Raw genomic sequence first — 288,358 nt, 5'->3', positions numbered from 1 at the left:
AGTATGTGTTCCATCTACTGCACTTTATAACTTAGTGAGCATACTTATCATTGGATATATCGGGACTCCATGGGTAGAATTCAGTAAAAGGGGGCTTTCATAAGAAATCATGAGCTAGCAAGGTGGTTCATGCCTGTAATCCTAGCTACTTACGAGGTTGTGGTTTGAGGCCAGGCCTAAGAAAAAGTTCATGAGACACCTCCCCAAGCCCCATCTCAACAGAATAAACTGTGTGTTGTGTTATGCACCCATCAGCCTACCTCCTGCTGGAAGTGTAAATAGGAGGATTACTATTCAGATCAGCTGGGCAAAAAGCAAAACCCAGAGCATGACCTGCCTAGCAAGTGGGAAGTTCTGAGTTCAAAATCCCTCAGAAGAAAGAAAGAAAGAAAGAGAGAGAGAGAGGAAGGAAGGAAGGAAGAAGGAAGGAAGAAGGAAGGGAGGAAGGAAGGAAGGAAGGAAGGAAGGGGGACAGAGAGAAAGGAAGGAAGGAGGGAAAGAAGGAAGGAAGGAAAGAAGGAAGAGATTATTGTGTTGTGAGCTGGGCCAGTTGGTAGACACCAGTAATACTAGCACTTGGGAGGCTGAGGCAGGAGGATCTCAAGTTCAAGGCTACCTTGGGCTCCATAGTCTCAAAAGTAAAAATTGAAAAAGAGAAAACAAACTATGCTGGGTTTGGAGGTGCTCTAGAGAGCTTTCCCAGCATGATGATGCCCTGGGTTTCATCTCCAGCACTGCAAAGAAAAAGAGGAGGAGGAGGGAGAGGAGGCTGTGAGAGTGTGTCTGTGATGTATGCATGCATTGATGTAGCCCCACTGTGTTATTATATAACACTCAGGATCAGACAGGTATTTCTACACTTATACTTTATAAGGGGATAATCCCAAGGATCAGAGGGTAGGGGGAGAAAGAGAGAGAGGGGGAAGAAGGAGGAGGAGGAAGAGGAAGAGAGAAGGAGAAGGAAGGAAAGAAAGAGGAAAAGAGGGACCTTAATCATATAATATTTGTCTTTATCTCTTAAATTTAAGTGGAAGGATTAAACAAGAACTACAGTACAAATCTTGAGCACCACTTCTAATATTTCAGCTGCATCTCTCAGAACAAGGGGAATCACTTGCAATGCCTTTCACCTACAAGGCATGTGTCACGTGGACACACAGGTCTCCTCTGGGAGCCTCTTCCTAAGTTGCTCAGGAAACTCAACAGTGTGGTAATGGATGTGTGGGAGTGTCAGGAAGACAAAGACAGAAAGGAAATGGAATTTTTTTCTGTCTTCCTTGGAGCTGGGACTCAGAGTCTGGGTACTGAGTTTTGTGCTCAAGGTTACTGCTCTACTTGAGCCATAGATCCACTTCCAGCTATTTAATAGCTAGAATTATAGATGTGAACCACGAGCAGCCAGCACAAGAATACTTAAAAGAAATTTAGTATGGATTGAGGGGCCAGGTCAGTCCCATGGGGGAAAGGATCTTTTGAATAAGCTGGGCTGGAAGAACTGACTCTCCCTACAGGAAATGATGATCTGGCCATAAAAATGAACTCCAGTTGCATGAGAGAGCCAGCCTGGTGGCCCATGCCTATTCTCACAGAAAGAATGGGAAGAGCTGTCCTAAAGAACTTTTTTGATTCCTGTATTAAAACTGAGGTGGCTGTTGGGGTGCGGAGGCAAGGAGCCCAACCCATAATGGTGGGGGTCTAGGCGTTGGGACAAGTAAGCAACCACAGCAAATGAAGGTCCTATTAGTTGACCCAAAACACCCAGTGCAAAAGCCTTGATTTTTAGTTACATACAGGAAGAACGGGTGTGAAAGATCCTGCAGCCTGAGGGCCAGCGGCCTGCAACAAGGGCTTCTGAAGGCTCCTAAAAGGAGACACGAGAGGAAGGGGATAAAAGGGAGTCTTCAGGCGATCCTTTAGCTGTCTCACAAAAGAGGCGGGCTGGGAGGGAGTAGTTAGAGATCCAGAACCTGAGGTAACCGGCCAAACCCAAAGAGGAGAGAAGCTCAGACTTAGTGCAGGATAATAAGTGTTTCTTGGGAGGTAGTAACAGCCTTGCGAGTGGGAGCAAGTTGAACTCACAGATAAGTCACAGACTACTGGATGGCCAGCACCTCATTGGGTGAGACTTGACATCCCCAGGAGGCAAGAGTATTAAGAAGTGCCACGGTATGAGTATGACGCAACAGCCCGGTGGGACTGCAAAGGGGAATGTTGTCCATATACTGGATAAGTGTGGTCAGTTTTAAATTTAAATCCTATAAGTCCCGTGGCCAAGGCCTGGCGACTGTTCTGGAAGCCCTGCAGTAACACAATCCAAGTGAATTGCGTTGAGGGTCAGTCCACATAAAGGCAAAGATGTCCTGGGAGGAAGGAGACAAAGGAAGAGTGAAAGAGGCATTTTTGAAACCAACACTGAGTAAAAGGCAACTGTTGCAGGAATTGTGGAACGCAATGTAGAAGGATTGGGCACAATGGGGTGCCAGGGAAAAACAGTTGCATTTGTAAGGTGAAGGGCCTGCACCAGACGAAACAAACCATGCTTGGCCACCAGTGCTGTAAGGGGAGTCAGTGGGGTGTCACAGCCCTTTTCTTAGCAGATCTTGAAGAATTGGCTGTAGTCCTAAAAGCCTGCGGCAGGGGAGGGGACACTGAGGTAAGGGAGGGCTGTGAGGGAAGTGTTGGGGTCCCTTTGGAGATATGAATGGGGGCATGATGTTTAACAATGGAAGGGTTGTGAGTGTTCCACACCCAGGAGTCAACTTCAGAAGGTGGAAAAGGGAGATCCAAGGAGTCTCCAGGCAGGTTCACTAAAGCCATCAACAAAGAAAACACAGGGGAGGCCCAATTGTTGTCACACCCCAACAGTTGGGAGGGACACAAAGTGATGGAGGCACCAAACGTAGCTAAAAGGTCTCTGCCCAGCAGCAGGACAGGACAGCAGGATATGACAAGAAAAGAATGACAAAAGGTCACCATGGAGAAAAGGCAAATAACGGGAGGCGGGGGTGTTCGTTGGGGCCTGTAAGATTTACCCTCCACCCCGACTGGATATCTCAGCTAGGTAGGTCTGGCCCCAGAACTCAGTACCTATAGAATACGTAGCATCTGTATCCACCAATAATGGAAGTGGCCTACCTACAACCACAATTGTTACTCTAGGCTCCTATTGGATGATCCAGGTGGGAGAGTTTGGGAGTTCAGGGCCTCCTCCGGCTTCATCTTCAGCAGCCAGTCCCAGAAAGTCAAAAGAAGGTAATGAGGCCTTAGTAAATAGCCACTGTCTCTGAGAGAATGAGGGACCGGCACCTGGGGCACAGCCCACTTGGTTTCTGCAGCTTTGGACAGGCTGCACATTGACGGCAGCACGTATTAACGGGAAGTATTAAGGGTGTGGAGAAAGAGGAACCCATTATATATTCTTAGCAACAAGTAGGAATGAAAAAAATTATGCAGGCAATTTGAAAACTCAGCCTGGCACTCTCTCAGAAAGAACTTTGAGCCAATGGCTCATGCCTATGTAATCCTAGTTACTCAGGAAGCTGAGATTTGAGGATCATGGTTCAAAGCCAGGCTAGAGAAAAAAAGTTTGTGAGACTCATCTTTAGCTAACCACCAAAAATCAGAAGTAGAGATGTAGCTCAAGTGATAGAACACTAGCCTTGAGCAAAAAGGCTCAGGGACAGTACCAGGCCCTGAGTTCATACCCCAGTACAAGCACACATACACAAAAGTTAAACTTGGGATGATCTTAAGTTCCATGACCCACGCTCACTATATGCTCAAAATAGCAATCACATATATGCGCTCACACAAAAATCTACCTGGCAAAGCTCACAGCGGCATTGTTCACAATGGAAAAAGGCAGAAATATCCAAATGTCCATCAGTGGATGATTGGGTACACAGAATGGTTTAATCTGATTTTCAACCCTTTTAATGTTTCACAATGAGGGTGAAGTTTCAACACATGAACCCTTGGTATACTCAAAACTATAACCAAATGTCATATTATTTGAAAGCACCAGCTCAGAAAATCATGTGGACACCAAGTCACATACAGCAAAGTTTAATGTCAGCAAGCCATTAAGTCTGTGCCTGTTGGGTAGGGTGCTGCAGCCTGTCTGTGTGAAGGGAGTGTCTTTTCATACCAGGGGCCTGGGAGTGGGGAGTTTTCTGCCGTTGCAGCTGGACACTGAAGACAGCATGTGGATGTGGCAGGTCAGAAGGTGTGGTCAGGCCTGGGTGGACAGCATTCCACTGATGCAGTTGGAGGCTAGAGATACATGTAGTTTCAGCACTGCGGGGGAAGAGGGGGTGGGGATTGTGGCCAGGCCTGGCCTGGTCACCTGATTTCGGGGAAAGGGCAGAGGACCTAAGATGGAGGCAGTTAAACCAAAATGGGGGAGGACAGGCTAACATTATTCACCCATCAAAAGGAAGTTAGTGAGACATGATACAAGATTAATAACCTGGAAGGCAGGCCTGGTAACTCATGCCTGTAATCCTAGCTACTCAAGAGGCTGATATCCGAGAAGTCTGTGAAACTCTTATCTCCAATCAACTATACAAAAAAACTGGAAGTGGAGCTGTGGCTCAAGTGGTAGAGTGCCAGCCTTGAGCAAAGAAACTAAGGGACAATGACCGAGCCTTGAGTTTAAGCCCCAGGAAGCACACACACACACACACACACACACACACACACACACACACACACACACACCACACACGTGTGTGCGCACGTGCACAAGATGAATCTACCTGGAAACATGCTAAGTGGAAGTTCCAGTATGTGGGGACCAGGAGGAAGGGGTAGGGAGTAACTGCTCATGCCAACAAGATTTCTTTGTGGAACCATGAATAGGTCCTAGATTGGCTGTGGAGTTGGTATGATCACGAGTAAGCACATAAGACAATACCTCACAGAATGGGAGAAAACATTAGCAAATCAGATGTCTGGTAAAAGATTAATATCCACGATATATAAAGAACACAACTCAAGAAAAAAAATTCTGACTCAAAATGAATATGTGCAGAGGTTGGAATCCATTCTGCATTGTTGATGGGATGCAAAATGGTATAACTGTTGTAGAAAATGGTTTTGTGGTTTCTCAAATCTGTATGACTAGATGGAATATGATGGCTCAAGCCTGTAATTCCAGCGATTTGGGAGGTAGAGATCAGAGGATCATGATTAGAGGCCAGCCTGGGCAAAAAGAAGTTCCTGAGATTCCATGTCTACCAATAGCTTGGTGCAGTAGCACGTGCCTGTCACCGCAGCAGCTAGGAACAGAACCAGTAGGAGGATTGCCCATTCAAGCCAACCTGGGCATAAAGTAAGACCTTATACTGAATCTTACTAATGCAAAGGAGCTAAAGACAAGGATCTAGCCAGGTAGGGCACTTGCCTAGTAAGTGCTAGGGATGCATCCCCAGCACCACAAACAACAGCAAACAGCTCATATCATCTGGCAAGTTCACTGTTAGGCATAGACCCAGAATGAGTCTACTGAAAGTGGAGCTCAAACAAATACTTGTACACCACTGTGTTTGTAGCACGATTAATAATTAACCAAGAAGTAGAAGAAACTCAAATGTCTACCAGCAGCAGAATGGAGAAGCAAGGTGTGGAGGCATATAAGCAATAAAATCTTATGGGAGGGATGAAACTGATACATGACTCAATATGCATGAGCTCGGCAAAGCAAGCCAGTCACAAAGGACAAATGCTGTGTGATTTTACTTCCATGAGGCACCCAGAGGAGTCAGATTTGTAGAGGCAGAAGTAGAGTCGCAGTTCCTGGAGCCAGGGGAAGGAAGAACGGGGTGGGAGTTGATCGTTAATGGACAGAGTTGTTGTTTGGAATAATGACATGATAATGGATGGTGGTGATGACTGCATAACTTCATAAGCCATGTGTCTATACTTTTTTTTTTTTTTTTTTGTCAGTCATGGGACTTGAACTCTGGGCCTGAGCACTGTCCCTGAGCTCTTCAGCTCAAGGGTAGCGCTCTACCACTTGAGCTACAGCGCCACTTCTGGTTTTCTGGTGGTTTATTGAGGATAAGAGTTTGATGGACTTTCCTGCCCTGGCTGGCTTTGAACCACGATCCTCAGATCTCAGCCTCCTGAGTAGCTAGGATTACGGGCGTGAGCCACCAGCACTTAGCTGTGTCTATATTTTTATATATAAACACTGGTAAATTTGCTGGGCACCAATGCCTCATGCCTATAATCCCAGCTACTCAGGAGGCTGAGATCTGAGGTTTGAAGCCAGCCCAGGCTTGATAGCCCATGAGACTCTTATCTCCAATTAACCACCAAAAGAAGTAGAAGTGGAGCTGTGGCTCAAATGGTAGAGTGCTAGCCTTGAATGGAAAAAGCCAAATGAAAGTGTGACGCTCTGAGTTCAAGCCCCAATACCAACACACACACACACACACACACACACACACACACACACACACACACACACACACATCTAACTAGAGTGAGGGAAGAAGTAAGTAAATACTGATACCATATTTGGACACCAGGTTCAATGTTACAGAATATCATGAAGATGCCAATCTTGCCAGGTGCTAGTGGCTCACACCTGTAATCCTAGCTACTCAGGAGGCTAAGATCTGAGTATTGCAGTTCAAAGCCAGCCTGGGCAGGAAAGTCCATGAAAGTCTTATCTCCACTTAACCACCAGAAAACAGAAGTGGTGCTGTGGCTCACATGACAGAACGCTCACCTTCAACTGAAGAGTTTAGGGACAGCGCCCAGGCCCGAAGTTCAAGTCCAATGGCCAACAAAAAGAAAAAGAAAAAAAAAAAAGGTACTCTACCACTTGAGCCACACCTCTACTTTCAGCTTTTTTGCTAGTTAATTGAAGGTGAGAATTTCTCTGATTTGTCTGTCCCAGCTGGCTTTGAACTGGGATCTTCAAGTCTCAACCTCTTGAGTGGCTAGGATCACAGGCATGAGCCAGCAGCACTTGGCTAAACTTTCATATTCTCAAACTGAATCTGTTCTGCCACTCAGTTCCCTACTTCCCTCCCACAACCCTGGCAGCCCTGCTTCTACTTTCTGTCTTCCTTACAGTGGAGTGGTCCTTTGGTGACTGACGAGCTTATTGCACTAAGAACAACGCCTTTGAGACTCACCCCGGTTGTATGTGTCAGTCTCCTTCCTTTGTAAGGCTGTATCATATCCCCTGCCTCCAACACTTCCTATGACTGAGCAAATATGACAGCCTACTCTTTTTCCAAATAATAAAGCACATGCATGCTTATAATCCTAGTTACTCAGGAGGCTGAAATCTGAGGATCAGGATTTGAAGCCAGCCCATGCAAATAAGTCCATGAGACTCTTCTCTCTAGCAAAAAGCCAAAAGTAGCTCAACTGGTAGAGCACCAACCTTGAATAAAAAAAATTAAGGGATAGCACCCAGGCCCTGAGTTCATGCCCCAATGCCAACACACAGACACACAGACACTCAGACACACAGACACACACACACACACACACACACACACACACACACACTCAGATAAAGGGAAAGTAAAAGAAAGCAGAATAGCACAGACAGGCCATCTTTTGTCACTTTTCTTTTCTTCCCTCCTCTTTTCTTTTCTGCTTTGACCTTGCAGCTGGCCAGAGGTCTTTCAAAGGCCAGTGCATGAACAGATCATGACACTCATGGCAAGCATTAAATGTTAACAGTGACCCTGGGTACACAAAAACTCGTGGCTTTCCAAAAGCTAAAATGAGTGAGTGGCATCTCTAATGCCCTGTGGTCTGCTTACACAACACACTGACTCCTGGCCCAGTTGGCTCCTCAAACTGCCCTCCACCCCTCTGAAAGTAGGGCAGGAAGCCCTAGTGAGAGAGGTGAATATCTACCACAAACCACCAGGGGGCACACTCCCATGTGGCTGAAACTCAACTATTAACTGTAGTTTGGTAGCATGAAATGTATTCACGATAATGGCGAACCAGATCAATGAGCTGCTCATGGAACTGACTAGATTTTTCCTGACTGCTGCATATAGACTCTGTCAATAGGAAAATCAGTGATACAACTGGGGAATCCTGGAGGTTATAAATACATCTGTTGGTTTACAAGCTTGTGTTTTCTTTCTAAAGCTCTGGAAAAAATAAAGTGGGGATCATGGACCCTAATGTTCTGAGCTTTTCAGAGCCTGCTATAACAGGTTCTGCCATAAAGGCTATCAAGTTTGCTTGCTCTGCACACGGTTCCAGGGCAGGTTGAGTACACATCCACCCGGAAAAGATCTTGCTCCATGTCCTCTATCCTCGGGACCAGATGAAGAAAGCACACTTTTTTCAGCCATGGGCCCCAGGGGTTAATCTTCAAACTGCCTCCAGAACACAACTATGTTTAGAAGCCTTAGAGTCATATATGTAAGCCCTGGGCATCTGTTGTCTTGAGAGAAACAAGCTCCCTACTTTTTTGTGTGCCAGTACGGAAGCTTCAACTCAGGGCCTACGGCTTTTTCACTCAAGGCTGGCACTCTCCCACTTGAGCCACAGCTCCACTTCTGGCTTTTTGCTGGTTAATTGGAGATAAGAGTCTCATGGATGTTTTCTGACCAAACTGGCTTTGAACCTTGGTCCTCAGATCTCAGCCTCCTGAGTAGTTAGGATTAAAAGTGTGAGCCACTTGCTCCTGATATAACTCTTTTTTTTTTTTTTTTTTTGGTCCGGTCGTGGGGCCTGAACTCTGGGCCTGGGCGCTGTCCCTCAGCTCTTCACCTCAAGGCTAGCGCTCTACCACTTGAGCCACAGCGCCACTTCCGGCTTTTTTCTTTTTTCTTATGTGGTGCTGAGGAATCGAACCCAGGGTCTCAGGCATGCAAGGCAAGCGCTCTACCACTGAGCCACCTTCCCAGCTCCTCCTGATATAACTCTCTACTTTGCCTTTTTTTTTTTTGTCGGTCGTGGGAATTGAACTCTGGGCCTGGGTACAGTCCCTCAGCTCTTTAGCTCAAGGCAAGTGCACTACCGCATGAGCCACAGTGCCACTTCTGGTTTTTCTGAGTGGTTTATTAGGCCACTATGATTTAAATAAGTAACAAGAAAAACACCCAGCTGAGCATAGCAGTGCTTGCTTGTAGTCCTAGCTGTTTTTTTTTTTTTTTTTTTTGTCGGTCGTGGGGCTTGAACTCTGGGCCTGGGCGCTGTCCCTCAGCTCTTCAGCTCAGGGCAAGCGCTCTACCACTTGAGCTACAGCGCCACTTCCAGTCCTAGCTGTTTTTGAGGCTGAGGCAAAAGGATTTGAGAAGGAACCCTTAAGCTCTCTAGCTGGGAGATCAGCCTGGGCAACATAGACTTTGTCTTAAAAACCAAAACACAAATCCTGAGCAGATGGGCAGGCCTCCTCAGGAAGTAAACAATCTGACCTGCATTTTCAAAGGAATTCTTAGCATAGGAAGAAACTTTGTAGGTTTCAAATCCTGCCTTTATTTCACCAGAAGTACAGTACTGTGTTTCCACATGTGGAAGGAGCAGCTGTATTTCCAGCTCTGGGAACCCTGTCCTTGCCTCACTTTTCTACTGTTCTTTTCTTTTTAAAAAAAGCAATTTCTAGGAGCTCTGTCTCGAGGAATCTTTTAATCTTCTGTTTTCATTTTTTTCACTGTATTTAAAATAAAACATTACATCAAGCTGCAAAAAAAAATAAAAGAGTCTCACAGACTTTTCCTGCCCTGGCTGGCTTTGAACCATGAGCCACCGACGCCCGGCTGCCTTCTATTTTTTATTTAGTCTAAAGCAAGCCCTGAATCTGTCTGTGTGTATGTGGGGAAGGAGGGTGTTGTTTGGTACTGGGACTGAACTCACGGCCTCATACTTGCTAGACAGCCATTCTACGACTTGAGCCATGCCCCCAGCAAACCACAACTGTTGAATGTGACATTGAATCGCTTTCTAGTTATCAGTTACCTTTGGATTCTTTTATCATGAAATGTGTTTTATATCCTTGTATGCTTTGCAGGGGACTTGCCATCAGACATAGTTTTTTTTTTCTTTCAGCTAGGCCTGTTTAATGTGACAAGAGGTTTGCTCATCCTTTGCCTATTGGAGAGCTGACAGTGACCTTGGGAAGTTCTTTGTAGATCTACACTGATCTACATCAGAGTATATCAGGAAACACCACTGTCTTCCAGCATGCTGAGCCCGGAACTGGGCACACCTCCCTAAATGCCAGCTGCCATGATTAACATCTCTCCTTACTACACAGCCTCCTCCACTCCCCATCCCCTCATTGATTCTGAACTTACTGCCATGTTCAAGATGGCTCAGTGTTATTCATGCAATTTCTTGTGCTCTTAAGTCCTTCTCTTCTTCCACCTAAATGCTATTGATCCTTCAAGATCTTGTACTTAAAAGTTTTAAGTTCTCCAGCCGGGCACCAGTGGCTCATGCCTATAATCCTAGCTACTCAGGAGGCTGAGATCTGAGGGTCGTGGTTCAAAGCCAGCCCAGGCAGGAAAGTCCATGAAACTCTTATCTCCAAAAAACCACCAGAAAACCAGAAGTGGCGCTGTAGCTCAAGTGGTAGAGCGCTCGCCTTGAGCTGAAGGGCTGAGGGACAGCGTTAAGGCCCAGAGTTCAAGCCCCATGACGGACAAAAAAAAAAGAAAGTTCTATAGCCACTCCCCCTCCCCCCAACAACACAATTCTCTCAACAGAAGACATTCCTCCTCTGTCTCCTACCACTTGGGGTTGAACTAATTTCCTTTTTAAAAAAAAAAATTGAACTTGAGTTTATTTATTTTGATTTATTATTTTTTGCCTGTCCTGGGGCTTAAACTTGTTCCGGGCACTGTCCCTGAGCCTCTTTGTGCTCAAGGCTATAGTGCCACTTGCAACTTTTTTTTTTTGGGGGGGGGGTGGGATGTCTGGTTGTGGGGCCTGAACTCTGGGCCTGGGCGCTGTCCCTCAGCTCTTCAGCTCAAGGCTAGCGCTCTACCACTTGAGCCACAGCACCACTTCCGGCTTTTTTATTTTTTCTTATGTGGTGCTGAGGAATCGAACCCAGGGTCTCAGGCATGCAAGGCAAGCGCTCTACCACTGAGCCACCTTCCCAGCCCCCATTTGCAGCTTTTTCTGAGTAGTTTACTGGAGGTAAGAGTTACACCGACTTTTCTGTCCAGTTTGGTTGCAAATAAAGATAGTCAGATCTCAGCCTTCTAGATTACAGCGCTGGGATGGGCTTGAATTTTAATTTCATATCCTCACTTTAGTCATGGCCTCTGTTGACAGAGGCAATGTCACACTACAAAGAAAAACTACACTTTGTTATAATTCCTGTGGTCGTGCGGCTTCATAATCATAGACACAGAGGAGCACCATGCTCAAATTCATGGCCTGGAAGATTCAGCTATTTGAGCGCCTGGGTGGCCTTGAGCGCCACGCAGTTTGCCATTAAAGCCAGCAGAGGGCGTGCCTCGCTCGGGAAGACGCTCCTTTGCCTCTGGTCCGCCCCGCACAGCTCCACCAGCATCCAGGACCTGGAGCCATGCTTAGGCAACATGGCTGAAGAAAGGCTGTTTCTAACAGAACTTAGCAATGTGGCATGTTCCTCAAAGCCCAGGACTTCAAGACACTGAGAATAAGACTGCCTTCCTCTAGGCTCTGAACCCGTGGAGGGCAGGTTAGCAGAGGGGCCAGTCTAGGCCTACAAATTAGGTTGGTCAGGCTTTGACCTGCCAAAGGTTATAAGGTGTCCACAAAGTGGAGGCTGTGAGGACTGGATTCTTGGCTGTACCCACTGCATAGGTCTGACTTAAGATGAGTCACACCTGATCCAAGAGTCCACTTCTCCAGTGACTGCTAGTGGCCATTCTGGACATCACTTACCTAGGAAGCGTTGTGATTTGTGACAGGCCTTGCCTGAGCCCAGACTGCATGGGGCCTTTACTTAGAGGTGACATGAGCCTCTGGTTTATTTTATGCAGTACTTGGGCTTGAACTCAAGGTCTTGAGCTCACACTCTCAGCTTTTTTTCTCTCAAAGCTGGCACTCAACCACTTGAGAAATTAACCTAGCCTTTGCCGGGTTAATTGGAGATAAGAGTCCTGTGGATTTATCTGCCTGGGATTAGCTTTCCAAGACAGACGTTTCTAGTGTTGATACTGGGTGGTTGGCCAGGTGATTAAGGAAGCTCCCTCTGCTTCCATCTGAGAGGCCCCAGAGATATAACCAAAGCCTCCCTGGAGCATCTGTGGATCAGATCTTTCTGCCTGAGAGGACACCCGTGACACAACAGGTAAATTAAGGATGAAGGTCTCTGAACTACATCACACCTGCTGCCTGAGAGCTCATACAAGATTACATGAGCACTGTCAGTCTTCAGTTCCAAGCAAGAGCTGCCTCACGTAGTGTCCAAGACCCCCTGAAGGGGCCCATGCCTCTCATTGCCTCCTGGCCTCCCGGATGATACCATTTTCCCCACTGCACCCCATGCCTTTCCTCTCTGATCATCTGACTGGCTGTTCTGATTTCTTTGCCCAACCCCACTTTTTCCAACATCTGATTCATGTTGCCCCAGCAATGCTAGCCAGGGCTAGCTCCTACAGGCCCGTCAGCTGGCTTGCCCTGTTCCCCATGCCTGACTGGACGCCACAAGCCCTCAGACCTGCCCTGGAGCAAGGGCTTTCTGCTCCCAGATGGGCCTGCCAAGATGGCACATGACCTGCCACAGGCAGCAACTTTTACCAACATGAAGCCCAGGAAGAGCCATGCTTAGACCAGCTACATTGCTTGTTGCATATAATTGTGTTCATGTAGTGTTACTCCCTAAAACCTTCCCATTCCAAAGCCTGTGCCATTTCCTTCTTCTTCCCCAACCCTCTTATTGGCCTCTGCCTGCCTCTGAACTTCAAAGCTCGGATTCTGTGGTCTCTCGGTGATGGTGCTCATGGCTTTTTGGGCTCTGTAGGCTCTGAGATGTCTGACTGGGATCGTGGGTTGGACATTGCCATTATGGCTGGATTGCAATCACCCTCCTTTTCGCATCATCCATCTTGCTCCTCCTTGCATTCAGTGGTCCTGTTCTCTGTTCTTGGGGCTGCTGCTGGTATGTGTGTGGGGGTGAAGGAGCTGAGCGTTGGAAGGAAACACACCCTATGTAGGGTAAGCCTTGTCAGGAACTCCCAATGCCAGCTGCATGGACATCCAGATGTCTGCTTTCTCACAGGTTCTATAGTAGCTTTTTCAGGTGTCTGCATGGCTCCATCCTAAAATCTTCAGTAGTAGGAAGGGGAAGCCTGGACTGAGGAAGTGCAAAGCAGCTAGGGTGAGAGGCTCTGGGCTGGGATCTTGTTTGATTCCTTCAGCGTCTGCCCTTCCTGGAAGTATCTGACATACACATCATTTCACTTGCTCCTCATAGTCCTGGAAAGAGCATGGCACAACCGTGTTGGAGGCCTGAGCTTCCACAAGCAGTGCAGTCACCCAGCTCCACCACCTCACCAATCAGCTGATTGGGGCCCCAAAACACAGCCCAGCAGCCTCCCCTGCAACCCCACAAGTTTGTTCAGATGAGTTGATGCTCCTGAGAAATCACCCAGTCATGCTGACATAAAATTCTGCTTTCTATACGTTGCCTCCCTGGAAAATAAAGTTTAATGTGGTTCCTTTTGAGAAGGGGCAAGGAGTTTACCGAGGTCTCAGTACAGATTGGAGTGATTGTAAATGGTTTGACAACTTAGGCAAAACACAGTTGTGGTGAAGCCTGAAAACATTACTACTTTTCTCAAACAGCTGAGCTATCTCAGCAAGCCATGGGAGATGTCACAATTTTTTAACTTTGTGTGTGTGCATGCACACACCTGCATGAAGGTCCTGGGGCTTGCACTCAGGGCCTAGGCACTGTCACTGAACTTTTGTACTCAAGGTTAGCATTCTATCAGATGAGCCACAGCTCCACTTCCAGCTTTTTTGGTAGTTAATTGGAGGTAAAGGTCTCACAAACTTTACTGCCTAGGAACAGCAGCCCTCAGAGCTCAGCTTTCTGAGTAGCTATGATTATAGTGTGAGCCATCAATGCCTGGTGAATGATCTTTTACCTTATTTATTTTGTTGGTTGTGGGGCCTGTACCTGTTGTGGGTACTGTCCCTCAGCTCTTTAGCTCAAGGCTAGCGCTCTACCACTTGAGCCACAGTGCTACTTCCAGTTTTTTCTACTTATGTGGTGCTGAGGAATCGAACCCAGGGCCTCATGCATGCAAGACAAGCACTCTACCACTGAGCCACCTTCCCAGCCCCATCTTTTACCTTGTAATTGCTTGTCTAGCAAGTACAAGTCCCTGATTTTAAACCCCAGGATAGAAGCAAACACCCCCAAACAAAAAACCCATCTGACATCTTGCTATAGTTTCTGGTACTTTCCCACATGATGTCCAGTGACAGTCTCCCAACAGCGCTGTGAGAGGGGCAGGCCAGGCCCTTTGAGACACTACCAAAAACCAACGGGGAGATACAATGGCCTTTCAAGACCTGAGACCACTGTTGCAGACTTGGATCCTGTTGTCTGGGGAGTGACATGAGGCACAGGATAATTGCTTTGCCACTTATTTGGGGTTGGATGATAAAGGCACCAAAGCATCTGACAGCTTTTGTCCACAAGATGTTTGGTGTAGCTGCTGAAATAATGAGGGACCTCAGGGCAAGCATGTGAGAGCCCATAAGAGGCTCCCAGTGAAGAAAAATGTGGTCACCCAGCTCCACAACAGATGATGAAAAGCAGTTGAAATGATGCAGTGAGCGGGTTTGCTGACTGAGCACCACAGAAGCCAGCTGGCCCATGATACTCCTTGAGCAGAGCAAGCTTCCTGCCAGCCTGGCCTCAGGCTGTTTTGGTGCAGCAGTGATATGAGAGGTGGTTTACTTCAGCTGCCCAATAGCCCTCAGACACCTTGTTGTTCCCATAGAGCACTACTCATCCATAAACACCTATGTGCTAAAAGGCATGTGCCAACAGCCTGTGGTTCATACCCCAGGCTGAGCTGAGAACTGTGGAGAAAGTCTCTGAGACTCTGACCTCCTACAAACCACCTAAAAGCTGACAGTAGAGCAATGGCTTAAGTGGTAGAGTGCTGATTTAGAGCAGAAAAGCTCAGGGACAGGACTTGAGCCCTGAATGTTAGCCTCAGTACACACACACACACACACACACACCACACACACACACACCACACACACACACACACCACACACACTCACACACACCACACACACACACACCACACCACACACCACACACACACCACACACACACACACACACACACACACACACACACACACACACGGAAAGTATACACACACACACACACACACACGGAAAGTATACACACACACACACACACACACACACAAGGAAAGTATACACACACACACCACACACACACCACACACCACACACACACACACACACCACACACACACACCACACACACACCACACCACACACACACCACACACACACACACACACCACACACACACACACACCACACACACACACACACACAAGGAAAGTACACACACACACACACACATACACCACACACACACACACACACACACACACACACACGGAAAGTACACACACACACACACACACACACACACGGAAAGTATACACACACACACACACATACACCACACACACACACACACACACACACACACACACGGAAAGTATACACACACACACACACACACACAAGGAAAGTATACACACACACACACATACACCACACACACACACACACACCACACACACACACACACCACACACACACACACACCACACACACACACACACACAAGGAAAGTATACACACACACACACACACACACACAAGGAAAGTAGTAAGCATCTTGTCTCAATATCTTAAAATGCATCTTGAAGAATTTGGGGAATTCCTTGTACTTCTGCATATATAATAGCAAAATAAGAGTTATTTTGAGTATGTTCTGAGAAGGAGGAAATGTACAAATCTAGGCCTACAAAAACAGTCAGAAAATCAATGAACCATGAACATACTTTTAAAATGATCATTTGAAAAAAATCGATTTGCTGAAAAGTCCCCTTAGGAGAACTGTGGATGAAGCAGTAAGAAGGCAAACCAAATTTTGATTCCAGAGGTGGAGAAATAAAACCAGTCCTAGTTCAGTCTCCTCACGATGACTGTAGCTGCTTTGCCAGTGCTGAGTCGCTGGGAGGGCCAGGCACCGTGTCCCAGGAGGACGGATGGCTCAGCGCACTCTGCTTTCCACCACAGCAGGCAGCTGGAATAGGCTTTTTCTTCAAAGACAAAGTGATTACGAAATGTGGCCAGACCCAGTGTTCCTACCATAGCCAGAGGCTGAAAACAGGCAAAATTTTACTTAGTTAAGAAAAAATTTTCTCTATCACAGTTGGAATGTACACATTTTTCCTCATAGTAACTTTGATGAGGCATGCACAGAACTTTCTGGGCTCACAGGCCTAGGGACAAGAATGTGGCCCTGAGATCTTTAATACATTTGCAGTGACTGCTGGGGACTTCCATTTCTGCTGCTGCTGGCCCCATAGTGGGTATTTAGTACAGAGCCATAACTTAGCCCAGAATCAGAAATGTGACTGTCTCCTGTGTACTGCCACGCCCTTCCCGTCTCCCCAGGTCTTAGGCCTGGAAATGGGGCCAGGTGGTAGAGCACTTGTGCATAGGGCTCATAATCAACTTCCAGCCCCAGAAAGATGTGCTAAATAATCCCTATCAGTATTTCCAATTTTTTCCCTTTTTTCCCCTCCAATAAATATAGGTTTCAAGGAAGGCCCCCTTATACCTAATTTTAATGTATACATCATCTCTCCACTACCTTAAGAAGGTCCACTCAAGGCAGCACAGAAGGTGCCTGAGATCATCTCTATGCATACTGTGTACATGCTGAAGGATTTAGGGAATTCCTTGTACTTCTGCATATATAATAATATATATAGTAAGAATAATATCCTCTGCAAATATAATAAGTCTAGTGGGGTGCACAACCTCTCCAGGTCCCCAAGTTAGCATTGTTTCAGTTATCAAGTGTCTACCTAATGGTCTAGCACTTGCAAAGCCCTGTGATGATGAAGTCCAACTGAGGTGACAACCAGGGGAAGGGCTAAGCAAAACAACTTTAAAACAGTCACCCTCTTGCTAGGCACCAGTAGCTCAAGCTTGTAATCCTAGCTATTCAGGAGGCTGAGATCTGAGGATCATAGTTTAAAGCCAGCAAGTCTATGAGACTCATCTCCAGTTAACCAAAAAAGCCAGAAGTGGAGTGGTGGCTCAAGTGGCAGAGCATTTACCTTTGAAAGAAAAAGTTAAGGACAGCACCCAGGCCCTGAGTTCAACCTCCAGGTCTGGCACAAAAACAAAACAAAACAAAACAAAAAAAAAGTCCAACATCATCTTCTATGGAAAACTTGGTTAAGGCATGAAATGATATGACTAAGACTTGTATCTTCATTAAGACATACACATATACATTCATGGACATGGACATATGTGTCCATAACTAATTATGGGACTACATAGGAAGATGAAGGGAAGGAAAGGGAAAAAGAATGATGGTGAACTTATGAAGACAGAATATGGACTCTCAATGAATGCTGCTAATGAGTAAGAGATGGGGGTGGAGAAAGAAAACAAAGGAGAAAGTTATTCTCAGCAAAATAATATTACATGTCTGATATACCGTAGTGAAACGCTTTGGTGTGATTAAAATACACCAAAAAAAAGGGCCAGGCTGGCATGGGGGGGCATGAAGATGAATATGGTCAATAACTGACTTACAAACATAAAAACAGAACAATGAAACCTGCTGAAATTATTTTAAGAGGGAGAGTGACAAGTGGGGGTAGTTGACCAGTATACGCAGATTACATGTATGGAAATGTCAATGAAACTCTTCTTGTACAATTAATGTATGCTAATTTTAAAAAAAGAACCCTATCTTCAAAATGCCTCCTTTGTCTTGGTAACCGGTCTATGTAACCAGTGTGATTTCATTCTTGCTCAGTTACCCCTTCAGCTAAAGCCCATGATTGCAGGGCCTACACTGCTCATTCCTTCAGCTGGATTTCTTTTCTAACATTACTAATCTCAAATGTGTTAACCAGTCTTGTTTGGAAAATCTAAGTGCAACCATTTTGATGCTCATGGCTTGTTACCTATAACATGTATGTATATACATGCTATAACATGAATAACGTAGACATCCATATAATCCATAAACTTTCACACTCTTGAACCTGAGTGCACAGATGACATCTCTGACGCGAGCCCAGACTCTTCCAGAAGTAGTGACCCCCCTCATACACGGCTCCTGTGGCAAAAGGCAGGTGCTCCAACAGCTTTGGAGGGCAAGAAAAGCATCAATCTGGCACTGACAGTGCTTCCAGAGTGTCACTCTCACCAGGCAGAGCCCAGTCTGACACATGACCATCTCCAAGGAAGGCACTATTCTACGTGACAGAGAAGCAGGACAGGGGTTGGGAAGGAACCGGCACAAGAGTCCTTTGGGATTATGGAGAACAAAATGTTCCACTAATGTCCAGATATTTTAGCAGAAATAGACCTCAGGAAAAAAACAAAACAATCCTCTGCTACACTCTGGCTGACAGATGAGTTCCAAGTGTGAAGCATCCATTGAGCACCTGAGCCAGGTGGTCTGACAGCGCTTCCCTCAGAGCTGGGACTCATCAGGTGCTAAAAGGATCCTGCTTGTCACTCACCCAGGGTGGCTGTAGATGCCTGATGAATGCCATGTGTTCACAAGGCACTGCTAGGACTAGCCATTCCCTCAGCTCCAAAGAGGGAGGTGGTACTGGCAACTGAGGCCAGAGGGCAGATGCCCTGGCCTTCCAGCTCGTGGCAGTCACTGGGTACAGAAGACAGCTCAGTTCTCCCAGCATGTTTGAAACACTTGGGGCTGACTGACCAGTCCCTCTTACCACTCTGTACGCTTTCCCCAAGATTCATCCTTTTGCTTTTTCCCCACTGTGACGTTTTCTCTGAGACTGCTCTGATATCACCATAGATATGAAATTCTAGGGTTCTGCCCTAGTTCCACCTGTGTAACAACACATCTCATAAGTGAACCTGCTCTGGCCCTACCCTAGCCTAATGATCCCATGACATAGCAAATGGAACCTGCTTACAAATATGACTGGTGTCATCTTGCAGACATGAGTGTGACAGGAAATTTCTGGAGACTGGCAATGGTCCAAAACCAGGTAATAATATAGATTCCACGTAGAGACTGGACAGGGGGGATTGGACAGAGATTGGACAGAAAGGGGACAGATGGATGTGAAGGATGTGTTATTCCCAGTGGTGGTGAATGGCTGAGCTAGCAGGTACCAGGGAAATTACTCAACTGCAGATTACATTGTGATTACAGATGGCAAGCGAGGTAGATGGGAGAGAGAATAGACTAAAATTTTCTATCTTAAGACTGATTTTTTAACTTGGCAAGGCAAAGTTTACTTCTGCAGAAGGGTGCCCCATCAGCTGAAATCTAGCAAGCAAGCACATGGAGCAGGCTGGTGCTCCCCTTTTATCCCTAACACAGCAGGCCCTGCCCCTTTACCTGGATTGGTCAGGCTCAGGGTTCACACTCTCTCCTGTTTAGCTAACACCCAGCATTTGAACCAAGGACTGGGAATTTTAATTTTTTTTTTTTTTGGGTCCAGTCGTGGGGCCTGAACTCTGGGCCTGGGCGCTGTCCCTCAGCTCTTCAGCTCAAGGCTAGCACTCTACCACTTGAGCCACAGCGCCACTTCCAGCTTTTTTCTTTTTGCTTATGTGGTGCTGAGGAATCAAACCCAGGGCCTCAGACATGCAAGGCAAGCGTTCTACCACTGTGCCACCTTCCCAGCCCCAGGACTGGGAATTTTAATGACAGACTTTTTTTTTTTTTGGTTGGTCATGAGGCTTGAACTTTGGGCTTGGGCACTGTCCTTGCACTCTTCAGCTCAAGGCAAGTGCTCTACTGCTTGAGCCACAGTGCCACTTCCAGTTTTCTAGTGGTTTATTGGAGATAAGAGTCTTATGGGGTTTCCTGCCCAAGATGGCTTTGAACTGCGATCCTCAGATCTCAGCCTCCTCAGTGGCTAGGATTACAGGTGTGAGCCACCGGCGCTCAGCATAACAAGCTCTTAATAAACAAGAAAAGTCATGAAAAGTCTGGAGGACTCAATCAAAACTCCAGCAAGAACACCGACTTCTTTTTTTTTTTTTTTGTCAGTCGTGGGGCTTGAACTCTGGGCTTGGGCACTGTCCCTGAGCAGCTCAAGGCAAGCACTCTACCTCTTGAGCCACAGCATCACTTCTGGTTTTCTAGTGGTTTATTGGAGATCAGAGTCTCATGGACTTTTCTGCCCGGCTAGCTTTGAACTGTGATCCTCAGATCTCAGCCTCCTATGTAGCTAGGATTACAGCCAAGAGCCACTGGCGCCCAGCTACTGACTTTCTTGATGTTTAAAACTCAGAAAAGGGGAAGTGGCATTGTGGCTCTAAGTGGTAGAGTGCTAGCCTTGAGCAAAAGAGCTCAAGGATAGTGTCCAGGCCCTGAGTTCAAGCCCTACAACCAACAACAACAATAAAGTATTACTTGTTAGGCCTGGGAATGTGGCTTAGTGGTAGAGTACTTGCCGAGCATGCATGAAGCCCTGGGTTTGATTCCTCAGTACCACATCAACAGAAAAAGCCAGAAGTGGCGCTGTGGCTCAAGTGGTAGAATACTAGCCTTGAGCACAAAGAGGCTCAGGGACAATGCTCAGGCTCTGAGTTCAAGCCCCAGGACTGGCCAAAAAAAAAAAAAAAAAGTGATTGGCATTTCAGAGATGTGAGTGATTTGGAACTACTGGGTTTTCTGCAGCCTGTCTTGGAGTTGAAATTTTTTTTTTTGGTAGTGGGGCTTGAATTTAGGGACTGGGCACTGTCCCTGAGCACTTCTGCTCAAGGCAAGTGCTCTACCATTTTAACCAAACCTCTACTTCCAGTTTTCCAGTGGTTAATTGAAGATAAGAATCTCATGGACTTTCCTGCCCTGGCTGGCTTTTAACTGTGATCTTCAAATCTCAGCCTCCTGAATAGCTATGATTATAGGTGTTAGCCACCATTGTTGGGTTAGGAATTTGAATGTTAACATGATAATTCCCAATGCCATTGTCAGAGAGCTCATCCAAGGCAGCAGACAAGCAGATCACAATGCAACTTCAGGCTCTTATGTGCAAACCTCTCCCAAGAGGTAGGAACTCATGGAGGTAAGAAGGGTCTCTGAAAGCAGGCGATGCCTATGGAGGGAGGGAGCTGAGATTCTCATTTTATTGCAGTCGGTAGTACCACAGCAGAGAGGGCCTGAGAACAAGTCTGCTTTACCAGCAGTTCTAAAGTCTTATTACCTGAGATTTGCATTCTCGGGGCGGGGGGCGGGGGGCGGGGGGGGGGGGGCGTCAATCAAGATTGGATAACTAATTCTCTTGTAGATTTGGATTTGGCCCTGACAGAACATGTACTAACTTGCAAAAGGCTTGAAGAGATTATAGAAGCTCGCTAAGCACCAAGTCCCAGTGAAAGAAACATGATTTAAAAAGTGAGCCACATACTTTAGCACTCCCTTAAGCATAGAGAGACATCAGTCTGGGAGCAGTAGCAAGACACCTGTCCCAGAGCACTGGCCACTGAGACAGTTCCCTTCCAGGAACTGCTGCCACCTGCAGCCTCCCAGGAAAGCCCTTGGGTACTCATTACGCATTGCATGGCTCACTTCTCGTCATCCCGCCCATAGTTAATAGTCTGTAAGGCCTGAGCTATGAGCATCGCCATCTCCCGGGTGCCGGCAGCAACCACTCTGCAGGACATGAGGTCGAAGGGTCCACCTGGGAACAGAGGGGACAGAACAGACACCTGGTTACTGGAACTAACCTGTCTTGTATAGTAGCTTGTCACACACACACACACACACACGCACGCACGCACGCACGCACACACACACACACACACACACACACACACGTGCGCGCACGCGCTGGGAGTACAATTGAGTTCCAGGGCCTGTACCCCACAGGTGGTCCAAAAGGGAGAAGACAGCCAGCTATAGTGCAGGCTATATATATCTGAGCCTCTGAATAGAGCTGCCTTTCTGTGTCCAGTGAAAGGCAAAAGACGGATGAGGCAAGGCTGAACAGTCTATCCCATACTGTGCTAGGTACATGGGTAACCAAGGCTCAGAGGAATGAAGGATCTGCTCAACTCAGTCTGGGCAGGCCAGGCCTGCCTTCCCCTCACCCTCCCTGATCTTCCTAGGGATGCACAAAACAGAAAAGACTGCACACTGGAGACGTACGTGTCTTGAGGTGCTCACATGATCCAGAGTGCACTGGTGGCTACAGAGCTCACCTGAGGTGTCCATCACGATGCCTCCCGCTTCTCTAATGATCACTGTAGCAGCTGCCAGGTCCCAGCAGTGCAGGCCAAACTGGTAATAGGCATCCGCAGCCCCAGAGGCCAGGTGGCAGAGTGCCAAGGTGGAGCTGCCAATCACTCGGACTCTGCAGAGAGTGAAGGAGGGCAGGTATGGGCCAAGAGGGCAGTACCCTTGCTGCCTTGGTGTGGCATGCATGCTGCCAGTCCCCTCACCCACTGCGAGCCACAGGGGGCTGTCACACTGAAGATGCAGAACCCAGGGCCTCTCTGCCATGCCACCAGCATTCTGCATGCAATCACAGGGCTACAGGGCACAACCCGCAGCTGGTACACCGAGGCCTGAGGTTCTGACTACACAAGCATCATTACATTACAGTAGCACCCTCAGGGCGCCCGGGGGTATGTATGTGTGCATATAGACATACATGAAGATGAGTCACTCAGCTTAATAAATCTTGGGAGAAACAAATCAGAGACTTTTAAAACAAGTGCACCAAAGGGGACGCTTAAGGACCTAGAAGTCTGTGTCGGAAACCTGAGGTCAGAAACGGGACAGGGGACACAGCATGGTATGGAGGACAAACCTCCAGGGCCTCCGGGGCCTGGTGTCACAGCACCCCACACCTGTCTCTCTCCTAGCTAGCCAGGGCACTCCCTCTTCAACCTCCTGGAAGTTCTCTCCCCTCTGACCACAGGATGTTCCTGGGCCCCAGAATCCGTACCCATGAGCCTTCGCGTGAAGCAGACGCTCCATGTTGCTCAAGAACAGTGACAGAGTGGTGGGATCACGTTTGGGCCCAATTTCCGTCAGAACCAATGCCTTGGAGAGATCTGAAACAGAATTTCCATCCATGGAGAGATCACATCTCGGCTTTAGCAGAACTGTCAGGGTTTGCCCCAAGCAAGCCTCAAACATCTGTCTGTCACTGCCTGAGAGCAGGGTTGTTTGGAGTCTTTCTGCTAGCTGAGTTGGGAAGTAAGGCCGTGGGGGAGGGAAGCAAAGGCTTCCGTTAGTGCATCCTCTGATTGTCTGCTGAGGAGCTGACCCTTCACGCCTCTCTTCCCCAGAATTTGGTAACTTACAAAAAATGACCATTATTCAATCACAGGCAAAAACAAAAGGATTCCACAATGGGATCCTGGAATGTTCAGAGGGAAATGCCTTTCTTTCTGAAAGAGTTTTAATACAAACTCATCTCTAGCTGCGTGGCTCAGGGCCTTTCTGACGAGGAAGTGACCTGAGTCCAATTGTCTCTAGGAAGGACAACTGCTGGGAGGCATGGGCCTTGTCTGTGCAGAGGCCAACCAAGCCCTCATACCAAGTGTCTCCTTTCTATATTGTGAAACTCTGCCAGAGCCAGGAGCCTGACTTGGTATTGGGGATGTGACTGAGACTTGATGAGGATGGTTTGTCTTTGCCACATTCCCACACATGCCAGACATGTCCTGTCTTAACCCATCAGGGTACACCATGCCGGCAGGATGCAGCCACACTGGGTATGCTAGTCCACAACTAGAGAGGAAACAGCTTCTATGACAGTTTACTTGATCAGCCCAATTGTGTCACCACGTCCAAAGAAATCCTCCTCAGCCTTTTCTGCCAGTAGAGCTGTTGTTTTTTACACCTTGAGCACTACTGAGGCACAGCTACACAGCAAGGCAGCCTGCTTCAGACGTCCAAGTTCCTTACTGCCTGACACACCCAGCATCAAGGCTGAACTAATGCTATGTTTCCCCCAAGGATGTGGGTGAGTGGGGTATCCAGTGGACACTGGCACTGAGCTGCCATGTTACCCATGCACAGGACCTCAGGATGGTACACAGGTGCACCAGAAAATTGCTGTGGACCTCATGGTCAAGGGTCAACTTTTCCTCCCCCTGTCTTCCAAGGGGAAAAGCTTTTGGGGAAAAAACCATATTCCCAGGGCCAGGCACAAGAGACCTCAATACATAGTCACTGGGTGAATGAATGCCTTCTCTTAAATTCTAGCATCCAAGAAAACTGGCCAGGGGGAGCAATTGCCTAGCATGCAAGAGGTTCTGGATTCAATCTCTTGGAGCAAAAATAAAGCACCATTATATTATAGTTGTTATTTTAATTTATGGAAAGAAATTTTGAGTTCAGTAGAATTTTACTGGATAATCTAAGAATAAGATAGTAATCATTAATAAAGTATTAAGAATAGGTAAAAATATTTTAGTTTAAAAAAATATTCTTTTAGCCAGGTCCTCACGTCTATAATCCTACTCAAGAGGCTGAGATCAGAGGATTGTGGTTCAAAGCCAGCCTGGGCAAGAAAGTCTGTGAGACTCTTCTTTCCAATTGCATAGCAAAAAGCTGGAGGTGGAACTGTGGCTCAAAGAGGTAGAGCTCTAGCCTTGAGCACAAAAGCTTGGGGACAGTGCCCAGGCCTTGAGTTCAAGCCCCAGGATCGCATGCATGCGCATGTGTGTGCACGTGCGCGCATGCACATGCACACACATACACATACAGTTTTGTGGATTTTTTTTAACGTTTGTGAGATCCCATGTTGACATTCTGGATGTTGTGGTGTATGCCTGTAATCCCAGTGGTGCAGGAGGCATAGGCAGGAGGACTGCCATCTAAGGCTAGTACCAAGCAAAAAACACTAGACTCTATCTAACTGAAAAATAACTAAAAAGAGGGCTGGGGGCATGGATCAGGTGATAGAGAACCTGCCTCACAGGTATGAAGCCTTGAGTTCAAACCCTAGTCCTGGTTCCCTCTCAAAAAAAATCTTCTTTTGCAAAAAAAATATTATATTTTATTTGGGAAAACAGAAACTGGACTCACCAAAGAAGAAATGCAGATGAGAAGCCAATGAAAGCATGGTCCACATTACATGTCACAGGGAAATGCAAATGTACACAACAGTGAGACCCCAATGTACACACGTTAGAATTGTCAAAATCCAGAACACGGACAATACCAAACATTGGTAAGGATGTGCAGTAACAGGACTATACCATTAGGGGAAATGTCAACTGGCATAGACACTGTGGAAGACAAGACAGTTCTCATACACCAAACATCCTGTCTCCATCTGATTCAGCAATTGTGCTACTTGGCACTTACTAAAGGAGTTGGAAGCTTAGGTTTTCATACCACAAGTCTGTATGTAGATGGTTATAGAAGTCTTATTTATAACAACACTAATGTGGAAGCAACCAAAATGTTCTTTAGTAGGTAGGTAGAGGCAGAGAGTGGCACAAGTAGATAGGAAATATTGTTTGGTACTCAAAAAACACTGAGCTCTTGAGTAATGAAAAGACATGAAGAAAAGTAAACGCAGGTTAACAAGTGAAAGAAGGGCAAAACTTGCCCAAATAGTGAGAAGATCAGAGGTTGCCCGAGGCTGTGGAAGGAATGCATAGGAGGAGACAGAATTTTCAGGGTAGTGAACTGTTCTGTATGGTACATAGCGATAAAGATATATTTATCCATTTGAATGTATAACACCAGGAGTAGACTCTACTGTCAGCTACAGTAACACTGGCATAGCAGTGTGGGTTCATAGATTGCAGCCATTAAGGAAGGAAGGCTTCTCTAGGGGTGCACTTCTATATTAATGAACCTTCAAAGTAGCCTTTCCTTTTGTTTCAACTAATAGGTTTTTGAGAAAACTGAGCATGCTCCAAGTTATGCTTGTCTGCTATTTTAACTTTTCTTCTTTAAAATGATACTAAGGTTTGACAAGGCCTGGGACTTGTTAAGGCAGGTACCCTACCACTTGAGCTATGTATACTTCCAGGCAGCATAGATTTTAACCTTTCAAAATACCCTGTGATAAAACTAGAGTTGGAGGAATGAAAAACTAAACTACAGACATCTACAAGCAAAAACTATAGCTGGGTACCAGTAGCTCACTCCTATAATCCTAGCTACTCAGGTAGTTGAGATCTAAGGATTGAGGTTCAGGTTCAAAGGCAGGACAGGCAGGAAAGTCTGTGAGACTCTAATCTTTAATTAACCATCAAAAAGCCAAGTGGAACTGTGGCTCGAGTGGTGTACGTGCTAGCCTTGAGCAAAGAAGCTACAGCAAAGCATCCAGGGCTTAAATAGAGATTCAGGTGTGCACTCAACCACACCCACACCCACACCTACACCCACACACACATGCATGCATTCCCCCCCGCCAACCGCCAAACACACAAAATGACAATAAAAACTGAAAACTTTGCCTATAAGGTCTACTTAGACCTAAAATGAAATCTCTGGTGGGTGGGCCACACAGCCTCAGAAGCTGTGCAGGACGAAATAGAAGCACTGAGATTCAAGATTGGATTCAAGAAAAAGAGAACCTCAGCCGGGCGCTGGTGGCTCACGCCTGTAATACTAGCTACTCAGGAGGCTGAGATCTGAGGATCTCGGTTCAAAGCCAGCCCGGGCAGGAGAGACCATGAGGCTCCTATCTCCAATAAACCACCAGAAAACCGGAAGTGGCGCTGTAGCTCAAGTGGTAGAGCGCTCGCCTTGAGCTGAAGAGCTGAGGGACAGCGCCCAGGCCCAGAGTTCAAGCCCCACGACCGACAAAAAAAAAAAAAAAGAGAACCTCAAAATCACACTAGATACCATGCGGGCCAGGCGGGCTGGCACATTAGGTCCCTGGTGTGGGCTGCTCAGAAAGGACAGAGCCAATCCTGTGATCTCTCATGACTCACTTCTTGAGGTTTCCTTAAGGGCAGGCCTAGCATTGAGTTGATACTGCCAGGAAGGGAGTAAAAAGGAGCAAAAGAAAAACACCTAGGTAAGGATGAGGGAGAACAGAGTGAAAAAACAAAAACAAGACCTATTTTGGGAACATTATACAGAAACAGCAAAAGGTGCTCTGGAGACAAACGACAAAAATTGTCCTGGACACACTGGCCTCCAAGCCTCCAAACTCGGGACCATAAAATACAAGTAAAAATAACTACAAAGGATTATGGCTGGCCAGGCGCTGGTGGCTCACGCCTGTAATCATAGCTACTCAGAAGGCTGAGATCTGAGGATCATGGTTCAAAGCCAGCCCAGGCAGGAAAGTCCATAAGACTCATCTCCAATAAACCACCAGAAAACCAGAAGTGGCGCTGTAGCTCAAGTGGTAGAGCGCTGGCCTTGAGCTGAAGAGCTGAAGGATAGCACCCAGGTCCAGAGTTCAAGCCCCACGACCACACACACACACACACACACACACACACACACACACACACACACACACACACACGAATCATGGCTAGATCACACAACTCTAAGAGAAAAAAAGAATAAGGCTCAAAGTAACATCTCTACAGTCAATAAAAGTATGCCTAAAATATTTGTTCCTAAAATTTAAGTAGCTTTAGGTAATAAAGAATGGGTAGGGCTGGGAAGGTGGCTCAGTGGTAAAGCGCTTGCCTTGCATGCATGAGGCCCGGGGTTCGATTCCTCAGTATCACATAAGCAAAAAGAAAAAAAGCCGGAAGTGGCGCTGTGGCTCAAGTGGTAGAGCGCTAGCCTTGAGCTAAAGAGCTGAGGGACAGCGCCCAGGCCCAGAATTCAGGCCCCACGACCGGACTCAAAAACAAAGAATGGGTAGTGGCACTGTAGCTCAAGTGGTAGAGCGCTAACCTTGAGTGCTCAGGCTCAGTCTCAAGCCCTACAACCGACCAAAAAAAAAAAAAAAAAAAATGCATGACAAATCATGTAAGTACTTGGGAGGCTGAGGTTGAAAGGATCAGCCTTGGTAGCCTTGGCCAGGCTGGGTAGAAAATTTTGCAAGACTCCATCTGAATTGAGAGCTGAATGTCATCCCAGCTATAAAAGGAAGCCTAAGATGGGGAGGGGCAGCTCAAGCATGCATTCAGACAAGAAGCGGGACGCTATCTCAAAAATTACCAGTGCACCAAAAAGGAAATGCAAATCAAAACCAATCTTACTAATCGTACCCAGTAAGATCGGGTGAGATTTCCCTGGTAAGATTGATCAGCATTGAGAAGCAGGAACAGTAACAAATGTTACAGGGGATGCAGGGAGGAGGGGAAGGAACCCTACTCACTGTTGGTGGGAATATAAACTACATGCAACCACTCTGGAAAATGGTTTGGAGATTCTTTAAGAAACTAAGCATGGAAATACCCGTGATCCAGCCACACCACTCCTGGGTATCTACCCAGAATATTACAAGTCAGGATTCAGTAAAGACACTTACTTGCACATTGATGCTCATCAGTGCACAATTCATAATAGCCAAGTTATGGAAACAGACTAGATGCCCTACAACAGATGACTGGACCAAAAAATGTGGTGAAAAATAAAATGGCCAGTGCAAAAAAAGGGCTAAAGATGTGACCGTGGTAAGAGTGCCTCCCTAGCAAACGTGAGGCCCTAAATTCAAAATCCCAGAGTTTAGGGGAAAAATGGGAAAATATTTCAGACAATGAACTAAAAGGACCACAGGATGAATAAGCATTATAGATTATATTTTACAGGAAATACAAGATAAAGAAGAAAAATGTACACATTAAAATTGATGATGAAAGCAAAAGGAAAGATCAAGCACAACTGCTCTCGCCTGTCATCCCAACTACTCAGGAGGTAGAGTGGGAGAATCACAGAAGTAGACCGTCCTGGACAGAATGTTAACGAGACCCCATTTCAACCAACAGCTGGCAAAGTGGTGTGTGCCTATCATTCCCGCTATACAGGAGGCTTAAAATGAAGTATCCCAGTTCCAGCTGGCTTAAATATAAACATAAGACCCTACTGGAGGGGGCTGGGAAGGTAGCTCAGCGGTAGAGTGCAGGCCTTGCAAGCATGAGGCCCTGGGTTCGATTCCTCAGCACCACATAAACAGAAAAAGCTGAAAGTGGTGTTGTGGCTCCAGTGGTAGAGCGCTAGCCTTGAGCTGAAGAGCTGAGGGCCAGCGCCCAGGCCCAGAGTTCAGGCCCCACAACCAACAAAAAAAAAAAAAGACCCTACTGGAAAAATAACTAAGAAAACAAATACAAAAGAAGCAAGAGACGTGAATAAAAAGACGAAATTACAAATCATGTACCTAGAAACTCTGAGATATGTGCTTAAAAAATTACTAGACTCTAAAGAAAAAGAAAACACTGTCCTTTGGTTCTATAGGGCAGAAAGTAGGTGAAAGAAAAGCAAACTGTCACTGGGGGCAGGGGTGCATGCTTACAATCCCAGTGCTTAGGTAGCAGAGGCAGGAGGATAATTTCAAGGCTAGCCTGGGTTACACAGTGAGACACTATCGCAAAAATTTTAAAAATCAAATTGTCTTCAAACCTTCCAAAAACATGAATTGCCAGTAGACGTTGGAGTCTGTTTTAGATACTTGAGACAAGAATGACAAGTCTTGGATTTTTATTATCAGCAAAATGGACATTCAGGTACTGAGGCCACTGATAAACTAATGCGTGTATAATTGTATTTAATCTTTACAATTGTTTTTGTTTGTTTTTGAGACAATCTTACCGTATAGCCCAGTTTGGATCCTGAATCAATACTCTCTCCTCTGCCTCCTAAGTGCTGGGATTATAAGCAGGAACCACCACCCACAGTGTCACAATTACTCTCACTGTGGTTCAGCATTTAAATGAGAACTGAGGTTTGACACAGGAAGTAGATTCAGGGCCCAACGCCAGGTCTGCATCGCACCCAAAGATCTTTCTATCCAGAGCACACTGTCACCTGCTAGACCGATCTGATGACCAAGACTGAAAATAAGAATAGCACTAGGGTTTGAACTCAAGGACCTATGCTTACCAGTCAAGTGCTCTACTACTTGAGCCCACATCCCCATCCCAATTTTGCTTTAGTTATTTTTCAGGTAGGATCTCATGTTTGTGCCCAAGCCTGGCCTCAAACTGTGATCCTTCCACCTATGGCCTCCTGTGTAGCAGAGAACTCAGGCATACCAACACCACTGAGGCCCAGCTTGATTGAGATGGGGTCTCATTAACTTTTTGCCTGTGTTGGCCTCAAACTTTAAAAGTCATACTGTGCTTTAGAAGAAGAGTACTGTTTAGAGTGGAGGACACAGCACAGTAGGCTCCAGAGAGATCAATGATTATATGTGAACCAGTCACAGGCGTTTACTGAAGGGTCAGGAATAGCAGGAGCCAGGCCAGAGCTGTGCATCTGTGGACATGGGTCAATGCATGACTGAGTTGCAAAGGCAACAACCAGGAAGCCCTATATGAACACAGTTCAGTGTCATAATCAGTGGAAACACAAAGCAAAGTTCACTGGACATGTCTGATGACCTGCTTCCTCACCACTGCTACCCAATTAGGCCTGGATGGGTGCCTTCTGGAATGCATGGTTATAATTGATGCCTATTTGTGCAGCCAAACCAAACACTTTGGGAGCAGAACCAGGGCAGGGCTGGGGACTCAGATTCTGAGTTCAGTCTGGGGTCAGGGACACTAGCTTATATCATCCTGCCAGTGTCCCTTCGGAGCCCTTCCCTACCTTCCACCCTAGGCTAGCACAGAACCCATGTGACCCCTGCAGTGCTACCTCTTCCCCCTCTAGTCTTATTGGCCCGTTCTTCACTGGGTGCCTTCTCATAGGGAAGGCCAGCACCTCATAAGCTGGGTCAGGTGAAGAGTAGCTGAAAGCCATATATCTGCTCCCCTTGCCACCGGAGGCCACCTAGGAACATAGTATCAACCTGGGAGGAGAAGCAGCAGGAAAATAGAAGGTTGAAGGATAGCAAGTCTGAAAAAGAGGCTAGTGATAGGCTAGAGGGCAGGTAGGTAGGCAGGCAGGTTCAGAGGAGGAAGAGGGGAGTGCTGGTACTTCAGAACTGAGGCTAATGTTGGTAAATGAAGTAGGGGTACTTCATGAGGCCCTGCTTCTAAAACACATATTAGATAGGAGCAGAAATGAGAATGGAGGTGTGGCTCAAGTGGTAGAGTATAGCCTTGAGTGAAAAAGCCAAGTTAGAACATGAGGCCTGAGTTCAAGCCACAGAACTGGCACCGAAAAAAGAAAAAGAAAAAGAAAGAAAGAAAGAAGGAAGGAAGGAAGGAAGGAAGGATGGAAGGAAGGCAGGCAGGCAGGCAGGCAGGCAGGATCTGTGTTTGCCCCTTTTTCTTTTCTGCAGTGCTGAGGTTGGAACCCAGGGCTTCATTCAAGCCAGGTACTTGTTCTACCTCTCAGCTATACCCTCAGCTCCCATAATATTTTTAAACCCAATCACAAGCAGTTTTCACAGTCTCCTCTAGCTGCTTTCTCCTTTGGGCTCTTCTTTTGTACTTGTTCTGGCATTTTTCTGTCCCTTTCAGTACCTGTTCCACACAGAATGCAATACTGCTGGTTTAGTTAAGGTGGGAGGAAGGCAAGAAGGAGGTGAGGAACCCTAAGCCAGCATGTTAAGGGTAGGTGGTGCCAGGAAGACACAGGCAGTCCAAGCTACCAGGCATGCTCAAGATTCTGTACTAAGGGAAGTAAAGTGAGCCACAATTAGTGGCAGGTTTAAGGTGCCTGGAAACGTCATAGACTTAACACAGGGGTCTTCAGAAACTAAACTGCTTCCCACACTAGCCACTGCTGGTCCACATGCAGACACCCACAGACACACCTGCATGACAACACCTGCAGATATGGCCTTACCAACATTTTTGACATACTGCCTGCCCTTGGCCTTAATGGCTCATTCAGCCCTACCACATAAACTGCTGTTAGTTGAAATTTTTGCCTTAAAGATGACAGATGTGAGTGCACACTCCTGGCCACATGACTCAAATCATTAAGGTACAGAATGTGGTGGGCTGGGACGGTGGTTCAGTGGTAGAGTGCTTGCCTTGCATGCTTGAGGCCCTGGATTCGATTCCTCAGCACCACAGAAGTGGAAAAAACCAGAAGTGGTGCTGTGGCTCAAGTGGTAGAGTGCTAGCCTTGAGCTGAAGAGCTGAGGGGCAGTGCCCAGGCCCAGAGTTCAGGCTCACAACCAACAATGACAACAGAAAGATACAGAGTATGTTCAACTTCTCACTCCATCAGGAAAATGATTCCCCTATAAAGAAGCCAGCTATGGTAGCATGGGGGCTGGGGGCATGGCTCAAGTTTTAGGGCATCTGCCTAGGAAGTGAAAGACCCTGAGTTCAAATCCCAGTACTTCCTCAGAGAGACAGAGATCAAGACATATACAGATTGGATGATCAGCAGATTTCTACCACTGTGTGTGAGGGTGACTTTTGCATTTTCCAATTACACTTCTCTCTGTGAAATGCGCTGAGCTGAGCTGCAATAACCCTACCTGTCTCCCCGGAGACTCGGAGGCGCTGGCCATTGCAGAAGGCACCCTGGCCCCTCCGGCCTGTGTACAGTCGCTCCTCTGTGCAGTGGTGAATCACTCCAAATTCCAGCTGCAAGGTGCACAGGGGAGAAAGAAGCAAATTCAACCTCTCATTTGACACAGGAAATAACAGTGAAGCAAAGACGAAGGCTGTACTTGATACTAACACCAGCCCAGTGACAATGTGCAAAAGTAGCCTTGCCAAACAGGAATGGAAATAATTATATTTCAGATAAGACCTGGGCATGACAGTAAATGTCCTTTTCCTTTTTATTTTTTGTACAAGGCCAGAATTTGAACTCTTGATCTGATGCCTTTGCTTACTGGCTGGTGCTCTAGCACGAGCCATGCCTCCGAAACACCCAACGGCAAACTTTCTTAAGTTAAAATGTATTAAGGGAAAGAGTGAAGGAATGACATTGTCCAAAAAGAAATGTACTCTTTACCTGACTTATATAACTGTAACCCCTCTACATATAACCTTTATAAGGATTTTAATTTTTTTTAATATATCTATACTAAACGCTATTATAATCAAACATTGTAAGCAAAACTTACTGAAAAAGCTGAATTCTTGATCTGTTTTATATTTTACTAGGAGAAAATGGCTACTTGTGACTATTCAAGCCCTATTAGAAGCCCTGTAGGCTGTTGATATATAAAAAATATTGGCTTTTATAAAGCCATTAGAACCAGAGACTCCATAGAACCTTCGTCCTTCAGCAGACAAATCACTCCACAGCAGCTTCCCACCTGATTCAAGTGACAAAGTGACAGAAACAGCTTCCCAACAAGAAAGATGAGGTGACCTCATTCCTAGGCACCTCAGATTCCTCTCTATCTCAGGCACAAGCATGCTTGGTCTGCTGTCTCTGGAGGATGAGAAGACCCAGGCCTTTGCAAAGTCTTGTCTGACCCTGAGGTGAAGTCGCCATCCCTAGGAATGGGAGTCCACCCTACAGGGAGGTGGTTCATTTCTGGAGGAGACCATTTGGCCAACACTGACAGTTTTCAGCTCTCCAGCAATACTTATCTGCCCTCCTCCACTACCAGAATGTCCAAATTAACCAATCCTGGAATTGTGTAGGCCAATGCCAGCCTGTGATGGCACTTCAAGACCATGGGAAATGTCCTGGCCTTGCCCCTGAGGGTTGGCAGGAAGAATGAGGGACTCCCTCAAGCGGAGACACCACTGCACATAGACACCTCCTGTGTTCAGTCTCCAGGAAGGTGGGATAGACATGGCAGGCCCTAGACAGGCTGAAGGTGGCTGGCCTTCTCAGCCCAGTCTTTCTTCCTGGAAGCTTTCCCCTACTACTGGTAACCTGGTGGTAAGCAGTGCTCCTCAGCCTCACATATTCACTGGTCTCTGTGACCACACTGAACAGAGATACCAATGAATTGTCAACTCCTTGCCTAAATTTCAGTATTATTTTTTTTTTCTGATCTCCAACATTAAGTACCTTGAGATGTGTATAATCTGTTTCTATATTGGGAAGTCTATGTTGACCTGAAAATGACTGTGACATTTGCCATTTTAAAGGGAGCTGCTTTTGAGAGATGTGGAGCCCCTGTCCTAATTACCAAGGTGCTTCCAAGCCCTGCTGACTGACCTTCACCCAGGACTTTCCTGCAGGTCTCATGCTATTGCTTAGTTCAGAAGGTCTCTGGGAATCCGGAGAGAGCCATGTTCTCACACTAATAGTCAGGAGGAGGTAAAGAAGAATTAATAGGATATTAAGATTAAAAACATTATCCCAAAATAGGATCGCCTTTTTGTGATTAGGTCACATGTTCTAGGGGTCAGAAGAGACTAAAGCATCTGCTAAGAACACTGCCTTCCACAGCAGCTGTGAAATGAGCCAGCCGGCCATGGGATGAAGTGAGTAGCTGCCATGGAGCCAGAAACCCATCCCCCCACACACTGGCCTGTGCTTGTTTACTTCCTTGGATTTGAAAAATATAGACTGGATTTACTAGTAATGATTAAGGCACAAGGCAAAGGGTAAACAGGCATGCTGAGATCGGAACCACAAAGGAGGACCGTGTATACCTCTTGGTGAACGGCAAATCCAATGCTAACTGCTACGGTGGGGAATCTGCAAAGGAAAACAGGATGAGTCACGTGAAATGGGATCACAAGCTCTCCAACACCAGCCTTCCTTCAAGTATCAGGATCTTTCTGCACTATGGCTGGGGTTTTGCTGTTGTTGTTTATTTTATAAACAACTTTCCACAACTTCACTGAGCTGCTTGCAAGATAAACATACCTAGCTGGCCATCATGTAAAATAGTTAACTTTGAAGCAATGTCTGGAAGTCGTGGAAGGCTCGAATAACTCCACATGACCAACTAATGCTCAATTAGTGCAATTTCAATAATTACATTTCTGGTTCTCAGTAATCTTAGGTGGCAGAGACCTCCTAAAAGGCCAGTCTCCCTCTTGGGTGGGGTATGGAGGCCCAGGAGACACTGTCACTGGCCCTGGACCATGGGCTCCACACAGGCCGGCCTGAGCCACAGGCCCCCTCTGAGCCATAGTAACATTCCTCTGTCGTTATCTCTTGCCTGAACTCTAGCAGCCAAGAACTTGTAAGCCACAGTAATAAAGGGATAGTTTTTATGTCACAGTTTGACTGTGGTTATGTGATTTTGTTGATGTTACTCAAAATGTCTCCTTTATGTGAAGGTCATCAGAATTTAAAAAGCAGCAAGGGTGAAGAAACATCTCATTCCTCAAACTTGTGGGCAGACACACAACTGAGAGTCTCATGAGAGAAATCCTGAGAGCTGGGTATGGGGAAACTTACAGACCAGGCTGTAACTCTGCTCCTACCTAAACAAGTAAGTCCCGTACACAGAGGAGGGCTCTGGCTGGCTGTGGTCGCAGTACCACAGGGCTCTCACAAGGCTCAAAGCATGAGAGCCATAGCTCAGACTGAGAGCTTACAGAGTTGGCCTTGGGGTTCTGAAACTGTCAAACCAACACTAGAGCCTGTTTTCAGTGATGCTCCTTTCCCAGCTTCTCCTCCAGCCCCAATTTCCCCCAAGGGCTACAGAGAGGGAAGCACTGGAGACCACAAGCCACTACAGCCATGAAAACTCTCAGAGGAATATGTGGCCTTTCTCATAAGATGGGGATTAGCCCATTGTATTCCTGTTATAAGCACTTTGGATGACAAATTGGACAGGTACTCCCCTCAGGGAAAACATAGGAGCAGAACCTCTGAAGAGGTCATGTTTTAGTTGAAGTGACTGCCTGGCAGCACCAAATGGCACTACTCCATAGCCTTGAAAGGGTCAGCTTGTCTGGGCATGACTGAGTTCTCATGGTAACCCTCGTCTGGAAAGTGTTTATGCTTAACAGAACTGGAATTACTTCATGGAAGTGTACTATGGAGGCAAACAAGTAATGACACCTAGCACAAAGAACCCCACAGCTTGGCTCTGTTTCTGCTTCTTATTTCCCATGAGTTCATGGGCCGCCACACACACACAACCAAGTCTCCCCAGATATGGTCAGGTTGGCACATGGCCTCAGTGGAAGCCATGTCATATGCTGTGCCCCTGGGTCCTTGTCTACCTACACATGGCCGCGAGTAATATATACAGTGCTCATCCTGCCACTGATAAGGAGCTCTCATGGTGGTAACCTCTCTGGGTCTGCAACTCAATTCCCTTCTCAGGAGCCCCTCTGACCTTCCTGAACTCTGGCCTTCTGCACCCACAACATTTACTACTGCCCCAAAGACAGCTCTTGACTGGACCTTAGCTCAGTAATCCTGAATCTCTGGCATCTGCCGCCCAAGTGCTGGAATACAGATGTGCACCACCATACCCCACCCAGACCATTTCTGAACAAGATTTCCTTACATACTCTTTAGAAAAGTCTCTCACAAATGATCCAACCTTAAAGAATATCAAAGTTTGATCATCTTAGTGAGAACATAAACCTACTATGGGTTTGCACACATAGCCCTCCCTTCAAAAACACTGCTTTTGGAAAGACAAAATCTTACGGAAGACACATGAAGCCCTGAAGCAGGATGGTGCTCCCAGCTCCTGCTCACCTATGCACAAAGTTGCAGGTGCCATCGATAGGATCGATGATCCAGGTCGGGCTGGAGGTGAGCACACACTTGGCCCCAGAGGCTGTGGACTCTTCTGCAATGAACCTGCAAAGGATGAGGATTCAGCTTGAGAAACCGCACCAGGAACGCAAGGCGATGTACCTCAAGTTGCTTATGATTGCATTAAGTAAAGAACAGGCACATTAAAAAGATCTTGTGATAACTTCTGCAGGTCGGACATGCAGACTCTTTCAAAGACCGCCAGTATCTTCATGTGTCTGCTAGCCCTTTGCCCCATGGGTTCCGGAAAGAGTAACCAAGCTGGGGATGTGAATTAGTGGTAAAGTGTGTAGCATGTACAAGGCTTGGGTTCAATCTCCAGCACCAACCCTCCCCCCAAGATCCTAGAGTCTCACCTAATGTCAGAGTTTTGGAAGAGCTCCAAGAGAACAGAGCAGTCCAGGTAGAAAGACACAAGAGCACAGAGACACTGACCACAAGTCCTGCAGAGGAAAAGCTAAACTACACACACTTCAGCCTGGAGCAAAGAGGCCAATGAAGCAGTTGGTGACGGTGCTGGCCTGCAGGGCAAGGCCCAGACTCTTCTTTGGCTTTTCTCTGGCAGTGCTGTGACATGCATCATGGAGAGGTTGTCATCTACACTGACACAGACAGAGGTGACAATATCTTGTCACCAGCAATGTAGGCCTAGTATCTCCTTTCCCCTTCCTCCCTGTTTTTTGGGACTTTAACTCTGTACCTGATGCTTTTTCTCACTGGCTGGCACTCTACCTCCTAAGCCACACCTCTATCTAACCCCATTCCTCTTCCCTGGTTTCCAGCTTCCCCTGGGGAGAAAGCAGGAGTGGGCTGGAGGGGTGGGACAGTTATCATGACACGCCTAACCTGAGAACTTGCAGAAGCCTTGTTGATACTCCTTCAGGAATGGGAGGCCTGTCAATCTGTCTCCAGTTTCTGTATTTTCTGTTCTTTCTGCAGAACAGCCCTTTGTAATAAGGCTCTCTATGGATAAGCCCCCTAAATTGTCCTCATTGGAACATGCCATCTCCCTTTCATCCCAACAAGACAAGAAAAATCTCAAGATCAACCCTGACAAAAGGGAACTGCTGGCTTTTTCCATATGGATCCATCAGCACCCTGCTGCTCACCCCTCCATTCTTGCCCCTACCACACACAGGTTGAGTGAAGCACACAGGGCCCTACCTCTGGCCAGGCCCCTGCCTCACAGCCCTATCAGTGGTCCCTGGAAGACTCTCCAGGCAGGTCCTTGGCTATAGACAAGGTGACCTCTGCAGCACACGAGGCAGTGCTAAGCGATATTCAGAACTGTCCCAGTGTGCCAAAGGTAGAGCCCTTGTGCCAGCCCTGCCTGTGGTAGGAGCTGAGCATACATTGGTTTGTAACTGAATGCAGAGCCCTGTTTTCCACTAGATCTTCAGGCCCTGTCCACATCTATACCAGAGGAAAAACAAGACTTGCCAAGAACATGTTTTTGCTAAGAAAGAAAAATGACTGACAGCTATTTCCTGCCCTGATGATAATCTGGTGAATTATCAATCATGGTCATCCCCAGGCTTCCCTCCACAGCCAGGCGCTCCTGGCTCCACTTTTCCCTAAGATCAAGCAAAGAGCTTGTGAACAAGAGGGACAAGCCTAAAAGTGAAACCTCTGTACCTGCTCTGTTCATTCACAACCATCACTGGCCATATATGTCCTCAGGCTGGCTCTCCTCCCCACATTTCAAGTGCTGGACACTTACACATGGGACTAGGATCTGTTATGCAGAGCAGCATAGGCAGAGCTCAGATCTGTTAGAGCAGAGAGGGCAGCAGGGCAATGCAGTGCTTTGCATCTGGAGTCAACAGCAACCTGTGTGGGGTCCTGTGCCACACTCCAACCACTGTGGTACCTTTCACAAGCTACAAAGTCCAGGTCCTACATGCACATACACGGGAATATACACATACATAGCCCTTCCATCACACAAAGAATCTCACAACCTATCTGAGGATTCGCTAAGGGAATGCTATATATACATCGATGCAGGCTGCTGTCCATCATTGCCCACGCCCCATAATCTCTAAAGAATCCCACAAATGAGCAGACAGAACACTGAGATGTGAGGACCAGGCTAGAGAGCTCAAGGGCTCAACCTGCTCCCTAAAGCTCAGCTTGTTGGACAGACAAGGCAGAAACGTCTTGTGGATTCTGACTGTATGACATACTTCCACTCCTGGGCACTGCCTCCCCATCAAGCGGTTCTTGCTTCTGCATCACATGACCCAAGCATGCAAACCAGAGTCCATGCTTAGGGACTGGTGCTCCCCAGACATGCCTAGATAAAACTGCCATGAACTTGATACAAGAGGCGGAGTGGGGAAGATGGGACACTACACAGAGACCCATTCCACTTAGATGGCACTATGTGGTGTGGCAGTCACTCTGCCTCTTAGGCAGAGATTTAAGGAACTAATACTGTTTCAATGTCTTCTGTAGCTCCATGGTTTTCTTTTCCTGGAGTGGCTTGTAGTGTTTTCAAAGAAAATACAACACACCCTAAAATCACTCACAAGAAGAAGGTGCCAAAGCTTAAATTGGGAACAAAGCTGATAAAGCAGTGAAATGATAAGGCTCAAGTCAAGAAGAGAGCAGAGATAACACAATGATGAATTCCCAGGAAACTCAGGAGCAATGTGGGTCCTTTTACTTTTTAAAGTGGGTTTCGAGTAGGAAGTAGAGAGGAGGCTGCTGGGCTGGAAGAGAAATGTCCAGTGGGCAGGAAGCAGTCTGGCAGCATAGACACCCCTCAGCTCACCATGGGCTTCTCAGGACATGCAGGAGCAGGAAGACTGTTTATCTATAAACCACATGTGTGGGACACGGGCCAGGGAGCTCTGAAAGGCTCTTGTTGCGGTGCTTCTGCTCTACATGACTCTCTGAGGGGGACATTCACCATATTCATTCTGGACCCCAGGCTTTCTCCAGCAGTCACTTATGTTCGTCCCAGGGGGCTCACCTTCTCTTTCCTGCCTTCTGCTCATTAGCCCACCTTCCCATATGAAGGTGGGAGGCATGCCCTTGGGTTCTCTGCTTGCTTTATACCTGCTGGTAATAGTTTGGGCAGGACTTCTTTGGCTAATCCACATTCAGGCTATCTGGCACCAAAAATACTTCTTCATGGAGGTAGGAAGGGAAATAGAGCTTTGACTAATTTATTTACACCTCATTTTCTTCATGTTGGAAGCTAGTACCTATGGAAGTAAAGAGAACACAGATCTCTGCAGAGGGAGTGGGGAAAAGTCTACTCTTGCAGACATTTCCCTGGACAGAAAAGCCACTGAAATGGCTACCTAAAACCTCTAACACAAACAGAAAAGCCACCGATGCACATGAGTTAATGTAGGGAGCTCCAGAACACTACATAAATCTAAGGAATGAAGGAGAGGAGGACAGCAACTAAGATAATGGTAGAAGACTGGCAACAGGTTCTGCATAATTTAACTACTTTCCTTTAAAAAATCAGTTCTAATGAACTTTCTATACAGTTAACAACCAAATACTTCTAAGATTTTTTCTTTTCCGACTGATTAGTGGTTACTTTGACAAGAGAGACAGAATTGTCTTCCTAGTCCATGAAGGGGAGCCAAGCTACCTATTGAAGCCTTTCTGAACTGCAGCGAATATCCCAACTTACCCAGGAACATGAGCACCCAGGAGGAAAAACATGGGTAAATGTCTGTGGTGGCAGGACCATGTTTGTTTGTTTTCCACATCAAGGACTTGTTTTATGTTCACTTGAGTCATGAATTCAACCTGTCAAGGGGTAAAGGTGGTAGCTAGACATACTGAGCAGTTCAAGTTCATTCCCTTTCCCTGCTTGAGCCAACTCTGACTATCCCGGCAACGCCACTCAGGAGAAGAGGATGACAAGAGTTTACTTACTGTCAGTGATGCTAATAGATTTTGTGTGTTTGTGTGCACATGAGCCAGTACTGGGCTTGCACTCAGGACCTGGACACTGTCCCTTAGCTTTTTTTTTTTTTTTTGGTCTGTTGTGGGGCTTGAACTCTAGGCCTGGGCATTGTCCCTGAGCTCTTCAGCTCAAGGCAAGCAATCTACCACTTGAGCCACAGCGCCACTTCTGGTTTTCTGGTGGTTAGCTGGAGATAAAGAGTCTCACAGGGAATTTCCTGCCCAGGCTGGCTTTGAACCACTATCCTTGGATCTCAGCCTCCTGAGTAACTAGGATTACAGGCATGAGCCACCAGCGCCCGGATCCCTTAGCTGTTTTGATCAAGGCTGGTACTCTACCACTTGAGCCATAGCTCTACTTCTGGCTTTTTGGTGGTTAATTAGAGATAAGAGTCTCATTAACTTTATACTGAGATCCTCAGATCTCACCTAGGATTACAGGTATGAGGCATGGGTACCCAGCGGTAATAGGTATTTTCAAAATAGTTACACTTAGATCTACTTCAAAATCATCAACTGGGGCTGGGAAGGTGGCTCAGTGGTAGTGTGCTTGCCTTGCATGCTTAAGGCCCTGGGTTTGATTCCTCAGCACCACATAAGCAAAAAGAGAAAAGCCGGAAGTGGTGCTGTGGCTCAAGTGGTAGAGCGCTAGCCTTGAGCTGAAGTGCTGAGGGACAGCGCCCAGGCCCAGAGTTCAGGCCCCATGACCGGACCCAAAAACAAAAAACAAAAACAAAAAACAAAATCATCAACTGGAAATAGGCTTGGGAGTCCAACAAAGCCAGGGCCTGGGCTGAGCTAAGTTAGTGTGGTCAACATCAACAGCAGCATGCTTCCAAGACCAGCTTGTAAAAACTCTAGCCTTCCTCTGTGGGTTTGCTTTCTACCATTACCAAGGTGTGCTAGTTAACAGGGAGATGCTGGGACCTCATGGATGGACCTGGCAAGGCAGTTCCTTCTCAGGCAAGGAATTCAAGACTGATTGCTGAGAAGTGCAGAAATCTGCCCGGCTGTGAGGGCTAGAAGCAGAAGAAAGTTTAAACCTCATCACTACTGAATCCACTGTATGCCTATTTTCAACATCATGGACTCAAGATTTTAGATTTCTCAGATGAGTAAAACAAAATAATAAAACCAACAAGAAGTCAGGGTGTTGTTTATTAAAAAGCAAACATAGTTGCAATCCATCTCAATGTTGTTTCATTAAAGAATAAAAATGAAAGACAAAATACCAGAATAAAAATCCTATCTAAGAAAGAATGACAGGCAATCTTATGTTAACATCTTATCTAATGTTGAAAGCAGAAAAACTAAATAATATTCATGTATTAATTCATATAATTATAATATGTATATCTTTTATTACATATTTATCAATTTGTCTATAAATTATAACTAGATGCCCATTTTACTTTAAAATCTTAGGCATGGATTAAAAACTAAACTTCACACCAGGCGCCAGAGGCTCATGCTTGTCATCCCAGCTACTCAGGAGGCTGAGCTCTGAGGATCATGGTTCAAAGCCAGCCTGGGCAGGAAAGTCCGTGAGACTCTTATCTCCAATAAACCACTAGAAAACCAGAAGTGGCGCTGTGGCTCAAGTGGTAGAGCACTCTCCTTGAGCTGAAGAGCACAGGGACAGCGTCCAAGCCCAGAGTTCAAGCCCCACAACCGACAAAAAAAACAAAAAAAAACAAAAACTAAACCTCACATAGATGAATTGAAAGCAGTTTCATTTGACTTTTATTTTATTTATTTATTTTTTGCTAGTTCTGGGGCTTTGACTTTGGGTCCCTGAGCTCTTTTTGCTCAAGGCTAGCACTCTACCACTTGAGTCACGGCGCCACTTCTGGCTGTTTGTGTTTATGTAGGACTGAGGAATCAAACCCAGGGCTTCATGCATACAAGGCAAGCACTCTACCACTGAGCCACCTTCCCAGCCCATCATTTGACTTTTTGAAACAAACAATATCAACATCCAACCTTCATCCTTGCCCCTGTGCTGGCTCGCAGCCCAGGAAGGAGATGGCAGGAAGCCTGGGAATGCCTATGGAACAGCCAAAGTCTAAGGTGAAGAATGGCACCAAAGTGGGGACTGGGGTTAGGAACCGCGATTCTTAGTCACTGATCTCTACACAAGTATATTTGTCTGACTCCTCCCAATGGAAGCCTGACACAAGCCTGCTGGAGAAGCTTCTAATAAGCCTAACATATGTTTTCCTTAAGATGCTCTCCTTGAGGGCATCAGTTTTCCCAGTATGCCTGAGGTCCAGTGAAAGCAGCTGCACTTGTAGTGGTGGATATTCACATTTACCTACAACAGAGTCTCTTCCACATACACACATGTGTAATAGGGCTTGCATTCCACAGAGCAGCTTATTTGAAGAATGTGACACCAGAACCCCCGACAACATCACTATGCCTATCTTGCGGTGACCATGAATCTTTTCTTGGGCTTCCAAAAGATAAGCCAGCCACAACTGTTACCATAGCAACCTCCAGGCCAACTTTGTAGAATACCTAGAAAGAGCTGGTTGGTTACTGTAGTATCTATCTTTCCTCTCCAAAAAACCCCCAAAAACCAAAAGCAAGCTGGATGATAAATTCTTTTAACATTGCCATTTCATTAAGATTGGACTCAATCTTAAAAAAAAAAAGATGGGGCTAGGATATAGCTCAGCAGTGCAGTGTTTGTCTAACATACTCAAGGCTCTAGGTTCTAGCCCCAGCACTACAAGAAAAAAAAACACTAAAATTTACATGAATATTCTTGAAATTATAAATATTTCAACAGATGCTACAAGTCTTGACTTTTAAATAAAGGAATAGGAAATAAGGAGTTGAGACACAGAATTGTCAACAACACAAGGATGACTCATGATAGAGAGAACAGAATCTTAATGCATCACTCACACTGGCCTGGAACTCACTATCCTCCTGCAGCTATCTCCTAAATTCTGGGATTAGAGGGCAAAGAGATCATCTAAAGGAGAACTAAGTAGTTCAAAAGGAACAATAAAAGAGAAGGTCAATGATTTAACTATGATGTGTTCTTTGGTTCCCGTATTCATCCATGGCAGGGATGTGTGTGTGTATATGGAACCTACCAGGTGGTGAACACACCAAGGACAGAGTCTTCCATTTCTGTCACCCAAGTCCATATAAATGTGGAACCTGACAGTTACAATACTCTATGCCCAGAAACCCAGTGGCTGGTATTCCAGTTTTAGGATCTTCCATGTGAGGGAGAAAAGAGACCTTTCTGCATCCAAGGAACAAGTTTTTACAATATCTGCTCTCCACAACTCTGAGGTAAGGGCACAGAGCCACCAACATAAATAGGGGTCTTACTCTGGGGCCCATGGATCCCCAGGCCCATATGCAAAATGCTGTGTAACTATTTTACTTTTTCCAAGGAAGAGAAAAATGGTTTACATCAAATCTTTCACGGACTCCCTAAAAGATGAAGAACACTGGCTCCAAAGAAGAAGAGCACAGCATCCCCATCAAGGACTTCTGTGGGACGTCTGCCATGTGCTCTGTCTTGGGCTAGGGGCCGCATGTCAATAAACACTGGTTGATGAATTGGATCCCATGTGGCTGCCAGTCCACCCTATGTCCTGTTTTTCAAGTAAGTCCCTGGGTGGCTGAACAAGCCCATCTGTCAGGATGTCACTGCACGTTCTTCAGATGGGTCATGCTTTTGCAAGATTCCTCTGGAAAGAGAAGTGGCTCAGTGCTTTCCCTACCATGGAGGATCAGGGGTTGGACCAAGCATCTAGGGATGCCTGGTCCATCCACATTCGAACCTCAGTGACAAATGGTAGAGTGTTCCTGGTTGGTACCTAGCCTCCATGAGTGAGGTGACTGTAATTGGAGTGTGTTTCCTAAAGAAAACACTCACCTGTGTGAGGGAAACCGCTTTCGCAACTCAGAAATAATTAAATCTTCCACGAGGTGATCTGTTTCTGTCACAAGATCTGCAGCAGATGTTTTTGTTGAGACATGTTTTTCTTCAGTGAGGGCTTTTCTAATGATCTAGAATAAAAGTATGGAGGCAGGTTAAAATTGCAGATCCCCGCAGAGTACCAGTGGCTCATGCCTATAATACTAGCTTTGATATCTGCGGATCTCAGGTCAAAGCCAGCCCGGGCAGGAAACTCCGTGAGACTCTTATCTCCAATAAACCACCAAGTGGCACTGTGGTTCAAGTGGTAGAGCATTTGCCTTGAGCTGAAGAGCTCAGGGACAGCACCCAGACCCAGAGTTCAAGCCCAATGACCGACAAAAAGAAAAAATTGCAGGTCCCCTTTCCCCCCAAACTCCTCTCTCTTCAAGGGCTGACTGAATAGACAAGATCTACGGACCATACTAGTCTGCCAACAGGGCTTACTTACTATCACACCAAGTTTTCCGAGGTTCTGGGAAGCTCTAATCACCCAACCATGACTTTTTATAAGAGTTTCACTGTTTTAAGTTATTTTGTCCTACCTGTGAAACAAGTTTTCTTTGGAGGAAAAGAAAAACACACTTTTTGTTGTTGTTTGGCAGTACTGGGGTTTGCACTTAAGGCCTCTGCTTATTAGGCAGGCATTTTACCACGTGAGCCACACCTCCAGTCCTTTTTTGCTCTAGTTTATTTTTCAGGTAGGATCATCTGTCATTTCCCCCACCACCCCAGGTTGCATTCAGACTGCAGTTCTAGCTACACCTTCCAAGATTATAAATTTGCACTATCACATCCAATTTGTTCTTTTGGGGTTTTTTTGCTGCTGTTGTTTCTTGTTTTTTTACTTTTGGTGGTACTGGGGTTTGAATCCAAGACCTTGTTCTACCACTTGTTCTACTCCTCTCTCTAGCTTGTTCCATGAGCTAGTATTTTCCTAGCTTTTATGCTTTTTTTCCTCTTCTTCTTTCTGCCTCCCAAGTAGCTGTTGTTCTAGGCAAGAGCAAAAACACAATTTTGAAAGTAGCATGGAACTTTATTGATAGGAACTGCCCAAAATGAAATGGCAGAACAGTTTTGACCCCTATAACGATATGAAGTCAAATTTATGATACTTGGGCATAACGTAAAGACTTTTCTACCTAATTTACAAATCACACAAAATGAGATATGGCAGTGAATCAAGAGTACAACCATTCCTGCTCAGAAACCTGTGAAAATTTAATTGTATTGCAGGAATTGAGGCTGGCTGGGAAACAACAGCATCAGACACCTCAGAGGCTCATGCAGGAGGTCAGAGGCTTCCCTAGGCTCACAGGACTGGGCGAAGGAATAGGCTTTGCAGCACATCTAGGCGTGAGGACTGAGCAGACACCAGAGCTCTAGCACCTTCTGCCAACCTTCTGTGATTCCAAGAACCCCTGGGAGACTCAAATACAGAGTCATAGAGAGAAATTAATCTGGATGCTATAGGATGGACCAGTCCTGGCATATGAAATAAAATATCCCTTCCAATTCCAGCCAGGAACTTTTCCCTTCCTTTCATATGTTCTCACTTGAGGTCTTCCTTATCATGATGATAAAGTGAGAACATCTAAAACTGACCGGAGATCTTTCCTCCAAAACCAGTCACCACTCAAAAGTCCTGTATTTCTTTCAAAAGTCCTATCAATTGCCTGACTTCCCAGGCTTGACATCCCTTTGCTCACTATGACCTTTCTTCTCCAAGCTGCTTTATGGTAAGTAAGCATCATCTAATGTTGAAATAGAAGACCTCGGAACGGATACAGAAATGAACTGCTAGTAGTTTCTCCTCCCTGCCTTCCCACCCTGCCTCACTGCCCAGCTGGCTAGTCCCACCCAAAGCTTACAGGTGGTATCATTTCTAAAATCTGGGCTGCAAAAATGACAGATATCTATTCTAGAAGACTGTGTGATGGATAACACAAAAAGTAAAGTGCAAAGTGGCTCCTACAGTCCATTAATCGCAGCTAGCCACTGTCAGTCCCAATGGACCTCCACCTACCTGTTGTCCTAGGCCTTCACTGTCTTGTATTTGCAATATCCTGCCAACACCACCAAACTAATTTTCTTACATCATTTGCACACACCAATCCTTCATCAAATGCATCTCCACAGGCTCTCTGTCTAGAGATTCTACACTCCAACATTTGGCCTACCTCCTCTAGGTATCCTAAATCCTGAGCTAGACTGGGCAGGTTATATAGCACTGCACTTGCATGTTTTATAGTGAGGACAGCTCGGGGCAAGAAAGTCTAAGGGCTGTGTGTGTGTGTGTGTGTGTGTGTAAGTTTGAGAGACAAAGGCATGTTAGGCAGAGGATATAACAACAGACCTTCAGGATCTTGTTGAAAAGGAAGATGTCATTGTGCAGATCTGGGCTGGGGTCTGAGACCCACAGCTCTGACAATCTCCATGGAGGCAGAGATTAAGGACAGTCCCACATCCCAGAGAGAAGAGGATCACCAGGAGTCTGCACTGTTCCAACATGACCTATGGGGTGGATGTCTGTATCTGCTTCTTGAACCAGTGCCTCCAGGGACTCCATAGCAGGACGATACCTGAGAGGACAGAGGCTTCATGTAGCTCACGCTTGCTGGGTCTCCTTTTGGGAAACAGCTGTGAAAATAATTACATACCCAACCATCTATGCTGGCACCTTCATCCAGAAGCTGGTGGCAGATTTGTGATATAGATCAGAACACTTTACAAAGAAAACTACCCAAGGCTCTGCCCACTGCCCTCAGAACTCACTCTAAGTCCTATACCACCCAGCCCTTAGCAATTTTTCACCTTACTATTCACAGAGCCCCCTGCCCACAAGTTCTTCTGGCCATCCTGGGTTTCCTCCCTAATTCTAGTCATATTTATCTCTGTGTAGGACCTGTGTGTCATGGTCTTTGTGTCTACACTTTCTCCCCATCTGACATCTTAAGTATCTTGTAAATTGGCTGTGTTCCTGTCCATGACTGAGACTGTGACAAAATACCTGCTGTCTGGGGCTTGAACTCAGGGCTTAGGCACTGTCCTTGAGCTTTTGTTCAAGACTACTGTTCTACCACTTGAGCCACAGCTCCACTTCTAGATTTTTTTTTACCAGTTAATTGGAGATAAGAGTCTCATGAGTTTTCCTGCCAGGGCTGGCTTTAAACCATGATCCTCAGATCTCAGCCTCCTGAGTAGTTAGGATTACAGGATTGAGCCACTGGCTCCTAGCTGATGCTAGGTTGTTTTAAGAACTACAGGAGATATTGATGCCAAGGTCCAAGTGCACAAGCTGAGGTACACCCCATATAGAACTTCATACCACACAAGTTTTCCTGAGAACAAAAATGTAGTTACAGAACAAAACGTAATGATTCACAGCAAAACTCCAAACCTAACACACACACACACACACACACACACACACACACACACACACACACACACACACCATACCTTGTTTCTAACCAGAAGCTAAAATACTAGGTAAAAAAAAAAAAGCTTAACTCATAAACTTTCCCAGCCAGAGTGGAAAGGTAATGGCAGTACTTTCAATCAGGTGTTTCTATCTTAAACTCAACATCCTGCCCTTCAGGAATATCCCAGGGTGGGAAGGTGGCAGAGACAAGTTGCCTGCTGAAGCTTTTTCCATGGTTGTTTGCAATTAGCAATAAGTCTGTGTGTGCTGTTTTTTAATAAATGCTTTTCAGCTACTCACTAACTAAGCAGGAATTTCACAGACCTCCTGGCCTGGGTGATTCCCTCCAAAGTTAATGTTTAATCTATGTACTACCAACCTTAAGTCACTGAAGCCAGAATTCCAAACCCAAAAGAAAGGAATACCCTCTGCTTCAGCATCAGACATCCTAAGCCAACAGAGCTAGGTATGGTAACTCCACCTCCAAATGCTTCTTCTACAGTTTCCAGAGAGGGCAAATCCAATCAACCAGTTTTACAGGCCCTTGCTGTCATCCCAGAGCCTGCTGTATTTCACACAATCCAATGGTAAAGCCTGTCCCCTCAGCCTTCCAAATATATCCTTCTTACCCGCGTCTTCACACAGCCAGTCAGGTCCACTCATTCCTCACTTGGCTTCCAATCAGACAGCCTAGTCTGGTCCCTAGACAGCAGCTACTCTGGTCTCTGAATACAGGACCCTACTTAGGACTTTCCTCTGAGTAAAAGTCAGAGTGCTCAATAAATGTTGAATGAGTACATTTCTCCTCAGTGTAGTCCCACCATTTAAAAAACAAATAGATAATAATAAAACATACACAAAGGCATTAAGAAACACAATAAAACACCTCAAATCCAGCAGAAAGGGCAGGCCATGCGCAGGGTTATAGAAGACAGAGCAAGGAAACTGCTGCCAGAGTGTGAACTGGTTACATGTGCTTAGAGAATCCATGACAGAATTGAATCCCACTCCTAATGCTAATCTTTCTCAATGAAAAGCATTTGTACATAACCAATAGGCACTGCAAGAGTATTCACAAACACATTACGCATGTTAACTCCAAACTGGACCTGATTCAGTTTCCTCAAGAACTTAATGAAAGCCAGGCCTGGTGGTCCATGTCTGTAATCCCAGCACTTGGGAGGCTGAGGCACATACAGTGATCACGAGTTCAAAGCCAGCCTGGGTATACAACACCTGTTTCAGAAGAGAAGAGAAAAGAGGGGAGAATGAGGAAGAGGGGGGAAAAGAATAGAGTGAAACCAAACAAAAGGCAGATGTACAACATGGTTCAAGAAACAGCAGCAGGCTGGGCACTGGTGGCTCACACCTGTAATCCTGGCTACTCAGAGGCTGAGATCTGAGGATCCAGGTTCAAAACCAGCCTGGGCAGGAAACTACTCGATGAGACTCTTATCTCCAATAAACCACTAGAAAACCGGAAGTGGCGCTGCGGCTCAAGCAGTAGAGCATTCTCCTTGAGCTGAAGAGCTGAGAGACAGCACCCAAGCCCAGAGTTCAAGCCCCACGATCGACAAAAAAAAAAAAGAAAGAAAGAAACAGCAGCAGGTTCTTATTAAACAGAAATCAGGTATAAAACAGAAAAATAAAAACTGGGAGGAGGCAACAATGCTTGATAAAAAATGTACTCATTATCTTGCTCATGTAATTGTAACCCCTCTGTACCGTATTTTCACAATAATATATATAGTAATAAATAAATAAATAAAAACAGGGCTCTGGGGACTGCTGCTCTTCATAAAAGCCTTTTTAATATGACTTGACTGGCTCAATTGCTCTGTAAAGACCATCACGTATCAAAACCAGCCTGGCACCAGTGGCTCACTTCTATATAATCCTAACTACTCAGGAAGCTGTGATCTCAGTATGATGCTTCAGAGCCAGCTGGGGAAAGAAAGTCCCTGAGACTCTTATCTCCAATTAACCACTTAAAAGCTGGAAGCAGAGTTGTGGCTCAAGTAGTAGAGAACCAGCCTTGAGCACAAAAGCTAAGGGACAGCCCCCAGGCCAAGTTTAAGCCCCAGTACTAGCACAAAAGAAAAAAACCCAACAACATAAAACACACACAAAACAAACAAAAAAAAAACCCACAATGTTGACAAGGAAGGATAGTCAAATAGGACTGGACCCTCTTAAGTGCATTTTCTGCTCTTGAGAGCCAGAGGTGGAAAGAAATGTTTCTACAATCTAAGATCCTATGTTCTCCAGCCAAAGGATAAATAAAGCTGAGCATTCTGGCTACTTATCAAGACAAGGGTAGGAATGATTTACCTGTGAGGGGACCCTTCTAGCTAGCTAACAAAGGGACTCTGGAGCTGGGTAAGAAAATGAAATGTGAAGCCAGGCGCCGGTGGCTCATGCCTATAATCCTAGCTACTCAGGAGGCTGAGATCTGAGGATCTCGGTTCAAAGCCAGCCCAGGCAGGAAACTCGGTGAGACTTCATCTCCAATAAACCACTAGAAAACCGAAGTGGCGCTGTGGCTCAAGCGGTAGAGCGCTAGCCTTGAGCTGAAGAGCACAGGGACAATGCTCAGGCCCAGAGTTCAAGTCCCCAGACCGACCAAAAAAGAACTGGGTGGGACAAGAGGTCCCAATTCTCAAGGCTTGGCCTGGGGAAAGGCAATCTGCCAGGGAGAACAGGGCTGGAGTACTGAGGGTGGAGGATGGGCTATGGCATCCTGCATTGTCCTGAGCTTTGTCATGAGATGAATTTATTGCAAATGGAAGAGAGAGCATTAAGTGCCCCCCCACACACACACATACATGGTTGCACACATCTTTCTGACCTTGTATTTGTCCACTACAACTACTCTTCATCAGAAAGCAGAGTGGGCAAAAAGGAAGCAGAGCAAATGTATTTGTGGAGGACAGTAACACCTATCCTCCTGCCCACAATACCGAATGACCTGGCATGTCTCATCAATATTTAGGACCCTAGTGGGAAGGAGCCAGGGCAACACATAGGCCTACTGTACTAAAGCTTGTTCTATTCACTCAAATATTCATTCATTCACTTTTTGTTTGTTTGTTGGGGAGGTGGTACTGGGGCTTAGAACTCAGGGCAACACTCTTACTAGAAAAGTACTCTATCACTTAAGCCAGTCCTTTTAGCTTTAGTTCTTTTTCCAATAGGGTATTGTGCCTTTTTTTTTCTGTCGGTCTTGGGGCTTGAACTCAGGGATTGGGAGCTGTCACTCAGCTCTTCAGCTCAAGGGAGCTCTCTACCATTCAAGCCACAGCACTACTTCCAGTTTTCTAGTAGTTTATTGAAGCGCAATCCTCAGATCTCAGTCTCCTGAGTAGCTAAGATTATAGGCGTGAGCCACCGGCGCCTGGCTTTTTTTCTTTTATTTGGCTAGGTCTAGTCTAATCAGAGATGTTCTTGCTTATACCTCCAGCATAGCTGAGATTACAGGTATGTATCACTGTGTTGAGATACTGTTCTCCTTAATTCTCCTGACCTTCTAGCTGGGAATACAGGTGCAAGCCATCTATCTACTGGATATTGAACCAGGGTTTCTACCATTTGAACTATATTGCCAGCCAGTAATTCTGTACTTTCTTTTTTTTTTTTTTTTTTTTGGTCGGCTGTGGGGCTTGAACTCTGGGCCTGGGCGCTGTCCCTCAGCTCTTCAGCTCAAGGCAAGCGCTCTACCACTTGAGCTACAGCGCCACTTCCGGTTTTCTGGTGGTTTATTGGAGATAGGAGTCTCACGGTCTCTCCTGCCCGGGCTGGCTTTGAACTGCGATCCTCAGATCTCAGCCTCCTGAGTAGCTAGGATTACAGGCATGAGCCACCAGCGCCCGGCTTAATTCTGTACTTTCTTAAACAGGGCTCTCTAAGTAGTGTAAACTCCATGTCCAAAGAAGCCTGTTGTTAGCTCTCTCCTGGAAAGCTAACAAGCACAGAGGGACTTCCTTCCCACCACATTTGTTCTTCACAAACCACAAGTCCATGACACTGCTTTTTGCGCTTGCAGTGGTGTATGGGGTGGGGCTGTGGCCCACCAGCCAGGCAGGAGGCTCTTGCTGAGTGGCTGAGACTGAAGGGAAAGATGCCTATAGAAGGTGAAGGGAAGGGAAGTAGAGGAAGGAAAGGCCACGCAGGCCAGGACCTAAGGCAACACCTTAGGGCAGAGAAACACATAAAGAGTGGGGCAAAGGTGACAGCAGGTGATGTAGAGTACCTGGACAGAACCACTGTCTAAGAACACAGGAGCACTTACCATTCAGAAGGCTCTCCATCTGGCCCCACATACATCTTTTAGGCACAGAACCCAGACTCATCGACCTCAGTAGTCCACAATAAGATAACAAAGTGTTGGGCTGGGAAGGTGGCTCAGTGGTAGAGTGCTTGCCTTGCATGCATGAGGCCCTGGGTTCGATTCCTGAGTACCACATAAGCAAAAAGAAAAAAGCCGGAAGTGGTGCTGTGGCTCAATGGTAGAGCACTAGCCTTGAGCTGAAGAGCTGAGGGACAGTGCCCAGGACCTGAGTTCAGGCTCCACGACCAAAAAAAAAACAAAAAAAACAAAGTGTTGAACCCTGGGCACAGGTGTGTGTGAGAGTGTGTGTGTTATTTTTAACCATGGTAACTGGTGCCAAATATGCCTTTCACTAAGGAGCACTCACAAAAAGACCCCTGCTCCATCTTTCTCCTCCCTTGGTGGGCTAAGGCGGTTTACTCCAGTCAGCACCCAATTACTGCAGAACATCATTCAGATGTTCTGTTCCCACTACACAGGTTCTGATAACCTTGTGTGCCTTCTGTCTATTCCAGCAACAGAGTGCTGGGACATTCCCTTACCCAATGCCAGGCAGGCAGGAAGCAGCATAATGACCAAGAGAGAGCCTAGAGGCCCAGGCTTCCTGACCAGACTTCTAATGGTAGAATCTCTATTTCATGTTATTTTATTTTTAAAAAAGCTTTTTTGTTGTTGTTGGCAAGTTGCAAAAATATAAATGATCTCTTAGGTGAAAAGCATAACAATCTTAAGAATTATGCCTGTGATACTGCAAGATCTATGTGAGCAATTGAATTAAAAAATATTTAAGCCTTCTGTTGCTTTAAAGATCCTAAGTTGAAAACCACAGAAGCCCATAAGTTCACACACCAAGCTTTACAAAGCTTTGTCTGAATTCTAAACTGGCTTCTCTTCAAAGCCTCAGGGAAGAAAAGTTTTACAGTGGAATCTTAAAGTTCATAAATATCCTGATGATGTCCTCTCTGGAAGGAAAGGGAGGAAGCAAGGAAAGGAGGACAGCCTGGTCTCAGAGGATCAGAGGGCCTGACTTCCAGGAACGAGGTTTGCCTTGAGCTAAAAGCTCATCAACAGTGCAGGGATTAGGGTCCTTTCTCTACAAGATGGGTAAAGTCTCACTTTTTTCTTTTTTGGCAGTACTATGGATGGGATCCAGGGCCTAGTGCCTGGTAAACACAAGCTATATCCCACTGAGCTACATCCTCAGACTTGTTCCAACACTTTTTAATGTATGCATTTTTAGAGTACTTTCAGACAGATTGTGAGGGGAAAAATAAAACTGTTGGGATATAGACCAATCTGCTCACACCCAAGTCACCAAAAAGTCTGTCCCCTAGCCACCAAAGCATACAACAGAGCAAGCCTTGGCCTCCTCAGGCCAAGTCAGCCCTGAATTATTCCTAAGAGAGCCACAAATCTATCCTGAACCATCTTATTGAGCACACTGCTCATTACCTTATCAGTTTTGGTGCATTCTCTGTGAGTCAGGCACTGCTGAACGAACAGAGGAAAAGGCAGAGAAAGGAGCGGAGCTGCACTCCATTTTTAACCCCCAGTCGTCGCTGGTTTTCTTTAGCTCCTGTTGCTGTTTCCATCCTTCTGCTGCCTAACAAGTTCCTCCCGAACCCTGAGTCTGTGCCAATCGTGGCGTGGAACCACTTTCAGGCTCTAAGTTCAGGCAAGTTTGGATCCTGAGGCAAGACCATCGATCCACCACCACCCTGCCAGATCTCCACGCGCCTAGGGCTCAAGAGTCCCCTGTGGCCCAGCTGCTCGGTCGATGCAAAAGTCCTTAAACACACAATCAAGCTGCGGAATTCCCGCCTAGGAGGGCGTTTTAGGTTCTAACTGACTCTCCGAAACGCCAAGGTCAAGGAAACAGCGGTCAGCCATCTGCCGGAGGAGCGGGGGCCGCGCGCGCGGCGTCCTTTCCCCCGGAGGCTGCGCCTGCCCTCCGCGGCACTAGCCCGGTGTTCACCTTCTTCCACTGCCGGGGAAGAGAGAGGCTAAAGAAATAAATGCGCCCTGGAAGCAACACGAGCCCTCTCCAAAGCTCCGCAGGCGCCGGGCGCCCACGTGCAGCCCGACAGCGCCCACCGAGGTCCCCGCTCGGGACGCGCGCCCGCGCCCCGGGGACCCCGCTCCCTGCGGTGCGGACTTCAGAGTGGGTAGGACACGGCCCGTGCCCCCCGCGGGGCTTCCCTCACCCGCCCTCCCGGGCCTGCCCGCCCGCGGCCACGGCGCTCACCTGTCCGGCTCGCAGCGCCAGCTGCACCGCCGCCTCGAAGCACTCTTCCCAGGGGCCCCCCGCGGGCACCGCCTGGTCCTCCACGCCGGGCTTCATCGCAACTTCGCAGGGCCCCGCCACTTCCAGACCTCGGCAGCGGGGCTTGTGCAGGACCGGGGTCGCCAAGACTCGAGGCTCAACACGCCCTTCTCCAGTTCCCGCCAAGCCGCGCCCCCACCGCCGCACGTCCCACCGACGAAGGCAGGAAGGGCGGTAGGAGAGAACCACCGCGCGGGCAGCCGCGAGCTCCAAGCCCCGCCCCGCACTCAGTCCCGCCTCCTACCACGCACCAAGCCTGGACTCCGCCCCACTCCCGGCCCCGCCCCCTACCGCGCGCCAACCGGTTCGCTCCTGGCCTCGCCCTTCGCCGGCCTCAGCCACGCCCCCTACCGTGCACCCAGCCCTCTCCCGCTCCTGGCCCCACCCAACCCCGAGCTGAGCCCGATTCCTAAAGGCCAGAGCTTCAACTTCTCCCTCTCCGCCCCGCCCACCGCTGAGCCTGTCCCCGCCCTGTCCCCGCCCTATCAGGTTTAGTTCCCGCCCCAACTCTCTGCTCCACCGGGACCTGGCTCCGCCCCAACAAGTAGCAGCCGACCCACTCCGAGGGCGCGGGGCTTGCATGGAACTGGCAAGGAGGGGCTGGAGTCCCGAGGCTGCCTGCTGCCGGGATGACGGTGCACGGGGCTGCAACCACCCCGGGGCATCACTGGGTATAGCGGGAGCTCCTCCAACCGCTGGTCCCCCACGTGCTAGTCTGTGGCTGCAGGTCTGGCCCCTGGTTGTGAGAGTCGCTTTTTCTTTGTCGGTGATGGGGCCTGAACTCTGGGCCTGGGCTCTGCCCCTCAGCTCTTCAGCTCAAGGCTAGTGCTCTAGCACTTGAACCACAACTCCACTTCTGGCTTTTTCTTCTTATATGGTGCTGAGGAATCGAACCCAGAGCCTCATGCATGCAAGGCAAGCGCTCTACCACTGAGCCAACTTCTCAGAGAGTCGATTTTGATCAGCGGAAAGCTGCTGGATTGACCCTGCCCCTTGGGGCGCTGGGCGCTCAGACCTGCGGAGCGCCCAGAACCAAGGTATCCTGGGGGTGGGGGTGGGGAGTGGAGAGCAGCATGCAGCAGTGTGGGAATGCAAACAAGTTTTCACTCCAACTAAAACCCAAGCCTAATGATGACGGTAGTCACTGAGTTTTATAAACTGTTTAAATTCAAAACTCAAACTTTGTGAACAGGTTTTGTGTAGAGAGAAATGACCTTCTCAACCTTGGGCTCCTCTAAATAGTAAACACCTGGCCTTGAGAAAAACATAAATACTAGGCATTTCCTGAACATGACCGCAGGGTGGCCAGGAGTTTAACTTCCTAAATTCCCCTGCCTACCCCTTTCATAAAAGCTGCTGATCCACACAAGATTAGTTTGGAGAGCTACTTCTCAATGTGGGAGGACAATGGGAGTTTGTGAAGGAACCTTGATGGACTTTTTTCTATCTAACCTAAGGACAGAAGTGATTCTTTTCCGTTTTTGTCTGAACTTTCTGCGTTCAAACACCTTGTGGAGCAACATTAACTGTCCAGATGTATGAGACAAAATGACAGCAGGAGAAAATAGAAAGGAGATCTGGTGACAGGTTTAGGAATCCTTTGACGCAAGAAAAGGAAATGAAATATTTCTTCCGCTGGCCAGTTAGGGCAGCTGATAGCACTCTCCTCCATCTTCTTTTGCTCAGGCTAGTGCTCTACTACTTGAACCACAGCTCCACTTCTGGCTTGTTGGTAGTTTATTGGAGATAAGGCTCTAGTGAACTTTTTTACCCAGGCTGGCTTTGAATCATGCTTCTCAGATCCCAGCCAGTAACTAAGATTACTGGCACGAACCACCTGAACCCAACTTCTTTTTAGCTTTATTTTTACATATACAATATATCCTTCCTATGTGTTCCATGTAGCTAGGACTACAGGTATGTACCACCACATCTAGTTTAGTTGTTGAGATGGGAGGGTCTCCCAAAATTTTTGCCATAATCTCTGCCTCAGTAGGGATTGCAGGGGTGAGCTACTGCACCTGGCCTGTTTGATCATTGCTTTTTTTTTTTTTTTTCTTTTTCAGTTCTGGGGTTTGAACTAACTCAAAGCCTTGTACACTCTGTCACTTGAGCCATGCTTTCAGCCCTTTCATCTGACCATTCTTAACTTCATGTATGGAAAATTAATTCATTTGCTGAAGTCTTAACCGAATGTGACTGATTTTGAGATAGAGGTAATTATGTTAAATTAGGACCTTTAGGAAATAGGGAATTTACATACAGAGCAAGGCCATCTGCAAACCAAATACAGTCTTCAGAAGAAGCTAACCTTCCCCACCCCTCAGCCTTGCATATCCTGACTCTAGAATTTCAAGAAAAAGGATTTCTGTTGTTTAAGGTATCCAGACTGTGGTACTCTGCTCTAGCTGCTCCAGATGGCTGATACTTGAAAACTAAGGAGGTATGCCTGGCGGCCTACAGTACAGGTTATAAGGAAGTCTCCACTGAAGAACTTCACGAGAGCCGGGTGCTGGTGGCTCACTCCTGTTATCCTAGCTACTCAGGAGGCTGAGCTCTGAGGACTAAGGTTCAAACCCAGCCCAGGCAGGAGAGACCTTGAGACTCTTATCTACAATAAACTACTAGAAAACCGGAAGTGGCACTGTGGCTCAAGCAGTAGAGCACTTGCCTTGAGCTGAAGAACTGAGGGATAGCACCAAGCCCAGAGTTCAAGCCCCACAACTGACAAAAAAAAAAAGAACTTCACATAAGAAAACAGGGAGGACAAAGTTCTGTGGTGCTCTGCATGCACGCACATACAGTCCATAAACTGAGTCACTTATGCAGTAATCACAGTCAGCAAAAGCCATAACTTTGTACTAAAGTTAAACAGATTGATTTAGGTGTCAGTCAATACTACGCCCAGACCTATGACAATGTACAATTGTAGTAGTCTTTATGAAGCTCTATCCCAGCAGAGTTGCGGGGGGGGGGGGGGGGGGGGGGGGGGGGGGGGGGGGGGGGAATGTAGGTTATTTCATTTTTCATTTATTTCCTGTAGAAAATTAGAGGTGTTCTTTAGGAAAAATCTCCCAAGGCTTTTTGTTTTGTTTGTGTTTTTGTACCTGTCCTGGGGTTTAAACTCAGGATATGTCCCTGAGCTTCCCTCCTCCCCCTCCCCACTCAAGGCTAGTACTTTTGAATCACAGCTCTACTTCCAGATTGTTTTTGGTAATTGGAGATGAACGTTTCCTGCCTGGGCTGGCTTCTACCTGCATCCTCAGATCTCAGCTTCCTGAGTAACTAGGATTACAAATGTGAGCCACCATTGCCTGGTTTGACTGTGGCTCTTTGAGGCTCTTCTGTGGACTCAAGGGTGGCAGTCTCTGCCAGTGTCTTCTCACATTTCTAACTAAACCTTCCAGTCTCATGGAAATATGTGGCTTCTGTTCCCCATAACCCTGATCCTCTAACCCTAGGTCCACCCTCTTAACCAAGCTATGCATATCTGCCAAATGCAAAGAGGCTAAGGCACAGCCCTGTTCCCAAGGGACTCCAAATCAGAAGCAGGATGTAAACGGGGGCAAGGGGGGTATATTTCTTAGGGTTATAACGTGTACCTAGTATTTGGGTGGTCCTGGGTTCCATTCCCAGCACTGAAACGAAACAAAAACAAAAAACAAAACTGAGTGTAAATGAATATTTGAAACTCAATGTACCTCATGTAATGATAGGACTTTTGTTTACAACAGAGATGTGGAAAGGTAGATCCAACTCTCAGGAAGACTGGAATGCTGGGGAAGACAGCCCAGAGGTAGTAAGGACAGAGCAGATTACAAATACAAAGGTGAACAACCCAGGTGCTGGCGGTTCATTCTTGTAATCCTAGTTACTCAGGAGGCTAAGATTTGAGGATCACAGATTGAAGCTAGCCCAGACAGGAAAGTCCCTGAGATTCTTGTCTCCAATTAGCTATGAAAAAGCAGGAAGTGGAGCTGTGGATTAAGTGATACAGCACTAGCCTTCAGCTAAAAAGCTCAGGGATAGTGTGCAGGCACTGAGTTCAAGCCCCAGGACTAACACCAAAGAAAGAATGGTGAGCAAGGAGATTCCAGGCCTTGGAATGCCTCCTAGGATGAGGCCTAGCCAGAGGACAGAAGCAGATCCACCCTAACAGAATTGTGTCCTCTAGCCTATGATTTCTCAAACAGGGTGATTTTGCCTAGCTCTGGTCCTATTTCTGATTGTCATACCTTAAGGGTTCTACTAGCAATTAGGCGCTGAGACCTTGTACATTGCACAATGGACATTGTACAATTCACAGAACAGCCCTGAACAAAAAAGACGAACAGCCCCACAGGTTAACAATATGGAGCTTTTTTTCTGAAAGAAAGCATGTTCTTCTTTAACTTAACCTGAGTAGTCTCCAGACCCATACTCTACAAGTAATTTTTCAAACCTTACCTGAGGCAAGTATTGTTGGGAAAGACATGATCAACTCAGGGGGACTGGCAGGGGTGTGCTCACTCATAGGAGGATTGGAAGATGAAACAGGAGAGCAACTCACAAACAAGAAAGGGAGGGAAATAAAGCAAGCGTAGTTTTTCACACCTGTAATCCCAGCACTCAGGAGCTAGAGCAGCAGATCAAGAGTTTGAGGTCAACCTGGGGTATATAGCAAGACCCATTTTTTAAAATACAAGGGATTGCTGGGCACTGGTAGCTCATGCATGTAATCCTAGCTACTTGGGAGCCTGAGATCTGAGAACAGTGGTTCAAAGCCAATAGGGCAGGAAAGTCCATGAGACTCTTATCTCCAATAAACCACCAGATCTGTGGCTCAAGTGGTAGAGCACTAGCCTTGAGCTGAAAAGCTGAAGGACATTGCCCAGGCCCAGAGTTCAAGCCCCACGACTGACAAAAATAGAACAAAACAACACATACAAGGGATTTAGCTCAGTGGTGAAGGAAGTGCTTGTCTATCCAGAGCCTGCTCTTGGGTTTGATCCTCAATGCTAAAATAAAAAGGGGGGGGGGGGCGCTAAAAGGTTATATTTTTTATTTTTTTATTTTATTTTTTTTTTGTGTGTGTGTGTGTCCTTTTTTTTTTTTTTAATTTTATTTTATTTTATTTGAGAACATACTGTACAGAGGGGTTACAATTACATGGGCAGGATAATGCATACATTTCTTACCAAGCATTGCAGCCTCCTCCTTTGTTTACCCTTCACCTCCCTTCCCAGCCTCCCCCCTCCCCCCCCACCCAATCATACCCCCCCTCCCTCCCCCCCACCGACATTGTAAAGCTGGTTTAGACATGACATTTTGTACTTCTCATTATTGCAACAGGTCCACCTGAATCCTTAAACGACTTGTTTGTCCCCATCTCCTCCACATGTTATACTGACATCAAATATAGTGAAAGTGGGGGTTACACTGTGGGGGAGGGACATACAAAGCAACAAAGAAATAATCTTATAAATGCGTTAGAAACACATGCATGAAAGAAACAAAAACATTAAAATACATATTTGAGGGTTCGTTTTCCTAACATCACATTCTCTTTTTCCGCTTGACTCATACCTATACTAGATATTGCAAATAAGGGAAACCATGGAACCTATGTTTCTTTGGGCCTGGCTTACTTCACTTAATATATAATTTTTTCCAAGCCTTTCCATTTCCTAACAAATGGGGAAATGTCATTCTTTCTGATGGAGGCATAGAATTCCATTGGTGTATATATACCACATCTTCTTGATCCATTCATCTACTGAGGGGCATCTGGGTTGGTTCCATATCTTAGCTATGGTAAATAATGCTGCAATAAACATAGTTGTGCTGGTAGCTTTAGTGTGGCCTTGTTTGTGATCATTTGGGTAAATGCCCCAAAGTGGGATTGCTGGGTCATTGGGGAGCTCTATGTGGAGTCTTTTGAGGAACCTCCATACTGCTTTCCAAAGTGGTTGAACAAGTTTACATTCCCACCAACAATGAAGTAAGGTTCCTTTCTGTCCACATCCCCTCCAGCATCTGTTGTTGTTAGAGTTCTTGATTTTTGCTGTTCTAACTGGAGTGAGGTGATATCTCAATGTTGTTTTGATTTGCATTTCTTTTATGGCTAGGGATGTTGAACATTTCTTCATGTGTCTATTGGCCATCCTTCTTTCTTCTTCAGAGAAGCTTCTCTTTAAGTCTTTCGCCCACTTACTTATTGGGCAGTTGTTTCTTTGAGGATTTGTTGTTGGGTGTTTAATTTTTTGAGTTCCAAGTATATTTTAGATATGAGGACCCTTGTCCGTTGTATGGCTAGTAAAGATCTTCTCCCAGTCCGTGGGCTTTCTATTGATCTTGCTAGCTATGTCATTTGCCCTGCAGAAGCTCTGCAACCTTATGCAATCCCATTTGTCCAACCTTTCTTTGATTTGTTGTGTTTCCGGGTCTCTATTCAGAAAATTTCGGCCTGAGCCAAGGAGACCCAGGGTTTCTCCTATTCCATCCTGTAATGTTTTCAGAGTGTCTGCTTTGAGTTCAAGGTCTTTGATCCATTTGGGAGTTGATTCTGGTGCAGGGTGATATATAAGGATCTAGCTTTAGTTTTCTACATGTAGTTAACCAGTTTTGCCAGCACCATTTACTGAAGAGGCTGTCTGTCTTCCATTCTATTGTTTTAGCTCCCTTATCGAAGATTAGATGGCAGGTTATATTTTTTAAAAGAAAGAAAAGAAGAGAAAGTGATCTCAAGCTTGGAAACATCAATAGCTGCCCCTCCCCCCAGGCAGACTCCTGGGGTGGGGTGGAAATGGATGACTAGATGCTCAGCAAGTGTACCTCAGATTGGGTGGGATTTGCAAACATTCAGGAACCTACCCATTCACTCCACTGCTGCACTTCTGCACGCAAAGCCAAGATACCTCCAGTCCTAGGTCGGGAGCTGACTCTGGTGAAACCCTCTTATCTGGGGAGCTTTGAAGATTTGTTCTTCAGTCTGGCTCAGAATTCAGTACTTTCCCTCTGGTGCTCGCCCTCCACTGCCCAATAGATATATTGGTGATATCAGGCAAAAATCACTTGAACAACTGTAACTTCAGAAAAAGCCGTTTCAGAACTGAATGGTACCTCGTATCTGTAACCCAGCTCTTGGGAGGCTAAAGGCAAAGGGTTTTGAGGATTTTTTTCCCGTTTTATTTTGTCTTGTTTGGCAGTACTTGATTTTGAACTCAGGACCTGCACTTGCTAAGCAGGTTGTCTACCATTTGAGGTACCTCTGTATCCCTTTTTGCTTTAGTTATTATTGTCTTAATACAGTCTCTCATTTTTGTCTAGGGTCAGTCTTAGATTGAGATTCTGCTACCTATACCTCCCTTATAGCTGTGATTACAGAGAGGAACGTGCCACCAGACCTGGTTTGTTGTTTGAGAAGGAGTCTCCATAATTTTTGCTGAAGTTGGCCTTGACCTCTTAAATAGCTGCGATTACCACCACCATTACCCCCCCCACACACACACAGTCTAGGGTCATAAGTTTGAGGCCAGCCTGGGCTACATAGCAAGAACATATTTTTTAAAGAAAAAGAGGTCTGGGAAGGTGGCTCAATGGTAGAGTGCTTGCTTTGCATGCATGAGGCCCTGGGTTCGATTCTTCAGCACCACATAAGCAGAAAAAGCCAGAAGTAGTGCTGTGGCTCAAGTGGTAGAGTGCTAGCCCTGAGCTGAAGATCTGAGGGACAGTGCCCAGGCCCCAAGTTCAGGCCCCACAACTGACAAAAAAGAGGGGAGGGGGGGGGGGAGAGAAAGAGAGAGGGAGGGGGAAGGGAGGTAGAAAGGCATTAAACTACAGTGTTTTTGGAGGAGTGGCTTTCCTTACCCAATCAGTAACTTTAATTTTCAGAGACTACTAATTGGGGCTACAGCAAGTTGAATAAACAAATTCATTGGCATGACCCTTCTATTCCACTACCTCTGTCTCCTTCCACATGTCCTGTGGTAACAATCCAGATAGCCCTCTGTTCTGTCACTCCCTCACAAATGCATTTCTTTTTTGTAGAAAAACTATAAAAGTATCACCATTTAGTTTCTTATTCTCCTGTGAAGTTCCCCACGTACATGTAAAATTAAATTTGTTTCTGCTTTTTTCTGATAAATCAGCTGTTGGGGAAATTAGATTCTTCGATCCAGTTAAAGAGCCCACATAAGAATTAAGAAGGTCTATGCTGGAAGTGTAGCTCAGAAAAGTACTCGACTAGCATGCACAAGGCCTGGGTGCCACCCTCAGCACTAAAAACAAAGGCTGGCACTGGAGGTGCATGCCTGTAATCTTAGCTAGTGAGGAAGCTGAGATCTAAGGATCTCAGTTCAAAGGCATCCTGGACAGGAAAATCCATGAGACTCTTATCTTCAATTTTCCACCAAAAAGTCAGAATTGGAGCTGTGGTTCAAGTAGTAGTGGTCCATCCTTTCCTGAATGAAAAAGCTAAGAAAGAGCACCCAGGCTTTGAGTTCAAGCCCTTATACTGGCGCATGCACACAGAAACAAGTGCTTAATATTCAGAAAATGGCGTTTTCTCAAACTGATTCCAACCAGTAGGAAGTTGCTGAATTTAAAGTGCTTGCCTTCATCCAGGCAATGATGTTGGAGGATGCTGGAGCTCTTGTTCCACAACATATTGCTAGTATGTGCTTTCTACACACTCAGTAATTTAGATAAAGCAGCAGTCAAGCTACTCAGTGGCAATGAAGCCCATCTTCATAGCTGTCATAGTTTGTGGTCAAGGATATCTGGTCTTATGATGTGAGATCAGATGATATCATAAAACACGTGATCACAATGAGCCACAGCTGATATTTTTGATACTGAACAAGTGCCACACCTGGATCAGGTCCTTTGTCTCTATGGTCTTGAAGAATGAGGCCATGAGTGAGTCTGAGAAGTAAAATGGCAAAGCTGTGTTGAAGACAAAGATAAGCAGAGCTCCTAGTAGTCCAGAGGGTGCCACAGGTACCACCTGAGGTGCTGTGTGAAGGGGTTAATAAGATGTCTCTAGGAGATAGCTAGATTAATGTTCAGATCATTGGACAGTCCGTGGGCCATATCAAAAGCAATCAGAGGCTCCACACAGCCTGCATGAGCTCTCCAAGCATCTTTTAGCCCCTCTGTCTGGGTGCTCATTCCAACACACACCACTAGAAGTCTATTGTTCAGTCTTCCAGAGGCAATGGACCTTGATGTGTGATGCCGAAGGACCCTTAGCTCAAGGCCAAAGTGATGAAATGTCTAGGGACCTACATATGGGACTGCTCAAGGCCATGGTGAGGAATACAGAACCACTATGAGAGGGGATATTTACCCTGATTGCCTGGCCCAGCTCCTTTTCTGCTCTCATTTTGACTCATAACTGTGCCCTAAAGCTTGTGTCCCTTATACAAAAAAAGTGTTTAATTAAGCCAGAAATGTTTCAGATTTGTGATTTTTTTTTGTTTGTTTGTGCTTGTGCCAATACTAGGCTTGAACTCAGGATATTGTTCCTTAATTTTTTTGCTTAAGGCTAGTGCTCTACCACTTGAGGCACAACTCTACTTCCAGAATTTTTTGGGAGGAAGTGGCTAATTGGAGTTAAGAATCTCAGGGACTTTGCTGCACAGACTGGCTCCAAACCTCAATCTTCAGATTTCAGCCTTCTGAGTAGCTAGGATTACAGGCACCAGCCAGTGGCACCCAGTGGGATTGTTTTTTTAGACTTTAAGACACTAATATATTTAATGAGTTATCTTGGAGATGAGATCAAACCTAAACATGAAATTGATGAGTTGCATAGACATTGGGTTCACATAGTCTGAGGGTAATTTTATACCATTTTAAATAATGCTACACATGAACCAAAGTGTCATGGTGTGGAATTTTCCACTTGTAGCATCCTATCAGGGCGCAAAAAGTTTTAGATATTGAAATGTTTCCAATTTTTGGACTTTCAGATTAGAGATGCTCAATCTATAAGCCATTTCCAATTCAGAAAGAGCCTGATATTGTAATCAAGGCCAAAGATACATTCGAACTAATTTCTAGACCACGTCCTGGGCCACAATCCCAGCCAGCAGCGGACAAGAGGTGGCCTCGGGTATGATAGCCAGTGGGGGGGGCGGGGGAGGACTCACAGGCCCGCAGGGAAGACTCCAGGCAGGTCCTGGCCTCAAGGTTGGCCAGGGACCCTTGTCAGTCCTGGGAAAAGGGTGGGACAGGAAGGAGCCTAGAGAAGCAGTCTGTCTGTAGCGGAAGGTACACAGCCCGCTGCCGGGCCGCGGAGAAGAGCTGGGCCAGCTGGGCAGCCCCTTCCAGGTCTAGGGCGGTCCCTTTCCTATCCAGGCTGCAGAGACCCTGAGAGTGTCCCAGAGGTCTGGAGGCACTCTCTCCGCCGCGCGTCTAGGCCTGCAGTTTGGTGTCTGGCGGCCAGGCCTGTACCGCAGCGTTGGGTTTGGGTATTTCCAGGAGGAGAGATTTTTAAAGTAACCTGGGTTACGAGTGAAGGACCTTACAAGCGTTAAGCGCCTGGTCAAATTCAAGCAGGAGCAAAGAGTAACCGGTCAAATCGTCCCCGCCCGCCGAGGCGCTCTACGCTGGTAATTACGGTCTCTTCCGCATCACCACTTCACCAGTAATTACGGTCCAGGCCGCTGTACCACAACACCCACAGCGCTCCTCTACACCAGCCATTACGGTCCCGCCCGCTGTACCACGACACCCACGGCGCTCCTCTACACCAGCCATTACGGTCCAGGCCGCTGTACCACGACACCCACAGCGCGCCTCTACACCAGCCATTACGGTCCCGCCCGCAGCGCTCCCTCCCGGTGGGCGGGGCCGCCGAAGTAGAGTAAAGGTCGCGCGCGGGAAACCCGACCCGCGGCGGGGTCCGGCGGGGGGCGCGTGCGCCCCGGGGGTCTTCATTTTAGGGAAGGGAGAGAAATGAGGGTGATCTCTTTTCCCCGCGAGCGACGCTTCCCTTCGGAGCCCTTGGTTAGGGAGGTCGAGGCCCCGCGCCCAGCCTCCTTTCCTCCTCCCCCCCCCCCCCCCCCCCGCCTATGCTCCCCCCTCCCTACCACTCCTCTCCTCCCCCACCTCTTCCCCCCTCCCTGCCTGGCTGGGTCTGGCGGTCTCCCCCCCCCCCCCAGTACCCTCCCCCACCGGAGGGCGGAGATCACAAGGCTGGGCCTTGCTGCTCAGCCCCACCTCAGGGTTCCCTAGTTGGCTGTGTGTGTGTGTGTGTGTGTGTGTGTGTGTGTGTGTGTGTGTGTGTGGTGTGTGTGTGTGTGTGTGTGTGTGTGTGTGTGTGGTGGTGTGTGTGTGTGTGTGTGTGTTTAATTGGAGATGAGTCTCCTGGACTTTACTGCCTAGGCTGGCAGTAGTAAAGATTCTCAGGTTTTAACCTCCTGAGCAGCTTGGATGTCTTCCCCTTTCTTGCCTTTGAACTTCTGGAGTTCTAGAAGGAGTAGGAACTGGCCTTCAGTCGCCAGAAGGGCCTTGAACCCCGCCTTCCAGTTTGTTTCTCCAAATGTCACCTTACCAAATCTGCTTTGCCCCGGGCAGTGCAGTCTGTTCCCGTCCCTGGAGTGGAGTCTCCTTGGTCATTTTTCCAACACTTGCAGATCAACAGGTCCAGAATGCTGGCCTGTTGTCCAAGCTTACATGATACTTGAGTAGTTCGAAACATTTCCCATTGTTTCTCCACTAAGGAGGGAAACCTCTCTGATACTTCTTAACTTTAGTCCTTTTGTTCATATTTTTAGTTATTTAGTTAAAAGCTATACCTCGTTAGTTATTGCTTGTAACATTGTCCAAAAAGAAATGTACTTACTACCTGACTTTGTTGTTGTTGGTTATGGGTCCCTCCGCTCTTCAGCTCAAGGCCCTACCACTTGAGCCACAGCACCACTTCCGGTTTTCTGAGTGGCTTATTGGAAATAAGCGTCTCAAGGACTTTCCTGCCCCAGCTGTCTTTGAACTGTGGATCCTCAGATCTCAGCCTCTTGAGTGGCTAGGATTACAGGCGTGAGCCACCGGCGTCAGGCTTACTACCTTAACTTATGTAATTGCAAACCCTCTGTACCTCACCTTTAGAATAACAATTAAAAATTTGTTTATATAATACTTTCTATTGGAATAGCTGGTGTGATTTCTCTCTCACTGGACTCTAATCATAGAATCACTAATGTTTTGTATCTAGCTTCCATTGGCTTATGTTAGACTCAACCATGTTCTTTCATGTAACTGCTGTTCATTATTTTTCCTGGCTGTATTGCACTCCACTGTGTGTGCATATTCATTTATTTATCTACCTACTACTTGTAGGCTGTTACATACAATGCTGCTACTAACATTGGTGCCTACGAATTTTGAGGTACATATGTATACACTTAAATTTATAGTCTAAGGAATTCTGTGCCATAGAGCACATGCCCGTTTAGCTCTACTAGCTCATGCCATGTGGTTTTCCAGAAAGTCCCACCAGCAGTGTGACTAGAATGCTATCCCCTACATCTTAGCCAGTAACTCGCATGCCAGGCTTTACAATTTTAGCTATGTGGAAAGTTATATATTTAGTTTCCCCTAAAAACTTTATTTAAATTTCACAGTTGTTATGATTTTTTTTGTGGTCGTTTAAACTCAACATTCTAACATTGCTTGTCTTGCTTGCTCAGCTGGTACTCTACCACTTGAGCCATACTTCCAGTCCTGCTTGTTGCTGGTTATTTTGGAGTTGAACTTGCTCTGACTGTTCTGTTTGGGGTGGTCTTGAACCATAATCCTTCAGATCTCAGCTTCCTGAGTAGCTAGGATTATAGGATATACTGAACCGATGGTGCCTGGTTGGATTCTATTCCTCATGGCTAAATAATACTCTACTGTATATACCACACTTTGTTATGGTGGGTGTGTTTGTGTGTGTGTGGGCACATTTGTGTGCACACGTGTGCACACCAATCCTAGGGCTTGCACTCAGGCCCTGAGCACTCGTCCTGAGCTCTTACTCAAGGCTAGTGTTCTGTTACTTGAGCCACAGCTCCACTTCTGGTGGTTTATTGGAAGAAGTGTCTTATGGTCTTTCCTGCCTGAAGAGACTTTGAATTTCAACCTTCAAATCTCAGTCTCCTGAGTACCTAGGATGAGCCACCAGGACCGGGCTGTCCCTGAACTTTTGTGTTCAAGGCTAGCAGTCTACCATGTGAGCCACAGCTCCATTTCTAGCTCTTTTTGTGGTTACCTGGAGAAAAGAGACTCATGGACTTTCCTTCCCAGGCTGGCTTCAAAGAGTGATCCTTAGGTCTTAGCCTCCTGAGTAGTTAGAATTGCAGGCATGAGCCACCAATACCTGGCTATGTTTTTTGTTTTTAAATTTAATTTTATTGTAAAGATGCTGTTCAGAGGGGTTACAGTTACATGAGAAAGGCAATGAGTACATTTCTTGTCGAGCATTGTTACCCCTTCCCTTGTTGTTCTACTATCCCTTCCCTTCACCCCCTCATTCCTCCCTCACCACAAAGCTGTAAAGTTCATTTCCAATATACTGTCTTGTGGGTATCATTGTTGCAATGAGTCAACCTGTGTCCTTGTTTCAGCATTCTGTTATTCCCCATTCCTTCCCCAAATTAGACAACTATATATACAAGATGCAGGGTGCCAAAATCAAGCACAGTGACAACAAGGGACATCCCATAGGGGGAGAACACACAAAGGAAACAACAAAAATCACATAGTACATTAACAACAACAACAATGAAGAAAGACCTTTGTGTCCATATCTTGGAGTTAATTTCACTTAGCATTATCTTATTTGGTCATATATACAAAGCTTTTGAGCTTTCCTGCTCATCTGATAAAATTATCCTAGACGTATACTAATTATTGCAAATGAGGGAAACCATGGGACCTATATGTCTTTAAATCTGGCTTACTTCACTTAATAGGATTTTTTCCAAGTCTTTCCATTTCCTCACAAATGGAGCAGTGTCCTTTCTGAGGGAAGCATAGAATTCCATGCTGTTTTTATATGACTGTCATTTAAATTACAAGTTTATATATATATATATATATATACATATATATATATATATATATATATATATATACACATATTGCAGGAGTACAAATACTTCACAAAGTTCAAAACACTTAAGAAGTTTAACTTAAAATGATAAAACACAGAAGTACCAGATTCTTATTTTAAAATAAAATCAACAGTTACCTTCCATAACTCTGGTCCTACATAATTTTTGTCATTAAACAAAACTTCAGTTTCAGAATCAAAAGAACAACAATAACAAAAAAAGCTATTGGCAAACATGTTCTTCCTTTGGTTCAAGTCCTACTTTAATTATTTTCTGAATTTTACATTTGAATCTGTTAGGAATGAGTATAAGGGTGTGCTTTTTTAATACATGATTAATACATGTGAGAACTAGACTTTCTTCTTTATTAAAAAGAAGAAGGGCTGGGAAGGTGGCTCAGTGGTAGAGTAATTGCCTTGCACGCTTGAGGCCCTGGGTTCGATTCTTCAGCACCACATAAGCAAAAAAGAAAAAAGCTGTAAGTGGCTCTGTGGATCGAGTGGTAGAGTGCTAGCCTTGAGCTGAAGAGCTGAGGGACAGCGCCCAGGCCCAGAGTTCAAGCCCCACTACCGGACCCCCCCCAAAAAAATAAATAAATAAAAAGAAGAAAATTGCTGGCTGGGTGCCAGTGGTTCATGCCTGTAATCCTAGCTACTCAGAAGGCTGAGATCTGAGGATCATGGTTCAAAGCCAGCCTGGGCAGGAAAGTCCGTGAGACTCTTACCTCCAATAAACCACTCAGAAAACAGGAAGTGGAGCTATGGCTCAGGTGGTAGAATGCTAGCCTTGAGGTGAAGAGCTGAGGGACAGTGCCCAGGCCCAGAGTTCAAGCCCAACAACCGACAGAAGAAGAAGAAGGAGAGCAAGAAGGAGAAGGAGAAGAAGAAAATTGCTGGGTGCTGAGAGAAGCCAAGTGAGAGGGTGAGGCACATGCGTACACATATACATACAAGATATATGAGTTTATTATTTTACATGTCCACATATGCATAAAGTACCTTGATCAGAATCATCCCCTCCATCACCCTTCCTTACCCCTTCCTTCTTTCAGCCAATGTCAGCAAGCTTCATTGTTCTATTTTTACAAGTGTACATCAAGCATTTCAGCCGTGTTCACCCTCCTTCAACAATCTGTTCGCCTTTTGCCTCCCACTAGTACCCACCCCCTTCCCAGAAAGGGCTGTTTCCATTTCTGTCCTTGATTTTTCCCCTCAGATCTCAGCCTCCTGATTGCTAGGATTACAGGTGTGAGCCATCAGTGCCTGGTTATGTCTATCTTTTAGGTTTAGCATGTACAAATAAGAAAAAACATGCAAGCCTTTGTCCTCTGAATCTAGCTTACTTCCCTTGACATGATGATCTCCAGTTCAACTGTTTTTCTGAGAATGTCATAATTTCATTTTTTAAGGCTGAATAATACTCCATTATCCATATAATGTATAATAATATACATTAATACTCCATTATGTATATGTACTATATTTTCTTGACTCATTCATCAGTTGTAGGGCAACTGGGCTGTTTTATATCTTGGCTGTTATAGTGTTGCAGTGCATATGGGTGTGCAGGTGCCTTTGTGGCGTTCTGACTGACATTCCTTTGGGCACATGCCCAAGAATGAGGGGCATTACTGGATTATTATTATTATTATTATTATTTTAAGTGTTAGGCATCATGCCAGGAAACCATTCTACAGCTGAGCTACATTGTCAATTCTGCAACTTATCTACCAGATAAGTTGGGTACGGGTAAGCTCACAACTATAATCTTAACCACTCAGGGGGCGGAGATCTGAATGATCGCAACTCCAACAAAGCCAGTCCGGGCAGAAAGTCCAATTAACCACCAAAAAGATGGAAGTGTGATGTGGCTCAAGTAGTAGAGCACTAGCCTTGAGTTAAAAAAAAACTGGTAAGAATATGAGGCTCTGAGTTCAAATGTCAGTATTGGCACACACACACACATACACATAACATACAAATATGAATAGACAATATTATGGATGATGTTAATCTGTTTTTAGATTTTACAGGTGGTATAAGAAGTGAATTAATAGTTTTTTCAAATTCTTTATTGTGATTAAGTGATTACATAATTTCCAAAATTTCACAGTATTGTGGGATAGTGATGCTTAGTTAAAGTCACAAACACATTCTAACTTTCATGGGGCAAATGTATCATGGTCTATAACATTTATGAGTTCTATGAGCTTTGCAATACAATTGTGTAAATTAAGAGCTTATAGATTGTATCTTCCCTAATTTTTATCTCCTGGAATCTTGCTGAAAGAATTCTTTCCTAACCAGTGCTTAGGATTCCCATTGTCAAGGGAGGGAGGAATCATTTTGATACTAAACAGATGGCACTGTTGGGGAGTCGGGTGGCAGCATAAGGCAGCTTGCGCTACCTGGTGGTGACATTACGGATTTCCATCATTCTGCTGTCAGATCTTCCCCATCACCCAGGTCCACAACCTGCTTGCTCTTTGTGCTGAACTGGACTGCTGGACTGTTGGTCTTCTTGGCCTGAGATCGCTGTCAGCTCTGCTACCATTAAGGGTCTGGTGCATTATTTTCTTTTTTTTTTTTTTTTTTTTTTCGTTTTGGGCTGGTAGCAGGCCTGGAGTTCAGGGCCTGGGCGCTGCCCTGAGTCTTGTGGTTGAACCATAAGGCAGGAGCCTGGAGGGCCATGCTTTGTGCTGGCCCAGGTTACACGTGTGCAAGACTAGACTGTGCTTCTGGGCTTCACAGGAGTTCAAGCTAATTAGTATTAAACACCTTTAAAAAATTTTTTTTGGTCATAGGACTTGAACTCTGGGGCCTGGGCGCTGTCCCTCAGCTCTTCAGCTCAAGGCTTGTGCTCTACCTACCACCTGAGCCACAGCTCCACTTCCCATTTTCTGAGTGGTTTATTGGAGGTTAGAGTCTCATGGACTTTCTTGGCTGGGCTGGCTTTGAATGTTGATCTTCAGACCTCAGCCTTCTGAGTAGCTAGGATTACAGGCGTGAGCCACCAACGCCTGGCTAAATTTAAACATCTTGTTTTGTTTTGTTTTTTGTCGGTCGTGGGGCTTGAAGTCTGGGCTTGGGCGCTGTCCCTGCACTCTTCAGCTCAAGGCGAGCGCTCTACCACTTGAGCCACAGCACCACTTCCAGTTTTCTGGTGGTTTATTGGAGATAAGAGTCTCACGGACTTTGCTGCCTGGACTGGCTTTGAACCATGATCCTCATATCTCAGCCTCCTGAGGAGCTAGGATTACAGGTGTGAGCCACCAGCACCCAGCTAGTATTAGACATCTTGATGGAAGACACAAAATATTCTTCTTTGTCTTATCTTCCTTTAATAAAATTATTAAAACATCTTTAAGTATTTTCAACGGAGACTGCTCTGTCTTGAGAAGAAATTATCCAAATTTCCTCGACAGCCTTTTTTTATTCTATCTTTTTTCACTCCCCACTTCTTTTACTTAGGGATTGAACTCATGGCTTCTGGCTTCATGAGCTATAGCTCTTAAGCTCTGCATCCCAAACTCCTTTGTTTTCTGTTTGTTTCTTTTTGGTGCCCATTTTGAGGCTTGAACTCAGGCCCTAGGTGCTGTCTCTTAGCTTTTGCGCTCAAGGCTAGTGCTCTACCACTTGAACCATAGCTCTACTTCCAGCTCTTTGATGGTGATTCATTGGAGATAAGAATCTCACAGACTTTTCTGCCCAGATGGCTTTGAACTTTGATCCTCAGATCTCAACCTCCTGAGTAGCTAAGATTACAGGCATGAGCCAACAATGCCCACTTTGTTTCGGAAATAGCTTCTTGCAAACTTTGCCTAGACTGATCTTGAACTCTCACTATCCTCCTGCCTCTGCCTCCAGAGAAATTGGGACTACAGGTATGTACTAGTACATCTGGCTATTCCAGCTTATCTTCCAAAATGAGGCTCAAGGGTTGCAATGTCCAATTGTGTTCATCTTTTTGGTTTGTTTTGTGAAGGTGTAAACAATCCAAGACCAAAATCCACCAGGTAAATTTAATTGCAATTACCATAACAAATTAAACAAACTAAAATTTTAAATAAAAAAAGAACACTAAAAATGTTTTTCAATAGGCTGGTGGCAGGGATGGCTTAGTGGTAGAGGAGATACTTGGTGTTTGCAAGGCTCTGAGCTCAATTCTCAGTACCTCCTCCCCCCACCCTCCAAAAGAGACTAGCATTAGGTTTATTCTTGTACTTTCTATTGTGGAAGACATCCTCTCCAAAGCCAAAGTCCCTGACAGCCCCCCAGGCCATGGATTCTGCTTCTCAATCTAGAGAGAGATGGCCATAAAGTAGTCCTCTTGGCAGGATATGGCATGCCTTCCCTCCCTACTCTCTCTTTTCCTTCCTTCCTTCCTTCTTCCCTCCCTCATCCCTTCCTCCTCCTCCTCCATCTGCATTGGATGACATGTTGGGCAGAGTGATGCCCACATTCAGTTAGAGTTTACACTTTCTTTTTTCCTTTTATGCTGGGCTTGAACTCAGCTTCTGGGTTCTATCCTTGAGGTTTTTTTTTTTTTTTTTTTGAGCCACAACTCCATTTTGTGGCTTTTGTTGATAGCTAATTGGAAAGAAAGTCTTTGGACTTTCTTTTCCAGACTGATTTTGAACTTGATGCTCAGATCTCAGACTCCTAAATAGCTAGAATTACAGGTATGAGCCATTGGCTCCAGCAGAGTTCACACTTTGGAAGTACATGTTTTCAGTGAAACTCATTATTTTTGGCTTTGATATTTGTGAATTTGCCTACTAAAATTCTTGGATATCCCCCAGTACTTGTAAAACTTTTGAGGTAATTCATAAACACTCAACAAATGACAAAAGATTTGAGTTTATTACCATGTATGTTCCCAGGTGAGGCTGAACAGTGTCTCATTTCCTGTGAACACACATCCCTTTTATAATCTGTTTACTGCCCAGATTTTCCATGCCTTTGTGCTTTTGAGGGTATTTAATGTTTTATTTATTCACTTATTTATTTATGTTTTGTATGAACTCAGGTTCTCATACTCTCCCTTAGCTTTTTTCTTTCCTCCAAGGGGGTACTCTAGCCAAACCTTACTTGTAATCCTAGATATTCAGGAGGCTGAGATCTGAGAATTAAGGTTCAAAGCCAGTGAGCCATCAAAGTCCATGAGACTTTTCTTTTTTTGTCAGTTGTAGAGCTTGAACTCTGGGTCTGGGCACTATCCCTTAGCTCTTTAGCTCAAGGCTAGTGCTCTACCACTTGGGCCACAGTGCCAGTTCTGGTTTTCTGAGTGGTTTATTGAACATAAGACTCTCACGGGCCGGGTGCTGGTGGCTCACGCCTGTAATCCTAGCTACTCAGGAGGCTGAGATCTGAGGATCGAGGTTCAAAGCCAGCCGAGGCAGGAGAGACCGTGAGACTCCTATCTCCAATAAACCACCAGAAAACCGGAAGTGGCGCTGTAGCTCAAGTGGTACAGCGCTCGCCTTGAGCTGAAGAGCTGAGGGACAGCGCCCAGGCCCAGAGTTCAAACCCCAAGACCGACAAAAAAAAAAGACTCTCACGGCCTTTCCAGCCCAGGCTGGCTTTGAACCACAGATCCTCAGATCTCAGCTTCCTTAGTAGCTAGGATTACAGGTGTGAGCCACCGGCACCTGGCTGAGACTTTTATTTTCAATTAACCACCTAAAAACCAGAAGTAGCACTGTGGAAAAGTTAAGGGACAGTGCTCAGGTTCCTGAGTTCAAATCCCAATATTGGCACATAAACAAAACAAAGCAAAAAACAAACCCTTGGAATTGATATTTAGAACAAATCTTAACAAACACCAGGCACATTTCTCTGATTTATTTAGTTTTCCTCCCATTGTAAAGAAGCAGAGTCCCAAGCTCTCAGTAAGTGTTAGCCCAGAAGCCTCCTCCCTCATGGCTTAACATGCTCTTTCCCTAGGCAACACTAGGCCATGTAGTAAAGGCAGCAAATGATTAGTCCCTACCCCTTTTCCCTGAGAAATCACCCCTTTGGAATAGCTATGACCATAGAAGGCCAGATCAGCTGGGCAGTGGCTCATGCCTGTAATCCTAGCTAATGAGGAGGCTGAGATCTGAGGATCATGGTTGAAAGCCACCTGGGCAGAAAAGTCTGAGAGACTCTTATCTCCAATAAACCACTAGAAAACTGGAAGTGGTGCTGTGGCTCAAGCAATAAAGCACTTGCCTTGAGCTGAAGAGCTCAAGGACAGCGTCCAAGCCCAGAGTTCAAGTCCCATGACTGGCCAAAAAAAAAAAAAGGGCAGCAAGATCCTCCAAATCCTGGAGGTTATAAAAGGTCACTTGAGACAATAGTCAGCACATCTCACCTACTGAGACGGGGTCTTGCAGGTCCCTTTACTGGCAATAAACTTTTCCTTTGTTCTTTGTACCTGGATGTCCATGTAGTTTTCTGGCAGAGTCTAATTTACTCTAACAGGAAGGTTAATGCAGTGTCATGTAGCTAGCTAGTACTTCTATTTAGCCCTTTCGATCCCTAAGTCCACTCTAGAAGTTCTAATAATATCCAAGTTGTATTGTTTTAATGGCTTTATTTTTGCTGATGAAATCATTCTGTGGACTGATAATGTAGAACTTTGCAACCAAGCACTGGTGGCAGATGCCTGTAATCCTATTCAGGAGGCTGAGATCTGAAGATTGAGGTTCAAAGCTACCCAGCCAGAAAAGCCCAGGAGATGCTAATTTCCAATTAACCAGCAAAGAGCTGAAAGTGGAGCTGTGGCTCAAGTGCTAGAGCACCAGCCTTGAAAGGAAAAAGCTAAGGGACAGCATCCAGGTCTTGAGCTCAACTCCAGAGCCAGTGTGTGTACCCAGGCACAAAATATTTAGAAAAAAATAATATGAAAAATAATATAAAAGTCTTCTTCCTGCATCAATAGCGCTTGGTCTTGTTACACAATTCTAAGAGGAAAAGGATCCTGTTTGGGGTTACAAATATTAGTAGCAGCTCCCTCCTCCATTTTTTAGATTTCAGCAATAGTTGTACAGGTCAAGTCATGACCTTCCACAGGTTTGCTATGTCTTCCTCAGACTCTAGATGGCTAGGGATTGAACCCAGGGCTCAGGTATGCTAGGCAAACACACTACACTTGATTTGTATCCCCAGCCCTGGGAGAAAAAAATCTGGATTTGTGATTAGACCTAATGGATTAGATTGTGCCCACAGGATAATCCGGTATAATCCCTTCATATCGGGAGCCTTTGCCTTAATCACATTCTAAAGTCCTTTTTGCCATAAAAGGCAGCAGAGCATGTTCATAGGGTCAGGGGCCGAAATGAGGACATCTTTTGGGGCTGTTATTCTACCACAGAGCCCATGTAACTCCTTTACTCCTTTGCATCATTATTGGTAGATTGTGTGTGTATATGTGTATACATATATATAGTGGTATACACACACACACACACACACACACACACACACACACACACACACACACACACAGAGTCTGTAATAGAGCTTAAACTCAGGGCCTGGGCACTGTCCCTTGGCTTTTTTGCTCAAGACTAGTACTCAGGGCTGGGAAGGTGGCTCAGTGGTAGAGCGCTTGCCTTGCATGCATGAGGCCCTGGGTTTGATTCCTCAGCACCATATAAGCAAAATTTTTAAGCCGGAAGTGGGGCTGTGGCTCAAGTGGTAGAGTGCTAGCCTTGAGCTGAAGAGCTGAGGGACAGCGCCCAGGCCCAGAGTTCAGACTCCATGACTGGATCCCTCCCCCCCCCCCCCCCCAAAAAAAAGACTAGCACTCTACTACTTGAGTCACAGTTCCATTTCTAGCTTTTTGTTTGTTTGGTCGGTCCTGGGCATTGAACTCTGGGCCTGCCGGACATTTCTGGCTTTTTGACGGTTAATTGGAGATAATAGTCTCATGAACTTTCCTGCCTGGGCTCTCCATCTTCTGAGCTGCTAGAATTACAGGCACGAGCCATCAGCACCTGATTTGGCTTCTGTATTCTTTTTATTGTATTTTTTGGAAGTCCTCAGGCTTGAACTTGAGGTCTGAGCTGTCCCTGAGTTTCTTTTGCTCATGACTAACACTCTACCACTTGAGCCACAACTCTACTTCCAGCTTTTTTGGTAGTTTATTGGAGATAAGTGTCTCTTGCAGAAGTGGGGCTGTGGCTCAGAGTAGTTAGAGCAATAGCTTTGAGCACAAAAAGCTCAGGGACAGCACCCAGGCCCTGAGTTCAAGCTCCATGACTGACCAAAAACAAACAAACAAACAAACAAACAAGACAAAGCTGAGCCCTGGTGGCTCACGCCTAGCACTCTACTGCTTTGAGCCACAGCTCCACTTCTAATTTTCTGGAGGTTAATTGGAGATAAGAATCTCACAGACAGCTGGGCGCTGGTGGCTCACGCCTGTAATCCTAGCTACTCAGGAGGCTGAGATCTGAGGATCGCGGTTCAAAGCCAGCCCGGGCAGGAGAGACCGTGAGACTCCTATCTCCAATAAACCACCAGAAAACCGGAAGTGGCGCTGTAGCTCAAGTGGTAGAGCGCTCGCCTTGAGCTGAAGAGCTGAGGGACAGCGCCCAGGCCCAGAGTTCAAGCCCCACGACCAAAAAAAAAAAAAAAAAAGAATCTCACAGACTACCCTGCCTGGGCTGGCTTTGAACTGCAATCCTCAGATCTCAGGGAGTGAACCATGGAGCCTGGCTACTGTTCTGTTTTGTTTTGTTTTGTTTGTGGGTTTTTGTTTTACTATTTTTATCCGTATTTCCTCTTTTTTTAAAAAAAATTTTTTATTTTATTTAATTTTTTTTGTGAACATACTGTACAGAGGGGTTACAGTTACCTGGGCAGGATAATGCGTACATTTCTTATCAAGCATTGCAGCTTCCTCCTTTGTTTACCCTTCACATCCCTTCCCAGCCTCTCCCCTCCACCCCCCCATATTTCCTCTTTATGTTGCCTAAATTATCTCCCACTGCCAGCAATGGTTAACTAAAAGTCACTGCCACACACTTAGGTCTCCTACTATCTGTATACTTCTCAAATTAATACTATGTACTCTTTTGAAGAAGGTCAGTGACCAGCTCTACAGACCATGGTGATAAGGATTTTCTGAAATAACTTGGCCAACCTAAGACTAGATAGAGTGCCATGTGTGATCAATAGAGTTGCATACTGCTGCATTTAAACTCAAGGAGTTAAATTTGGTCGTTTTAAGTTGTTGTTGTTACCTATCCCCCACCCCCACCCTGGGTTGTGGGGCTTGAATTCTGGGCCTAGGCACTGTCTCTCAGCTCTTCAGCTCAAGGCTAGTACTCTACCACTTGAGCCATAGTGCCACTTCTGGTTTTCTGAGTGGTTTATTGGAGATAAGAGTCTCACAGATTTTCCTGCCTGGGCTGGCTTTGAATGGTAATCCTCAGATCTCAGATCTCAGCCTCCTGAGTAGCTAGGATTTCAGGTGTAAGCCACCAGCGCCTGGCTGCTTTTATGTTTTTGCAGTAGCTAAGTGTATGAAATTCCCTCCTGAAAATACTAAATACAAAGATGACAGTTAATATTTCCATTCGCCCCTCAAGTACATCCTGTCACAAAACTAGACCTCAAATGACAAACTTAAGAGGAGGCAAAAAGTCATAGCAACAACATGCGTACACAGCTTAAACATAGTAGTTACATATAAACCAAAAGAACAGCTGAATTAAACCTCTTGAAGATTGCTCACCTGTCTTTGGAGATATTGTAACTTCATAGAATGATTTCTTTGCATAACTACCTGTTTCTAAGAATTACCTAATGATAGTTCACCAACTCCTCAACATCTTCTTTTTTGGTCAGTTGTGGGGCCTGAACTCTGGGCTTGGGCGCTGTCCCTGAGCTCTTTAGCTCAAGGTGAGTGCTCTACCGATTGAGCCACAATGCCACTTCCGGTTTTCTAGTGGTTTAGTGGAGAAAAGAGTCTCACAGAGTTTCCTGCCTGGGCTGGCTTTGAACCATGATCCTCAGATCTCAGCCTTCTCTAGCTAGGATTACAGGCCTGAGCCACCAGCGCCCGGCTCCTCAACATCTTTTGAGTCTTCAGAAACAGGAATGCTGGGGCTGGGAAAGTGGCTCAGTGGTAGAGTGCTTGCCTTGCATGCATGAGGCCCTGGGTTCAATTCCTCAGCACCACATAAGCAGAAAAAAAAAAGCCGGAAGGGGCGTTGTGGCTCAAGTGGTAGAGCACTTGCCTTGAGCTGAAGAGCTGAGGGACAGCGCCCAGGCCCAGAGTTCAGACCCCACGACCGGACCCAAAAAAAAAAAAAGAAACAGGAATGCTTCAATGATATTTGATTCTTCCTGGTGATGTTGGAATATGGGATCTGTTAGTGTTGTCAAAGGCAAGAAAGAGTCAGTATCAGTGACATCAGATGCTTGGATAAAGACATGAGGTGAACGAACAATAATTATTGTTTAATCATCACTTGTTTGATAACTTTGTTCTACTATGGTCGGAGACTAAATCCTTAGTAATATAAGAACTGGCTAAATCAGTGGATGATTCTTCTTGTTTAAGGTCAGTGATAGAGATTTCTTCTTTTGTTCTGACCATACTACTATTTATCAATTCTGTGCTATTTTGGTTACTGAATTTGGATACATGAGTCATTAAATGGTAGCTGTATTGTCATCTTAGGCTGATGAATTTCAACTGGGAAATTGTCTGTGTCTAGTGCATCTGGAGGTTCATGAAAATCAGATGACTGAGTATCACCAACAGTTTGGGTTGGGGTATGGAAGAAGTGATGTCCTCTGTAGCAACAGTCTGAATGATGACTCTTGGTGTGTGATGCTACACTGTGACATTGTCACTTGTGTTCAACAGATGTTCTAGGGATAAAGCATGGATAATGATCTGTTCAGGAGAAGCAGGAGCAGCAGCAGTCAGGGTTACTATGGGACTAGCAGTCAGAGTTAGAGGAAGGCTTTGACTTGAGCTTGTTTGAAGTAGGTAGAGTGCTGGTGGGCTGCAAATGGAAAGATGGAAGAATGTTAAATGTCTGTAGTGTTCCATTGTTTAATGTTACTGTTGCTAGGTTAATGGTAGAAGCAAGAGAGTCTGTTGAAGAGACATGGTAATCTGGACTGGAATCTGCAATGCTGTCACAGGACTTGGTGATATGGCTGAATTACCTGACTCTGATCTGCACATGTTGTACACTGGAATTGGAATTACTGTTTGGAACTCCAGATCCTGATTTATTCTTCAAAAAGCACTGGATGTTGGTTTTTTATTGTTGTTGTTCTCATGTAATTGTTTAAGACCTTTATTAAGACAGGGACTGAAACATCCTTATAGTTTGCCATTTGCTTTTTGATGTCCAGGGTTTACTTCAAAGCCATTGTGGGGAATGGATTGTACTCTATCCCTCAGCTAATAGATCCCTGTTTATGTCATTTTCATCAGCTACATCAAGGTCTGCTATCCTAAGGATGGGATTGATTTCAACTTCCTTGTCTACTCAGTACCCCTACTCTGTTTCCAGGTCAGGTAGTTGAACATTGCTCTACTGAGTGGGTACCCACTCGTTCAGCCACAGCTGCCCAAGACACTCCTTGTGTGACTAAGTCACCTGGCTCAGTACTTGTTTATTTATGAACCCCTCTGCAAGTCTCTTTCCTTCATCTTCTGTCAATTTCCCCATGTTGCTGGTATCCTTCATCAGTCTGCACTGACCTTTGACAGATGATGAGCTGCTTCCTAGTGCTGCCTCTGTTGTTGGCCTAATCATTGCTATGCTTATTCAGAACTCCTTGAGCATTCTTCTATAAACTGTAAACAAAGGCTGGTTCAGGCCCCATGCTGTAGAAATCTTTTGTCCTTTAACATCTCAAAGATGATTCCAGCAGCACCTGTCATTTCATATGCCTTTAGATAGTATTTTATATTGCTCATCAAGATATCAATTTCTTCTTTGGTCCACGTCCCCTGCTTCCATTTATGTCCTCTGTTAGTTAGAGAATTCTTATCTTCTTTAGTTGTAAACTATGTCTGGCTAAATGCTGATACTTCCTTATTACTCAAGGCAGTCAGTTCATCTAGTCATTCATTCTGTAACATCTGACTCCTTGTCACAGTGGTTGTAATCACGGTCATCTCAAAACTCTGATCATTTTCTTCTTCTTTTTTTTTTTTTGGTCCGGTTGTGGGGCCTGAACTCTGGGCCTGAGCACTGTCCCTCAGCTCTTCAGCTCAAGGCTAGCGCTCTACCCCTTGAGCCACAGTGTCACTCCGGCTTTTTTTCTTTTTGCTTATGTGGTGCTGAGGAATGGAACCCAGGGCCTCAGGCATGCAAGGCAAGCACTCTACCACTGAGCCACCTTCCCAGCCCTCTGATCATTTTCTGAAATGGGAGTGCAACAAGTGATATGCAAGGAGTAGATTCATCAATACTCTGATCATCCTCAGTGCACAAACAAAGCCTCTTCTGAGGGGTTCAGTACTGTCCTCTGAGTCTATTTCATCAGCATTCTGAGGGCAATGAAGAATGAGTTTCCCTTCTGTGCCAAAGCCACAGATTTCAGTGTCTTCAGTTACGGTGTTAGAATCTCCTTCAACTGTGTTCATACTCAAATCTAGACAATGGTCCTTCCCAAATCACCTTCCCCTAGAGGGCAGCATGACTTTCATGTTATTCAGACTGTTTCTCCCAAAGTCCTGTCTGTCCAACAGTCAGGAAATGAGAGCTTTCACTCTGGTGTGGTTCCTTTGTATTCCTTGGTGTATGTAAGACTACAATTTTACATTGTCCTTTTAACAGTCCATTTACATTCCTGTTTTAGTTCTGGGCACTTTGGAAGAATCAGGATAGAGGCTCCAAAAAATACCAAGATAGAGAAAGCAACCATAGACGAGTGGTTGCAGCTGCAGTACAGATTACAATGTAAATAAAAACAATGACGACCATTTACACCATTCTTTCTGTATGTCAGGCATTTTTCCAATTTGGCAACTGAGTAAATTAACACGCAAAGATTACAAACATGTACCTGAAATGGCTGTTTGGAGAGGATATATGGATAGGTTAGTTGCTGTCCTGCTTGGGTCGTAAGATTGTGGTGGCGGCATAGGTATTCAATAAAGACTGAAACAACGAGATGCTTTTCAATAATACAAGAATTCAAAATAATCTTCCAATAAGTAGTAACCTCCCATACATCAAACAGGCATAGGCTGTAACAGTATGTGGCTCTGGGGATCTCTCTTCGAAGAGAGCATGTAGGTACGACAATGGAGTCTGGCAGAAGTCCGGTGAAGCTAGAGTAAGAGGCTCGAGTGGGAAACTTGGAGCCTAGGAGGACCAAAGTGAGACTGAAGCATCCTCAGGAAGAGCTTTGTGGGTCTTACCCAAGCCATTTTACAGCGATAGCTCAATCATATATCAAAGCCACCACCTAACCACCTTCAGGGTTGGCTCACCGCACGTCCAAACCACTCCTACCATCTGAGGTTGGCTCGTCAGCGATGCGCGCCGCATTCTGTTGCTATGGAAGCTGGGAGGGGTGGGGGGAGCTTGCAGAGCCTCCAAGGGGTCTTTGGGCCATCCCAAGTCAGTAGGCCATCTGGTCCCCGCGTGGGGTGTGCGGGCTCTGGTGGGGTCAGCAAGCCCCCTGGACGGGCTGTTGGTAAGCTTCCCCTGCTTTGCGGACTTGCACTACACCCGGGGCCGTGACTAGCTCGTGTCAGTTACGTCGTGCCAAGTTACTTCTCTAACTGGTGATGTCTGCTGTTTATTTTCAGGGTTCTTCTGAGGATTGTTTAATAGTAGGTGCGCGAGCCCTTGGAAACGTTGACTCCGTTGTGGGAGTCTTGCAATCACATTCCCACAAAAAGAAAGAAAAATGAATCCTCAGCTGGAGACTGCGGATCTCCTCTCGCCTTTCGGGCCTTGGCGGGCTGGAAGACCCGGAGGCACGTCCCGAAGGCCGGCGCGCTCGGGGAGCGCCCGGGAACCGCGCGGAAGGAGGCCGGAAGCGCCTCGGCGCTGCGCTGCGGAACCGGCCGCTTCCGGCGCCTCACACCGCGGGCTGCGCTCAGGCTCCGGGCTTCGGCCGCTGCGGGCATCGCGGCACCGACTCGGAGCCAGCTGCAGCCCCCTGTAGGGCGCCCCGCGGCTTTTCTCTTCACGGCCCCCGGCCTCTCGCGCTTCCTTCCCGCGCGCCCTCCCGTTGGCGGCGGCTTCCCGGGCGAGCCCGCCGAGCGCTGGACGCGCGGACGGAGCGGCGGGGGACCCGGGGGCTGCGCATCCCCGAGTGCGCTCGGCGCTCGGCGTCCGGGGAGCCTTGGCTGCAGCGGCTTGGCGGGAGGACTCGGGGTCCGCGCCCGACCGGGCCGGCACACGCGGAGACCCGGTGGCGACCGCGACACCCTGCGCCGGGACGCCGCGAGGAATCGCGGCGCCCACAGGAAGCGGGCGCCACGCCGCACCGAGTCCCGGGGCGCCTCGGCGTCCTGAGGCCCCCCGCCCCGCCCCGCCCCGCGGGAGGCGGCCTGCCGGGCGCCTCGGGGGGCTTCGCGCGGCCCGCCGGGCGCGGCGACCCCTTTTCCGCGCGCGTGGCCCGCGTCCAAGGTGAACGCCGGCATCGCGCGACGCGGCAGGACCTCCTCGCCCGCCCGCGCTCCCACGAGTTCATTTGTTTGCTGGGAGATCTTGGTGACGGAAGGCCCAGGTACTACATTACGGAACCTGTCTCCTCAAGCGCACTCGTGCGGATTGAAAGAAACAAACCGAAACAAACCCCGGGAGTGGTGGTGAATGCAAGTAATCCCGAGAAAGATGGGTGTGGAGTTCCAGGCTGGCCGCCGCTAAATGATTAACCATTTAAGATGGCATTTCACTGGCAAACGACCGTTTTTGTATGTATTTATTGCAACAACATATTTAAGATGATGAGTAAGCAAACTGCATCTCCATTTCACTTAATTTTTTTTCATGTTTTTAGGGAGGAATTAGATATTTAATAATAGCTTAGAAATGAAAAGATTGTGGGTAATCAGTTTTGCTTTCAGTTATGGATTGCATCTCTTCTTGTATGTTGGGCATATAAAAAATGTTCCCCAAATATTTTATATATAAATATTATAATTATATATATATATACATATATATATATATATATATATATATATATATATTTGTATTTGTGGTGCTAGAAATTGAATCCAGGATCTGGTCCCAAAGTGCTGCCTCTCCTCCCCTCCCCTCCCCTCCCCTCCCCTCCCCTCCCCTCCCCTCCCCTCCCCTCCCCTCCTGGCCCTGCCTTTCTTTTTTGACAGTGCCTTACTCAAAGTGCCTTACCCAGATAGGCTTTGAGTTTGCAGTCTTCCTGCTTGGATTATAGGTGTGTACTACCACAAGTAGGTCTTGAACTACACAATGTCAGATATTCCCTAACCTTCTCAGTTTTCGTTTTTATTTTCAAGGCCTGGATTTTATTTGTCTGTAGGTGCTGAATTAGGAACAAAACACACATTTTCTGTTTTGTTGTTGTTGTTTTTGTCAGTTGTGGGTCCTGAACTTTGGTCCTGGGCGCTGTCCCTCAGCTCTTTGGCTCAAGGCTAGTGCTCTACCACTCAAGCCACAGCGCTACTTCCGGCTTTTTCTGCTTATGTGGTACTGAGGAATCGAACCCAGGGCCTCATGCATGCAAGGCAAGCACTCTACCACTGAGCCGCCTTCCCAGCCCACATTTTCTGTTTTGTTTCATTTAAAAGTAGTCTGATTATAGGGAACAGATTCCAAGTTGGAGCTTTGGTACAGTCTCAGTCTTCTACTAGTTTTCTTTAAAAGGTGAGATCACTCACTGATTCATTGATTCTCCTGGAAAGTCCATAAGTCTTTTTTTTTTTTTTTAATGTATGTGTGGTAGGCACTGGGCTGGAACCTGGGGCCTCAGGCATGGTGTTGCTCTACCACTTGAGCCATGCCTCTAGCCCAGCTTTTGCTGGTTAATTGGAGATGCAGTGTTGAGCTTTTTTAAAAGCATGGGCTGGTTTCAAATCTTGATCTTTAGATCTTAGCCTCTTGAGTAGCTAGAATTATAGTTGTAAACCACTGGCACCTGAGAATATTAATGTTCATAATTCTAATATGTTTGGTGAAATGAGGGTATGGTAGAATCAGCATTGAGCACTGAAGCACATGCTGGTCATGGGAGATGGATAATGATTGACAAGGCAAGCTGACTTAAGGGGGTGGTAGCCTAGTACTGAGGGAAATAACATTTGCAATATCATGACCAGTACATGTGGAAACATGTATATTAAAGTAGAAATAAAAGTTTCATGAAATTACTATACCTGGCCTTTACTCTGTGCAGTCCAGTCAAAATTTCCTATTGCTTTGTTCTATTTAATTAAAAAAATATTCTGACATCCAGACTATCAAACGCAAACCATCAAAATGAGTCTTTTCTACCTTTGTGAAAAATTCTGCCATTATAGATATTAATGAGATAGGTTGGTTTTTGTTTGCCTATTTTTGGTTTTTAGAGACAGTGTCTTCATGTAGTCAAGGTTGGCCTTAAACTCATGATTCTCCTGTCTTAGTTTACCAAGTGTCAGGATTGCAGGTATATACCAAACATGTTTTTTTTTTTATTGTTGTTTGTTTTTAGTGTTTTTTCATTTTTATTGTCTTTAAAAAATTTTAAATTTATTTTTAATATATATTTTATTTTTTTTTAATTTTATTTTATTTGAGAACATACTGTACAGAGGGGTTACAATTACATGGGCAGGATAATGCATACATTTCTTACCAAGCATTGCAGCCTCCTCCTTTGTTTACCCTTCACCTCCCTTCCCAGCCTCCCCCCTCCCCCCCACCCAATCATACCCCCCTCCCCCCCCACACCGACATTGTAAAGCTGGTTTTGACATGACATTTTGTACTTCTCATTGTTGCAAAGATACTGTACAGAGGGGTTACAGTTACATGAGTAAGGTAATGAGTACATTTCCTATCGAGCATTGTTACCCCCTCCTTTGCTTTTCCCCCACCATCCCTTCCCTCCCCACCTCCCCAACTCCTCCCCCCACCGAAGTTGTAAAGTTCATTTTCTCATAATGTCTTGTACATCCCATTGTTACAGTGAGTCAACCTGCATCCTTATTTCAGCATTTTGTTATTTCCCTTTCCCTCCCCAAATTAGAAAAATGTATATACAAGATGCAGGGCACCTGAATCAAATACAGTGAAAACAGGGGTTAAGTGAAGTAAGCCAGGCCCAAAGAAACATAAGTCTCATGGTTTCCCTTAGTTGCAATAACTAGTATATGTCTAGGATAAGCAGAAAAGGTCAAAAGCTATGTACATATGACCATATAAGATGATGTTAAGTGAAATGAACCCCAAGATAGGGACACAAAGGTTTTATCTTTCTTGCTGTTGTTTTTAATGTACTTATAATGTACTATGTGAGATTTTCCTTTCTTTATGGAAAGAAGCTAGAAGTTTGAGGACAGGAGCTCCTCATTTCTTATTTTTTATTTTTTTAATTTATTGTAGGGTTTGGACTCAGGGCCTGGGGGCTGTCCCTGAGCTTCTTTTACTCAAGGCTAGTGCTCTACCACTTTGAGCCACAGCCCCAATTCTGTGGTTTTAGGTGGTTAATTAGAGATAAGAGTCTCAAGGACTTTCCTGTCTGGGCTGGCTTTGAACTTGGATCCTTAGATCTCAGCCTCCTGAGTATCTAGGATTATAGGCATGGGCTGCCAGTGCTCAGCTGAGCTCCTCCACTTTTAGCCTCTAGTCTGTTTTTGTAGCATGTTCCTTCTTGTCAGTGATTTTTTTTTTTTTCCTTCCTTTTCATTTTGGTTCTAGTACTGTGGCTTGAACTCAGGACCTCATGTTCTCACTTAGCTTTTTCTGTTTAAGGCTGGTACTTGATCACGTGAACCACAGCTCCATTTCTGGCTTTTTGTTGGCTAATTAGAGATAATAGTTTCATGGCTTTGTCTTCCAGGGCTGGCTTCAAACCTCCCTCCTCAGATCTCAGCCTTCTGAGTAGATGACAGGTATGAGCCCCAGTGTCTAGTGTTAGTGACTTTATTTCAAAGGAATCACGGTGCCATTGAGCCCGGCAGTGGACTGGCCAAACCTAGATTACCGGGAAGTACAGTTCCACCTTTGGACTCTGAGCCTCCTCCCTTTTTTTTTTTTTTTAGCTCAGCTTCACTTACCCTACCCAGGGCAAAGTCAGCCTTTCTGTCTGTCTCTACCCTTCCAGCTTCTTAGTCCCTTAGTCATAACTGCTCAGAACTGGTTCTCTGATGAGGAGGTGAGGGTTGTCATTCTGGTATTTCATCTTGGGAAATGTGAAGTGGGAGCTTCTACAGCTTCCATGGTTGTCACTAGGTGGAAGGGGTGAATTTGTTCAACGTGCACTGTGTTCATGTATGGAGGTAGCACAGTGAAACCCGCATCATACTACAAATATGTACTAATTGAAATTAAAAATTCTAAGCCCAGCCCCAGAAGGGCTGGGCTCCTTCCCCTTCAAATGCCTACATGGTTTCTGGAAAAAGCCTTTAGGAGCCTTTAGGAAGCTGCTGGCAGAAAATGAGATAATCGCAAGCAGAGTCAAATAGCTACTTTTTTTTTTTTTTTTTTGGTGCGGGTCCTAGGGCTTGAACTCAGGGCCTCGGCACTGTCACTTAGCTTTTTCCATTCAAGGCTGGTGCTCTATCACTGGAGCCACTTCTGGCTTTTTGCTAAATACATGGAGATAAAAATCTCATGGACTTTCTTACTTGTGCTATTTTGAACAGTGATCCTCCCATCTTAGCCTCTTGGGTATTTGGTGCTACAGGAGTGAGCCACTGGCACCCGGTAAGAAGTTGCTCTTGATGTATTAGACTGAATCCAAACAAAGGCTATTGGGTGCCTGAAGGGGCAGAGCCCCTTGTCAACCCTTGAGGCCAGCATTGTCTGAACTCATCTTCACGTTTGCGTACACATAAGGTGTGTGAGGGGGTTGCTGCCAGGGCCCTGCTGCTCTTCCTTGGTTGAATCTGGCTAAGTACTAGCATTCCAGGACAGACCTGGTATAGGGCTGCTGTGTGGCCAGAGCTTCCTGTGCCAATCCTCTCTTTTTACTTTTGAGTGGTACACTCGTGTCATTATGTAACCCAGGCTTGGCCTCAGGCTCCCGAGTATCTGGAATTGCAGGTATGTGCCACCCTGCTGGGCTCATTGGTTCTTAATAAGAGGAGCAGTAATATAGGAATTCTTAAGGGTCATAACCCCTTTCTCCTTTTTTCCTGAAGGTACCTGGCTAAGACTTGGATTCCTCTTCCCCCGCCCCAAGATTCTCAATCATGTCTTGATGGGCTTGACTCTGCTGTGCTGACAACTTTTGGGCAGGAGAAATGGCTCTGATGAAATGGGGGCTGGGAAGGCAGAAGCTTCGTCTGCTGAAGAGGAGCTCCCTGCTGCTGAAACTCCTAGCCATTGTCTTGGCTGTGCTTCTAGTTTGTGAATTTTTTATCTATCATTTGGTCATCTCTCGGTGTGATTGGCCTGAGCTGAAAACTGCAGTCCATGGTGGTGGACAGGAACCTGTGCTGAGAGCCATGTTTTTGGCTGATACCCACTTGCTTGGGGAAATAAGAGGCCACTGGCTGGATAAATTACGAAGGTAAGGAGGAAAAGTCCAGAATTCTTCTGGAGGTCTGTCAGCTGCATGGCTTCTGGTTAGTCATTTTCCTCTCAGAGAAGGATGTTTGAGACCTTTGACCTTTTCCAATTTTGTGTTTATTGACCATCCAGTATACTCAGGCTCATGAAACTTGGGGGCTCAGATATGGGCCACTGATTAGTTTTGTGAGTTCAAACAAGTTACTGGAGCCCCTCTGAGCTCCTGCCTCCCTGTTACTTGGGACTCTCCTGACTGCTTGTTTTCATATGTGTGTGTGTAAAATATATATTGATATATATATATAAAATTTATTTTTTACAAGAAATCTCATAGCTGTGAGAAGGAGCCCATATAGCATCTGGGAGTGGTCTCCTGGCTAGGGAGAGCACAGATCTGGTTTGGTGGCTCTTCCTCACTTTGGCTAATGTGTGTTTTTTTTTCTTTGTACTGGAATAGAGCTTGAACTCAGGGCCTGACCACTGATCCTTAGCTTTGAGGCTCAAGGTTAGAATTCTACCATTTGAGCCACAGCTCTATTTTTGGCTTTTTAGTAGTTCATTGGAGATGAGGTTCTCATGGACTTTCTGTCCAGGTTTGCTTCAAACCTCAATCCTCAGATCTCATCCTCCTGAGTAGCTAGGATTACTGTTTCTTCCATTATCTCTCCCTAGCTCTGAAGGAGAGATCCCTTGAAGACTGGTGCATAGCTCAGTAGTAGAGCATTTGCCTAGAATGGGCACAGTCCTGGACTTAATGTCTAACACTGCAAAAAAAAAAGAAAGAAAGTGAAACTGAGGTTGTGTCCTATCATTTTCTAGACTTAGTGAAAAATTGGTCTAAATTGGGCATCTCTCAAAGGTGCACAGCTCTCTCAAGTCCCAGGGTTCTGTTTGTTAAGGAGAGGGGAGATGATACTGGGGCTTGAACTCAGGGCCAGCGCATTTTCCTTTAGCTTTTTCTCTGTTTCCTACGTGAATCCATGGTTCTACTTCCTGCTTTTTTGGTGGTTGAGAGGAGATAAGAGTTTCACGGACTTTCCTGGCTGAGCTGGCTTCAAACCTTGTTCTTACATCTCAGCCTCCTGAGTAACTAGGATTACTACTGTGAGCCACAGGCTCCCAGCTCCTGGGCCCTCTTAATGGAATGATGGCTAGACTCAACACAGTACAGTGGAATAGCATTTGAGAGATATGAGAGAGGCAGACTGACTCTGTTTTGATGCCTTCATTGCCCACTTTTAGTAAGATACAGACTCAATGACCTTTCCACAATGAGGGTAAGATGGTAAGAGCAGGTATGTGAAAGAAAAATGGGACCCTTTGGTTCATTCTGTAAATGACCCAGAAGACACAAATAGCTTCTTCCCAAGAAACAGGTGGATGCCTAATTTCTCCTCTGGTCCTCAAGGGAATGGCAGATGGAGAGGGCCTTCCAGACAGCTCTGTGGTGGCTGCAGCCTGAAGTTGTCTTCATTCTGGGGGACATCTTTGATGAAGGGAAGTGGAGCTCCTCTCAGGTAGGGCCCTATGGTCCAAGTGCCCTAATTTTGATTGGAGTATTTCATACAGACAGCTCAGCTCCCCAGAGCACCTTGAAGCTATTGGCTTGAGTTGAAATGCCTGGTCCTGGGGCTAGGCCTATAGCTCAGCAGTAGAATGGGTGATTAGCATGTACTTAGATTGTCAGACATCATTTAGTTGGAATGTATAGTCCTTGGAACCTTTTGGCAAGAAAACAGGCAACTGATTCTATTTCAGTTGTCATCCAAGTCAGAATACATTTGAAATGGACATTTATTTAACTTTACACTTTATTTATTTATATTTTGGGAGGCAGCATCCTGTGGCTGAAGTCCAGGCCTTGTGTTTGCTAGGCGTGAGCTATGCTAGTAAGCTATGTCCTTAGCCCAGAACTTTATACCATTTAAGCGCAATACATTATGAGAACTGTGTTACTAAAGTTTTTTTTAAGAATTGTGTCAAAGGAGCAATGGAAAACTTGGTGTGAGGCTTCTGTCTTCTGAGGGGCCTGAAACCCCTACTGGGTATTGGGGCGAAAAAAGTCCACAAACCAAAGAGAAAGGTTGTGCCCATTTGTCAGAGTACTTTGCTTATAATGTTTTTGGAATGGACGTACTCTTGCTATTCAGACTCCTAATGGTTTTTAGAAGATATTTTATTTGAGGATATTGAGACAAGAAATCTTCAGTATTTTACAGGACAGTATTAGAAGTCTATTCTTTACACAATTGTAATGTTTGTTATAATGTAACCTCTAGTTAAATATTAGATACTAGAAATAAAAAACCAAACTGGCTATAAACTAATTGTATATATTGCTTTTACAAACTAAGAACAAGAATTTATGATTTTCTAAGTTTGTTATTCTGATTTCCTGTTATTCTCAATTCAATTTTTTTTTTTTTTTGGTGCCAATACTAGGACTTGAAAATTAGGCCTTTCACTCTTGTTTAGCTTTTTGTTTACTGCTGGCACTCTACCATTTGAGCCACACTTGCACTCCTAGCTTTTTGCTTTAATTGAAGATAATTTCTTGGATTTGTCTGCCCAGGCTGGCTTTGAACTATTATCTTTAGATCTCAGCCTACTGAATAGTTAGGATTACAAGAATGAGCTACTAGCACCTGGCTGTGTTATTCTAACTTTAAATATTATTATTATTATTTTTGTCAGTCATGGGGCTTTAACTCTGGGCCTGGGCACTGTCCCTCAGCTCAAGGCAAGCACTCTACCACTTGAGCCACAGCTCCATTTCCCGTTTTTCTGGGGGTTAATTGAGGAAAGAGTCTCATGGACTTTGCTGCCTGGACTGGCTTTGAACCATGATTCTCAGATCTCAGCCTCCTGAGTGGCTAGGATTACAGGCCTGAGCCACCAGTGCCCGGTAAATATTATTTCTTAAAGCATAGACTTTGTAAATGTATTGAAGGACTTTAGCTAGCATATTTCCCCAGATTATGCCATGGTTAAAACTTCATGATGGTTGGTCATAACCCAGAAGAAGGGGGTTCTTATTAGAGTATTTATTTGTACAGTTGATATTTTTAGGCTTATATAAAAAAAAGACCTTAAGTGTGGTGCCAGTGGCTCATGCTTATAATCCTAGTTGTTCAGGAGGCTGAGATTTGAGGATTGTGGTTTGGAGCTAGCCTGGACAGAAAAGTCTATGAGATTCTTACCTCCAGTTAACCAGCAAAAATCCAGAAATGGAGCTGTGGCTCATGTGGAAGAGTGCCAGCCTTGAGTGAAAAAGCTAAGGGAAAGCATGAGGCTTTGAGTTCGAGTGGAATGACAACAATAACAACAAAATCTAGAATAACATAATTCTGAAGCTTTAACATTAAAAGCAAATGTCAGAATAATTTGTAATATATTTTAATACTTATCTTTGTTTTTCTGGCAAATGTCACTAGTTCTCATTCTCAGTGTGAGCCACAGAGGATCTGCATTCTGAATGACATTGTTACCTGTGTCTCAACTGAGGCACATCAAGAACTTCTGTGACGCCGGGCGCTTGTGGCTCAAGCCTGTAATCCTAGCTACTCAGGAGGCTGAGATCTGAGGATCGCGGTTCAAAGCCAGCCCGGGCAGGAGAGACCATGAGACTCCTATCTCCAATACACCACCAGAAAACCAGAAGTGGCGCTGTAGCTCAAGTGGTAGAGCACTCGCTTTGAGCTGAAGAGCTGAGGGACAGCGCCCAGGCCCAGAGTTCAAGCCCCACGACCGACAAAAAAAAAAAAAAAAGAACTGTGACATTTTCTGAATCTGTTCTTTGAATGTGCATGGATCTGAAGCATTTTTTAAAATCTGGAGTTCATACATAGAGTTCAGAGGATCTTGCAATATTTAAAGAATTGAATAAAAAGCATCGAGATAGCATTGGAAAAAGAGTTAAAATTTCATGCCGTATGATTTGGAACAGGGAATTACCTCCTCAGATCAAAATAGAACCCTATTTTTAGCTCAGGGAAGAGGGCTTTCTTGTTCTCACCGAGGTCCTGTGTTCTTTCAGGCCTGGGCTGATGATGTGCAGCGGTTTCAGAAGATGTTCAGACACCCAAATCATGTGCAGCTGAAAGTTGTCGTTGGCAACCATGATATTGGTTTCCACTACCAGTAAGTGGAATTTTGAATTCAGGGCCTTGTGCTTTCTAGGCCATATACTCTTACTGCTGGGCCATGCTCTTAGCCTTTTTTTTTTTTTTTGCTGGTTTTTAAATTATTTTTTTGTTGTTGGTTGTGGGGCCTGAATTCTGGGCCTGGTGCTGTCCCTCAGCTCGAGCCTAGCGCTCTACCACTTGAGCCACAGCACCATTCCAGCTTTATCTGCTTATGTGGTGCTGAGGAATCAAACCCAGGGCCTCATGCACGTAAGGCAAGCACTCTACCACTGAGCTGCCTTCCCAGCCTCCCCCCCCCAATTTTTTTAAAATAGGGGCTCTCATGTCCTTCTCAGACACAGCTTGGATATGATCCACCTGTGTTAGACTTCCTATAATAGCTAGGGTAACACACATGCATCATTAGGCCCAGTTCTTAGTTGGGAGTGGAGAATCTGTCTCAGCTGGCCTTGAACTACAACCCTTCCAATCTGAGCCTGCCAGATAGCTAGGATTATAGGCATGAGCTACTGTTGCCCTGCCTGATAACACTGGTTAATTGTCATTTTAAACCGGTTACAATTTAGGAGAAAACCTTCTTCATGCTTATTGAGGAAATTTTTTTTCCAAAGATAGAAGCTTTGGAATGGAAGCTGCTCCTTAAGGGATTTAAAATATCCTGGAAAATAGCATGGCCTCATTAAATAACTGTTGCAAGAGTGAATTATACGTGCCTTAGAAAATATCTAGCTTGAAATATGCTTATTTCTTTTTTTCTTTTGTTTTTTTTTTTGGGTCCGGTTGTGGGGCCTGAACTCTGGGCCTGGGCGCTGTCCCTCAGCACTTCAGCTCAAGGCTAGCGCTCTACCACTTGAGCCACAGCGCCACTTCCGGCTTTTTTCTTTTTGCTTATGTGGTGCTGAGGAATGGAACCCAGGGCCTCAGGCATGCAAGGCAAGCGCTCTACCACTGAGCCACCTTCCCAGCCCCTGCTTATTTCTTTTCTTTTTCTTTTTTTGGACAGGATCTCTATATAGTCAGTCTGACCTTGAACTTGTAGTCTTTATACCTCAGTCTTTTGATTGAAATTATTTTTTCCTTTGGAAGCCAGAAAAAAAATCCAATTTTGCTTTAATAGCTCACTTTATACAGTGCTGTGGTGCCTATGTCTTAGCTCATTTTAAGTACTTTCATGTATTAACGTGTTTACTCTTTATCACTGGCCCATTATTGTAGTCATTGTTTCAGTTCCAGACAGTGGGGTCCAAGGTAGCTAAGTAACTTCTCCCAGGCATTGTGGGAAGTAGTGGAGTTGAGATTTGAACCTTGATTGCCTGGGCCAATTGGAGTCTTTAACCCAAAGCTAGTCTGACCCTCAGATCTTGAAAATATTTCACGATAGTGCTAAGATTCTGACATATTTCTTTTTACAAATGAATGCAGGATGAACAGATATCTAGTAAAACGATTTGAGAAAGTGTTCAACTCTGAAAGGCTGTTTTCTTGGAAAGGAGTTAAGTGAGTATTATTTATGGATTCTTATAATGACTTTGAGTCTTTGAAGGCTTTATTTTTCTTTTTAAATGTGGGGCTGGGGGTGGACCCTGGACCTCATGGTTGTTGAATACATGCTTTACCATTGAGTTGTAAACTCCCCGTCCCCCCAACCTAGAACTTCATCTTCATTTTTCACACATGACTGACACAATTGGTCCACCCCATGTTTTCCCCTTCTGTAGATCATGGGGCTTGAACTCTGGGCTTGGGCTCTGTCCCTGGGCTCTTCTGCTCAAGGTGAGTGCTCTACTGCTTGAGCCACAGTGCCACTTCCGGTTTTCTAGTGGTTTACTGGAGATAAGAGTCTCACAGACTTTCCTGCCTGGGCTGGCTTTTGAACAGCCAACCTCAGATCTCAGCCTCCTGAGTAGGATTACAGGCGTGAGCCACCAGCGCCTTGTTCTCTTTTCTTTTATTTAGCGTTTTTACTTTATTTCATCAGCTTATTTTACTTTACAAAAGCTGTTCCCAGCCAGGTGCTGATGGCTCACACTTGCAATTCTAGCTACTCAGGCAGCTGAGATCTGAGGATTATGGTTTGAAGCCATCCAGGAGAACAAAGTCCATGAGACTATTATCTCCAATTAACTAGCAAAAAGTTGGAAGTGGAGCTGTGGCTTACATAGTAGAGTGCCAGCCTGGAGCAAGCCCCAGTACACAGAGAGAGAGAGAGAGAGAGAGAGAGAGAGAGACAGACAGAGGAGAGAGAGAGAGAGAGACGGGGGAGGGGAGGGGAGATCCCTAAATCCAAAAGCTATTTCCTTACGGTCCTAGCAGTCAATGGTAAGTATTTCAAGTGCTTCTGTACATCTGGAGTCACCCCCTTCTCATCAGCCCTAACCCTTATTAGTCTGGCCACCAGTGTAGGTCCTCTCCCAGTTCTTGTCTCTGGACCCTTTCTGGGCTGTTTGTAGCACAGTGAGGAAAGTGTGTTTACTGCCTTGCCTGGCTGTCCAATGGTGGAGGAAGAGTTGGGAGTGAAGCTTTCTTCTCTTCAGTCTTGATCTTCTCATGGGTGCCAGCACTCTGCTGGCCATGGCTGTGGCAGCCCTGGGCTGCTGTAAAGCACTTGAGATAAGGGCATGGTTGTGTGCTCCCTCTCCCTCCCTCTGTCTGGAGCACAGAGTCCCTAAATGGTAGCTTCCTTTCCTGTGTTACCATGAAGACATGGTATGCTGAGTTATTTCTACCTGGACTCTGTTTCAGAACCCTTAACCACATTGCCAATTTCAGGGCACTTGATTACTTAGCCCCTTAGCCATAGAATGGTTTAAATTTCAAGCAGTATTTATTTGTTAGTCCTGTTACTGGGGCTTGAACTCAGGGCTTCATGCTCTTTCTTAGTTTTTTTCACTCAAGGCTATACCACTTGAACCTCTTCTGGCTTTTTTTGCTGGTTAAATGGAAGTAAGAATCTCTTAGATTTGTCCGGACTGGCTTTGAACCAAGATCTTTAGATCTCAGTGTTCTTTTTTTTTTGGTCCGGTCGTAGGGCCTGAACTCTGGGCCTGGGCGCTGTCCCTTAGCTCTTCAGCTCAAGGCTAGCGCTCTACCACTTGAGCCACAGCGCCACTTCCGGTTTTTTTCTTTTTGCTTATGTGGTGCTAAGGAATTGAACCCAGGGCCTCAGGCATGCAAGGCAAGCACTCTACCACTGAGCCATCTTCCCAGCCCCAGATCTCAGTGTTCTTGGGTAACTAAGATTACAAATGTGAAGCTGGGCACTGGTAGTTCATGCCTGTAACCCTAGCTGTTCAGGAGGCTGAGATCTGAGGATCAGAGTTCAAAGCCAGCATGGGCAGGAACATCCTTGGGACTCTTATCTCCAAGTAATGACCAGAAAACAAGAAGTGGCTGCTGTGGCTCAAGTGGTAGAGCCCTAGCCTTGAGCTGAAGTGCTCAGGGACAGTGTCCAAGCCCAGAGTTCAAGCCCCATGACTGACAAAAACAAAAAACATAACAAACCAAAAGGATTATGGCTATGAACCATGTGACCTGATTTCCATGGACATTCTTCTCTCACCCCCACTCCCCAATGGACATGTTTCTGTCTGAATGCCAAGCTGAGGAATTACCTGAGCCTGTGAGCTGAGCTCAGTGATTTGGAATGTCTTGCAAGTTCAGGGTTAAAGATACTTGGCCATGTCTTCCAGTCATGCTGTTTTTGTTTGGTTAATATTGACTCTTCAAAATGGATGGAATTAGAACAAATCATGCTAAGTGAGGTAAGCCAAGTTCAGAGAGGCAAACGGTGCATGTTTTCCCTGATATGTGGAAGTTAGATCTAAAATGCACTGGGATATGACAAATTACACAGAATTCTAGATACTTGCATACATTTAGCCCAGAAGAGGATAGGCTTCAGAGAGAATCACAAAGGTGCAATACTTAAGTACCTCTTCATATGTATGTAAAGTAACATACATACAAAGATACAGAAACAAAAGACTTTTTTTTTTGTGGTCATGGGGCTTGAACTCTGGGCGTGGTTCTGTCCCTGCACTCTTCAGCTCAAGGCTAACGCTCTACCACTTGAGACACAGTGCCATTTCCTGTTTTCTGGTCATTACTTGGAGATAAGAATCTCATGGACTTTCCTGCCCAGGCTGGCTTTGAAGTGCAATCCTCAGATATCAGCCTCCTGAGTAGTTAGGATTACAGGTGTGAGCCACCGGCACCTGGCAAGACTTTTTTCTTAAATTGTTTTTTCTTTTTCTGATGACTGTATTCTTTACATTATACATGGTGTACTGACGTGCACATCTGGGGGGGGGCGTAGAATCATAGGAAAAAGGGTGAAAAAGTACAGCAGTGGAGTACACTGGCTACACTGAACACTGATAAAAGTAAACTGCAACTCAGGGAAGGGGATGGGAGGGGGGGATGGGAGAGAATGAGGGAACATGATACTATGAGACAGGAAATGTACTTATTACCTGACATATGTAAAGGTAACTCTGCTGGATACCACCTCTGAAACCACAACAAAGTGAATTAAGGGGAAAAAAAAATACTGTTTCTTGAAACAGTTGGGTAGCTTAGCTGGGCCTTACGGCTCTGGGTGTTTGTTCACACTGCTTGTGCTTTCTTTGGGAGCAGTGGAAAAACAGCTCCCAAGTACCCCAGGAGCCTGACCTTCTTCTTACTCCCATCTGCTTCAGTTTTGTGATGGTCAACAGTGTTGCACTGGAAGGGGATGGCTGTGACATCTGCTCCCAAGCAGAAGCTGAACTCATTGAAATTTCTCGTAAATTGAACTGCTCCCAAAAGGTAGGAGATAGTTGAAATGGCACGGGCCTTTAGCTCTGTATCCTCCACAGGCCCCCACACAATGCCCCCGCTGCCAGCGCCCCTGCTCTCCCACTAATGTGGACAGTGCTTGTGTGCTACATTAATGGGCTGATTGTGCCTAGCAGGTGCAGGGATCAGGCCAGTGTGGAGGTGGGCAGCAGCTCCCCTTGTCTGCCCCAGTGCTTCTGCAGGTAAGGACAAGGAGTGGGGTGTGGACTGGGTAAAGCCACCTGGCTCTCCAGAGTCCCCTCTGATCTCTCATTAAATCCTGGATTAGCATTACCCGCTCTACCGGACCAGTGATGCTAACTGCTCCGGGGAAGATGCTGCTCCTCCAGAGGAAAAAAACATCCCTTTTGTGGAGAAATATGATGTGCTTTCTCGGGAGGCCTCACAAAAGGTACCTTGTGTGCAGTGATGGGGTCTCAAGTCAGGGTTACTGCCCCTGCTTATGTGTCCTCAAGCAGCAGATCAGGGACAGCTTCACAGTGGTATGCTCACGGCCTGTATTTACCCGCTGCCAGCCTGGGCAGGGTTTCTACTGTATCTCACACTCCTATCCACCTACCTTGCTCCTTTTTTTGTGTGTATGTGCCAGTCTCTGGGACTTGAACTCAGGATCTGGGTGCTATCCCTTGGCTTTTTTGCTGGAGGCTAGAACTCTACCACTTGAGCCACAGCTCCACTTTGGTTGTTTGGTGGTTAATTGGAGATAAGCATCTCACAGACTTCCCTGGAGATCAGCATCTCATAGACTTCCCTGCCTGAGCTGACTTTGAACCATGATCCTTAGATCTCAGTCTTCTAAGTAAGTAGGATTGCAAGGTGGCTGGCTCTTTTTCTTGTTTTTTTTTTTTTTTTTTTTTTTATTATCTACTATTTCCTATTCTCAAGTCTGTAATATTCTCAGTTGTTTCTTCATTTAAAGATTCCCCATTGATTTAAATGGATTGGGAACTTAGAATCATACTTTTAGGGACTTAATTAAAAATGCAGATATTAAAGAAAAATCATATATAATATGTAATATTTGTATAAATATAAAAGAAAAATTGTGCTTGTTTTTTATTTAAAAATTTGTACCTGAATTTATTCTTAAAAGTGTGTGTGTGTATGTGTGTATATATGTGTGTATGCTAGTCTTGGAGCATGAACTCAGGGCCAGAGACTATCCCTGAGCATTCTTTGCTCAAGGTTAATAATCTACCAGTCGAGTTACAGCTCCACTTTTGACCTTTTTGGTGATTAATTGGAGGTAAGAGTTGCGTGGACTTTTCTGCCTGGGCTGGATTTGAATTGCAGTCCTCAGTTCTCAGCTTCCTGAGTAAGGATCACAGGCATGAGCCACCAGTGCCCAGTGTTTTTTCTTTTAATGCCTATCCTAGGACATGAACTCAGGGCCTGACTGCTGTCCCTGAGCTTTTTTTGCTCAAGGCTAGCAGTCCACTACTTGAGCCACACCTCCATTTCCAGCTTCTTAGACGCTAATTAGAAGGAAGAGTCTCAGACTTTCCTGCTCTGGTTTGCTTCAAACTGTGAACCTTGATCCCAGCCTTGTGTAGTTATATTATAGACATGTGCCACTGGTGCTGGCTAAAAGCATAAATTTATACTTAAGGAAAAAAATATATTACTTTTTGTGCTGGTACTAGGGCTTGAAACCAAGGCCTCAGACTCTTTCTTGGCCTTTTCCATTCAAGGTTGGCCCTCTTCCACTTGAGCTAGACCTGTAATTATGGTAAGTATATTTGTAGAATATACTTATGAACAGATTTATAAAAATAAAATATATAAAACCTGTGACAGGAAGAGTAGATTCTAAGAGGCTTAGGAAAAGCAAAACAAAGAATTCTGAGGGGAAAAAAAGAAAACCAGTCCTACATAGTCAGAATTTGTACTTGGTTCCATGGGATGAACCTGGTGGTGGCCCTGGGCCGTCAGATGAGTGGAGGCTTAGGTGCTGACTCCCTGCCCTGTGTCTCCTTGGCCTGCTCAGCTGCTGTGGTGGCTCCAGCCCCGCCTGGTCCTGAGTGGCCACACACACAGTGCCTGTGAGGTGCTCCACGCTGGAGGCGTCCCTGAGCTCAGCGTCCCATCATTCAGTTGGAGGAACAGAAACAACCCCAGTTTCATCATGGTAAAGTGAAAGTTTATTTTCATCTGTAAGCTTTCGGAAGTAGTAAAATCACACAGTAATCAACTATTTAGTTGCTGCAATCTGTAAAAATGCACAAAAGGTAGCAATAAATTCCTCTCCTTGCACACTGCATCTGATACTGCCTGTCTCTAACCTCTGCCTGGGGATGGATGAATGAATAGGGCATAACTGCATGTGTTACTGGGAGGAGTGGAGGAGCAGCTTCAAGAACGTTTTATCCTGTGTGTGGAAGATGAGGCCTCTGCTACCACACTGTGCATTCAAGTTTTAAGGATACAGGATCATTCACTCATTAGCTAGACACAGCCATCTCTTCTTTTTCCTGGCTGCCAGTGCTACCAGATTCACAAGCTGACCAAAGGTGGTGTTTCAGGGAATGATTACTTGATGCTTTAGGCCTTTTGTTTAACCATAGATTCCAGCATCCTGTTTATAATTTTATGCCCCTATACTGTATTTCTACTACGTAAAATCATGGGAACCCTTTGTGCTTTCAAAGTCCAAATAAATAAAAGCATTTGCTACTGTGATTATACTTTAGAAAGAAAAGCCAATGGAGATGTGTGGGTATTTCTGGGTAGCAGATCGCCTATTTCAGTATCAGTTGGCAGGAAAACGTGTACTTCTTGTTGTTTCTCCCTGACTATTGTGTCTCAGATTCTGTGTTGGTTTCTGGATCCATCAGGTGTCCCTACACCTGTGCCCAGGGGATGAGATTTTTTTTTTTTTTTTTCAGTACTAAGGGTTGAACTCAGGATTTCACACTTATTTGGCTGGTGCTTTACCACTTTAACCATGCCTCCAGCCTGTCTTTTTACTGGCTAGGATTAAAGGTGTGATTCACAAGTTCTTGGCAAGTTTAATAGAGTTAGCCCACCAGTTACCCTCCCCCCCCCCCCCCCCCCCCCCCCCCCCCCCCCCGCCCAAGCACACTTGACCAATGACAGTGTGGTTGATGGTGACTTGTCAGGCTGAAGATCTCTGGGTCTTGGGTGAGGAAGACTGCTTCCTTGCCCCAACCAAGAGAAGGCAGCCTATTGTCTGCTGAGTCTGGTGTTTACTCTGTAGCTTAACTTTCCATTTCTTCCCCAGGGCAGCCTGACGTCCAGAGATTATGCCCTCTCCAAGTGTTTCCTTCCTTTTGAGGACACAGTTCTGACCATGTACAGTGGAGCAGCTGGTTTCCTTGTGGTCCTCATCTTAGCTCATTTTGAGTGTTTAGCCTCACCTTTTCTGTTGGGATGGAACCTGCTCAGAATGCACAGGACAAGGTGAGAGGTTGGTTGTTCATGTGGTAACAGATATCAAAGCTAAAGACAACCTCGGCAGAGCCTACATTAGAGTCAAATGAATGAGAGCAGAGGTGTAGGCCATTTTATATACATCATGGAAACTAAATCAGTGACTGCAGAATAAATAGTTGATTGTACTGTTCACATGCTATCAGTGAAACATGTACTCTACAACAAAACTTTCCTCGTTTTTATCAAATATATGTATAATCAGGTTGCATCTGTACAGTATGTAAATGCTATGGATACTGTCACTTGCATGCATGACACACAGCCCTTGCTTCCCCAGGAAGGACCCAAAGCCCTGTGCACATTGGGGGCTTGGTGTGCACATGGCATTGGATTTGCTCTGTCCTTCTGTGAAGGCTCTCAGATTTCTATATATTATGAAGCTGTACACTGAAATGAAACTATAGATCAATGTGCAGGAAACACATTGTTTTTTTAAAAATAGATTTTAGTATTTCTGTACTAATGAATCAGATTTTTAGATAAGTATAATTTTCTACTCAAGGAGTTTTAGTTGCTACATCTCAATTTAATGCTTGCCAGTGATCAAGCCTGGAAGAAAATGGAAGATATGTCTATTGGTATTTAAAAATAAATGCTGTAATCTAAATAGTCAGTGAAGTATATTTTTTATCCTCCCCTTAAGAGTCTGGCTTTTGTTTTAAATCCAATTATGATTCCTATTTATTTTAATTGAGCCCAGGTCCCTGTGCATACTAAGTATTTATTACTGAGCTCTGCCCCAGTCTGCATCCATCTTTTGTTTATTTAGTACCAGGACTGTGGCTTGAACTCAGGGTTTCAGCCTCTTCCTTATCTTTTTGGCTCAAGGTTGGGACTCTTCCACTTGAGCCACAGCTCCACTTTCTGTGTTTTTGCTGGCTAACTGGAGATAACGAGTCTCTGCTGGGACTGGCTTGAACCAGGATCCTCAAATCTCAGCCTCCTGAGTTGCTAGGATTACAAATATGAGCCACCAGTACTTCCCATGCAGCTTTAAGAAGTAGTTCAGTTAGAGGAGAATTGTTGGCTAAGAATGGACTCGATAGAGTATATCTTTACCACTTTGTGTACGGAGTAGCTCCTCAGTTACTCTTCTTGTTTTACTGTGAAAGTACCAGAGGAACCGAGATCATGCCCATAGGATATGTCCTCTGTTAAACTGAAAGTTTTACGTAGGGCAGAGAATGGAGCAGCCAGATGGCAGCGGTAATGATATATCATCAGTCATAGCTGGTTTATCCAGTGGCCATCCTTTCATGAGAAAGGAACAGTAAACCTGGATGAGTTTACAGAATGGTAGGAAATGCTGATTTATAGTAAACTTTAGAATGTTCAAGAAAGACCAAAAGGACATTAATGGTCTCTCACTTTCATGGATTTGTGTTGTTGAAAATTTTAAGTTTGGACTTCTTTAACAGATTGAGACTTTAAGAACTGCCCTCAGAGCTGTGGCTGTATAAGACATCAAATGCGTGGCTATAGCAACTTGAATTTCTAGGTATTGTACTCAGCACACTTGGGATGATGCATTTACAGTTCTTGTACATGTGAGAAATAGCCTTATATTTTGTCTGTCTTATTTCAAATAAATATCTTAGGAGATTGAGGCTGTGACTCAGCAGGTGAGCACTTGCCTAGCATGCATTAGACCCTAGGTTTACTGTCAACACAGCAAAACAAAAGAATGAATAAATGAGTAAATAAAGCTTCATAATGCTTCACCTTCAAAAGGCCAGTGAGAACTCTTATCTTCACTCTCCTTGGCCAACCTTTGCTTTTCTCTTGCTGTTTGTTTCCTTGGACAATGAACCTGGGTCTGGAACTTTTCATGGGGGTAGGGAACCTTTTTACTGCCACAGGCTGTTTGGGTATTTATAGCATTATTTTTAGGCCACACAAAATTACAGATTCAGGCAGCCTGCCTTGGACTGCAGACCAGAGCTGACAAGAAGCTTATGTGTACATCTTATTGTTTACCAAATGTTCCCTGTCTGCTCTAAGGGAATAGCTGGTCTATTCCTTCCCAGAGATGAAGAAATACACTATCTGGAAAGAAAAAAAAAATTCCTGGTTCCTTGCAAGAAGATTTGATTGCCATTTGCGCCCTGGAGTTGAGTCCTGATCTTTGTAGCTCAGGCTCAAAGCAGTAAAAGCAGGTGGCTGTAAGTGTTTTGTGATATTAGAAAGACAACCACTGGTAAAGTGTGAATGATTTTCATATCAAGGAGAATTTTACAACGTATCAACCTGGTTAAAAAAAATAAATTCTAGATACTTTCATCCCCTGTTGTGGAGTAAGTAGCAGGTCATGTTGACATGACGCTGTCTAGCCCAATTAAAAAAAAGAAAATACCCAGCACATTTCCTTCACAGGTGGAGCCATTATCAAGGCACAGAAGTCTAGGATTTTTCTCCAGTAGTGATAGAAAAGAATATTACATTTTGTGGTCTGTACAGTATGATAAACTAGCAATAAATAAACAACAAAAAGAATATATGAAAGAAGACTATGCTCAACTATCATTAAAGTGTAGAGGGCTTGAACTCAGGGCCAGGACACTATCCCTCAGTTGTTTTGTTCAAGGCTGGTGCTCTACTACTTGAGACACACTTCTACTTCCACCTTTTTTGGTGGCTAATTGGAGATAAGAGTGTCACTGATTTTTCCTGCCTGAGCTGGTTTTGAATTACAGTCCTTGGATCTCAGCCTCCTGAGGAGCTAGGATTATAGGCATGAGTCACCAGCTATTGGATTGTTTTTAGACTGGACGCATTTTGCAGTAGTGAATGGGGTAGGTTTTCCTCTTAAGTGTAAAAGAATAAAAGAAGTGCTCTATTAAATTGCCTGCAGCTTTCAGCGACTGTAAATGTGGCTGCAGAAGCATTTCTCTTGCTGGCCTGGGATCTACTCTAAGCCTTGGGCTAGTGCAGATAACAAGGATAGCCACCTGTCTGCCTGCAGCTTTGTAAAGGGGAAAAAAACAACAACAAAAAACAGCACCTCATGGCACTAAATATTCCACAATCAAGTTTGGTAACCTGAAAAAAAAATCAAGTTCTCCTGGATGAACCAACCAATCAATCAAAGAATAAAAAGGATCTCCACCCAGAGAGACTCACTGCAGTGTTACCCCAAAATGAGGGTTGGTTGGAATGGGGAGATTTTGTGTTCCATGAAAACAAAAGCTACAGAACCAAACCTGGGGGGAACAGAGGTAGCCAGAGGCTTGGTGGTCACACGTGGTATACCCAGGACAAGACACTAGACACACGCTACGTCCTACCATGGCTTGGGGCTGACAGATACAAGTCCAGAGGAAAGCTTCCGCCTTATAGAGTGGTCACAAGGTGCGGGGGAGGCAGGTGGCGAGGATGGTGGTGGTCCTCACAGGAGTTCATACTGTTTGAGGTGCATCCGCTGGATGATGTCACGACAGTCGTTGAACACCCTACGGATGTTCTCCGTGTCCACAGCACAGGTGAAGTGTGGGTAGCAGTAGTGTTTGCCATCGCCAGTGGCCGTGCTGATTCTCTGCAAAAGAAAGCATCGGTGCTGAGGGTCACTGGCCACGAGAGGCGAACAGGGTAGTGAGACTTTTTGCAAGGATTGGAATAGCTTGGATCTGGGTCTGGCTGGCCCTTGTCACCCAGGAGCAGCTAGCAGGGTGACTTTCTAGGTTCAGCGCATGTGGCAGGGATCAGACAACATTGTCCCTGCCATAGCTAGTGTCAGTGAAGCTAGAGAGGCAGCCCAGGCAGCCCAGGACAGCTGTGGATGGGACAGAGCAGGCTGAGATTTTGCAGAAAGCCAACAGGCATCTTACCCAGCATGGTGGACAGAACTTGCTCTCATAACAAAAATGCTTTATCCTGTTGGCCTGTAGTCATAATCACCAGCAGATGCCACTGAAGAACTGAGAGTTTGGGAGGTTTCTTTTTGGTGCCAGTACTGGGGCTTAACTAAGGGCCTTGTACTTTCACTTGTTTTTTTCTGCTCAAGGCTGGTACTCTACCAGTTGAGCCACATTTCCACTTCTGGCATTTTTTTCACTGGTTGATTGTAGGTAAGAGTGTCTCTGGCTGCTGTGCTATGCTGCGGGGTGGTATTAAAGGAAAGTGCCCTGCTATCAACTGTGGGAAATTCAGGGTCAAATATGAGGACATCTCTGAGCCATAGGCTCACTACATGGGGAACGGTAGAGAGCAGGATATACGGCTTTAAAAAGTGTCCCCCAAAATTCATAGATTGAATCCTAACCCTAGCACCTCAGGAGGTGATAGTACTTGGTGGCAGGGCCTTTAAACAACTGACTAGAATTCCTTAAGGTGATCCTAATACAACTGACTGGTGTCCTTGTGAAAAGAGGAGATGAAGGCATAGATTTCCAGGGGAAAGGCCCCGAGGGGGCCTAATGAGAAGGTGCCATCAGCCAAGGGCAGAGGTTTTGGGAGAAGCCAACCCTGCTTGTACTGTGAGAAAGCATAATTCTGTTGGAGACTCATATCTCAAATAAACACTCAAAAGCCAGAAGTAGAAGTATGGGTCAAGTTGTAGAATGCCAATATTGAGCAAGAAAGCTAAGGGTACAAGGCCCCGAAGTTCAGCCCCAGTACTGGCACAAAACAAAAACAGTTGTACACTGATGGCCCACATCTGTAATCCTAGCTGCTCAGGAGGTGAATTCTAGAGAATTAGAGCCAGCCTGGGTAGATAAGTCTCCAAAACTACATCTACAAAATAACCAGCAATTAATTTGTTGTTACTGCTGTCGTTAATAAATCCTTTTTGGCGGTGAAAAAAAAAAAAACCCAGCAAAAGGCAAGGCTGGAGGTGTGGCTAAAGTGGTGGAGCACCAGTCAAGCAAATGTGAGGCTCTGAGTTCAAAATGCAGTAACAACAATAAAGTAAAAATAAATAAATGGTCAAGGGGGAGGGCAAATGGGAGAAAATGAGGGAGGGGGGTAACACTGTTCCATAAGAAAGTACTCATTACTTTATGTAACTGTAACCCTTCTCAACATCATCTTTACAATACAATAAAATAAAAAAAACAAGTGAAATAAACGTCAAGTCTCAGGCCTTCTGCATGGTGGGTCACCTGCTGTTTGTAGCCCAACTCCCCGAGGCCTCTCTGAAGACATCTCAGATGAGCTTGTAACCAGAAGACTCACAATGCTAAGTGTCAAGGCCTATGTGTCAACCTTAGGATGCCTGTGAGGGAGGGCAGCCCATCCCTTGGCTTTGTAGGAACTTCATTTGGTGAAGAAGATCTTTTTTGGAGATTGGCAGGATCTTGGGGACCTAGTATAAGAGATGGCCCACAAATTAACTGGGGCAGGATAAAGGCTAGCCATCCCAGCCTTCTCCATTACAAACCCCAGATGTTCTCTCCTGCAAGCCAGGTAAGACTGGCCCACCTGCTAGGTGTCCCTGATCTTCCTCAGTGGACTGTCGGACCAACGGAAGTCACCTCTGACCACCTTGAGGCCTGCAACTGTTTGTCTGTGTATACCTTTCTCACTTCTTGACTCCATTTCTCTCGATTTAACCAAAGGCACACACATGTCTGTTTCCCAAAAATGGCTGAAGATGTACTAATGTGCTGTCTTTCTGTGGCTAGTGTAATCTTTCTCTGCCCTTCCCTATGTCAGTTGGCATATATGGGTGAGTGGCTGGACCTGACATGTGGCACTCTTGGGGTTTGGGCCTGTTGCCTAAGAACCTGGTTTCATGAATACCTAGTTCTCCCACTCCTGGCTCTCTGGTTCTAAGTTATTTCTGCTGTGAAGATGGTTCCTGCTTCCCCCTGTGGGAGGAAGTGGTCTTGTCTGACACCAACCCTTGGTGGTAAGTCCCCAAATTGTGCAGAGACTGGTTCCCTTGTCAGAATGCACTTAGTTAAAGGAGATCTCTTCACAGTTCAAACTCAGCCTCTCCCTCAGAAAAAAGTTTCACACTTTCAGCACCCTTTTCATGATCTAGGTTCCTTTAAGTACTAAGGTGCTCTTACTTTTCCTTCCTTCCTTCCTTCCTTCCTTTCTCTTTCTTTTTCTCCCCCCCTCCCTTTCTCTTTCCCTTTCTCTCTTTTTCTTTCTTCTCTTTTTCTTTCTCCCCCTCTCTCTCTCTCTTTCTTTCTTTCATCCCTCCTTCCTTTTTTTTTTTTTCTCTTTGTGCTGGTACTGGGGCTTAATCTCAAGGTCTGGGTACTGTTCCTGAACTTTTTCAGTTCAAGACTAGTGCTCAATCACTTGAGCTACCCTCTACTTAATGGCCTTTTGTTGGTTAATTAAAGATAAGAGTTTTACACAGTTTCCTGCCTGGGCTGCCCAGGCTGGCTTTGAATTGCATTTCTCAGATCTCAGCCTCCTGAGTAGCTAGGATAAAAGGCAAGAGCCACTGGTGCCTGGCCCAATGTGCTGTTTCAAGCAGTAGTAACTCCTGTCCAGATGAACAGAGAAACCTGAGTTGTTCAGCCTGCCCGGCTGCACTGTGTGTCTAGCATTTACCAGTTCCAAATGCCAACTCTGCAGAGCTCTTACACCACAGGTAAATTTTATCATTTAATATGAAAATTCAGCTATCGTGCCTTTATTTCCTCTGATTCACAAAGTTCATACAAGCCAGGTTTGAGACTGACAGGGAAGAAAAGTTTTGTCCAAGTTTGAATACCCATTTATTTTTGTTTGTTTGTTCTGGTACTCCGGTCTTAGGCACTGTCCCTTAAATTTTCTTTTTGCTCAAGGCTGGCACTCTACTACTTGAGCCACAGCTCCACTTCTACCTCTTTGGTGTTAATTGGAGATAAGAGTCTCACAAACTTTCCTGCCAGGGCTAGCTTGACTCTCAGATCTCAGCTTCCTGAGTGGCTAGGATTATAGGCCTGACCCACTGGTACCTGGCTCTGCCCACTGATTTTTGGAGAGGGTATGGATTCCAGTTCCAATCTTCATCTAAATGCCTGACATTTACATGCAGAACTAGCATCTCATTAGAAGAAAGCATTATTTTTATATATATTTTTATGGCCTTACGAGAAGTAAAAACAAATCCTACTGCTATAAACTACATTGCCTTATGAGAGCTTTCCACTATGCATGAAATGGAAAAGGCCTGAGAATTTGGCAGCAGAGAAACTGGCTGGCTGTATTTAACATAGGGTCCTAAGTTTATTCAGTTGGGGCTTTCTCTGTGCTGCCCTTCACTTCTTGGGACTCTTGTTCTCTGGGGACTGATGACCTAGGGTCTAGCACGTGCTGGCCACACACACTACCACCTGAGCTGCACTGCCAACACTTTTTGTATTTTGTTTTGAGATGGGGATTTTATTAACTTGGCCCCAGATGGCTCTTCCCCAGTGATCTTCCTCACCTCCTCTCCCAAGTACCTCAATGCTTAATAGGGTTTTCTTTCTCATTATAATTGCTTCCTAAGTCACTATAAGATTCCACCTCTATGCCCTTCCCTAACTGTTGGGTTTAAGAGGGAATCTACTTCAAGGGCATGGTGGAATAAAGGACAGATGGAGGCCAGACAGGAGGGTAGTGGTGTTGTTGTTATTATAATTGTAGGAGGTATTTGGGGGCCTGAACTCAGTGCTTGGGCACTGACTGTTAGGTTTTTCACTCAGGACTAGTTCTCTGCCACTTGAATCTCAGTTCTTCTGGCTTTTTAAAATGATTAGAGGGGATAACAATGCTTGACAAAAATGTACTTATTACTTTATTGATGTAAACTGTAAACTCTCTGTATAGCATCTTTACAAAAAAATAAAAATTAAAAAAAAAATGGTTAACTAGAGATTAAGAATCTTACGGACTTTGCTGCCCAGGCTGGCTTTAAACTGTGATCCTCAGATCTCAGCCTCCTAGGCAGCTAGGATTACAGGCGTGAGCCACCAAGGCCTGGGTAGGAGGAACTTATCCCATGCCTTGGGCTATAACTTTCACTTGTCATAAGGTAACCTTCCCTCAGTACTCCAAAGGCACTTGGAATTCTACCAGGAACAAGCTCCTGGGAATATGTTGGCATTTACTAATTTTAACTTAGCACAAACTTCAAATCCAAAAAAAGGTAGTGGCGCAGATGTGTAATCTTAGCATATAGGAAGCAGAGGCAGGAGGTTGCTAAGCCCAAGATCAGCTCTGTCTGACCTTGTCTCAAAAACCTAAGAGCTGGGGATGTAGCTCAGTGGTAAATCTTTTGCCTAGCATGTGCAAGACTTGGGTTCTACCCTCAGAGCTGAAACAAAACAAAACTGATCTGGGTACTGGTGGCTCATGCCTGTGATCCTAGTTAGTCCTCAGGAGGGTGAGAACTGAGGATTCTAGTTCAAAGCTAGCCTGGGTAGAAAAGTGTGAGATTTTTTTATCTCCAATCAACCACCAAAAAAGCTGGAAGCAGCCAGGCACCAGTGGCTCATGCCTGTAATCCTAGCTACTCAGGAGGTTGAGATCTGAGGATCATGGTTCAAAGGCAGCTAGGCAGGAAAGGTCGTGAGACTCTTATCTCCAATAAACCACTCAGAAAACTGGAAGTGGCGCTGTGGCTCAAGTGGTAGAGCACTAGCCTTGAGCTGAAGAGCTGAGGGACAATGCCCAGGCCCAGAGTCCCAGATTTCAAGCCCCATGACTGACCAAAAAGAAAAAAAAAGCTGGAAGCAGAGCTGTGGTTCAAGTGATACAGTGCCAGCCTTGAGCAAAAAAGTTACAGGACACCACCCAGGTCCTGAGTTCAAGCCCCAGTACTGGCATGTGGACATACACACACACACACACACACACACACACACACACACACACACAAAGTGAAAAATGTGTAAGGTAATAAAGCACATAAAGCAAATGTGCCCCAATTTTAGCAATTTGTTAATTTGGGCAAAGAAGTATATGAATATTTTGAATCACAGTTCTTTAATGTTTTATGTAAATGTAACATGCACAAAATAAAAAGTTGGAAAAAAAGGAGAAATGTCAGAAACACAGCACTCACACTTTGGTACTCTTCTCCAAAGTGTGAGTGCTGTGTTTCCAACTCTGCTGAAGGACTTTATTCTTTCCAGAAAATACAGTGAATATGTCTAGCCCTTTTGAGTTCTGGTTCCTCAGGTACCACTTTTGGAAGCTGTCCAAGCTTGACTCTCTGAATATTGGTATCTCAGCCAGGATATGAAAGTCATTCCTTCTTTTACAGACCATTCTTTTAGACAGGAGTCAGTGATCATGGAAAGGTGAATAATAGGAAAATTTACAGAACAATGGAACTCTAAAGTAGCAGGAAAAGAAAAGTTAACAAAATTGCTTACCAAGAACAGATCTCGGATGAAGAACTTAGCTCTTGTAACTTTGGGGTCTTCACCTGCATCCGGTGTGGCTGGAGAAATTAAAAATGAAATTTTATTCAGCTGACATAAAGCAAAGATACTACAGCATAGGAACAAAGAAGGAATTACCAGTTGGGCTGCTGTATGTTCACAGCATTATGGCAAGGCAAACACGAAAATCAAATTTTCATTTCCTGATCCTCCCAAATGATTTTAATACTTACAGCTCTGAAAAATGGTTCTTTGGTAATGTTATGGGGACTGAATGTGTATATCCTCCCCAAATTCTTGTCTTACTTGTTTTTGGTACAATGGTATTACCAAGTGAGAACTTTGGAAGGGTGTCTAGGTAATAGGGACTCTGCCCTCATGATTTTTTTTTTTTTTTTGGGGGGGGGGGGGTTGGTCTTGGCACTTGAACTCTGGGCCTGGGCGCTGTCCCTCAGCTCTTCAGCTCAAGGCTAGCGCTCTACTACTTGAGCCATAGCACTACTTCCAGCCTTTTCAGTTTATATGGTGCTGAGGAATCAAACCCAGGGCCTCGTGCATGCGAGGCAAGCACTCTACCACTGAGCCACCTTCCTAGCCTGATTCTACCCTCATAAATGGAATTATTGTCTTGTAGTAGAGACATCTTCCATGTGCCCTCATGAATGGAATTGTTGTCTTGTAGTAGAGACATCTTCCATGTGAGACAGATAAAAGCAGACACCAAGAATGCTGGTACTGCTGGGCGCTGGAGGCTCACACCTGTAATCCTAGCTATTCAGGAGGTTGAGGACTGTGGTTCAAAGCCAGCTTGGGCAAGAAAGTCTGTGAAACATTTATCTCCAATTCATCACTAGAAAACTGGAAGTGGAGCTGTGGCTCAACTTGGTAGAGCACTAGCCTTGAGTGAAAGAGCTCAGGGATAGTGTCTAGGCCCTGAGTTCAAAAACAAAACAAGTAAAAAAGAAAAGAAAAAAAAAAAAAGAATGCGGGCACCTTCCTCTTAGACTTCTTAGCCTCTATAACTGAAAGTAAAATTTGTGTACAAATTACCCAGTCTAATGTATTCTGTTATAGCTACATACATGGACTAAGATAGCCTAGGGGCAGGTAACTTCTGCTCAAGGAGAATGTAAGCCACTTATTGAATGTTGACCAAATGGAGCTTTGTGGCTGTCAGCTTCCTGGTCTCCTGTGATCATCATGAGGCTGTGATTTTTCTGATGTCCATCTTTTGTCAGCCTCTCTCTTAGGAATAGTCTTTTTCCACACAGGCCTTTGACGTAGGAGAAAGTCAATAGCAGCAGACCACTCTGGCTGTCAGCCCAAGTTTTTTGCTGGGATTTTGGAGGTTGGGGGCTTGCAATGTTTTCTGTTTCCAGAGACCTGAATGAGAACTGGGCATTCACTGGCTTTCTTGAGGAATAACTTACTCATGCTAAACTAAACAATTGGATGAGGTTTGACAAATGACTTGTGAAATGATCACCTATGATCAAAATCATGATATACCCAACATTTCTGAAGGTGTCCCCGGGCCCTTCTGCAGCGCCGCCTCCACAGTCTCCTATTCAACTGCAGGCAACACTGGCATGTCCTCTGCTGCTCTGGATCCATGTGCATTTTCTAGATGTGAGGCGAATACACCCATGTGACCCATGGCCTTGCACCCCTTCATTCTACCATCACTGTAAGTTCTGTCTGTGTTTGCTTGCTAAGTCAGAACTGAGAACTATGGAATTGGATGGTCAAGGCTACCCCCAGGTACCAACCATGCCAGGGAGAGGTGGGTGCACAGAGTGATAGCACACGTGGTACCCATGTGGGCATTAGCCACTGGGCCTTGCCAGGTGGTCAGCAACTTGGGTCCCTTCAGCTACTCTTTGATCTTCCCTGGCTTGGCAGCTCAGCCTCGAAGCTGCTGGGGATAAGCGTAAGTGGGGTATGCTTATGCTTCAGAACGATAGCAGTGACACAAGTTCAGAGAATGTTTTAGAAAGGTGAGTAACCAGGTAGAAAGCTGCAGCAATCACTGAGATGAGGGTCAGGCCCAAGGCTGTGAGAGTAATAAAGGCAGATGCTGGGGAAGGGGATGTCTGTGGTGGTGCCACAGAACTCAGCTTCTGCCTGGCAATGAGGTGGGGTGGGGGTGGGAGGCGGTTCTAGGGAGAGGGAAAGGTTCAGCCTGCTGGCAAGACAATGGTACCAGTCTCAGCTCTGTGACAAAAGCCACTGTGCTGTGACAGCTTCCTGAGTCTGGGATTCAATCTTGACTCGGCCAGAGTCTCAGCACATGTTATTACCCAGAACTCCAGGTAGGAGCTGAGCTCAGACAGGGCCTGCACAAAGTATGTGCCCACCGGGACTGGTGATGACATGGGCTGCTGGCATTTTATGACAGAGCGGATCTATGAGCTGGGTGCTGGTGGCTCACACCCGTAATCCTAGCTCCTTAGGAGGCTGAGATATGAGGACTGAGGTTCAAAGCAAGTGTTGTCAGGAAAGTCCATGAGACTCTTATCTCCTATAAACTAACCCCCCCCCCCAACCCCCACAAAAGCCAAATAGCCAAAAGTGGAGCTCTGGCTCAAGTGGTAGAGTGCTAGCCTTGAGCAAAAAAGCCCAGGGCCAGCACCCAAGCCCCAGGACTAACATAAAAAAAGAAAGAAAGAAAAGAGAAGAGAAAAGAGAAGAGTGTCTGTGACAACAAAGCCAGAACTGGATCACAGGCCCCTTCCTAGTGGCTACTCCTTCTCACAAGGAATCATGTGCTACTAGGATTTTGTGGAAAGAATCAGCTTGGCTCAGGATTGACTTGGAATTTACTTACAGAGACCCACCATGATGGAGAAGAGAAACTTGAACATAAGGAGCAAGAAAGCAGGAAAGTTCATGATACTCCAATTAACCAGCAATAAAAAAAAAAGAAAGAAAAAAGAAAATGGAGCTCTGGCTCAAGTGGTAGAGTGCTGGCCTGAGTGGAACAGCTAAGGGATAGTGCCCAGGATCTAAGTTCAAGCCCCAGGACCAGCACACAACAAACACAAAAAACACTAGCACGTTAAGAATAATGCGTAAGTTTCCCTCAGACTGTGTGTATGAATAAGGTGTACAGGAAACATATACTTATGTTTGTGTTTAGACTTGGTTCCCATCCTCCAGATAACTCACTCCAAAATTAAAAATCTGTCCCCATTTTTTTTGGGGGGTCTGGTCGTGGGGCCTGAACTCTGGGCCTGGGCGCTGTCCCTCAGTTCTTCAGCTCAAGGCTAGCGCTCTACCACTTTGGCCACAGCACCACTTCCGGCTTTTTTTGTTTTGCTTATGTGGTGCTGAGGAATCGAACCCAGGGCTCATACACGCAAGGCAAGAGCTCTACCACTGAGCCACCTTCCCAGCCCCCTGTCCCCATTAAGGGACACAAATCTGCCCCAAATCCTTGCAGATGGAGTCACAGAAGAGAGTACTGACCTAAATTTGTGGAATTTCTCAGACTCATCAGACATGTTTGAATAACAGTATCAGGACTACTGAGAACCAACAATCTATTCCTCAATTGTGAGACCTGTTTTTTAAAATCTTACCATCTTCAGGAACAGTGTAATTTGCATACTCCGGGAAATAGTCTTCAATTTTTGACTTCCCTGCCAAGACTTTTTCTGCCAGCATATCCTGTTTGTTCAAGAACAAGATGATAGATATGGTCCGTAACCACCTAGAAAGGAAAAAATGGACACATAGATTTCACTTACATTAGTATACACTGTGTTGGAAAAGTATCTCTAACACTAAGATCATTTGGTTAAAAGGGAACAATTGGCCTAGTTCAGGGGTATACAGAGCTTGTGGAGTGCTAGGCCTGAGTTTGATCCCTAGGTCCACCTAAGGGAGGGGGAAGGTGGAGTAAGGGGAACACTGGAATAATTTGGAAACATACAGGAATCAAAATTGCTCAATATTCTTAATTACAAGCAGTCCTTTAACAGATTTCCCTTTAAAAAAACTTTTCTATAACTGTATTATTTGCTGTGTGTGTATGTGTGTGTGTGTGTGCATGTGCTGGTAGTGGAGGTTGAACTCAGGGCCTCATGCTCTCATTTGGCTTTTTTTGCTCTACTAACTGAACTATAGCTCCACTTGTGACTTTTTGCTAATTGGAGATTAGAGTCTGCTGTATTTTCCTGCCCAGGCTGGCTTCAAACTGCAATCCTAAAATTTCAGTCTTCAGAGTAGCTGGGATTACAGGTGTGAATTATCAGCTCTCAGTTTGTTAAATATTTCCTTCCTTCCTTCCTTCTTTCCTTTTCTGCCAGGGTTTGAACTCCAGGTCTTGTGATTTTCTACCACTTGAACCATACCTCCAGCACTGCCTTTTGCTGATTGTTTTGGAGATGGAGTCAAGTAACCTTTTGCTGGTTAATTGGAGTTAAGGGTCTCTTGGATTTGTCTGCCTGGTGTGGCTTTGAACCACAATCCTCAGATTTCAGATTCCTGAGCCATTGGTGCCCAGATTGTTTTTTTGATATGATTGTCTTATTGTGTTGTCCAGGCTTTCTTTGAATAACCATCTTCCCAATCTCAGCCTCCCAAGGAGCTAAGACTTATAGGTATGAGCCACCATGCCCAGCTTAAAATAGAATGTAAATATAGTATAAATTATAATGTAAAATGACTTTTCCATAATCTTAACTTATAGAAAAATACATAAAAATCAAATGTAATTACAGAGACAATTATGATTATAGCTTTTATGTTTCTATGTCTAAGGTTTTTATTTTTATTTTTTGGTTTTTACAAATATTTATAAAAGTAAAAAAATAAGATCTTTTTTTGAGTGGTGTTTGCATGTACATATACATGTGTGTGTGTGGTACTGAGGATCAAATCTAGGGCCTTGTTTATGCCAGGCAAGTGCTCTACCACTGAGTTACAACTGTCCCTATATGACTAAGTGCATATGCATATGTGTGTATGTGAGTGCATGTATGTACTAATTTATAATGTTTTCAAACCATTCTTCCAGAGTCCAGGTGTTTCCTGACCTTCTTTCTCACTCCCTCTTTTTATTGTTATTATTAAGGAGTTGTACAGAGAGGTCATAATTCAGTAAGTCAGGTTATGAGTACAGTACTTCTTGGGCAAGGTTACATTTTCCTTTGCTATTCCCCATTCTCCCTCCTGTCCCTATCCATAAGTTACATAGTTCATTTTTTACATAGTGTATATTGAATATAATGACTGCATTTTCTCACCCCTCTTCCCTCAATTCCTGTGCTCCTACTAACTGTCTTCATACCCTAACATTTGTAGTTCAATACTTGGTAGAGAAGTGCTTTCCTAGTAATGCAGACCTTTTGCAAGGTCAGTTTCTATTTTCTATCTTCCTTGCTGTATTTCTTCCTAAACCATTCAGAAGAGACTCTGGTTTAAGCTATATAAGTCTGCATTGGTCTGGCCATTCCTTTCTGACAACCACTTCTGACACTTGGCTATACTAAATGGTGTCACATAGACAATGTCAGACATGTGGCTTTTGGATGAGAAGAATCTTAAAGACCACCTAGCTCTGATTGAATGTTCTAAACTGGATTCTAAAATTTTGAAAGTAAATAAGCTGGGTCTGATAGTACAGACTCACAATCCCAGTGACTCAGAAGGCCGAGGCAGGAAGACTGTAGTTATCCAGCTTGGATAACACATGAGATAATGGTGTCAAAAAAAGGAGCTGGGAACCTTAGCTCTCAAGAAGCTAAGATCTGAGAACTGAAGTTCAAAGGCAGCTAAGGCAAACAAATCTAAGAGACTCTTATTCCAATTTAACAGCAAAAAGTTGGATGTGGAGGTATGGCTCAAATGGTAGAGTGCCAGCCTTGAGCATTAAAGCAAGAATTTGAGGTACTAAGTTCAAGCCCCAGCAATGGTAGTGAAAAACAAAAACAACAACAAAAAACCCCCCAACATACCACTCCAGTTTTTAACTCCAGATATAATCTCAGGCTTTTATAATAGATTTACATTTTCTTGACAAAGCATAGAACTTCCTTAAAAGAAAATCCTCATTTGAAGTATGCCTGTACTTGAAACAGTTTAGTATTATCAGTTACTAGAGTATATTACTTGAAACTTTTTTTTTTTGAGACAAGAGGTCCTACTGGCCATGAGCTTGCGATCCTCTTCCCTCAGCTTTGAGCGTGTTAGGATTACTCAAAAAATATTTTAAAATAAAAAGCAGATCTTCAATGTTCTGAGTTTAATTAATTAATTAACTTTTGCCAGTACTGAGGCCTGAATCCAAGACCTTGTGCTCTTGCTTTAATTTTTCTGCTTACAGCTGGTGCTCTATCACTTGAGCTTTGACTCCATTCCTGTTTTATTTTATGTTTTTACTAGGTTTTGAACTCAGAGTTTTGCACCTGTTAAGCAGGTATGCTTCCACTTGAGCCGCACACCCTCCCATCCCTCTGATTTTTTTTTTTTTTGAGAGTCTTAGGGCTTGAACTCAGAGCCTGGGCTCTGTCCCTGAGCATTTAAAAAAATATAATTCTATTATTATTGTTAAGGTATTACACAGAGTGTCCCTGAGCTTTTATGCTCAAGGCTAGTGCTCTACCACAGTTCCTCTTCTGCTTACAACAGAAGATGGTTCTTTGGAGATAGGAGTCTCACAGACCTTTTTGAATTGGGCTAGTTTTGAGAAACAGTCCTCAGATCTCAGCTTCCTGAGTAGCTAGGATTTCATAGGTGACCCAATGGCACCAGCTGAATATATTTTTAATAAAAGAAGACCTGTGATCCAGTGGTGAGTCTGAATTTATTGTTTTTATAACCTGTTGTTCCAGATGCTTTCAAAAAGGTCCAGCGATTCTCTCAGTCTGTTGGTGTTGTTGTCTTCCCGGATAACCATGTTGTAGCTACTGCAGGCGGCCACATAAATGATCGCGGTGACATCTTGTGGGCAGGAAGGGGAGAAAGAAGGAAGCACTGTAGTTGGACAATGGTAGTCACTGTGGGGTTAGGGTCAAGGACAAACTCAATAGCTATTCAGATCCAGGACTTTGTCACTTCACTCAGTGATATAAGAATGACTTGACCACAGCTGTGAATAACTGGCTGCTGCTCCACACATCTTTGGTGTACCCCAAAGATGAATGTAAGTTTGGGATGCTTAAGTGCTTTACTTATGAGAGCCCCATTTAAGGAAAGAGCACCTCGTCCATCAAATGCTACATTTCTCAAACTAGTTATACTAGAGAGCATCTGACTCAAAAGCAGTTAGATCTAGAGCAGTGGTGAGTCAAGAGCCCAGTGCCCCGGCGCCTTGAGAGTGTGACAATCACCATTGAAGCACTGAATCCACTTTCTTCTCTCATCCCTCTGGCCACCAACATCGAACATGCTGTGGAAGAACAACAGGAAGAGCACTGGTTATTTAGGAAAGCAAAGGGACTATTTTTTTTTTTTTTGGTGCCAGTCCTGGGGCTTGAACTCAGGGCCTAGGTATTGTCCCTGAGATTTTGTGCTCAAGGCTGGCACTCTATCACTTGAGCCATAGATCCACTTTTAGCTGTGTATTTGGGTTGTCTTTGAACCTTGCTGTTTAGATATTAGCCTCCTAACAGCTAGGATGACAGGTGTGAGCCAACGATGCCCAGAAGGGCACCATGTTTTACTTTTCTCCTCTGCTATCAGTATGTTCAGCAGCACATCATGCCAGCTGGGTACCATCAGTCCTGTGTGATTTCAGCCTCCCGGTAAGGCACTTCAAGTTCTCTCCTCTTATCTACAGCATGGCTGTAGGGGCCTAAGATCAGGCAGAGGGGAGGTGGCTCAGTATTTCAGTGACACATACTAGTTGCTTAATAAATGCAGAGGTTTCTAGTTTACATGTCTTACTCAGACATCTAAACCTCTCCTAGTACACGTCAAGTCTACTGCAAGGGCTGTTCTGGTGACTTGTCTCAGCTCTTAGGCCACTCTCTTCTGGATAGTGAGAGAATCTCCTTTCTCATCTTGCTACATCCACAGCCCCTCTGTTAGCAGATCACTAAATGCTCTCCTCAGAGATCTGCAGTGTGATGAGCTACACTGACAACTCATTCTCGACCACTGCCCAGCCCCAAGCTGTGTGCCTACCCCAGTTTTCTCTGCCATACCTTGCAGTTCACCAGGCCTGGCCCATCTACTGGCCTGTCTGTGCAGTACACTCCTTTACACGAGCCATGCTTCCCTGTAGGAGATTCTTTTTCTACCTGCCCCAATTCCAACTTTCCCAGGAGGCTGTAGCTCTGAGACCTCTCTTCCCTAAACTTGAAAAGACAACCACATAGCCATGCCAAGGACCGCAGATTATAATCTGCATGCTTAACCTTAGCACATGCAGGGCATGCCCAGTTCTGGAGAAGTTCATTTCGAAACAAAAGCTCCTTCTTGTCAGGCACCCGTGGTTCATACCTGTAATCCTAGCCACTCAGCAGATTGAGATTTGAGGATCAGGAAGGTGTTTGAGTTTTATCTCCAATTGATCACCAAAAAGTCAGAAGTGGAGCTATGGCTCAAGTGGTAGAGGGCCAGCCTTGAGTGAAAAACTTAAGGGACAGCACTCAGAACCTGAGTTCAGCCCCAGTACCAATATGTGTGTGTGCACGCACACATGCACAAAGAGCCATTATCATCATCAACAATAGTAAATCTCAAATGTTATTTCTGTGCAAAACTTCACTGTGAATGATCCCCTATTCCACATCATGCCAGCTTGGTGGCGCACTGTGCAGGTCTCATGACAAATATGAACCTAGCACAGTTTTATCCAGGCCATCCATCCTGATAGTAGCATTATTCTGGGCTCTAGGGAGACCCAGATATAGTGCACATCACCTGTGTACCGAGAGACTGCTGGACCACACAGAACACAGAGCTCCAGATCTAAGGGATCCCTCCATCTATTTGTCAAGTCAAACATACATCAGACATGCTGAGAGTAACTTGGAAAAGGACAAGGCGGGGTGGCATCAGGTCTGGGGGTGCACAGTAGATGATGGAGAAATTCCAGGAGTCACTGTGGGCTTGGATTTGAAAGGCACTTTGACAAATCTGTAGGGTTTGCTTGGCTTTCACAGCATTTGGGACTCAGAGAAAAGGAACAGCAAAAGCACTGTGGCAGAAGAGCCTGGTGAAATCTGAACATAGACATAGTCTAACCTGGTAAGGCAGGTAGCAGGAAGAGGGGAGAAGCCTGGGTTACCTGGTAAAGGCTATTTTTTTTGTAAATAAAGGATCAGCAATAGCCCTTGCGTCCTTTTCTGAACAGATAACAGGATACTAGGTATATGGTGCTTCAAGAAGCTTCATTTTGTGACAGTGAGGAAGACTGGAGATGGGTTAAGGCAGAAGAGGGAGAAGAGCCAGCCCCTGCTGTTTTGGTCAGGGTGGAAAGTCAGTGGGACTGGAGTCTTAGTCTTAGTGCTGTAAGGAATGAAAGATTTTGTGGAGAGAGAATTGACTTTTTGTCACAGGGAGAAAACTAAAGAAAATAAGCTCATTGAGTGGCTGTGTGTGGACAGCCTGAGGATCCTACTGGTGACAAGTTGTTATTTGCCTGGCACTGGTGGCTTGTGCCTGTAATCTTAGCTCCTCAGGACGCTGAGATCTGAGGATCAAGATTTGAAGCCAGCCTAGGCAGAAAAGGCTGTGAGACTTGTCTCCAATTAACACGGGAAAAAAAAAAGAAAGCTAGACATGGCTGTAAGGTTCAACTGGTAGTGTCAGCCTTGAGGGAAGCAAGAGAGGCTCCTAGTTCAATCCTTAGTACTGGGATGCGCGCGCGCGCACGCGCACACACACACACACACACACACACACACACACACACACACACACACACGTTGCTATTTTCATCTCTCAAACTCCTGACTTAATAATAAGGGCCAAGGGCAGATCAGGTAGGGGAAAAGAATTTTCCTTTTAGGCTTTAGCCTTTCCTTTAGCAAGTGGTAACAAGAACATTGAACCCTTGCTGGAATCAAAACCCTTCAGCAGAAAGAGTCGGGCTTCCCATTCCTTGGCTGGCCTTTCTCCACCCCAGCTCCTAGAGCTTCCCATTCCAGAGCCCACCCTGCACTCCCAGCTGGGTCTGGAATTTCTGCCAGCATCCCTGTCACAGCCGTGCTATTATCTATATACTCACTGGAAGTTCACTTTATCCACCTGGAATCGTGTCTCAAAAATTCCTGATGTCAGCACTCTGCATCTAAGGAGGTCCTGGAAGCAAGAAGACAAAAGCAAGCAGAGCCTTGGAGTAACTACAGTAACTGAAATTTCATAGGACACTTATAAAGAACAAAATAAAGCAGTAACAACGAAAACCTCCGACAATAAAACTGCTTTATTCTCCAAGAATGCCTCTTTACAACTAATGGCACAAGTTAGTCCTTAAAGAATGATTTAACTGCTAGACACGGGTGGCTCACATCTGTAATCCTAGCTACTCAGGTAGTTGAGATCCAAGGATCCAGTTTCAAAGCATCCTGGGCAGGAAAGTCCATGGGACTCTTATTTCCAATTAACCATCAAAAAGCCACAAATGAGGTGTGGTTCAAGTGACAGAATGCCAGTCTTGAGCAAAAAAGCTAAGAACTGTGCTAAGGCCCTGAGTTCAATTCCAAGTCTCTCTCTCTCTCTCTCCCTTTCCCTCTCTCTCTCTCTCACACACACACACACACACATTTTTATTTCCCTTCTGACTTTTGAAAAGTGACTCACACACACATGCATCTCCCATCTTGCTGGCTTCTGTGCACCTGACAACCAAACCCTAGTGCTTAGTGCTCTGAGGAAAGCATTTCTGCCTACTCTGGAGGCCACAGTTTGAGTGAAGCATTTATAACTCATGGATCCTCTGGCTGGATGTGATTTGATTTCAGATTTGCTCTCTTCCTTGCATTAGTTCTATTATCTCAGATCAAAGTGTCATGGCCCTGAGAGAAGAAGGACTAGAAAGCCATATATGTTTACCAAGTTGACATTGCTGATATCCTGTGAAGATATCAGGCTTGTTTTCTTACCACCAGATCTTTTATGTTGATGTTACCACAATAATTCTAGAAGTTGAGAGGTCTTACCATTTCAGCAGAATGAGAAGTGTTTAGAATAGCCTGGACAGGTTATGAAGAATATGAAGCCCAGACACTGTCAAATTACTTTGGAGGGGAGGAAGAGAATGGTAGACCAAGAACACATGGCCTCCAGGGGAGGTAAATGCTAAGGGAATTTGGAGGGTTGCTTTGAATGGAGACCCTATTTTCCTTGAGGTTCACTAGCTCTAGAAAGCACACAGGGCTCCTGAATTGAGCTCCCAAGGGCTTTCCAGTCTCTAAAGATAGCTGAAGGTTGGAGGGGAATGGAAAGTCCCTTAGTGCTTTTTGAAATGTACACATGGTTTCCTTTTCAATCCCAGGGAGACACTCTGGCCACTCTGGCACACCCTGGAGAATGTTCTGTGGTATGAGACCCAGCCCTAGGGCTCTAAGCAGAACAGACCCAGTGTACAAGGCAGGTGGGGCCCAGTTTAAGAGGGGCTGGGGCCTGGCTTTGCTGCTGATGGCCCAGGAAGCCCAGTCACCTGATGCTTTTCTGCACTGGCATGTTAGAGCTCTACTAGGTTCTAGAGCACCAAATTGGGACACAAGGCTCAGGATTTGGTGTCACATGTAAGGGCAGCCCCACGAGGTGCAAGCAGTAGTATTTAGGGGAATGTTTTCCTTCACTCTGTGTGTGTGTGCGTGTGTGTGTATGTGTATGTGTGTGTGTATGTGTACAGGTACTAGAGCTTGAACTCAGAGTCTGGACGCTGTCTTTTAATTTTTTTGCTCAAGGCTGGTACACTACCACTTCAGCTACCACTCCACTTCCAGCCTTTTGGTGGTTAATTTAACATAAGAATGCCATGAACTCTCCTGCTCAGGTTGGCTTCGATCCTTAATCCTCGATCCTCAGAGCTCGGTCTCCTGAGTAGCTAGAATTTTACAGGTGTGAGCCACCAGATGATCATCTATTTCCGATAATCCCTGAGTGGTGATGGAAATCAGTCTGAGAAGCTTAAAAATGGTAGTGGTGAGTGTGAATCACGTACCTGGTCTGTGGGTGTGTAATCCACCAGGCTGACACTGTCGATTCTCTCCAGGAAGCTGCAAAGAAAGGCAGATATGTTCAGAACCATCTCTGCCCACCCTCTCCTGGGGTTGAGTTATAACAACAGGAGTGCAGCGAGGACAGGGCACAGGCCAGGAGCCAGGGGCAGCTTCTGTCCTCCCTCCGGAGTGTGGACCTGTGCAGAGAACACAGCATTCTGACAGAAGGCGAAACCTGCATTTGGTTTGGCTTTTTATGTTCATTTCTGTCTTCTTCCTTCCTGTGTGTCCTGTAAGGTTGAGGGTGGCAGATACTTGGAAACAAGGAGGGACGTGGAGCCTTACTTTAAGGCCAAACTGTAGAAGATTTTGCAATATAAGTTAAAAAAGAAGTTAGGCCCCAATGGCTCAAGCTTGTAATCCTAGCTACTTGGGAAGCAGAGATCAGGGGATTGCAGTTAAGAGGTGAGGGCAAGCATATAGTTCCTTTAGAGCCATCTCAGTCAATGGCTCCGTGAAGTTGCCCAGACCTGTTATTCCAGATACAAAGGAAACACAATGGCTGGACACACTGGTGTGAGCCTGTCATTCCCAGCAACGCAGGGAAGCACAAGTAGGAGGATCACAGCCTAGGCTGGCCTGGGCAAAAAGTCTAGAAAATAACCAATGCAGGCCAGGTACTGATGGCTCATACCTGTATTCCTAACTGCTCAAGAGGCTGAGATCTGAGGATCATGGATCAAAGCAAGCCGTGGCAGAAAAGTTTGTGAGATTCTTCGATGAATCACCAAAAAAAGCTGGTAGAATGCTAGCCTTGAGAGAAAAAGCTAAAGGACAGTGCTTAAGTTTTGAGTTTAAGCCCTTGTACTGGCACAAGAGAAATAAAGAAGAAAGAAAAATAATTGGTGCAAAAGAGGGGCTCTGGGGTGTGGCTCAAGTGGTAGAGCTCCTACCCTGCAAGTGCCAGGCCTTGAATTCAAAGTGTACTGTTGCCAAAAGGAAGAAGGATGAAGAGGAGGAGAAAGAGGAGGAAGGGGAGGAGGAGGAGCAAGTGGCAGCAGTGAAAGTGGAAGAGGAGGAGAAAGAAGAAGAGGATGATGATGAGGAGGAGGTAGTATTAGAGGAGGAGAAGGAGGTAGTATCGGTGGTAGTGGTGGAGGTGGTGGAGGAGGAGGGGGAGGAGGAGGAGCAGCCGGGTACTGGTGGCTCATGCCTTGAATCCTAGCTACTCAGGAGGCTGAGATCTGAGGATCATGGTTCAAAGCCAGCCTGAGCAGGAAAGTCTGTGAGACTGATCTCCTATAAACTACCAGAAAACTGGAAGTGATGCTGTGGCTCAAGTGGTAGAGCACTAGCCTTGAGCAGAAGAGAGCTGAGGGACAGCGCCCAGGCCCAGAGTTCAAGCCCCACGACTCACAACAACAACAACAAAAAAGAAGATGAGAAAGAAGGAAGGAAATAGAACAGAAAAAAGGAAGAACCAGATAGGTATTTATTTAAATTTATATTATTATTATTATGATTGTTATTATTTTGGTGATGGTACTGGGGCTTGAACTCAGGGCCTTGCACAAATTTTCCTTTAATTGTGTGTGACTATAAAAGTTTACGAATGTGAGCTTGTGTAGCGGTATGTGTGCATATTTGTGAATGTGTGTTTGTGTGTATGCTTGTGGCTGTGTGAGGATGTGTGTGCTAATGACTGAAATTTTGTGTCAGGGATTGTGCCAGGTGACCTGACATGGCCCTTGCGTCAAATCCTTGTCATGTAGGGTCACAGGCTGCCTCTGCCTCCTCCTCACAGAGGTGGACACCTGTCCCAAGCATCACCTGGCCATCTCCGTGGGCATCTCTGGGTGGCCTGTCTCTGCTGGTTCACAGAGCACTTACTGAAGAGTTCAGGGACTGGTTGACAGAACCCATCTCTGAAGGAAGAATAGGGGCTTCTGGAGAGAGAGCAAGGAACCAGGGCAGGTCTGAGCAACCCCTGCTCTGTGGCTAGGCCAGGTGGGCACTAAAGTATTGAAAGGGAAGTCTCTGGCCCAGAGAGATGCAGGTAAATAGGTGAGTGCCGATGACCTTTCTGTCAATCCTGGGCAGTCAGAACTGTCCCTTGGTATTTGTGGTAAGGTGACAGCATGTTCTCTAAGTCATGTGCACTTGGGCATTTTGTCTTGTGAAACTGCCTTTGCTTGTCACCTTTTAGAGCCCTGGGTAGATGTGTAAGAGGTCAGCTGCAAGTCCTGTTCCCTCTTTTACAGAAACAAACAGGTCATTTTTATGAACCAACACTTGGCTAAAGAAACAGAACAACCACTTAGTTTCCCTTGCCATCTCAACTCATCTCCCTTCCTTTCCCTTCCCTTCCCTCCTCTCCTCTTCTCTTCTCCTTTCCTCTTTCCTCTGTCTCTGTCTGTCTGTCTCTGTGCCCGCTGGTCCTGGGGCTTGAACTAAGGCCAGTGCTCTACCACAGCTCCACCTCTAGATTTTTGGTAGGTAACTGGGAGATAAGATTCTCATAGAACTGTGATCCTCAGATCTCAGCTTCCTGAGTAGCTAGGATTTCAGGCATGAGCCACCAGTGCCTGGCTCAGCAACTTCCCTCTGAGAAGCTAGTGACAGTCCCTGTTGGTACTGCAGTGACATTTTGGCAGCATCTACCCACGCACCCCTAGGTGCAGCTCAGTTGCAATTAGGGAGCCCTAGCTGTAGATGAGAAATGAGCAGAATGTACAAAGGAGAAGGACCGGATCTACCAGTATTAGGAGTGGCCTGCCAGAGGGACAGAAATGGTAGGGACAACTGGACCTTGCTGGTCAGGAATGGGAATAAGGTATGTCAGCTGGAAGAACAAAGGAGGCTTTGAACCACCATTCTTAGATTTCAGCCTCCTGAGCAGCTAGGATTACAGATGTGGGCTACTAGCATCTGGCTTATTCCAAGTTCTTGATCCTTGAAAAAGAATAGAGCAAAGAGACTTTGGAGTCTATGATAAAGTGAGAAAAATGTCATCCCTAGAGAGGACAGAGACTAGATTGTATTCCAGACAATCGTATTCCTCCCACATGCCTCTTGTGCCTTGATCATTTGATTCAGACATGTTCTGTCCTCCTGACCTGGCAGAGTGATGAGCATGTGACTCTGAAAGGAAGCAGCTCCAACCAGAAGGGCTGGAAGGAGCTTGAGATGAAATCAAAGTTTGTGGCTTTAGAGTTTAGGAAGTAACCAATTTAAACTGGGATGAGCATAGAGTAGCTAGAGATAGGTGGGTGAATTTGTTCACAGGATAATAACTATGTAAGTAGGAAGAATGAAATATGGTAACAAAAAGTACATCTAAGGTTCCTGAAAGATGTAATTAAACACTGCCTTCCAGAGGAAGTAGTGGGAGGGAGGTGGGAACCTTTCTGATGCTATTAATGATGCATGGCTCAGACATGCTAAGGACAAAGGCAAAGGTGAAGTAGCAAAGGTGTTAGCCTCCCCCCACCCAATTCCTTATGGGTATTCTAGGTCCTCCTAGAATTATTACATAGAGATGAATTTTAAAAGGATCTTCCAGGTCATACTCAGAACTTGAGCACATAAAATACATTTTGAGGGGTTATAACACTGTCTCCTTAATTATGCTGCCACATACTATTTAGAAAAATTAAGCAAGCTTGGTGCCAGTAACTCCCGCTTATAAGACTAGCTACTCAGGAGGCTGAGATTTGAGAACTGCAGTTTGAAGAGAGCCTGGTGAGACAAATCCAACAATTAACCACCAAAAAGCTTGAAGTGGAGGTATGGGTCAAATAGCAGAGTGTCAGCCTTGAGTGAAAAAGCTAAGAGAAAGTGCTCAAGCTCTGAGTTCAAACCCCAGCACCTGCAAAAAAAAAAAAAAAATAAAAACAAACAAAATGCAACCAACAACCAACCCAACAAAATACAAAACAGAAAAAGTAAGCAAATCTTAAGAATATCTCTGGCAAACTATTCAGCTCCAATATTGTATTCAGAGTTATAAAACTCTAGCAAATTGCAACTGTTAAAAACCCTCTATAGAAAAGTAGTTGAAGGGCCATCTTGTTTCAACTTTTTCATTATTTCCTGCTACAACTGAAGATACATGTTTGCAGAAATGTTTTTATTCTCATCCCTGTTTGATACAGCAAAAAACTCCACAAAAAACAAGAACAAAAGAAAAAGCACAGACAACCATTTCCTCTCCCAATAGCTACCAATCACTGATCATGTTTCCTCTGTTGTTTGCTTTCACCCTAGAATAGCTTGAAACTTGTTCTTTTGAGTTCTCTATAGCTCAGTTATGGTCAGGGAGATGGCCGCTGTATGATGCAAGGGCAATCATGAAAAATGAAAACTAGTCTGTGAAATACTGTTCTAATTACAGCACTGAAATTGAGAAAAACCCAATTAAATGTCTTTACCATATATTTTAAATAACTTCTTCCTTTTCTTTTGAACTCAGGGCCTCACAGTTGGTAGTTAGGTACTGAACCCCACTTGTGTGTGTGGCAGTATTAGGGCTTGAACTCAAGGCCTTGCCTTCTTGCTTAGCTATTTTGATGGTTATTTTTAACTTGAGCCACAGCTCCATTTCCAGCTTTTTGCTGGTTAATTGGAAGTAAGAGTCTCATGGGTTTGTTTTCCAGAGATGGCTTTGAATCTTAATCCTCAAATTTTAGCTTTCTAAATAGCTAAGATTACAGGTATGAGCCACCAGAGTCTGGTTTAAGTGATTTGAGAAAAAAATAGACCAATTGAAATTTTATCAAGGCAAATAAGTTTTCTATTGCATGTTCCTGAGATTTTTTTTTTTTTTTGGTCGGTCGTGGGGCTTAAACTCTGGGTCTGAGTGCTGACCCTCAGCTCTTCAGCTCAAGGCTAGTGCTCTACCACTTGAGCCACAGTGCCACTTCTGGTTTTCTGGTGGCTAATTGGTGATCAGAGTCTCACCGACTTTCCTGCCTGGGCTGACTATGAACCTCGATCCTCACATCTCAGCCTCCTGAGTAGCTAGGATTACAAGTGTGAGCCACTAGTGCCTGGCTGAAATTTAATTCTTGATACTTGTAAGATACAAAATATTGATGTAGGGAAGTGCCAGTAGTTCTGATCACAGCCAGGGGTGGAAGCCATGCTTCTTAAAAGGTTCTCACAACCAGCAGCACATGCTTTGATTTTACACACCAGATCACTGGGCATCAGAAGGAGGTCCCAGGGGGGCTGATCAGTGGTGACAGCAGACCAGTATGGGGTATGTTCTGGCTTTCCTTGCAGCCTTCCCTGCTCTATTCTGTTTTCTGCTCAGATATCTGTACCTGGACCACAGTTCAGGACAATTCTTGCAGTTCTGAACCCTGTGCAATCTGTCGAGTCTGCACCAATCTTCATGTTCACCCTGTGTTATTCCTACTCTTCATTTGAGATGAGATTAAACCCTACCTGCTACAAGACACCAGTTCTAACTGCCATGGACACCCAGGAATGCCTTCCTCCTGGTATTTACTGTATCACTATCTGATTAACACCGAGCACTGCCTTTCACTGTGATCTCTCTCCTTCAAAGCTAAGGTTAAAAAGTACATAAAGTACATCAACCATACCATTCTTTTCTCTTTTTTTTATAGTCAACTTGGAAATTTACACAAATACACATGCATGGCAGACTGGCAATCATAAAGATGCCAACAACAAACAGACCTCTACTAAGAACAGAGTATTAAGACAATGATAGAGAACTTTATACTAGCATGCTAAATTTAACTTTTTTCCCCCACAGTGGACTAGGAAGGGAACATCCACAGGAGCCTCCTTAGCTCTGCCTTTGTTTCCCTAGGCCTAAAATTTTATTTCCATTTTCTCCTCAGGTTTCTGTGTCCCAGTTTTCTGATGCACTCAACACCCTTTATTAATGGAGATTTCTCGTACACCCTGGTTGTATTCAACCATCCCTACTGGAGATTTCTTGTGTAGTCCTGTTGTATTCAATCCCCCTTACTGGAGGTTTCTTGTACAACTAGAACCTGGAGATGTCTTGTCTTGCAAGATGCATGCCCAGTCTCCCAAGGCCTGTGCACCCAACCCCCTTATTGGAGGTTTGTTGTGCTCAACACCCCCTACTGGAGATTACTTGCACAACTGGAACTTGGAGATGTCTTGCAAACTTAGATGCCCAATCTCCCCAACACCAAGGAATACTTTACTAGTCAATGGTTTTGGTGTTTTTTGCCTTCGGTTATGCAAGAAATTGCTTGTTGCTGAAGTACTTGCTGGGAACCCCCTTTCCCTGTGTTGTTGAGAGAATTCAGGCCTGGGATGGATTCCACTCCATATAGCACTGGTTGCCGAATACCCAGGGCTTCTGCAACAAGGCAGAGGAGCACATTTCCTTAGGGCTAAGGGCTCCCAGTACTTCTCTTGGATGGAAAGATACTGGATGGTTACCCTAAAATCATTATAAATATGCTCTCCAAGATCCACTGTGACTCCAGTGGAGTCACTATGATAAACATGAAAATAAAGAATTGCCTCCACAAAGCAAAATTTGTAGAAGGGTGTGCTATCAGCCAAAAATCTGACATCATTCTTTTTGAGATTAGACTTTGGCAAGTTGCCCTGGTCAGCCATCTTCCTAAGTAGATGGGAGTACAGGTATGCAACACTATGCCTGGTCTGTGCTACTTTTAGGTGTTCATTTCAATTTTTTTTTTTTTGTCCGGTCGTGGGGCCTGAACTCTGGGCCTGAGCACTGTCCCTCAGCTCTTCAGCTCAAGGCTAGCGCTCTACCACTTGAGTCACAGCGCCACTTCTGGCTTTTTTCTTTTTTTGCTTATGTGGTGCTGAGGAATCGAACCCAGGGCCTCAAGCATGCAAGGAAAGCGCTTTACCACTGAGCCACCTTCCCAGCCCCCATTTCAATTTTTTTAACCTGCATGTGTCAATGGCTTATAAGGGCAGAGCTGTGTGTGTGCTCGCAGGCGCAGGTGCTGATACTAGGACTTGAACTCAAGGCCTCTCATCCTCCCTTAGCTTTTTCTTTTCTTTCTTACTAATTTTTAAAAGTTGTTATTATAAAGGTGATGTACAGAGGGGTTACCATTGAGGTAAGGAGTATGTTTCTTTTTGGATAATGTCACCCCTCTCTTCACTTTTTCACTCCAGGCTAATGCTCTACTACTTGAGCCACAGTTTCACTTCCAGCTTTTTGCTGATCAACTGGAGATAAGGGTCTCATGGACTTTTCTATCCAGGCAGACTTCAAACTGCTATCCTCTCATCTCAGCTTCCTGAGTACATAGGATTACAGGTGTGAACCACCAACACCTCACACAGAAACAGTTTTTAAATCTCTAGAAAGTATTTCTACCATTAGGAAAGCAACTCCATTTGTAATAGCCCCACAAAAAATAAAATACCTAGGAATTAACTTAACTAAAGAAGTGAAGGACCTCTATGATGAAAACTTTAAAATCTTGAAAAAGGAAATCAACACAGAACTTAAAAAATGGCAAAACCTCCCATGCTCCTGGATTGGAAAGATTAACATCGTGAAAATGGCAATACTTCCCAAGCCTATCTACAAATTCAACGCAATACCTATCAAAATTCCACCCTCATTCTTCAAGGAAATAGAAGAGGCAATCCAAAAATTCATATGGAACAATAAAAGACCCCGAATAGCAAAAACGCTCCTCAACGGAAAGAACACTGCTGGAGGAATATCAATACCAAATTTCAAACTCTACTATAAAGCCATAGTAATCAAAACAGCTTGGTATTGGCATAAGAACAGACCTCAGGACCAATGGAATAGAATTGAAAACCCAGAAATGAACCTACAGACCTATAGCCATCTAATCTTCAATAAGGGAGCTAAAACAATAGAATGGAAGAAAGACAGCCTCTTCAGTAAATGGTGCTGGCAAAATTGGTTAACTACATGTAGAAAACTAAAGCTAGATCCTTATATATCACCCTGCACCAGAATCAACTCCAAATGGATCAAAGACCTTGAACTCAAAGCAGACACTCTGAAAACATTACAGGATGGAATACGAGAAACCCTAGGTCTCCTTGGCTCAGGCTGAAATTTTCTGAATAGAGACCCGGAAACACAACAAATCAAAGAAAGGTTGGACAAATGGGATTGCATAAGGTTGCAGAGCTTCTGCAGGGCAAAGGACATAGCTAGCAAGATCAATAGAAAGCCCACGGATTGGGAGAAGATCTTTACTAGCCATACAATGGACAAGGGTCTCATATCTAAAATATACTTGGAACTCAAATAATTAAACCACCCAACAACAAATCCTCAAAGAAACAACTGCCCAATAAATAAGTGGGCGAAAGACTTAAAGAGAAGCTTCTCTGAAGAAGAAAGAAGGATGGCCAATAGACACATGAAGAAATGTTCAACATCCCTAGCCATAAAAGAAATGCAAATCAAAACAACATTGAGATATCACCTCACTCCAGTTAGAACAGCAAAAATCAAGAACTCTAACAACAACAGATGCTGGAGGGGATGTGGACAGAAAGGAACCTTACTTCATTGTTGGTGGGAATGTAAACTTGTTCAACCACTTTGGAAAGCAGTATAGAGGTTCCTCAAAAGACTTCACATAGAACTCCCCTATGACCCAGCAATCCCACTTTTGGGCATTTACCCTAATGTTTACAAAAAAGACCACACTAAAGCTACCAGCACAACTATGTTTATTGCAGCATTATTTACCATAGCTAAGATATGGAACCAACCCAGATGCCCCTCAGTAGATGAATGGATCAAGAAAATGTGGTATATATACACAATGGAATTCTATGCCTCCATCAGAAAGAATGACATTGCCCCATTTGTTAGGAAATGGAAAGGCTTGGAAAAAATTATATTAAGTGAAGTAAGCCAGGCCCAAAGAAACATAGGTCCCATGGTTTCCCTTATTTGCAATATCTAGTATAGGTATGAGTCAAGCGGAAAAGGTCAGATAATGTGATGTTAGGAAAACGAACCCTTAAATATGTATTTTAATGTTTTTGTTTCTTTCATGCATGTGTTTCTAACGCATTTATAAGATTATTTCTTGGTTGCTTTGTATGTCCCTCCCCCACAGTGTAACCCCCGCTTTCACTATATTTGATGTCAGTATAACATGTGGAGGAGATGGGGACAAACAAGTCGTTTAAGGATTCAGGTGGACCTGTTGCAACAATGAGAAGTACAAAATGTCATGTCAAAACCAGCTTTACAATGTCGGTGTGGGGGGGGGGAGGGGGGTATGATTGGGTGGGGGGGAGGGGGGAGGCTGGGAAGGGAGGTGAAGGGTAAACAAAGGAGGAGGCTGCAATGCTTGGTAAGAAATGTATGCATTATCCTGCCCATGTAATTGTAACCCCTCTGTACAGTATGTTCTCAAATAAAATAAAATTAAAAAAAAAAACAAAAAACAAAAAAAAAAACTATTACAAAGTTCACTTTTGTGAAAGAAAAATGAGATATTCCATATTTTCCTCAAACCTTGAAATAAAAATCTAATTATATCATTAAAAAAAAAAAAGAAAGAAAGAAAGCATTTCTACCCAATGCCTGATAAATTTTGGCCTAGTTGTTGTGTTTTACTTGTCTTGAACCAACACCAAGAACTTGTTTGGCTTCACATTTGGGTAACAGACATTATACAGACCCCAAAGAACAGTGACTGGTATTTATAACACGGCTCTGGCCCAGGCCTGCTGCTCTGGCGTTACCTGTGTCTGTAATCACCAGATAGCATTCAGTCCAGGAGCCCACTGTGCAAGTACCACACCAGGCCCAGGAATCCAGACAGAAAGACTCTGCATGGTCCTATAGAAAAATGAACTTGAGGGAACCAGGCAGGCAGTTTGCTAACATTAAACAGTTGATTTAAAACAACAGTATTGGGGCTTGAAATCAGGGCCTTTCATTCTTGCTCAGCTATTTCACTCAAAGCTGGTGCTCTGGGCTGGGAAGGTGGCTCAGTGGTAGAGTGGTTGCCTTGCATGCATGAGGCCCTGGGTTTGATTCCTCAGCACCACATAAGCAGAAAAAGCTGGAAGTGGTGCTAGGGCTCATGTGGCAGAGCTCAAGCCTTGAGCTGAATAGGTGAGGGACAGTGCCCAGGCCCAGAGTTCAGGCCCTACCAAAAAAAAAAAAAAAGGTGGTGCTCTACAACTTGAGCCACAGCTCCATTTCTGGCTTTTTTGCTGTCTAATTGGAGAGGAGTCTCATGGATTTGCCTTACTTTTTGGATTTTGGCTTCAGATACATCCTCTACAGGGTGTTGTGTGTACTGCAGACAAGTTCCTTCTTTTAGTGATTAGCTGGCTGCCCAATTGCTATGTCATTTACAGCGCTAATCTTAGGTGGTCTTTTTGAAATTAAACACAACAGAAAAGGACAGCTCTAGTTAGAGCTGTCCAACCTGGGTCCCTGCTAAAAGTGGAGAGTTGTTTGTGTATCAGTCTACTTTATTTTTCACCATTACTTTTAAACCTAGCTTAGAAATTATGCTTTATTATTTTTGAGATAAATGTAGGCTAGGTTGGCCTAGGATTCCTGATTTTCCTGCCTCATCTTCCCAAGTGCTTGCATGTAAGCAACATACCTGTCAGAGCTGTAGAGACCAGGGCTGGTAGAGTGCCTGAGTTCAAACCCCAGTAACAACAAAAAGAAACAAAGACCAAAAGCAGGACTAGTAGTAGCATGGAAGATTCACTACTTCTCTGGCTCACTAGAACTGGGTTCTTTTGTAACTTTTATCTGTCTTTAGTTTGGGTAAGTTTTTTTCCTCATACAAGAACCGGTTGTTAAAAAGAAACAATCATAGTTATGGAACCGACCCAGGTGCCCCTCAGGAGATGAATGGATCAAGAAAATGTGGTATATATACACAATGGAATTCTATGCCTCTATCAGAAAGAATGACATTGCCCCATTTGTTAGGAAATGGAAAGACTTGAAAAAAATTATATTAAGTGAAGTGAGCCAGGCCCAAAGAAACATAGGTCCTATGGTTTGGTTTCCCTTATTTGCAATAACTAGTATATGTCTGAGACAAGCAGAAAAGGTCAGATAAGTTGATGTTAGGTGAAATGAACCCCAAGGTAAGTATTCAAATGTTTTTTCTTTCTTGTAATTGTTTCTAACATATTTATAAGATGATTTCTTTGTTGCTTTGTATGTCCCTCCCCCATGATATAATCCCTGCTTTCATTATATTTGATGTTGGTATAATTTGTGGAGGGGAAGGGCAAAAACAAACCATTTTAATAGGGATACAGGTGGACCCATTGCAACAATGAGATTACAAGTCGTTATGTGGAAAAACAAACTTTACAACTTTGGGGGGGAGGAGGGGGAAGATGGGAAGGGGAAACAAAGAAGGCAACAATGCTTGATAAGAAATGTACTCATCTTGCCCACGTAATTGTTACTCCTTTGTACGGCATTTTCACAATAAAAAAAAAAAGAATCATAGTAAAGACAGAAGACTTTTAGAAACATGGAAGAAAATGCCATGGGAATGAAGAATGTAAATGGCAAGAAGGAGAACAAGTATAAAGAATACCATGTTCTCGAAACCAAATCACCTGGAATTCTCCTTTCACACTTCTTTATGTGTCTGTGTGTCTGTGCTGGGGCTGGGCTGTTTCTTAACTTTTTTCATTCAAGGCTGGTGTTCTACCACTTGAACCACAGCTCCACTTCTAGCTTTTGGTGGTTCATAGGAGATAAGAATTTCACACCTGGGCTGGGAAGGTGGCTCAGTGGTAGAGCACTTGCCTTGCATGCCTGAGGCCCTGGGTTCAATTCCTTAGCACCACATAAGCAAAAAAAAAAAAAAAAAAAAAGAAAGAAAAGAAAAGAAAAAAAGAAAAAGGCCAGAAGTGGCGCTGTGGCTCAAGTGTTAGAGCACTAGCCTTGAGCTGAAGAGCTGGGGGCAGCACCAAGGCCAATAGTTCAGGCCCCACGACTGGATCCAAACAAAGCAAAACAAAACAACAAAAAAAGAATTTCACACCTTTTCCTGCCCTGGATGGCTTCAAGTTGGGTCCTCAGATCCTAGCCTCCTAAGTAGCTAGGATGTACAGATATGAGCCACTGGTGCCAGGCTTCTAAGTACTTTTTAATCTCACCCCCCCTCCTTTTTTTTGAGGTGGCAGTAGTGGTTTTAGAGGTGCAACTCAGGGCGTGCTCTACCAGTAAGCACGCCTCCAATCCTTAAATATCTAATTAATAACATGCAGTTTAAAAATTAGCTAGCAAATTTCTGTGATTTATACTTCAAATCTGCATCAGTTCCAAAAGAAAATAATTCATAGGCCTTAGTGTTTTTGAAAATATTTATGATCCATAGAAATGTACATTTATTATGAAATGAACATATTTTAGGAAAGTTAAAGCATATACAGCATTGTTTAATCTCACAAAATATATTTTGATGGGAATATCAGCAGTATAAAAGGGTTTTTAATTTATCAAAGAATTCAACACGGAGCTACTTTGGAAACTGCAAATAGCCAAGTTTTTCCAGACTAAAGGGAGGTCAAGACATGCTGCTCTCACACAGATGCCTCTGCACAACTGTGTGGATGGTACCACAAGTGACCTGCTATCGGGCCCTACATAAGAGAAGACGCTGGGCAATTAACTAAGTCCCTCACAGGAGACATGAATACCCAGAACCCTCCCACCAAGAAGAAGAGAACACTCTACAACACGAAGGTCAGTACTCATCTACATTCACCTCTAGTTTTTTTTTTTTAAACACTGGAAAGCATGTTAAAATGATGAATCTTTGCAAGAGCTTGGAAGATTTCCTAAAACACTGGCATTCTCTTATGGAGAAAACTTCTATGGAAACAAAGTGAGAATTGAAAAACACACACACAAAAAAACCCAAAAAACTCCCCAACACTTGCCAAATAAAACAAAGTCACTGTTCTCTATGTTTTGAGGTTATGAAAAGTGGTGACTTTGGCCTCAAAATTCAGCCAGAGAATACACTGGGAGCTGCAGTTCCTGAGGAGGGTAGTGGTACAGCTGGCCTTCAGCCTATCCTTGCCTTCAATTCCAAACCCTTTTGATCATCCTGGCTGGCTAAAACATTCCAAGCTACATTTTTGAGTTTTGCTGGTTTAAGACAAAATGATAAATGCAAATAATTAGAACTTAAAATACAGTTCTAATTTTATTTCTATTTTTGGTTGTTAAAACAAAACCTGTAAGCATGTAGTCACAGGGTTTCCCCGAACGAATCAACAGTTCTTTGGCAATGTTAGGTGTGTAATTTAACTGCCATACTAATTAACATCAGTTCTGATGAAGTGTTGCCATAGGAAAATTAGGAATTGTTAAATGTTAAACTTACTAACTCTTCATAAAAACTATTTGGTAAACAGAAAAGATAACTGGACAGATTTAATTTTTCTGATAAATGAAATTATGTGGCATTTTCCCACTTACACAAACTCCATAATCATGAGTTTACACAATGTAAACAAGAGAATATTATACAAAAATCTTCTAAGGTAATTTTAGTATAATTTACGAGAATAAATTAATAGTCAATTACAGTCTTGATAGTAAAACCAAAAAGAATGTGCACACCGGCCCACTGAATAAGTTGAACAAAGTGTAGTCTTGTAACCAAAATAAGTAATCACTCCCCTTTAATTTTTATGCACCGCCTGTAACATTCATGTATCAACCACATTAAAATAAAACTTCAATCTGGTACTAAATGGAAAACTGAATACATGAGGACTAGAGAGTTCTGTCCGAATTTTCGCGATTCCTATAGAGCAAATTAACTAGTTCTTTTTAAAAGGCAGCTATAAAAATACACATCATCACAAGCTATATGGAACTTTAAAATCCAGTTAAGAGTGGAGAGAGACTGGAGGAATTTCTTAACGTATGTGGAGAGCCGTAAACCCGAAGGCAGGAAGAAGGGCGTTTCGGCATGCTTCTAGGGTATAGTATCTCTGGAGAGCATTCAGAAGGAAAGCTCAGCGCCATCACACTTGATCCCGAAGGCGGGCCAGTCTCTGGGAGAGTTCATCCTGCTCGGCCGAAGCCACGCTCGTGCCCACGGAGCCCGTCTGGCCTTGCGGCAGCTCCATGTTGAGGTCGAGGCCCGCCTCGTCTGCCATTTCCTGGAGCAGCATATCTACTTGGTTCTGGGGAGTGGTCAGCGTCGTCGTGCTGCTCATCGTGTCTTCCATTTGCTGCGTCTGGACATCTAGCGTCTCGAACTGGTGCTCGAATTTGTCCATCAACGCAGAGATCTTCTCCAGATTCATGGTCTTCAGCGTCGCATCCATCGACTTAACCACACCGGCCATCGACTTGGTCACTTTGCCCATCGTCACCGCGGTCTGGACTCTGGCAGCCACCGCATCGACCCGCGCACTCATTCTCAAGAAATTCACCGCTTGGTTCTTCTGGCGGATGGCATTTTCGGCGTGTATCCTCGCTACTTCCATGTTGCCCTTCTGGATGGCCTTTTTAATTTTGGCCTTTTCGGCCTTTTCCTCCTTATCGCATTTTTTGGCACTCCTGCTCAGTTCTTTGGCCGCGAACTTCAGGTTGAACAGGTGTTTCTCCATGTTAGACATGGCGGGACAGCTCCGTGGGGTCGGCGGCTCGGACCGGGAAGCACGCGGAAGGGAGACCAGGAAAAACACGTCCGCGCCCGGTCGCCGCTCCTTTGTTTTGGTCCCACTTCCTGCTTCTACGGCGCGCAGCGCAGATGGTTACGTCAGAACTCGGCGCCGAGGCGGGGCCTGCTCCGGGAGGAGGGGAGGGCCAACGGATCGGATGGCGTCAGGGGCGGGGCTTGCGTGATGGACAGCCTCAGGGGCCGCCCGCCGAGCTTGTTGATGGACAGCGCCGGGGGCGGGACTCCGGCGAGCTTACCGGACTTCAGGTGAAGCTGCTTTTGGAAGCTGCCCAGGCCTAACCTAGCCTTCGCTGCGTTTTGCCGTTTTAAAAGCCACTGATTGTAAAGTTGATAAAGCTGGCGTCCACAAGCGCTTTCCTAGGAATGTATCCACTGAGGAAGACAGGCTGTGTCCAGATCTCACGTGACAAAAACCCAAGCTCCCCTCGGCTAAAACCCAGCAAGATACCCACTAACTGATCAGACTATAGTCATTTATCAGGCTAATCTCCATTTTCTCAGGGGGGCCTGAAAACACGGACTAAAAGCCTAGATACAATTGCTGCTGGGGTTCTGTATTTTATGGCAATGAGTGAAAATATCTTCAGTTTATCGATGGGCCGCCAGCAATTTTCATCTAAAAGTCATCCTGTGGCGAAGCCAGAAATATAAAAAGAACTGTTGCTTGCTGACACAATTCTTTTTCCTATTTTATAAATATCCACAAGAACTTCACTCACATTGGAGTTTGACAGGCTAAGCTTGTCATGTAAGAGTATGCAGGCAGAGAATGGTGAGGGCTGGAACCCACACACATCGGCACATATCCAACTGTCACTGTGTATTATACCTTTCCAAAATAAAAGCAGGCTTTTCTGACAGCAATGTGTGCTGTAACTTTTTCCTTTGGAAAGATTCCTCCGACTGCAAGAGCAAAATATAAGAAGGCCCAATCTGCCTTAATTGAGCTAGGCTGGAAATACTGAATTGATTTGATTTGAATCACAAGTCCCATATCTCTAGTCTTCCTGTGCTAGCTTGCCAGTCACTTAAAGGGGCACCTTTGTCACAGGCATCCTCTTTTAAAACAGCTCTCAAATCAGGGCACCCAGGCTAAACCACTTTCAGGTGCATATAGGTTCCTTTCTTTGTGCTGCTGATGCCAGTCCAACCAGCTGAAGCATGGAAACTGTTCATTATTTGTATCATTTGACCATGGGGAGGCTCATGAGGCACAGTATTCTTCTCTGCACATGGTTCTTGTGATCTGTTGGGATCTTGTGCCTGTGGGAGGCCATCCCAGGAGGTGCTCTATTGCTGCCACAGCACAGGGCATAAGCCTGGTTCACACCTACTTGGCATTAATTATGTGGAAGCAAAGAACACTCTTATTCTGTCTCCCTATGGAGTGCTATAGATACCTGGCTCCCTGAGCCAGAAGGCTTGTCTTCGGCTATGGTTGAGAGAAGCAATCACATTACTTGAAGTACCAGCCTAGCCAAGACTCTCCTTCAAAAAAAAAAAGAAAAAAGAAAGAAAGAAAGAAAAAAAGCAGAACTCTTCCTCCAAGTGAAGCCCTCCTTTTTTTTCTTTTCGGTGGCGGGGCTTGAACTCGGCCTGGGCGCTGTTCCGTAGCATTACAGCTCAAGGACAGATAGGGCTCTATCACTTGAGCCACAGTGCCACTTCTGATCTTTCTGTTTATATGGTTCTGAGGAATGGAACCCAGGGCCTCATGCATGCGAGGCAAGCATTCTACCACTGAGCCACTTTCCCAGCCCCCAAGTGAAGCTTTTTAAGAAAGATAAAATGTAAGTCAATGAAAGGGAAGGCAGTTGTTAGAACTGGGGCTAGAAGATGTAGGTTCTCTTCTCTGTTTTGCTCATTCCTGACTTGATGTTTGGAACTGTGGGTTTTCTTGCAGTTTACAAACTAGTTCCTTGTTCGTATCTATAGTTACCTTCCTTCTTCCCTTCCTCTTCTTTTCCTTTCCCTTTTTGCCTTCTGCATTGCCAGGGATGGAACTCAATGCTTCATGCATGTTATCTAGAGATAAATACTTTTCCCCTGAGTGACACCCTGGTCCCAAAGCTTTGTGTGTGTGTGTGTGTGTGAGAGAGAGAGAGGGGGGGGGGTTGAAGAGAGGAAGAGAGAGAGGGAGGGAGAGAAGGGAAGGACAGAAGGAGACAGACAGACAGAGACAAAGAGATTACTGGGGGCTTGAGCTCAGGGCCCAAGAACTTTCCCTGAGCTTTTTCGTTCAAGAATGACACCTTACTACTTGAACTACAGCTCCACGTGTGTGTGTGTGTGTGTGTGTGTCTGTGTTTAATTGGAGATAAGAGTCTCAAGAACTTCCTGTTCCAACTGGCTTCAAACTACGATCCTCAGATCTCAGCTTCCCTGGTAGGTAGAATTACAGGCATGAGCCACTGGTACCTGAATCATAGCTTTTCTAGTAATAAACTTTAATTAGGTGAGATGATCTGGAATATAATCATAAATAAACCCTGATAGATGATGGTGATAATGATGGCTACCTTTATTTCTAAAATACTCATTTCTCAGGCTTTGCTCTGGATACTTTCCATAAATCAACTAATTTCATTCTTACAAACCCAGAGGTAAATACTTTTAATATCTCCAATTTTCAGGTGAGGAAACCTAAGCACAGCAAGCGAAATGACTTGCCCAAGGTTACACATCTGGTTTTAGACATCAGATTCCAAAGATACATTGGGAAACAATAATGAAACAATCAGTACAGATGACACAGATAAAAAGTATATCTTAACCAAGGTGGTGCTATACTGTAATCCCAGCACTAGAGAGACAGAAGTAGGAAGACTACAAATTCATGGCCAGCCTGGCCTACAAGGTGAAAGATTGTCACAAAAGAAAACAAGCAAGCAAGAAAAAAAAGATCACCATGTCGCCTAAGAAAGGAAGATGACTTAGCAAGTTGTCTTGTTAAAAAAAATTTTGTTAGTCGTGGGTCTTGTACTCTGGCCTGGACGCTATCCCTGAGCTCTTCAGCTCAAGGTGACCACTCTACCACTTGAGCCACAGCGCCACTTCTGGTTTTCTGGTGGTTTATTTGAAATAAGAGTCTCACGGACTTTCGTGTCCAGGCTAGCTTTGAACCATGATCCTCAGATCTCAGCCTCCTGAGTAGCTAGGATTACAGGTGTGAGCCACCAGTGCCTGGCTGCAAGTTGTCTTTTAATATGAGCTGTAGTGCAGGCACCTCCCCCAGCCTGTCACACCCTCAGCCCCCTGCCTTGCCTTTCTTCCCTTCTATGGATACCCCTAGCCTTTCTCATTGTATATAGCAGGATCTATGGCTATAAATTCTCAAATTCACATTCCTCAAGTGTTTATCCTTGAGTCCCAGATTCATATAATCAGTCTTCTCCTTGGCAATGGGTAATTTGTTTTTTTATTCCTATGTGCTCATTTTCACTTAACCAATGCATCTCTGTCCAGCTAATTACTTTAAGAGTCTTAGGAAATAACCTTGCTATATGTCTTTGTCTGATGCAACAAACCTATCCTGAAGCACCTCCAGGCTTTATATTCCATTTCATTGAGGGTGACAGCCTTCAGGATTTGTTTTAGACTGGAAGACTTTCCTTTAGTGTAACTAGCAAAGGGAAGAATATTTTGGGATTTTATCAAAGGAGACTTTTTTTTTGGTGTCAGTCCTGGGGCTTGAGTGCTGTCCCTGAGCTTCTTTTGCTTAAAGCTAGTGCTCTACCACCTTGAGCCACAGTGCCACTTCCACAAAGGAGACTTTTATCCTGTGACAACTGCAAGCACACCCGAGAACCTTTTTTTTTTTTTGGGTCCGGTCGTGGGGCCTGAACTCTGGGCCTGGGCGCTGTCCCTCAGCTCTTCAGCTCAAGGCTAGTGCTCTACCACTTGAGCCACAGCACCACTTCCGGCTTTTTTCTTTTTGCCTATGTGGTACTGAGGAATCGAACCCAGGGCCTCAGGCATGCAAGGCAAGCGCTCTACCACTGAGCCACCTTCCCAGCCCTACCCGAGAACCTTCTGTACTCAATATGAGTGTCAACAAAGAATAGAGTTAATAATTACTGGAATAGTCACAAGTTTGGCTGTAATCCTGCTACCTTAAAACACAAATAGCCGACAGGCCACAGTGGCTCATGCCTGTAATCTTAGCTACTCAGGAGGCTGAGATCTGAGGATTATGGTTCAATGCCAGCCCTAGCAGGAAAGTCTGTGAGACTCTTATCTCCAATTAACAACCAGAAAATAGGAAGTGGCGCTGTGGCTCAAGTGGCAGAGTGCTCGCCTTGAGCTGAAGAGCTGAAGGACAGCGCCCAGGCCCAGAGTTCAAGCCCCATGACTGACCAAAACAAAAAATAAAACAACTAAACACCAATAGCCAACCAGAATATCCTTCCTCAGAGAAAAGAGAGACTATGATTAGATTCCAAACATTTGTAGGAAATTGTGAGCTAAACCAATTGTGAGCATGTACAAGTCCTGGGTTCATGATCATTACTGTAAAAACCATCAACCAAATTACCAAAAATGGTTAAGGAAAAAAAATACTATGATTGGGCACATCTAGCCTGTTTGCTTTCCTTCTTTGAAACAATACAAATGGCTGAACTTGAGACCCTGAATTCAGCAGGATATGTGGTTTGATTTTCCTGGGACAGAATCATTTGCTAAATCTAAACATGCTGAAGAAAAGGAAATAAAAGATATAAAATATAATTTATTCTGTGTTTAAATATTATCCAGGCTTTGGGGTAAAACACTTGTCAAGCATGCAGCAGGTCCTAGGTTTGATCCCCAGCACTGCAAAACAAAGCAAAACTGTCTCCAGTACCTGTGGATCCTTTTATTATTATTAAACTCTAGCATGCAAACATTTTGGTACCTACACCTGACAGTATTCAACTTCTAGAACCCAAAATGTGCATTATAAAATTACAGAAAGAAATCTTAATGTAATACAAGCACTAAATTAAGCTATCAGCACATGGAGATACTATACTTCTCCTTATACAGGAGAAGCATTGTTCTGGGGGTTGCACTCAAGGCCTCAACATTTCTGTTTGAAGGTCTGAGTGTAACTAGAGGAAGGGGCACTGTGCACATCATGGCTTGGTGACCATTTCAGTATTAGAGATGTGTATCACACAAGTACATGTGCATTATATATACATGCATGTAACATATTATACATATGACATATATTAGTTATGGTATACAAATATATGGACACCTTCTTTCCTTATTGCATCTTTTCATGTAGGAACACAGCTATACTTCAAAACTCTGAGATTTCATAAACCTTGTTAAATGGCAAAACTATTGTCCCTCCTTGGGGTTATATTAACAGAATGGCAAGTTGCAAAAATGCAATCAGGCAGAAGGAACTAGATAAGAGGTCCATGGATGGAATTCTGCACTGATCCTGTGGTTTCAGTGGATGGTTTGGTGTCCTCATAGATGCCTGCTGAGCTAATACTGTTAGGAGTATCTTAAAAAGTGTGTGTATGGGGAGGGCTTGCCTTAAATGGTAGAGCAATGTAGCATGAGGCCTTGAGTGCAACCTTCAGAACAATGCTTCTCCTGTATAAGGAGAAATGTAGTACCTCTGTGTGCTGATAGCCTAATTTAGCACTTATATTACATTGAGATTTCCTTCTGTAATTTTATTTTATTTTTTTTTTATTGTAAAGATACTATACAGAGGGTTACAGTTACATGAGTGAGGTAATGAGTACACTTCCTCTTGAACATTGTTACCCCCTCCATTGTTTTCCCCCTACCATCCCCTCCCTCCCTCCCTTCCCCGAGGTTCTTTTTTTTTTTTTTTTTTGATTGTGGTTAAGTGATTACATAATTTCCGGAAATTCACAGTATTGTGGAATAATGATGCTCATTTAAAGTCACAAGTTCATTCTAACTTTCCTGCCTTCTGTAATTTTATAATGCACCATTCTGGTATTCAACTTCCCTTGAAACACTGAACACTGTGGACTCAAGGAGGCTAAAGGGAGAGATTTTAGAAAGAAGTGTCAGTTTACAATGATCACTTTAAAATACTTGAATGACTGGCAATAAAATAAAATAAAATGCTTGAATGACAGAGTCATTAGATGGGAGACGTGAACTAAAACGTAATGGATGTGCTTTCATCTGTGTTTGATAGAGTTGGATTGCAATCTTCTGGTTCATGCTTGTGTTCCACAGATATTTCCCAAGTTCCAGGCTAGATGGACAGTGAAGGGGACAAGCAAGTCACTGGCATCAAGACACAGTACATAAGCATGAGGCACTTAGAATACTCTTTTAGGAAGATGTGTTTATTTCTCTGAGTGTCCTCTTGTGGAAGAGTTTCTCACATCCAAGGCAGAGATGCTGGGAGAATTCTCCAGGAGCTGACAAGAGAGCATTCTAGCAGATACATCTCTTGTAGGAACCACTAAGAGTGTTTAACAATGGCAATTAACGATGTCCTAAAGTAAATCCTAGCCAGGGATGGGGATGTATCTGGGTGGTGCAGAGCCTGCCTGGCATGTGCAAGACTGGAAAAAAAAATCCTACTTAAGATTAACCCATGAAAACCAAAATTAAATAGTAAGTCATATTTTCAAGAAGATGTGTATTTTTTTAAGTAGTAGTTTAGAGGTTAAAAGAGTGAAAAGCTAACTGAATTGCAGCTATCCCAGTACAAAACTTCACCAGTTCCTCAAAGTCATTTACAAGAACTAAAGTGAAGAAGGAGGCCAGAGTGTAGTCAGTGTGGCTTTTGCTCATTGGAAGCCTGCTAGGGCTGCTTCTTCTCTGCAGTCAGGACTAGATCGTCTCAGCTTAACTTCTCAACAATTCCCCATAGTTCCCTCCTATGTCTCCCAGATCTTTACAGGGAAGAATGCTACCTGGGAGAAGCATGTGGAAGAGAGGAGAAAGAAGCTCTGAGTAACTGCAGAATTTATTTTAAATTTTTTTTTTGAGTTAACAAACTAATAAGGGGAATTTGTGTGGTGGGGTGGTGGTGGTGGGGGTGGTGGTGGTGGTGGTGTGTGTGTGTGTGTGTGTGTGTGTGTGTACTGATACCAGCGCTTGAACTCATGAGCTCTCTCAGCTTTCTTGCTTATGGCTGTTACCCTACCATTTGAGCCATGTCTCCATTTCCATATGAGGAGATTTCACTGTGATGTTTTCAGACATGTGTGTTGTGTACTTTGAGCAAGCTTTTCCTCTTAGTATTTCTACTCTACTTTTTCCTTCTCTTTATGAACAGTGGTTTTGTAGGTTCCATTATACTGTTTGTACTTGTGCTTCTGAGTATATGCAAAGCATACTTTGATCCTATTCACCCAACAATTTCCTTTCTTTTACACCTTTCCCATTCATATACGTTGTCATTGTTATCATCATTATCATATCATTTTGAATCTAGGTTCCATAAATGAGCTAAACATAAAATATTTGACTTTCTGACTTTCCATTTTTCTTGCTCAATATGACCTGGAAACTGCATTTGCTTTTTCTCTTTCTTTTCTTTTTCTCTCTTTCTCTTCTTAGTGGTAGTAGGGCTTGTACTCAAGGCCTCATGCTTGCTCAAGGAAGGTATTCTTGAGCCATGTCTTCAGCACTTTATATTGTAGTTATTTTTCAAGTAGGGTCTCACATTTATGCTTGATTTTTTTGTTTTTGTTTGTTTTTTTTTTGGCCGGTCATGGCGCCTACCACTTGAGCCATAGTGCCACTTCTGGCTTTTTCTGCTTATGTGGTGCTGAGGAATCGAACCCAAGGCCTCATGCATGCAAAGCAAGCACTCTACCACTGAGCCACCTTCCCAGCCCTCACGTTTATGCTTGAGTAGGCCTTAATAGCAATGTTCCTATTTATGCCTCCTGTGTAACTGGGATGAACAGGAGAACACCATCACACTCAGTTTTTTTTTAATTGGTTGAGGCAGGAAGGTTCTAACTTTTTGCCCAATCTTACCTTGAATAACCATCCTCCTAATCTCCGCCTCTCCAGTAGCTGAGAATATAGACACAAGCTACTGCACCTGGCTCCTTTATTTTTCAAATGGGTACGGGAGTGAAAAAATAAGTATATATACAGGAAAAATTTTATAGATCATTTACGGATACTTTCATGTCTGTATTGTTGCTGTCAGCACACTGATGAAACCTGGTATTATAGAGTGAATATTTTAGATTCTACTGAGAAATGTTTTCACTACTTCTATTTTGTGGAGTGGGGTTTGAACGCAGGGCTTTGGGCTTGCTAGGCATGCACTGTCTGTCACTGGAGCCATGCTCTTCCACCCTGGCCTCCCCAGCCTATTTGCTTTAGTTATTTTTTTCTAATAGGGTCTTTCATTTTTGCCCAGTTAGGCTGGACAGAGATCTTCCTACCTTGTCTCCTATGTAGCTCAAATTACAGATGCACTTCATCACTAGATATAAAGTCTTAATCAGATACACAATTAACAAGTATTGTCTTTATCCTGTGAGCTGACTTTTCACTTTCTTGAACCATGAGGGCCTCTATTAAAACATCAGCTATCTTGTATAATTGGGGAACATTGTTTAGAGTGAGATAAACCAAGCTTAGAAAGTCAAATAGTGCATGTGTTTGCTCATATGTGGATGCTAGCTTATTCCTGGATATGCTCATATGTATATGTATGTATTTGGGTGTATGTGTGTATGTGTATATACATGTTGATCACTGAACATTAGAGTTGAGGGAGAAAGAAGTAGAGATGGTTCTTCTGAGCAAAATTTAAAATATGAATGTCTGAAACACCATGGTGGAGCCTCTTGGTACAATTAATACATACTAAAAAATGGAAAATGAATGGTAGAAAAATGGGGCAGACTTTACTGAGGGTGATGGGTCCCATGGGAGGGGGAAGGGCAAATGGGGTAGGAAAAGAGGATGAATATGGTAGAAGTGCTTTGTTTTGCATGTATGAAATATAACAATGGAACCTGTTGAAGATGATTTGGGAAGCCAGGAATGGATAGGGAAGTCAGGAGGAGTGACTGACACATTGTATACATGCATGGAGATGTTACAATGCAACATTGTATAATAATAATAATTATTATTATTTTGGTATCAGTCCTGTGCTTGAACTCAGGGAGCCTGGGCACTGTCCCCATGCTTTTCTGCTCAAGGCTAGTGCTTTACCACAGCTCCACTTCTGGCTTTTTGGTGGTTAATTGGAGATAAAGAATTTCATTGACTTTCCTGCCTGCTCTGGCTTTGAACCACAGTTCTCAGATCTCAGTTTTCTGAGTAGTTAGAACTATAGGTATGAGCCACCACTGCCTGGCTCCAAGCTATTTTTTTTTAAAATCAGCTATCTTGGCTTTCTTTCATATTCAAGATAGGGATTGGGTGGAAATGAAAGAAGCTTGTGTAGATTCGGGAGCCATACCTCTTTTATCTTTGTGGTTTAGCCCTGGCAGACCTGGCTTCATCTGATGCTTTCTGAATGCTTGTTGAATTTTTGATTGTTATTACAAAGGTGATGTACAGAGGGGTTACAGTTACGTAAGTCAGGTAATGAGTTCATTTCTTTTTGGACAATCTCACCGCTTCTCTCACTCTCTCCCAGTTTTTTTCTCCCACCCCACCTACATATTACATAGTTTATTTTCAACATTAGTGTCCAGTGAGTGCACTGCTGCATTTGTTCACCCTTTAACCCTTCATTTCAGCGCCTCCCCTTACACTTCCAAAGACATATAAATGAACATGCAGAGCAAAAAGGAATGAAAACAAAAACAGCAAAAGAAAAGAAAAGAAAAAAAAATCTCGTTTTCATTTCCTGGAGCTTATTGAATTTTTAACTAGGAATCATCTCTCATGATTTTTAGGTTGAAAATCTGAAATTCTGGATGAATCAATTACTAGTTAGGTTTTGTGTAGTCTTGTATAATCATACATGGGTTAATTTCCTCCTCTGAAAAATAGCTACAATAAATTTAACTGAGTTACTGTGAGGATTAATCTGTTAACTCATGTCTGTGCATAGAATAGCCTGTATCGCCAGTTTCAATAAAGAGCTAAGAAATACAGGACACACCTTCTAAATGACTTTTAAAGTATATACTTGGTTAATTCAAGTACCTAGTAGCTTTCATTTGTGTTTCTTTGGTTCCCTCAAAGGAGTCAGAAAAAAACACTTAAAAGAACTGTAACAAAATTCCTCACATAGTCAAATTTATTATACTCTGTACTGGCTTTTTGTTTTCAGTACTGGCAGCCAAATCCAAGGCCTTGTGAATGCCAAGCAAGCCCTCTGGCCCTGAGCTTCACCCTGCCATATTGAAATTTGAGGGACACCAGTAATTTATAAGACTTTGCTACTCTGTAGCTTGTTTTTCTGCAGACTTCTGATCACACAGATACACGTTTTTTTCCCCTTACATTTTAGTATGAAAAAATTCAAACATTAAACAAACGTGAAATGATTTTTATGGTGACTAGTTAAATTGTCACTATCTAGATCTTGCCATTATCATTTTAGTTTGCCTCCTTTTATTTTGAAACTGAGTCTTACTATGTTGACCAGGTTGATCTTGAACTCCTGAGCTCAAGTGATACTCTTGCCTCAGCTCCTGAGTAGCTGAGCGTTCCAACACACACCAAATCATCTGGTGGATTGATTTTTTTTTAAGTAATGAAAAAAAATCACACTTTATGTTTAATACATTGCAAAGTTACGTTTAGTCAGAAGCATACTTCCTCTTACATATTTCAGCACCAAAATCATTTACCTAGAAATCAATGTGTTTACAACTTTTTATTTTGATGTAAACTTTACATTTAAGAAAACACAAGCTGGGGCCTGGTGGCTCATGCTGTAATCCTAGCTACTCAGGAGGCTGAGATCTGAGGATCATGGTTCAAAGCCAGCCTGGGCAGGAAAGTCTGTGAGAATTTTATCTGTAATAAACCACTAGAAAACTGGAAGTGCGGCTGTGGATCAAGTGGTAGAGTGCTCGCCTTCAGCTGAAGAGCTGAGGGACAGCACCCAAGCCCAGAGTTCAAGCCCCACGAGACCAAAAACAAACAAACAAAACAACAAAAAAACAAACACAAATATCTTTCTTTTCTTTTCTTTTTTCTTTTTTTTTTGGTGGTGCTGGGGTTGGAACCCAGTCCTTGTGAATATTAGGCAAACACTACCATTCAGCCTATATGAAACACATATTAATTGTACATTTATTGAATTGTTAGAAACGTTCTGCAGCTGTGCAACTCAAACTCCCATCTATATATCATGCACAGCTCAATTTTCTTCAAATGCCCGGTTGCTTGGAAGGAAGATCTAGCTTGCCCCTTCCCTCCTTCCTTCCTTCCTTCCTTCTTTTTTTTCTCTCTTTCTTTTTGGTGCTAGAATTAGAACCCAAGGGGCCACTCTACCACTAAGTACACTCCAGCCCTGCACATTCCTTTTTTTTTTTTTTTTAAACTGGGGAGGTGGCTTGAACTCAGAGCCTGAGCACTGTCCCTTAGTTCTTTTTCAGGGTTGATGCTCTACTACTTGAGCCAGAGCTCCACTTCTGACTTTTTACTGGTTAACTGGAGATGAGAGTCTCATTGACTTTGCTGTCTGAGCTGGCTTTGAGTCATGTTCCTCAGATCTCTGCCTCTTGAGAAGCTAGGACTACAGGTGTGAGGGACCAGCACCTGTCCTGCCATTTCCTTTGTAGATGATACACTCCTACAGAGGACCACTGGTTTACAGCCACCTGAGTGCGCCCTCAGGAGGCACAGAGTATGCATGGCTACTGGCTCCAACACCAGGTGAGCTGGAGATCAGAGTAGGGCCTGTGCTCTTCTAGTGGGGCAACTGTCCTGTCTTCATAGGAACATACATATAAATGTAGTACTTATCAGACTTCACATTTTTGTTAAGGACTGGGAAGAGGTGTTAGGAATTCAACGAGAAGACTGTTTCTGATTATTTCCCCCATTTCCACATAATTTAACTTAAAATGCTTCAAGTGATTATAAGGCAAACTTAAAAAAATCACATGTGCTACCATTTGCAAGTCCTCCTCTACACATGCCAGAATATTTCTACATAGCCCTTTCCCCAGCAGGAAGAAACTGGATGCTGAATCCGGTGGAAGCTCCATCTCTCATCCTGACCAATAAATCTGACCAATAAATTTTGTTTCCATCCAAATGGACAGAAACATCTATGGCTTACTTACAATAATCAAAGGTAGCAGATGTGAATGTCTAAAATAAAGTTATAATCATAAAACATTACTTTGATTTGAAGTATTTGTTCTAATAAATTACTACTCTCTTAGTGTTTGCTATGAGTGACATTTAATTCTGATGCTATAGTCTGAAAACTGGTATGAGGTTTTTTTTTTTTTTCCGGTGCTGATACTGGGGCTTGAATTTAGGGCCTGGGAATTATCCCTTAGCCTTTTCACTTTACTACTTGAGCAACACCCCCACTTCTGGCTTTTGGTTGTTAATTGGAGAAAAGAGCCCCATGGGCTTTCCTGCACAAGCTGGCTTTCAGCTGTGATCTTCAGATATGGGATTACAGGCCCAAGCCCCGAGTGCCTGGCTTGTTCTGACACAGCTGAAAACATTTCCTACAAAAATGTTTGGTGAGCCGCCTCAAGAATTTCTTTTGGAGGCCCTGGAGCAGGGATTTACAAACAGGTGTGGGATAAGTAAGGCTGGAGTAGGGATGGAAGTGGGTATGGAGAAGACGGGAGTGCTGAGGATCTACTCTACTTGCCTATCCCTGCCCCTACTTTTACATTTCATAGCAAAAAAAAAAAAAACAGAAAAAAATTTCCTGCCCAGAGGCAAGCAAATTTTCAGATCTAAAAACATATCTGAGAATAAAATTTCTAGAAAGAAAGGTCAGGATGGGAGTTAAGAAGAATATGCATGTATGTCTGAGTTGTTATATTTAACAAATTCACTAGTATTCTTTTATTTTAAAGCAACCTGTAGAATATCATTTTGTTTTGGTAGTGGTATGGCACTAGTTCTTCAACTATGGGGCTGGGCACTGTTTCTTAAATTTTTTTTTTCTTCTCAAGACTGGCATTTTACCACTTGAGCCACAGCTCCATTTCTGGCCTTTTGATGACTAATTGGAGATAAGCATCTCAGACTTTCTTACCTGGGTTGGCTCAAACCATGATCCTCAGATTGCAGCCTCCTGAGTAGTTAGGATTATAGGAACGAGCCGCTGGGATATCATCCTTGAAGGTAAAATTTTACCAGTGCCAGTAATTTCCAGTTTGCCTTGCTAGCTGAGTATATCAGACTTGACCAACTCCATGAGGGAACTGAGGGAATGTAGCTGGGAGAACTGATAAGTGACAAAAGACAATTCTGAGACTACATAAGAACCACCTGACTTCTTTCTTTTTTTTTCTAGGATATTCTTTGTGGCAGTATTCACAAGTCAATTATTCAAATGGAGGCTCTCCTAAATGAGCTTATGTGTTGGTACAAAGCACAGAGACACATACTCTAAAAGCTGTGCCATTTTCAAGTTACATTAAGCAAAGTTGGATTTTATACAACTATTCTAAAGATCCAATTTTCTCTGATTTCTCTTTCCTCTTAAAATAGCGGTTTCCATGGCTACATAATCACTTATTATTAGGACTTAGAGGAAATGCATTTTGGGGGCATAATTCAGGAGAGGATGGTGTTTTAATTTTCACAGTGGGAACTGGGAAGCTGGGTATCAAGCAGAATCTCTGGTAATCTGCATAGCTTGCTTGGTGCTTCTAAGGAACTCATATTTATGGAGAGCCCAGTAGTATTTCAAACTCAGTTATGGGGATTATATGTGCATTTCTTTAACTATGTTGTCCTGGGGTGGGGCATGACAAACTGGCCAGTCTCTGTTCATAGACACAGAAGCAGCCACTGAGTGAGTCAGAGTTGGGGGGAGCAGTGGCAGGCCAGGGGCAGGTGGGAGGGATGAGGTTAATGTGAGGTGGCTTAGGCTGAACATTGCCGATCTCCACAATCCACCTAAAATCTGGTCTGCAGAAGTGGCAGGGACAAGGGCAGGTGAGTAGATGGGAAGGAAGTTGAGGTACCCAGAGAGCGGAGGCCTAGGACATTGCCCAAATTTCCTCTGGCTTAACACTAGCTTCTGGAAAGCTTCAGAAAAATTTCCTTTCCTTTCCCTCCCTCCCTCCCTCCTTTCTTTCTTCCTTCCTTCCCTCCTTTTTTTCTTATTCCAGTACTGGGGCTTGGCACTGTTCCTTAGCATTTTTCCTCAAGGCTGGCACTCTTTACCACTTGGGCCACGGTGCTATTTTGGGCTTTTTGCTGGCTAATTGGTGATGAGTCCCATGGACTTTGCTGCCTAGGCTGGCTTTGAATTGTGATCCACAGATCTCAGCCTCCTGAGTTGCTAGGATTACAGGTGCAAGCTACTGGCTCCTAGCAAAAATCTTCCTTTTCTTGAAGTAGCCTTATGAAGATTCTAATCCTTGCAGGCCAGCAGGTGTGACTGTTAACAGCCCTTAACACCCATGTACCTCCTGTGTTCTGTGGTTTTGGAGGTCCCTCTGTACCCAGTTGCAGGCTTGCAGAGGGGGGGTGGGTTGTGCATGTTGGCTACTTGAGAATGAAACCTCACAAACACTGAAGACCTTAGTCTATGCCAGAAAGAGGACCTCTAACTAAGTTTTCCTCTAAGTCCTCACACAGGGTTGACCATGCCCATGGCACATGCCTGATCACTTATGTTCTTTGCGCTTCTCCTGTCCCACAGTCTTCTCCTTTCACCTTTCTTTTAAAAACGAAAGCGTAATTCATATAGCATATACATACAACATAAATGTGACTATTTTGGAATACATGATTCAATGATTTAGCATATTCATAAGGTGTGTAACCATCACCACTGTCAGATTTCAGATGACACCATTTCCCCAAAGAGATACATCTCCCCACTGGTAGTCTCTGTTTTTTCCTCTTCCCAGCCGTTGTAAACAAGAATCTCCCTCTATCTCTGTGCATTTGCCTTTTGTGGTCATTTTCCTAGAAGCAGAATCATTCATTTGTGCCACTATGTATTGGTTTCCCTCACCTAGGATATAGTATGCATATATACGTTCACTGCCCTTTACAGCTGAATACAGACCACCACACAATTGTCTCATGTTCTGGCCATTCTTTAGTTGATGGGCATTCAGTTGTTCCCATTTAGGCTGCCATGGGTAAGGTTGCTATGGGCACATGCCTGCAAATTCTCGTGTGTGTATGTGTGTGTGTGTGTGTGTGTGTGTGTGTGTGTGTTTTATGCAAGAGTGAAGAGCTGGGGACCATAGGTTGAATCTCTTACAAACTGCCAGGTTCTCCTGGGATTTCAACTGGCAGTGCAGCCTCCTGAGGCCCTAAGAGAATCTCAGCATCACTGAGAAAATCCCATTCTCTAAAAAGTCCCAGAAGCTCTGTCCCAGAAATGATGGGTTTCTTAGACTCCAGTATCCTTACCTTTTTAGTAAGCACCACAGATTTTCAAGGTTCAGATTTTTTTTTGGGCCAATACTGGGTTTGAACTCAGGGCCTGCTCACTGTGCCTTAGTTTTTTTGGCTTAAGGCTAGAATTCTACTACTTGAACAACAGCTCCATTTTTGGCTTTTTTTTGTGAGTAGATGGATATAAAAGTCTTGTAGACTTTCCTGCCAGGGCTGGCTTTGAACTGCAATCCTCAGATTGCAGCCTCCTGTGTAGCTGTGACTATAGGTATGAACCCCTAGCTCCAAGCTCAAAATGTGATACTGTAGAGGATGGCAGTGTAGTGACTCAGAGTCAACCCAAGACACAAGAAGATTGTTTCTTGGTGCAATTTAGATGAGGAGAGAAGAAAACTATGCAGGGTTCCTGCACAGGGAAAGAAGAGCAAGCCACAGCATGTTAGGGCTAGGGAGTCCCACACAGGCATTTTTATCTTCATTTTCTGGCAGTACTGGAGTTTGAACTTAGGGCCTTGCTTGCTAGGCAGGTGTTCTACCACTTTATCCAAGATCCTTTGGCTTTTAGTACGGTTTTCATACCTCTGCTGCTGCCTCTGCTTCTCAAGTAATTGGGATTATAATCATGCATCACTATGCCCAGCCCTATCATGTCTCTTTATTGCATCATTTTTCTTGCGTAGCTTAATCTCATGTGGTTTTGTTTAACACAGCCCCAGCAATAGGCTGTTATATATTAACATTGGTGTCTATCTACATGTAGCTCAGGTGTGTGGAAGGCTCTATCATTTGGTCTGTATAAGTACAGCCTGATATCACACAGATATGAAGCTTCCCAATAATGCATTCAGTTATCAGTACACATCCTTGTCACTGACATGTCTTTCTTTCAAGCAGCACTCACTGAGCACCAATTTCCTGAAAGAACATCTTTCTAGAAACAGAGTGGCAAAGACAGAAAAGACACACTTCCTGGGGAGCTGAAAGGCCAATGGACTGCACAAAAATGAGGATCGAGAACTGAGGCTGCCCTGAGGTCTGTCCACTGCTGATTTATGTGCATATTCTTTATTTTATGAAGTGACAACCATGGGCAATTGGCATGGCTTATATTGTTCTAGCATCTTATTTTTGGTTTCTGAAATCTCTCTAAGCAGCCCACAAATACTGAAAATAGTATACTAGTGAGATTCTGGTGCTTTCACATTGCTCTGCTACATCAACTGATTTCAAGTTAAGCATTTATCTAGCTAACATGAACTGTTTTGGATTTGATATTTTTCTATGGCTTACACATCAATTCCAGAATACAGAGCACATACAAGAAAGTTATCAAGAGAAATATTATTGGCCCAACAGGATCCTGTGTATGAAGAAGGATAAATATGTACAATCAGGATCATGAGGGGAGGGCAAGGCTGCTTCCTGTGCCCCTGAATGCCGGAAGCTTCAGTTCAGAGGGATAGAGGCTTTAGTTTAAAATGTTTTACTCCTAACAACACTAAAAAAGGAATCTCTTTCAAAGGCCCCAGGCTTTGTTTACGAGGCTATTTTTTAATTCCCTGCTTTCTGTAATTTGATAGGACAGAAGTGAAAGAAGCAGGTATCTTTCTGTTGCCTTTTCTTTCAGTGACACTGGGGGGTTGAACTTGGCCTCATGCTTCCTAGGTAGGCACTCTACTACTTAAAAGTACAGTTTCACTTCCAGCTTTTTGTTTGTTAGTTGGAGATAGGAGTCTCATGGACTTTCCTGCCTATGTTGGCTTTGAACCACAATCCTCAGGTCTCAGTCTCCTGAGTAGCTATGATTATAGGTGTGAACTACTGGTGCTGGCATTCTTTCTGTGGTCTTCTGTTTGTTGCGGAGCACCTGTCAGCCCAGGGCCCCTCAACTTACCTCTGTGGGCCTCAGTTTCTGTACTGGTAACATATATGAAAGAGGTAGCACTACTTTGAGGACTTGGGTATCTACCTATTGGTCCCAGAACAGCTGTATAAGACCAAATGATGTTGCTCTTCCCATTGAAATAATTTGCCCAGCCTCTCACAAAGTGATTGAGTAGAGAGGCTGGTATGTGGATCCTCATCTATCTATTGTGAAACTCATATTGTTTTTACATATCTTGTGTTAAATGAAATAATAAATTATATCACTATGTTGCTGCAACACCAAATTGTCTATTACTTATTTATTTTTGTTTAAAATAAGACAAATTTACAATGGCATTTTGAGTGTCACTGTGGCATACCCAAGGTTGGTCTTTGTTCAAGAAACATTCATAAAAGATCACAAGACAGGGGGCTGGGTAGAGTGGTAGAGTACCTTCCTTGCATGTCTGAGGCCCTGGGTTCGATTCCTCAGCACCACATAAGCAAAAAGAAAAAAGCGGGGAGTGGCACTGTGGCTCAAGTGGTAGAGCGCTAGCCTTGAGCTGAAGAGTTGAGGGACAGCGCCCAGGCCCAGAGTTCAGGCCTCACGACCGGACCAAAAAAAAAAAAAAAAAAAAAGATCACAAGACATCAATTTCCAGTGCAAATGTGTATAGGTTTTAGTCTGACTCTAAATTGTGCTAGAAGGTACAGTTGCTCAATATGGTTCTTTTTTTTTTTGGTCGGTCGTGGGGCTTGAACTCTGGGTCAGGGCACTGTCTGTCTGCTCTTCAGCTCAAGGCTAGTGCTCTACCACTTGAGCCACAGAGCCACTTCCAGTTTTCTGATGGTTTATTGAAGATGAGTCTCACAGTCTTTCCTGCCCAGGCTGGCTTTGAACCCCGATCTTCAGATCTCAGCCTCCTGAGTAGCTAGGATTACAGGTGTGAGCCACCGGTGCCTGGCTCAATATGCTTCTTTAGTGTATACTTCTACTGTCTCTGAGATTTTTCACTCAAAGCTGGTGCTCTACCACTTCAATCATACCTCCACTTCTGGCTTTGGGGTGGCTAATTGAGATTAGAGTCACAGCCCTTCCTGCCTGGGCTGGCTTTGAATTGTGATCCTCTGTTCTCAGCCTCCTGAGTACTTAGGGGTTCAGGCATGAGTTACCAGCTCCCAGGTCCTCCCTCAGCCTTTTAATGAGTATAAGATGACCATATTACTTTAAATCAAGGCCTGCTCTTGATCATAAATGTTGGTATTATTTGAAAACTTAATTTGAGCATTCCCTGTTTTAAAATTAAAATGTAACAATGAATGTTTATTTACATGATAACTTACAATTATGCCTGTAACTTCACATAGAAAGGAAAAAAGATAAATAGAGTTGAAAAACCACAGTAATGACAAAGTGAGTGAACCCCTTTCTGGTTCCTCCCAGAAACACTGCTTCCTAATGGATTTCTATTTGTCTGCCTACTGAACACATTTTATTTATAGACTTTCATTTATTTATTTTTGCCAGTTCTGGGACTTGAACTCAGGGCCTGGGTACTGTTCCTGAGTCTCTCTATGCTAAGGGCTAACGCTCTACCACTTGAGCCACAGTACCACTTCTGGCCTTTTCTGTTGATGAGGTACTGAGGAATCGAACCCAGGGCTTCATGAATACTAGGCAAGTATACTCTACCACTAAGCCACATTCCTCACTCAACATACAGACTTTTATAATCAAGGGAAACATTAGCTTCAGGGTTGTGAATGCAACTATGTTCTTTTTTTTCCTTTTTTTTTTTTGCGCCAGTACTGGGGCTTGAACTTAGGACCTTGCACTCTGGCTTAGCTTTTTGCTCAAGACTGGCACTCAACTGCTTGAGCCATACCTCCACTTCCAGCTTTCTTCATTGGGGGATCTACTTACTATTGTGCACAGTCGATCAGCTGGTATTCATTGGATCTCTCAAAGCATGCCTTCACCCCCTCGTCATCCCAGAGCTTCTTCACGTGATCGAAGAATTCCTAAAGTTTGAAAGAGATACAAGTAAGTAAATACATGCATTATAATCTTTAAGAAAAAAGGGGCAAGTTTAACATCCAAATTCTTTTCTTGTGGAAGTCTATATAAAGCAAAACACACATCTTATGCTTAGTAACATGAACAATGTACATAATGTTCTTATCACATCTTATCATCCATTAAACATTCTTATTGTTCCAGGAAGTTCCCCAAATTGAAATTTACAAAGAACTAATGTCATTCAATAACTTCAAACACAATTAACCACAATGTTATGGTTCTTAGTGTTAATAACTTAATAAGTTGAATGGCTGCCTCACCAATAAAACATATTCATCTGTCTTAGATGCTCCCTTAACTTTCCTATGTGAGCTATGATCAGATAGACTTGGGCAAGATGATGGATTAAATTTGGACCATTAGTCATACAAGAGAAACCTCCAAGTGGGCACTGGTGACTCATACCCATAATCCTAGGTACTCAGAAGGCTTTGATCTGGAGACTCATGGTTTGAAGCCAATCTGGGCAGAAAAATCTACAAGACTCTTATCTCCAATTAACCAGCAAAAAGCCATACTAGTGGTATGGCTCAAGTGGTAGAGCACCATCCATGAGCAATGAAGCTCACTAACAATGCAACAGTGAGTTCATGCTCTTGAACTGGCATAAAATCAAAAATAGAAAAAGAAATCTTTAAAAGTACACTTTTTAGTATAGTATTTTAAGAATATGTTTCAAGGGGCTAGGAAGGTGGCTTAGTGGTAGAGCGCTTGCCTTGCATGCCTGAGGCCCTGGGTTCGATTCCTCAGTACCACATAAGCAAAAAAGAAAAAAGCCGGAAGTGGCACTGTAGCTCAAGTGGTAGAGTGCTAGCCTTGAGCTGAAGAGCTGAGGGACAGCGCCCAGGCCCAGAGTTCAGGCCCCACGACCGGACACACACACACACAAAAAAGAATATGTTTCAAAGCACTTTTTGAGTTGTGTGAACATGAACTTTGGTTGATCCAAGAGCCAAGATGGGGGAGAATGATGGAAGGGGTGGGCTGGGAATGTGGCTTAGTGGTAGAGTGTTTGCCTAGCATGCGTGAGGCCCTGGTCTCAATTCCTCGGTACCACATACATAGAAAAAGCTTAAATGGTGCTGTGGTTCAAGTGGTAGAGTATTAGAGCAGAAGAAGTTCAGGGACAGTGTCCAGGCCCTGAGTTCAAGCCCCAGGACTGGCAAAAAAAAAAAAAAGAATGATGAAGCGGTGACGTTCCTCTTTCCCTCTGAGCAAACTTACTGAAACAGCCCTTGTCACTTTTTAGATTTGGTAGGCACTATACAATTTGTTGCCCTTTGTTAAGACAGTATATGTGTGCACTGGCTGCTTTGGGATTTTCAATTGTGTGCTCTGTGTACATAAAATTCAAAATATTAATTAAATTTGTATGCCTTCCTTTTCTCCTGTTAGTGTGCTTATTTGTCAGTTGAATTCAAGGCTCTGATCACTTAAGATAGGAAGGGGGAGAAAAGGTCGTTCTTTCCTATAATTGTTGTACAATTTCTAAAACAACTAGAAATTTAATATGAAGAATAAAAATTCAGTATACAACTAAGATGAATAACATTAAATGAAAATAATAAATGGGTTGAGTGTTTATATCTGAAAAGAAGGGCTGACTCACAGTAAAATGTAACCTATTTTTCACCTCTAAGAGTATACAGAAATGGAAAATATGAATTGTTTTTTTCTGTCTTATCAAAGATAAGAATCATCTTGTAATTTGTATACATTTAGCAACAAGTAAGCATTTGTTACTCTCTTTTGTGTATATTTGTGTGTGTGCTGGAACTTGAACTTAGAGGCTGGGTGCTCCTCTTTATCTTTTTTTTTTTTGGGTCCAGTTGTGGGGCCTGAACTCTGGGCCTGGGCGCTGTTCCTCAGCTCTTCAGCTCAAGGCTAGCGCTCTACCACTTGAGCCACAGCGCCACTTCTAGCTTTTTTCTTTTTGCTTATGTGGTGCTGAGGAATCGAACCCAGGGCCTCAGGCATGCAGGGCAAACGCTCTACCACTGAGCCACCTTCCCAGCCCTCCTCTTTATCTTTTCGTTTAAAGCTGGTGCTCTACCACTTGAGACATGGCTCTATTTCTAGCTTTTCGCTGAGCACTTGTTACTCTTATTTAAATGACTTTGAGTCTCATTATGGAAAATAAAAATTAACAGTATCAAATTTAAATCTAATTTTTAAAACAGTCTTAAAAATTTAATTTATTTGATTTTAAATTTGCCTTTCAAATCAAATTGTATATCAAATTTTGATATAAAATTGGAAAAAAAGAGGAATACCTAACTTCTCTATGTCAGATTCACATTTTTCTTCTGGCATTTCATTTTTTTTTTTTTGTCAGTCGTGGGGCTTGAACTCTGGGCTTGGGCGCTGTCCCTGCACTCTTTACCTCAAGGCAAGCGCTCTACCGCTTACGCCACAGCACCACTTCTGGTTTTCTAGTGGTTTATTGGAAATAAGAGTCTCACGGATGTTCCAGCCCAGGCTGGCTTTGAACTGCAATCCTCAGATCTCAGCCTCCTGAGTAGCTAGGATTACAGGCGTGAGCCACCGGTGCCCGGCTTGGCATTTCACTTTCATACTGAGAATATATACTCAACACTATCTTGGAATTCTCTGAGGGGTAACCATTTTTTTTGTTGTTGTTGTGGTTGCTTTGATTTTGCTTTTAAATAGAAATGAATATAGAAATATGAAATGTAAGAATAACATCTCTGGTAGAATTTCTGCAGCATGGTACACAATCACTTTTTACTTATACTTGGGATACACATTTCCATTTTGAAATGAAGTCGTCCCTTGAAATGAGGCTGTGCTGTGTGTCTTGAGCTCATGGCACACACTGCAGGGAGAGTCAGGCCAGCATGTCCTGGGGGCCCGCAGTCCCTGACCAGCCCTGCCCCATGAGCTGGTGGGACCCATCTCTGGTAGAATGGGTAAACAATGTTTCCTTTTTTTTTTTTTTTTCTCTTCTCCTGTTGGTCATGGAGCTTGAACTCAGAAGCCTGGGTGCTATCCCTGGGCTTTTTCACTCAAGGCTAGTACTCTATTATTTTGAGCCACAGTGCCACTTGAGAAAATATTATTATGCTGTATTTTCTAGGATGATTTACAGAAAACACCTCTCAAAATTTTAGTGTCAGGAATACTTCTGCATTTCTCAGGCAGTTGCTTTTTATGTTTTATCATGCATTAAAATTATTTTATTTTGGGCTGGGAAGGTGGCTCAGTGGTAGAGCGCTTGCCTTGCATGCTTGAGGCCCTGGGTTCGATTCCTCAGCACCACATAAGCAAAAAGAAAAAAGCCGGAAGTGGCGCTATGGCTCAAGTGGTAGAGCGCTAGCCTTGAGCTGAAGAGCTGAGGGACAGCACCCAGGCCCAGAGTTCAGGCCCCACAACCGGACCGCCCCCCCCCAAAAAAAAACAAAAAAATTATTTTATTTTTATTGGGTACTGGTGGCTTAGGCCTGTAATCTTAGCTACTCAAGAAGTTGAGATTTGAGGACTGTGGTTTGAAGCAAGCACAGGCAGAAAAGGCTGTGAGACTCTTATCTCCAATTAATCACCCCCAAAAGCTGTAAGTGGAGCTGTGGCTCAAGTGGCAGAGAACTTGCCATAAGCAAAAGAGCTCAGGGACAGGGCCCAGGCCTTGAGTTCAAGCCCCAGGATGGCACAAAAAATTAATTTTTATTATCTTTAAATAATTGTTCAAAGGGTTTCAATTCATTTTGTCAGTTTATGTATACAATGGATCTTGATCAATGTCACCCCTTCTGCCATTTCTCCCTGCCCATCTACCCCCAACACTTCTCATCCCCTCAAGTTTCATAGTTCTAATTTTACATCTGGGCATTAAGTATTATAACTATGTTTACATCTTACTCTTTTCTCTAGTTGTCTGACCTCCTCCCCTAAAGCGGTACCACTCTCAGATAAGACATGTTGCAGTCCTGACACAGTATTCATTTTGTTAAGCTATTAATTGTTCACAGAGGTTACACCAGACACCTGCTCTTACATGTACCATTCAGTAACTAGCTTGATAAAGTATACATATGATCTAGTATGTATCATATATGTTTATATTTTAGATTTAACTTCCACTTTTGGGAGAAAACGTGCCCTTTGCTGTTCTGAGTCTAACTTACTTCACCTATAATATTTTTCAGGTCTATCTATTTCTCTGCAAAAGAGGACACATATCTTTTCTCTTCAATGTTGGATGGATAAAATTCCGGATGGATAAAATTCCATTGTGTACATACATATACGTGTACACATTTCATTATTTTTGCTATCTATCTATCTATCTATCTATCTATCTATCTATCTATCTATCTATCTATCTATCTATAAGTCATACCAGTACTGGGGTTTGAACTCAGGGCCTGAATGCTTTTAGTTTTTTTTGCTCAAGGCTAGTGCTCTATCACTTGAACCATAACTCTACTTCTAGCTTTTTGGTAGTTAACTGAAATAAGAGTCTCACAAACTTTCCTGCCTGGGTTGCCTTCAAATCTTGGTCCTCAGATCTCAGCCTTCTGAGCAGTTAGAATTTAGCACGTGCCTGAATATACGTACTTGTTAATCCCATTGATCCTGACTTTTCTACTACATTTTATTTCCAGTCACTGCGCTGACTGTGTGAAAGGTTGAAGAGTGTCAGGCTGACCACCCTGGCATGTGTGTGAAGGGCTTTGGCCCTGGACACTGATTTCACTGCTGGTGTCACATGCCTCAGCCTCCTGTGCTCATTTCATTTTTTTGGCATTATCAATCACTTTATTTAACTTGTGCCGTAATTTGATGAGCAACATCAAATCCTTTCTGGAATAAGCTGAAGCATAAGCAAATATTTAATGTGACATTATAGAGCACAGTGAATCATGTCCACTACTGTAGTCTTAGGAATAGTTTTAGAACAATAAACATTGAATTGGATTATTCTGAAACCCAGGTTTAGTCTGAGTCAAAATATACCTACTCAGTTCTATCCCTGGGATAACAGAATAGTCTAATAGGTTTCTGTCATTTCTTTTGTTCTGAGAGCTGATAAATAACTTAGAAAATCTTTATGGGGTCTGTCATGATTGACAGTACTATGACTTTATAACTGTTACTTATAATTTCTCTCTACTCTCAAAATGAACAAAGCTACATTTCTCAGTGTTCACAAAGGAGTAGTTACAGATCTCCCCACCCCAATCACTTGATCTACTTTTCTATTTCAGCATTTTGCTGGTTAATTGGAGATAAGTCTTTCAAACTTGTCTGCCCAGGCTGGCTTTGAACTGCCATCGTCAGATCTCAGCCTCTTGAGTAGTTAGTATTTCAGGCATGAGCCATTGGTTCTTGACTCTAATAAGTCTTAAAATTTGGTTCTCTTTTTTTCAGTTTTTCCTTTCCTTCTCTCTTTCTCCTTTCTTCTCTCTTTCCCCTTCCCCTCTCCTTTTTTTCAGTGCTAGGATTTAATTCAGGGCCTTGGGGCCCTGAATTTAAAATTCTCCAACTCTGTTCTTCTTTTCAAACATTATTTTGACTATTCTAAGGTCTTTTTGATTTTCACATGCATTTTAAATTAGCAAGTTAATTTCTTGTTAACAGATATCTGCTGGTATTTGAGTGGGGTTACCTTGGAGCCATAAATCATTCTGGGAGAAATGCCATTGTAATTAGTCTTCTAACCCATAAACATATCCATGTATTTATGTCTTATTTAAATTCTCTCTGCTTGTGGTTTTCAATGTGTTGATCTATTGCATTATTTGTTAAATGTGTTCACCAGTAAAAATTTTTGGAAATTATTTTATATGCACTTGTTTTCAAATTTAGATCATATCTGTTTGTTTCCAACTTACATCACATCTTTACTATGATAAAAGTAGGAAAGGAACTGTATTTATTATCCTCAATAGCTATTACAGCTACTAAAATCCAGGCATGGTGGTACATGCCTATAAACTCAGTGCTTGGAAGGCTGGCACAGGAGGATTGTAAATTCAAGACCAGCCTGAGTGACCTGGCCTCAAAAAACAAAACCCCCAAATACAAAACAAAACAAAATCCCAAGCAAACAGAAATCTACTGAAAGGTATAGTTTTTACTACTTTGATTTTTTCATGGCCTTTATCTAAAAAATGATACCCAATCCAAGATACTCAATCCCTAGAACATCTTTGGAAGGTAGGTAGTAATTTTTAGATGTTTTCAACTGCATTTAGAAATACTGTTGACTTCTGTGTTTAACAATGCTTCTCAGGTCTTAGTCTCCTGAGTAGCTAGGCCTACAGGGATGAAATGCTGGTACCTAGCATCTATTAATTTTTAGTGGCTTATAAGTCTTTTTAGGAGATACTTTAAGATAATTTCATTTTCAAATTGTAAACTCACAAAAAACTATGGTCAGAGCCAGGTGCTGGTGTCTTCATGACTATAGTTCTAGCTACTCAGGAGGCTGAGATCTGAGGATCATGGTTCAAAGTCATTTCAGGAAGACAAATTCATGAGACTCTTATCTCCAATTGACAAGCAAGAAGCCAGAAATGGAGCTGGGGCTCAAGTGGTAGAGCACTAGCCTTGAGTAGAAAACCTAAGGGACAGTGCCAGACCCCATTTCAAGCTCCAGTACCAGCACACACATAAAAAATGATGAAGTAGAAAGGTTAGTAACCAGATCCATGATCCACAGAACAGAATATCTCCCCTCTAGTGGTGGAAGCATATAATTTTCTATATCTTTTCTCCCTACAAAATTAATTTTTTAGCTTTTGAATCTTCCTCTTTTTAATTCTCCCACTCCTACAATTAAGATACTCTGTAAAATCTGAATTCTCTGAGAAATTTGTGGAATTACAACATGCCAAAAAGGCTCACAAGAGAAACTTATTTGTGTGGGAACAGAAATAAAATAATTAGGCATTTTCATTAGAGAAAGAGACTCCAAGAATCACGACTTTAGTCTTTGCTCTCAGACAAGGTGTTAAGTTATCTGACAAGATTCTCCTTGGTACATTGCGCTTGAATTATGTAATACTGAAGGTGTTGTTCTTATTCTTTGTGTTCTTAGTCACTGAATCTCTTCTGCCTTACATGCTGAGGGAAAAATGCAGAGAAGAGAGAGAGGAAGGAGGAGAGGGAAGAGGGGAAAGAGGATAGAGCAAAACGCTTCTTTTGAGCATTAAGTTAAATCGAAAGTAAGTATCTATGAAAGTAGATTTCCCGTATTCCTACTGACAAGGACAAAAGAAAAGATCATATTCTCTGGGGAAATTGTAGTATAAAACATACTAACTGCCGGGCATTAATGGCTCCCGCCTGTAATCCCAGCTCTCAGGAGGCTGAGATCTGAGGATCCAGGCTTAAAGTCAACCTGGCAGAAGAGTGTGTGAGACTCTTATCTCCAATCAGCCATCAAAAACCTGGAAGTGGAGTTGTAGCTTAAGTGACAGAGTGCTAGCTTTGAGTAATAAAAGCTCAGGGACAGAGCCCAGGCCCAGAGTTCAAGCCTCAGCACTGACACCCACAAAGAAAACGAGACAAAATAAAACAGATGGTCTAATGATGAGCCAGAGAATAATTAGTATGGTGGCTTGCATACATATTTTATATCAGAGTTCAAATCCAGCTGAGTGAGTCCTTAGCTCTGACTAGTGAGACTTACCCGTCCCAAGGGATGGTACAATAGATACAATATTTCTGAGCAGAGTTTGAAACTACTGGAAGGACTGGCTGGTACAAGCTCACAGGTGAAGGTCAGTGGGGGTCAGAAAAACAAGGGGTGAGGGGCAGGAAAGAGATGACAAATGATGCAACAGCATGAGGAATAAGATGAACTGTACATATACAGTTAAATTATTTGTTAAATTGAAACCCCTTTGTAGTACTAAAGATAATAAAATAAGAAAGCGTTCTAATAACTGCCCCCTGGAAGGCCGGAGAGGACTGGGGATGCTCCAGAGACACCCTTTGGTGGCACAGGGAGATGCCAGGAACATGGCTTTGTAGCTTCCATAAGAAGTGGCAAGGTCCAAGATTGTTTTTCTGGTGCTGGTAGTGAAACTCAACAGTTTGAGTGCTGTCCCCTAGGCTCCTTAGCTTTTTTTGTTCAAAGATGGTACTCTACCATTTGAACCACAGTTCCACTTCCAGCTTTTTGGTGGCTAAGTGGAGAAAAGAGTCTCAAGGACTTTCCTGCCTGGGCTAGCTTTGAACCATGATCCTTAGATCTTACCCTCAGGCTTGAGCAACTTGTGGCACTTGGCTCTCTTTGTTTTCATTCTTTATCCCATCCGGCCACCAGCTATGAATATGCTATATGCTCACTCTTTGGTTGGGTTGGGCTTTTTGAGGTACTTTGTATCTAGTGTCTACGAGTATGCATGACATATAAAGTTAATGATGACATCTGAAAAATATGTGGACAAATGAGAAATCATTGAAGGCTCTATTCTAGAAACTCAGAGACAAAGGCTCGTGGACTACAGATCATTCTGAGGAGCACTGGGGTGAAGTAGTGCTAAGTTTAACTCAGCTTAGCTGGGCTCGCAGAACAATGTCTAAGATGGACTGAGATGAAGGCCTGGGATTGGCTCAAAGCTGGAGCTGAGACTGGGTTGAATTATGATATAAGTTTACATGAGATTGATGGTTTAAGTCCTAATACCAAATGAACATGTGAAGGGTGTTCCAGAAGGAGAAAGAAAAGAAGGAAAAAATGACTGTCAAGAGCACTCAGATTGGGGCTGAATACCAGTGGCTCATGCCTGTAATCCAAGCTATTCAGGATGTTGAGATGTGAGGATCTTGATTTGAAACCAGGTGGGGCAGACAAATCTAAGAGACTCCTCTTCAATTAACAAGCAAAAAGGCAGAACTGGAGGTATGGCCCAAATAGTACAGCATAGCTGTGAGTGGAAAATACCAAGTGAGAACAAGAGGACCGGAGTTCAAGCTCCCCCTCCCCCACCACCACGTATACACAAAAAAAGAAAAGAACAAGATTCAGAGAAAAAGAGGAGCATTAGGAGAAGAAACAAAAAGTACCTGTGGGGCAGGAGCAGCCTTAGGCTGGGTATAGCTACGACAACTACGACAACTGTAAACTATGAGGAATGATAAGCTGATATGCAACACGTGTGTTCAATGTTATACCCAATTTACATTTCCATGGAGACTGCAGCACAACCCTAAAAGCCCCTCAGATAACTGTGGCCTCATTGCAAAGCTTGATTGGGTACCACCTTCTCCTGCTGGTCGTATGTATATGTGTGTGTGGAGTTTAAACTCAGGGCCTGGGTACTGTCTCTGAGGGTTATTCTCCTCAAGGCTAGCACTCTTGAACCACAGCTCAATATCCAGCTTTTTGGTGGCTAATTTGGAGATAAGAATTTCATGGACTTTCCTGCCCAGGCTGGCGTCAAACCATGATCCTCAGATCTTCTGAGTAACCAGGATTACAGATGTGAGCCACTGCTGCTTGGCAGTTCCTGCTAGCCATTTTAATCTCCAAATCTCTATATCTGTCTGTCTAATCTATCTATCCATCCAAACATCTATCATCTATTTGTCAATCATTGATCCATCTATATATCCATGTAACCAACTTACTTAGCTATCTTCTATCATGTAATCTGTTTGAAATAAATTTCTCCTCAGGGAGAAAATATTTTTAGAAATGGATGGTTGCATTTGTAGTGGGTATGTAGACTCATCCCTCCCAACCTTCCCTCAGCCATTATTCCTTAAATGCTACAGCATTAACAATTATTTACATGGACTCTGCATTGTATGAGGTACTATACATTTTCTAGAGGTGATTCAAAGCAGGTTCTGGGTTAATACTATGCCATTATATATAAAGAGCAGAGTGCCCTTGGATTTTGGTACTTTGGGGGTCCTGGAATTGATCCCCTGCAGATACTGAGGGATTGCAGATGCATGGTGTGTACATACTCTTCTCTCTCTCTCTCTCTCTCTCTCTCTCTCTCTCTCTCTCTCTCTCTCTCTCCTGTAATTTTTGTTAAGGGTTGTTGAACCATAGATGAAGGACCAGAATATGGAATATTAGATTCAATTAAAGTAAGTAAGCGGGACATTCTGTCAGACTCTATGGGAAAAGACAGCGTCCAGTGTCCTATTTAGGCTGATCTAAAAGTCACGATCATCCTGCTTCAGCCTCCCAAGTGCTGGGATTACAGATGTGTACTACCATGACCAGGTTAAAGGCAGTACTTTAAAAACTGTCTTCTTCTGTGGTCTTTTTGAGGTGCTAGAGATTGAACTCATTAAAAAACTTCATGCCCAACAACAGATGATAACATACTAAAAGTTATAGTCTGCCGGCAGGCACTCTACTAAATTATTATAATATTGCATTAAGCAAATACTAGAGCCATTTCTCATTATAGAAATATCAGAACGTTTATGTTTAGGATAGAGCTGGACATGGTGGTGAGTGTTTGTAATCCCAGTACTTGGGAGGCTGAAGCATGAGAGTCTCAAATTGAAGGTTAGCCTGGGAGACCCCACTGAAAAAAAATACAGCAGTCAAAAGATAGTGCTTGGAAAGAATGGCTATACTTTTCCTAAGGAAACAGACCAGCAGAGCACACACAGTACCTCTGGATGAGTCTAGGGAGGGCTTCTCTCAGAGGCTGCCACAGGAGAGCAGATGGCCTCTGTGCCTCAGGGACTAGGTTGGGATCTTGGGACTTCATTAGTTTGATGTTTTATTTCCAAAGATGATGTTAGAAAGGCATCTTTGTTTAAATAGTTCACTATTTTGAAGTTTGTGATTCCATTGTCTATAGTCAACTGAGATAATACTGACAAAAACAAGACTTCTCTCTAGCCCTGAAAGGCATTCTATATCTCTCAAAGTTCTATTCCAAGTATACAACTGCATGGGACCATTACATATAGTTATCTTGGAAACAGAAACAACCCTATATCTCTAAAGAATTGGTCTGCTGTTTGTTCAGTGAGGTGAAATTAATAAAACATAAAATTATCTTAAAGTGTGTCACTCAGTGACACTGGTGTGTTCACAATGCATGTAGCCACCACTTCTTTAGTTCGAAGACATTTCTTTCCTTCCTTTCCGGTCTTCCTTTCTTTCTTCCTTTTCTCTTTCCTTCTCCCTGCCTCCCTCTTTTTAAAAAATATTTTTAAAGATACTGTACATTGCAAAGACACTGTACAGAGGGGTCATGGTTGTATGAGTAAGGTAATGAGTACATTTCCTAGCGAGCCTTGTTACCCCCTCCTTTGTTGTTTTTCCCCTACTATCCCTTCCCTTCTCACCTTGCCAACTCCTCCCCCTCACACCTCAAAGTTGTAAAGTTCATTTTCAACACAGTGTCTTGTACTTTTCATTGTTACAATGGGTCTACCTGTATCCTTGTTTCAGCATTTTGTTATTTCCCTTCCCCTCCCCAAATTACAAAAAGGTATATACAAGATTCAGGGCACCAGAATCAAATACAGTGACAACAGGGGTTATACCATAGCGGGAAGAACATATAAAAGAAATAAAAAAAAATCACATAGTACATTAAAAACAACAGCAACAAAGATAAAACCTCTTGTGTTCTATCTTGAGGTTCATTTCGCTTAGCATCATCTTATGTGGTCATATGTAATAGCTTTTGACCTTTTCTGCTTGTCTGGTAAGATTATCCTAGACATACATTAGTTATTGCAAATAAGGGAAACCATGGGACCTATGTTTCTTTGGGCATGGATTACTTCAGTTAATATAATTTTTTCCAAGTCTTCCCATATCATTCTTTCTGATGGAGGCATAGAATTCCTGTCTGTCTGTCTGTCTGTCTGTCTATCTATCTATCTATCCATCCATCCATCTATCTCATTTTCTTGATCCATTCATTACTGAGGGGCATCTGGATTGGTTCCATATCTTAGCTATGGTGAATAATGCTATGATAAACATAGTTGTGCTGGTAGCTTTAGTGTGGCCTTGTTTGTGATCCTTTGGGTAAATGTCCAGAAATGGGATTGCTGGGTCATAGGGGAGCTATATGTGTAGTCTTTTTTTTTTTTTTTTAGATGGTCATGGGGCTTGAACTCTGGGCTTGGGCGCTGTCCCTCAGCTCTTCAGCTCAAGGCCAGCACTCTACCACTTGAGCCACAGCACCACTTCCTGTTTTCTAGTGGTTTATTGGAGATAAGAGTCTCACGGACTTTCCTTGCCTGGGCTGGCTTTGAACAATGATCCTCAAATCTCAGCCTCCTGAGTAGCTAGGATTACAGGCATGAGCCACAGGAGCCTGGCATGTGTAATCTTTTGAGTAACTTCCATACTGCTTTCCAGAACAAGTTTATACTCCCCAAAACAGTGCAGTAGGGTTCCCTTTTGGCCACATCCCCTGCAGCACTGTTGTTATTAGATTTCTTGATTATAGCCATTCTAATTGGGGTGACCTGCCTCCCTCTTTTGGTGCAGGTACTGGGGCTTGAACTCAGGGCCTCACATTCTTGCTTGGCTTTTTTGCTCAAGGCTGGTGCTCTACTGCTTGAGCCAAACCTCCACTTCTGAAAGACATTTTCATCACTTTAAAAGATAGGAAATACCTGTCCTTGTGCCTGTTGCACACTTGCCTCTGTCCCCTCCAAACAGCAATTTGCTGTTTCCATGGATTTGTCTAATCTGAAAAGTCCATAGAACTGGAGCCTTATATTCTGTGGCTGTTTCTTTGCATTTGACATAATGCTGTGGAATATAGGTACACTTCATCCCTTTTTAGAACTGATATTCCACTGTGTGTATGCATCTGGATAAACATTTTGTTTTTGAATTCATCTACTGATGAAAATTTCCACCCTTTGGCTATTGGTATGTGACTAATGCTGCTAATAATGTGAATGTATAATATTTGAGTCTTGCTTTCTGTGACTTCGGAACTGCTGTTACCCCTTAACTTCTTAAGAAACCATCAATCTTTTTTCCTATTCCCAGAATCAGTGCCTGAGAATGCCAGTTTCTCCTCAGCCTTGCTAACACTCTCTATTTTTCTTTATTACAAAAATCCTATTTGGCATGAAGTGAGTTCTTCCTACGGTTTTAATTTGAATGGGTCTAATAAACTAGTGATGTTGAGAACCTTTTCATGAGCTTATTGAACAGGTGTAGACTTTTAGAGAAATGTCTAATCTGGTCCTTTGTCTTTTTTTTTTTTTTTAAGATAATGAGGTTTGAACTCAGGGTCTCTGACTTGCTACGCTGGTGCTCTATCACTTGAACAATGTCTCTAGCACTGCTCGTTTTGGAGATGGAAACTAGTGAATTTTATTTTAATTTTTGGCCTAGGCTGGCCTTGGACTTTGATCCTTCAGGTCTCAGTATCCTGAATATTTAGAATTATACTAGGCATGAGGCACTGGTGTGCCACTCCTTTGATCATTTCTGTAGTTGAATTGAAAAGATTCCTTTTATATTAGATATTTAATTGGCAAGTATTTCTCCATTTGGTGAGCTGTCTTTTTGCTTTTCTTGATCATCTCTCCCCATGCACAGCATTTTTGATTTTGAGGATGTTTGACATGTTTTGCCTTTGTTGTGTAAGCCTTTGGTATCATTTTCCAAGAAATCACTGCCAAATCCAAGGCCAGGACTATTTACCCCATGTTTTCTTCTCTGGGTTTTATAGTTTAGCTCTTATATTTATGCCATTGATTCATTTTTAATTAATTGCACATGATGTAAAGATGTATACCTATTTTAGAGTTAGTTCAATCTAAATTATTTTCCAATTTCCCATAATTTTTTTTTTTTTGCCAGTCCTGGGGCTGAACTCAGAGCCTGGGTATTGTCCCTGAGCTTCTTTTGCTCAAGGCTAGCACTCTACTGCTTGAACCACAGCATGATTCTGGCTTTTTTCTGTTTATGTGGTACTAAGGAATCAAACCCGGGGTTTCATGCATGCTAGGCAAGTGCTTTACCACTGAGCCACATTGCCAGCCCTGTTTTTTTTGTTGTTGTTGTTGGCCATGGAGCTTGAACTCTGGGCCTGGATGCTGTCCCTGAGCTCTTCAGCTCAAGGTGAGTGCTCCACTACTTGAGCTACAGCTCCACTTCCAGTTTTAATTAGAAAATCATACACACACACACACACACACACACACACACACACACACACACACACACACGTCCCTAAATATATCTACTTTTGTTAAGACATATTGAAGTGAATTCTGCTTGTGTGTGTGTGCGCGCACGCATGCGAGCGTGTGTAAGTGCGCTTCGGTGCTAGTCCTGGGGCTTGAACTCAGGCCTGGGCACTATCCTTTTTGCTCAAGGCTAGCACTCTATCACACTTGAGCCACAGCTTCACTCATAGTTTTCTGGTGGTTAATTAGAGATAAAAGTCTAATGGGCTTTCCTGTCCAGGCTGGCTTTGAACCATGATTCTTAGTTCTTAGCCTCCTGACTCGCTAGGATTGCAGGCATGAGCTACCATTGGTCAGCAGTTGAAGTACATTCTTTTCTACAAACAGAATGTAAAGAATATCAAAATAAAGCTCCATTACCATGTTACTGTAATGCAATTTGTCAAAGACAAATTAGAATATGAGTTTCCTTTTCTCTCAGAACTCAGCATCAATGTCCTAATATTCCCAATCATTAGGTAGGCACTCAGCAGATATTCATGGGGTTCTCATTTTTTGCTAGCTACCATGGTAGGAGCTTAGGGATGTGGCCATGATTAGGAAAGAGGTACCTGTCCTTGAGAAATCTGGGCTCAATCTGGCGGGGTGCCAGGGAGAGGGAACACAGGAAAGAATCACAACTGTGTTGTCAAAAATTTAATATGGAAGCCAAGTACCCACCAGTGACTCATACCTGTAATGCTAGCTACTCAGGAGTTGGAGATCTGATGATCATGGACAGAAAAGTCCATGAGACTCTTATCTCCAATTAACCAGCAAAAAGTTGGAAGCAGAACTGTGGCTCAAGGGGTTGTACATTAGACTTGAGTAAAAAAAAATCTCAGAGGGGCTGGGAAGGTGGCTCAGTAGTAGAACACTTGCCTTGCATGCCTGAGGCCCTGGGTTCGATTCCCCAGCACCACATAAGCAAAAAGAAAAAAAGCCGGAAGTGGTGCTGTGGCTCAAGTGGTAGAGCACTAGCCTTGAGCTGAAGAGCTGAAGGACAGCTCCCAGACCCAGAGTTCAGGCCCCACGACTGGACCCCCCCGCAAAAAAAAAAAATCTCAGGGATGGTGCCCAGGGCCTGAGTTCAAGTCCCGGTATCAGATTTAATAAAAAAAAAAAAGAACTTAACATGTTAGTGGGGGTGCATGGCCAAAGATATATCAGATGATTAGGAAATGATCAGAGCCCTGAGTATGGAACATTCCAGTGCCACCAAAGCCACTGATGCCACCAATTCATGGACCCAGAGGAAGCCAAAGCTGAAAGAATTAGGGAAGGTACTAGTCACTTAATCTCAGCACAGACTGAAAACATCTCTAAAGGAGGTGGACCTGACCCCAAAGCAGGAAATGGAAAGAGAAAATGACAGAAGTTATTCTCAAAATAACAATAGGTTTTTGCACATTGTGGTTTTGCTGGGCAGGAGAAATTGTCCCTGAGAGGCACTGGGCTGTGGTGGGTGGGCTTTGCCATGGAGGCCAAAGAGGCCCCTAAGGTCCTCTGCACACCTGCCTCACTGCAGAGACAGGTGTGGAGCAGATCCTTGTGTCCTCTACCACTTGAGCCATACCTTCACTTCTGGATTTTTGATGGTTAGTTGGAGTTAACAGTGTCAGAAACATTTCTGCCTGGGGTTAGTTTCAAACTACAATCCTCAGATTTCAGCCCTCTGAATAGCTAGGATGGCAGACTTGAATTACTAGCACCAGGCAAGTTTTTTTCCCTTTAAAAATGTTTTACCCAGCAAAACACCCTGGAGAGAAATCAGCTCATTTATTTCAAACAAACAAGCCTGATCTCTTGATAATGAGCCTTCTGTTGAGGAGGAGGCAATTAGTGTCCCTTGTGGCTTCTCTGACTTCAGCCTCCCGCCTGGGCCTTCTGCTGTGGCTACAGAGAAACAGAGACACAAACAAGCAGGGAATGAAAGGTTACAGTGGCCGCCGGGTCTCTTCAGAGTTGGGACATCCCAGGAACAGGAACCTTCATTACATCCTAGTTAGGGTTTAAGAACCCCCACGAAGCATGCAGCAGTGTTAGCCTCTGTGCTGAGGACTCAGCAAGTCTGGGCTTTTCTTTCCCTCCACTGGATTAACAGCCTAATTAGAAAACGGTCCTGAAATTAGTAAGCTTGCTTTCCCCAAGTCTAGGTATTTGGTTATCTAGATCAGAGTAGTAGTTTTATATGTCGACCTGCCTACCTACCTGTCAATCTACATTGGTAGTGAGGTTTGAACTGGGGCCTCCAGCTCCCTTTATGCTTTAGTTATTTTTCAGGTTAGGTTTTGTTTTGTTTTGTTTCTTTCCATTTTTGGCTTGGGCTAGCTTGGACTGTGATCTTTCCAGCTCTGTCATGCCGAGAAGCTGGCATAACAGCAGAAGCCAACAGAGCCAGCTTATTTGCTGAAAGGGAGTCTCACTAACTTTTTTGCCTGGGTTGGCCTTTAACTTCTATCCTCCCAGTCACTGCCTCCTGACTAGCTGGGATGACAATATGGACTACTGTGCCAGGTCCCAAGTGTCAGTTTTATTTATTTATTTATTTATTTTCATTTTTGGGGGGCAGGGCCTGGTCATGGGGCCTGAACTCTGAGCCTGGGCGCTGTCCCTCAGCTCTTCAGCTCAAGGCTAGCGCTCTACCACTTGAGCCACAGCACCACTTCTGGCTTTTTTCTTTTTGCTTATGTGGTGCTGAGGAATCAAACCCAGGGCCTCATGCATGCAAGGCAAGCGCTCTACCACTGAGCCACCTTCCCAGCCCTCAGTTTTATTTTTTTTTAAGTAAATATTGGAATGGTTTGACAGAATACTGCAGATTTTATATTATAAGAAGTATCAAAGGGGTTTCAGAGACAAAAATCTAACATGATAACATTCATTTCTAACACTGGTATGTTCCCTGACTCCTTTTAGAGTATTAACAATTGCTGACATAAAACTAGTAAAAATAAGCGAAATACAAAGGTGGAAAAAGAAAACCTTGCTGAGTCTGTATTTACATATCATTCATCTAAGTGTGAATGCTACAATTGTCACAAACAACCCATCCCCAAGGACCCAGTGTCGTCAGTGCCCAGAGCTAGGGGAATGGTGACAAGTTGACAAGTGCCCTGGAGGATGTGCCTGTCCCAGCAATGCTGTGTCAGGACCCAGGGACACGCACACCCATGACAGGGCCCTTTGCAAAAAGATGAGGCTCTAGACTCTTGATCGAAGAATGGCTTGTGCGAGTAACACTGGAACTCTTTAAACCATCTCCCTACTGCAGGTTTATTTTTAATTAACTAATTAGTTTATTTATACTAGCACTGATGCTTGAACTCAGGACCTGGGTGTTGTCCTTTAGCATTATCACTCAAAACTGGTGTTCTACTACTTGAGCCACAGTTCTGCTTATGGCTTTTTGGTGGTTAATTGAAGACAAATCTCATGTACTTTCCTGCCCAGGCTGGCTTTTGAACCTCGATCTTCAAATCTTAGCCTCCTGGGTAGCTAAGATTCCAAACATGAGCCACTGGCACCTTGGTCCTTCTGTGGTTTTTACTGGGAATACATTTAACCTCCCATTGGTCTGAGTAAGAGTTTTTTGTTTGTTTGAAAGCCTTTAAGTAGGTTTTCTAGAATGTTCTCAGCTTTCTCATCAATGATGGCAAGAAGTCCTTCTTACTACAGTCTTCTTCCAGATGTAATATTAAGTCCTTCAAGAAGTCCCACTTATTGTGAGTAAATGGACTTGAGATGTATTCTACTTCAAAGGAAGTTTTTGCTTCCATCTGAGGCTGTACTCTGAAACATAGTTTCAGGATGAGTTACTGGATCCTCTTGTCACACTACCTTGTCACAAAGGCCCTGGTCCAGCTCCCCCTCTCCATCTTCACTTCTTTTCTCTGAAGGTTGGAGGGGACCATTTGTGCTAACAGCCCATACAACTTCCAGCCTAAGACAGTTTCCAAATTCTAAGACAGTTTCCAAGATAAAAGTGAGAATAAGGCTGGGTGCTTGTTTTTGTGATTCAATACCAGCCCAGGAAGCAAAGTCCATGACACTCTCAGCTCCACCTAATCACCAAAATGCTAATAGTACATCTGTGGCTGAAGTGGTAGAGCACCAGCACTCAGAGAAAAAAGCTATGGGACTGCGCCCAGGCCCTGAGTTCAGGCTCCAGTACTGGCACAAGAAAAATAAGTGAGGATGAAACTAAAGAGAGACTAAAAGCAAGAAACCACTTCAAGCACCTTCTGCTTGTTCATAACATGCAAAATGCATAGTTTTCTTACTAGAACGGTGGGGATATATAGTTTGCTATATACAGTCTTTCCCAGCAAAAGGTGCTCGAAACTATGTTATGTGTTCACACAATCACCCAAATGAACTAAGGAGTCATGAGAAAATATTTAAGGCAGATCTGCAAACCATCTTCAGACAATGCGACCACAGAGACTGCACCCCAGAGTTTATAACTATGGACAGTAGCTTGCTGGTGCTGGAATTTAATAAATAAATAAATTTTTAATAAATAAATAAATTTGTTCAAGTCCTGGGGCTTGAACTCAGAGACTGGGCTTTGTCTGAGCTTTTGTTGTGTAAGGTTAGTGCTCTACCATTTGAACTACAGCTCCACTTCTGGCTTCCCTGCCCGCTTTGGGTGGTTAACTGGAGATAGAGTCTAATGGATTTCCCTGCATGGGCTGGCTTTGAATTGTGATACTCAGATCTCAGCCTTCTGTATAGAAGATAAATTACAGGCATGAATGACTGGTGCCCAACTAGTGTTGGATTTTTAATAACCCCTTTAAGCTTCTTTGATTACTGATCTCCTGGAAGCCATCAGAAAACAACTGGGTCATCTGATTTCTGCAGGCTCTGTAAGTTTTGCCTGGCTGTGGCTAATTTGTTGGCAATCCAAAGCAATACACCATTACTCCCAGTGGTTTATCTGACTCCTAAGGAGTGGCAGGGGTGGGAGATGGCAGCAGGTGAGGAACTGAAAAGCCTAGAGAGGGTATCTGTGATGCTAGGTCCTCGGTATAACCAATACTTGTCTTTAGTTTACCACATACCTCTTAGTAAGTATAGAAAAGACTATAGGAAATAGTTACAGTGTGACTATGGATATAACTACAGAGAAAAAGCATGAAGGGAGTGTCTACTGACAAATAAAGGGCTCTGCATCCTTAGCTCCTCATCAGGGAGCTAGAAAGTCAGCACAAGAGCCTGTGAATTTACCACAGTCCTGGCTTCGACCATGGCTGGGAGCCACACTAGGTGTGATATCAATGCCAAACCTGAGAGTGTTTAGAAACCTTTCCCCTCAGCCTTTTGCTGGTACAGGGGCTTGACTCAAGGTCTTAAACCCTTGCTTGGTTTTTTCTGTACAAGGCTGGTATTCTTCTAGTAGCTAGGATTGCAGGAGCCACTAACATGTCACTCCTTTAGCCACATGTAAACAAATGATTACCAAGCACCTCTTCTCATTTAGATGTGATCCCCCACCCCTCAAATGGATTCATTTTCCAGTTCTAGTGCTCAAAAGAACAGGGAAAGGAATTTCTGTCTCTTCCCACTTCTGTATACTAGTAATTTTAGGGTTCTCTGAGTAAAGCTACCCTACTGATGGTGTTTAGGACCCAGGGCAGTGGAGAAAGCTAGTTTCTGCTCACAGATTTCTCAGGTAAGATAGCATAAAGGAGAGGCAAGCCCCATGCTCCCTTTCTTTCTCTCTCCTTTTTAGAACAGGGAACAGTCATTTGCTTTCATTTTAATAATTCCTTCCCTTGCCAGAGGGATTCAAATGTCTTTCACTTGCCAGGAGAGTGGGAGGTGGTGGGTGGAAGTCTTTAAAGACCTTCAATAACAGCTTGACACCAGCTGAGCTGGGGAGGCTGGTGTTTAACCCCTTCACAGCCAGGGCCTGCCATCCTGCCATCCTGGGGTTTTCCAGGAGAGGGAGAATAAAACAAGCTGTCAGGCCCAAATGGACCCTGTGCTCTTTATGTACCAACCAATGCTTTAGAAAAGTCAGAAAGAACGGAAAAAAAGAAAAAAAAGGAAGAAAGCAAGAGGGGTGGAGAGGGGGAAGGAAGGAAGGAAGGAAGAAAAGAAAGAAGGGAAGAAAAAAGGAAGGAAGGAAAACTAATGCAATTCTCTAAGATAGTTAATTGATTTCTAGAGAAAGATAAAAACAAAAATCCTTGCAAAGGTGGATGGCATGTTCTCAAGAGACTGTGGTTCTCAGAAGACAGTGGCAGGTTCCAGGTCCCAGTAGGAAGGAGGAGAGTATCTGTCTGGATGCCAGCATTGACAAGTTCAACAACTGCCCAGTGTCCAGCGGCTTCTAATTACAATTTTCCCCTCCCCTTCTTCCCCTTTTCCCTTTTCTCTTCTCTTTCTCTCCCCCTCCCCCCTCCTTTCACTTCTGGGGCTGAAATTCAGGGCCCTCTTAGCTCTACCACTTCAGCCACATCTCCATATCCAGATTTTTTTTTTTGGTCGGTTGTGGGGCTTGAACACTGGGCCCGAGCGCTATCCCTCAGCTCTTCAGCTCAAGGCTAGCGCTCTACCACTTGAGCTACAGCGCCACTTCTGGTTTTCTGGTGGTTTATTGGAGATAAGAGTTTTCATGGACTTTCTTGCCCGGGCTGGCTTTGAACTGATATCCTCAGATCTCAGCCTCCTGAGTAGCTAGGATTACAGGCGTGAGCTACGGGTGCCCGGCCATATTCAGCTTTTTTGCTGGTTAATTGGAATTAAGAGTCTCACAGATTTATCTGCTTGGGCTGGCTTTAAATCTCGATCCTCAGATCTCAGCCTCCTGAGTAGCTGGGATTACAAATGTGAACTATGAGCACCTGGTTAATCAGATTTCTGAAGTTTACACTATACAACCTCTGTAACTATCTGTGAGTTCCATGACCTTAGAGTCTACCAACTGGGGATAAAAATGATTGGAAAAAAGTATCTGAACAGAGCATGTACAGTGTAAACAATGATTGTCCTTATTCCCTAAACAATACATAAATCATCTAGATAGCATTTACATTGCATTAAGTATTACAAGCCACCTAGACTCTGATTTAAAGTACACAAAAAGGTATGTACTTGTTCTATGAAAATACTACAGCCTTTTATATTAAGAACCACAGTTCCTATGAGTTTTATCATTTGCATAGGGTTTCTGGAATGGATCCCCTGTGGACACTGGCTGTCCATTGTTCTGCTCACTGAGGGGTTTCTGGGTACACAGGCTTCCTAGAAAGCACCCCTTACCTCCACAAGCCCCACTGACACCACAGGGGGAACATTCCATAACCTTGTGGGAACCAATGCAAAACCCACCTACCACCGTCAACTTTCCCATCCTGTCTTACCTGTTTCTAGGCCCCACTGGGGAGAAATGTGTAAAGCTGTTTAGAAAACATGACTAGTTTCAGGTAGGAAAGGCAGGGGCTCACTTCAAATGATTGGAGGAGATGCAAATTGAGTGTGGGGCTAACAGAAAGTATGAAGCAGTAATTCCAGACTGGAGAAATGAAAAACTCTACATTATCTGGCACCTTCTATAGCACTTGTGTTAACTGTATTCTGGGTTTTAAATAGTTGTGACTGAGTAACTTCATAAATCGTCAATTTCCTCACCATTATTCTGAAACCCGTATGGACAGGGCAAGCCAGTCTAGAGCTTCCCCATCATCCAACAGGCCACACCAAGCAGGTCCTTACAAGTTTCAGATGTCAGGCACTGGCTTTCCGGTTTGCTACCCTCCTATCGCTGAAATTCTACCAAGGCTGAGAAGAATCTTTCTTCATGTCTCCTACTCAAATTCATAATATGCTGCTTTTAAACACACGGACCACAGCCAATTTCTTGGCTTAGAAATAAGATGTTAATTTGTATGTTTTGAATGAATTACTAAGTGCCCTAAAAAGCACATGCATAAAATAAAACAAAAAGAACAACACACACACACACACACACACACACACAATCTGCTTCTGCTTGAGCAACACATAACCACATGGCTCCTGAGAAAAGGCATCACAAATATCTTTTTTTTTTTTTTTTCAGGGACTAGGGCTTGAACTCAGGGTCTAGGAACTGACCATTAGCTTTTTCACTGAAGGTTGGTGCTTTGCCACTTGAGCCACAGCTCTACTTCCAGATTTTTGCTGGTTAATTGGAGATAAAGAATCTTACAAACTTTCCTGCCTGGTCTGGCTTTGAAAGAGGATCCTCAGATCTCAGCCTCTCAAGTAGCTAGGATTAAAAGTGTGAGTCTCTGGCACCCAGCACAATAAGAATAGATTTAAGGGCTGAGGATAAGGCTAGCAAGGTTCTGAGTGATCTCTAGTATTGGATATATAAAGTACTGCATCAGACTTTGAAAAGTATAGGGAGGTCCTCCCAAAGTTGTGATGAGGAAGACGGTATACCTACTGCACACAGGATGTATGTATGACACATGCAGGCACACTATAGGCATGGAAAAGGATCCTGTGATTAGGTTAATGCCCTAGTGGATGACACAGAAGACTCAGAAGCAGGTGGCTGGATTTGATGCAGGGCCATGTCCATTCAAAGGGACATTTCACTCACAACCTGGACATGCGAAAAATGTTACACAGAAGTTTCTAAGCACAGGAGGCTCTTGTCACCATGGAAAACCAAAGCCAGGTGCCTGGTCACCATTAGAAGGAAGATGGCTGCCAAGGACCAATGCCCCCAATGCTATCTTCCATCCACCATGGAGTTGCTGCCCAGATAGACATGAGGGACATGTTCCTGACAGCAGGGCAGAGAAGCCAGCTACCCTCCCACCTCAAAGGACAATGAACTACCATAGATGGGGCCTACGGCTGGCTCAAATTTTCCATATCACAAATACTCACACCACTAACAAAGCAGTCATTTCAGTGGTCCCAGGAGATTGATAGGCTTTCCTTCAGGAATCCCCACAAACATCAAAATTTAAAGGTGTTCTGGTCCTTTATGTAAAATGATAGAGTAGTTGCATAGAACCTAATCAATCTTTCTATAGACTTGAAATCATCTCCAGATTACTCACTATGCCTGTTACAGCATAAATATAACCTAAGTAGCACTTATGCAAATATGTCCTGTAATAGAATTCCATATGGTTTAGGGGAAAATGACAAGGAAGAAAGTCTGGCTGGGAGCTGATGGCTTATGCCTGTAATCCCAGCTTCTTAGGACGCTGAGATCTGAAGATTATGATTCGAAGCCAGCCTGGGCAGGAAAGTCCATGAGTTTCTTCTTTCCAATAAACCACCAAAAATCTGGAAGGGGAGCTCTGGTTCAAGTGGTAGAACAACATCATTAAGTAAAAAAGCTAAGGGACAGGGAGGACCCCAGGCCCAGAATTTAAGCCCAACAACCAAAGAGGGAAAAAAACAAAAGAAAGTCTATACTGGTTTCAGAATAGAAGCCATGTTCTTGTAAACATTTTATCTCTATATTGTATTGAACTCTAGGATATAGAGCCCAAGGAATGGAAGGCAAAGCATGTTTGCTTCCTAGCTTAAACCTGTCCTGTCTGATTGTGTAGCGTCTAGTGACAGTTATTTTCTGAGAACTTGAAATGTGGCTTGCTCACTCTGAGCCATCTAGGCACCCAGAATGCACCCTATATTCAAAGATTATGAAAAAATATAGGTGAATTCATTAGTATTTTCTAAAGATCACTGGTTAAAGTATTTTGGAAACACTGTGTTAACAAAAATGAATCATTTTATTTATTTGTGTATGTGTGTGTGTGCATACATGCTACTATTGAAGCTTGAATTCAGAACCTGGATGTTTTTTCTGAAGTTTTGTTTTTTTTTCACTCAAGGCTAATGCTCTACCATTTGAGCCACAATTCTACTTACAGTTTTTGGTGGTTAATTGGAGATAAGAGGCTAATGGACTTTCTTGCCTCAGCTGACTTTGAACCATGATGCTCAGATCTCAGCCTCATGATGGGATTACAGGCATGAGCCACCAGTCTCTGGCTAATATTTTATATATATATATATATAACATTATATTTACATGTATATTTGCCTTTAAAACATGTATTAGAAAATATAGTTGCATGTGTGGTTTGCATTTGTGGCTCACATTTTATTTCTGGCTTCTGTGTCCATGCTGTCACTGAGATCAGCAGACCACCCCCATCTTGCAAACACACAGTGTGGGAGTGTGATTTAAGCCTTCTCTGTCCTCTAGGACAAACTCAGAGCACTTTCAAAGTTCAACATTTGAGCTTCACTCTCCCTCCAATCCTTACCACTGCTCCAAGAGCCAATGCTACCTTTGTGCTCATTCTAGAGATGAGCAAGTGAAGGTACTTGTGGCTCTGAGCTTGGGTGATCTGGCTTAGGAGGGAGTCTCCTTCACTCTCTTCTGTGGGCTGAGTGGTGGTCAGTAGAGACATTCAGAATAAATATAACGGGCCTAAGTCATTTCTGAAGTTAGAATCTTATTTAACTGCAAGAAATGTATAGGATAATAAAAAAGTACCTTTTTAAAAAAGCAAATGTTGGTTTACTTGTTTTTTAGACAGGGTCTCTCTGTGTTGTCCAGACTGACCTCAAATTTGAGATCTTCCAGCCTCTGTCTCTGAGTGCTGGATTTGTAGGTCTGTATCTTTTACTTGGTTGATCGTTTATCAGGTCTTTTCTGTAATCTGAATCTGTCTTTCTGAAGACAATAACTTAGTCAAGTACTGTCCTGAAAAATAGTTGAAGCAGCTGGGTATTGGTGGCTCATGCCTGCAATCCTAGCAACTCAGGAGGCTGAGAAGTGAGGATGGCGGTTCAAAGCCAGCCCGGATAGGAAAGTCCGTGAGACTCTTATCTCTAATAAACCAATAGAAAACCAGAAGTGGTGCTGTGGCTCAAGTGCTATCCTTGAGCTGAAGAGTGCAGGGACAAAGCCCAAGCCCAGAGTTCAAGCCCCACAACCGACCAAAAAAAAAAAAAAATAGAAAAATAGTTGAAGCAAAAGGATCTGAAGGCATGGCTCCAGAGAGAACCTGCAAGCTAGAGAGCTTGACTTCATATCCCAGCACCATGTAAACACACACACACACACACACACACACACACACACACACGTCAATAAATTAGAAAAAGGTTGGTTATAGCTCAGTGGTAGAATCCTTGTCTAGAATGTACAAAGAAAAGAAGGGAGAGAATAAAAGAAGGATAGAATAAAGGAGAAGGTAGGGAGGGAAGGAAGAAATAAAGAAAATTCAAATTTCTTTTTAATGTAGTCTGCAGGTATACAGAATTGGCTAAGAGCAGACATTCACCACTAGTCCTTGCATGGTCCTATTATGCTCTTATTTGACTGAACAACAGTAGACCCCATGAGCTCTCCTGTACCCCACAGAGGCAAGTATTGGGTTTCCCCATTGTTGCCTTTCTCCATGACCTTCTTCTTTCCAAAACACTGATTATGGATATCCATATGTTTAAACAATATAGTACTTCATTTTGCTCATTTTTGAATTTTACTGGACAGCACTGCATTGTGAATAATTTTTCAAATCCTGGTTTGGTTTTGTTTATAACTGGGGGCCTCCCCACATAGCTTAGACTCAGCATTACTTCTAGGGTTTGTGACAGTGCATATCCACCTTCACGGAGTTCAGTTTGGCTGTGTGAAAGTGCCATATACCTATCATCAGGCATCAGACATTCAGATAACTTCTAGTTTTTGTGGTTTGAACTGAGGATTCATGTTTGTTAGGTGGGCATTCTGCCTTGAGGCACATCTCTAGCTCTGCTCCCCCTCACTTTTTTTTTTTTTTGGCTATTTCCCTCCCTTTTTCCCTTCCTCTCTCCCTTAATTTTTTTCTCCCCCTCTCATTCTTCCTTTCTTTCTTATTATCTTTAGGTAGTTGTACAAATGGGTTTCACTTCAACACGTCAGTTTATGAATATAATACAGCGGCACCCCTCCCATCTTTATCGCCCTATATTTTGCAGATTATTTTCAAGATAAGGTCTCCCAAACTCTTCTTCCTGGGCTGGTCTCAAGCCTCAATCCTTCTACTCTCAGTCTTCTGATTAGCTAGGACTTCCAGTTCTAGCTAGTCTAGTCTAGACTTCTAGTCTAGCTTCCTGAGTCCAGCTGTTTTTGTGTTTATGACTATTCCAGAAGACGTTTCTTATTATATGATCCTCAGGATATTTATTCAAACCACTTTAATTTTGAAATCCATTGTGATCACCACTCTATGCTCTGTTCTCAAAGTGTGGAAAGCAGGTGCCAGTGGCTCATGCCTGTAATCCTAGATACTCAGGAGGCTAAGATTTAGAGGATCAAAGTTTGAAGCCAGTTTGGACAGGAAACTCTGCAAGACTTCATCTCTATCCCAATTAACCAGCAAAAAGTCAGCATGGAAATATGGCTCAAGTGGTAGAATACCAGACTAGCAAGCCCAGGGCCCTAAGTTCGAATCCCAGTATGAAGAAAAAAAGTCTGAGAATAAATAGCCACAGAGGTGGTTGATGTCTGATCCTTTCTCTCACAATCAGAACTTCCCATCCATGTTATTTATTCAGTGTAGCAACTTGATACAGACGAGTGAATGCTGGAACAATTTATAATCCTCACAAAAGATAAGGTTGATGTTCAAAGAACTCAGCAGTTTCTTCATTTGTTCCTTATATAAAAATGAAGATTCTTTTTAAAATTATGCAATTAACCAAGGAAATGTCTACAAATGCTTTTGTCTTTTTTTAAAAAAGCAATATGATGTTTAATTTCCTACCAAATGCTCTATTTTCTCTATCCTTGATGTGGCACTGTTTTAATAATAGAGTTTTGAGGGTGTGGGGGTGGATGGGAGGAGAAATACTCTCAGATTAAATGTGCATATCTATTATAAGACATAGAAATCGTGCATTGTTAAAGGTGTATACTGAAGCTCTCTCAATCCAAGTTTAGGCTTCCTGGCTTAGATTGTCCAAAGGAACTTTAAAAGCTGTTCAGAGTACCCACTTAATAATTAGGCATTCTTTATTTTAATTTGATTTAATTTTTGATGCCAGTATTATAGCTTGAACTCAGGGCCTAGGGGCTGTCCCTTAGCTTTTTTGTTCAAGGCTGGCACTCTACCAATTAAGCTACAACTCCACCTCAGCTTTTTGCTTGTTAATTGGAAATAAAAGTCTTACAGACTTCTCTGCCCGAGCTGGTTCTGTAGTGTCAGCCTCAGATCCCAGCCTTCTGAGCAGCTAGGATTACAAGAGTGAGCCACTGGTGCCTGGCTTACAATTAGGCATTTCTGAAAGCAATTCTTTATAAATCAAGAAGTACTTTATTTGCTGTTATCATACAATAATGCATACTGAAAAGATGCATGTAAAAGTAGATTAAAAAATAAAAACACATTTGCCTTATGCTTATAGTCTTGATTTAAAATAGCTCATAAACACTGATAAGTTTTAGTCATAACTAGTTTAGTCATTCACTGGTTGACATTTAAATTTTCACTTGTAGGCTGCCAACCTTGTAGTCAGAGGCTCTTCGTTAAAGTGAAAAGATACTGGCTAGGACAAAGGGTTGGTAATCTGTTGTTATCAGTCATTTATATTTTAGTGTGATTTAGGTCCTTCCTAAGAATGGGCTGGAAGGAATGGAGCTGTCAGGGATGTGTATTTCTGGCTAATTTCCTTTGTAATTCAAGTCACTTTCTAGTCTTGAACTTCACCAACAGAAATATAGAAATAAATCACATTTACTGTGTTGTTATTTATTTTGTGATCTTACAATGCATTCTCATGCACGTGATCCAATTCATTCCTCAAAGCGACTCTATGGGGTCAGTCTTCCTATCCCCATGTCACAGATGGGAAACCTCAAAGGTGGCCAGCACAGACAGCGTGCCCGGATAAGAAAAGATGTAGATCTCTCTCTATGGTGCTCATTTCACCACTCAGGCTTCACAGGAGCCAACAGGAAGAGTTTTATTTGGAGGAAGATGGAGGAGGGGGGATGTTCCAGGGCCTGAACTCAGGGTTTTGAGTTCACTTGGTTTGCTTGCTTACTTGGTTGGAACTCTACTACTTAAGTTATGCCTGCAATTCAGCTTTTTGCAGGGTTAAGAAGATGCAGTCTCCTGGACTTTTCTGCCCCAGTTGGCATGGAACCATGATCCTTTGACTTTCAGCCTCCTGAATAGCTTAGGATCTCATGTATAAGCCACTAGTGCCTGGCTACAACTGGATGTTTCCAAAGGGATTTTTCCGAAGGGATTTTTCCAGTCTAAACTTGAAATATTTTTTGTTTTAAAGCATTATGTTTTTGTTTTAAGGGGCAAATGCCTGTAATTTCAGTTACTCCTGACGCAGAGGCAGGAGGATTTTGAGTCTGAGGCTAGCCTAGACAAGACCATGCCTCAAAACCAATAAAAGGACTTGGGGCGGGGTCATAACTAAAGTGTGAGAGTACTAGGCTTAGCAAGTGTAAGGCCATGGTTTCAGTCCCAAGCATATTAAAATAAAAGCCAAAGAGGTTGTCTCCACAAACCTCCAACATTTAGTTAAAAAAAAAATCCTAATCTAGAGTTGGGTGCTGTGGCTCATGCCTGTAATCCTAGTTACTCAAGAGGCTAAGACTTGAGGATCACGGTTCAAAGCCAGCCCAGGCAGGAAAGTCCTTGAGACTTGTATCTCCAATAAACCACCAGAAAACTGGAAGTGGTGCTGCGGCTCAAGTGGTAGAGCACTAGCCTTGAGCTGAAGAGCTGAGGGACAATGCCCAGACCCAGAGTTTGAGCCCTACAACTGACAAAAACAAAAACAAAAAACCTAATCTATTTAAAGCTTAGAGTTGGCATGTCTTAAACTGAACACAAATCTGTCCTTTAAAAAAATGCAAGAGGCAGGCTGGGAAGGTGGCACAGTGGCAGAGTGCTTGCCTTGCATGCATGAGGCCCTGGATTCGATTCCTCAGCACCACATAAGCAGAAAAAAGCCAGAAGTGGCACTGTGGCTCAAGTGGTAGAGTGCTAGCCTTGAGCTGAAGAGCTGAGGGACAGTGCCCAGGCCCAGAGTTCAGGCCCTACGACCGGACTCCCCCCGCCCAAATGCAAGAGACATAATAAAATGCCAGATATTTACTCTGAAGAAGCTCTTATGTGTTAGCTATCACATATGTAAAGCAGTACACAGGATAAATGCCAGTGCAGATAGGTCTCTGGGGGAAATCTATGACCCAATGCTTCTATGGCAAGTGATCACAAACACAAAAGAGAATAAAAAACAGAAATTAGTCATGGTGATATTTGTGTATATATCTGAGAAACATAACACAAACTGTTCAAGAATGAACAATCCATAAGACTATACAACTCAAAGCTGGGTGGGGGCTAGGCTCAAGTGGAACACTTTAGCACTAACAATCATGAGGTCCTGAGTTCAAAATCCTAGTGCTGTAAAACACAAACCCAACAACAAAACAACAACCAACCAGCCAAACAAACAAATAAATCAAAACACTCCAATAAAACTCAAAGCCATGACAAGGTACTGGCTGAGCTAATGAGTCAATTACAACAAATGATTACAAGCATCCTCTATTGCCCTTCTTCAAGGGGGTGGGAAAACAAGCCCATTTTGTTAATGACTAAGGCAGTATTTTTTTTTGCCAGTACTGGTTTGAACTTGGCCTCCTACTTGCTCAGTTGGCATTCTACTACTTGAGCTACCCTCCCAGCCCAACTTTTTTGCTGCTTATTTTGGAGACAGAATCCCTTAGACTTTTTATTTTTGCCCCAGTAGGTCTCAAACTGTGATCCTCTGGATCTCAGTCTCCTGAATAGCTAGGATTATAGCTATTATAATCCTGTGTCTGGCTGCAGCAGTACATTTCTATCGTTTGATGCAAAGCAAAGAATAAAAACTCTAAGAGTAGGGAAAACAGCTAACATTCAGGAAAAATGTGGTTGATACATTGGGTAGCTCAAGGCAGAGACTTTTTTATTTACATTTTTACTGTAAAAATACTGTACAGTTACATGAATAAGGTAATGAGTACATTTCCTATGGAGCATTGTTGCCTCCTCCTTTGTTTTTCCCCTACTATCCCTTTAATGGCTGGGATAGCCCAGTTTCCAGATGGCTGCCAGCCCTCAGGAGGGTTCAGAAAGTCAATCTTGCACTTATACATGTGTGTAAGCCCACAACTCCTTTTCTTCCTATTTGCATATTTTGCCCTCCTGGCACAGAGTGACTCCTAGATCTGATTATTTGCTGAGCATTCAAGTATGTTATGGAGCTAGACCTCTGTAAACTGCAAGCCCATCCTATTCCTCCCGCTCAGGCTGCTCACCGAGGTCTTAACCCTGCACACAGGCAACTGGCAGCAGGTCCCTCTTCTCTGTAAGCATCTATCCTTCAACCTCACAGCAGGTCCTCAAATGAATTATTCCATTCTGCTTTCAGCATCAGTACTGCCCAACTTCACCTGCTATACTACAGCTTACATATCCGCAGGACATGTAAGAATGGAATTTTATGAGGAAGGTGCTTCACAGGAACAGTTGCTTGTAATCTATTGCATTCTACACTGAAACACATGAGACTCATTCTCCAAACTCTACCCCACTATATCATTGGACAACATTGTTCTGGACAAGGAGAAGGCTCCTCCCTCCCCTTGGCTGCTCCATTCTGCTTTACTTTTTTTGTTTGTTTCTGTATTTGTTATGTTTTGGGTTTTGGTGGTGCCAAAATTGCAGCTTGAACTCATGGCCCCTGCTCTCCCTTAGCTCTTTTTATTTTCTGCTCAAGGCTAGCACTTTATCACTCTGAGCCACATCTTGGCAATAAGAGTCTCATAAACTTTCCTGCCCAGGCTGTTTTTGTGCCATAATCCTCAAGATCTCAGATTCCTGAGTAGTTCAGATTATAGGTGTGAGCCACGAGTGCCCAACTGGCCTTGGTTCTTCCAACAGCATCTCCTTCTGGACTGTATCCCCCAATTTATGAAGGGAATTGGTAAACACAGACTTCCTTTTTTTTTTTTTTTTGGTCATGGGACTTGTTGGCCTGGGCCTGTCCCTTAGCTTTTCAGCTCAAGGCGAACGCTCTACCACTTAAGCTGCAGCACCATTTCCAGTTTTCTGGTGGTTTATTAGAGATAAGAGTCTCACAGACTTTTCCTGCCCGGGCTGGCTTTGAACTGTGATCATCAGATCTCAGCCTTCTGAGTAGCTAGGAGTAGCTAGACTTCCTTTTTAATTCAAATGACATCAGTGCACCCATTGCGTGTATTCAGTAATTCATCTGTTAAAATTCCACTGGTTCTCAGAGGCCTTTTAGTCAGCCATCATCTTTACCCAGAACCTGAGTGACATTTCCCAAAGTTCCATGGTTAAAAGAGGGAGTGGCAGAGAAGCTAAGAATCTTCCTACTGTATTTCTTTGTAACATCATATAGCCTCTGCAGAAGTTCTTCAGGATCCAAATGAGGACCTAGGGGATGTTCAGTTCGTTTACAATGGACATCATTTTTGAGAATTCTTAGCACAGATAACTTAAAATATCTTACCTACTGCTTTTTGGATGGATCATGGTTCAGATATTCCAGAGAAGTAAAGCCATAGTTGAGGGTCAACTGTATATTCTAAGTAGGAACATCATAGGGTCCAAAGAACCCTTTTCAAGCCAGATGCAGGTAGCTCACACCTGTAATCCTAGCTTCTCAGGGGACAGATTTGAGGATCATTGTTTGAAGCTAGCCCAGACAGCAAAGTCATAAGACTCTTATCTCAAACTAACCCATGGAAAGACAGAGTGGAGCTGTGGCTCAAGCGGTAGAGGACCAGCAAAAAAGCCAAGGGAGACCAGAAGGTCCTGAGTTTAAGCCCTAGTACCAGCATACACAAAAGAGAACTCTTTCTACCATGGAGGCAGGTGCCCCAGCAACTGGTGCCCCTAGACATGAAGCATGGGGGACGTGGAAGGAGCTTTCCTTTCTGAATAGCATGACTTGCAGGCAGTATGATAGCAGTGGAAGACAGCTAGGCCTGGAAGGGGGGTCTCAGGAATAAGACAAGCTAGTGGGGAGGTAGAGGTTCTGTACCCAGAGCGGCTCAGCAAGAGAAGAGCACACACCCCAGACCCAGACTCTGATGTTCCCAATCTGAACCTACCACAGGCCAGCTGGCCATCTTTACCTTTGTCCTGCAGCCCAGTCCTCCTTTGAAGGTCAAAGGTGTCCCTAATGGGTAAAGCTTTCAGGAAGTGACAAGGTCCACTTTTTTTTTATTTCTAAAAATTTTTTTAAGGGCCAGTTTTTAACTCCCTGAGTAGCTGGAATGACAGGTGTGCACCATGGAGCCCACCAGGAAATTGTGTGTGTGTGTGTGTGTGTGTGTGTGTGTGTGTGTGTGTTGGGGTTGAACTCAGGACCTGGGCGCTGTACCTTAGCTTTTTAGTTCAAGGCTGTTTTTCTAGCACTTGAGTCACAACTCCATTTCCAGTATTTTGGTGATTAGCTGGACTTTGCAGCCCAGGCCAGCTTTAAACCTCAATAGTAAGGTCTCAGCCTTCTGAAGAGCTAGAATTACAGGTATGAGCCATCATACTCTTCCTCACCATGTGAGCCTAGCTCCTCCCCCTTCTTTTAAAAAATACTCTTTTCTATTCTCAAGGATCCAGGACTTAGACCATGAATGTCAGTTCCTCTATTTGTGTTAAAAATGCTGTGACCTCCTCGGAAACATGCTTCCACGTGGAACACTCAAAGGATTTGCTATGGAGTTGATATATGTATTCTATACCTATGCCTCTTTCCTTTTTATGGTACAGCCACATACAGTGTAAAGATGATTGAATCAATGACTACCAACCACATCATAGGTTACAATGGAGCTGGGAAAGTCCCATCACCTAGTGACATGGATGCTGCTATTAACATTGTAGTATAAGGCACTGCTGTTGTGTTTGTGGTGCTGTTGTTAGGAACAAGTCCATGGCCCTGGTAGTAACACAGACATACAGCAAAAGCTGGGCACTGGTAGCTCATGCCTGTAATCCTAGCTTCTCAGATCTGAGGATTACAGTTTGAAGCTAGCCCAGGATTAGTTTGAAGCCAGCCCAGGCAGGAAAGTTGATGAGACTCTTATCTCCAGTTAACCACCAAAGAGCTAGAATTGGAGATATGGCTCAAGTAGTAGAGCACCAGCCTTCAGTGAAAAAGCTCAGGGACAGTGCCCAGGTCCTAAGTTCACACCCACCTCCCTTCTTCCCCTACCCCACAAAAAAATTACAGAAAACACCTGAAATAGTCACAATGCTCAATCACCACAATAAACAACTGTGTGAGTTTATACCTGGATGAGCAATGTGTTTCCTGTTTGTGTAAGCATACCTTGTGATGTCTACACTGACAGAACAGCCTAACAATATGTCTCAGAATGGAATCTGTTAAGTGCTTCTTTTGGGCCTTCTGCATTTCTAATATGTGCTTGCTTAGAGCATGGAGAGAGCTTTGCTATGGTAGCTTAAGAGGTGGGCTCAGGTACCAGTCAGTGAGCTGGAGCTGGGTGACGTAGCAACAGTGTATGTCAAGTACTGCATAGCTAAATATTACTCAGTAACTACTAAAAATTCTTTTGGAGCCAGTGACTCATACCTGTAATCCTAGCTACTTATAAGGCTGAGATCTGAGGGTAGTGGTTCAAAGCCAGACCCAGTATCAGGGTGCATGTGTGTGCATACATGCACACACACAATCTCATTATTCAAAGCTTGTGTGTTCATGGGCAAGGCAAGTGGACTGCAGCCTAACTGTCTAGGCCACCTGCCCTCCCACACATAGTGTCTACAGGTGGTTACTCTGGAATAAAGGGTTCTGACTGAATACCTCCAGAAGTGCTAGTTAGAGCTGAGAGCTGCTCTCAGAGATTCCAAAAAAGCAAGGGGGATGGTCAGTCTTCCATGAGTGAATCAGGAATTAGAAATGACATAGCCAAGAACCATGCTGCAGGAGGGAAGTGCTTGGCCAGGGGACCCAACTGGGTGAGTGAGTCCTGTCAGGACTGCTCCTGTGGTCAGACACCAGGCTGCTCACATTGATTGGGTTTCCATCTATCTTAGGCTGAGAACAAAATCAAAATGAGGAATGGTGAGGTGATCTGCACACACTTGCAACTAATTTGGGGTATAACATGGGTTCAGGAGTATCTGATCTATGATCAAACTGGGAACCCCAAATTCTAGACCATCTCTTCCTACCTTGGAGGAAGTCAATGACCTCTATGGGCTTCCTTTCCTCATGTGTGAAATAAAGACAAGAGGGCTGTGGTGAATATACAAACTAGGTCAGCCCTCCACATGTAGTGTTATGTGTCTATTTGTATTACTGTCATTGGGACCAGCCTACTTTAGCAGCATCACTAGCAATCATAAAAACCAAGAAGCAAATCTGATTTTTTTTGTCTCTTTAGCTACACTATAGAATTTATTCTAGGTCCAAATATTTTCTGTAGCATCTACTTATCTATCTATACTATCTGTCTATCTATCTATCTATCTATCTATCTATCTATCTATCTATCTATCTATCTGTGTATATATATATCTATATATACATACACGTTTTTTAAAAATATACTTCATATTTTCTCTTTATTATATAAATATTATCAGTTTAAGATAATAAGAATATAAATGTAAGAATATACATGTTAAGAGGAATTTTGTTATTATTTATGCACATTCACAAATAGCACAATTCATGGATAAAAGTCTCTGGTTTCTTTAACTCTATGGTCTCTCTCTCCTTGTTTGTGGAGGACTCAAGAAAATAAGAAAACAAAATCCAACAAAAATATATATCCTACTCAAAAGTGATTTTTCTTTTTAAAGCCAGGAGTCTCATCCCACACCAAAATAAAGTTGTCTACTCGGTTTAGAAACAGAAGTTCTGAAAACCCACAACTCCCAGTATTAACACAGATAAAACATGAATTTTGGTGTCCTCCCCTCACATTACAACCCCAGGGTCTCCAGGACAATGCAGCCTCTACTTCTGACAGGAAATGAATTTCTCTTGGGGAACTATGGAAGAGGGGGTGGGAAAGGTAAAGCATAATTTGTATATATAATAATCACCAAGGTACAGTCTCTGAATATTTTTGACTCTCCATGCAACACCAATTCTTCAAAAGCCCCAGAGTCTGCAGACCTACAGACCTTTTATGGTTATTCTGTGTGTGTGTGTGTGTGTGTGTGTGTGTGTGTGTGTGTGTGTGTGTGTGTGTGTGTGCGCGCGCGTGCACCCCAGTACCAGGGCTTGACCTTATGCTTGGTTACTGTCAGTTTTTTCATCCAAGGCAGGGGCGCTCTAACATTTGAGCCACAGCTCTACTTCTAAATTTTTGGTGCTTAATTGGAGATAAAAGCCTTTTTTTCTGCCCTAGCTGGCTTCAAATCATGATCCTCAGATCTTAGCCTTTCTGCATAGCTAGGATTACATGCATAAGCCACCAGTATCTGGTCACAATGACCTTATATTCAGTCTGTCATGTTCTTGAGCCACAGTATGAAGTGGGAGTATCCGGGACACCTGTGTTGGTACTGGATGCTATGTGGTGCAGGCATCATACAGGGTGAGTTATGGCTCCACCCCATCTCCATGCTGGCCTACACAGCTTCTCTGCTTCTCTATGGAGAGAGGGTGAGAGGCCTGCATTTGCCCAAGGAAGCAGCCTGGCTCTCTGTGTGCTCCTGGTACATGTGCATTTGACACCAAACACCTAAAGGAGGTTTCCAAAGCTCGGGCACTTGGCAATATTTTTCTTCTTTTCTTTTTTACTATCCTTAAGTGGTTGTACAAAGGCGTTTCAATTCAACATGTCTGTTTATGAGTCCAATGCATCATGATTAAAGGCACTTCTCCATAATTCTCCCCTATCTCTCCCAACCCCATCCAGCCCCTCAAGTTAACCGGTTCCATTTTCCCATATGTACATCTAGTATTATGGATGCATTCACATACCCTTCTTTTCACCATGTCTGCCCCTCCTCCCTTGACCTTACCCCCTTGGCCTTGACAACACATGTTCTAACTTCCTGGTATTCATTTTGTTAAACTGTTAGCTGCATATACTATTCCCCTGCATATACCATTAATTAGTTAACTTGTTGGTGTATATATTGGCAACATTTCCTACAAAGGCAGTGTTCATACCTTTATCAATATCCTGATGAAGGGTACCTGGTCTGACATCTAACTCTGAATGAGACACTTCAGATGCATTACTTTATTGATGTCAAATAACATCATGCAATTAGCCTATTACTCACACCCCCATTTTGCAGATGAGTACACTGAGTACAGAATCACTGGTTACCTTACCCAGAATTAGAGAGAGAGTGAGGCAGAGGCAAGGTAAACTACAGGGGCTGCACTCCTAACTGAACCATGCCACCAAAATACTCAGACATAATACTTTTGATAGTTATTTGTGTCAAATAATTATTGCAAGGTATATGGTACTATTTCATCTCCTTTCTTTTCCAAAAAGAGCCTCAAGAAACACCAGCAAGCTGACTATAGGAGTGCCATCAGACAGATACTGGCTGCCAGGAGCCCCATGTTCCTCTGGGGTCCCAGCAGGTGCTCGGAATCTCTCAGTGGGATTTCCCACAAAATTTGTGCCAACAGTCTGAACAAACTTCTAGCTGTTATAACGAGAGGGGAGTGGATATGTTGCATTATTTTATCGAGGGCTAGAAGTGGGCATGCGGTATGCAGCACCTAGTGTGGGGATACCTTGGCTAGACAACCAACGGTTGGCTTTGGACAGATCTGCCACCTCTCACCTTGCAGGTAGGGGCTAGCTTCCAGAAGAAGCAGCACCAGAAGGGATGGGTGAAGCAAGTTTACTGGACATAGTCAAGCAGAAAGGCAGGGTAGGGACAAGGAGAAAGGGCCTTGCCTGGCATGGCACAGGGCCACCAGTGGTCCTCTCATTGAATACCTTCACCCATGGGAAGGCTGCCTTCCAGGGAGAGGACACATAAGAGGCAGTGACAAAAGACAGGTGACACGCGGTCTGTAAGGTTGAACCATATGGAGCTGTCACAGATAGCTCAGCTATCTCCTAGACAAGGACACTCCTCCATGCAGATGCAGGCCTGAGCCACAAAAGCTGATGTGGCCATATGAGACTTCAGTGCAGCTAGGAGAAATGGACAGAGTCCTGCTGTCACTCCCTTATCAGGGGTATGGTGAGTCAGATTCAAGGCCACCCTACCATAAGAGTGTAGCTAGAAAAGCCAGAGATCACTGTTGGAACTTTGATCCATAACATTACTGGGTGAGCTGACCGGCACATAGCAATGTCCTATGCCCTGGAACAGGACTTTGGCAAAGAGTACTTTCCTGGCTTGCTTGCTTCCTTTCTTTTCTTCCTTCCTTCCATGCCAGTCCTGAGGTTTGAAATGAGAGCTTCACAGTCTTGCTTAGCTTTTCTGCTCAAGGTTGGCTTTCTACCACTTGAGCTATAGCTCCACTTTTGGCTTTTTGCTGGTTAACTGGAGATAAGAGTAATTTGTATTTGTCTGCCTAGGCTGGCTTTGAACTGGGATCTTCAGATCTCAGCCTCCTGAGCAGCTAGGATTATAGGCAGGAGCTACCAGCAGCAAGCTTTCCTGTGTTTCTTGATAAGGCAAATCATAAGAGAAACACAAATTGTCATTTAATTAAGAAGTGGCTATTAAGCTTCAAGTTTACCCTCGAAATTAAAATGACAATCTTTTTTCAACATGACAATTTATTCTATCTATCTATCTATCTACTATCCATCCATTTATTCATTTTTATCAGTGCTGGAAAGGCCAGTATACTTACTAGACAGGTACTCTACCACTTGAGCCACACCCAGCCCTTTTGGTTTTAGTTATTTTTTAGATAAGGTCTCATGATTATGGCTGGTTCAGTCACCTCTGACAGTGATCTTCCTATCTAAACCTCCTTAGTAGCTGAGACTACAGGTTGTCCCACCACACATGGCTCCTCAAACCATCTTTTTATGGAAGCATGTGCATTTCTGAATTTCTTGTAACTCTTTTGTTATGTGGGAATTTCATTTTTAACGCCATATTGGTATTGTATTCATACCATAGGATTTTAAAGTGGAGTAAGTATCACTTATTACTTAAAAATTACTTGAAAGTAGTACTTTTTAAGATTACTTAAAAATTCTCTTCAAGTGTCATTACTCTAAGAATGTCCAAACTCTCTCCTGAATCCTTTCTGAGATACAGGGTTTCTGAGAAGGAGCCCCTGGATGCAGATTTATATGAGGCACTGTGCCGCCGCCCCTATCCCCCTTTCTGCTCCCCTTAGCTCCCCTGCTTGGCTCACTCCTTCCTCACAGACCCCAGACACCTTCCCCTCCCTTGGGACAGCCCCATAGGCTGTTGCCACAAGAGCTAAATCCACCCTTCTTTTATGACACCAGTGAGTCACCATTATTTATTCAAACTCTCTGTCCTGCTAGGGTTCATGGGTACACAAGCCAGCATGGTATTTCCAACACTGAACACTGCTTCTGACACATATGAATCATCATTAAAAAAAATAAAGCTGTAATCCTAGCTACCCAGAAGGTGGAGATATGAGAATTAAGATTCAAAGCCAGCCTGGAAGATACATCTGAGACAACTTATCTCTAAGTAACCATCAAAAAGCTGGAGGTGGAAGTGTGACTCAAGTGGTAGAATGCCAGCTTTGAGTAAACTAAGCAAGAGTGCAAAGCCCCTTAGTACTGTCATAAACAAACATATGAAGCTAGACAGGTGCGGTGGTTCATGCCTACAATCCTAGCTAATTGAGAGGCAGAAATCTGGAGGATTGTGGTTTAAGGCCAGTCTGGGCAAACAGTTCACAATTCCCTCATCTCAAAGCTAGGTGTGGTGGTGTGGATATTTTTTACATAGGAAGTGTAAATAGGACAATGTGGTATAGGCTGTTTTAGGAATAAATATGAGAATGTGTTTTTAAAAATGAAAGTAAAGGGCTAGGATGGTGGCTCAGTGGTAGAGCGCTTGCCTTGCATGCCTAAGGCCCTGGGTTCGATTCCTCAGCACCACATAAGCAAAAAGAAAAAAAGCCGGAAGTGGTGCTGTGGCTCAAGTGGTAGAGCGCTAGCCTTGAGCTGAAGAGCTGAGGGACAGCGCCCAGGCCCAGAGTTCAGGCGCCACAACTGGACCCAAAAAACAAAAACAATAAAAATGAAAGTAAAAAGGGCTTGGGGTGGGACTCAAGTGGCAGAATTCTGCCTGGCAAGCTCAGACCATGAGTAAAATAAAACAAAACCCCTAAATCTAAACTAAATCATGTATGGTGGTACATGCTTGTGATTCCAGCACATGGGAGGCTATCACAGGGGATGGTGAGTTTTAGATCAGCCTAGACTACATAGTGAGACTCTGTCTCAAAAAAAAAAGGAGTACATACTTAAGCAGTAGAGTACTTGCCCAGTACATGCAAAGCCCTAGGTTTGCCAGCACTGTCAAATACAAAACAAAATGAAAAAATCCGAACTGAATTCCAATTCAGATAAAAATAAGAGTGGTTCATTAGAAAGATATTAACATGATCAAGATATTAAGGTTTTGTAAGTTTTGGAAATTCCCATGGCAGATTACTTAATAAGCACAATGTTTCAATGAGAGAAATAGGAAACAAAGATGCTAAGTCTGGTGGCTCAGTTCTCCTAAGCAGTTCAAAATGCTACTTGGTGCCATTTCAGTTTCTTTGGTAAAAAGAAGAAATAAAAATTTGTAGGTTTAGCTAGTTGCTAGTGATTTGTGCCTGCAATCTTAGCTACTCAGGAGGCTGAGATATGTGGCTAGCCTGGACAGGAAAGGCTGTGAGACTCTTATTTCCAATTAACCAGCAAAGAGCTGGAAAATGGCTGGCCATGAGCAAAAAGATCTAAGGGACAACGGCCATACCCTAAATTCAAGCCCCAGTACTGACACACACATGAAAAGGAATTGTAAGTTTATTTTATTTTATTTGATTTATTTATTTATTTTTTGGTCCGGTTGTGGGGCCTGAACGCTGGGCCTGGGCGCTGTCCCTCAGCTCTTCAGCTCAAGGCTACCGCTCTATCACTTGAGCCACAGCGCCACTTCCGGCTTTTTTTTTCTGCTTATGTGGTGCTGAGGAATCGAACGCTGGGCCTCATGCATGCAAGAAAAGAGCTCTACCACTGAGCCACCTTCCCAGCCCCAACTGTAAGTTTAGTAATAATTATGCAATCTATAAGACAGCCAGTGCTAGTGGATCACACCTGTAATCCTAGCTATTCAGGAGGCTGAGGGGAAGGATCATAGTTTGAAGTTATCTGGGGTAGAAAAGTTTACAAGACCTTATTTCAAAAAATAACTGGTAAAATACAGGGATGAGGCCTGGGTAAAATGGTAGAAAACCAGCCCAGCAAGTAAGCTCTGGATTCAAATCCCAGTATCAGAAAAGAGAGAAAACTATCCAATACACCTAAAATAAACTATCTTAAAATGAAAAATTGCCATGGGACATGTAAGGCAGTAGAACATTAACACTATGACTGTAATGGAGCTAGTTAGGGGCAGAGAATGAAGACAAGCCTCTCAAAGTCCGAACCAACTGCCCTGTGGTATTCTCATAAAACTATTTTTTAAAGCAGTGGCACACTTTGAGGGGTAAAGATGAATGCACCCATTGACTCCACAGAATCATTAACATGATTTTCTTTTTTTGGTCGTTCATAGGGCTTGAACTCTGGGCCTGGGCGCTGTCCCTCAGCTCTTCAGCTCAAGGCTAACGCTCTACCACTTGAGCCACAGCGCCACTTATGGTTTTCTGAGTGGTTTATTGAAGATAAGAGTCTCACAGACTTTTCCTGCCAGGGCTGGCTTTGAACGGTGATCCTCAGATCTCAGCCTCCTGAGTAGCTAGGGTTATAGGCGTGAGCCACCGGCGCCCGGCTCATGATTTTCTTATAAAGATGTAAACTGGGCTGGGAAAGTGGCTCAGTGGTAGAGTGCTTGCCTTGCATGCATGAGGCCCTGGGTTCGATTCCTCAGCACCACATATGCAAAAGAAAAAAAGCCGGAAGTGGTGCTGTGGCTCAAGTGGTAGAGCACTAGCCTTGAGCTGAAGAGCTGAGGGACAGTGCCCAGGCCCAGAGTTCAGGCCCCATGACCAGACCCAAAAAAAAAAAAAAAAAAAAGATGTAAACTGAGTTGGGTGCTGGTGGCTCACACCTATAATCCTAGCTACTCAGGAGGCTGAGATCTGAGGATCTTGGTTTGAAGGCAGCCTGACAGAAAAGTCCCTGTGAGACTCTTATCTCCAATTAGCCACTCAAAAACTAGCAGGGGTGCTGTGACTCAAGTGGTAGATCTCTAATCTTGAGCACTAAGAGCTCAGGAACAGCACCTAGGCCTGAGCTCAAGCCCCACAACTGACCAAGAAAAAAAAAATAAAAGTAAGCTGAAATAACAATGGGATACTTTATTTTGTACTTCATTGAGCCTGCACAGATGGTCTAGAAATAGACAAACAAGTGAGCACAGGGCCCTTCAGGATTTCTCCTCATTTCTGTGGTTTTTTTGTCTTCTGAAGGGAAACCTATAAAGAGCCTCTCACCACCTCTTTTTGTAAAAAGAAAAAGCATTTCACACTTCTCTTTTCTCCAACTCTCCCACAGTCCACCGCTTCCCCTAGCTGAGGGTGATTCTTCCTTCATTGTCCAGAGTTTTAAGGGCTCTGCCATGGAAATGTACTCACCTGTGTCAAGCACTCTCATGGAGCCTTTGGCCTGAGCACCGCTGCTCTTATTCATCTTCTCTGAGTACCTACAACATCTTGGGTCTATACCACATAGGTTGTTGCTCATTATTTTGTATTACATATAAACATCTTGTGTCTTTACTGAATCAGCAGTTTCCTGAGGCCAAAGTCACAGCTTCTATTTTCTTTGTGTAACCCATGGTCTTGAGCACAGTATAGAGCACAAGCACACAATCAATATTTGCCTTTAGTACCAGTTATTGAACGTAAGCACTAAACATAAGTATTGAACAGAAATACTCTGCAAAAGCATTTAACATAAGAACTAAGTACACGAATTGAACACAAGCACAAAGGATAAGTATTGAATGTTCTTAGTACATAAGTACTAAGCATAGGCACTGAATGTAAGTATTGAGCATAAGTTATTAAGCTACATTCTATACCAAGTAGAAAATGGGTTTCTACCTCCAACAAAGGCATGCTTAGTGGCAAATCTCAGGGTGACTGATTATGATGTAAGCTTCAAGAATAAAAGAACAAGCATCAAGACTAAATAATTCTGCTTTCCAAATAAAGCCATCTTTGTTAACTGGAAGGATTACCAAGGGGCAAAAACCTGTCTGGTGAGTTATTCTGATCACCATTAATTTGAGTACTGATTAAATGGTCAGGGTTGTGAAGACAAATCTACTCGTGGGTAAGGACCATGGTAAAGCATGCAAACTGTGGTCTTGGGGACAAGGAAGAGAACCGGGCTGGCAAGGCAGTTTTGAAGATTCTAAGACATGACCTGGTAGGAGGAGGGGGCAGGTGTCAGGAGTACAGAGAATGGTGAGAGCTACATGTAGGGGGAAAGCCCTGGATTCTTTCTCCAGTGGAAATGTCAAATTAGGTTGTGAAACAGACACAAGTGTAACATGGACACAATGTCAAAAGACCAAAAAGGAAGACTATGGGACAGGTACGGATCGAATGGGTAGCTCTTGTGTGAAGAGAGATAACCGGTAGCATGGGACTAAAATGATTAGACAAAATATCTCAAGCTGCTGTTGCTGTGACAGTGGGTAGCCGCCTGATGGCTGCTGTCCTCCAAGTGTCCTTCCTGTTACTAGTCAGAGCAGTGATTCCTTCACAGTGATGAAGTCTGCAGTGTTACAGATTAGACGGTGAACCGATGTCTACATAAAATCATTGTTTTCATAATTGAATGATTTGTGGTGATCTGGTGATTTGTTGTACCCTCCGCTCCATTTTACTTTTAAAATTGCCAGGTGCTGGTGGCAAACACATTGGCCTGAAAAAGAGGATGAAGTGGAAACTGCCTCTGGGTGGATTACTGATAGAGTTATGCTCACCATCACTATTATAACTGGGCTCTGGTGAGATCTTGGTATGGTTTGTAGATGACAAGACAGTATTGTAGTAATGTTAAATTTCCTAATTGTCATACTTAGGCCAGGCTTGTACAAGTGGAAGTCCTCTTCTATGGAAATTCACACTGAAATATTCATAGGCAAAGGTGTAAACTGTTTAGAATTAACTATCAAAGAAAAACCCCATGTTAATGCAAAGAGCAGAGCCAATGCCCACTTGACTGTAGGATGTTCTGAGTTTTTACATTTCAAGGGGAAAGTCTAATTTCAAAATAAAAAGTTAATATTAGGACTATGCCTCTTGATAATATTTCAGAGGAAAACAATGAAATAAAATAGAAGTACTTTTATTGAGCTCTAATATGGTCACTACAAGTAACCAAAGTATTTGACTGTGATAAGAATTCCTTTTCAAACACTGATATGCAAGATGAAAATAAACAACCAGGCACGGTGGCTCATGCCTATAATTCTAGCTCCTCAGGAGGCTGAGAGCTGAGGATCCATTAAGCTGCCAGACTAGGCAGAGAAGTCCCTGAGACTCTTACCTCCAATTAACTACTAAAAAGCTAGAAGTGGTGTTGTGGCTTAAGTGGAAGAACACCAGCTTTGAGAGGAAAGAGCTAAGAGACATCGCCTAGGCCCTAAATTCAAGCCCTAGAATCTTCGCGCACATACAATCACAATATGGAAGCCTGGGTGCAGATTGAGAAATGTCCTTCACCCCAGGACAAGCTCACCAGATGTCATTCCCACTGCAGACAAGAAAGTGTCACTGCTTTGTGACTTCAAGAGTGACCCTTTCTGCAACAACTGGACTTTGACTGCCTCTGATGAAAGCCACTGAGCAGTTATCCCTAGCCTGAGGCCAGGTGCATGCGGCCTTTCCTAACTGGCCTAGCTTTCTGCAGTGGGGTGTTGACTACGCACTGCTTTTCATCATCTCTTCACAGGTTCCAAATGTGTCCCCCATCCCTGGGCCTCCGTGTTCCTCTGCCCACCCAGGCAGATTCAGTTCCGCGGAATTAGCTGGTGGGGTTCCCCAGTGCAGACACCTCAGGCTGAGAAGTCCCCGCAGATACCTGTTGAGTATCAGGCTGCCCCAGGACCATCTCCCCCTCCCCAGTCTTCAAGGTCAATGCTCCAAAATGAAGCTCCATCCCACTAAATACTATCTCTTAGACTCCACACTGACGCCAGGTCTGGGAGTCTCCACCTTGGCTCACTGCCAGATCTGTACTGCTGGCCTAAGGAGCTGAAGACCTCCACGGTGTCTTCCCTGGTACCCATGCCTCTTGCTTTCCTTTCCTCAGGCTGGTAGGACTGACAGAGAGATGGCTTTTACAGCCTGGAACTCTATTCCACAGCACACCACTGTTTTCACTTTGTTTTCTTTTTCTGGTACTGAGTTTTTAAGCTCACTTAGCTTGCTTGTTCCTGGCGATCTACCACTTGAATCATGCTGCCAGCTGGCATTTTGCTGGTCGTTTTGAAGACAGGGTCTCATGGACTTTTCTGCCCAGGCTGGCTTCAAACCAAGATCCTTCAGATCTCAGCCTCCTGAGTCACTAGGGTTACAGGCATGAGCCACTAGCACTTAGATACTATTTTCATTTTTAGAGTGTGATTTTCTAAATCCCCTATGGAATGAATGTGGCTTCCCTGAATCTATGACAGAGGCTTGTAGCACTTCTAGCAAGCTCCCCAAAAGGAAGAAAGCCAGAGGCACAAATTAGAAGGATTACTGTTCTTCCTTATATTTTCTCTGAACCAATGTGTAGCTACGCAATCCAGGCTAGTCTCTAATTCAGGATCCTCCTGTCTCAATCTTTTCCACTTTTTTTTTTTTAATGCCAGAACTGAGGCTTGATCTCAGGCCAAGGAACTGTCTCTTACCGTTATCACTTAATTCTGGCCTGCTACCACTTAAGCCACAACTCTATTTGTGGTTTTTAGTGGTTAGCTGGAGATAAGAGTCTCATACACTTTTCTGCCCAGCCCAGCTTTGAACTGGAATCCTAAGATCTCAGCCCCTGAGAAGCTAGGATTACAGGTATAAGACACTGGCACCTGGTTGGATTTTTTTTTTTTAACCAGAGAACACATCATAGGAATTCCAATATATTTTTTAAAAATTCCACCACTGTAACAATGAGATGTACAAATCGTTACGTTGAAAAACAAACTTTACAACTTTAGGTGGGGGGAGGAGATGGGAAGGGATGGGAAGGGGAAACAAAGGAGGAGGCAACAATACTTGACAAGAAATGTACTCATTATCTTGCCCATGTAATTGTAACCCCTCTGTATGGTATTTTCACAATTAAAAAAAATTTCCAAATTGTGGCAGCTTTTCTGAGAAAGCACTCTGTCACTGGAGATGGGAAGAATTTACTTTGTTCTGCATGGGGACTGAGTTCCAGGCAAAGTCCTTTCCCTCTCACCAGGCAGCTCCAAGTGTGCTGGGTGATAGCAAGTTCACTTAGCCAGTACTCTTTGGGACTTAGACAGAAACTATAGTCTTAGAAAGGAAGGCAGTGAAATCCAATAGGGATCAAGTAAAGCCAGATTAGTTTCAACAGCTGCAGGAAAGCCAGAGTGGGATGGCTAGGATAAAGGAAAGCAGAGACAATGGGAAAAGGCCATTGAAAGTAGTCTGTGAACCATCTAATTGCAAGTAAGGCAGAGTGGAAGAGGAGGGGTTGGAGTGGAGATGGGAGGGAGGGTTGACCCCTGAGGAGTGAGTAGCTGGAGAAGACCAGGTAGAACATGAGGTCTGAGGTGATCAGCCAGGGTACTTGGAGGACCCCCCCCCCCCCCCAGAGAGCTCAAAGACCAGGATTCTTGAGGCTGCCACCCTTGTGTGGGTATTTTGCAGGGAGCTTCCTCAGGGCCATTGTGAAGTGCCGGGTTGGGGGAGGGGAGTAATGCCAGCTCTGGGCCCAGTAGTAGAGACTGCTTCTGAATGCTGGTTGGAGGCAGGGGAAGGGTGGTTTTGGGATGCCTCCGGTTCTCCATGAGATGCAGAGAGGGCTGGACAGTAAGCTGGTGTCTACTGACACCACTAGGACCTCAAGATGGGATGATGTGGAGGAAGACTTGTATGAGGCAACCTAAATGATGCTTTGCTGAGCCCTGTGATGAACTCAAAGTCTCCCAACATGGGATCTGAGCTAGCTTCTGTTGTGGTCAACTTGGCAATCTCTACACCATCTTAGAAAAGATCAGATTCACAGATATCAATCTTGTGTGGAAGGCCTTCAAATGAGCAATGTGGTCTTTTTATCATCTTTTTTTTTTTTTTTTTGGGTCCGGTCATGGGGCCTGAACTCTGGGCCTGGGCGCTGTCCCTCAGCTCTTCAGCTCAAGGCTAGCGCTCTACCACTTGAGCCACAGCACTACTTCCGGCTTTTTTCTTTTTGCTTATGTGGTGCTGAGGAATTGAACCCAAGGCCTCTGGCATGCAAGGCAAGCGCTCTACCACTGAGCCACCTTCCCAGCCCTCTTTTTATCATCTTAAAGCAAACAGCCTAAACTCAGGAGACCACCGTGTTCCTGTTCTGTTCTAGTAATAAAGCGATAACAATTCTCCAGAACTCTTCCAAGAACAAAGACTGATGGCCAATCAGGCCATGCCTGTCACTTGAGATGGTTTTAACTCTGCATGCCTTTCTCATGCCCTCCCTTCAATTCTCTCTATTTGATCTGAAGCCCATGTTTGTACCTCTCAAGATGGCTGAAGATGTACTGAAGTGCTGTCTTCCCATGGCTGCCATGTAAAAATTTCCTTTTTCCACCATTCACCATGTCTCTTTATTTGGTGTATGGGAGTGAGTAGCTGGACCTAACGAGACTCTTGGAACTTGGGCCTAGGGCCTAAAACACTGGATTCAGAATGAGGGATGCAGCCTGTGTTGATACCGAAGGCCTTACCTGCTCCCTCTCTTGCGCAGATCAAGGATGCTCCTTGTAAAGAGGCACTAGTCGCTCATTCCTGAAATCCTAGCTACTCAGGAGAGGACCAAGTGCAAATCCAGCCTGAGACTCTTCTCTCTCCAATGAACCACCAAAAAGCCAGAAATGGAGCATTTCACATGAGCCAGCTGCATTTCAGCTTTTAACACATTTATCCTTATGCAGCCAAATGAAGGAGCTTCTGTGGTTCCCCTCCAGTGAGACCCTGAGAAGACTGTCAGCAGTCTCAGGGACACATGGCGGACACATGGCGGGGTTGTGGTCAGAGCCTTAGTGGGCTGGTTCCAATATCACCTAGATACTGTTCTGCCAGACTCAAGGTCCTGGGAGGATGTTCCCCTTCTACCTCCCACCTGTTCTTGACCACATGGAGATGGCACCAAGCCCATGCATCCCTCATCCCCATGGAGTCTGCTCAGTGTGGCCCCTTTCCTTTCGTTTTTGGTGGTGCATGACCCAGCACAGGGCAGCCAGGCTCAAGAATGTCTATGAAGTAACTTCCATTGATTAATTATATCTGAACTTACCTAAGATGATATTTTTTAATGTCACATCTGAAAATCTTTAGGCAATTCAATTCTCTGTGGAAAGTAGAATGACAGATTCCTCTTATACAGTGCTGGATCCCTCCTTCCTGACCCTCCCCTTCCTTCCTCTTCCTTCTTTCCCCATTTCTCTCTCTGTCTCTCTCTCTCTTTCTCTCGTGGTGCCAGGGATCAATGCAGGGGCTTACACATGCTGGGCACGCGCTGTACCACTGAGCCATACTCCCCCAGTCTTTGTATGATTTCTCTCTCTCTCTCTCTCTCTGGGCTTGAACTCAGGGCATGGGCACTGCCCCTGAGCTTCTTTTGTTCAAGAATAGCACTCTACCACTTAAGCCACAATGCCACTTCCAGCTTTTTCTGTTTATGTGGTATTAAGGAATCAAATCCAGGGCTTCATGCATGCACTCTACCACTAAGCTACATTCCCAGTCCTGATTTCTTTCTCTCTTAAACTATGCACAAAGCTTCACTGGTTTAAAAGGCAGAGGGAAGGATGGCTACTTGGGAAACTGATTTCCATTTCAAATCAAAGAGTAGATTACTGTTTTGTGTTATATATATATATATATATATATATATATATATATATATATAATATGTATATTATACATATATAGTAACAAATATATATATGGGCACCTTATCACTATGATTATTTTTAACCTAATATGATGGTCAGCCTGTGTATTCCCTGACATGGAGCGTCCACAAGTTTTGAATGACAAGAATACAGGGATCCCACTGTGATCTAGACCAATAGACATGTGGACATGTGATGTGAACTTTTAGGGGTAGATGGGGAGGGATACTTCAGCTATTCCTCAGGGAGCTAACAACACAGAAGCCCTGACATCTTTAGTGGTGTCTGGGATATGATAAGGTCTTGGGGCAGGAACCATCATGGAAGGTGCTAAGTACCTAAGTCAGGATTGTGGCCAAATTCCCATTAGAGTAACTCATTCTTACCTGGTTTACATAAAGGGCTGCAGATTGGTTCATTTGAAAAACTACAAAGGCTGTTAGTGGAACTCAGTGACAGAGTGCTAGCCTAGCATGTGCAAGTCTCTGCGTTCATCTCCAGGAAAGACCAAGCTGTAGTTCACTCTGGGTATAGCAGAGTACATGCCTGTAATCTCATCACTCAGGTAACTAAGGCAGAAGGAATTTGAGTTTGAGTCCAGTATGAGCCACATAGCATGAGTTACATTTCAACCTTCCTATCCCACTTCCAAAACAAGAGATAATAGAGCACACAGGCAGATCCATCTATGACTCAATATGGCACCCTAGGTGACAGCTGTACTCCTATCTTGGCACCTGATATACTCTCTTGTGTATCAGGTGATTCCTGCAAGAAGTCTCCTGGACCATGGTGCATTACTCAAGGTCACATGTTTAAGATCAAATTGAGGACAGGAGATGGACAGTATGGTTTCCTAGGACCTTGTTCCAGTCCACTAGGATATTCTTTGCTGGTGCATTCACCAAAATACACACCAGCCATGCTGAGTTCTGTTGACCTGGGTTATAAGACATGGAGGTAGGGAAAGCTATAATTCCTGTTCGTGGGCTCTCCTGTTTCAGCCTTGAATTCATGATCCTCCTGTCTCAGCCTTGAATTCAAGGTCCTCTTGTCTCAGACTCTACCAGAAACTGTGCACCACTATGCCTGGCTCTGTTTTTGCATTTCTTGTTCAGCCTCATTTGTACTCATAGTTTTAAAAGAGCTAATACAATATCCACATTCAAAGAAGAAAAATCAAACAAACATATAATTCAACTCAACAGAACACTGAATTTGTTTAGTTTTTCTATGTGGTGTGTGTGTGTGTGAGAGAGAGAGAGAGAGAGCGAGAGGGAGAGAGAGAGAGGGAGGGAGAGAGGGGGAGAGGGAGAGAGAGAGAGAGAGAGAGAGAGAGAGAGAGAGAGAGAGAGAACACCGCAAGTGAGGGAATGTCCTATTTCTCAGCCAATTCACTGTGCTCCATCTGCATTTCCTCCCGTATTCATGTGCTAAATGCTACACAAAATGGTGCTCACTAGTGAAAGGTTTCCTGGGAAAATCAAGTCCCAAACCCAGACCTTCTAAAGTTTGGGTATATTTCTGAGAGAAAAATTATAGAGCTGGGTGCAGCGGCTCACACCTATCACCTAGCAACCTGGCGGTAGGGATTGGGAGTATCAAAGTTTTAGGACAAAAAGTGAAACCTTATTTCAACAAATAAGTCAGGCATGGTTGTAAAGATCTATGAATCCCAGGTAGCAGGGAGGTATAGGTTGAAGGATGTTGTCCAGGAAAAAAGTGCAAACAATCTGAAAAATAAAGCAAAAAGGGCTGGAAGTGTTGCTCAAATGGTGGAGCACCAGCCTAACAAGCAGGAGGCCCTGAGTTGAAAAACAAAACAAAAACAAACAAACTAGAAACAAAACCATATCCAACAACAAAAATCCAGTGAAACAAGATGTAGCCAGGCAATTGTTGGTTATTTGTAGCTAAAAAAGCACTTTTCCTTTCTATTACAATGAACATTTTGCAAAGTGCTTTGGCATTTATTTAGCTTGAAATTTAACATGTTAGCTGTGTTTCCTGGGCCTACATGCTGTCCCTGAGCTTTTTGCTACAGGCTAGCATTCTACTACTGGGGCCAAAGTGGCGTGTGTGTGTGTGTGTGTGTGTGTGTGTGTGTGTGTGTGTGTGTGTGTGTGTGTGTGTGTGTGTGTGTGTGTAATTGTTTGAGCTGGTTTCAAATTGTGAGCCTCAGATCTCAGCCTCCTTAGTAGTTAGGAATGCAGGTGTGAGCCACTTGCTTCTAGCCCAAAATGTCATTTCTGAGCAGCAGATATATTGTGAGTTCCTGCTAGTCTGGCTCTATCCCTATTCCTGCTCATACTAATCACAGACAATCCTATAAAAAGAAGGATTGGTTTGTTGAAATACCAAGCTGCACAATCATTCTCATTTTGCTTTAACAAATGTGTGTGTGTGTGTGTGTGTGTGTGTGTAGAGGTTCTGGGGCTTGAACTGGAGCCTAGGCGCTGTCTCTTAGCTTTTTCCTTCAAGGTTGGCACTATACCAGTTGAGTGACACCTCCATTTCCAGCTTTTTTTTTTTTTAAAGTGGTTCAATTTGCCTTTAGCTTTATTTTTTTTTTCATTTTTTTTTTATTGTGAGAATACTGTACAGAGGAGTTACAATTACATGGGCAAGATAACAAGTACATTTCTTTTTCTTTTTCTTTTTTTTTTTGGGTCTAGTCGTGGGGCCTGAACTCTGTCCCTCAGCTCTTCAGCTCAAGGCTAGTGCTCTACCACTTGAGCCACAGCGCCACTTCCGGCTTTTTTCTTTTTGCTTATGTGGTGCTGAGGAATCGAACCCAGGGCCTCTGGCATGCAAGACAAGCGCTCTACCACTGAGCCACCTTCCCAGGCCCAACAAGTACATTTCTTATTAAGCATTGTTGCCTCCTCGTTGTTTCCCCTTCCCATACTCCTCCCCTCCCCTCACCCGATCCTCCTCCCACCCCCCACCAAAGTTGTTAAGTTCGTTTTTCGACCTAACAACTTGTACATCTCATTGTTGCAATGGGTCCACCTGTATCCCTAGTTAAACAATTTGTTTTTTTCCCTTCCCCTCCACAAATTATACCAACATCAAATACAGTAAAAGTATGGGTTATACTGTGGAGGAGGGACATACAAAGCAACATAGAAATCATCTTATAAATATGATAGAAACAATTGCATGAAAGGAGAAAAAAAACATTTGAATACTTATCTTGGGGCTCATTCCACTAACATCAACTTATCTGCCCTTTTCTGCTTGTCTCAGACATATACTAGTTATTGCAAATAAGGGAAACCATGGGACCTATATTTCTTTGGGCCTGGCTTACTTCACTTAACTCCACATAGAGCTCCCCCTATGACCCCACAATACCACTTCCAGCTTTTTGATAGTTAATTGGAAATAGGACTCTGGAAGACTTTCCTGCCCAGCCTTGCTTTGAATCGTGACCCTCAGATCTTAGAATCCTGATTAGCTAGGATTACAGGCATGAGCCTTGGGTGCCTGGCTACAATCGGTTTTAAAAGGCCGTCCAAGCAGACTCTCACTCACTTTTCTACCACAAACTCGAAGACTTAGCCTTGTCTGCACTTGTCCTCTGCCCTGCCTTTCACTCCTGCTTAGCAGTGGAGTTGAGGTGGGGACCTTCTGTGTCCTGGATCCCATCAGTCTCTGCTCAGGCACTGGCCCTGGCTCTGACTCTTGTACTATCAGCTACTTCACACCCTGTCATTCAGGCAGCTCTCCTTCTCAACTTCAAAGTCATGGTCTCCAGGCTTTCCCTGTCCCTCTCCTCTAATTGAAGCACCTGTCTCTGTGCTGACAGCTCTCCTCTATGTTCCAACCCCCAAATCCAGCTGTTTGTGTCACATTAACACTGGGATGTCTAAACTATGGTCTCCTATTCATCAGGCAAACAAAACTCATATCTTCCTCCTTCTAACCTTTCTGTCACCAACGTAACCCAAAACTCCAAAACATTTTTTTTTCCCAAGACATTCTTGATTTCTGCCTTTCTCTCAATATTCACATCCAAGTATTTACCTGTCTGAATGGCTCAATTTCCAAAATAAATCCCACCTCAGGCCATTTTTCTCTGTCCCTGTAGTCACCACCCCACACCAAATCACCTTATTATCTTGCATCTGGATTAATGACTGCCTGACTTCTACCTCTGCCTTACACAAGTGCTGTCGCCCAAAGCCTGTGAGATCTGATAAAACAGAGTCTTGCCATGCATCTCTAGTGCTCAGCCCCCTCCAAAGCGTCAAAGTCCCACACCTGGACCACAGGTTTGGAGTCTGTCTCTTCCTTTATTCTCCCTTTAGAGACCTTCTGTTCTCAGAATCCACTCAATTTTCCTTTTTACAACTTAATGTCAGAGGATTTAGATGAAATGTAATACAAAGAACAAAAGAAGAAAAGTAGACTCCTCACCCCGAATTTACCCAAGCATGGTATTTGGTACTGGGCTTCAACTAAGGGTTAAGACGATTTCCCTTAGCTTTTTTGCTCAAGGCTGGTGTTCTATCACTTGAGCCATGGCTTCACTTTCAGCTTTTTGCTAGTTAATTGGAGATAAGAGTTTCACGGCCTTTTGTTCCTAAGCAGGCTTTGAATCTTGATCCTCAGATCTCAGCCTCCTGAGTAGTTAGGATTAGAGGTGTGAGCCACTAGCACTCAGATGAGGAAATTCTTAAGACATTTCCAAATAAGTCATTCTTCTTCATTTTCCTTCTTACTCTAAATGGCTCAGAAAACGTGATTATTATTTTGGCATGGAGAATCAAATCTGGGGCCTGTCCAGGCTGAACACAAGCTCTGACACAGAGCCACACCCCAAGCCCTTAAAATTAATTTTGCATGATAGAATATATTTCACTCAGAAGTTATTTTACTGGGGCTAGGGATGTAGCTTGGTTGTAGTGTGCTTGGTCTAGCATGGGTAAGGCCCTGAGTTCTATCCCCAGCAGCATAAAAAAAGAGAACAAAACAAACAAATAAACAACCATTTTCCCAAATGAAAATACATATCCTTAAGTCACTGGCTTGTGACAGTGACGAACTTTGTCAAAAGATTTAGTCTCAAAAATGTACTTTAGTAATGTAGGATTTACTATTAAACCACTATTTAACAGTTCTATTTTTATGTTGTTTAAGAATTATAATTCCTTTAAATAAAAGTTAATCTCCAAATGTACTAGATGTCATTAGTATATAAATCATTGATATTCTTTTTTTTTCTTTCTTTCTTTTTTTTTTCTGACAGTCGTGGGGCCTGAACTCTGGGCCTGGGCGCTGTCCCTCAGCTCTTCAGCTCAAGGCTAGCTCTTTACCACTTGAGCCACAGTGCCACTTGTGGCTTTTTCTGCTCCTGTGGTGCTGAGGTATGGAACCCAGGGCCTCATGCATGCAAGGCAAGCACTCTACTACTGAGCCACCTTCCCAGCCCTGATATCATTCTTAACAAAGATCACAAAAACCTGTTTCCAAGAACTACAGAATCTAGGCTGGGTGCTGGTGGCTCACACCTTTAACTGTTGCTACTTAGGAGGCTGGGACCTGAATGATTGTAGTTTGAAACCAATCAGCAGAAAAGTGCGAGAGACTCCATCTCTAGCCAGCAAAGAAGCAGGGCTGAAGTTGTTGCTTAAGTGATAGACTGACAGTCCCAAGGAAAACAGCCAAGCAATAAAGGCAAACCTTCCTTCTTTGAGTTCAAACTTCAGTACTGGTAAAAACTACATAATCTAATAAAATGAGCAATCTAGAAATTTCCAAGCACCACAAAATAGATGTCTCTGAAAACTTTTGCCTATTAAAATAAAAAACAGCATTTTCAGAAGAAATGTGATAAAAAAATGTGATAGGTTTGTTATAAATAAAACACTGATTTAACATGAGGACAGATATGTAAGATAAGAGAATATTAGAACTTAATACCTTTATAAAGAAGTAACATTTTTTTTTTTCCTTTGGTGTTAGTCTCAGGGCTTAGTGTTTTAGGACACTGTCCCTGAGATTTTTTGCTTAAGAATATCACTCTACCACTTACGCCACAGCTCTACTCCTGGCTTTTCGGTAGTTAGTTGGAGATAAGAGTTTTACAGACTTTCCTGCCTGGGCTGGCTTTGAACTGAGATCCTCAGCTCTTAGCCTCTTGGTAGCTAGGATTACAGGTATGAACAAGAAGTAATTCATATTTACCAGCCTGATACAGAGCCCATAGGAACACTCAGCTGTACTGAAAGGGGAAAGGGCAGGCAGGTGTACCTGGTCTTCAGGCAGACAGAGAAGATCAGGGATTCTGATTACACCTTGGCTCCTGTGTGGGTTCTCTGGGAACAGAGACTTCTGAGAAACAAAATGTCTCCAAGCTACCCTGCCAGGCAGCTACAAGCACCTGCAGGCACTGCCAGGCAGCAAAGCTCTGAATTGATAGATACCATCTATGCATGCACTAATGAATGTGCGTGTTCGCACACACACACACACACACACACACATCCTACTTACAAAATTTTGCTTTTTGGGTGTAACTAACAAAAATGATTTTCTGAGAAATTTAACAAACAGCTTTCCCTTAAAACCTGCTTAATAAATTACCAAACAATTATTTCTAGGAAATGTAAATGTAGAAAGCAACCAATACTGACACTGTCCTTTTGCATACTGTGTAAAGATGGGGCAAGGGTGAGCTGAGCTGCCCTTCTACAATACGCCAATGCAATGGTCAGGTGGCCTGGGTTCTATACCTAACACATTCTCTTAAATCATCTAACAGATCCATAGCCTACGAATAAGCCAAATTGTTTTCTTTCTGTTATTCACGTAAAGGCAATTATGAACCATAAGGTTTTGTTGTCTGGGATAATCCTTAATTGTTCATTAAAAAAAGAAAAAGAAACATACAGGAAAAGCAATATGCTGATCACCAGCTACTCATACATTGATCAAAACATTTCTTATAATCCTACTGTCTTTTTAATTTTTTTTTTTTTTGGTCCTGTCATGGGGCTTGAACTCTGGGCCTGAGCGCTGTTCCTCAGCTCTTCAGCTCAAGTCTAGCGCTCTACCACTTGAGCCACAGCGCCACTTCTGGCTTTTTTCTTTTTGCTTATGTGGTGCTGAGGAATCGAACCCAGGGCCTCAGGCATGCAAGGCAAGTGCTCTACCACTGAGCCACCTTCCCAGCCCAATCCTACTGTCTTTAATAAGTTTCAAGAGCATTTAATTTTGAATAGAGGAAGCATTTCACATAGAGCTAGATTTTGAAGAAAGTTAATAAACCAGTATCAATGCTGATTCTCAATTTTAAGCCACTTCATAAAAAGTGGTTCCATTTTTTTTTTCCTGTTTAAAAATTTTCAGCGAGAACTGACTTACCTGAGAATATTCAAAGTCAGTGATTGGGGCTATGCTCTTGATATAATCTGATCGAAATTGGTTTTCAGGGTTGGCCAGTGGGACTGGAGGTATGATAGTACTCATCGCTGAGACAATTGTCTAAAATGAGAGAAATAAAACCATATGGAGAAATGGAGCATGTAGATTCCATGTATGATAATCTGAAATATGTCATTTCTGCCTATGCAATTTCTGAGCACAGAGTAATCTTTCTGGTAAACAAACACTAAGAGAAAAAGGTCCTTACCACAATAGCATCTTTGACATTTTTCCTGATGTCCAGAATTTTCTGTTTCTTCTCCCTGTATTGAAAGAGAGTTGTTATCAATTTAATTCACCCTTCACAAATTGAAATCAATTCAGTAAGATTTCAGATTTCCCATGCAACAGCAGGGTCTGGTTTGACTTACAAGTCAGTATCAACTCCCAAGACAACATCTGCAAAGATTTTACTTGGGAAATAAAAATATTCCTATCTTCTAATTTGTGCTTTAAATAAGCTTCATTTTATAACCTATATCTTTCAAAACCCCTTCAGCTCACAAATATTGCAAAATTATTATGAGTTTTGCATATAAACACAACCCAACAGTTATGCTCATTATTGACATGTTGATAATCTTAAGTTTAAATGATACTAGAAAGAGACACAGTTAGCTCTCTATATTGGGTGGTTCCATATTAGTGGGTTCAACCAACCAATGATTGAAAAAATTAAAAACTTGCATCTGTACTGAACATATGTAGACTTTTCCTGCATCACGGAAGATAACATTAAGGATAACTAAATGATAACAATGATTTTCCTTGTCATTAGGATAACTAAATTTACCTAGCATTTACCTAGCATTTACATTGTATTAGGTATTACAGGTCATCTAGAGATTCAAGGAGAATACTGTGCCATTTTACATACAGCATTGGAACCCTAGATTTTGGTATGGAGTGTGTGGGGTGTCAGATCCCAATGGATGAAGGATGGAAATGGAATGCTCAGAGCAACAGCAATATTACAGACCGGCAACCCTAGAGTACCTAAGGAATTATTTTTCTAAGGATGTTATGTCTTAGCTAAACACCGCTAAAAGAAGATTTTGCCTAACTAAACAGCGCAAATTCTAATTTCTAATTCCTTGTGTCAATTCTAATTCATAATTCTAATTCAGTTCTAATTCTAATTCGGCCAATTTCTAATTCCTCGCTTTGAGGGACTGTGTAGCAAAGCACCTGGGGGAGTCTGGAGAGAACTGACAAAAGTTTGCATGCGGGTTAGAAGGAAAAGCAGACTGAGCCTTCTTACTCGGGGTTGAATCCGTTGACATGCAGGATCCTCATTTGTTTGACGATGGTGCTTTTGCCAGACTCGCCAGCCCCTGAGAACAAATAGAAAAAAACGTTGTCATCTGAGTCCTAGCGTTTCCCGGGACAGATTATCCTCCCGCCAGATGGGGTTTTCGCGGACAGGCCAGTTCTCCCAGGCCGCGGTCGGGTCTCGGGTCTCGGCGCCGGCCTGGCCCGCTCGGCCCCAAGCTCCGCGGCTGTGCACTTGGCGGGCACCCGGAGCCGCCCCGGGGGCCGGAGCAGCCGCGCGCCCTCCGGCCTTACCCAGTAGCAGTAGGCGGTGAGTCGCTTTGTAAGCCAGGCGCTCTTTCTGCAACTGCTTCTCGATCTTTTTGTTGGCCTCGCGGCGTTCTTTTTCATCGACGCCCTGGTCTTCTGCGGTCTTGCTGTTGCCCAAGCACCCCATGCCTGCCTGCTCTGAGGGACTTCAGACAGGGAGAAGGCGCGCCAAAGGAAGAGACGGGTGCTGAGACCGACAGATCCTGCGACGGCTTCTCTCCCCGCTGCTGAAAGAGATGGGCTGGTCTCTCGGTGTTTGCCGATCCCCTATTCCCGATCCCCGATCACGAACCCAGACCCCCGGTCACCACGGGCGTTCTCCCCCCACCCCCCTGCCCACCGCGAAGGAAAAATGATGGAAGGAAGACGCGCTGAGTAAAAATGCCTTTTTTTTTTTTAAAAAAAGAAAAGAATGTTTTAAACGTCCTTGGTAAACATCGTACAACTCACAGGGACCAGGGGCTGAGGGCGCCGGGCTCTGCTGGAGACAGCCGGGGTGGCGCTGCGCCCTCAGGTCGCACACCCGCGCCCGGCACTCCTCAGTACCTCCCAGCGGCCATCCCGAGGGGGCTGCGCTCTCGGCCGGGTGCCGGGTCCCCGCCGGGGTGATGGCCACGGCGGCCAGGAGGGACAGATCGTGCGATGGGATTCCCCCTCCAGCTCGGGCCGTGGCCACCTGCTAGATTGGCCCTCACACCGCTCCACCTTAGCAGCGGACGCGCGCCCCCTCCCGGGTCCGGGTCCGGGTCGCTAGCTCTGCGCGCAGCCCGGGCTCAAAGCCCGGGGGTGGGGTCTAGCGGCCCGCCGGACGCCTGAGGGGCCCAAATGGGAGGAAGGGCCGTGGCACTTACTCGCTGGCCCGCGGTCCGCCGCCCGCCGCCCGCTGCGCCGCCCCGGGGCCGCGTGGCTCTCTCGCACCCCGCGCCCGCGAGTGCGTCTGAGCGCGCGCTCCACGCCCTCGCCGCGACGCCTCCCTGCTCCCCGGCGGGCGGCGGGGACTCGCGCGGGATCATGCATATTCTATCGGGGAGGAGCATCTGAGGGGCTCACCAGTCACACCGCCTTTGTTCCTTCAGTTTCTAGACTATTCCAGTGCACCCACGTCTTCTGTCTTTACTTCCAGCCCCCGTCTCTCTCGTTTTCAGTTCTCCCGAACAGCTCTACTACTTTTTCCAGAAGACCCTATGGCTTCCAACTTGGCCTTGTAGCCGAGGGCAGCTGGCCGGCACCTGTTGTCCTTTACCATGACTGAGCAGGAGGATATTCCACAGGGGGCGGGATGCTCAGGGGACTGGGCGCTAGCCGTGGACTCCAGCTTCAAGCCGCGATCATTTCCGTAGACCCTTACAAATGGAGGTCGGCCTGGGCTGCGGGCCTGGGCCGGCTGCGTGTCCCACAAGCCTTTGCGCAGTGGCTTTCAAGCCCCCAATCCATCGTTTACTCCAAACTCACATCTTCCTTCACTTCAGCATGGCCTGGTCTGTGCTCCTGCCCACAGACACCACGCTGGGCTCCCTGCTATCGCCTCGGTCCCTGTCCTCTACCTTGATATTGGAGTTGAGGCCGTTCCTTCTGTCAGCCTTCTCTTTTGCCGCTTCCAGCACTTGTCTCATTCTGTTTTTAATCTCTCTCTCTCTTTTTGCTGGTTCTGGGGATTGAACTCAGTGCTTGGGCTCTTGGCTTTGCTTTTTGCTTCAAGGCTGGTGGCCTTCCATTTAAACCACGCCACCACTTCTGGCTTTTTTTTTCGCTGGTTAACTGGAGATTAGAGTCTTATAGACTTTGCTGCCTAGGCTGGCTTTGAACCACAATTTTCAAATTTCAGCTGCCTCAATAGCTAGGATTCAGGTGTGAGCCACTAGGGCCTGGCATCTTGCTTCTTTTTTTTTTTTTTTTTGTCGGTCGTGGGGCTTGTACTCTGGGCCTGGGCGCTGTCCCTCAGCTCTTCAGCTCAAGGCGAGCGCTCTACCACTTGAGCCACAGAGCCACTTCCGGTTTTCTGGTGGTTTATTGGAGATAGGAGTCTCAGGGTCTTTCTTGCCCGGGCTGGCTTTGAACCGCGATCCTCAGATCTCAGCCTCCTGAGTAGCTAGGATTACAGGCGTGAGCCACCAGCGCCCGGCTTTCTTGCTTCATTTTTAACCTGTCTTTTCCTACCCACTTGCTTCTCTCAAGCTTGTAAACAAATTCCATTGCAAATTCATAAAGACCTTCAATTTCCAGCCCCCTTCCCATCACATCAAAACTTTAAATTGGGCTCCAACTCTGCCTGTTTCTTGTCTCCTGTTTACACCTTAAACCCTGGTAGCCTGGCTTTGGCCTATGCTCCTTCAATGAAACTGTTCTCACCAGAATCATCAATGGCCTTCCAGCTCTAAATTCCTTTGGAGGATTTGGGGCTTTCTGTTCTCTGTGGAGCCAGCTCTGATTCTTCCTTGAGACTTCTGGCCCTTGGCTTTCCTCATGGCCCTTTGGGTTTCTCACCTCAGCTGGTGGATCTCAGTTCAGACCCAGCATAATCGTTGTTTCCCAATGGGCTGAATGCAACCTTCAGGCTCTGCACTGTTCTGAAGACATCCATATCATACCTCCAGCCCTGCTCACCTTCCCACCCTCTCCTGAATGCATCCAAGATGCCTTAAGGATTGCCAGTTGCCAAGGACTAGCTGGTGCCCTATGCCAACCCACACTTTCACCTGCTTCTCTCTCTCCTCTCTCTGAAACAAGGACCACTGAGTTTCCAAACCAGGGCCACTAGAGTTGTTCCAGACTCCTTTTTTCCTTCTCACAAACACACAAAGTTGCTGTGTCCTGTTGGATCTGTTTCGTAAACACAGACACATGTCCTGCCCTTTTTACTCTCTGGTACCATCACCATCTTGGATCATAAATTCTAAGCTGGGTTTCAGCAGGACAATCCAGAGCGTTTCCACTGCTTCTCACCTCATTACTACAGTGCACCCTACACAATGGTGTTGCTATGACAATGCAAACCACAACAGTACCACTGTCCCTACCATCTCCAGGCACCAGGCATGGTTACTCGGACTCTCATCTTCAGCCCACTCTGTCCCCTTCCATGACCAGGCTAGTTGAGATGTACTGCTGCTTCTCATTGGAAAGCCCATGGCCCCCTGTCTTTCGGCTTCCATTTAGTTGTTTACTCCACTTCCAGCTGGGTGTCATTGCCCCCTCATAGGCTTCGAAGGCTCTAATGCTGTCTTAGAACCCTAGTCCCTCTCTTGTTTCACCTAGCACCCTGCATGTGATGGTTTGCTCATAGCTCATCAGAACTCCAGGAGACTGTGGGAGCCTCGAGGGTTGGGATGTATGTCTCTGTATCTGCTGCTCCCCTACATACTTTAGTGTCTATGTCTGTGCCACAGATGCCCTGTGCATATTTGTTGAATACATGAATAAATTCAGGAAAGTCAGAAATGATTCCTGGCCAAAGTATGGATTCTCAGGGAAAGAAGTTTATGTTCAAATCTTAATATTTCTCCAATGTAGAACCATGTTGAAAATAATAGTGCTTGTGTGTGTGTGTGTGTGTGTGTGTGTGTGTGTGTGCGTGCATGCTCATGCATGTGCATGAGTCCACCAGTATTCAAGGCTTAAGGCTCTCATTTGGCCTTTTATGCTCAAGGCTGGTGTTCTACCACTTGAATCACACCCTCCTTCTGGCTTTTATGAGTTAATTGTAGATAAGAGTCTCACAGACTTTTCTGTCCAGGCTGGCTTCAAATCTGGATCCTCAGATTTCAACCTCCTGAGTAGCTGGGATTACAAGCATAAATTACCAGTGCTTAGCAAGAGCACTCTTTTTTTTGTTTTTTTTTGGGGTCCAGTCGTGGGGCCTGAACTCTGCACCTGGGTGCTGTCCCCCAGCTCTTCAGCTCAAGGCTAGCACTCTACCACTTGAGCCACTTCAGGCTTTTTTTTTCTTTCTGCTTATGTGGTGCTGGGGAATCGAACCCAGGGCCTCATGCATGCAAGGTAAGTGCTCTACCACTGAGCCACCTTCCCAGCCCCGAACAAGAGCATTCTTAAAAAAATAAAATGATTACTAACTCTTTTGGGCATAGAGAGACCATCCTAAACCAGGTTAAAAGTTATAGTTTTGTGGAAGAAGAGCACAGTTACCACACCTTGGGCGTGTGATAACACACAGAATAGTAGTGTGGCTATGGGGACATAAAGGAGTAAAGAATATACAAAGCACAGTATACTGTGATATTTTAGTAGGATTTGTGAATTTTCCATAAATCACTGAAAGAGAACAAAAACTCTCCATGTATACTTAAGAAGGGAGAACTAGGTTAAACTCAGTAGCCACACATTTAAGGTAGCCTGCTATATTCTTACTCTAAAACTATAGACTTACTCAGTTTTAGAAACAAGGGCTATAAATAACTTGTATTTGGCATTTAAGAAGATTAGCCAGAATTGGTGATGAAAAGCATCCCATAATATATTTAAAAAGCACACCAATAATAAAAATTGTAAAATTGCTCCTGATTTTTCAGTGATGGCTGACCGCGGACTAAATTGTGTCCTTGGACAACTGCTCGGTATTTGCAATAATCCTAGAAGATGAGAACTAGGGTTGCCATCATTTGAAGGATAGGGAGAGTAAGTTAGGAGGGCATCTGCATCCATAACATTTGCCTAGTACTGCCTACAGTATAGTATGTCACTCTGTATTCTGGTCTAAAAGGCACAACAGTCTAAAACGTAAGTGTTTATCTTATTCAAGGATGAAATATTTCTTTTTAAGAGGAATTATTATTATCATTATCACCACCATCATCATTATTATTAGTAGTAGCATTAAGTACTTGTATGAAGAGCTTACAATTCTGTAAGTCAGGTTTTGAGTACAGTGCTTCTTGGTCAATGTCACCCTTTCCATCATTTTCTTCCCATGTTAACTCTCAAATCCCTACCCTTGTTATGTAGTGCAATTTTTACACAATGCACATTGAATGTAATGACTGTATTTGTTCACCTTTCCACTCTCCATTCATGTTCCCGTTTGTCCTTTCCCCCAAAACACGTTTCCACTTCCTTATATTCATTTTGATAAACAGTACATTAGTCTTTTAGAGGAGTTATACCTATATACTCCTCCACTAAGTATACCATGCGTTAGTCAGTTTGTTTGTATGTGCATAGAGCTTTGTATATGAAATATTTCTTATAAAAATTCAAAGCCAGTTGGGTGATGGAGGCTCATGCCTGTAGTCCTAGCTACTCTGGAGGCTGAGATCTGAGAGTCACAGTTCAAAGCTAGCCTGGGAAAGAAGTCCCATGAAATTCTTTTTTTCCAGTTAACTAGTAAAAAAGACAGAAGTAGAGCTGTGGCTTAAGTAGTACAGTGTTAGCCTTGAGTGAAAAAGTTCAGGGACAACACCCTGGCCTTGAGTTCAAACCCCAGGATTGGCATGCTATGTGCATGCGTGTGTGTGCGCGCGTGCACATACACACAATCCAAAGGCAGCCAGGTGCTGGTGGTTCACACCTATAATCCTAACTACTCAAGAGCTTGGGATCTGAGGGTTGAAGTTTGAAGCCAGCGTAGGCAGGAAAGTCCACAAGACACTTATCTCCAACTAACCAGCAAAAAGCTGTAAGTGGAGGTGTAGCCCAAGTAGAGCTCCAGCTCTACTAAGCAAGAATTCAAGGCGTTGAGTATTGGCATGCACATACACACACACAGAGCCAACCTTAGTTTATTATTAGGTAGGCACTCAAGTAATTTTTGTAATTTTTCCCCCCAGCACTGGGGATGGAAACTACATCTTTGTGCAGGCTAGGCAAGCCCTCTACTACTGAGCTACATCCTTAGTCCCCCAAGTTTTAAGCTTTAAATCCAACAATCTGGTCTTTTGCTATTCTAGTCTGAGAAACTGATCTTTGTGTTTGAACCATTAAAGCAGAATCTAGACTACTAGCTGGCTCATCTGGAGCTGTGAAGGGAGTTGATGGATAGGCCAGAAAGCCAGAGGTGCCAGGGTAGTGCAAGTATCTGTTGCTAGGCAACTGCAGCTGCAGCATCATGTTCCTCAGGCAACCAGCACTCATGGCAGGGAGGAAAGGCTGCTCTGTGAGACTTGTCAGCAGAGGGCGCAGGCCATAGGATCAGGGAATTGCTGGTGTCCCTAAAGTAGCTGAGGGAAGGCTCTGGTCATGTCCAGGACAACAGGGAAGACACAGAAGTTGAGAAGAGACAAAGGTGAAGCAAGAGGAATTTATTATTTACTAATGATGCCAAATACATATAAGGGTGCTGAAACCATACTACATTTGGAAGTTTAATTGAGTCTCATAATTACAAGTTTGTTTTGGTTTGTTTCAGTCTCTTTGATTCAGGGTGGTAAATGCTGGAAAAACGGAGACTTGTTCTCTGGTTAGTTGAAACAAGCCTTTAGGAGAAGGAAGAAGGAAATGGAAGCTCTCCCATTATAAGAAAGCTTGTCACAGATATTTAACAGCTGGATGAAAAAAAAAATCAAGCAACTGTTTCAATTAATGTCAGGCCTAGATCCAGGAGTTTGTTGCTGAGTAAATCTGAAAAATGATTGAAGTGGCCTGCCATACGTACAATACAATGGATACGCTACATTAAAAAAAATAAATCAACATATAGGACAGCAAGGTGATGTACGACTGCAATTTACCCAGCTATGTGGGAGGCTGTAGGTAGGAGAATGGAGGTCCAGAGTAGTCCCAGGCTAAAACGACAGGCCCACCTGAAAAAAGAAAAGGCTGAGGGCATGGCTCATGTGGTAAAATATTGGTCTAGCAAGTACAAGGCTCAGAGTTCAAACCTCAGTACTTGAAACCAACCAAAACCACACTAAAGCTGTTTTAAGACTTTTGGTACAAGTACATGGAAAATTTAAAAAGAGGAATCAAACAGTCTCTGGAAGATCTCTAAATCAGTGCAGTGACAGCTTGGCTAGTGCCAGGGACACCAAGTGACCAGTGCATGTCCAGTCCTCAGCTGGGGGCTCTTCTTGATATTTTGGAGGACTGGCTGCTGTTTCATATACTTTTTTCTTCGTTAGTGTCTTGGTGGAAATAACCAGTGATCATTAGTCATTTTTAGCAGTAAAGCTCACTCTATAACCTAATTAGACTTGAAAAATATTATGGTACTTTTAAAAATAGAAAATCGGGGAAATAGCTTCGCTTCCTTTTCTGTACATACTGTGAGATCAAATATTTTAGAATTTATTGAAATGAGGTTGCACCTACAACTAAAGTAATCTTCCATAGCTTTCCGAGATGCCATCCACAAACGCTGGTAACAGATTGCTTCCTACAGAACAGCAACACATCATTAGGAAAAGTAAGTTAAATGCCTCTGACTCTTCTTCATGTCCCCAAATCGGAGAATTGAAACAAGACATAAATCTATCAGGGGAAATCTGGAAGCGGAATAAAGCTATTGATGTTTTATAGTTCAAGAGTCCCCAGCGCATGGCACTGATGGGAGGGAGCAGACTTTGTAAGAGGTGGAGCCTGAAGGGAAACGTCCTCAAAAGGGGTATTAGTATCCTGTCATTTCCTCTCCCTCTCTTTCACCTTTGGGCTGTGAGGGAAATGGTTTTTGCTACACACTGCCTCCAGGGCTGAACCAACTATGAACTAAATATGAACTAAAGCCTCAAAGGAAATATAAATGAAAGCAAATATGAACTAGTAAGCCAAAAAAGCCTTTTTCTCTTTACAAGCTGATTTGGGTATTTGTTACAGTAACAGAAAGCTGACTAACACAGGCTATGAGGCAGGATGGTCAGCAGAGGTACTTCCAGAGACTGGTAGATTCTAAGAGAAACTGTGCATCATCGTTGTATTTTACAAAAATAAATGCAATATTTTACAAAAATAAAATATATTTAATAGACCAGAAACCAGGTAAAGGGATTGAATGAGGCAAGAGGAAGCCATATGGGAACAGGTAAAATCATCAGCCTATAGATTTCATTTTGTTCTTTTACTTCCAATAGCCTAATGGGAGTTTGAACTTCAGCAGATACTCAAACATATGTTGGTTAATCAAGAAATTTTAATCCCAGTATGAAGTTTTTGAAATTGTCTGATCAACTTTAATGGTGATTCTTTCTTTGCAAAGTGCAAACTATTTTGCAAAGAAATCAACCATACGGAAACAAAACTTACATGTTAGGAAATATTTCATGATCAAAAATAGTAAACAGTATCAACACTTAGAGATAGTTCTAGACACTATGAATTATTTTCTTTGCAAATAATTATATTCACTAACCTATTTTCTTATCAAGTGAATCAGACTCAATAGTCTCTTGATTTGAACCAGAAAAAGAGATGACAAAAATATGGCCTGCATTTTATTATTGCTTTTTGGTGGTACTGGGATTTGAATGCAGAGCTGTATGCTTACTAGGCAGGTGTTCTACCGCTTAAGCCATATCCTCAGCCATTAGCTTGCATTTTTTGCATGTGTGTGCTGGTTATGGGACTTGAACTTAAGATTTGAGTATTGTCCTTTAGCTTTTTTTGTTTAAGACTGAGGCTCTAACACTTAAGCAAGCTTTTCGCTGGTTAATTAGAGATAAGAGTCTTGTGGACTTGCTTGCCTGGCTGGTTTCAAACTGGGATTCTGCAATTTCAGTCTTCTGGAGTAGGTAGAATTAAAGGTATGAGCCACCAGTACCTGGTGATAGCATGTGTGTTAAATATTTAATGACATTCCTATAGTGTTGGTGAGAGCCAGTGTAAGAACCATAACTTCCAGAGGTGTAATGGTTTCAGTATTCACACTGATTCTGTGTTGGACTTCATACTTGTCTACCTCAGTGCAACTATTCTTGTATTTTAGTAAATTATATGACACCATGCAATAAGGAATCAGGCTAGTAGCCAAGTTCATGTCTGCACAGTATGGGTTCATATGATTGAACAGGTTTCTTCCTTTTCAAGGCCAGCATATGTAGTGGTGTATTATGAAAAGGATAAGAAACCAAGTCGGTGTCTCATGCCTGCAATCCTAGCTATCAGGAGGAGCCAGCCTAGGCAGGAAAGTCTATGAGAATTGTCTCCAATTAACTACTGTAAAATCAGAAGTAGAGGTGTGGCTCAAGTGGTAGAGTGCCAGCTATAAGTAAAAAATGTTCCCAGAGACTGAGTTCAAGTCTCAGTACTGGTACCAAGAAAGAAGGGGGGGGGGGGAAGGAAAGAAGAAAGGAAGAAAGGAAGAAAGAAAAAGACAAGTTACAAGTTGAGCTTCTTTAACCTCCAAATCCAAATTCTGAAATGTTCCCAAAGTGACACTTTCTTGAGCACTGAAATGACACAAATGGAAAATTCCATACATGACCTCAAGTGAGAGGTTGTGGTCAAAACACGAGCCCACACACACACAGAATAAATTAGCTCAGTCTATAAGGTGCATATGAGATATAAGTGAATTCCACGGTTAGACTTAGGTCCCACTCCTTAGGTTTATACAAATATCCCAGAATCTCAAAAACTCTGAGACTGGACACAATTCTTGTCCCAAGCAATTTGGACAAGGGACATTTACCCCTTATAACTGTAGTCATTCAGAAATTCATGCATCAAGGGATGAATAGTGTTGAGGAGACATAGTAGGGTATGCGCCACACCACTGGATGGGAAAGCTTCATGGAGGAGAGGAAGTGAGTATGTGTGAACATTCATGAGAAGAATTGTAAAAGTAAGAGCAAAGGAAGAACATCAGGATTCCCAGGAACAAGACAGAAATGGAAGCCCAGTCTCAAAGGGTGGGTCAACCAGATAAATCTTGGGAAAACACATTGCTGGTATAGGAATTGTTTTTAGAGTCTAACTTGTCCCTTGAGCTATGTGTCCTTAAGGCTGATGAGCAGGGTCATTGGGGTTCCAATCATCTCTTGCTATGTCCTTCTGGGCTCCCATCCCTTCAAATTATTCAGTTTTCCAGAGTGAGAATTGTTTGAATGAATCCATTTTATTACAATGTCTAGTAAGCACTCAATAAATGTCATTATTACTGTTCAATATTAATTTCACAAATATCTCTTCATTTGATATCTTTTCACAAAGCCCCATATGAATGTCTGTGAGGAACTCCTCAAGTTTTCTACTAGGCCAAGGTACACAGAAGTTAAGCGAGCATGCCGGCTCACAGATGAGGAAGCATAAGGCAGTGAGGTAAATTAGGAAAACCAACCAGAAATGCACATGTAATGGGTGAGGGGATAAACCAGATGTGGTTTGTACACAGTCGAATATGATTGGGCTTTAAAATAAACTATGATGGTACTACAGCCTAGAGGAAGCCTGAAGATATTATGCTAAAATGAATTCCCCATGTACAGTTCTATGCACAAATGTACTGACTCTCTTCCAATAGACAGACAGAAAATGGAATGGTAATAGCTGTGGAATGGGAGGAGATGGGGAACAATGAACCATTGTTTTGTGGTACAGTTTCAATTCCCTAGGTTGGCCAACTTCCAGATATGGGGTACAGTTTCAATTCCCTAGTTTGACCAACTTCCAGATATGGGGCAATCAACATACCCAAAACACTTAAAAATGGTTAAAATGGCAAATCTTACATATGTTTCACCAAAATGAAAAGAAAAAGCACACACCACACAGAATCTTCAGCCTGACAATAGTGGAAGAGAGAAATCATACTGTAATAACATTATAAATTTGTGGTTTCAAGATGGTATCCTGCTGATTTTTATTTTTGATACAAACTGGCCTATGACCTTAGACACCTTGTTTTGGGGTGCATTACTGCAATCTGGTTGCTGGCCAAAGGGTGGCAATGTAGACATTGGAGGACAAAGAGGATCACTAGATTTTTTTTTTTAATATTACTGTTTTCACCATCCATTCACTCATTCAGTATAAATTTATTAAAATTAATTTTTTTTGCAGTGCTGAGGATTGATCCCAGGCCAATGCACTATCAGTGAAACATTTTAAAAGCTTCTACTATATAATTGGTACATTGCTAAGCCTGGGGATTAAAAGGATGAACAAACTGTCCTGATCTCTACCTGAGGTAGGGCCTGCAGTCCGGTCACATTCTCCAAATGCTATACAGAGCAGTAAAAACATATGGGGCAGGGGTCAACCCTGAAAATGAAGAGAAAGTGTAATTTCTCTTCCTTCCGCCTTCCTTCCTCCCTTCCTTTTTTTTTTCCCCTTTCCCTCTCTCCTTCCCCCCTTTTTTTTCTTTTTGTGTTCATCCTGGGACTTGAACTTGAACTCAGGGCCTGGGCACTGTCTCTGAGTTTCTTTTGCTCAAGGCTAGTGCTCTACCACTTGAGCCACAGCTCCACTTCTGGCTTTTTTTTCCTTCAGCTTCCTGAGTAGCTAGGATTACAAACATGAACTACCAATACCGACTGAAAGCATAATTTCTTTCCTATAGGCATGTATGTTCCTGTGTAATTCACGCTAATCTAGTTTCTTTTTTCTTTTCTTTCTCTCTTTTCTTCTTTCTGTGCCAGTACCGAGGCTTGAACTTAGGGCTTGGGCACTGTTTCTTAGCTTTTTCACTCAAGGCTGGCATTCTACTACTTGAGCCAAAGCTCCACTTCTGACTTTTTGCTGTTTAGTTGAATGTAAGATTTTCACAGACTTTTCTGACCCTGCTGGCTTCAAACTGTGATCCTCCGATCTCAGTCTTCTGAGTAGTTAGCATTATAGGTGTGAGCCACCTTATCTTAATTTCTAAAAGGCCCTTAAAGATGTTTTATTCCTGGCATCTCATTTGATAATCACAAGAAGCACATTATTACCCAGGATTTGGTCTGGAGGTGATACAGAAATGAGTGGAGAGTTTGGCTTCCAGAAGGTTCTGGAATCAAAAAATGCAGGAAATCACACCAGTCTCTCTTGCACTGGTTCCAAAAGGAAACATCCAACAAGCCTACCTCTCTTCCCACTCAGTGAGGCAGGTTAATCTGCTGCTTCTGACTCCTGAATTCATTATCTCTTGGCCTAGTTGCCTGGCAACTGGTTTCTTTTAGAATTTGGTTGAGTTACAGAGTTTTAAAGCCATGGCATTCCTCTAATAGAATATAAAATTGTCTGTGACATGAAACATCAATAAAACTTCCTTTATCCAGGTGGCAACTATGAGCCTTTCTCAGAAAAGATGGGAATGGCCTACCCTAAAATTTGCAGGCTATTGGTAAAGAATGAGGGGACAAAGAACAATGTTTTGCATCACAGTCTGCTCATGGCTGTCACTGAATATGACACAGTTGATAGATTCATATTTCATTCGGTGAACTTAAGACTAAAGATAGGGCTGGGAATGTAGCCCAGCGGTGGAGGGTTCGTCTAGCATGGAAGCCCTACTCAAGTGCGGGGAAGTGGGTTGGGGAGAGAAGCAACTCCTGATAAAGACTGTCATTCAGTAGAGATTGTTCCTTTCCAGATAATTCCAAAACTAAATGTGTGATGGGATTGAGTAGGTAAGGGAAGTGTGTTGATGATGTTGTGACTGAGAGAACTAAGGGACACACAAATGCACAAATACAGAAAGAATGGACTAGAAGGGTAGGAATTTGTATGACAGCCTCGCTTGTAAATCGTGCATAGACATGCTCATGAGTAGGCCCAGGTAGGTGTGTGTGAACATGTATATCTAAGTATGTGTGTGCACATGAGAATACCCAGGCTGAAAGGCATCATCCAACCCCAGTAGCTGTAGACTTGCCCACTGTCCAATCCTTCATCCTTAGTATAATTCACCTCTGAAAGGGAGCAGGGCTCCTTGGGACACAAGCTGTTTAGTGGGACACAGAGGACAGTGTAGCTCCAGAGCACCTGGCAAGTTAAGTAAGGAAGTGCTTAATATATGTTAGGGTCATATCCCTAAAACAGGGGAGCCAGGTGCAAGGACTGTTATTCAGCTCAACCTGGGATGACGTGAGCACTGATGAATTCTAAACCACTGAACAATATAGGAATGGCATGTGCCTGATATGCCAATAACACCAAAATCAATAAATATATGGAGAAAGGAAGACTGTGGCCCATAGGCAGCTGGCAAATGTGGAAGGAGGACTGTAACAGGAGAGCTGGCTCTTGCCACTAGCCTAAAGAGGGGTAGAAAACTGGATGATAAATCCAAGGGGGAGGGTTTCCTGAAAAGCATAAGAACTGCCTGGTCTTAGTGTCCTCTCAGAGTGCTGCTCAGTGGCCAAGTGAAAAAATAACGGCCACAAAGGGCAAAACAGGACCGTTGTGTATCAGAATTATGATCACCAAAGCCAGGTATGGTAATGCATGCTTGCAGTCCCAGCTATTTAGAAGCAGTAGCAAGAACTGAGGTTGTCCTCAGACCATGAGAAAGCCAGACTCTATCTTAAAAATGAAATAAGCCAGATACCAGTGACTCATGACTATAAATCCTAGTAGGAAGGAGGCCGAGATTAGAGGTTCATGGTTCCAAGCCAGGCTGGGCAGGAAAGTCCACTCTTATCTACAGGTAAGCACCAAAATCCCTATCAAAGAAGTGGAGGTGTGGCTTAAGTGGCAGAATGCTAGTCATGAGCCAAAAAGCTAAGGGAAGGCACACAGGCCCTGAGTTCAAGCCTTAGGACCAGCACACACTCATACACACACAGACACACACAAATAAATAGCCTGGCAATCATCAAAAACTAATACCATACATAAGTATTTTTTTAAAAATAAATTTCCTCTGTGGGAAGAAAGTATAACAGGTTTGGAGACGCTTTGTTTTTTTTTTTAAGTCCTTAGGTGGGCAATGAGACATTATAGGTAGTAGCTGTGTCACAGGTGATTGTTTCTAGGACCCCTGTGGGTACCCAAATCTCAGATGCCCAATTTCCCTTGTATAAATGGTGTTGTGTCTGCATCTAACCTATGCACACCTTTGTGTGCATGTCTAGATAAATGATTATCCTGAGCACCATACAAGTCCCACATAATAGCTGTTACACTGTGTTGCCTAGGGTAAATGACAAGAAGAAACTGTACTTGTTGAGAAATTTTTTTTCCTGAACATCTGGGATCTATGATTGGCTGGATTTGTAGATGGGAATATGAGAATACAGAGGGCCTGATGGTGTCACCCAGAAGAGAGAGATTCTTGTATACAAACAGAAGGAGGGGGTGAAAGTACATCCCAGGAGCTGTTGGGACTCTCTGAACTGTATTCTTTCCCATTAATGGAATCATTCTCACCTAAACCATCAGTCCCTCATAATGGAACTCCCCATTTAACCTGGGTCTCTGCTGATCCCATCTTGGTCCAAAAGACCTGTGGTGTTTTCCTTCTACATACTCTGCTCTCAGTTCACTGCAGGGGTAGGAGTTGGGGGGCTGCTCTACACCTCCGACCTTGCTCTATGCCCCCCTGACCCTGTGCTTTCTCCTTGCTAACATGGGGCCTCTCTCCTGGGATTAAGAGCTGTCAGAGCCTGTTTCCTGTGAGCTAGTCAGACCCATGATATTATCCAGCGAACAAAGCAAAACTTCTAGGTGATCACTGTTGAATCCCGAATCCTTGCTGGCTGAACATGTCGTGAAAACTCCCATGTTTCCTATAAGTCAATCCATGCTAATCTCACCTGCAACTCTCTGCACGTGAGAGCAGCTGATATGGGCCATACCACCTGGCTTAAGGGCTTGGATTTAATAGCTGGGATTGACTGCTGAATCCATGCTCGGATTGATCCGTTCATGTAAAGGAAGGTTATCTCTCATCCCTAAGCTCCACTCCTCCTAGGAGGCCACTAGAGAGATGGAGACATTGGAGCCAGGAGCTCGAGGAGGCTGAAGCAAGGAGCTCACTGCGTCCTCCAGGAGAGAGCAGGCTGATAGAATAGCACAGACTTGTCTATGAAATGGAATGTGCAGAACCAAGTCCTGGGTTTGCTTTACTTTAAACACAGAAAAAAATTCCCAGACAAGAACATACCATAAGAGGGTGGGATGTAGCTGTTCTCAGCCCAGCATTTAAGCAGGCAATGTACTTGTGGAGGAGAAGCTTAGAAATACCAGTCTACCCTATTACCAATCCTGCAGGAGTCCAATTTTCTTGTATGACAGCACCACCTGGTGACTACTTCAAGGAATAACCCTATAAGTACCCTTAACAGTCCCAATGTGAAAAGCAGAGCAAACAAACCATGAGAAACAAACACTATCCTCATTAGAATAGTGCCAAAGCCTTCCCTTCTGTTTGCTATCTCTTACAAATAAGTTAATCCTAGCTCAGAAAACTCCCTACTTCAAAAGTACAGCATGCCAGGCTCCCTGTGCCTCCCTCCCTCCCTTCCCTCCCTTTCGTTCCTTCTCCCTCCCTCTCCCTTCCCCCTCCCCCACAGAACCACAGAACACTTTTCCCCTCTTCTACCCCAAAGCTGATGTAGAAAGTTCCTTCCAAGAGCAGGTCCTTCCCCTCCCCCTGAGACAACCCACTGCATGCTCAGAGAAGGGAATTCTTTGTGTGAACAAGAGTGTGAACAGACTGGGGTGGGAGTTATACTTCCATTAGGGCCATCAGTGACTCCAGAGCAGGTGGGCAGAAAAGAGGGGAGTGACTAAGCACAGGCTCTTAGTATAGTCTAATCCTCCTCTTTGAGAGAAAGGATAAGAGTGTCTTATCTCTGTGTTAGGCATTCCTTCCATGCATTCAATAAATATTTGAGTCTCAACTCTGCACCTTCTTCATGGTAAAGAATGAGGACTGTTATTGCCCTTGTTGAAAGTTATCTTTTGGACTAATACACACACACACACACACACACACACACACACACACACACACACACACAATTTGAAGCATTGAGATTCCATCTCCAGTCTGAATGGCTACTATGAAGAATATGAAACACGAATGCTGGCAGGGTTGCAGGGGAGAAAAAGGAATTCAAATACACAATTAGGCGGAATGTAAATTAGCTCAACCACTCTGGAAATTAGTATAGAGAATGCTCATAAATCCAAAAATACAACCACCCTATGATCTAGCAATACTACTCTTGGGCACTTATCCGAAGGATTGTAAGTCAAGATACAACAGAGACATCTGTACACCCATGTTTATTATAGTACTATTCACAATAGCCAAGTCGTGGAAAGAGCCTAGATGCCCCACAATTAATGAATAAAGAAAATGTCACCCTCTCCACATTTTATTCATCAATCAGGAAAATGTATGACATTTTTGTTAAGTTTAATCCCTCACACCCTATGTGGCTTTGGCCTATCTAAGCTTTGTGCTCACTGTATTCAGGGCTGCTGGTCTTTGAGACAGGAGTCCACCAGCAGTCCTCCGGCTCTCCAATAATGCCTCCCAATTTGGCCTTTTAAAAGGTGGTTTCCCTGCTTTCTTGTGACTGAGTTCTGTTACAACAGTTTTCTCTCTTTAGTGAGACCTAAAGTAAAAAATATATATATTGAAAACACATACAGGGCCATATACATATATAGAGAGTCAAGCTGACTAATGGATGGGTACAATCAGGAATGAGATACATAGTGTGAGCCCTCTGAACAATGATCTTGCAGTTCAACAACACAAATATCAGGAAGCTGAAATGAGTCTTGACCAAGGTGGGTAAGAATGAAAAAGAGGGGAGCATGTGAATGGAGAGGAATGGGAAGGCAAATACGGCCATAACACTCAATGTGCATACATGAAAACTGAAGTAGAAAATCTGAGGAGATGGGAGGGATGGGATAGAAGTAGGGGTGGAAGACTGATGGAAGTGGTGACTGATCAAGATGATCTGTACACATACATGAGTATGTTACACTGAGACACTTTTGTACCACTATTCAAAGAAAGCAATAAAAAGATATACCTTGGGCATCCATCCATCCATTTCAGATCAGAAGTTGGCTGCCTGGCTGGTAGGATATATCTGCCAGGTTTTATATGAACTAAGAGTAGTTTTTATTGTTTTTAAGTGGCTGAAAAAAATGCCAAAAGAGGACTACTTCACAATATGTGAAATAATGTATGAAATTAAACGTGTAACTTGTTTTCTAGTCACTTCGGTCCTGTACAACCGTATTTTAATTTCTATTATCAGTATATACCTACTGTGCCATACTAGATTTTGCACCTGTAATCCTAGCTACTCAGAAGGCTGAGATCTGAGGATTGTAGTTCAAGGCAAGCCCAGGCAGGAAAGTCCTCAAGACTCTTATCTTCAAGGAACCACCAGAAAACTGGAAGTGCAGCTGTGGCGGGAAGTGGTAGAGCACTAACCTTGAGCAGAAAAGCTCAGGGACAGCACCCAAGCCCTGAGTTTAAGCCCCACAACTGAAAAAAAAATATTGGATTTCAGATATCACATTTCATGGCACATTTTGTAGCATGTGCATTGTTATCAATTCAGATAACACTGAATCAGGTAGTGATGCCGCAGTTCTGCTAAAAGAATACAACACACATCACCACTAATGCAAGAAGCATCACAGAGGGCAACAGTTAAAAAACTGAAAAAAAAATACAATTCATCATCACAGCAGATTTTTCTTCCTTTAGTAAGCTTCTGAGTGGCTCATTGTTAGCAGAACAAGAAAAGTTATCAGTTTGTCCTAAATTATATTGGTTGTAGCAGCTCAAAAATGTGTATAGAAAAAGTAAACTACTAGCCTTTACTCAAAAATAGTTGTTTCAGCTAGTTGTCGCTGGCTCATACCTATATTCCTACCTAGTCAGGAGGCTGAGATTCTGGTTCAAAGCCAGACTAGGCAGAAAAGTCTAAAGGGACTATCATCTCTTAAGCACTAAAATGCTGGACTTGAGGAGTGGCTCAAGTGGTCATGCACCAGCAGCCATGAGCAAGGAAGAGTTCAAGCCCCATACACACACACACACACACACACACACACACACACACACACACACACACACGTTAATAAAAGCCCAAGTGACTGGAGTTAAGTGGTTTTCCTTGGTTGTGTTGGTATCACTGCTAACCATGCCAAGTGAGCGCTGAGGCTGTGTGACTAACATGCTCATCTATCAGCAGTGCTTGTAGTGAGAGTGGGGAGAGATTCTGAAAGACTTATGGAAACACTAATTTAGTGGCCCTGCAGTGGGATCCTCCAAGTTACTACTGGTGATGCTAAACACATACATGGGAGAGGAACAAGCTTGGTTAGAGAAACTTAGAAAGCTGGTGAAAATCCAGTGTTTCAATTCTATTGTTATCTACTGTGTTTTTCAACAGCATCTACTCTGCAGAAAGTCCTTGAATCTGTAATGAGCTATTGACCAGCTCAAATCATCAAGGCATTTATTTACTTCTGAGGACATGGTCAGCTCCCTGGATGTCTAGCAGGGATAGAGGCTGAGTGTCCTGACTTACCTGGAGTGCTTCAATGGCTAGGCCATGGTAAAGTGATCAGGGGTGGGGTGGGGGTAGGGAGAGGTTACTGGGGCTTAAACTCAGAAACTCAAGCTCTTAATTTTATTGTAAAGGTGATGTACAGAGGGGTTACAGTTACATAAGTCAGGTATTGAATACATTTCTTTATGAACAGTGTCACCTCTTCCCTCATTTTCTCCCAGTTTTTTCCCTCCTGACCCCCAACCCTCTAAGTTGTATAGTTCATTTTCAGCATAGTGTCTAGTGAATATCACTGCTGAATTACTTCACCCTGTCCCACCACTTCTGTACTTCCCATTCCCCTTCCTAAATCAAGTAAACTTACATACGAGACAAAGGCACAGAAATAAAAAACAGCAACAAAAAGGGGAAAAACAGAAAAAAAGAACCACAAACAGTACAATAAAGTATACATAGTACCATAAGTAAACTCCATTTCTTGGGGTTCATTTCAATAAGCATCATTTTATATGATCGTATGCACGTAGTTATTGAGCCCTTAGCTCCTCTTCTAAGGTGATTGGCTTTTTTACTTTAGCCTGGGACTCTACCACTTGAGCCACAGCTTCACTTCCAGTTTTTGGTGGTTAATTGGAGGTAATAGTCTCACAGATTTTCCTGCCCTGGCTGGCTTCACACTGCAATCCTCAGATCTCAGTCTTCTGAATAGCTAGGATTACATTACAGGAGTGAACCATGGGCACCTGGGTAATGTTTTACCATTAAATTTTGAGTTCAGGGCTCAAATAAAATGTTTTGAGAAGAGACAAATCATTGACAATCTTTATGATTAAGCATTGAATTGCTTCTGGAATTTGCTATTGTTGAAGACTGATTTGTTAAGTAATTTAACCTAAAATTATAAGGCAAAAGTGCATTTGTATGCAAATCTCCTGTCACAGAGTCATTTAGAAGACAGTAGTGTCTGTTTGGTAAATAAAGTTATCTGTTTTACTTCCTGTGCTAAGTTAAAGCAGGAAGAGAGATCTCTATTTCCACACAAATTTCCGAGATATTTTTTCTAATCTGCAATAACAATTCCTGGAGTGTTAAGTTCCTTATACTGTTCAATGAAAATTTCCAAATGCCAAAATTTTAAAGGACTTGCCTCTTTCCTCTTGGCCCATTCTTTCTAGGTATCCAAAGATGGAACCTGAAGGATTGCCCTCCACGCTGTTTTCCCAGGTGCACAGACAACAGGCAAGCCACTGAAGATACGTGCAGACTGCCTGACACACGCAGGACAATCCCACCTGAGCCTGGCTGTAAACATTGCACTGTGGGCCTAGCCTATAAGGCTCTGAGGCCAAGCTGTGAGGCCAGGAAAGGGCTGAGAGGTTGGAAGACTAAAAACTGTATCCTGCGAAGGTCAAGCTGTCTAGGCAAGACAGATGTAGAGCTGTTTGGGCATTTAAAAAGCGTGAGGCATTGGATAAGGGAATACTTACCTTATTCTCTGCCTGCACCTGCAGTCTACCCTTCCCTTAATACTAAACTCATGTAACTCCTGTTTCCTTGCTCAGAACCCATAAAAACCCAACTCCTGTCCCAGCTCTTTGCACAGTCTCCAAGCCTGTGGGAAGGTTTTACCTCTTGCTGCTACATCTCAGCAAACATCCTTGCCTGTGGAAGTCTGGCCTGTTTCCTTCCTTTCTCCTCCATTTTCCTAACACATTAAACCGTGAAATCAAGGAGATTCCACTTAACTTTCAATCAGAAGTAATTAATTTACAATATAATGGAATGTTGACAGGAAGGTAGTAAGATCCAAGAGAATTTATGAATTTCATGTATGTTTCATATGTTCACTTTAAATCAACATGGAGGAAATAACTAAGGTCAGAGGACACATCTTGGGTCATCATAAGCGAATTGTGAGCTGGAAGGTAAAGTTTTATTCTAAGTGTCTCCAGCTGTAACTGAGGGCCTATAGGAAGCCATTCACTAAACAAGGGCCTGAAATTTACACAGTGCTACTATAATTGCTTAAAGTATATGTTATTTAATTTAACTTAATTAATTTTGTGCTGGTACTGGGACTTGAACTCAGGGCCTGAGTGCTGTTCTTTAGCTTTTTCATTCAAGGGAGTGCTCTACCACTTGAGCCACAGCTCCACTTTCAGCTTTTTGGTGGATTGGCAATGAGTCTCAGATACTTTATTGCTTAAGTTAACTTCGAACCCCTATTCTCACTCAGATCCTAGTTTCCTGAGTAGGTAGAATTATAGGCATGAGCAACCAGCACCTGATTAATTTTATTATTATTAGCTATGCTATTTTAAAGTTATGTATTGATAATCATTACAAGGATAGTTTTGTAGAGAAAGCAAAGTATCATCATCTCATTTTTTTCCCTTCCTTCCTTCCTTCCTTTTTCCTTTTTTCCTTCTTTCCTTTCTCCTTTCTCCCTTTCTCCCTTTCTCCCTTTCTTTCTTCTTTCTTTCTCTTTCCCTCCCTCCCTCCCTCCTTCCCTTTCTTTCTTTCTTTCTTCCTCCCTGCCTTCCTCCCTCCCTCCCTCTCTCTTTCCTTCCTTCCTTTTTTCTTTCTTTCTTTCTTTCTTCTTTCTTTCTCTTTCCCTCCCTCCCTCCTTCCCTCTCTTTCTTTCTTTCTTTCTCTCTCTTTCTTTCTTCCTCTCTCTCTCTTTCTTTCTTTCTTTCTTTCTTCCTCTCTCTCTCTTTCTTTCTTTCTTCCTCCCTGCCTCCCTGCCTCCCTCCCTCCCTTTCTCTCTCTCTCTCTTTCTTTCTTTCTTTCTTTCTTTCTTTCTTTCTTTCTTTCTCTCTCTCCCTCCCTCTCTCTCTCTTTCTCCCTCCCTCCCTCTCTCTCTTTCTCTCTCTCTCCCTCCCTCCCCCCCCTCCCTCCCTCTCTCTCTCTCTTTCTTTCTTTCTTTCCTTCTTTCCATTTCTCTCATTTTAAAGCTTGATTTAATTTCCTTGAGGCAAGGTCTCACTATATAGCCTAGGGTGGCCCTGAATACATGTTTTTCCTACTTCAGCCTCCTGAGTACTGGGATTACAGGAGTATACTACCACATTTAGCTTCACTCCTTCTTTAAAGATGATTTTTATAATTTCTAGCTTAGGTCTTTTTCTAATATCAGTAAGAAATTTTGCTTTTATATTCCTCCAATATTTTGAAGTATCAAAATACGTTCATTCATAGTCAAACTAACATGTCGGGAGCCCTGCAGGGAGTCTCTCTGCATGATAAGCTTGACTATCTCGCTGGAACATCTCGAGGCTGTTTACAGAATCTGGTCTTTTCATCCTGCCCCAAACAAAGACCAGGTAGCTGCTGTCTGTGTTAATTTCACATATTGGAAAGTAGATAATGTGCCAACCAGAAGCACAAGAGTTCCTTAAACAACAACAACAACAACAACAACAAACTATGTCCTTACATGTAGCTTTTGTATAATAATAGTTTACAAGTTGGGGCTTATAGAATACCAAATTGAAATCTTGGCTCAGTCTGCCATAGAGTTAAGCTTTTTCATTTGCTACTAATATCCCTGACTTTCAGTGGTCTTGTACAAATGTGGTATGTTGCTTAGGCATATCTTTTGTCCTGTGCAGAATATATCATTTTGAAAATTACAATTAATATAATGTATATAAACTTTATAAATGTAAGCTTGTTACTTCCACACTCAACTTTAGGGACACTACAGGGCTTGCATATTATGCCACCTCACCCCACCCCCATCTCCCTGATTTCTTTACTTTTCGTGTTGGCTGTTTGATTTTATGTGAAAGCATAAGTGGACACTGTCTTTTATAACAATACTGATGCTTTCTTTCTTTCTTTCTTTCTTTTTTTTTAGGTCAGGTTGTGGGGCCTGAACTCTGGGCCTGGGTGCTGTCCCTCAGCTCTTCAGCTCAAGGCTAGTACTCTACCACTTGAGCCATAGTGCCACTTCCGTTTTTTTCTGCTTATGTGGTGCTGAGGAATTGAACCCAGGGCCTCATGCATGTAAGGCAAGCACTCTATCACTGAGCCACCTTCCCAGCCCCTCAACTGATTTTTAACTAGGAGGAAAGGACAGTCTCTTCAACGTGTTATTAGGAAAACTGCATATCCAAATGCTAAAGAATGAGCTTTTATTTTATACTATATACAAAAATCAACTCAAAATGGATTGAAGACATAAATGTAAGAACTGAAACTATACGACCTGTAGAAAATGACACAGGGAAAAGCTTCTTGACATGGGTTTGGCCATTGGTTTCTGGACATAGCCCTCAATCACAGGCAGGTAAGTGGGGCCATTACAAACTAAAGAGCTTCCACACAGCAGTAGAAACAATTCAGAGAAGAGAAAGCAGCCATGGAATGGAGAAAATGTAGGAAATCATAGATTTGATAAGGGGCTAGTTTCTAAAATATGTAAGGAATGATTCCAACTCTACAGCACAAACTGAATAACCCTCAAATTGGGCAAGAGACAGACATTTCTTGAAATAAGATGTACAAATAACCAACAGGTTGTAAAAAGGTGCTCAACATCACTAATTATCAGGGAAATATGAATGAAATCCACAAGGAGCCGTCACCCCATGATTGCTGGCCAGGCTCTCATCAAAAAGTGAATGCTAGCAAGTGTTGGCAAGGCTGTGGAGAACTTAGAATTCTTCTCCTCTATTGGTGGGAATGAAAACTCCTCTATTGGTGGGAATGAAAAAAATGATGCTGTTTCTATGGAAACCAGTCTGGAACTCGCTAAAATAAAAATAAAATTAGAACTACCCCATAACCCAGCTACCTCTAGGTATTCTCCCCGCCCCCCCCACCCCCCAACTCAAAACCAAGAGATAGCAGCAATGCTTGTGTTCACTGGGGCATTATTCACAATAGGCAACCTAGAAGTCCATTCACTGTGCTGGGTATGACCCATGTTGGCGTGACTTCACTGAAGAATGCTTTGGTGTTGTGAACTGAATAATTGGAGTTTTGAAATTACCCTAGAAACCCTTTCACCTATATTTCTAAATGAGCACCTGGACACAGATGACTAAAATCATGGATAATTTACACTTAGCAGATGGGGATAGGCTTAGGCTGAAAACTGTCAGCAGAACCAGAATCAGCGTGGGGAGGCTCTGCCTCCCTCTACCTGCCAGGGAGCATGCCTCATCCAGCCAGTGACAAGGGCTACCAACATCAAGCTCCTTTGTCACTTGTGGGCTGGACCAAAGACCATTACTATATCTAAGCTAAATGTCAGGCCACCTTGCTTCTGAGAAAATATCATGAGGCCAAGAGAAGGAAATGGACCTGAATACCCTATACACACTCTCCACTAGGCCAACATCTCTCTCTCTCTCTCTATGCTTTTTAGCTCCAGGGAGTATTTACAAAGTAGCTAATGACAGTATGCTCTCACACTAAGATGATTCCAAAATACAGTGCTGTGTGAAGTACTTCAGTTATATAGCTTGCCACCCATCACTGGCACAGGAAGAAAGTACTGCTTTCTCTATGCTATTTAACTGGTCCTATTTAGCACTCTGAGTTCCTTTGTAGAATGAAAACCTATATTTGTTAGGAAATGGAAAGACTTGGAAAAAAAACCATATTAAGTGAAGTAAGCCAGACCCAAAGAACATAGGTCCCATGGTTTCCCTTAATTGCAATAATTAGCATACGTCTAGGCTAATCCTAGCAGATGAGCAGAAAAGCTCAATAGCTATGTGCATATGACCATATAAGGTGATGCTAAACTCTCAATGACTGAAATAGAGAAAACAATCAAAATTTCATATGGAATAACAAAAGACCGAGAATAACCAAAGCAAAAGAAACAATGCGGGAGGGATCATGATACCAGATTTCAAGCTCTACTACAGAGCCATAATAACAAAGACAGCTTGGTATTGGCACATGTCTCCCTGATGTGTGGATGTTAAATCTGAAATGCAAGGAGATACTACAAAGTAAACAGGACTTGAGAAAAAAAGGACCTCCACTCAATTTGTCATATCATTTCTAAGTGACTCCATGTTCTTGACCACATATATGTTGTATGTGTGTATGTGTGTGTGTGTGTCTGTGTGTCTGTGTGTGTCTGTGTGTGCTCATCTGAAGGAAGCTAGGAGGAGGCACAGAATCAGAGGGAAATGGGAAAATATACAACAGAGGGGCCCATCAGCTGCACTAGACATTGATGAAAATGAACTAAACAACTCAAGGGTAGCAATGGGAGGGAGGGAATGAGCAGGAAAGAGGGAACAGCTTACACTAAGCAAAAGGAAAGAAATGTAGATATCAACTGATGGGGAAGAAATAGTTGTATTGTCAAAGCTCATAGAATTCACAAACATTATAGGCCATGATAATGACAAATTGCCTTGTGAAGGTTAGAATGTGTTTGTGACTTTAACTAAGATCACTATCTCACAATACTCTGAATTTGTGAAGTTTATGTAATCACTTAATCTCAATAAAAATTTAAAAAAAAAAACAAAAGCAAAAACAAACAAAAAGATGATGCTAAGAGAAATGAACGCCAAGACATGGACACAAGAGGTTTTTCTTTCTTGTTGTTTTTAATGTACTATGTGATTTTTTTTTATTTCTTTTGTATGTTCTTCTCCCATGGTATATCCCTTGTCATCACAGTATTTGATTTTGGTACCCTGGTCTGTATATATGTTTATCTGAATTAGGGTAGAGAAGGGGAACAACAGAATAATGAGACACAGGACAAGGGGGGACCAATGCAACAGCAATATTCACAAGACAATATGTTGGAAATTGGGGGGAAGAGTTTGAGGGGGAGCAAAAGTAGGAGAAAAAGGAGGGAAGGGGTAACAAGTTTGACAAAAATGTACTTATTACCTTACTTATGTAACTTTAACCACTCTATACATCACCTTGACAATAAAAAATGAAAAAAAAGAAAACCTGTAATGACATTAAAAAAATATTTCCTAAGACACCAGGGATATTCCCTCCCATGTCACATTAGTGAGTGAGACTCCATTTGAACCAAACTTTGAATAAATAGAACCGTCACAGATGTGGAATTTTGTCACAACTAGAAAAAAGGTCATTTCTCATTTGCGCTAAGTGGGCTGTTAATATGCTGCCATCCAGCGCTCTCCTCGCAGTGGGGCATTCATCCAACTCAACTTTAAAAACAGAAATATAAGCTCATGTCTGTAATCCTAGCTACTCAGGAGGCTGAGATCTGAGGATACAGATCGAAAGGCAGCTGGGTGGGAAAGTCTGGGAGACTCTTATTTTCAATTACATATCAAACATGGAGCTATGGCTCAAGTTGTAGAGCACTGTCTTTAAGTGCAAAAGCTAAGGTACAGTGACCTAGGTCCTGAGTTCAAGTTCCAAGTCGGTCACAAAGAAACAACAAACAAAAAACTAGAAATATATCCCACAAATTTTAGTTTTAGTAGGAAGGTCAGGCTTTTCTGACTCCGGGACCTTTGTGCCTGCATGGTGCTAATTTATATTGTACAGGGTTTCCATCAGTGGGTCACATTCTGGTGCCCATTTTCCCACTATAGGGGCAATATTCCATGGATAATTCCAGAAACAAATTGTAAGTTTAAATAACTTTTATGACATATGTTGTTATAACTGTTGTAGCTGCTGCTAATGTATTAAGTATGCATAAGTATGCATGTGTAGGGAAAAGCATGGAATACATGGGATGTAGTTCATCTTCCATGCATCTAAGAAAAGCTGGCACACATTCTTGAAGGGGCACTACTTTTTGACCAGAACTGGCTTTTTGGCATTGCCTGGTCTCCTGAGGACATCTCTGTAGACTGCTCATTGGAACGTTCTGGGAATGTGGCTTAGCGGTAGAGTGCTTGCCTAGCAATGCATGAAGCCCTGGATTCTATTCCTCAGTATCACATAAACAGAAAAGGCTGGAAGTGGTGCTGTGGCTTAAGTTGTAGAGCGCTAGCCTTGAGCAAAGAGAGGCTCAGGGACAGTGCCCAGGCCCTGAGTTCAAGCCCCAGGACTGGCAAAAGAGAAAAAGAAAAAGAAAAAAGAAAAAGAAAAGAATGTTCATTGAAAAGAGTTTGAGGCAAGGTCAATGTCAGTAAGTGCTACGGAGTCAACAAGTGAATAAGCAAGAACACAGTGCGGGCAAACTTCTGAGTATACAAATTGTCCCGTAAATCTAACAGCTGATCGATTTGTGGCATGCACTCACTCTTTGGGGACAGGCTGGCTTTGGCCTTGTCTCTGCCTTCCTTGTCAGGAGAGGCATGGACTTGTGGCTTGTCTCTACTGGCCTCTGATACTTCTGGAAAGGGGGAAGTCTGACCACTGCCTGCTCCTTCTCTCCTCCTGCACAGAGGCCTGGTGGCCATTCTCTGGGTCTGGGTCTGGGTCTGGGTCTGGTTCACTAGTGGTGCTGGTGAGTCACATGTTTACAGACATCTGCAACTCGCCTAATTTCAGGGAACTGCCTTTCTTTTCCCCAGGAGAGGAAACACAAGTGGGCCTCTGACCTATGCTAGTCTTCTGTTTTCTGAGTACAGAATACAAGAATTTTCAAAAGATTTCACATTGTAGCTGTGCACACTGGTGGCTCACACCTAGAATCCTAGCTACTCAGGATGCCTAGAAGTTCAAAGCCAGCCTAGGGAGTTAGGTCTGTGAGATTTTTTTTTTTTCCTTTGGTACTGGTCCTGGGGCTTGCACTCAGGGCTTACTCACTCTCCTTGAGCTTTTTTGCTCAAGGCTAATGTTCTACAACTTGAGCCACAGCTCCACTTCTGGCTTGTTATATTGGTTAACTGGAGATAAGAGAGTCCTCCTAGACTTTCCTGCCCCAGCTGGTGTTGAATCTCAATCAGATCTACTATTCCGGAGTAGCTAGGATTACAGGCTTGAACCACAGGTTTGTAGCTCCTCTAGGAGATTCTTATCATTTAATCACCAAAAAGCCAGCAGTGTTGCTGGATCAATTGGTGAAGCTGTAGCCTTGAGTGAAAAAACGAAAGGACAGTGCCTAGGCCCTGAGTTTAAGCCCCAGTACTGGCACGAGATTCTACGCTGTGAGTTGGCATTTACTCACTTTATAGTGATTTCTTTCCAACCTGTGACACAGAGGTAAACCTCTGTTGTCAAAGTGTGTTGCACTCGGCTATCCAAGGAAGAAAGGTGCTGTTTGTTTTCTGGACTGGGCCTACACTGCACTCCAAAGGTTGCAAAACATTTTCATTACAAGAATGAAAAAAATGCAATCAAAACCCTAAAAAATTGATATTGTTCTTTTAACAGTAATAAACATGGCTTACTGCTTTTAAGTAGGGAGTTGTTTTGGCCAAATAATTCCCCAATTTCACAATGAATTGATTTAAAAAATAAGATTAAAAAATTTTTTTGGTGCCAGTCTTAGACTTGAACACACAGGGCCTGAGTTAGCTTCTACTCAAGACTATTGCTTTACCACTTGAGCCACAGCTTCACTTTCGGCTTTTTTTTTTCCCCTTGCTAGGGATAAGCTTTTAACTGCGATCCTCAGATATCAGCTTTCAGAATACTTAGGACTACATGCATAAGCCACTGGTGCTTGCTAACATTTCTTTTGTGTGTGTGTGTGTCATGTACAATCTCCAGGGCTCCACAATGGCATACCTTATAAAGTGAAGTTCCTAATATAGATCTGTGAAGCACTCTGATCTACATTCCCTACCACAGTACCCCACTACTCACTCTCATCCTCTTCATCCTTTACTCCATTAGGCAAGATAGGGTTCCTGCTGGACCCCTGCAGAGGCAGATTCTCTGGGCTTCTTTCATTGACTCCTTGGAGAACAGGAAACATGGCTCATATGCTTTTACAGGTAAGTTTGCATCCATTATTATACATGAATATACCAAAGTCAAAACTGCTATAGCAATTAAGCATCTACCTTCTCATCATCCTCCACTAGTAAAATGCCATCTTTTCTCTCTCTCTCTCTCTCTTTTTTTTTTTTGGTCCATCATGGGGCTTGAACTCTGGGATTGGGCACTGTCCCTCAGCTCTTTAGCTCAAGGCGAGCGCTCTACCACTTGAGCCACAGCACCACTTCCGGTTTTGTAGTGGTTTATTGGAGATAAGAGTCTCACGGACTTTCCTGCCCGGACTGGCTTTGAACCGTGATTCTTAGATCACAGCCTCCTGAGTAGGTAGGATTACAGGCGTGAGCCACCAGTGCCCAGCTTAAAATGCCCTAAGGAAGGCAGATGTGAGAGGTTTTTATGTGAACCTTTGCTATGGTAATATTGACCCACAAGCTGCCATTTACTTTGCTCATAAAATGAAATAATGTTGGTTCTCTATTATTTATTTATTCTCTTAGTTATTTTTTTCTTTTTTGGTGTTGAGGTTGAACTCAGGGCCCGGGCACTGTCTTTAAGTAATTTTGCTCAAGGCTAGTGCTCCACCACTTTGAACCAGCTCCATTTCTGGGTTTCAGGTGGCTAACTGGAAATAAGAGTCTCACAAACTTTCCTGCCTGGTCTGGCTTTGAACCTTGATCCTCACATCTCAATTTCCTGAGTAGCTAGGATTATAGGTGTGAGCCACCAGTACCCTAGCTTCCCTTAGATTCTTTTTTCTTTTTTTTGTCGGCCGTGGGGCTTGAACTCCGGGCCTGGGCGCTGTCCCTCAGCTCTTCAGCTCAAGGTGAGCGCTCTACCATTTGAGCTACAGCGCCACTTCCGGTTTTCTGGTGGTTTATTGGAGATAGGAGTCTCACGGTCTTTCCTGCCCGGGCTGGCTTTGAACCGCGATCCTCAGATCTCAGCCTCCTGAGTAGCTAGGATTACAGGCGTGAGCCACCAGCGCCCAGCCCTTAGATTCTTATTTTAAGGACAATTAAAAAAAAATCAGGGCTGAAAGTGCCTCTCACCTTGTACATCTCTAATACCCAGGGAAGCACCTGCACAGAAGCCAAGCCAGGGCTTCACAGATAATAAAGCGTTCCCCTGGTAACTTCAGGTTTAGATGCAGTTGCTTCTGTTACACCAAAATAGCCTCTTTTTGAACCTTCTCCTTATAATATGGGTTAGTAGAACAGCAGTCAGGGAATTGTGGCCTATACAGCTTGCAGATGGGAAGATAAGTTGAAAAACTGAAACCTGCCTGACAATAAATTGGGGGCAAGGGACTACAACAGAATGAGAAGGTAAGAAGGATAAGAATGAGGAAATGAGGATGTTAGTAAACCTTTTGTGCCACAGCTTTATAGGAAACAGAAAGAGCAACCAACCAATCAGAAAGCCATCCAATTCTCATTATTTAACCCAAGACCAATTGCTAACAAGGAAGACAGCCAAGATGGTATATGTCTAGGCCATGTATATGCTCTCTTGCTTGCTCACTTGTGCCAGCACTGAGACTTGAACTCAGGATGTGGGCACTATCTCAGCTTTTTAACTCAAGGCTGGTGTTCTATTACTTGAGCCACACCTCCAATTCTGGCACTTTGGTGGTTAATTGGAGATGAGTCTTGTAAACTTTCCTGCCCTGGCTGGCTTTGAGCCTCAACCCTCAGATCTCAGCCTCCTGAGTAGCTAAGGATTACATTACAGGAGTGAGGCACTGGTGTCCAGCAAGTATATCTTTTTCTAACTTAGACTCACCAAATTGTTACACTTAGAGGGACTCACTGAGTGAACATTAATCCTACACCAGCACTTCCACCTCTTATGTGTCTCTTTTGTTAGGATTAGACAACACTGAATTCAGCTGTGTGTTGTACCAGCCAGTGGCTTTACCTGTCATTGTGTTCATTCCCATTTCCCCTGAGCAGCCATAAGAGCAGAAAGGGATGATCAGAAGGTCCTTTCTTTTATTTATTTTTGTCAATTGTGAGGCTTGAACTCTGGGCCTGGGCGCTGTCCCTGAGCTCTTCAGCTTGAGGCAAGTGCTCTGCCACTTCCAGTATTCTGGTGGAGATAAGAGTCTCATGGACTTTCCTGCCTGGGCTGGCTTTGAACCATGATCCTCAGATCTCAGCCTCCTAAGTAGCTAGGATGACAGGTGTGAGCTACCAATGTCTGGCTTTGAAGGTCCTTTCTGTGGTGACTCTGGATATGATACAGCAGCAGGTGGTTACAGCAGCAGGTGGTAATGCAGAAATTCCTTCTGACAAGGCTTGGGCATAGGACAGTTTATGAATGCTTCCCAGTGGCCTGAAGAGCTCAGGGCCAGTGTGTGACACTCACATTTTCCAGCACCATGTGGATAATGCAGTGCCAGTGAAAAGCTTTGGTGGTGCCGAACAACCTGCTTACCCAGAACTGTAGTTGCAAAGATCTAGAAATGATGCTTTTTGAGCCGGGCACCAGTGGCTCATGCCTGTAATCCTAGCTACTTAGGAGATTGAGATTTGAGGATCATGTTTCAATGCCAGCCTGGGCAGGAATGCCCAAGAGATTCAACAAACTACTCAGAAAAAAGCCTGAAGTGATGCTGTGGCCCAAAGCAGCTCAGGGACAGCACTCAGGCCCTGAGCTCAAGTCCCAGGACCACCCCTCCCCCCCACCCCCCAAAAAAAGAAATACTTTTCTTATTCATAAACCATTGGTTTCTATAATGGGACAGTCTTTCCTACTCAGTCAACTTACCTGGGTCTCTTTAAGAGGAGAGGTGGGGCTTGTAGTCTTGCCATGAGCTAATTAGAATAAACCACACTCCTCTGCTGGGCCCACAGTGCTCCCTCCTCCCATTAGTTCCCACGTGTCCTGCCATATGCTCTCTATGAGCAGCCTGCCCTGCCCCCACAGAGCTTTGCATTTGAAGTGATTGATAAAGCTGTTTCACATACTCTCCTCACCCAGTCACAGCAGAGCTTGCAGCTGGTTGTAGGCATTCTGTGACTTTGGACAAATGTCCATTAACATGCCTTTATTACAGCTGTATCACACAGGGTAGGCTCACTGCCCAGAGCCTGTGCTGTCCCAAGTTCAGCCTGGTAAAGAAATTCTGAAACCAGGGGGGACAGTTTCACTAATGCCTTAACACAATGAATCACACATTCAGATGACAGGATCTAAATTGCTTTTTCAGTAAAAGAGTTCATTTCAGATTGAAACCAAAACTCCAAACCAAACAAAAAACCCCAAATAAACCCCCAAACAAGACATGGTATTAAGTGTTAATAATTTATTTATTTATTGCTTACAGTTCTTTATGTAGCCTGATCTACCTAAATAGTGCATTTTGGAGTAGTTTAAAAATATTTGTTTTTATTAAAGGTGATGTACAGAGTGATTGCAATTACTGTGATAAGAGTCTCGGGGCTTGCTTCAAACGGAGATCCTTGGATCTCTGCTTCCTGAGTAGCTAAGATTACAGGTGTGAGCCACCGGCACCCAGCATTACATCATGTTTGAAAAACTGAAATGATCTATCTAGAAGGCTAAGATCTGAGGATCTTGATTTAAAGCCAGACTGGGCAGGAAGTTTGTGAGACTCTTCTCCAATTAACTACCCAAAAGCCAGAAGTGGAGCTGTAGTTCAAGTGGTAGAGAATTAGCCTTGAGTGAAAAAGCTAAGAGACAGCAAACTGGTGTACACACATACCACCACCACCATCAACTGCAAAGAAAACCCAAAACAACAAGAACTAAAGCTGAAATGATCACTTTCAATGTCATGAGCTGATTTCAGCCCTAGTAGTCAGGGGTATGTTTGGAAACTTTTCATAGACTTGAGTTGGCTAGACAATTTGCGGGCTCTTCTGGTCTCCATTCAAGGGAAAGTCCTGTGATCCACTGAAGAGTTTCACTGAAAACTATAAAACTGGCCAGGCGCTGGGGGTTCACACCTATAATCTCAGCTACTCATCCCGCAAACTGGTAAATCTGGTGCATTTCTTTTTAAGCATCATTGCCCAGAATTCTTGGTGGACACTGCTGAGCAATTCCTTCCTCTTCCAACTCCTTCCTGTATGTTTTCCTCAGTTCCTGTCTTGGCTTCCCCAGTCTCCAGCAGAAAACTCACATCAATAATGAATGCATCCTTGCTTTCTAAATGAGTTCAAGTAGATGAAAACTCTGGATAGCATACCTGGTGTTAGGAACATGGCTTTAATGTGTCCACTAAAGCTTCTTTATGTGGTGAAATTTAATCTCCATGGTGAAGTATTAAGATGGAATTTAATCTGTGGAGTTTAGAGGTGGGGCCTTTGGAAGGTGATTAGGATTAGATAAACTCATTAGGGTAGTGGCCCCATTTTTGAACTGCTGGGTTTCATAAGAAGAGGGGGAACACACACACACACACACACACACACACACACACACACTTCTTTTTCTTTTGCTATGTGTTACCCTAAACTACCTGGAGACCAACAGATCACCAGGAGGCCATGAAAGACCATTAGAAGATTCAGTCTTTCAGTCGAAACCTCTTTTCTTTGTAAATATATCCAGCCTCAGATATTTCCATTATAGTAATACAAAATGATTACTACACTTGGTTAGGTCAATTATGCTTTTAGATTCAGGGATGCTGCCAATGGCCTTCCATGTAAGTGAGCATAACTTACAGAAAATTCTTTGTGGCCTATGGACAGATCAGAGGCAAGAACTGGCCACTCTCAGGTATTTCTCACACAGACTGTGTTTTAGTAATGTGAATGAATGCTTTCAAATATGTTGGCTTTAGATGGAAACTGGCTATTTTCATTTTAATCTAGAAGTTCACAGTGAGCCTGTGTTCTCACAAGGCCTCAAAGGTAAGGCAGCTAAACTTTGTGATCTGCTTTAGCCCTAGTTATGGAGTCAACAATTCCTCCTTCACCTCCAATTTGTATGTGGAAACCCAAACTACCAATGTGACTGTACTGGACATGGAACCTTCAAGGAGGTCGCTAAGGTACAATGGAGTCATAGGACAGGTTGTAACCTGATGGGGGTAGTGTCCTCATAACAGGAAGAGATACCACATCTCTCTCTCTCTTTCTCTCTCTCTCTCTCTCTCTCTCTCTCTCTCTCTATATATATATATATATATATTCTCTCCATGAGAGAATACTGAAACAAGCAGTTGTCTGTGAGCCAGAAAGGGAGCTTTCCTTTACTAGAAACCAACACTGCTAGTGCCTCCATCTTAGATTTTCAGCCTGCAGAACTAATATGAGTTATCTCAGGATCAATTCTCCATTGCCTGTCTCCACAGCCAGTCACCTGAACCCTTCCCTAAGCCCAGGTTCTCCTCATCCTACCACCTGGCTCAGGTTTGACTCCATGATTGCTTGTCTGGACTGCTGTCTTGTAAGGGGAATGTTCATCTCATCTGGCCATTGTACACCTGAAAGATGCTCTATCTAAAAATTAAATAATACTACCTCACATGGTCAAGTGCTTACTGCCATAGGGGTACTTGATTCTTAGGCTATTGTCTATGTGCATGAGGACAGAAAGCTGAGTCTTCAGCTCAGCCCATAGGGAGTGGGAGCATACCAAGCCCCTATGGAGCACAGCAACCATAATACAGGGACACGTGACAGGTGAAAACAGAACGGAGAGGCACACTGATCTCAGTGGAGATGCTGCGGAGCTGCCCTATAGGAGTAGTTATTGTAGGGATGGCAGTGTCCTTGGAACACTGGGCCTGGGGTATAGGAGTATACCCCAGAGTTTGTCCTGCATGCTGGGTTCTCAATGCACACCCTGAGACCAAGAAATGAAGTCTCTGAGCGAAAGTAAATGGCTGTGGAGATAGCCACTCACTGGGAAACAGAAGAAGTCCCTGAGGACCTCTAATCTAAATCCTAATGAAACTGAGGATCTTAACTCAAATCTATGCAAAAACTGATAAACAATGTCAACCTGATAAAACTTTTTTGGCCAAGCATGGTAAAACAAAATTTCAAAACTGAAGACACTGAATTCCTACTGCAGCTATGCTGAGGCAGCAAGGTTACTGTCCGTTGTGGGATCTGCTGTCTCTCTGCTTTTATTTGTCAAAACCTGCTTCCCTAAAAGCAAATGGTGGCCCCAAAAGGAAGACAAAAGTTATGGGAACCCCTCTCAGCCTAAAAAGACATGCAGTGTGTTTAACTGAAATGGTGATGTGAAAAACAGATTTACAGGGATGCAACCTGTTTTTGGTGGAGGCTGGTGTGCGCTATGGGGGAAATGAATCAAACATCTTCAGTGCTGCACCGAGCATGCGCAGGGTATTTTGGAAACAGCTTACTCACAAATACCAAGGACTAACGGTTTGTTCATTCAAACCGTGGAGTTCACAGTTCCATTTTTCAGTTCTTCTATTCCTTTTCACAGGATTGGTTTACTTTTTATTATAGATCTAGCATTTTCTGCTTCACACATACACGTGTGTGTGTGTATGTGTGCATTTTTGTGTGTGTGTGTGTGTGTGTATGTGTGTGCTGGTATTGGGACTTGAACTCAGGGCCTGGTGCTGTCTCTTGGCTTTATCACTCAAGACTATCACTGTACCACTTGAGCCCAAGCTCTATTTTTGGCTTTTTGCTGGTTAATTTGAGATTAGAGTATCACAGATTTTTCTGCCTTGACTGGCTTCAAACCACAATCTTTCGATCTCAGCCTCTTGGGAATGTAGGAGTAAACTGGATCCCACCTCGTATTTTTTTTTTTTAATTGTTGCCCTATTATTTCCAAAACTATGTCTGATCCACAATTACATGAAAAGCACATTAATTTTGAGAACTCTATACCTTGTTTCTGTATTATTTGAGCTCAGAACTCCCCCTTCTACAATTATTTTAATCTGATTCATAAAAACACATTTTTGGGGCTAATTTCCAGAAAAATGTGCACAGAGTATATTTTCAGCAGCTACATGCCATTTTAGATATGGGGTTGACATTTGAGATAGATAAAGCCACGAGTCAATGTCTTTCAAGAGTGCATTCAACATGTATTAAATTATTTGAAATTTTACTGTCCAAAATGATTTGGATACCTTTAGGGTAGGTGTAACATTCTAGAACTCCAATTTTGTATCCCTAGGCCTCTGGAAACATTTGCTATGATAGCAGAACTCGGCCTTGCTCTTTTCTTTTCCTCTTCTTTCCTCTTATCTTCCTCCTCTCCACCCCCATTACTGGTATTTGAACTCAAGGTCTTGGGTTTACTAGACAAGTATTCTACTACTTGAATCATGCCCTCCCCCAGACTTTTTAAAATTAATTAATTAATTAATTTTACAGATTCAGTCTCTTGCTTTTTTGCCCTAGCAGGCCTCAGACCATGATCCTCTTACTTATACCTCCCACACAGCTGAAATTATAGGCATGTACCACCTTGCTTAGATAATTTGTTGTTTTAACTTTTTATCCCCAAAACTTTTAAGTATAAAGCCCAATCTTCCTAATTTTTACCTCCTGAATTGCTGGGATAAGAGGTACCTGCCATGTCCAGCCTTCTATCTTTGGAGGTGTACTGGTGTATTTATTTAATCTACAGTACCTCTTGTCTGTGGTTTTGCTATCTGCAGTGTCAGTTACCCAGCAACAATGGTGGTTGGGAAAATACTACAGGAGAATTTGTAAGTCTTAAACTGGGAGCCATTCTGTTTAGTGTGTTGCTCTATTTTCCTTACCCAGAACAAGAATCATTCCTCTGTCCAGTTTATCTATGCAGTATATGCTATCTGCTCATCAGGCACTTAGCTATGTGGGTGGGATTCTCTGTGGTAGCTTCAAGTGCTTGTGGTTAAGTGACCCTCATGGCATGCTACTGCTTCTACAGTCACATAACTTTTGTTATAGTTTGCTGTCATAATGGTTCTATTTTATTATGAAGTGTTGTGCCTAATTTATGCATAACCTTCATCACAGTATGCATCTGTGGGAGAAAGCACAGTTGGAACTGGTATAATCCATGCTTTCCGTTGTTAATGGAGGTCTTAGAATGTATTCTTCCTTAGAAGCAAAACAATCGTTTTGTTTCAGAATTCAGGTGTCTCACCATGAATTATTAACTAGGTTTCTGTTTTAATTATCATTCAAGTGAGTGAGTCCTTTATTTATTGTTCTCTAAAAGTTTCACTCAGTTATAAAACTTTTTACTTTTCTTAAGTCATGGAACTGCTTCGATTCCACGCATCGTAGAGCAGAGACCTGAAATCTCAGAAAGTTGAAATCAAAGGCCATTTTTTCCCCTCATAACATTTGAAAGGCAACAGGTGGCATCAAGAATTCTCCCCCTCTCCCCCTTCACTCACAGTAGAGGGTACAGACAATATGTTCTGCTTGCCCATTAGTAGAGCACGTCTTAGGCTTGCTGAAACTAAGCACAGCATGTAGTTGATCGCCTTATCACAAGCTAGAGAGTGTGTCCACTTCGCTTGCAGACAATACCCCACAGAGGGGCGTGTGGGGGGACCAAACGTACCCAGTATAGTCTTCAGCGGCTGACTTTATTTCTCAAAAGGCAACATACCACACCTACTGACCACTCAGCTCTAATACTCTGTATGAAAGCTTTGTGGCCAAGCTAAAAAGCCTTCTCAAATCTCCTTTAGTTTGTGTTCTTAAGAAGCTGCACAGCCCGCTGAGGTGGCAGGAAGCGAAAGGCTGGCGGGAGAATTCCCTGCGGAGCACACATTGTGGAAAGCAATGCATCCAGGGAGGAAGTGACCCTGGGAGGCTCATTAATTAGTAATCAGCACCCGGCCACCACCAGCGCCCAGAAACCAAGACCTGGCGCCGCGCTGTGCGGCGCGCACTCCAAGCCACCTTAGTCAGGACGGTGAGAAGTCTGTCGGTCCCGGGTTGCAGGGCGGAGTCTGAGCCCGCGATCGTCACCCCTCCCAGTCCCCATCCCCAGGGCGCCGGGACCTACCCAGCAGCAGCAGCCGGTGTGTCCGCTGCAGGTCGCGCTGGTGCTGGCGCAGCATGCGGTCGATGCCCCGGCTCACTCTCCGCGCCTCCCGGGCCGCCTCGCGCTCCTCGGCGCGCAGCTGCTCCGGCCGCCGGGCCGCTCCGGGTCGCGCGCGCACCACGCTCCGGCCGCCGCCCCAGGACAGCAGCGTCCCCGCCGCTTCGTCCCCGGCCGCGGGGGCCAGGGCCGGGGCCGGACTCGCATCCAGCTGTACGTCCTCCCCGGGCGACTCCGAGGTCACGCAGGGGGCGTCCCCGGGACCCCCAAAGAGCAGCGGCCGCAGACTGTAGCACAGCCCCATGGGGTCCCGGGGTGGCGCGGCGCGGCGCCCAGGTCCCCGCGTGGGCTCAGGTCGGGGTCCCCGCCGAGGGGTGGGAGGGCACTGCACTCAGACCCCGCGCGGCGCTGCGGGCCACCCACTGCGGGCAGGGGCGGTGGCGGGTCCGGGCCGAGGGTCGTCGCCTCTGCCCCTCACGGTCCCGGAGGGCCATGATGCATTGTCCGCTGGGCGCAGAGGCTGGAGGCAGCCCGGGCTGCAGATCACCTGATAACGCCGGAGCCGCTCCCTACCCCCGTTACCGTAAATACCGGGCCAGTCCTTCCCACCGTAAATACCGCCGCGCAACGGCTCCTAGTGGCCATAAACACTGCCCCCTAGTCGCTTGCCTGTACCTTAAAGATCGCCGCCACCTTGGCTGACCTTAAGTAGTGCTGTGGGAAAGGTGGGCCAGTGGCGCAATGGGTAACGCGTCTGACTACGGATCAAAAGTAGTGCTGTGGGTGGAGACCTTCCTAGTTACCCTAGTGTAGCCACTAGGTCACAACCCAAGCTAGCTGAGCCGGAGAGACCCGGCTCTCCCCAGCCTTAAGATCTGTTAAGGATTTTGTTTGGATGCTACTGAAAGGGAAGATTTCTTTCTTGTCTTGAATTTTCTGTGTCTTTGTTGTCAGAACTCTATAATGTTCCCCCGCCACCCTTTCCCCTCTTGCTGTGGGTGAATAGATGCCCAGAGCAGAGTTTCAGACTTTTCAATGGCAGCGATAGGCCCTTTCATTATGCCTGGTAACCTGGAGCTGGGAACTTCAGCCGCGAAGCTTCTCGCCTTGCCACAAACAGGACTGCCCTCACGGCTGTTTGGGACACTTGGCCATCACTCTGAGAACAGCCGCAATTGCCACCGAGGCCACCTCATCTGCTCCAGCCATCCTTGCCTCAGACAACCTGATGATGTCAAACTAGGAGGGATGGAGGCTCTTTGTTATTGGGATTTTTGAAACATGCAGTTTTCACCGTTTGAGCTCCATTTGCTAGGTGAGCAATGCTGAAGGTCCAGTTCCCAGCCAGCTTATTGGTACAAAGCTGCACTTGTAGCAATTAGAAAAATATGGCAGCTCTTGCACAGTACTGAATAACAACAGAAAACCACCTGCAGGAACACGGGTTCTGGCTTTAAGGGTTTCAGTTGTACCTGGACACCCTTTTTGTGCTCACTTTTTACCCATATAGACCTCCCCTCCCCCAAACACAGACTTTTTCTTTTGCTGGTCATGGGGCCTGAACTTTGGGCCTGGGCGCTGCCCCTTAGCTCTTCAGCTCAAGGTTAGCGCTCTACCACTTGAGCCACAACACCACTTCCAGCTTTTTCTGCTTATGTAGTGCTGAGGAATCAAACCCAGGGCTTCATGCATGCAGGGCAAGCACTCTACCACTGAGCCACTTTCCCAGCCCCCAAACACAGACTTTTATATTACTCAACTCTTCAAACCAAGTGTGTTTGCAATAGTACATCTGGCTAATATTAACCATTTGGGATGTAGAAGCTGATATTCCCTAGTTGCTTAAACAACCTCCTAGAGTTCATTGTGGTCCTAAATAGCTTTATTGAAAACTTGAACCCAGTGAAACTCTAGTATTTTCAGATTGCTCAACACTTTAAACTAGATATATGTGTAAGAGTTTATTTGGCTAACACAAACCATTTGGGATTTAGAAGCTGATATTACCCCCAAATTTAAACAAGCTCATAGAAGTCAATGTGAACTGAAAGAGCTCTTGATAGTATTTTAATATGACTATATCTTTACCCCCAACAAAATGTCCAATTCTAGAAGCTATGCCATAATTTCCAACAATCTCCACGGTTAAAAATAACTAGTACAGAAAATTATCATACTATTTATGTTTGCTAAAATAAAAATATGGATTTGAAAATTATTTAATTTGTTGTTCAACTATATAGCATTAAGAAGAGCAGAGCCATTCTGATCTGTGTGCTCACTCCATGCCTCCATAGATACAGCTCCACTGGGAAGCTGTAAATAGTTAACAAGCAGGTAGGTGGATTAGCCAGAGCCTAGGGCTATTGGAAAACGAATGGGAAGGCATTGCTGAAGAAAATTTGGAGAGCGGACCAAGAAAACCGCATGTTTCAAAAATCCCAATTACGAGGAACTAGATGTCCAGCCTCCATCTCTCCTAGTTTCACATCCTAAATTCTATTAAGTCTCTCTATAAGGGGCAGGGAAGATAGGAGATGGATGGGCAGGGATGGACCTGATAGAGGACTACAGTTTCAGGTCCACAGTCTCTGATTGGTGGGTGTCTTGTACCTCATTTGCATAGGGTGTGACTAATGAGAGTGAGCCCCTGGGGATTAAAACCTCTAAACCCAACCACCTTTCAAGCAACCTGTCAGGAGCTGCCATTTGCCTGGTGAGAGCCTTTGTCTTTTTGGTAAGTAAAATCCTATTCCCTTTTAGTCACTTTTTGTTGTCTGTGGGTTTCAATCAACCAGTATCACCACTTGTCCAGTTATTTCCCACTTCATGTATATCAGCTTGTAGTGTTTTTGCAACAGATGCGTATTTCTAAATTGTTCTTAAAAAGAAGTCTGCTGCAACATATGCTCTTTGTGAGGAAAATGACATGGAATATTATTATAACTGGTAACTAGTATAAATGATATGGTGAGGAACAATGTGCACTGTCCCACTTAGTACTTAGTGTAAATATAATATTTGATTATACTTTTAGTAAGGATGGATATCTGGAATTCAGTGTCTTTTTTAGGTCATATTAAGAACGAATGTATTATGTAATGTGTTTGAATAACATTATTACAAACTTTTGCCAAAATTATAGTGTACTTTTAGAACTTCCAGAAGTTGAAGGAGGGTATATTTGAGCAAAAAGCAGGACTGGTGGGAATTCCTTTTCTTTGATAACTTATTAAACTTTTGCCATCCAATATCACATGAAAAGGATACCATTGTTTATATATTTAAGCCAGCTGAACATGGAAACAAATATTGTCTGACTTTTCATTAAGTGTATATTCATAAATTAAGAATGGAGACCCTTGCTGAAAAAGTGCCATTTTCTGGTTTGAGATATCAGAGAATAGAATTTGGAACTGGGAAAAATGGACAAAAATCAAACAGCTGAAACCTATCAGGAAAGGAACTGCAGAGAAGTGAGCCTTATCTGTATATTATGTCTACCTAAACCTCTGGCTGCCTTGAAACAAACAATAGATGAGGTATATCTGGTGGCCTGACAAAGTAGAAAAGCCAAGATTTCATGTACTTCTCATATACAGGGAGACAAAGTTAGGATTTTGCATATAGCCAGATGGGCTTGTTTATAGGAAGAACAAAACAAAAATCATTCAATACAGAAGTAGAAAAGAATCCCAAGTGCCTACAATATATCGTTTACAATATCTAATTGTCCTTTAGAAATTACTAGACATATACAGAAACAGGAGAATATGACCAATAGTTGAGAGGGAAAAATCATTATTAATTGATGCTTAAATGGCCAAGACATAATTAGTAGATAACTATTTTCAAGCAGTTATTATAGTAGACATTTACTTATATTTATATTTTATGCATTAAAAGATGTAACAGTTGGGGCTGGGAAAGCAGCCCAGTGGTAGAGTGCTTGCCTTACATGCATGAGGCTCTGAGCTCGATTCCTCAGCACCACATAGGAGAAAAAGTCAGAAGTGGTGCTGTGGCCCAAGTGGTAGAGTGCTAGCCTTGAGCTGAAGAGCTGAGAGACAGTGCCCAGGCCCAGAGTTCAGGCCCCATGACTGACAAAAAAAAAAGATGTAACAGTTGATGTGTACATATGAAGGAATGGATGGAGAACCCAAGCAGAGATGTTAAAGCTATAAAACTCAAAGCAAATATAAATAAAAGTGAAAGTATAATGATTGGAATACAAACTTATTAGATGTCCTTAACAGTTTGTTGAAGGCAGAACAAATTGATGAATTAAAAACTGTTATGCCAGAAACAAAAGCAACAGAGCAACAGCTGAAATGCTGAAAAGCAACAATTTGTTAGCTCCAAATATATCCTGAAAAATGTATTCTTCAACAATAAGGGGGAAAGAAGATTTAAGATACACTTGTAATCCTATCTATTCAGAAGACTGAGATCTGGATGATTGTGGCTTGAAACCACTGAGGCAGAAAACTCCATGAGACTTTATTTCCAAAATAACCAGCAAAAAGCTGAGTTGGAGGTTTGACTCAGGTGGTAGAGAACTAGCTGTGAGCATAAAAGCTAAAAGAATGTAAGTCTCTGAGTTCAAATTCTGGTATTAGCAAAAGTAAAGTCAGAATTTGCCACCAGCTAGCCCACATTATGAAAGTGCTACCTGGAGCTCTTTAGGCAGAAGGCGTGAGATGCCAGGTGGGATCCTATCTGGAGAAGAAGGAGCAATAGCAATGGCTAATACAAAAACAAAGACTAAAACCCACAAGGACTGACTCAAAAGGTAGAGCTCCAGACTAATTACCTACGGCTCTGTGTTCAATTCCTGTTACAGTCCCCCCAAAAGTTTAATAAAATAAATCCCTGTAAAAGACATACATTGTCCACATCATATCTAAAAGAAGAAATATTGTATAGGATCTAGATAAATCAATATTATAATAAGGGAATTGTGTGAGCAACTTCATGTAAACACATTTGACAACTTAGAAATGGACAATTTTTTTGAAAAACACAGAAAATACAAGAAAGTTAAATTCTAAGTAATGTTGTATTTAAACAACGAAATTGGGTTGTCACTAAAGGTGTCCCCAAAAGTAAAGTCCAAGAATAGGTTATTTTACTGGTGATTTCTGTTCACTATTTAATGAAGTGATACTGTTAGTATTATTCCTACCTTTGGTCCTTAGCTTTTCCTAGACCTGATCTCCTCCCTGCCCTAGAGTTCCAGCCATACAGCTGGCCATTCCCTCTCTCTGCCCGACCTTCTTTGCGCTCACTCACCTCACTTCCGCCCTCACTTCCTCCCCTGACCTACCTGACACCTGGATAGGGGCAAATGCCATGTGCTCCCTCTCCCAGGGGGATATGGCCCCTCTACTAAACCTTATAATAATAATCTTTCTCCTGTGCCTGTCTGCCTCTGTGTGGTCTCCTGGGATGGTCATGAAGGATTCTTATAGATACCAATCTTACATAAACCCCTTCAGAATATAGACAGAGACAAAATCCCATTACTCAAAACCAGCGCAACCTTAGTATAAAAAATGGGCATAACTATAGGACCAGACAAATTTAGGCTAAATTCCTCAGGAATAGAGATGAACAAGATCTTTTCAAATACTAGGAAATTAAATTTAGCAATAGAAAAGCTCTTAAAATGTCATAACCAAGTGGCATTTATTTCCACAATGTTTGAACATTTGATAATTTTCTAATGTGATTCACTACATTACTAGGATCATGTCCTACTTTTTTTTTGAGCTCTTTCAAATCATTTTGTTTTTAATAACCTGGCAGTAATTCAAAACATGGGGAAATTCAAACAAATGAACATGGATTGCCTTAAAACAACAGGATCAAAGGCAAGGATGGAATAATCTCCATGGTGATCGAGGCCTCCAGGATCCCAAGGGAGGCATTTGGTTGCTGAATCTCCAATGTGAGCAGAAGAGAATGGAAATGGAGTGACCCTCAGAGGATGGGGCGTGGCTGCTGGGTCACTGAAGCATCTCTTGAAGGTGATGGGGTGTCTCCAGTCCTTTCATTGGGAGAAGCGGGCAGGATGGGCGGAGCAGGTCTGCTGTCCTGTAGGGTTGAACTTCTTCAGCATGTAGACCCAGTCACCCTTGTCATTGAGGTAATACTGGAGAAACATGGCTGCTCTTAGGTAGGATGGTCTACTTTTTCTTAAAAGTGCAGGAAAAGCATTTGAGAAAAACAATCCTAATTCTTAGCAAAGAGGTAGTAGACATGATCTGCTGCTACTAGGACATTGGTTCAAATTCAGCAGCTAATAATAATGATGAAACACTGAAAAATTGTTTGCCTAATATGACAGTAAGACGAAGATGACTGCTGTCATTCTTCTCTTTACATTTGAGGTACTGGCCATTGCAATAAGTCAAGAAAAAGAAATGGCAAATGTAAAGACTGTGAAGGAAAAGTGACAAATGATATTTATGTATTAATAGGAAAGAATGTGTGTTAAAGGAATTGTAGGTACATAAATTCAGCCAGGTCTGAGATTCCATCTCAAATCACAGAGTATTTAGGAATAAATTTTATTAAAAATGTGCCAAATCCCTACACTGAAAATAAAACTTTACCAAAAGAAATTAAAGAATATGTAAGTAAGTGGAGAGGTAGCATATGTTATGGATTGAAAGACTCAATATTGTTAGAGTGGAGTCCATTCTTCCTCCCTGTAGGCTTTCTGTAGGCTCAGTGCAATCTTAATGGTCATCCCCAGGAGTTTCTCATGGAAATTTATAAGCTGATTCTAAAATTTATATGGAAATGCAAATAACATAGAATAGTCACAGAAGTTTCATAGAGAAAATTGAAGCTGGAGGATGTATCATCCTTTTAAAACACTCACTGTAAAGACACAGCAGTCAAGATAGTATGGTATATAAGGACAAGCAAATAGACTTTTGAAGCAGAATATGAAGGGCAGAAAGAGATCCATCTGAGATAACCATTTAGCTTTCCATATTACAATTGTTCCCAACAATAATAATTAAACCATTGAGCATTTCCCCTTTACTTCATCATACCCAAAGAGAACCAGGGACTGAATTGCCCATAGTAAGATACTACAATAACCTGAGCAGACTGAGTGAAAGCATTTGTAATACATGTTTCCACAATGAACTCCTATTAATGAAAATAAGATCATTCATAATAGTGCAAGCTGATATTTATATGAAACAGATGTCATTGAATGTGATGGAATCCCACACCACTTGGGAGACTGAGACCAAAGAAGGGAGAGTTCAAGGCCAGCCTGGGCTACATAGCAAGATCCTGTCTCAAAAACAAAACAAAACAAAACAAAAAACAAACCAACCTCCCTGAATAGCTATTCTCTGTCTGTTTCCCCAGTCATTTCTTACTATTTGGAGGCAATAAATTTTAGTTTATGTAGCATTTAAAAATGTTTATCTTACTCCTAAAATTTGTATGTCTACATGGCTTCTCCTGGTCAGTCAATTTCAGACATCATTCATGGGTCCTCCATTAAGAAGATGACAGTTTCACTGTCATTAATACTATTTACTGTCTGCCAATCCCCAATCTTTCCTTCACATTTAATCTTCATGTCCTCTCAAAAACCCACTGGAAGCTGCTCTGAGGCTCATGTTTATAATTCTAGCTATTCAGGAGGCTGAGATTTGAGGATAGAGGTTCCAAGTCAGCCTGGGCAGGAAAATCTGGGAGACTGTTATCTCCAGTTCCCCACAAAAAACCATAACAAGAAGTGTAGGTGTAACTCAAGTAGTAGACCTCTAGCCTTGAACAAAAAAACCTACGAACAGCTCAAAGCCCAAAGTTCAGGCCCTATTTCTAGCACAACAAACAAGCAATCACCACCACCAACAAAAACCCAGTGGAATTAGCTTGAAATTAAGTTTAAGTCATTATTTAGTATTTTAATCATTATGACTTGGTAAACAATAGTCACATTTGAGCCACAAGGTATATTTACAACACTTTTCTACATATGATATATTTCCTCCTTTTTTCACATCTTTTTTTTTTTTTTTTTTTGGGACGGTCATGGGGCCTGAACTCTGGGCCTGGACACTGTCCCTCAGCTCTTCAGCTCAAGGCTAGTGCTCTACCACTTGAACCACAGTGCCACTTCTGGCCTTTTCTGCTTTTGTGGTGTTAAGGAATCGAACCCAGGGCCTTGAGCATGCAAGGCAAGCACTCTACCACTGAGCCACCTTCCCAGCCCCTATTTCCTCCTTTTGTCTACTCAGGTTTTCTATGTTCTTATTTCTAGTTCAGTTGTACATTCAGCTACCCCACCATCCACCATCATAAGAATCTCCTTTGAACATGTATAAACACATTAATGTTGGTTGTATTATCTCCTTTTGGAATCTACTCCCTGTCAGCACTAGCTGCTCTCAGTCTGTTACATAAAATGTTACCAGGTCTCCTGGGAAGTGGCCTCATTTCATCTGTGATTTTTCACTTCTTTTTGTCCTTCGTTCTTATTCTATTACTGGATGTTTGAAAACACATCATAGGCACACATTAATATTAATTTAGTTATTTTGAGGTAGAGATCTTGCAATGTTAGCCTCAAGTGATTCTCTTGCCTCAGTCTCCCAAGAAGCTGTGGCTACCAGTGGGTGCCACCATGCCTGCTTTATATATTATTTTCTTCTTCATCTTGATGTTTTCCTTGGGAAATGCTTTTAGAAACAGGTTGAGATGAAGTGCTTTTTTAAAAATAGTTTTTTTTTGGGGGGGGGGCAGTCCTGGGCCTGAACTCCGGGCCTGGGTGCTGTCCCTCAGCTATTCAGCTCAAGGCTAGTGCTCTACCACTTGAGCCACAGTGCCACTTCCGGCTTTTTTTTTCTGCTTATGTGGTGCTGAGGAATAGAACCCAGGGCCTCAGGCATGCAATGCAAACACTTTACCACTGAGCCACCTTCCCAGCCCCAAAATAGTTTCTTTTTTAAAGAGTAGTTTTAGTATCATAGCAAAAGTGAATGGAAAGTAGAAATTTCTGTAATTTCCCAATTCTAGAATTTGCCCCTACCGCCAACTAGAGAGCATCTCCACCTTCAATATCTCCTAGGGTAGCCCATTGTGACAATGATTGACCTCCCCTATATGGACACATCATTATCACCCGATAGGTGAGAGTTCACATCAGGTTCACATGCTAGACAAATATACAATGACATCTCCACTATAGTAACATTCAGACGAATTCCACTGTCCTACAAATCCTCCCTGCTCCCTTTATTCAACCCTTGAGGAATCCTTTTATAGCTGTGAATTTTCAAGAATTGTATTTCGGTGATCACACAGTATGGAGTTCTTTTAGTTTGGTTTCATTCACTTAGTAGTAAGCATTTGAAGTTTGTATATGACATGTTATGGATGGTGAGCTCAGTTGTTAGTAATTATGTCCCTTTGTCTGGACATATCACACAATCCACTCATGTACTGAAGGATGTGTTGGTATCTTCCAAGTTTTTGCAATTAAGGCTGCTAGAAACGTGTGTGTGTGTGTGTGTGTGTGTGTGTGTGTGTGTGTGTGTGTGTGTGTTGCTGGGGATCAGACTCAGGGCCTGTGAGTGTAAAGCCACATTCATCACTGAGTTGCAGCCCCACTCCTGTGTGCAGTTTTCTTTGGGCATATTTTTTCAACTCATTTGGGTAGCTACCCTAGAGTACCTTACTGAATCATGTGTCACCTCTCTGGTAGTTAGGATCCCCTACGTTCTGGTTGCCATGAATTTGTCTTCCTTTTTCTATTTTGCTCTATGTTGTGCAAAACATTCTTTAATGACTACTTAGAAAGGTACATTGAGGACAGGCACTGGTGGCTCACGCCTGTAATCCTAGCTACTCAGGAGGCTGAGATCTGAGCTTCATGGTTCAGCCAGCCTGGGCAGGAAAGTCTGTGAAACATTTTTTTTTTTTAATTGTGAAAATACCGTACAGAGAGGTTACAATTACACGAGCAAGGTAATAAGTACCTCTCTTATCAAGCATTGTTGCCTCCTCCTTTGTTTCCCCTTCCCATCCCTTCCATCTCTCCCCCCCCATTCCCTCCTTCCCCCCCCCCCCCCCACCAAAGTTGTAAAGTTCGTTTTTCGACATAATGTCTTGTTGCAATGGTTCCACCTGTATCCCTGTTTAAACAATTGGTTTTTTCCCCGTGAAACTCTTATCTCCATTAAACCACCAGAAAACCAGAAGTGGTGGTGTGGCTTGAGGGACAGTGCCCAAGCCCAGAGTTCAAACCTCATGACCAAAAAAAAGGTACATTGAAAGTAGATCTTCTGAGACCTTTTATACCTAAACTTGTCTCCCCATCATGGTTAAATTGCTCATTTGGCCAGATCCTAGGTTAGGAATAGTTATTGGAATATTAGTTTTCTTTCGTTTTTAAAACTGTTTTTATTGTGCTAGGAATCTCTCCTAGGGCTTTGCCCATGTTTACTAAATGCTGTGCCTCTAAGCTATACCTCCAGCTTCCTATTATTGCTTTTTTTTTTTTTTTGTCATTTGAGGGGCTTGAACTTTGGGCCTGGACGCTGTCCCTCAGCTCTTCATCTCAAGGCCAGTGCTCTACCACTTGAGCCACAGCACCACTTCTGATTTTCTGGTGGTTAATTGGAGGTAAGAGTCTCATGAACTTTTCTGCCTGGCTTTGAACCTTGATGCTCAGATCTCAGCCTCCTGAGTAGCTAGGATTACAGGCATGAGCCGCCGGTGCCAGGTACCTATTGTTGCTTTTGAAATATACACTGCCATGTGATTTCCCTGCCATTTGATAGAACCTGTCCTAAGTCAGAAGTTCATGGGGTTTTGTGTAAACACAAAAAATTCATTGTGGGTTGTAATATGGGTCTCACTGTAGCCATTTTGTTAAGTAATTCTTGCTTTTTCATTTTTAGGTTTTATCTATTGGTTTATCTATTGGTTTCCTCCAACCTCAAAATTAAGTGTCTCAGTTTTGTGAAAGCAGCTTGGTTTTCTTGAATTTTCCTTCCTCTCTTTGTTCTAAGAAATCCATTTGCTAGATGTTGGACTTTCTAGTTTTATCATGACTGTGATTTCTTTTCCTCTACTGCATTCCAGTTTTTTTTCTCTTTTGACTTGCCTTTCTGAGGGAATTTTTCTTTTGTTTTTATATTGCAAATAGTTACATTTCTTACAATAATGTATATATGTTTATGGTGATATAATATATGTGCTATAAAATCTACCTTTTAAAAACATACACTTAGCCAAGAATGGTGGTACACAACTGTACAATAATTCCATTATCTTCACAGACAGACCCTGTCTCAAAAACCAAGTAAGCAAACAGAAGAAAAGAGAGAAATGCAGAAATTATCCTCAACCTCTACATCAGTGTTCAAAAAATATTGACAAGTTGTGCACTCATGGTCACTTTCTAATTCCAGAACATGTTTTTCCTCACTGCATAAGTTAATCTTATATATCAATTAGTCAATCTTGTATAGCTAAGAAATACAAGAGTGAACAACTTAAAGGAGGAAAGATTGACCTTACTCCATGGTTTCAGAGGGTCCAGTCCATGGTCACTTGCTCCATGGACCTGGTGTGAGGCTGAGCCCCATGACAAGGTATGGGAAGAGGAGACTGTTTAACTCAAGTGCACAAGAAGCAGAACAAAGCAGTAACAAGAGATATGTCCTACAAAGATGTACCCTCAAAAATGAACTATTTCTTCCAAGGATGTCATACCTTCTACAATTCCACCACCTCCCAATGGTCTATACAGATTTTAATTCCATCAGTAGATTAAACTATTCATTAAGTCAGATCCCTCCTGATCTGTCATCTCTAGAGATGCATCCACAGACACACCCAAAGGCATGCTTTACTAATCATTCCTTTTTATTTACTAAAGCCATTCCTGTTTATTAACAAATAAGATCTCATGGCAGTGCCCCATTTTGTTTATCCATTTACCTATGGATAGACTTTTGCATGGTGTTCACTTTTTATTATGAATAATACTTTTATGAAGTTTTGTTTTGTTTTTGTCAGTTGTGAGGCTTGAACTCTGGGCCTGGGCGCTGTCCCTGAGCTTTTCAGCTCAAGGGGAGCGCTCTACCACTTGAGCTACAGTGCTACTTCTGGTTTTCTGGTGGTTAATTTGAGATGAGTCTCACAGACTTTCCTGCCAGGGCTGGCTTTCAACCAAGATCTTCAGCTCTCTCAGCCTCCTGAGTAGCTAGGATTACAGGTGTGAGCCATTAGTGCCCATTTTTTATGAACTTTTGTATACAATCTTTGGTGTGGACCTGTTTCTGTTTCTCTTGAGAATTGCTGTTTCTTGTTTCTGTCTTTAAAGAACTGTTAAGCTTTCATCTGTACATTCCTACCAGATTTGAACAAAAGTTCTAATTTTTCCACATCCTTATTGTTACTTGTAATTGTGTTTTGATTATGGCCTTTCTGGTCAGTGTCACACGTATTCCATTGTGGGTTTGATTTGCATCCCTAAAGTATGATGAGTCACGAATTTTCAAAATCTGCCATCAAACTCTTTAATTCTCAACATCCTTTTTTTTTATCTCTGATATATATGCTAATTATAAAATCATTTTTTGTATGGGTTTTTTTGGTGTGGGGAGGCCACATGGTGGGGGCGGGGGCTTGAATTCAGGGCTTCATGCTTTCTCAGTAGCTGCTGTACCATGCCTCCTTTCTGTGCTGATTATTTGTGAGATAAGAGTCTTACTTCCTGCTCCCTGAGAGAGTGCCTTAGCTATAAGTCTACTTACTTCAGGCTTCTTGTAGTAGCTAGGATGATAGGCATGTCTAACTTTTTCTTTGCAATAGAGTCTTACGGACTTTTCTGCCTGGGCTGGTCATGTATGATCCTCCTGATCTCAGCCTCCTTCATAAATAAGATGATCACATCCATTTATGGACTGAGAAATGTAGGAAGATGTCTCAGCAATTTATCTGGCTTTGAACTGCAATCTTCCTGTTCATTCTCAGTCTCCCAAGTAGGGTTATAGGCATGAGACACTGCCATTAACTTCTGCTTTTGTGTGTGTGCACATGCATGCGCACGCATGCACACACACACACACACACACACACACACACACTAATTTTTTCTGTTTATGGCTGGCGCTCTACCACTTGAGCCGTGCCTCCAGTTATGACTTTTTCCCGGTTCATTGGAGGCAAGACTAGTAAATTTGTCTATGTAGGCTGGCTTCAAACCAAGATCCTCAGATCTCAGCTTCTTGAGTAACTAGGATTACAAGCACGAGTCACTAGCACCTGGCTCTTTTGCAGCTAATGAGTTCATATATGTGTGTGTGTGTGTGTGTATGTGTGTGTGTGTGTGTGTGTGTGTGTGTGTGTGTGTGTATTCGCTGTGGAGCTTGAACTCTGGGGCTTGAACTCTGGGTTTGGGTGCTGTCCCTCAGCTCTTCAGCTCAAGGCGAGTGCTATACCACTTGAGCCATAGCACCACTTACAGTTTTCTAGTGTTTTATTAGAGTTAAGAGTCTCATGGACTTTCCTTTCTGGGCTGGCTTTGAATGATGATCCTCAGATCTCAGCCTCCTTTGTAGCTAGGATTACAGGCGTGAGCCACCAGTGCCTGGCTGAGTTCATATTTTTAATTGCCTCTGTGATGTTAAGGAGAAAATTTGAAATTTTCTTACTCTTTTTTATGGTTTAGTAGTCTAGAGTTTGAACTCAATGCTTTGTTCTTATATGTTACCATTTGAGTCACACATCAAATTCTTTTTGCTTTATTTTTGAGACAACATCTTATGCGTTTGCCCAGGAACAAACTTAGATCAGGATCCTCTTATTTTTGCCTCTCTTTACATGACTGGGATTATAGACGTAAACCAACCATTCCTTGTTCAAAATTTTCCTACTCTTGAATTTAAGTTTCTTTTCTTTTTATAGTATTTTTTCTGTATCTGTGTCCTAAATTGTTCAAAATTTAATATCTTTTTGAAACCGTACACATGTCTATCTCTGTTTGACTTCACCATCTTTCTTGTAGAACTGTTTCTTCCTTGAACATCATCAGTGACTTTGGGATCCCTCAGTTAAGCATCGTTGGGCCTTTTCTTCTAGAATTTTAGAAAAGTTTATTCCATATTTGTGCCCCTACAGTAAAAAGTCTGAACTTGGTGCTAGCAATTCTGACCACTTATTAGGGATTAGCTGATTAGCTGATTAGGGACAGCTGATTAGCTGATTATCACCCAGAGACAAACTTTTAGCTAACTTCCTGCTTATTTCAGTATTACATCCCTTCCCTTCAGCAGTGCTGGTGCCTCTTAGTATAGGCCTTCTAATTTACCTTGTCCAGAGCAAGACTCAGTCCTCTGTCCACATGGACAAGAGGCAGATATCCAGTTGTCGTGTTGGGAGGAGATAGAGGGTGTCTGATTTTTTGGTGCCAGTGCTGGAATTGGAACTCAAGGCCTGAGTACTCTCTTAGCCTGTGTACTCTCTTAGCTTTTGGCTCAATGCTTGTGCTCTTGAACTACAGCTTCACGTGTGGCTTTTTGCGGGTTGGTTGGAGGTAAGAGTTTCATGGACTTGTCTACCTGGAATGGCTTCCATCCAAGATACTCAGATTTTCCTGAATAGCTAGGATCATAGGCATGAGCCATCAGCCCCTGGCTCTGATTTTTTTTTGGGGGGAGGAGGAGGGTCCGGTCGTGGGGCCTGAACTCTGGACCTGGGCGCTGTCCTTCAGCTCTTCAGTTCAAAGCTAGCACTCTACCACTTGAGCCACAGCGCCACTTCCGGCTTTTTTTTTTTTTTCTGCTTATGTGGTGCTGAGGAATCGAACCCAGGGCCTCATGCATGCAAGGCAAGCGCTCTACCACTGACTGGCTCTGATTTTTTTAAAAAAGGATTTTATTCCCACAGTTGCCTGCATTTGCAGATCAGCTATATCAAATTATGGCTGTTGTGCTCCAAAGTGATTTGGAGTCTAAAGATGTGAATATGGGTAGGTGTCTGATTTTTCCCTTGATTTTTTTTCCCTCTTGTTGCTCTGTTATAATTGGCCCATCTGCTTTTCTGCTTCCAAAATTATGTTTCTCTTTCCTCTTCTCTTCTATTCTTTTATTTTCAAGGTTACTATCAGTCTGATATAGTTTGGGGAAACTAGAGTTTAATGCCCTTAATAAAATTTGAAATACAGATCAGAATGAAGAACCAAAAACTTTTCTTTGTATCTTGAGCTATAAAATACACACCCAAATTCTGATAAAAATGTAGGTCCACTTTTTAAAAAGGCATTCCCATCCAACGACATCATTAAGCCAGGTTGGCTTTTATGGATGTCTAAATTTGTCATCTGCAGAACTCGGTCAAGGACAACTTTTGTTATGATACCAAAATCAGAGCAGGATGATGAGTTTAGTTCATGTAGAGATACACCAGGAGCCTAAATGTACATGGAATTTAGGATTTAGGTTTCATAAAAATCTTAGGCCCAGTGCATATATATATGCCCTTCCTGATTCCCCTGGATGGTATCTAGTTCCTTCATATAATCTTTTGAGTGGTAGTGGGTCCTGAGACTAAATTCTGAGCTCTTCTTTGGTCTCTACCTGGGAATTCTCCCAGGCTGTGGTTTAAATTCAGCCGCTGGTGGAAAAATTACCTACACATTCAGAACCTCCAGATTTCCACCTAATCCTTGCCTTGCCTCCGGAGTTCCAGATTCCTATATTTGGTTGATGATTTGAAATCTTCACTAAGATGTCTATTGGGAACTTCATTTTTCACATGTGCAAAGTAGAATTTACGCTCCCCTGTGCTCTGATTCCTTTTCATCTCATTTACAACTGAAGGAGAGAGAATTGCCCAGCCATGGGCTCAATCTTCAAACTTTGTCTCTTCTTTGTTTCTCTTTATGCTTCACCTCAAATCAGGATTGATGGCTTGCCATGTCTACATTTAGTCTGTATCTAAAGTAATTCTGTGCTTATCACCTCAGCAGTAGTTCATGCAAATGATTAGTACTACTTTCCTGTAGGACCCTGATCTAAAGAATGTCCCTTTAGAAGCCATTACAAAGTGCCTTCAGTAATCTTTAAAAATACAAATCCAGTTGTGTCATTCTATTGCTTGTCAATCTGCAGTGTCTTCCTTTTGTGTTTGTTATAAATATCCTCTTCTTGTCCTGGCTATATGCTCCATGGGACCTGGCTTCAGCTTTCCTCTCTGGCTCCTGCCTTTCCCTCTTGTCACATGTGCTAGTGTATCATGAACTTTCTTTCTAAACTATAGTCACTAGCCTCATTTAGGCCTCTGGGTCTTTGTATCTATTTGTCCTTTCCCTGGACTGAAAAGCTTTTCCAAGAAGCTAATAGATTTAACCATAGCTGAATATCCAGAAACAAAGTACTAGCACCAAATAAAAGCTCCATGGATGTCAAACTTTAGTTCTGTAATTTTTTTCATAACCCCTAATGTCTAGTTTAGAGGATAAATAAATCAAAGGTCTTTTTGTGTGTGTGCCAGAACTGAGGCTTGAACTCAAGAGCCTAGGTGCTGTCCCTTAGCTTTTTTGCTCAATTCTGGTGCTCTGCCACTAGAACCACTCCTCCACTTCCAGCTTTTTTGGTGGTTAATTAGAACTAAGAATCTCATGAACTTTTCTATCTGTGCTGACTTTGAACCATGATTCTTAGATCTCAGCCTTCTGAGAAGCTAAGATTAAAGATGCGAGCTACCAGCATCTGCCATAAGACATCTTTTAATCACAGAGCAGGAGAAGTGACTGGGAAAGGTAATAACAAACCCTGAAAAGGATTCAGAGAGGAAGTGGGTGCCCCACCCTTATAGCCCACCCCCTTGCCACTACAAGTGATGACTTTTCAAGATTTTGGAGGGAGAGAGAGAGAGAGAGAGAGACAGAGAGACAGAGAGACAGACAGATAGAGACACAGATACACACAAAGAGACGGAGACAGAATTAACGTGATATGCCCAATATCAGAACCAGAGATAGAGACCAATGAGAGGTCAAGCTAGTGGTATGAAAACAGGCCTTCTGATAGCCTGTGTCATGAAAAGTAGCAGGTGGCATCATCATACTGGAAGGGCCATATAACCATATGTGAAAAAAGTCCCTGTAGATAGGGAACTCACATTTTCTCAGGAATGTGGACAAAAAACTAAAAGCAGACGATGCGGGTGGGAGGGGATGTTTAAGGGCTGGTTCTTCTAGCTTATTAGAGTTATCCATAGCATGCACTATGCATTTTCACACTCCCTGATAAAGGTCATCATATTGTCCACTCTGGCAGGAGTTTTTATATCAGGGAAGATAGCAAATGTTAGAAATCAGGGCTTTTGCTCTCTTCATCCCTTGGGGTTGCAGTTTACCAGTATTCTCCTGGGACAACACCTGCTATGACTGAGCAACTTGCCCAATCAGAGGGAAGTTGAGGAGTCCAAATAGTAATTTAGTTGATTCCTAGAGCAATACATTTTATTCCCTGCATGTATGAGGTTTAGTTTCACATTGGGAATGGTTTGAGATGGAGATCTCCAGAAGCAGATACCAAGACAGGATACTTGGATGTGAGTGATTTGTTAAAGGAGAAATAAGATATAGAGTAGGAAGGCAAGATGGGAAGGAGCCATGAGTGGAGGGATTTGGTGCAGTCATAGCTCTTTTGTGAGGTCCATGGGGAAGCTTTGGACCTTGAGCAACTCTAGTCTGTTTTGCCTCATGCCACTCTGCTAGCTTCCACTGACCTTTGTTATATGATTGTTGGCTGAGGCTACTTGTGAGGCCTTACACAGTACCTAAAGGAGTCTTCTGAAGGTCCCAACATGGAACAGATCCATGTTTTTAGGATAGATTCAGAGCAATGACTGTGCCTGGAAGTTGAGATTGTCCTGTCTACACTCCCTGGTTCTTGACCCATTATCATCACTGGTATGTGTTAAGTCCCTTACCATATCCCATTTGTGCTCCAGGAGCTCCATTCCCATGTGGCTATCAGGTAAGGAACAATACACATTACAATAGGTGAGTAAAGGTTTACCTGCAATCCTCACGTATTGGGATGTGTTGCAGTTAAGTCAGACAGGCTTCAGAAATCCACCCCACATGAATCTGGTGGAAAGAGTAAGGGCTAGCCCCACTCCCAAAGAAGAGGAGGAAGACACCAGTTGCAAAGCATGGCCCAGGTACCTCCAACAGTGAGTCAGCTACACTGGAAACATAGCGGGGGGGAGGGGGGGTCCATTGGGCCCCTTATGTTTTAGAGAATCCCAGAAATTGTCAGGGGAAGAACTCTCAGCCTGTGCTGAGGACAAGTAGAAAATTTCTGACATTAGTGAAGCTGTGGTCATTATTCATGGCTGTTCATGACAGCAGTACCCTGTGCTTGCAGAAGCCAGTTTTGGAAAGCAGTGATAGATGGCAGGGATTCCAGAGCTCCACTACAGGAGCATCTCTCTAGTCTCAGACTTCAAGCTGGACACACAAGTGGGGGCTAAGAAGGGTTGACACCCACTAACAGGACAGGTATTTAGTTCATTTTGGTCCTGGTTGGTGCCCAGGGGTACCACTTGCAAACTCGAGTGAGAGAAGTGAAATAGGAGAGAGCTTTATGTTATTAGTGCTGAGATAGAGGTCTTAATCTGATGTGGGCACGGGCCACTGTCTTCCTGGCTTGGGCTGTGCTACACCTTGCAATAGGAGGCTTTGGCCTTCTGAACTTGCTGAACTGGATTTCAGTATATGTCATTCAGATTCAGGAGACAGTGGAAAGGAATGCAAGATCACTCTGAAGAGAGGAAAGACTGCAAAGGCTGCTGTGGAGACAGTGACAAGAAATGGAGAATGCTAAAGTCCTTTTGAAGTGTGGATTCCAAGCCCTTTTGGAGTCCTGGCTGTCATTTCTTAGCCTTGGGGTCTGGGAATGAAGATCCCAAGGCCACTGTCTTGGCATGAAGGCCATTGTCTCCTCTTTCTCTATCTCGTACTTGAGAACTTTCTCATCATCCTACCTCTTAGCTCTCTCTAGGCTGGGTGATTCCTGTGTATTAGTTTTTGTTCCCCTTTAGACTCGGAGGAAGAATGTTGTAAGTTTACCCTTGTGACAGCATTATTATAGAGCTTGATAATACCAAAAGCTCAAAGTTTTAAGAGTAGCCTCAGAGATATTTCCCTAGGTAAGGGTAAACTATAGCCATAGCTTCTGACCATAACAGCTCGCTGATATCAGGCATCAGTTGATTCTGGCCATGTGATGGTAGAAGAAGTTAGAACAGAGTGTGTGTGGGGGGGGAATATAAGCAAAACTTTTTAAGAAATTTGGTTGTAGAGCAGAAAGAGTATAGTATCCTGGTGAAATACCTTATAGTGTGACAGGAAAAGCTTGACCAGAAGGTGTATGCCTGGTAGGTCAAGAGTAACCATATGGGTTATGGCCCACAGTCCTGACTGTGCAAAATTTGAAATGATAGATTTTTGGATCTTGAATCCCTATATGATAACTTTGTTGTCATGATTAGATTTGAGGCACATGCGCCCGGAAGTGACCCAAACCAGAGCAGTGCTGCATGACAGTCATATTTTTCAGGACTAGTTCCCATGTGGTCTAGATCTCCTCTGGAAAATTATCCTTCAGCGGGTCCTGAAAATGTATACGTTTTGATTAAACACAACACCCCTTCGTCAAGATAATTGCCAGCTTTGGGGATCCGCTTAGACACTGTAGGCCATCAGGGCATCTGGTTCTGGAGCGTTTACTGAGGTGACTTCAAAAGAAATGAGCTGTGGAGAGAGCGGGGAGAAGCACAGACCTCAGGAGCCGTTCTGAGTTTCTAGGTAGTTCTGAGTGGCAGTTGCTGGGGGACAGTTGATGGGGAGCAGTTAGAACCCAAAGCAGTTAGAAGAGGCTGGTTTCTACAAACGGGTAGAGATCTGAGAGGCAGAGAGTGCTGCAGAGCACAGTGGCTGGGATAAAGGAAGTCTTGACTTTAAAATTGTTTCATGTCCAGTCTGACAACAGAGAGCCAGAGGGACCAATGCTGTCCTGCCCCAAGAAGCAGCCAAGGGGGCAAAGTAGGCATCAGAGTTGAGCTGTTCTGCCATCTTCTAGCCAGGCAGCTTCTCATCCTCAGAGGTTCACTAGGCCACTTCTTGGCTTGGCTGTATGTAGATTCAGGCAGGGGAAAGGAAATCAGATACTTCTATAGCTATTCTTAGTACAGGTGAAGCATCTGGCCAAAATGTATTGGATTTGTGCTTCATTTCCTTAATTACCTGAATCAATGAATAAAGAGCCTGAGGAGTACACCTCATCTTGCTTGGTTTTTCTGGGTACTTGTTTTCAAGTGGGTGGCAAGCTAGGGGTACTGCTCTTATTCATTGTTGCCTGACTCGAAGTTGTTGTTCACAAGGCAGCTAGAATTAGTCTTGAACCAACCTTGCTCATAGCCCCCGGATGTCCTTTAAGCCTTCCTTGACATGAAGGCCAATTCTTCCCTTCTGCTTCTTGTTGCCAGTCCTGAGGTGCTGTCCTGGGCCAGCCCTTGCAGCAGCCCATTCCTTCTGGAGGAATTTCTACTTTCCCCAGGAAATCTTCCAGGTATCTGCAGAAATACCACTGCTTTCAGGTGTTTCTGGGTCTCAGTGTCTCCCTGCCTTGTGCTGTTGCTGCTTCCTATCACCTCAGTTATAGACCACATCACAAGGAGCATTTGTGTTTTACTATAGTGAGCTATTGGCAGTACCCCCTCACCAAGCTCTTAGTACGCAAATAGGGTGCATGCATAGATGGTAAATGACACCCTAGTTTCTCTTCTTTGTAACCTAGTCTGTCTTCTGGCAAAAGGAAGATCTCACCTGAGCACCAATCTCTTGTTTAAAAGTGTTGGTAGCTTTGATTTTGCCAATCTGAAGCTGCAGAGTCTTAGCGGGCTTTCCTAGGGTTCCAGGTATCTCTTAAATGCACAGGCTTGATGGTCCTTGATTCCTTGAACAATTCAGCTCTTTCCTAGACTGTGTTCTTTTGTCACTTATTTTCCACAATAGATACCTTCCAAGCCTGTTGCTTTGAAATATTACCCTCTGATTTCACTTTCTTGGAAAAATTTTTAGGATTCATTTTGTCATTCAATTTTTGTCACTTAAAAATATCTTCTATTGGTGATGTGTGTGCATCTAGTTTTCCATCAAATACTTGAGTTAATCTTTAAGGGTAAAGACCACAAGTTTTGAACTTATCTACAGAGTACCTAATGAGCACATAAACCTCAATAAATGATCAAAGTCATTTTAATATTTTACTTTAATAATTTAACAAATAAGTAAAACATTGATTCTACTAGAATAGTGAGGAATGAGAATGCATGTGCAATTCTTTAAAATTATTTTCAATCATTCAATAATATTGATATTGAAATCACTTGATACTAATAAGCATTAATTGAATGACTTTTTAATCTTTTAACACATTGCAGGGGCAACCTATGGGGCTAATCTTTATTCCTCAATGATCTTAGATGTCCTAACAATAAATAAGAGAACATGGAAATAATGCTAGCCTGAGTCAGTAGTTTTGAGTGATTTTGAGTGTTCCTGTAATTTACCAGTTTGTCTGCTAGATTGAGCTCAACACAACCACCTGTTAATGGGATGGGTTGCTTTTTCACCACAGGTCTCAGTGGGAAACATGGCATTTGGGGGATGGAAGTTTGTGCCACTGCCATCATTCCAGGGATGTGATACATGAACAAAATAACATCTACTTTAAAATAGTTTTCATAAGGGACAGGAGGAACTCCAAGGAGAAGCTTGTATATAAGCCTGAGTCTAATGGGCCCTGCGTCTAGCTCTGTGGTGAAGTGAAGCAGAGCTGTAACTTTGAACATAGAACTTTTCTGGTGCTGCTTGTCTCAGCTATAAATGTGAGAAGTTAACATTAGTTTCCCTCTAGTTTTGACATAAGAAGCTTATTTCCTTCTCATGGAAACTGCCTCTCAAGTTCACCATGATGAAGTGGAAAATGATCTTGTAAAAGAGTCTTGCTGCCCACTGTAGAGACAATAAAACTTATCAGGAATTTAAGTTTAACCTCAGAGATTCACGGGCATTAGGAACAGATTAAAAAAAAAGTCTCTAATATGGGGGCCCATAGAGTTGAGAACCAGAGCTTAGATCTGGAAATGCGGCTTTACCTATAGAAAGATATGGCCTCCAAAGATTTTGTGGAGATGATCTATATGAAGACTGGCCTCCAGTTAAAATCATCTGCCAAAGTACGGTGGCAGAAAAAATAAATGAAGATGTAGTACTTTATATTTATTTATTTATATTATTTCACCACTACATGGCATTGGGAATTTGCCAAAGATTGTTGGACAAAATTAATAGAGTTGAAACAGATGATCTTTTTTAGCTTTGCGAAGCTGAAATAATAGGTCTGGGAGAAGTTTCTGACCTGATCCTAGCATGCCAACCCTCCTCCCTTTGTTTACTGACTCGATCTTTGTGGCTGTGGCCCCAATTGTTATAAACACAACCAAATCATAGGAATTGAGCAAATAAATACTGGAATAAACTGGCAGATAATGATTCTCAAGCTTGCTTGGTCTCATTAAGTCCCCTTTATCTCTACAATGGAAACATATCCCTATTTGTCATTTTCACTAAATGAATGACTCTAAATTGTGCCTCCACCTTGTAAAATGCAAGAAGGTCACAACCGTACAGGACTTTCCACTATTTTGTTGGCACAGCCAGGCATCTTGAAGCGTGAGGAATGCTTTTGTGAGTCATTTTAATTTTTTTAAACCAACACAAGATTTTTATTAAGAATGCCATGACTGATAATGATCAATGTCAATAATAATGATGGTACCTGCATATGAAATAGTCTCAAATATGCTATGTCCATACAATTATGCCTTCTTTATAGAATCTCTGAGTTAATATATTCACTAGATAATAGTATAATGATATCAGTTCACAAAGTTTGACTTTGGAGCAATGCAAACTATAGTAGTTAAGATTCTTGGTTGACAAGTAGCAGAAACACAACTCAAACTTATTTGAGTAAACCAGGAGTTTACTGAATTAGATAATTCAGAAATCTTAGCATGCAATGGCTTCTATCTTGACCACTACATACAGGAACTCAGATATTAAGATTCTTATTGTGTATCACTGTCTCTCTGTTGGCTTTATCTTCAATTGGTTTTGCTACTGTATGGTGGCAAATATGGCTTTCCTCATCATACAACTAGTTTCCCAAGTCCCAAAGTGACATCTTTTTTTCCCCCTGCTAATTCCAATGAAAATATTGAGAAGAGGTCTGACTGGGCCAACTTGGATCACAGAATTTCTTCTGAATCGGTCACTGTGGCCTTGGAGAGAGAAGAAATGTAAGGTTTGGGCCTGGGGCATGTGCCCCTTTCCAGGGCAGGAGCAATGATAAATCCTTTCTTCTCCCGAAGCACAAGAACCATAAATGAGTTACTTTGTGTGCCCCTACATGGACCCTGGCCAGGTAAAACAGTTCCATACAGAGTTACACAGCTGATGTTCCTTTCCAAGCTCTTTTGATGTTCTCAGGAAACCTGAGTGGCCCCTACAATCCACTAGTAAGCACTAGTAAGTTATAATCACTACAGTGATTGCAAAGGAAGAAAGAGGTGCACACTGCTTTTGGTAAGGATGGTTGATGCCATGTATCTTCTACATGGGTTCTTTCAAGAGACTGATTTGGCTCAGTCGTTTCCCGAAGTGTGTTTGCTGAGAGGCAATAATTAACAAGGAATTCTTTGCAACTGGAGTCATATTTTATTTGAAGAAACAGGGATTTAAGAATAGGTCTGACATCACATCTTACACACTCAAAGACAGTCAAATGAAGGGACTGGGTGAGTGGAAGAGACTTCATTCCCAAGGCAGAGGCTCTGGGTTCAAATTTCAGCCTCTATTATCATTGGCTTGGTAACCGAGGCCATTTCATGGTAGTCAATTCACCTCACTTTTCTAATTGGCAAAACATCACCAGCTTTTATTGTGGAGGGTTCTGTGGGGATGAAATAAAATGATGTACGGAAGGAATGTTCTTTAAAAATGGAAGTGATTTCTCCAACATAGCTCAGGTGATTTTTAATTTTTTAAGCTAATTTTTAAAATTAATATATAGGTTTGTCTGAGCAGGTGAATTTATGTGTTTTAAATACATTGCGCCCTAGAAAAGTTCATATTTTGTTCAGTCAATATAAAACTACTTATTTATTTAGTTATATTTTGCTGCCCCCAAATGTTATGGTATCATGATTCTAAGTGAGGCACCAGCCCTTTCTTGGCCATTTACCCACTCCCCTCTCCAAGATTTGACACAAGGACAGCATGGTTCTAGGCCACCCTGAAGATAGGACCCATGTACAGATTGATAATGTGGTACGTCTCTGGGCTCATGAGCGTCCAGAGTCTCTGAGAGAATGCTATCATCCTAAATAAACATAGCCAGATTTCCTTACTCTTCTCCTTTCTCTCCTCCTCCCCCTCCTCCTCCTCCTCCTCTTTCTCCTCTTCCTCTATTTCTTCCTCCTCCTTATGCCAGTATCTGGGCATTGTCTCTTAGCTTTTTTTTCCCTCAAGGCTAGTGCTTTATCACTTGAGTTACACCTTCACTTCTCAATTTTTGGAGGTCAATTGGGGATAAGCATTTCATGGATTTTTCCTGCCCTGGCTGGATTCAAACCACAATCTTCAGATCTCAACCTGAAATAGCTAGGATTGTAGGTGTGAGTCACCAATGCCCAGCTACCAAGGACAAGTTTAAAGAATTTTATAAGATGTCTTGGTGAGGAGGAGCCACAGACCAACTCTGGGAACCTAGGAGCAATCGTGAAACATTGCACGTGTGTGTGTGTGTGTGTGTGTGTGTGTGTGTGTGTGTGTGTAAGTGGAACCCTACACTTTGTAAATGGGACTTTTCTTGGTTGCTTTCCCATGCTTAGTTTCAGATTTGCGCCTTATAGGAAGCATTAGCCTTTTATGAATATTGAGCTTGGTGAGCTCAGGCAGAGTGACCTGGAGGGGAGATGGAGATGTGCGTGGCATGTCAATCACTGTGACTGTGACAGGAGGTTAAGTCTAGGAAGGATCCTGGGGTCCTGCCACAGCTACTTGGTCTTTGCTACCTGAAAAACTAAGCACTCTCTCTGTTTATTTCATGGGTCCCTTTTTGCCTGATTCACCCTTGTCAGAGAGAAAAGCTGGTTGACTGGGAAAAGATAAAAATAAGAGAACTCTAAGAAGACAGGAGGGAAAAAGCTGCCTTTTTCTTTATTCTTAGGAAAGTTTCGAGTTATTTTTAAATGTGTGTGTGTGTGGCTTAAAAGCTTATTAAAAAAAAACAAACCTTCATAGGAGGAAAGGAATTCACAATATGGTTTAGGAATCCACTTCTCTTTAGTCTGAGGGAAAATCTTCTATTCAGGAGGAGGCTTGGACTTTCTGTGGATACTCTCTTACTGTCATGTTGGCCATGTGACCAGCAGCTGGCAAACAGCTGGTCTAGGTGCTCCATCATGACTTAGCCCCTCTCTCCTCCCCACCTGTCTGCCCTGAGGTCAGACCCTGAGTCAAGTGCTCCCATTGAACTTTGACAAGATGAAGAATTTAGTTCACACTGAGAGGGAAAAAGAAGAGGGCAGCATCTTTTTGAAATATCATTCTCTCCCTTCCATCTTCACTAAATCTCTGCTACCTCCCCCCCTCATCTTTTTCTCCCTCAAAATATTTCCTCTGAAGTTCCTTTCAAACCCAACTCACTTTTCTTTCTGTCTCAGTTCTCAAAATCTCCACAGCTTACATTCTTGTTAGAAACAGAAGTTTTTTTTTAATCACATATGAAGTTCTCATGTGGATCTGGAAAGGGGAAACTCTCAGGTAGTGAGTTGCCATCTGGATACAGAAGTGGTAATTGACTGTGAGCTTTCCAGCGCCCCCAACTACTAGGGACCTAGACCCTCATGGGTGTGCTTCCTTTTGACCCTCAACTAAAGTAAAAATCTGTGTTTCTGTGTATAAGAAGTAAAATAGCAAAACCAAAGCCAAAAGCCACAGCTGATTTCTATAGATTATAGAGGGTGAAATACAGTCCACTTTCACAGAGGATTGTAGAGTTTGGTAGGTGACACTGGGTAGGGAATGGCAAAGCTGAATGGCTTTGTTGTGGGGGTGGGAGGAGAAGGAGGGAGGACCTCAGAGTCTGGATGTACTGGGTGAGGGAAACAGAGGCAATATCATTTCCTCACAAAAGCCAGGTACTGACAAGTGACTTTGATCAAATTCGCATTCAGATGTCCAGAGTGGATGTTTAGGTTTCAACACAGTGATCTGGTGGGCAGGGAATTCCCTGCCCACCACGGAATACTTTGTGGAAGCACTGCTCAACTGTGCTTTTGTGCAGGTGGGTTCTTTGGAGACATTTGAAGGTTAAGTTTCATGGCTTGGCTACTGGGATGATCATGACAGGATGGGGGTTCCTGGCAGTGGAACTGAAAATGACAGTGAAATATCTTTGGAAATTTACAGAAATGTGGAGCAGCCTCTTAGTTTTCTCTAGCCTTCAGGAGTGGGCAGGGGATAAGGTTCCAGATGCTTCTATGTGGCCCAGGTTTCAGAGCTGGCTGTGGAAGGCTCTGCAGATGGCAAGAACCCCTTTTATTTATTGGTGCCTCTCAGATTTGCTCTTGGTTTGGGGTGTATCAGTGCGGGACCTTAAACAAAAGAGTATTCAGAGGGCAAAGTTCAGGCTAATGCCTTGAGTGCCTGTCTTGGGACCTCCTGAAATTGGATACCTTGTTGGCACAGCAAATTATTATCATTATTATCATTTTGTCGGTCGTGGGGCTTGAACTCTGGGCCTGGGCGCTGTCCCTATGCTCTTCAGCACAAGGTGAGCGCTCTACTGCTTGAGCCACAGTGCCCCTTCCCGTTTTCTAGTAGTTTATTGGGAGAGTCTCACAGGCTTTCCTGCCAGGCTTTGAATTGTGATCCTCAGATCTCAGCCTCCTGAGTAGCTAGGATTACAGGCATGAGCCACCGGCACCCGGCTGGTAGCAACATTTTGTTTAAATGTTTTATCTCCCTTAGTTTAAGAGGGCAAAGTACCTACTGTTCTGCTTTTCTGTTTTTTGTTTTTGGTTAAAAGGATAAAAAAATAAAGTTCATTTTAAGTGCAGCCATCTAGTACAGGGGTGACTATCTATCCAGACTCTGCCCTTTAGAACGCTGCTTGTGGATTTCCTTCCAGTGTGTGTGAACTGGAGGAGATAGCCTCTGTCTACTGCACATGACTGTTATGAATATTAAGTGAGGAGACATCAAATGTAAAGCCTTTGCTTAGGGATTAACATGAGCACAAAGAGAGACAAGCTGCAGTGGTTACTTTACTTTTAATATCTTTCTATGGGATCCATGGGGAGACAGTGGGGGTGCATCAGTGACCTTTTGTCCTCAGGGCGGCTTGTTATTTTAATGGAAATCACCCTGACATTCCTCAAACAGGCTTACTTGTTTCTCCCATCTCATGTCTCTATGCAACAATAAGAAAGGCATCCATCCATCCAACCCCTTGTTTTCAAGCATTGATTCCAGTCCCAACCCCTTCATGCACAAGTTAGAGAATTTGAGTTAATTGCTGGGAGCCAAGTGCCAGCACCTCTGGGATCCCCAACCCTGCATGCCTGCTCCTGACAGATCTGTACCTTTTAACTCCTGTGCTACTTGGCGTCTCCTGCATAGGCTTCCTGTTCCTTGGAGAACTTTTCCACCTTCTGCCCCAATTAACTTGACAGGAATTTAGGAAAATTCTTTGTAATATTGGAATAAAAAGTTAGCTTGGGATCACTTGCTGCCCCTGGACCCCTGCTCCATTCTAGTAATAAGCAAATGCACGGTCAGACATCTCAAAAGATAAACAGAGCAGGTGTCATGTCCAAGGACATGACAAATACAAATGTCACTGTAAAGATGTCGACTTCTATTCGTTAACTAGCTTTGTGGCTATGATTAGGATCCCTCTCCCTTTTTGAAGACATCTGGTTTCTTAAAATCTAGATTTCTTCTCTGGGCTCAGAAGGTTCTGCGTGTTCTGGTTCTCGGAGTTTGGCTCAAAAAACTTCCCTGTGGATTACCTTTTCTCTGGCCTTTGTTTTATAGGAGGGATGGCCCCTATTATAGCTCCTTGTCCCAGGAAAACTCTTCTCCAGGTTTTTTCATATTCTCTCCATCCTGTAGCGACAAATCAGTCAACAAGGGCATTGTTGAGAAGGCAAAGAATATATTCTCCCAGACTTTGAGTGGCCAGTCATTTTCCATTCCAAACTCTCAGCCATCTCTCCCTGCATTTGTCTTTCTTTAGTTGTCTCTTTGAGTATGGTGTCTTTTCTTCACTAGGCTGGAAGGCCAGCAAAGGAGGGGACTGGATCTTCCAAGCTCCTATCTTGCTGATAACTGCAGTGAGGTCCATCATACAATGTTCACTAAAGCCTACTGGGCCATATGCCTCGCTTCTCCAACTGGATTGCAAATTTGGAACACCAGAATGAATAACTCCATCTTACTTTCTTCACAGCACCTCATGGTGCATAGTCAGTGTGAAGTGCATGCACATTTGTAGATTGCTGAATGTGATTGGAAGGGAGACTTCCAGAGCAATGGGTTTTTCAGCTGTGTTGAAGATTACATTATATGCTGTGCAAATAAGTTGGAGTTTGTAGAGGGAGGGAGAGCTTTGGTTTGGATTCCAATTCCACTGCTGCACTAACTAGCTGTGAGTCCTTGAGCAAGAATTTTAGGCATTCTCCAAACTTGAGCAAGTCGCTCAATTCCTATTAACACTTGTTTCTCACATCTGTGAACAATTAGTCCAGGGATGTATTTGGGGTTCCTTTCCACTTCTAGATTCCAGACCTGGGTTCCTTTCTGGAGGCAACACCAGTACCAGCATCATTTAGCTTCCATGTGGTTTTCTGAACAGGCTTAATTAGATGCTGGCAGTGCAAAAATACTCCCATGCTGCCCATGGCGGGGGAAAGTTGGAGGCCAAAGAAGGGGTGGTTACACTAGAAGTTGAGAGATGGTAGGAGCAAGAAGGGGCTACAAGTGGGGAGTTAAGAGTCCTGAAATATGCCTGGCTCTGTGGGTTCAGGGCTCATCATGCATGGGAAGTATAAAACATGGTGTCTTGCTCTCACAGGAGAAGGTGCCTGAGATGTGATGGAAACGAGGAGGGACAATCAGGGGTCAAACATGTAATCCTGCGGTGACAGTCCACACTGCACATGAGTTGCCTGTAGCCTCATAGAGGAAGTGGAACTGCTTCAGGAAAATGGTCCTTGGGAATACTGCAGCTGGTGCCACAATACACATGTGCTGGGGAGGGTCATGAGCTTTGGGGACTTGGGAGATGGGGCTTCCTGGATGGATTTGGTGAATAACACATGGACATATAAAAATAAAGGTGAGATTTAGGGGCCTTTCATTGTACTCTGAGGAAAGGTACCTGGCTGTGTCTCCTTTAACTGCCTTTCCTGGCCTCTGTGTTGGGTTCCAACTGTGTATTTTTCTCTACTCTGTTCTTTAGCCAAATCCACAATAGGGCCTGGGGGAACATCATAGCTCCAGGGAACTGGAGCTCATGGGAACCGTGAGGGTTCTTAGGCTTGGTCTGTCTGGGGTGACAGGATCTCATGTACCCACTAAAATGCTGAGGGGCTTGCCTATCTTTCTTTTTTTCCCACCTGTTCAGTTGTTGCAGTTGGTGTGTTGCGGGGGTGTAGGCTTCTGCCTCAGTTTCTCCATCTGGCAGTAAAGACACTTGCTAATACCGGAGCACTGTTCTGAAAGTCCAAATTGAGTGTTGTGTGCCAAGCATACAGAGCCTCTGCCTGACTTCTCAGTGTAGATGGCAGGAGCTTGCCTCTACTCCCTGCAGTTTCTAGAAACATGTAACCTCACAGTGTTCTGCTTCCCTGTTTTCTTTCAGTGGTACTGGATTTGAACTCAAGGCAAGAATACCATTCAAGTCATTCCTCCAGCTCTTTATTGCTTTAGTTATTTTTTGGATAGGGCCTCATGTCTTCCACCTGAGTTGGGCCTCTGTCTGTGATCCTTCTACCTATGCCTCCCACTTTGCTGAGATGACAAGTGTGTGCCCATTGTGTCCTGCTGAAGCTGTGTACTTGATGTTGAGGCCTAATTCTGTGGCAAACCACCCCTGGTATCCAGAAGCCTGTGCACCAGATTTTAATTTCTATTCTTTGTAGATGGAGGACTCCTCTCTAGGGACAACAGGATCATTTTTCCTCTGGTTACAAGCTTTCTCAGACATGTTTCCTCCTTTTTTCTTTTTAAAATACATTTTTGTTATCTTTAGTTGCACAAAGGAGTTTCTATTCAACGAAGTTTATAACTACGATTCATCTTGATCAGTGTCCCCCCTTTCATCATTCTACTCCATCCCTCGCAACCCAACCCTTCCCTCAGTTTTCAGAATTGAATTTTATCAGACATGTTTCTTTTTTCTTAGCTGGGGCTTAAAGTCACAACATGTTTCATAGTGAAACTGAAACTGCCTTGAGAAGGAATGCGACTTCATGTTTGAAAATCATCCTAAACTCTATTTTGCTAGTATGGGAGGCTGATGAGAGCTTAAAAAAAATTAAACTTACCTAGGACTCTAGGGGAGATATACTGAAAGGGAAAGTGAACAGATCCCCTGAGTTGAGAAAAACATTTATGCCCCCTCAGATGGAGGCATTCAGTAATGCCATTCTTTTTATATGGGTTTATGTGTGCCAGGAACAGTTTTTGGGGGGTGGGGTGGGTACTCGTATCTCTCAAAATTCTTCAGTCTTGATCTTTTGGCCATTGTTCCTTTGTTTGGACACATGAGGAACGAGATTCTGAATTGAATAGTTATGAAAAATAGGTCTCGAGGATATGATGTGCTACGTGAATAAGGATCTATCCACATTTCATCCACTGTAGAAATATAGCATCCTCGGTAGAAAGGTAATTTGAAATTTACTAGGGCCTGTTTGATATTGAATCTGTTTTGTAATTCTCTTGGGCATAGCTGGCCTCCAAACATCTTTGGGGACAGAAAAGCTCACTCTCTTTTAAAAGAGTTCCATATTTGATGGCCCTGTGAGACAGGTCTTACTCTGAGCTAAAATATGTCTTCTCACACTCCTTCTGTCTACACTTTAGTTCGAATTCTTCATTTTAGGGACATGTGCATTTAATTCCTTATTTTATCCTGAGTTCTCCCAAAATCAAAGTCCAAGGCTGAAGGAAGGGAAGGCTAGGATTAATGAGTGTAAGACACAGTGCCATGGAACTTGCTTTTGCCATAAGTGGCTTCTCAGTCCAGGGAACTGTGTCCCTGAGAAAGAACCAACCAGACTTTAGGATGGTTCCTTAGTAATGGGAAAGGGAAAGAATTCAGAAACTAGCTTTCAAATTAGGGTGTTGACTTCTGGCTCCTGCGCATGGGTATGAGTACTCAGCGGTGTCAACTTCACAGTGGGAGGCAGGAGGCCATGGCTAGGGACGAATGCCTTTCAGACTGTGTCTGCTTTAAGTATGTCAGATCTTGGTGAGCCTAGCATTTTGTAGCTTCCATGGGGGGGATGATTTGAGAGTGTCCAGGGGGACAATAATTTTGCCAGGAAAGCAAGTATGAACTGAACTGGAACTGTCCCAGGCAGCCAGGATGCATGGCTGTCCTCCTCAGAGCCTACAGAGAGCTGGGTCAAGGCTTTCTGTGGCTTTGGGACCCTGAAGACTGGCAAAGAGAGTATGATACAACTCTCACCCATGTGAGAGCCCACGTAGAGGGATCACTAAGTCATTCAGCAGCATGCCCACCAGCGTGCCAGATCCTGCACTTATCCCAGAGTGACAATGAGTAACACCATGAGCCAGGGGCTTCTCCTAGAGCTTTATAGTTTAGAAGAGTAGGCATCCGCTCAGGAAGAACAAGAATTGCTAATGACAATTGTGTAGTTGTAACCCCACAGATGAAGAATACGTAAAAGGATTTAACCTTGGAGAGAGGATGGTCGTAATAAGACAATTGCTCCTAAGGTTTTCACATGAAAGTTTGAAAAAAAGATGTGCCAGGTTGGGCTGGGTGGGAAAGTAGGGTTGGGGGAGTGAGTGATGGAGAAAGGGACTGGGAGATTTGAAGTGGAGCAAGGTTGATGTGCAGACTCCCAGACTAGTTGGCAAAAAACAAACAAACAAACAAACAAACAAAACCCCACAAAAAAAAAACTAGTGCCCAAGAAGATATGAAATGTGGCCACATGTCTCTGGGATATGGTGTTGAAGGCCAGCCCAAGCCAGAGAAGATGAGACTGGGGCCAGGCCAAAGATCACATTGTGTAGTATGTTGGGATTTGAACTCAGAGCTTTGTGGTTGTTAGGTAAGCCACTAAGTGCTCAAGTCCCATCCAGGTTGTGACTTGGATTTAGGAAGAGCAGATAGAGGGAGCCCAACCTGTCATTGGTTAGGAGTAGATGGTTAGGGAGGTATATTTTGGCATGACGTATCAGGCAGGAGATAGTAACTGGTGCATTGAGGCAGGGAGGCGGGGTGACAAGGGGGAAGGGAAGGACATGCTCTAGTCTTAGAACACAAGGCTTGCCCCTGTGCTTGTGGAAAACAGGAGGGAGGAGCATTAGGGGTGGAAAGAGGCCCTGCGGTACCCTACTTGGCCTTGGAAAGGTGAGGAATGGGTTGTCTGCTGCTGGTTACCTGGAAGATCAGGGCTCATGGAGACAGAATGGGGATGAACTCTTTAACAGGAACCTCAGAAGTGAGATAGGGGAGCTCCAGGCTTGGGGTGAGCCTCAGGTGGTTTTGTGATTAGCTCCTGTGTGCAAAGGCCAGAAGAAGGAGCTGGGGACCTCTGGCTGGGAATGAGAAAGCAAACAGAGAATCATCACTGGGAGCATGGTATTGGTACCGACAATTAGAAGAAGAAAATTCCCCGTGTACAAGAGGGGAAAAGAGGCCCTCAGACCCCATCCCACATGCCCACATCTGCAGGCCAGGCTGAGTTGGAGGGGTAGAGGCTGAGTGGAGGCTGGGGATGCAGGAGATGGGGAAGGTGATGGGTGGAGGGTATGGGGACCAGATGGATGGCCTGGGAACCTGAGGTATCCCTAGAGATTTGCTCCGGGCAGGACACACTCTGCTCTTAAGTGAATGGGATCTGCCCACAGCTTCAGATAGACTGAAGTCAAGAATGTGATATGATGTTTGTCTGAGGACTTGTGCTTTGTAGGAATACCTGAGATTAAGACATGTCCCTGTCCAGAGGAGATGAAGCTGTAAAGTAGGGGGTGGACAATGCTTGCAAATATTTACCATATGTGGGCACTGTGCTGACATCAAAAACCATGTTTCTGTTCTCTGCACTAAGCTGCTTTGGATTTAGTCAAAAAGGGTTTCTAACCCTTCTGTTTATCCAACTAAAAAGACTTTGTTCCATAAATTACACTTTTTCTGCTCTTGTCTGGAGATCTGGAATTTGCTTTCACAAAAAAAGCTCACTTAAAAATATATATATATATTCATTATCTTTGAAGTTCTGAGAATGTCCATTGTGCCGTGGTTGAAGGAACATAATCCATATCCATACCCTGCAGAACTAAATTCTAATGTTTTTTTACTTTTGTGTTTGTGGGTTAGGATAAGGATGGGGTGAGTGGTAGAGGAAGGTCCTGGGTGCCTGTGTGCAAAGTGGCAGCTGCCCCCTCCCTTGGGTTTGGATGTCGCTTTTGTCTTACTTAGTTGTAGCTCCAGTGGCCAGGTTATCAGAACCAGTCTTGGGAGCTTGCCAACACGTGACAGACACAGAGAAGCTTTTCTGGTAGAGCCCCAGAAATTGGGAGGTGATTCTAGAATCTGTACTAACATCTGTGGCAAATCACTGTTGGGTGAGAGGTACACTGTTGGGCTTCTGCCTCGGAAGTTGCGGAAGTTGCGTTGATCAGGAAGTTTGGTTTCAAGGTATTGGACTTGAGTAGATTCCTTTGTGTGGAGTACAAGAGTACTTGAAGTGAAGAAGTTAGTTGTAAATTTAGAATTTGCATGCTCTCTTGGTTTTCAAAAAAAAAAATGCCCCACCACCTGGTATTGTATTTCTGCAGGAATGGTCCATTTGGCTGTATGGATTTGAATTGGGATGAATTTACATCCTGAAACCACACAGAGTACTTTTGAACTAGTGTTTTCTGTTCTCTGTGAGCCAGCGATCCTGCCCCATTACTCCAGTGTGTTTACATTGCCATTGTCTGGAAATTAGTGATTTTGGGGTATCTTTATCAGTTTTAAAGACTCACTATTGAATTTTGCTATTGAAACTCTTAAGCTGAGTCCTATTTCTGCTTTTATCAAACTTCCTGTTTGCATTGAGGGGAGGGAAGAAACCCCTGCTGTCAGTTTTCTTAGGTGGGTAGGGGAAGTGCTGTTTTTAGTTCTGGCTCAGCTCCTAGGTCTCTCCTCTTAATTACTTAGTTAGGAAGAGATCAGAGAGTGCACACATTTTGGAAGACATGGCTTTTATCATACTGGAATGGGAATTGCCTAGCTGAGGAAATACATGATGGCATACATGGCTTTTTGCTATCTTCCTCAGTAATCCCAAGTTATGAGCTTGGATGACTCTCCACAGAGTCGTAGTAGGAAAGACAGAACACACCTGGAGAGTTAGCTTCTTGGAAATCCAAAGGCATACTTTTCTTGGCTCCTTCCTATTGGCTGTAGGTTTTGTTGGTAAATAGCTTAGTATTACTTGGAGATGGGGGTGGGATGGGCTTTAGAATCAAATGGTATTTCTGCTTTATAAAATGTCACCTACCACGGGCATTTAGTGAAGCTGTCCTTCAGGATTCACACTCAAGTTGGATGCCCCTCAAGCCCTGAGGGGTAGGGCTGTGCTACAGAGTGGTCTGGGCTCACACCCTCCCCTCCCAGGAGTTGCCTCTAGGTGTAAGCTGCTTCTCCAAGCTGATGAAAAAATTAGATGAATTCTAAGGGTCCCTCTTGCTCTTTATGTAATGTAGACATTACCATCCTTACCTTCCAGGGGGTTGCAATGCAAGGAACGTCTTTACCTGAGCTACCAGCTGCCCATGTGGTTAAAATACGCAACCTGGACTGGCTGGTTATGCCAATTTACCACAAGTTATGTCTGGTAACTTGCGATGAGTGACCAGGTGTGTTGAGAACACGAACACACACCAATACCCACACCTACCCACACCTGCCCACATACCCTATAGGTTTCTGTCCCTAAAACTTTGTCTTGGCTGAGGCCACTAGTACCCCATCACTATTTGTCACTTCTCAGCTGCACACTCCTTCCCTGCCATAAAGCCCAGAAACTGTGTTTAGAGTCCTTCATTCCTGAGTCAGCCTGCTACCTACTGCTGTCGCACTCAGAGCAGATGGTACTAGTCATCCCTCCTGCTGTTTAGAGAAAGACAGAAGGTAGGAAAGGGACAGACCTCACCTGTCACATTGAACTTTTCCCCCATCATTATTTAACTTGTCCCCAGTTGGCCCCACCAATCCAACCATCCAACCGTCTCCTATCCCTGAATACCATGTTTTCAGTTTGCATTGTGCAGCTCCTCTCGCTTCTCTCTTTTTACAGCCATGTTTTCCCTTCCAGTTATCCTTCCTCATTTGACTGCAGTGTGGGTGCTGCCTTCACTGGTTCAAGGTCACACACAACCCATCTGTGGCAGGTTGCTGCCAATGGACACTTGGCAGCTCCTGCCTCCTTCTGCACAGGGGACCACCCCAGTCCCCAGGCTCCTGGCCACTGTGCTCATCCTTCAGCCGCTTGTGTGCAGCATTAAGGGTTCTCATTGCCTTTGTTTCTCCTTTGGATTTGGCCCCAGACTCTCTGTGTTTTATTCAATGCTTTGATATAAATGGAGGAGGAGAGTCTGGAAGCCCAGTGGGTAGTGCCTGCCATGGACTGACTTGAAAGCCATCAGTAGAGGGGATTTGTCATTCAGATTTCCTAGGAGGAGGCTGTGGTAGGGCTCTACCAGGTGACACATGGAAATGAAATCCAGGTTCACTTTTGGGTGGTGGTGGGACCTAGGTGTGTGTGTCCACTCAGAGTTGGGGGGTGCGGGGTGGGACTGAACCTCTTGCTGGGAGCTAGACCCGGAAGACCACTGAGATGCAAGATGGGCGTGTTTGGAGGGCTCCCAAGGATGGGAAGATCGAGTGAGCTTATTGGACCAGGTATTAGGGAAAAGCTCCCAGCAGCAGCAAGAACCAATGTCAGCAAGGAGAGGTGGCTGAGCTTTTCAGGAGGAAGGCCTTCAAGGAAGGACTGTAGGGGTATGCACAGGCATTCCACCAAGAGAGCCAGCCACAGTGTGCTGCCAGAGCCTGCTCTGAGGGAGGTTGAATGCCCTGAGGAGGAGTAATGGGGTTGGAAGAAGCAGGAAATGTTAATCAATACCCTAAAAGTACACCTCAAAGAGCTCATTCAGTCCTACAAAGAGTGGCAACATAAACTGTTAGTCCAGTTCATCTTCCCCCTCACCCTGGTACTTGAGGGAGTGAGAAGTAGGCCCATGATGATGTTCAAGTGGTCACAGGGGATAAAGAATCCACATTTGCTTGCACTTTCTGATTCTAATGTGGGAAACAGGTAAGTTTTTTGTAAGAAACTTGCAAGGGCTATAGATCACCTGTTCTTTATAAAGTCCATGGATCAACATGAAAAACCTCTTAAAGTCCATGGATCAGCATGAAAAACCTCTAAGAGGTCGTCAAGTGAACAGAGAAGAAAACACTTGTGTTTGATTTCAACCCATATCAATAACATTGTAGACATTAGAGTTTGGAAAGGAGCATGTAGCAGATGTGGGTATTAACAAGTCTTCTCATTTTATCTCCTA

General features: G+C 43.8%; 4 protein-coding genes and 2 pseudogenes across 9 annotated transcripts; 1 reads left to right on the top strand and 5 right to left on the bottom strand.

Annotated features, from left to right (window-relative positions):
• Nucleotides 1-21,638: 21,638 nt before the first annotated feature.
• Nucleotides 21,639-55,067, bottom strand: Impa2 (inositol monophosphatase 2). The gene is made up of 8 exons (XM_042683710.1): nt 54,780-55,067; nt 44,742-44,875; nt 36,845-36,949; nt 34,828-34,873; nt 32,736-32,844; nt 23,199-23,307; nt 22,450-22,601; nt 21,639-21,929 (listed from the first exon to the last, which is right to left on the bottom strand). The coding sequence occupies exons 1-8, from the start codon at nt 54,873-54,875 to the stop codon at nt 21,814-21,816; spliced, it is 867 nt and encodes a 288-aa protein (XP_042539644.1). The 5' UTR covers nt 54,876-55,067; the 3' UTR covers nt 21,639-21,813.
• Nucleotides 55,068-75,855: 20,788 nt separating this feature from the next.
• Nucleotides 75,856-81,547, bottom strand: LOC122110977 (annotated as a pseudogene).
• Nucleotides 81,548-83,538: 1,991 nt separating this feature from the next.
• Nucleotides 83,539-103,610, top strand: Mppe1 (metallophosphoesterase 1). 5 transcript variants are annotated; one of them, XM_042683699.1, is made up of 11 exons: nt 83,539-83,649; nt 88,250-88,620; nt 90,028-90,136; nt 92,656-92,759; nt 94,187-94,261; nt 97,462-97,570; nt 97,714-97,782; nt 97,869-97,991; nt 99,588-99,728; nt 100,842-101,020; nt 102,472-103,610. In XM_042683699.1, the coding sequence occupies exons 2-11, from the start codon at nt 88,352-88,354 to the stop codon at nt 102,482-102,484; spliced, it is 1,191 nt and encodes a 396-aa protein (XP_042539633.1). In that variant the 5' UTR covers nt 83,539-83,649; nt 88,250-88,351; the 3' UTR covers nt 102,485-103,610. The 5 variants fall into 5 exon arrangements, with proteins under 5 accessions (XP_042539633.1, XP_042539634.1, XP_042539632.1 ...); XM_042683700.1 differs by having other exon boundaries at nt 83,539-83,836; nt 97,717-97,782; XM_042683698.1 differs by having other exon boundaries at nt 83,539-83,836.
• Nucleotides 103,611-103,778: 168 nt separating this feature from the next.
• On the bottom strand, nt 103,779-251,644 carry Gnal (G protein subunit alpha L). 2 transcript variants are annotated; one of them, XM_042683658.1, is made up of 12 exons: nt 251,305-251,644; nt 213,780-213,852; nt 212,727-212,781; nt 212,459-212,578; nt 156,477-156,574; nt 122,489-122,543; nt 120,545-120,618; nt 117,699-117,757; nt 117,189-117,309; nt 113,946-114,076; nt 110,356-110,423; nt 103,779-104,585 (listed from the first exon to the last, which is right to left on the bottom strand). In XM_042683658.1, exons 1-12 carry the CDS (start codon nt 251,642-251,644, stop codon nt 104,439-104,441), a joined length of 1,341 nt encoding a protein of 446 aa, XP_042539592.1. In that variant the 3' UTR covers nt 103,779-104,438. The 2 variants fall into 2 exon arrangements, with proteins under 2 accessions (XP_042539592.1, XP_042539593.1); XM_042683659.1 differs by lacking the exon at nt 251,305-251,644 and adding an exon at nt 214,085-214,226.
• On the bottom strand, nt 134,839-137,245 carry Chmp1b (charged multivesicular body protein 1B). The gene has a single exon (XM_042683660.1). The coding sequence runs from the start codon at nt 137,127-137,129 to the stop codon at nt 136,530-136,532; it is 600 nt and encodes a 199-aa protein (XP_042539594.1). The 5' UTR covers nt 137,130-137,245; the 3' UTR covers nt 134,839-136,529.
• A 5,540-nt stretch (nt 251,645-257,184) lies between the features above and the next one.
• On the bottom strand, nt 257,185-257,506 carry LOC122110990 (annotated as a pseudogene).
• Between the last annotated feature and the right edge of the window lie 30,852 nt (nt 257,507-288,358).

The sequence above is a fragment of the Dipodomys spectabilis genome, unplaced genomic scaffold (assembly GCF_019054845.1).
Source record: "Dipodomys spectabilis isolate Male_0828 unplaced genomic scaffold, ASM1905484v1 ptg000083l, whole genome shotgun sequence".
Classification (NCBI taxonomy): Eukaryota; Metazoa; Chordata; class Mammalia; order Rodentia; family Heteromyidae; genus Dipodomys; species Dipodomys spectabilis.
This window is presented reverse-complemented; position numbering and strand designations above follow the sequence as displayed.

Excerpts from the sequence above, each read along its gene's own strand:
- Impa2 (XM_042683710.1), bottom strand. The coding sequence starts at position 54,875 with ATGAAGCCCGGCGTGGAGGACCAGGCGGTGCCCGCGGGGGGCCCCTGG. Across the intron at positions 44,876-54,779 it reads TGGCGCTGCGAGCCGGACAG|ATCATTAGAAAAGCCCTCAC; the intron begins GTGAGCGCCGTG and ends CTTTTATTCTAG. Across the intron at positions 23,308-32,735 it reads CCGAGTCTCCGGGGAGACAG|ATCTCTCCAAGGCATTGGTT; the intron begins GTAGGGTTATTG and ends ATTCTGTTTCAG.
- Chmp1b (XM_042683660.1), bottom strand. The coding sequence starts at position 137,129 with ATGTCTAACATGGAGAAACACCTGTTCAACCTGAAGTTCGCGGCCAAA.
- Gnal (XM_042683658.1), bottom strand. The coding sequence starts at position 251,644 with ATGGGGCTGTGCTACAGTCTGCGGCCGCTGCTCTTTGGGGGTCCCGGG. Across the intron at positions 156,575-212,458 it reads CTGACTTTGAATATTCTCAG|GAATTCTTCGATCACGTGAA; the intron begins GTAAGTCAGTTC and ends TTCAAACTTTAG. Across the intron at positions 122,544-156,476 it reads CTGATCGACTGTGCACAATA|CTTCCTGGAGAGAATCGACA; the intron begins GTAAGTAGATCC and ends CTTTCTTTGCAG.
- Mppe1 (XM_042683699.1), top strand. The coding sequence starts at position 88,352 with ATGGCTCTGATGAAATGGGGGCTGGGAAGGCAGAAGCTTCGTCTGCTG. Across the intron at positions 94,262-97,461 it reads TTTTCTTGGAAAGGAGTTAA|TTTTGTGATGGTCAACAGTG; the intron begins GTGAGTATTATT and ends CATCTGCTTCAG. Across the intron at positions 99,729-100,841 it reads ACAACCCCAGTTTCATCATG|GGCAGCCTGACGTCCAGAGA; the intron begins GTAAAGTGAAAG and ends TTTCTTCCCCAG.